General features: G+C 44.6%; 1 long non-coding RNA gene across 1 annotated transcript; it reads left to right on the top strand.

Annotated features, from left to right (window-relative positions):
* The first annotated feature begins 85,607 nt into the window (after positions 1–85,607).
* On the top strand, positions 85,608–185,867 carry LOC115088839. Its single transcript, XR_003855925.1, has 3 exons — positions 85,608–85,704; positions 130,392–130,541; positions 185,695–185,867. It is a non-coding gene; the product is annotated as an uncharacterized LOC115088839 (long non-coding RNA).
* The last annotated feature ends 102,491 nt before the right edge of the window (positions 185,868–288,358 follow it).

Below are 288,358 nucleotides of genomic sequence, written 5' to 3'. Positions count from 1 at the left end.
TTTGTTATTCCAGCAAAGTTCTGCTGCCAGAGTCCAGCATTAAACAGCATGCTGTCCCATTTGTGAACCCTGGTGGAGCCATAGCAGATCGGCTGCTGCAAAAGATCAGCCCAGTTCTTCAAACACTCTCTGGAAATATGCTAAGAAATAGGCTAGGTTGTTTATCATGGGATCATTACGCTTCCATAACAAGGACATCTATTCCAGGGCCCGTCCAGTTAGTAAAGAGATAAAATAAGCCACCCTTGCCTGGTTAGAAGTAAAACTCACTGCTTGGAGTTGAAATAAAATCTGATATTGGTTCAAGATCCCCCTGCAGGCCTTAGGTTTCCCATCATAGCGAGATAGTGGAGAGACATGAATGCCTAGCACCCCAGAGGTTGCTGCTGTGGAGGAATGGATGAGCTCTGTGCCTGAGAGGAATCCATGCATTGATACAGAGTCTGCATGTTGCCTATGAGTTGCTGGACTTGCAAGGCCAGACCTTGCAAAAGTTGAAGCACTGGCAAGTCAGTGGATCGGATGGCCTTCAAAATCTGTCACAGTGAGGAATGCTGAACCCTTGTGCCACTATTAAGTTTATATAGCCTAACGTGCTCACACAAGATTGGCCTTAACAGGAGGTGGCTGATATGCCAAGAAAAGATAGTCACCTAACCAGCCACCTCCTCTTTGGTTTGAACCTGCAGGTTCTGATGGCCGGCAGGACTTCGTGGTCTGAGGTAAGATGGAGCCAAAGTACCAGATCTGGTCTGAGGTCCAAGCAGGAGGCAAACAGAGGTAAAGTCCAGATCCTGTCAGAGATCTAGCCAGGCAGCAAGCAGAGGCAAGGTTCAGGTACAATGTAAGGTTCAGGCAAAAAGAAAACAGAACTGGAGAAGAAAGAGCAGGGACAAAAGAGCAACTAGCTTTGAAAATGCAGGAAATCTGTTTTGAAGGCAATGACTTCTGTGCAGTTGGGGATTAAATCCCCTGATTGATGTCACAAATCAGTGCCGCGGGAAGGTTTCCTATCACATAGTCTAAATTAATAGAGGGGCGTGTATGCCAGCCTAAGAAGACAGCAGTGCTCCAACAGTGCACTAGTAGTAAGGGAGGCTGACTGTGGTGTGGCTGCGGTGGCCGGCCCACTAGTTCAGATAAGGGAAATAAAGGAAGCTAACCAATTTGGTAATGCAATAATAATGAGAGATTTCAATTACTACAATATTAACTGGGTAAATGTAACATCAGGACATGCTACAGATGTAAAGTTCCTGGATGGAATAAATAACTGCTTCATGGAACAATTTGTTCAGGAACCAACAGAAGAAAGAGCTATTTTAAATCTAATTCTAGTGGAGCACAGGATTTGTGAGAGAGCTAATGGTGGTGGAACCACTCGGCAATAGTAATCCTAACATGATCAAATTTGAATTAATGACTGGTAGGGGGACAATAAGTAAATTCATAGCTCTAGCACTAAACTTTCAAAAGGGATACTTTGATAAAATGAGGAAAATAGAAAAAAAAATAAATGTTATAGCTACAAAGGTTAAGAGTTTACAACAGGCATGGACACTGTTTAAAATTGCCATCTTAGAAACAGAGTGCAAATATATTCCCCACATTAAGAAAAGTGGAAGGAAGGCCAAACAACAGCCAGCTTGGTTAAAAGGTAACATGAAAGAGGCTATTTTAGCCAAGAAACACTTATTTCAAAAATTAGAAGAAGAATCCTTCTGAAGAAAATAGGAAAAAGCATAAGCATTGGCAAGTTAAATGTAAAACATTGATAAGACAGGCAAAGAGAGAATTTGAAAAGAGGTTGACCGTAGAGGCAAAAACTCATAATAAAAACATTTTAGAATATATCCAAAGCAGGAAACCTATGAGGTATTTGGTTAGACCATTAGATGATCAAAGGGTTAAAGGGGATCTTAGGGAAGATAAGGCCATTAAGGAAAGACTAAATTAATTCTTTGCTTTGGTGTTTACAAATGTAGATGTTGGGGAGATACCCATTCCAGACATGGTTTTTAAGGATTGTGATTCAGAGAAACTGAACCAAATCATGGGGAACCTGGAAGATATAAAAGGCTAGATTGACAAACTGAAGAGCAGTAAATTGCCTAGACCAGATGGGTTACACTCCAAAGTTCTAAAAGAACTAAAAAATGAAACTTCAGATTTATTATTAGTAATTTGTGTCCTATTATTAAAATTGGCTATTGCACCTGAATATTGGAAGGTGACCAATGTAAGCCCAATATTTAAAAAGGACTCCATGGGTGATCCAGGAAACTATAGACCAGTGAGCCTGATTTCAGTGCCAGGAAAAATCATGGAAACTATTCTAAAGACAAAATCACAGAACATATAGAAAGACATGGTTTAATGGGAAACAGTCAGCATAGATTTACTCACACAAGATTGGCCTCACAAATCTGCTACTTTTTTTGAAGATTTTAATAAACATGTAGATAAAGATGATCCGGTCAATGTAGAGTATTTGGATTTTCAGAAGGTGTTTTACAAAGACCTCCATTAAAGGCTTCTAATTAAAAATTCATGGAATAGAAGGCAATGTACTTTTGTGGATTGCAAACTGGTTAAAAGACAGGAAAAAGACAAAAAAATTAAATGGTAAATTTTCTCAGTTAGGAAAAGTAAACAGTGGAGCGCCTCAGTGGAGCACTTCGACCAGTGCTTTTTAATAGAGATGTGAATCGGAACCGGAATCGGTTCAGATTCCGGTTCACATTCACATGTGGGTTTTTTCCCATCGGGCCCGATCGCATTTTGTTTATCGGCTGCCCAGCCGATAAACAAAAAACCCACTCCGACTCTTTAAAAGTAACCCCTTAGCTTCCCCCACCCTCCTGACCCCCCAAAACCTTTTTACAGATACCTGGTGGTCCAGTGGGGGTCCCGGGAGCGATCTCCCTTTGCCCTCATATGTCACATAGTGAGGGCAAAGGTAGCGCCGGCGCCATTTTGAATACTGGCAATACGGCCCGAGTGCAGGAGGTCGCTCCCGGACCCCCGCTGGACTTTTGGCAAGTCTTGTGGGGGTCAGGAGGCCCCCCCAAGCTGGCCAAAAGTCCCTGGGGGTCCGGGAGTGATCTCCTGCACTCGTGCCGTCGGCTGCCAGGAACCAAAATGGCGCTGATAGCCTTGCCCTTACTATGTCACAGGGGCTACCGGTGCCATTGGTCAGCCCCTGTCACATGGTAGGAGCACAAGATGGTGCCGGCCATACAGTGCTCCTACCATGTGACAGGATCCGGCCAATGGCACGGATACCCTGTCACAAGGTAAGGGCAAAGGACGGCCCGGTAGCCGGAGGATGGCTCAGAGCAGGAGATCGCTCCCGGGACCCCCACTGGACCACTAGGTACCTGTAAAAAGGTTTTGGGGGGTCGGGAGGGTGGGGGAAGCTAAGGGGTTACTTTTAAAGGGTCGAGGTGGGTTTAGGGGTTATTTTTGTGTGCCGTTTTTCCCGCCTTCCCCCAAAACGATAAGGGAAGCCCCACGATCAATATCGTGGGGTTTTCCTATTGTTTTGGGAGAGCCCCCGATTTCTGACGATTTTGAAAATATCGACGATATTTTCAATTGTCCGAAGCCTGATTCACATCCCTACTTTTTAATATATTTATAAATGATCTAGAAAGGGGAACAACGAGTGAGATAATCAAATTTGCAGAAGACATAAAATTATTCAGAATAGTTAAATCACAAGTGGATATGGATAAATTGTAGGAGAACATTATGAGACTGGAAGATTGGGCAACCAAATGGCAGATACAATTTAACGTTGGCAAGTGCAAAGTGATGCATATAGGGGGAAAAAATTCATGCTGCAGTTAGACGATGCTAGGTTTCATGTTAGGAGTTACCACCCAGGAAAAAGATCTAGGTGTCACAATGGTCAATACATTGAAATTGTTAGCTGAATGAACTGTGGCATTCAAGAAACCAAACAGAATTTTAGGAAGGGAATGATGAATAAAATAGAGAATGTCATAATTCCTCAGTCTGTATCACCTCATGGTAAGACCACACCTTGAGTATTGTGTTCAGTTTTGGTTGCTGCATCTAAAAAAAGATATAGATATAGAGAAGGACAAACAAAATGATAAAAGGGATGGAATGGCTTCCCTATGAGAAAATGTTAAAGAGGTTAGGGCTGTTCAGGCTGGAGAAGAGACAGCTGAGTGGGTATATGATGGAGGTCTACAAAATCATGAGAGTACTAGAATGGGTAAATATGAATTGGTTGTTTACTGTTTCAAATAATAGAAGCACTACGGGTCATTTCATGAAGTTAGCAAGTAGCACATTTAAAACAAATCGGAGAAAATTCTATTTTACTCAATGCATAATTAACCTTTAGAATTCATTGATAGAGAATGTGGCTAAGAGTGTAGTTAGTGTAGCTATGTTTAAAAAAGGTTTAGATTAGTTCCTGGAAGAGAAGTTCATAAATTGCTATTAGTCAAGTTGACTTAGGGGTAGATTTTAAAACCCCTGTGCGCCAGCGCGCCTATTTTGCATAGGCCGCCGGCGCGCGCAAAGCCCCGGGACGCGTGTAAGTCCCGGGGCTTCGTAAAAGGGGCGGGAGGGGGTGTGTCCAGGGCAGGGGTATTTATAAGATACGGGGCTATGCGCGTATCTTATAAAATCTGGTGTACAAAAGTACGTTCACGCGTATGTTTTGAAGATCTACCTCTTAGGGAATAGCCACTGCTTATTACTGGCATTAGTAGCATGGAATCTACTTAAATTTTTGGATTCTTGCTAGGTACTTGTATCCTGGATTGGTCAATGTTGGAAACAGGATGCTAGGCTTGATGGACCCTCGATCTGATATAGTATTGCAACTTCTTATGTTCTTATGAACCCCTGCCACCATCGTAGAGTGTGGATTCTCAGTTGGATTTTCATTTTTACATTTCTGTTGAAATCTTGAGTTAACCTTTTAAAGAGCTACATGTCCTATGCTGTACCTCTTTGATTATTTTTTGTGTTAGGACTCTTAGGTCTCTCTAAACAGAGATTGGGAAAAGTAAGAATATAGAAATCATGTTCCCTGGAGTTTTGTCCATGATTTGGTAACTGGGTTTTTTTTGCCAGAGGAGGAAGTTATTTTTTCCACCCTTCCTGCTTCTTGTTAGGTTACTGTTGTAAGAGATGTCTTTACTTTTTGCTTTAATGAGAACCCCAGGGCCCAGGGGTTCAGATGCTGCTGGTTTGAGGATATGTGCCTTTGCTTTTGATAGGACTGTAGAGATGAAGAGGTGCCATCAAGGATGAATGGACTCAGCCATTCCCAAGGAGAAGAATTTGAAGTATGGTATAAGAATTCTATTTGAACTCAGGGATAACTATCAGAGAAGATTATGTAGTAAGTTGCCCCTCAAGTACCACAAAGTGAAAAGAAAGAGCAGTGAAGATTAAGAGAAGGGTTTTGGTCTGATTTCTAGAAGTAACTTGGGAATAAAATCCCTTCCCATTCCCGTGGAAAGATCTTGGATTGAAGTGTAGAATGAATTACAAATTGAGAAGTAAAGAGTCAAAGTAATAAGGAGCTGGCTGAAGTAATTGCAGAATTGGTTGATAGCAAAGTATGGTCACAAATTTATGTTTCATTTTGTGAAGATCGGTTGGACTAGTTTCAATGTGAATTTTAAAGACCAATCAATTCACTTTTGCAACCTAGAAGTAAACTTGAGTCAGAACTCACCTAGTCTCTGGTATGATTATTGCTGCTGTCTATATTTGGGAGATCATCAGTGCTGCTTACAAGGTGTGGAACAAAAGATATAAAGAGACTTTGGACATGAATAATCAAAAGGGCCTTGAAGCTGAGCAGCCCCCCCCTCCCCCCCCCCCACACACACAGGGGAATCCTGGACTCTGAGTGGTGTAGTGAGAACTGAGCAATTTGGGTCTAAACTTGAGATGTGGTTATTTGAGCCCAATATCAGGATTATCCCTCCCAACGGTTATACGTATACTGTCTATTTCAGTCCCCACAGCAACTGCTGCTGTTCCAACAGATTTTCTGGGAGATCAAGGAGGAGCAGAGGAGGATGCAGCAATTGCTTTTCCATTGGTCCTGTAGCAGCTGCTTCTCCTTCAGTCCAGCATCAATTCCCTTAGGCTTATGCTCTAGTTGACTTGGATATTCATTGTTGTGATGGTGGATAAGGCGCTACTGAGAGAAGAGAAAAAGGAAAAATACCAGTAAGAACCGTGAAACCCACAAAGCTGAGAAGATTATTTTAAAAGTAGCTAAGCACCAGAGAGACCTTTTAGAATTGTCCTACATTCAGTAATAGTTTATTTAAAAATAACAGCATAAAATCAATTAAATTGTGCACAAAAGGTTAGTACTTATATCAAACCAAGTGTACTGCTTTATAACGGAATTAGAATGCCTCAAAACATTAAATTAAATCCATGCCTTTTACCTTCTTTGTCAGTATTTTAGTATAAAGCAGGTGTGGTTCCAAATGATTTCAATCAAGGCTATAATCAACAGTACAAATAACCTAAAATAAGAATGAGCTCTGCATTTATTATTTTTATGGCATCATTAAAAATTGGTATGCTTTCTTTACAACACTGGGTGGATAGATGTTAATAAAACAAAACTATTTTACTCTGCATATATCATCCTCCTCCCTTTTAACATCTGTCATTGGAAAATCTTCTCAACACACCAGTGCCTTTCTGTTGTGTGCAATGGGAAAAAAATCTTTATTGAACAAGGCCTCAAAACTTGTTTACAATTATTTGTTAAATAAAGCAACACCCCTCGCATTACAGTAACCGTACTATACAACTCGTTAAACAAATGTGTCTAATTATTTTCCCATGTACATTTTTCTTTTAAAAAAAGACTTTTTTTTACTGAGAAAATGTGTGAACTGTGAACCTTTCTCTTTGTACAATAAATGTATGACTATTCTGTGGAGCTTGCAGATCTACAAATTTATTGGACATATACTTTAAAACAGTGGTTCTCAACAATATATAAAATTGTAGGGTGCAACCCCAAATGTCGGAGCCAACATTTCAAGGGGGGAGGTGAAAGAGAGTACTAAGACTTTGAGAAGCAGCTTGCTAATTTATTGCCATACAAAGAAAGCTCAGTACATATCTGAGACCTGCTGTGTAGCCTTGGAAGAGAAGCTGGTCTTCTTCAGAGAATAAGATTGAGACATTTGGGGCCATCTATTTCAGAGGAAGAAGAGAAACTGGAGTGGAACTGTCTAATTATGACCTCCCTCACCATTAAAGTAGGAAAATACTAGGACCACTGGCATCCACTGCCCTCCAGAGACAGAGGTGAGTTACAAAATAGCATCTCCACTCACTTTCCACCCAAGATAGAGAAAAGATAAGAACATAAGAACATAAGAAAATGCCATACTGGGTCAGACCAAGGGTCCATCAAGCCCAGCATCCTGTTTCCAAGAGATCCAAAACAAAAGTAGGGCCACTGGCATCTACCACTCCACAATTTCCCAGGGAAAAGATATGGAAGAAAGCAGGGCCTCCAAACTCCACCAAATCCCTGCCTACCCAAAACAGAGAGTAGAGTTAGACTGAGACTGCTGGCATTTACCTCTCTGCCTCTATCACCATTGGCACTGAGAGGAGTAAATTGTGTGGCTGATGTTATCCATTATATACCACCCACCAAAGATAGAGAAGAGCAAGAATGGGGCTTCTGGCATCCATCACCCCCTTTTGTCCACTGGAGTAGAAGAGAAGAGCCAAAATTGGACTCTCTGAATTTACCATCTCATTTGGTGAAGAAGAAATGAGAGCCAGAAATGAGGGAGTCTACTTGACCGACTACCACTAATAGAGAAAGGAGCAACAGAATAGGGAGACCAAATGGTCCTCCAATGAAGAAGAGATGAGCCACTTGACCCAGTCATGAAGGAAAAAAAAAAAGAAAAAGTGGATGGAATCCACCACTGAAGAAAGAGAGGAGTACAGAAAAAGGAACATAGCAGACCCATTGCTAAAGAAGGAGATGGGAGCCAGAAAAGAAAGACTGAAACCACCTGACCTTCTGCTGAAGGAGAAATGATCCAGATAAATGGAAAACTACTTATATTATTGCTACTGTAGAAAAGACACAGAAGAGATAGACCACCTGGCATGTTACCATAGAGGAAGAAAGAAGAAAAAAAGGAAGAAATCCCTAGCCTACCAATGAAGATGAAGAAAGGAGATACTTATCTTCTGCCACTGAAGAAGAAAAGATAGACAAAACAAAGATATAATCTGAACTGCTACTAAAAAAGGAGAGAGGAGAAAAGAGGAATTAAGACAGCAGACCCACTCCTAAAGCAAGAAGGTGCCAGAAGAAAGAGATATAAATAAACTGATGCACTGTTGAGAGCCAGAGAAAAGGGAGACCTGCCCTACTTCTCCTGAAGGAGAAAGAAAATACAGTGAGGAAAGGACTCCTGACTCTCAGCTGAATAAGGGGAGAGGAAGGAGGTTACATGCCCCACTGCCACTGAAGAAGAAAAGAAAAATAAAGGAGGGATATCATTTTTTTCAACATCAAAGAAAGTGAGAGGAGCCAGGGAGAAAGGAGGCCACCTTTTTCTACTACCCTTAACTGCAGGAGAGATTATGCATCTGTGTGGGAAAGACACCCGCTGCTACAAGTACTGAAGCAGACTGAACATTTAAAATTACCTCCAAATGACCATCAGCAAAATATAGTCACATTTTGCCAAGTTTTGTGCATCCAAGCAGGCCCAAGGTTCACACAAAGACTGTGAGCAGTTTTCTAAAAATATTAAATGTTTATTTCTTATACACATATTCCTCTTAGGGTGGTAAGAATTGTTAAGGTAGTTTACCAGTCCTGGGCACAGGATCTCATGAAGATGCTCATGGCCTAGCACAGGCCCCATGACCTCCCAGGGTTCCCGCAGAGCGAGGAAAGAATTTGACTCTTCAAGGCCTTTATGGTTTCTTCCACTACTGGGATTCCTCTGCTCATCAGTCCAGTACAGGTAGAGAAAAAAACCACAAGAACTCCAAAAAACAGTTGTTCAAATTTAAATATTTTACTGCTACTGATGGCAGGTAATACAAAGTCCAAAAAGCAATAATACACCAATGGCTAGTGCAAAAGACAGCAATGCAAAGTCTAAACAGCACAAAAAATAAGTCTCAGTTACTTTTAGCAGTAATAACAACTACCCATCAAAAGGTCAGCTCTTGGAAGAAGCCTCCTCCCTTGGGCCTTTCCAGGTACCTGTCTAAATGTAGCTCTCTTTCTTCTCTCAGCAACTTCTCAAACTCTGGGAAGCTACCAGCTGACTCCTCTTCAACCAGTAACTCTTTTGGTTTCATTCCTCAAATGGGTAGCTTCTTTTTCCCAAAATTCCCACTGGGGACAAAATATTTTCTTAGTAAACACTTTTCTAAAATTTCTCTCAAGACAGATGAGGGATTTTTAGCATATCTGCTTTCTAGTAACGTCGTCTTTTCGGATCCCTTAAGGTTCTTCCTGTTGAACGCTAGGATCCCTTTTCCTTTCTGAAAGTAATGGGTACCCCTCCCTTGGGTCTCAATCTCCTTCACAGGAATTCTTCTTTCTCCAGTCTCTCCTCAGTTGTGAGAAGGTCCTACTCCATGTAATTTCACTGTGAAAAAAAAATACCTGACTAGCACTACTCCATGGGCACCTTCAGACAACCGTTTGTATATTGGCAAAAGGGATGCTCAGGGAGGACAAGGAAATAGAAAAAAAAACTGTGTTACACCCCAATACCACAGTGTATAAGATGTAAAGTGTACAGGATGTGCTGTGTTTAAAATAGAGATTTTGCTCCTTAGGGAAATTACATAGGCCTGAGTACTAGAGGATGTGAGAAGGTTCTAGCGGATAAAGATCATCTTGTAGTCAGAGAGTGTTACATGTACTTGTTGACGGACAGTGGTGGTATAGCTTTGATGGGCTCGGTTTAGGGGTAGGTTATTAAAATCCTGACTTTCCTGGTTCTGGGGCTGCTCCAAACTGAAGGGACAGACAAAGGATGAAACTTTAATCCTCTCTCACAGTTACAGGGGTGGAGAGGCAGGAGCTTAAACATTTTGGTTCCTGTGACCTGACGTCACGAGTGCAGGAGATCGCTCCCGGACCCCCGCTGGACTCCCAGGGACTTTTGGACAGCTTGGGGGGCCTCCTGACCCCCACAAGACTTGCCAAAATCCAGAGGGGGTCCGGGAGCGACCTTCTGCACTCGGGCCGATTTGCCAATATTCAAAATGGCGCCGGCGCTACTTTTGCTCTCACTATGTCAACATAGTGAGGGCGCTACCTTTGCCCTCACTATGTCAACATAGTGAGGGCAAAATGGTGCCGGCGCTAGAGATGTGAATCGTGTCCTCGATCGTCTTAACGATCAATTTCGGCTGGGAGGGGGAGGGAATCGTATCGTCGCCGTTTGGGTGTTTAGATTATCGTGAAAAATCGTTAAAATCGTGAACACACACTAAAACCTCCTAAAACCCACCCCCGACCCTTTAAATTAAATCCCCCACCCCAAATGCCTTAAATTACCTGGGGGTCCAGCGGCACACTAAAACCCCCTAAAACCCACCCCCCGGCACACTAAAACCCCCTAAAACCCACCCCGACCCTTTAAATTAAATCCCCCACCCCAAATGCCTTAAATTACCTGGGGGTCCGTAGCGGCGGTCCGTAGCTTAAATTACCCCCGGGTCCGTAGCTAAATCGGGGGAAGGGGGAGAGCAGGAAATCCAGCACACCAGACCCCCGCTGAACGACCTCCTGCAGTCGATCTCCTGCCGGCGCCATTTTCCGTACGGAAACGATTCGCGGCAGGAGATCGCTCCAGGGGCCCCCGCTGGACCCCCAGGAACTTTTGGCCAGCTTGGGGGGGCCTCCTGACCCCCACAAGACTTGCCAAAAGTCCAGCGGGGGTCCGGAACGACCTCCTGTATCGAATCGTATTGGTCTATGGCCGCCGCCATTTTGCGGCGGCCATTTTGAAAAATGGCGCCGGCTGAAGACACCACGATTTGGTGTGCCGGATTTCCTGCTCTCCCCCTTCCCCCGATTTAGCTACGGACCCGGGGGTAATTTAAGCTACGGACCGCCGCTACGGACCCCCAGGTAATTTAAGGCATTTGGGATGGGGGATTTAAATTAAAGGGTCGGGGTGGGTTTTAGGGGGTTTTAGTGTGCCGCTGGACCCCCAGGTAATTTAAGGCATTTGGGGGGGGGGTTCGGGAGGGTGGGGGATTTAATTTAAAGGGTCGGGGGTGGGTTTTAGGGGGTTTTAGTGTGCCGGTTTTCCTGCCCTCCCCCTTCCCCCGATTTACGATTTTTTGACGATAAATCGGGGGAATTGGTATTGTATCGTGGCCCTAACGATTTTTGACGATTTAAAATATATCGGACGATATTTTAAATCGTCAAAAAACGATTCACATCCCTAGCCGGCGCTACCTTTGCCCTGTCATATGATAAGGGCAAAGGGCCACCGGCGCCATTCTCTTAACGCAGCCGTGGCCAGAGAGCAGGAGATCGTGCCGGGACCCCCCACTGGACCCCAGGTAATTTAAAATATTTTGGGGGGGTTCGGGAGGGTGGAGGATTTATTTTAAAGGGTCGGGGTGGGTTTTAGCGTTGTTTTGGTGTGCCGGTTTTCCCGCCCTCCCCCGATTTACGATTTTTGACGATAAATCGGGGGAATTGTTATTGTATCGCGGCTCTAACGATTTTTGACGATTTAAAATATATCTGACGATTATTTTAAATCGTCAAAAAACGATTCACATCCCTACTAAAAGACACAAAGAGACCTAATTGCAGCCTTTGCCAAACAAATGCTAAAAAGACCAAGAGCAATCAGTAAACAAAAGGACATATACAGAAACATTTACATACCTTTCTCATCTCTGTCTCTCTGTGTAACATTTACTGCATAAAATATCTTTACACATCTCAAATAAAATTCTTATTATTGACATGCTTGCCTGTCATTATTTTTTTCTACTGTACACATACACTACCCTGACTGAATACAAGAGTGAAGATTGATGGGATCTTCTCAAATGATACAAAGAGATCTAACTGCAGCCTTTGCCAAACAAATGCTAAAAAGGACCAAGAGCAATCAGTAAACAAAAAGACATATATAGATATATTTACATACAACTCTCACCTCTTACTGATCCAGGTTTCATCCTTCTGTCTCTCTGTCAGAGAGATAAACCATTCTGTGTAATGTTTATTTCATAACCACATAAATCACCCAGGACAGTGGAGAAAAGTATGGCTTCAGCAAGCTTTAGGTGAAAACATATCCCAACCTATGATAGAACTATATGGGTGTCTGTAAGCTGGGAAAATGTGCAATACTTTTCATCACAAGGAGAAGTATCCCAGACCTCTCAATCATCCACCCAACGGTCCATAAAGCGTACCAGAGTCTATTTTTTTACATTTTTTGTAATGCATATAAAAATGTTCATTCAACGCTACAAGCACTAGGTATTCAAAATGTTATAAATACACCAAACCTCTGCAAGTTCTTTATTAGGTGTGTAGGAAATACAACAAGCACAAATTATTTAAAATAATAATATGAACCAAAACTCTGACATTAGCTGGCATTTCGAGAGAACTGCATCAAGGGGGACCTTTCTTTAATCATGAATTATTCCATGTAACCCTTCTCCGCTGTACCATACGATCTTCAGTAAGTAGATGCACAAAGATAATGTTTTCTGATCTCACTAGAAAAGAGCAGCTTTTTAAACTGACCATTCACCAGAAGTGACATCCACTAATAGTAAACTGTCAAAAAACAAAAACATTATTAAAATAGCATAGCGTACAAACACATTAATAGCTTAGACTTTATAATTCGCTTTACCCTCCATTGCCTCAGGTACAAACTTACCCCTAGATTCTTCAAAATGCTACAAATTTCGCATGAAAAATGCATGCAATAACGCCCTAATGCATTTTGATGAATGACCTTGTTAGACTGAGCCCTCTGGGGACAGAGAAATAACTACAGTACCTGAATGTATTCCACTTTGAAGTGCTGAAAAGCGGAATATAAATAAATAAAAATAAGTAAATAAGTTGACCCAAAGAACTAGAACCAAGACAGAGTTGTAAATCACAGGAAAACCAACAAATCCAAATCAGTATTGAGGCCATCTGGAGCCATTGTCTTTAAGCAACATAACCATCACTGTTCAACCAACTTGCATGATAAACTAGTCTACTCAGATGTCACCTTCGGTATATGTATACCTATATTTGGTCCCCTGAACTTGTTCCCTGTAGACACTTCTGTTTGTTCTGTGTCCATGTGCATGGCCAATGTCTACATTGCTTTGATTAATTGCAGTGCTTATCTTCATTATTCTACACTTGCCAGACTGTTGGGGTGATTTATTTGATACAATGCCCATGTGCCAAATTTTATGTTAGTAAAACCACCCGATCTGTTTGCACTTGGATGATTGAACATCACAGCTGCCTGAAGAAGGGCCAGCTCAGTTCCTATTAGAGATGTGAATCGGAACCAGAATCGGATCCGATATCAGTTCCGATTCACATCTCTAGTTCCTATGGTGGTCTATTGCCTAGAATTGGCACACACTTTTGCAGATCTATCATTTTGTGTACTAGAAGTGCCTTTCAGTGCTGTAGTGATTTCTCCCACTGGCTTCTGTTGATTGAACAGCGAAGGGTATATTGCTTAAAGACATTGGCCCGAGATGGCCTGAATACTGATTTGGATTTGTCAGTTTTCCTGGGATTATACCGTATATGTCTTGGATTCTGGTTCTTTGGCTAAATTTATCAAGTCTAAGGTATTAATGTACCTGTAAATGTTATATTATTTTAATAAAGCTTTTGTTTGACAGTTTACCATTAGTGGATGCGACTTCCAATGTACGGTCAGTTTATAAACACTGCTCTTTTATGATTAGATCAGAAAACATTCTCCTTGTACAGCTACCTACTGGAGATCAGATGATATAGCTGAGAGTGATTTCATGGAACAATTCATGACTAAAGATAAGTTCCCATGATGTAGTTTTCTCAAAATTCCAGGTGACATCAGGGTTTTGGTTTATATTATTATTATTAATTTGTGTTCTTGCATTTCCTACACACCAAATGAAGAACTTTCAGGGGTTTGGTGTATTTATAACATTTCAAATACCTAGAGCTTGTAGCGTTGTATGAACATTTTTTATATGCAGAACAAAAAATTTAAAAAATAGACTCTGATACCCTTTATGGGTCTTTGGGTGGATGATTGAGAGATCCAGGATACTACCTATTTTGAAAAGTGTTGCATATCTTCCCAGTTTGCTGACACCCATATAGTTCCATCATAGTTTGCAGTATAGATTAACCTAACTAAAAGCTTGCTGAACATATACGTTTTGTCCCGGTTCAGTCTAGCCACATTTATTTCATAAAACATTTTTGCACATCTGAAATAAAATTCTTATTAAAACAATGCTTGCCTGTCTATTTTTTCTATTGTACACACACTGTCCTGAATGAATATATGAGTGAAGAGTGATGTGATCATCTCAAACAATATAAAGACACAAAAAGCCCTAATTGCAGCCTTTGCCAAATAAATGCTAAAAGGACCAAGAGCAATCAGTAAACAAAAAGACAGGTACAAACATTTTTTTACATACCTTTCTCACCTCTGATTCATCACACCTTCTTCCTTCTGCCTCTCTGTCAGGCAGATGAATTATTCTGTGTAACATTTATTTCATAAAACATCTTTGAACATCTCATACAATATTTTTATTATACAACTACATGGCTTTGCTTATTCTCTCTACTATTTATTTATTTATTTATTTATTTAATATATATTTCTATACCGGACTTCACGAATAGAATTCACATCAGGCCGGTTTACATGGAACTTAGGGGAAAAAAACAAGAGTAACCAAAAAACAAGAAGGCTGAATCAAGCAAAGTTACATAAAACAAGGGCATAGAACTTGGGGGCTAAAGTAGCCAGGAAGAAAGGTAGAGCGGAAATTAGCAACAAATAAATAATATATAACTGGTTATGAGATTAGAAATTATCTCATTCCTTAAGCTGAGTCCGAAGTGTCATTTTGACTAGAGGAAGGCTTGGAGGAAAAGCCACGTCTTCAGTTGTCTTCGAAAGGTATGAAGGCAAGGTTCCAGTCTTAGGTCAGTCGGAAGTCTGTTCCAGAGGACGGGGCCTGCTCAGAGCTTGCATGTTATTACTACTACTATTAATAATAATATGCTAACCTTCAGTTTCTGAAAATTTTACCCTCTGCCCCTTCAGTTCTTGTTCAACATATGGTCTCACCACAGAACAGCTGACAATATGTGTGCCAGTAAATGTTTCCCTCTTTCTGTTCATTCTCATTCATCTTGTGAGGTACTTTGACTTCTCTCTATATTCGATTTCTGGCCATATTTAACTGGCTTAGAAGTCATGAACTACAAAAATCAGCAGAAAGAGAAAATGAGAAAAAAAAAGGAATGGTAAAGGAAGGAAAGAAAAATAGTAAAGAGACATTGAGCAAAACACAGATTTAAAGCACTATACTCACCTGAGGAGAATGTTGAAAAACAGGTATTTGCAGCTGAAAAATGTAAAAAAAAAACCAAAACCAAAAGTATTATTTCTTTAAGTACATTACAAAGGAACAAATTCAAATAAAAACATTAGTAGTTTTTTTTTTTTGTTTAATTAATGAGCAATACTTATCTAATAGACTCAGCTGAGCATTCTGAGAATTCCAAAATGTGTGTTTCTCACTATTATAATATTCTAAAATAAGAAAATGAAAAGAGATGTCATAGAGATGAATATAGGAAATGTATGGTTTTTTTATTTTTGTTTAACAATACACTAATTTGTTGGTTAAGCAGCTCTATTGTTTGAAATAAAAGTTATATCACTGATTTCATTTAAGAAGGCAATTCACGTCTTTATTTTAATCCCTGCCTCCCCTCCTACCTCTGGGGTTCATTGCTGGGTGGGTTGTGTGCCTCTTTTCCTCTTGGTAGACCTGGCTGGGAGGAGGACACTAGACTGTTTCCCTGTGGGACACCATCAAAGATCCTACTGCCAAGGTCGCCAAAATGACTACATCACAACTTTGGTTACCTCAGCCAAGACAGCGGACTTCCCCAAAAGGCCTGCAAGTTACATGATCTAATGTCTGCTGGAAAGAAGGTACACGTAAGGTTTCAGAGGTACAGGTAAGGTTTCAGAGGAAAAAACACTGACTTTCTCTGTCAGTGAAGCCAGTACTAGGAAATAAAATCAGTAGAGTAGAAACACACTGATCCTTCACATCATTATTTTGCTTTGGATTTTAATACCAGTGCTCCTGTTGCATTGTCCCTCTTTTGGTGTCTTGCTGTTTTTGCCTTTACCTCTACAGGTTTGGTTTTAATCAATGCCTTGGATATTAGGATTGGTTACACATGATAGAGGTGATCTGCCAATCTATCGCATCACCATCAAGTAATGGATGTTTAGTGATAGTTTGGCCTTAAATGGATCGAAAACAGATCGTTACACTGTCTCACTCCACAATTCCATTGGAGCCCTCTAAGATTAACTTTGACAGATATGTAATTCCTATTACTAGTGAAGTGAGGAACCTGGGAATCATGCTTGAGTCTGATCTTTCCTTCTGCATGCAAATTCAGTATTTGATCCATAATCTGTACTAAAAATTATGTGTATTACATAAGCTAAAACCATTTTTATCTAATCAAGTTTAGGACTGTGATGCAATCTCCAGTCATTACCAGTGTTGACTACTGTAATTCTATCTATCTGGGATTACCTGCCTCATATATTAAATCTTTGCAAATGATTCAGGATTCTGCACCTCAAATACTCACCGGTATGCTGCTGTTGTGGTTGAGGACGCAGCTAGGCTGGGAACCCCCACAGGACAGTCTAGGGCTACAAGGCAAGACAGAACTAAACTAGTGAATCTTTGGCCTATACCAGCCACCTTCTCCACAGATTGAGCCCTTTTGTATTCTCGGCTGGCAGGACATAGACAAGGGCTTGGACTGAGGCTAATGCTGGATTGGAGACTGGAGCCGAGGCAAAGCTGGAACCAAAGGCAGGTGTGGAACTGGAGTCTGGAACCAGATGCAGGAAGGCATAGCACACTGAAGCAGGCTGGGGCACTGAAACAGGCAAGAACACTGGAACAGGCTGGGACCTGGAACAGTGAAGAGGCTGGGCTACTGGGACACGCTGGAACATTGTCACTGGAACAGGCTAGAACCTGGAACACTGGAAAAGGCTGGGACACTAGAACAGGACAGGGCATTCATGACAAAAAACTAGACCAAACAGGTAACACAAAAGGCCTAGGGAGGCCACTGAGCAAGGCAAAAGCAGAAGGCCCAGGGAGGCCACTGAGCCAAGCTAGAGCAGGGGGCTTGGGAAAGCCAAAGATCCAAAGCTGGAACAGAAGGCTTAGGAGAGCCACAGAGCAAACTTGGACAAGAAGGCTTAGGAAAGCCACAGACTTGGAACGCAAGGCATAGGAAAGTCACAGAGCAAACTTTCAAGAAAAAGTCAAAGAAGGTATGAAACAATTGCAGGTAAACAGGTAAGGTCTCTGCAGTATGCCAAAAGGATTTAAACAAATGGTGCAGTAAGTTGTAACATAATTTATTTATTTAGAAATTCTTATTTGTCATATAATGTTATGTCTTTAGCTGCTCCCATAAAAACATAGATAGTATCAAACCGACAGACAAAATAACACAATTAACAATGACTTTCCTGCATTTATTGACTCAGCTTGTAGTTAGTAAAGATTGATCAACTGTTAGAAGGGCAGTTCTTGCTGGTGTCAGGGGGTAGCCCACTGGCCACTCCGTAAACCCTTTCAGACTACAGGTGGTGATGTGGACCCTGTGTGGTGAGGCAGCAAGAAGCATCACACATGAGCCTGACCACAGGCAGAAGTGCCAAAGAGTGACCTAGGGAGGCTTCACTTATACTAACCTTTGTTCCCTTAGGCAGATCCCAAGGCACAATCAGGCATTGGCAGAAGCCAGGAAGTAGTCTGGGTTTGAGGCAGGCAGTGGGAAAGCAGATTCCAGTAACCGGTCCGGGGTCAAGGCAGGCAGCGGGCAATCAGAATCCAGTAGCCGGTCCAGGGTTGAGGCCGGCAGTGGACAAGCAGAATCCAGAACAGTCCAAGGTCAAGGCAGGAGCAGCAAGCAGGCAGAATCCAGAACAGTCTGAGGTCAAGGCAGGAGCAGCATCCACAGCCAGGCACACAGCAAGCAAGACAGGAACCAGGAACAGGCCAAGGACCCTGTTGCCAAGGCAAGGAGTCCAGGCAAGCTAAGTAGTCTTGAGCTTCTGACTACCTGACTCTCTCTCCAGAGTGTGCAGAATCGTGCACACAGATGTGCACACATGCCCTATGCATCTCTTAATCAAGTCCTAGTAATACATGTGTCAGAGCATGCAATGGCTGTATTACCAAGCAAACCAATTAAGGGAACACTTGATCCCAGTGAGCCATAGGCCAATATCTACCTAACAGCTGAGCCTCACTCTGAAGAGCTTGGGCACCTGAGTGGCAATGGAAAGGTAATCTTTTGTATGCCTTGTTTCTTCTACTCACCTCATAGGAGGGGAAATAGTGCAGGGTTGTTTTGTTACATTGGGATGTTTTTACCTCAGCACAGGTGCAGCAAAGAGAGAAGTCAATCTCCAAATCTGGCCACTAAGCTCCTTCCCCCTTTGATGGCTAGGGAAATTACAACAGAACTGCTACAGACTTCTTTGAGAGATGTCCTTGGGCTTCTCCCTGCCCAGGGATGGTAAGTTCATCATCTTTAGTTTCTAGATGGTTTGATTACTTTTTTACCCTTTACCCAGATCTGAGGACCTTCTCCAGCGTTTTCTCTGTTTTCAGGACACTGTTTATAATGCTTTTTAGGGATGTGAATCGTGTCCTCGATCGTCTTAACGATCGATTTCGGCTGGGAGGGGGAGGGAATCGTATTGTTGCCGTTTGGGGGGGTAAAATATCGTGAAAAATCGTTAAAAATCGTTAAAAATCGAAAAATCGAAAAATCGAAAAATTGAAAAACCGGCACATTAAAACCTCCTAAAACCCACCCCCGACCCTTTAAATTAAATCCCCCACCCTCCCAAACCCCCCCCCCAAATAACTTAAATAACCTGCGGGTCCAGCGGCGGTCCGGAACGGGCTCCTGCTCCTGAATCTTGTCGTCTTCAGCCGGCGCCATTTTCCAAAATGGCGCCGAAAAATGGCTGCGGCCATAGACGAAAAAGATTGGATGGCAGGAGGTCCTTCCGGACCCCCGCTGGACTTTTGGCAAGTCTCGTGGGGGTCAGGAGGCCCCCCACAAGCTGGCCAAAAGTTCCTGGAGGTCCAGCGGGGGTCAGGGAGCGATTTCCCGCTGCGAATCGTTTTCGTATGGAAAATGGCGCCGGCAGGAGATTGACTGCATGAGGTCGTTCAGCGAGGCGCCGGAACCCTCGCTGAACGACCTCCTGCAGTCGATCTCCTGCCGGCGCCATTTTCCGTACGAAAACGATTTGCGGCGGGAAATCGCTCCCTGACCCCCGCTGGACCTCCAGGAACTTTTGGCCAGCTTGTGGGGGGCCTCCTGACCCCCACGAGACTTGCCAAAAGTCCAGCGGGGGTCCGGAAGGACCTCCTGCCGTCCAATCTTTTTCGTCTATGGCCGCCACCATTTTTCGGCGCCATTTTGGAAAATGGCGCCGGCTGAAGACGACAAGATTCAGGAGCAGGAGCCCGTTCCGGACCGCTGCCGTTCCGGACCGCCGCTGGACCCGCAGGTTATTTAAGTTATTTGGGGGGGGGTTCGGGAGGGTGGGGGATTTAATTTAAAGGGTCGGGGGGGGGTTTTAGGGGGTTTTAGTGTGCCGGCTCACGATTCTAACGATTTATAACGATAAATCGTTAGAATCTGTATTGTATTGTGTTCCATAACGGTTTAAGACGATATTAAAATTATCGGACGATAATTTTAATCGTCCTAAAACGATTCACATCCCTAATGCTTTTCCCCTCTCACAGTTCCTTGGTGTTCTTATGCCACAGTTTTGATTCTATTTGTCCCTCTTGTGTTGCCTTGGGATCTTCATGTCACTTTTGTTGGTGCCCTTTGTCCCTTTTGGAACTTTGGGGGTATTCCTGCCACCGTTGGTACTGCTTTGCTTCTTTTGTGGTGTCTTGGACTGTTCACTCCACAGTTGTTGGTGCCTATTTCTCCTCTTTTGGTTCTTTGAGGTCTTCATGCCACTATTGTTGGTGTGTTTTGCCTCTCATATGATGCACTGGGTTTTCATACCACTGCACCACTGTGCTTGATGCCCTACCCCTCACACTATGCTTTAGGTTGTTCATGCCACTTTTGGTGCCCTTTGCCCCTCTTTTTTCTCTGGCTAGGGCTTGGCAAAGCATGGGATACAGTTCCAAGGGAGGTGAAACTCTAGTGTTTTATTCTTAAATTCAAGGAAGTTTACTCTACCATGTAAACCAAGCACAGTCTGCAATACAGGGTAACTGAATATGAGGTTTCCACAATACAAGACAAGGTACTCACATGGATATGAGATACAGGGTACACTTGTTATGGATCCAAGGTACAGCACTAAAGAGTAGGGGTTTGCATTCATTTGCAATGTATTGGCAATCTGCAACGTATATGTCCATATTCGTTGTATTCGAGGGGTCGCGAAACGTATCGCGATTTCCCATGAATATAACATATCATCCGTTCCATACGTTTGGCGCCGAGCAATTTTCTTAGCTGCCATTTCAAATCGGAGAACGCCATTTGGGTGTATCCCTAGCCAAAAACCAGCCCTTTCCTGTGAGTTATCAGTGACCTCACAGCCCTGTCAGAGTGGGTCGGACAGGTTGGCAAGAGACAAGAATGCAACGTATCAGCGATAAGAAGTTTTGCAATGCAGTCAATTGTGCTCTCACTCAGTGCTCAGTGACACTTTCCCTGATGTCCCAGCACTACATATACTTAAGCATGTGGCGTGCCACACACTTTCTTTGCAGGGGTGATCAGGGGAGGCTTGCAGGTGGTCTGTCCCTGCAGAACGTTGATGCACTCAGAGCTAGTCTGAGTTCTCAAATCTGTATTCAATTGCTAGCTAGGCTAGTTACTTAGATAGAAAAAGATATTTGTGCTTCATTTGGCTGCTGTGCCAGCTAGCCCTGGTATTTTATTTAAGCACTTTTTTTTAGTTGTTCTGAGATGGTCTCTCTGTGCCAGGGAGAGAAGCTGCTAGCAGTGGCATTTTGTTTAATTCACCCTCTGGGGTAGGTTGCAGGCACCATTTGGGTGTTGTGGGTGGGAGAGATATATTCAATTTCTAGCTAGTTTGCTAGAATTGCCATTGAAAAATATATTTAATTGATTTTCCTTCCATGCCAACAATTCCAGCTTTTTTGTTAACTGCATTTGTTTAATTGAGCTCACTCAGTCTCTCTGTGCACTGTGCATCAGTGCCAGTGGGCAGGCAGTTTAACAGACTTAATTATACTGGGACAGCAGTGGTCTGTGTGTGCAGCCAAATCCCCAATGTGCCTCTTTTGTAGTTACAAGCTCGATGTGTACACATACATTACATTAGTTCATATCAAGGCACTGTGTCAGTGGGCACTGGATAGTTTAGCAGACTCAAGTATATTATTGGGACAGTCTGTACAGCCAAATCCCCAGTGGGCCTCTTTTGTAGTTGCAAGCTCAGTGTGCGCACACACATTGCATTAGTGCATATCAAGGCACTGTGCCCATGGGTAGCCAGTAGGCACTAGGCAGTGACATTAAATCCATAATGTCAGGGAAAGCTAGATGTGGTCAAATGATTGGGACTGGCAGAGGAGGCACTTCAAAAGGCAGTCCCCCATTAAAGTTAAAAAGGGACCTGTTGCAATCTAAACTCTTTGGAGGGGCAGGCACTGGCAGTTCTATCTGGAAAGAAATGAAATCTAAACATGATGCATCGCTACCATCTGTTTCTGACTCTGTAGTTTTGGAGGTGAGGGAAGGGGAGGCAGAGTCATGCAAGACAAAATGTCGACACCCAAAAGCAGCAGTGCAACAGCAGTCTAGACTTAGCGTTGACAATGTAGTGCAGGCACTGTTTGCTTCTGATTCTGATGAAGAATCATCTTAAGAGGGATTCTCATCAGAAACGGAAGAAGTAATAGTTGATGAAGTTTTAGGAGGATCAGTTAGTCCTGTCTTAGCCTCCACTTCAGTGCAGCAGGGGAGAGATAAAACTGATGAGGAAGAGGAAGAGCAGTCAGCGCAGGCACAGAGGGTGACTGAGGCCCCTGGCATTGCTTCTCAGGGTACATCCACTACTTCAGCTCCAGTGCTAGCATCCACCCCCAAGGCTATACAGAAGGGAGGATCATGAAAGATATCTGCGATCTGGAGCCACTTTAAAGTGACAGAGGACTCGCGTTTTGCTCGGTGTAATTACTGTGGCAGGGCTATTAGCAGAGGCAAGCAAATGGGACATCTATCTAATTTTGGCATGATGCATCATATGAAGAGGCAACATCCAACAACAGTACTGCCATCTGGGGATGGTGGCAGTACCAGTCAGGGGACCCTTTCCAAGCAACGTAAACTGGTAGAAAAGGAGCAGAGTCAGCCCATGCCCTCAGCCCATTCTAGTAGTCAGGTGGAAGGCCAGCAACCCCCTGACATGTGGCAGAAGTGACAACTCACTATGGAGGAAATGGAGTGGAGTGTGATACCACTATCTCGGGGTAGGAGGCAGGCAGCCTCAAAAGTTGTAACCAGAGAATTGGGGAAATGATTGCCCTTGATGACCAGCCCTTGCAGTTAGAGGAGAATGTGGGTTTCAAGCATTTTAAGAAGGTCGTAGTTCAAAATTACAAAGTCCCCTCCAGAACCACATTTAGCAGAAAGGTCATCCCCATCATGTACAAGCAGTATCACAGTCACATCCAAGCGCTGCTAGCTAAGTCACAGGGAAGTATGCATTTCACCTGCGATATCTGGACCGCCATGAATGCTGCACACTCTTACCTCTCCCTGACAGCACACTGGTGGGACCTGGCTGAGGCAGGGGCAAGCAGCAGCTGTATTACTGAACAAGTATCAGGGTAGAGGTGGGCTTTACTGCTTTACTGACGGACCAGGTGGAGGTGGGCTTTATTGCTTTACTGACGAATCAGGTCCATACCGCAGCCAATATTCTAGCATGTATCAGACAGATGCTGGAGGGCTAGCAACTACACCAGGGAGATAGGAATCCTCAGGCAAGGTTCTTTGTCACAGACAATGGTGCAAACATGGTTAAGGCAATAACCGACGGGTGCTTTAAGAACATCCGATATTTTGCACACACTCTGCACCTGGTAGTGAAGTCAGCTCTGGGGTTGGAGTCCAATGACCAAGAAAATGAATACCTGCATCGCTTAATTCAGAAGTGCAGGAACATAGCAGTGCACTCCCACAGAAGTGTGAAGGCAGGGCAGGTTCTCTGACAAAAGCAGACTGATTTGGAGATGCCTCACAAGCGTCTCATTTAAGACATGGCCATCTGGTGGAATTCCAGCTTTATGATGCTCGAGAGGTTAGGGGAGCTGCAGACACCCCTTTATGAACTTTCTGGTACAATGGACATAGGAGTGCAGAATCCCCTAGGGCATCATGATTGGTTAGTCTTGAGTCAGCTGGTAAAAATCCTGCAGCCCTTAAAGGATGTCAGGGAGGAGCTGAGTTTCAGACGTGCCACCTTGGCTGATATCATCCCTATAGTTTATTTCCTGGATGAAAATTTAGAGGCCTTTAAATAGGAAGAGGGAATGACAGTTGAGGTGCTGCATTGACTGGACATTTTGCAGCAGCAGGTAGAAGAGAGATTAAGGCCTTTAACAGAGCAGAACACATACATGCTCGCCACAGTTTGTGAGCCCTGTGTGAAAGGGAAACTCGCCCTACAGTATGATTGTCTCCTATTGGTGAAGGACCTGCTGTTAGCAAAAGTCAGTGAACAGGACAGAGACAGATTAGACGTGAAGCAGAGGAGGAAACAGCGGGCACTTCAGAGAGATGTGCTAGCCCAAGCAGGAGCAGCACTCTGTCAGCGACAGCTACTACCTCCTCTACTTCAGTACGCCAAAGGCATGTTGCCCATAAAGAATCAACTGTTCTGCTACGGGCTAGAGAGAAAGCAGCTGGCATGTGTGATTCTCAGCCCACCCAAGCAAAGGAAACACCAGCATAGCTGTCAGTCATATGGAATTTCTCAGAGCCCAGGGAGAACATGCAGACAGATCCGCTGGCATATTGGGCACACAAGTCCACTGTTTGGTAGGGATGTGCATTCATTTTGAATGAATGCACAATCTGCAATGTATAGGTCCCTATTCGCTGCATTCGTGGGGATCCGAAATGTATGGAGAACCCCCACAAATGCAACGTATAATAAAGAATCTCCATCTCAGTTCTTGCTTCACAATTGGCAGTTTCTATTGCTCTAAAAGCATCCTCTGATGAATTACCTTTCAGAAATGAAAAATATGCCATTTTCTTCTGGCAGTGAACCAGTTCAGGAGAGGTAACAGGTCAAACCACAACATACCTGCACAAAGAAAATCATCTAATGCCGTGCCTGTCCGTCCAGGATTTAAGTCCCTAAAAGGGTTAGACCTCTGTCCTCGAATGCTGTGCCTGTCTGACTAGGCCTAATTTCCCTACAAGGGTTTTACCTCTGTCCTCGAATGCTGTGCCTGTCCGTTCAGGCCTTATGTCCCTAAAAGGGTTTGACCTCTAATGCTGTGCCTATCCATCCAGACCTTATGTCCCTACTAGGGTTTGATCTCTGTCCTTGAATGCTGTGCCTGTCCGTCAAGGGATAATGTCCCTACAAGGGATGGACCTCGAATGCTGTGCCTGTCCATCCAGGCCTTCTGTCCCTACGTGGGTTTTCGTTTGACCTCTGTCCTCGAATGCTGTGCCTGTCCGTCTAGGCCTAATGTCCCTACGTGGGCTTGACTTCTATCCTCGAAAGCTGTGCCTGTCCATCCAGGCCTAATGTACCTACTTGGGCTTGACCTCTGTCCTCAACTGCTGCGCCTGTTCATCCAGGCCTTTTATCCCTCGGTGGGATTGACCTCGATTGCTTTGCCTGTCCGTCAAGGCCTTATGTCCCTACGTGGGCTTGACCTCTGTCCTTGACCACTGTGCCTGTTCATCCAGGCCTTATGTCCCTACGTGGGCTTGACCTCGGTCCTCAATTGCTGTGACTGTCCGTCCAGGCCTTATGTCCCTAGGTGGGATTGACCTCTCTCCTAAAATGCTGTGCCTGTCCTTCCAGTCCTTATGTCCCTACAAGGGTTTGACCTCGATTGCTGTGTCTGTCCATCCAGGCATTATGTCTCTACAAGGGTTTGACCTGATTGCTGTACCTGTCCATCGAGGCCTTAATTCCCTACTTGGGCTTGACCTCTGTCCTCAATTGCTGGGCCTCTCCATCCAGGCCTTATGTCCCTACAAGGGTTTGACCTTGATTGCTGTGTCTGTCCATCCAGGCATTATGTCTTTACAAGGGTTTGACCTGATTGCTGTACCTGTCCATCTAGGCCTTACGTCCTTACATGGGCTTGACCTCTGTCCTCAACTGCTGTGCCTCTCCATCCAGGCCTTATGTCAAGGGTTTGACCTCAATTGCTTTGCTTGTTCATCCAGGCCTTATGTCCCTGAGTGGGCTTGACCTCTGTCCTCGTCTGCTGTGCCTGTTTGTCCAGGCCTTATGTCCATACAAGTGTTTGACCTTGATTGATTTGCCTGTTTGTCGAGGCTTTATATCAGTATGTGGGCTTGATGTTTGTCCTCGACTGCTGTACCTGTCCATCCAGGCCTTATGTCCCTACAAGAGTTCAACGTCAATTGCTTTGCCTTTCGTCCAGGTCTTATGTCCCTGTGTGGGCTTGACCTCTGTCCTCGACTTCCGTGCCTCTTTGTCCAGGCCTTATGTCCATACAAGGGTTTGAGCTTGAATGCAGCGCCTGTCCGTCCAGGCCTTATGTTCCTACAAGTGTTTGACCTCGAATGCTGTGCCTGTTCGTCAAGGCCTTATGTCTCTAGGTGGGCTTGACCTCTGTTCTATATTGCTGTGCCTATTCGTCTAGGCCTTATGGCCCTAGGTGGGCTTGACCTTTGTCCTCAATTGCTGTGCCTGTCCGTCAAGGCCTTATGTCCCTAGGTGGGGCTGACCTCTCTCCTCGAATGCTGTACCTGTGCTTCCAGGCATTATGTCTCTACAAGGGTTTGACCTTGATTGCTGTGCCTGCCCATCCAGGCCTTACGTCCCTACGTGGGCTTAACCTCTGTCCTCAATTGCTGTGCCTATCCATCCAGGCCTTACGTCCCTACGTGGGCTTGACCTCTGTCCCCGATTGCTATGCCTGTCCATCCAGACCTTATGTCCCTAGTTGGGATTGACCTTTGTCCTCGACTGCTGGGCCTGTTCTTCCAGACCTTATGACCTACGAGTGTTTGACCTTGATTGCTTTGCCTGTTCGTCCAGGTCTTATGTCCCTATGTGGGCTTGACCTCTGTCCTCTATTGTTGTGCCTGTTCATCCAGGTCTTATGTTCCTATGTGGGCTTGACCTCTGTCCTTTACTTCTGTGCCTGTTCGTCCAGGCCTTATGTCCCTATGTGGGCTTGTCCTCTATCCTCCATTGCTGTGACTGTCCGTGCAGGCCTTATGTCCCTACAAGGGTTGGACCTTGATTGCGGTGCCTGTCCATCCAGCCCTTATGTCCCTACAAGGGTTTGACCTTGATTGCTTTGCCTGTCCCTACAGTCCTTATGTCCCTAGGTAGGGATGACCTCTGTCCTCGAATGCTGTGCCTGTCCTTCCAGGCCTTATGTGCCTAAAAGGGTTTGACCTCGATTGCTGGGTCTGTCGTTCAGGCCTTATGTTCCTACATATGCTTGACCTCTGTCCTCTATTGCTGTGCCTTTACGTCCAGGCCTTATGTCTATAGGTGGGATTGACCTCTGTCTTAGAATGCTGTGCCTGCTTATTCAGGACTTATGTCCCTACAAGGGTTTGACCTCAATTGCTGTGCCTGTTCGTCCAGGCCTTATGTCCCTATGTGGGCTTGACCTCTGTCCTCAACTGCTGTACCTGTTCATCCAGGCCTTATGTCCCTTGGTCGGATTGACCTCGATTGCTTTGCCTGTCCGTCAAGGCCTTATGTCCCTACTTGGGCTTGACCTCTGTCCTCGACCGCTGTGCCTGTTCATCCTGGCCTTATATCTCTATGTGGGCTTGACCTCTGTCCTCTATTGCTGTACCTGTCCGTCCAGGCCTTATGTCCCTACAAGGGTTAGACTTCAATTGCTGTGCCTGTCCATCAAGGCTTATGTCCCTACAAGGGTTTGAGCTTGATTGCTTTGCCTGACCGTCTAGGCCTTATATCCCTAGGTGGGATTGACCTCTCTCCTTGAATGATGTGCCTGTCCTTCCAGGCCTTATGTTCCTACAAGGGTTTGACCTCTGTCCTCAACCGCTGTGCCTGTTCATCCTGGCCTTATATCTCAATGTGGGCTTGACCTCTGTCCTCTATTGCTGTGTCTGTCCGTCCAGGCCTTATGTCCCTAGGTGGGATTGACCTCTCTCCTAGAATGCTGTGCCTGTCCGTCCAGGCCTTATGTTACTACAAGTGTTTGACCTCGAATGCTGCGCCTGTTCGTCCAGGCCTTATGTCCCTAGGTGGGATTGACCTCTGTCCTGTATTGCTGTGCCTGTTCGTCCAGGCTTTATGTCCCTACAAGGATTTGACCTCGATTGCTGTGCCTGTTCATCCAGGCCTTATTTCCCTAGGTGGGCTTGACTTCTGTCCTGTATTGCTGTACCTGTCCGTCCAGCCATTATGTCCCTAGGTGGGCTTGACTTCTGTCCTGTATTGCTGTGCCTGTTCGTCCAGGCCTTATGTCCCTAGGTGGGATTGACCTCTCTCCTAGAATGCTGTGCCTGTCCGTCCAGGCCTTATTTTCCTACAAGTGTTTGACCTCGAATGCTGCGCCTGTTCGTCCAGGCTTTATGTCCCTAGGTGGGATTGACCTCTGTCCTATATTGCTGTGCCTGTTCATCCAGGCCTTATGTCCCTTGGTGGGCTTGACCTCTGTCCTCAATTGCTGTGCCTTTCCATCCAGGCCTTATGTCCCTAGGTGGGATTGACCTTTGTCCTCGACTACTGGGCCAGTTCTTCCAGGACTTATGACCCTACAAGTGTTTGAACTTGATTGCTTTGCCTGTTCGTGCAGGCCTTATGTCCATGTGTAGGCTTGACCTCTGTCCTCAACTGCTGTGCCTGTTCTTCCAGACCTTATGTTCTATAAGGGTTTGACCTTGATTGCTTTGCCTGTTCGACCAGGCCTTATGTCCCTATGTGGGCTTGACCTCTGTCCTTGACTGCTGTGCCTGTCCATTCAGGCCTTATGTTCCTACAAGAGTTGGACGTTAATTGCTATGCCTGATTGTCCAGGCCTTATGTCCCTTTTTGGGCTTGACCTCTGTCCTCGACTGCTGTGGCTGTTGGTCAAGACCTTGTGTTCATACGTGGGCTTGCCCTCTGTCCTCGACTGCTGGGCCTGTTCGTCCAAGCCTTATGTCCCTACAAGGGTTTGACCTCGATTGCTTTGCCTGTTCATCCAGGCTTTATGTCCCTATGTGGGCTTGACCTCTATCCTCTGTTGTTGTGCCTGTCCGTCCAGAACTTTTGTCCCTATAAGGGTTTGACCTCAACTGCTGTGCCTGTTCGTCCAGGCCTTATGTCCCTAGGTGGGATTGACCTTGATTGCTTTGCCTATCCGTCCAGGCCTTATGTCCCTATTTGGGCTTGAGCTCTATTTTGAACTGCTGTGCCTGTCCATCCAGGCCTAATGTCCAGTCCTATTGGCTGAACCCTCGTTGTAAAGGGAAACCTCAGTCTCTGGCAATTCAAACTAGTAATCCTTCACAGCATGGATGCTTAAATAAAACAAACAGTTTTCTTTAGTTTCAAGGCAAAGAAGAGAACTTCCTCCTTCTTGCTTATAAAGTCATGATCTGTTTGCAAATGCTTAAATCCTAACAATATGTACCATTATACACTCTAGGGGTCAACTCATTCCAGGGAGCACTTTTCTGCTCAATGGAAAGGGAACTCTCCCTGTTGCTGCACCCTATCTCTTAGCACCTGTTGACCCATGTTCAGAACGAGAAAAGATCTCCAAGGTACTTGGACTGTGGCAAACACATTGAGACCATGCTCACAGTGAGACCCTGCTCCAAGTCGCCATGCTTTGAAGGCTCGTGCTCCACCCTAGGGGCCAACCCATTCCGGGGAGCCCTTCCCGGCTCAAAGGAAATGGAACTCTCCCCAGGTGTAGCCAGCCTGTATCTACCCTCTGACCTATGTTGAACCGCTGTTTACATGGTAGCCTCCTCCGCCTCGGCCTTGAAAATTCTCATTAGTATATCTACTAACTCCACCAGATTTTAAAAGACTAGTGAGAGCTCACTAGACACCAACAGAAACACCCCTCTCTAGGGGTGAACCCATTCTAGGGAGCCCTTTCCTGCACAAAGGAAAGGGAACTTTCCCCGTGGTGTAGCCAGTCTGTATCTACACTCTGCCTCTGTGCCTTGCTGCCATACACCAGATGACTCATTCAACTCCTTGTGGTATTCTGGCAATTATCATAGTTGCTCAGTGTGTTGGTGCTAGTCTTTCTGCTTGTTATTTTCCCACTTCATTGTGCTGTAGGATGTTGATGCCACTTGTCTTGCCGCTTTGCCTGTCGTGCTGCCTTCAAGGGTTAATCAATCTGTTATCGGTGCTCTCTTTTGAAGCTGTGGTGTATTTTTTACACTCTCGCTGCTGCTTTGTGCTTCTGTTAAAGCACTCTTGCTACTCCTGGTACCCCTTTGCTCCTTTATAGTGCCTTATGTTATTCATGCCACTTTGGTGCCACTTTGCCACAGTCTAAGTACCTTGGAGCTCTTTTGTTGTTCTGATGATTGCTCCCCAGAAGTTTCATCAAAATTGATAAGAAAACTCCAATTCTGCAGCCAAAAATAGGCTGAAAATACTTCCCCCATTGACTTTAATGGGAACCGGAAAACGAATGCACGTATCAACGTATCGGAGGCACCATTGGACAAATGCAACAAATTTGCCCACCGACGAATATGAATACCAAATCGGAAGAATATGTACCCTCTGCACATCCCTACCAATTATACAAAATGAACAAGCTAAACCAAAATGTTTTTTCTGTTCAAATCCCTATTTCAGAGTCAGAGACAATTTCCCTTTTTGTCTCACTAAAAACCTAGAGGATTCAAGTTCTCTTTGTTTGCATTTCTGTGAAGGCATACTAGACTGCATCCAATATCAGAGATTTGAAAAGACTTTGATCAGTAATAAATGTCAAAATAATCATTAAACTAAGTCATTAAATAATTTATCTTTTTGTTATGTCATCAGCTCAGCTCTCTGTATAATTTTCAGACTCTTCAGAAGTTGGTTTAAACACTGCTTTTATTATTTCCTAACTTAATGCTAAGAGGTAATTAACTCCATCTACCCCTGCATTAAGTTTATTGTCTTTCCATTCAGCTATAATATTTGCATTTTTTGCTTCTACCTTGTCAATAGCTAAGTCTGTTAAAGGACATTTCCAAATTGCCCCTTCCGTGCAAGCATCTTTTATTTTTCCTTACCACTTACACTGACTTAGCACTTAGCTCTGTCTAGGATCTGCCCACATTATGCTTTCTTCTGCTTGGTCTCCTTGGGGTCAATATTCAGCCAAGAAGCGATTAGTTATGTTAACTGGATATCCCTATCTGGCTATCTTAGTTGGGATTGTCAATAGCAGGGCCGCACTGCTGAATATACCTGAGTTATCTTAAAGTTTGCAGATAAGTATATCTGGCTAACTACAGGACAGTCTTACAGTGTGACCAGAGTTGGATGCATAAGTTAAGCAGTTAACAGAGTTAGCAACATAACTTATGCAGCTAACTCTGGCCCTCCTCAAAATTCCTCCTGCCTGCCCCCGAATGTTGCGTAATTATTTTTAAATTCAGAAAGATATACTTGTTCCAAGCAAGACATAACTTCTGCATTTTAAGCTGTATATGTATTTTTAAATATTTTAAAGTATGCTTAAGTCCCCACACAATTTCACTCTCTGGAATGCCTATCGTCAGTCTGCATTAAAGTACATCAGGCAGCAGGAGAGGACTGAAAGGCTCATCTGCATACCATTCCCAGCAGGCCCCGGAAGAGGACTCCAAAGTTCAGTGTGAGCAATCGAGGTTACAGGCTCCACAGCTCGTTTCCAGTATCCCTGTACTTCTTGCAGCAGAAGAGGACAGAAAAGCTCATATGCATACTGTTCCCAGAAGCCCCCAGCAGAGGACTCCAGTGGTCCTCGCAAATGATCCAGGCTTTGGGCTCTACAGCTCCAACTTCCAGAGGGCCTGCATTCCTGCTAGTAGAAGAGGACCAGAACCTCGAAACTCCTTACTAGGGGGTGTGCATTCGTTCCCTATGAATCGGGAATCCACAATGTATAGGGCCCTATTTGTTGTATTCGTGGGGAAGCAAAACGTATTGCTATTCCCCACGAATACAGCAAATCTTTGCCAAATTATTCGTCCGCCTAAATGAGCCAATTTAAACAAACCCCCCACCCTCCTGACCTCCCCAAGACTTACCAAAACTCCCTGGTGGTCCAGCGGGGGGTCCGGGAGCCATCCCCTGCACTCACACCCTCGGCTACCGGTTTCAAAATGGCGCCGATAGCCTTTGCCCTTATTATGTCACAGGGGCTACCGGTGCCATTGGTCAGCCCCTGTCACATGGTAGGAGCACAAGATGGCACCGATGGCCATGTGACAGGGGCTGACCAATGGCACCGGTAGCCCGTGTGACATAGTAGATCAAAGGCTATCTGTGCCGACCGTTGGCCCCTGTGACATAGAGAGGGCAAAGGCGATCGGCGCCATTTTGAATACTGGCATAAGAACATAAGAACATAAGAACATGCCATACTGGGTCAGACCAAGGGTCCATCGAGCCCAGCATCCTGTTTCCAACAGTGGCCAATCCAGGCCATAAGAACCTGGCAAGTACCCAAAAACAAAGTCTATTCCGACCCAAGATGGCTGCCGCACTGTGAGCACGGAAACGCTCGAGCTCCGCGTCTTTTCCTTGATTTTTGTTGAAAAAGTTTTCCTCTCTTCAGAATTTCCTATTATGCCGCACACTAAACGAAAAGCGAGGATCCGTGAGGTCCTTGCTTCAACACCTGAAAGTTCATATCGTCAGACGCGGATCGAGGAAGCGTTCCGGGGTATGCAGAGTTTGCCGGAGAGCGTGACCGCTGGTGAAAATGGCGGTGAGCGGCCGTCTCTAACCTTGGTTGAAGAAATATCTTTCAGCCCCGGCGAGCCGACAACTCCTTCCAGGCCGCATAGACCCCTGACTGGTACGGAGGCGGAACAGCTGCTGCAGGAGACGCCGACTATGCCTTTTGAAAAATCGAAAGACCCCCAGAGAAGAGGTTTGGATTCCACACCTGCTTCGGTGAGTACTGAGGATTCAGACTCCAGGGGGGGAGAGGCAGAAGTTGGGCGCCCCGAGCTCGGTGAGGAAGGCCTTCTAGATCATGGAGAAGAGAAGAAAGAGATACACGTAGTGTTGAACTACCCTTTTAAAGTTCCTGAAAAAATCAAGTTTGAAGAAATTTGGAAGGCCCTGACCACAATGAACATGGCTATCATAGATTTAACTAATGTTGTGAAACAGAATATGGAAAAAACTAAGATCTTGGAAACTAAAGTATTAACTGTTGAAAAATCTACGTTGGAAATAAAGAAAGAGATGGAAAGTATTAAAGAGGTTCAGGTTAACCTTATAAAATCAGAATCTTATGCAGAAAGGAAGATGGACTCCTTGGAAAACCAATTGAGGAGAAATAATATAAGAATACTGAACTTTCCAAAAACAAGATGGATGCCATTAAAAGATCTGATTAAAAGCTACTTCTTAAATATTCTGGCGTTTACAGAAACGACCTTGCCATCATTGTCGAAATGGTATTACTTGCCAGGAAGACAAGATAAAGACAAAGGGGAGAAATTGCAACAGGAGGAAGAAGTGGAAAATATTTCCTCTAGAGATAATTTGACTGATTTTCTTGAAAAATCTTTAGAAGCTAAAATAGAAGAGAGGGCAGCTGTATTTATCACCTTTCTTCAAACATTTGAAAGGGACGAAGTTCTAAAGAGATCATTTAAGAAGCAATCCGATTTGTTTTATGGTTTCCAAGTTCATGTTTTTCCAGATATAATGAGGAGAACACAGGAGAAAAGAAAAGCTTTTCTTACAATGAGAAATGAGATTGTGAATAGAGGCGCCAAATTCTACTTAAGATACCCGTGTCATTGTTTATTGGTATATCAAAATAATAAGTATATTTTTACAGAGATAGATCAACTGCGTCTATATCTAGACTCTCATTCCATATAGGGTTTAGAAGTGTAGGCTCAAGTTAGAGTAACTGCATTACACAGTGTTCCAGCATAAGTACCTATGAAAGGTTGTTGTTTGTTTACTTATAAAACCGCTCTGAAGTGGGTCTCCCCTCTTTTTTTCTCTTATAATATAAAGGGAATGTTATATTGTTTATATATTTCCTTAATATAATGTTAAAAAAAAAAAAAAATCTTTTTCATGTTCTTTATAACATTCTCTGTTTTTTTCCTTCTCATTGATTCAATGTAATTTGAAACGTTGAAAATTCAATAAATAAAAAATTAAAAAAAAAACAAAAAAAAAAAGAAAGTCTATTCCATGTTACCATTGCTAGTAATAGCGGTGGTTATTATCTAAGTTAATTTAATTAATAGCAGGTAATGGCCGGAGTGCAGGAGGTCACTCCCAGACCCCCGCTGGACTTTTGGCAAGTCTTGTGGGGGTCAGGAGGGTCCCCCAAGACTTGCCAAAAGTCCCTGGTGGTCCAGCGGGGGTCTGGGAGCCATCTCCTGCACTCGGGCCATCAGCTGCCAGTAATCAAAATGGCACCGGTAGCCTTTGCCCTTAGTATGTCACAGGGGCTACCTGTACCAATGGTCAGCCCCTGTCACATGGTAGGAGCACAAGATGGCGCCAATGGCCATGTGACAGGGGCTGACAATGGAACCGGTAGCCCCTTTGACATAGTAGGTCAAAGGCTATCGGCGCCATTTTGAAACTGGCAGCCGGTGAGTGCAGGGGATGGCTCCCAGACCCCCCCGCTGGACCAACAGGGAGTTTTGGTCAGGAGGGGGGGAGTTGTATGAATTTAAATTTAGTGGGGAAACAAATAGAAATTAACGGATAAACATATCGGGGGGCCCCCTTGCCGAATGCAACGTATCTGCCCCCCCGACGAATATGAATCCCGAATGCAACATATGGCATCCCTCTGCACATCCCTACTCCTTACTATAAATTTACTTACAGGTTTTACACAGAAGGAATTTAATTAAAAACAAGAGCCCATAAGGTGAGTAACTAGGTAGATATAATTAGTGTAGACAAGCTGAAAAAAATATATCTAAATAAATAAAAAATGCCTGTGTGCTGGGCAGGGTACAAGTGCTTTCCTGATTTTTTTTTCTTTAAATAAAAGGGGAGAGGTGGCTCTGTTGTCATGAGGTTGAAGAGGGATTAAGGCCAAGATTTAAAAAAAAAAAAAAAAAAAAAAAGATTTTTATTTTCACTGGGGCCTGGGCAGAGAGCAAGTACTCCAGCAGTATGGGGCCATGACTGAATGTGAAAGTGGCAGCTGATGTGTGTGTGGGAAGCAGAGAGATGTTGGGACTCAGAGGTGACAGCTGACAAGTGCTATGACTGCTCCAAGGCTCCTGAGATGTGCCAATGCCCTGGCACTTAATTGTTAAAAGAAAAAAAAAAAAAGACATGTATACGGGGAAACCCGGGGCAAATGGCAAATGGTGGTGCTGCCCTTATTCGAGTCTCCAAGCAAGCTGGGTCCCGACTTCAAGAGGTTTTGTTTTTTTTTGGGAGTGAGTGGACAGCCAGATTGGTGGCAGCAGCTCTGGGAAGGCAGCTGCTGTATAATTGGGGGAGCAGAATGCACTCAGTGCCGGGAGCCTTAGGAAAGCTCCCAGTGCATTGCAAAGTGAAGACCTCCCCTCCCCCCCCCCCCGGCACTTTTTAAGCTAAAGTAAAGTAATTTTAAAGTTTAAAAACTTAGCAATTTTGGTGAACAACACCAACAGAGGCTCGCATAAAAGTTTAAAAAGTTACCACTCATTTTATACCTGTTGGTGGGTCAGAGGACCCTTACAACTTTAGAAATTTGGGGGTTTGATAGTTGTGGTCATGAGAAGAGTTTTTTGAACTATAACCCATGTAAAAATTGGATTTTAGATTTATTTATTTACTTAAGAAAAGCAAAGTTGTCTTCATGAGTGGCTCTGGAGGCCAGGTGGAAAGGTACAGGCTTATAGAAAATATGTAGAATAAATAAACATCTAGGGAAGTTCTGGGAAACCTCTGGTTAGTTTAAAGTTGTTCTAAAATATTTTTAATTTTAGATATGGAATTAGGGAGAGACTTAGGGAGCTTTCTAGGAGATTTCAGGAGAGCAATGGGGAAGATACAAAGAAGGGCGACCAAAATGTTAAGCGGAATGGAACAGCTCCCCTATGAGGAAAGACTAAGGAGGTTAGGACTTTTTAGCTTGGAGAAGAGATGGCTGATGGGGGATATGATAGGGGTGTTTAAAATCATGAGAGGTCTAGAACAGGTAGATGTGAATCGGTTATTTACTCTTTCAGATAATAGAAAGACTAGAAGAAGTAATGGAACCAAGATCAGGAACACGGAGGGAACAGGAACCAGGAACATGAAGGAGTCACCAGAGGAAGCAACGAAGTACACAACCAGCTTGGAGACCTTTTTCAAAGGCAAGCTTTAACTGTCAGGCTCGCCTAATATAGGTCCTGGCAGATGACGTCACAAGAAAAAGCTGGCAGCCTTAGCTTGCTGCGGGCCCTTTAAATAAATCAGAGAGACGGACGCGCGTGCCTGGGGAAACAGAATGAGAAAAGCAGACGGTGGCAGCATCTCTGCCGTAATCCGGTCCTGTCGGTGACATGGCAGAAAAGCTGGGGCCCGCCCCCGGCAGGGCAGTGAGAGAAACAGACAGTGGCAGCATCTCTGCCACATCTTAGGCCCATTGGTGGCGTGGAAGGGAGGCTGAAGCTCGCCCCTAGCAGAGTGGCTGGCCAGGTAAGGAAGGCCAGTTGTGAGCTCCGCAGCCGGCCAACGCAACAGTTGTGATCATATGAATGGTGAGTAAATAAGAACATAAGAACATGCCATACTGGGTCAGAACAAGGGTCCATCAAGCCCAGCATCCTGTTTCCAACAGTGGCCAATCCAGGCCACAAGAACCTGGCAAGTACCCAAAAACTAAGTCTATTCCATGTTACCATTGCTAATGGCAGTGGTTATTCTCTAAGTGAACTTAATAGCAGGTAAGGGACATTCCCTGCAAGAACTTATCCAATCCTTTTTTAAACAAAGCTATACTAACTGAACTAACCACGTTCTCTGGCAACAAATTCCAGAGTTTAATTGTGTGTTGAGTGAATAAGAACTTTTCCGATTAGTTTTAAATGTGCCACATGCTAACTTCATGGAGTGTCCCCTAGTCTTTCTATTATCCGAAAGAGTAAATAACCGATTCACATCTACCCGTTCTAGACCTCTCATGATTTTAAACACCTCTATCATATCCCCCCTCAGCCGTCTCTTCTCCAAGCTGAAAAGTCCTAACCTCTTTAGTCTTTCCTCATAGGGGAGCTGTTCCATTCCCCTTATCATTTTGGTAGCCCTTCTCTGTACCTTCTCCATCGCAATTATATCTTTTTTGAGATGCGGCGACCAGAATTGTACACAGTATTCAAGGTGCGGTCTCACCATGGAGCAATACAGAGGCATTATGATATTTTCTGTTTTATTCACCATGCCCTTTCTAATAATTCCCAACATTCTGTTTGCTTTTTTGACTGCCGCAGCACACTGAACCGACGATTTCAATGTGTTATCCACTATGACGCCTAGATGTCTTTCTTGGGTTGTAGCACCTAATATGGAACCCAACATTGTGTAATTATAGCATGGGTTATTTTTCCCTATATGCATCACCTTGCACTTGTCCACATTAAATTTCATCTGCCATTTGGATGCCCAATTTTCCAGTCTCACAAGGTCTTCCTGCAATTTATCATAATCTGCTTGTGATTTAACTACTCTGAACAATTTTGTGTTATCTGCAAATTTGATTAACTCACTCGTCGTATTTCTTTCCATATCATTTATAAATATATTGAAAAGTAAGGGTCCCAATACAGATCCCTGAGGCACTCCACTGGCCACTCTCTTTCACTGAGAAAATTGTCCATTTAATCCTACTCTGTTTCCTGTCTTTTAGCCAGTTTGCAATCCATGAAAGGACATCGCCACCTATTCCATGACTTTTTACTTTTCCTAGAAGCCTCTCATGAGGAACTTTGTCAAATACCTTCTGAAAATCCAAGTATACTACATCTACTGGTTCACCTTTATCCACATGTTTATTAACTCCTTCAAAAAAGTGAAGCAGATTTGTGAGGCAAGACTTGCCTTGGGTAAAGCCATGCTGACTTTGTTCCATTAAACCATGTCTTTCTATATGTTCTGTGATTTTGATGTTTAGAACACTTTCCATTATTTTTCCTGGCACTGAAATCAGGCTAACTGGTCTGTAGTTTCCTGGATCGCCCCTGGAGCCCTTTTTAAATATTGGGGTTACATTTGCTATCCTCCAGTCTTCAGGTACAATGGATGATTTTAATGATAGGTTACAAATTTTTACTAATAGGTCTGAAATTTCATTTTTTAGTTCCTTCAGAACTCTGGAGTGTATACCATCCAGTCCAGGTGATTTACTACTCTTCAGTTTGTCAGTCAGCTCTACCACATCTTCTAGGTTCACCGTGATTTGATTCAGTCTATCTGAATCATTACCCATGAAAACCTTCTCCATTATGGGTACCTCCCCAAAATCCTCTTCAGTAAACACCGAAGCAAAGAAATCATGTAATCTTTCCGCAATGGCCTTATCTTCTCTAAGTGCCCCTTTAAACTCTCGACCATCTAACGGTCCAACTGACTCCCTCACAGTCTTTCTGCTTCGGATATATTTAAAAAAGTTTTTACTGTGAGTTTTTGCCTCTACAGCCAACTTCTTTTCAAATTCTCTCTTAGCCTGTCTTATCAATGTCTTGCATTTAACTTGCCAATGTTTATGCTTTACCTATTTTCTTCTGTTGGATCTTTCTTCCAATATTTGAATGAAGATCTTTTGGCTAAAATAGCTTCTTTCACCTCCCCTTTTAACCATGCTGGTAATCGTTTTGCCTTCTTTCCAGCTTTCTTAATGTGTGGAATACATCTGGACTTTGCTTCTAGAATGGTATTTTTTAACAATGACCACACCACTTGGACATTTTTTACTTTTGTAGCTGCTCCTTTCAGTTTTTTTCTAACAATTTTTCTCATTTTATCAAAGTTTCCCTTTTGAAAGTTTAGCACGAGAGCCGTGGATTTGCACACTGTTCCTCTTCCAGTCATTAAATCAAATTTGATCATATTATGATCACTATTGCCAAGCGGCCCACCACTGTTACCTCTCTCACCAAGTCCTGTGCTCCACTGAGAATTAAAATTGCTCCCTCTCTCGTCGGTTCCTGAACCAATTGCTCCATAAAGCTATCATTTATTCCATCCAGGAACGTTATCTCTCTAGCATGTCCCGATGATACATTTACCCAGTCAATATTGGGGTAATTGAAGTCTCCCATTATTACTGCAATACCAATTTGGTTAGCTTCCCTAATTTCTCTTAGCATTTCACTGTCCGTTTCACCATCTGGACCAGGTGGATGGTAGTGTACTCCCTTCACTATAGTCTTCCCTGACACACAAGGGATTTCTACCCATAAAGATTCAGTTTGTATTTAGTCTCATGCAGGATGTTTATCCTGTTGGACTCTATGCCATCCCGGACATAAAGCGCCACACCTCCTCCCGGGTGCTCCTCTCTGTCATTGTGATATAAGTTGTACCCCGGTAGTGCACTGTCTCATTGGTTATCCTCTTTCCACCATGTCTCTGAGATGCCAATTAAGTCTATGTCATCATTCAATGCTATACATTCTAATTCTCCCATCTTATTTCTTAGACTTTTGGCATTAGCATACAAACATTTCAAAGTTTGTTTTTTGTTTGTATTTTCATTCTGCTTTTTAATTAATAGGGATAAATTAGAATATTTTAGCTCAGGTGAGTTTTTAGTTACAGGCACTTGGATTACTTTTCTTATTATTGGAACCTCACTGTCGGGATGCCCTAATTGTAATGCATCATTAGTATCCTTTGAAGATACCTCTCTCTGAACCATGCGTTGCTGAGCGACTGTCAGCTTTCCCCTTTGTTCTAGTTTAAAAGCTGCTCTATTTCCTTTTTAAAGGTTAGCGCCAGCAGTCTGGTTCCACCCTGGTTAAGGTGGAGCCCATCCCTTCGGAAGAGACTCCCCCTTCCCCAAAAGATTCCCCAGTTCCTAACAAAACTGAATCCCTCTTCCTTACACCATCGTCTCATCCACGCATTGAGACTCCGGAGCTCTGCCTGCATCTGGTGACCTGCGCGTGGAACAGGAAGCATTTCAGAGAAAGCTACCCTGGAGGTTCTGGATTTAAGTTTTCTACCTAAGAGCCTAATATTTGGCTTCCAGAACCTCCCTCCCACATTTTCCTATGTCATTGGTGCCCACATGTACCACGACAGCCGGCTCCTCCCCAGCACTGTCTAAAATCCTATCTAGGTGATGCGTGAGATCTGCCACCTTCGCACCAGGTAGGCATGTTACCAGGCGATCCTCACGCCCACCAGCCACCCATTATCTACATTCCTAATAGGCCTTGGTAATGTGTACGTGTAAGGACATCAGCATTTAGTCCCTAATGCTAACATAAGTGAGTGTGGCACTCGGTGGCAGATGTTCTGTGTGGGGCTTTCTTACTCACTGTGTGACAGTGGTATGGCTTTCCCAACTTGGTCCCTTGCACCTCAATTCCAATACAACTCACCATAAGAACATAAGAAAATGCCATACAGGGTCAGACCAAGGGTCCATCAAGCCCAGCATCCTGTTTCCAACAGTGGCCAATCCAGGCCATAAGAACCTGGCAAGTACCGAAAACTAAGTCTATTCCATGTTACCATTGCTAATGGCAGTGGCTATTCTCTAAGTGAACTTAATAGCAGGTAATGGACTTCTCTTCCAAGAACTTATCCAATCCTTTTTTAAACACCGCTATACTAACTGCACTAACCACATCCTCTGGCAACAAATTCCAGAGTTTAATTGTGCATTGAGTAAAAAAGAACTTTCTCTGATTAGTTTTAAATGTGCCCCATGCTAACTTCATGGAGTTCCCCCTAGTCTTTCTACTATCCGAAAGAGTAAATAACCGATTCACATCTACCCGTTCTAGACCTCTCATAATTTTAAACATCTCTATCATATCCCCCCTCAGTCGTCTCTTCACCAAGCTGAAAAGTCCTAACCTCTTTAGTCTTTCCTCATAGGGGAGCTGTTCCATTCCCCTTATCATTTTGGTAGCCCTTCTCTGTACCTTTTCCATCGCAATTATATCTTTTTTGAGATGCGGCGACCAGAATTGTACACAGTATTCAATGTGCGGTCTCACCATGGAGCGATACAGAGGCATTATGATATTTTCCGTTTTATTCACCATTCCCTTTCTAATAATTCCCAACATTCTGTTTGCTTTTTTGACTGCCGCAGCACACTGAACCGACAATTTCAATGTGTTATCCACTATGACGCCTAGATCTCTTTCTTGGGTTGTAGCATCTAATATGGAACCCAACATTGTGTAATAATAGCATGGTTTATTTTTCCCTATATGTATCACCTTGCACTTATCCACAATAAATTTCATCTGCCATTTGGATGCCCAATTTTCCAGTCTCACAAGGTCTTCCTGCAATTTATCACAATCTGCTTGTGATTTAACTACTCTGAACAATTTTGTGTCATCTGCAAATTTGATTATCTCACTCGTCGTATTTCTTTCCAGATCATTTATAAATATATTGAAAAGTAAGGGTCCCAATACAGATCCCTGAGGCACTCCCTTCCACTGAGAAAATTGTCCAATTAATCCTGTCTTTTAATCTGTTTTTTAATCTGTTTTTTAATCTCTTTTTAATCTTTTTTTTTTTAATATTTTTTAATCTCTGTTTCCTGTCTTTTAGCCAGTTTGCAATCCACGAAAGGACATCGCCACCTATCCCATGACTTTTTACTTTTCCTAGAAGCCTCTCATGAGGAACTTTGTCAAACACCTTTGTGCAACACCCTTGTAGGGCCTCTGCTGATTGCCCATACCGATTGTACAGCGTATGGTACTCCCTCACTCCTCATCCCTACTTTTGAGGCAGCAGCTGAGAGTGTGTACCAACCCTAAGTAAGCACCACTAAGGATGTGTAAGAATGTAAAATCACACCATATAGAATTTGCTAAGAAGTCATGGGGTGTGTGGTGAAAGGTTCCGAGGTCTGGAGATACTTATAGGCAATGTTGCAAGCAAGATGTGTATTAATTACATGCCCAGACTTACTAAGTACTAGTGACAGGTCATTGAGCATTTGCATGTTTTTTCACAATTCCTTGGTTTCCTCCCATGGGAAAATATTTTGCCATGCCATCAGGAACTATGCAAGCTGCTATAAGTATTACACCAGCCAGTGTGTGTTGAAAAATTTAGCATGGTCACCTTTTGCAGAACTTTCATGGAGTGTTTGTCCTCTGCAGATGGTGCTCAAGTGACAGACCTGCATATGTACAGGCATAAGTATGGTCTTACAAGTTTGAGGGCTCATTTTCAACAATTATACTCTCAGTTTATATTGATTGTTGAGGGGCAGAAGTGTGCAAGTGGGCATGGTCACACATGTACTATGGTGGATAACTTGAATTTATAGTGCTAATTTGGCTCTGTCTCTCACCTTGGACTCACTCCCACAGCGATGTCTTTTCTGGAAGTCATTGGAGTAGGGCACATAATACAATGCTTAGGGCAACCCACAATGACACATGGTACAGACCCTGGGAATATCATGGAAGGTGTTGTGCAGCTAGAGATTATGTCTATTTAATGTGGTAATGCTGTGCTGCATGTAACAGCACTGTAAAGGAGTAGGTTCTGCTTGGACTATAGATATGATTCACATGAGTGCTTACCATCATGCAGCTAAACACACTGCATGTTCATAGAATTTCCAGTGCATGGCTTTCTGTGTGTGTAAGGGGGGGGGGGGGGGGGGTGTTAGCTCATGTTAACCTTGACTGCTCACACAGACATTGGGAACATCCTATTATTGAGTCCTATTTTTGTGTCACTGGTTTCTGTTTGCATCTTTCGCTATATAATAATTGTCATTGTTCACACTGAGGTAAGCACACCAGCCCACCTTTTTTATTACTCCCTCTGTGCTGTATACATGCAGGAAGGGTACACCTGTTGTCTATCGCCCACATGAAACACAATACCTTTTCTGTGGCAACCTACATGTGTTGTGCTTATCTGTACCTACAAAATTATGGGCTACTGTGTCTTCAACACTGTAGGAGCTTCACTTCTTCAGTATCCAAACACTGTGTAACACTAGGCTGTGTACTTGTTGAATCAGGCAACACTGTCTCAGTTATTATGTTACAAGTAGGGAGGAGTACTGAGTGACTACTGTGTGGTACAGCATCTGCAGAGGTGCAAAGCATAGAACGATGAGGTGTGTTGCTGGTGCTGTACACAAGGCAGATTTCCACAGCCTGACTGCCATGGCTTTACTCTCCTGCCTTTGGGATCATTATATTACATGTAAGTTTAGGCTCTCCTTTCACATTGCATCCAGATAGCAAGGCAGCCAGTACCGGGGTGTTTCCCTCACTGACGGGCCGATACAGTAAAACGCGGCCGCGGTTGCCCGTTTTTTAACCTGCTTTGGATGCGCGTTTTGAGTGCGTAAGGTGGACCCGTGATTCAGTTTCAGTATCGGCTTTTACGCGTCCTTATCGCTTGCAGAAAAAGACGCGTATCCCTTTCCCCCCGCCGCATGTATATGATATTTTAATGATCAGATTAGCTATTCCCTCCGATACAGTACTGTGCGCCCAAATTATCACCTTTTTAACCCACTTATTTACCACGTCTTTAACCTGCATATTTACCGCCTACCCTGACCCTGGCATTAGTGTGGAGTTCAGTCAGCTTCGTACCGGATAGCGCCATGGTCAACATGAATATATTGGCTCTGGCGCTATTTTTCATTTGATTGAGAAGCAGAATGAGAAATGCTCAAATGAGAAATGCTCCAAATGCTCGGCAGATTGTAGAACCCAGCCAACTGGAGAACCCAGCAGCAAGACCGGATAATCCAGCAGCAAGACTGGAGAAGGTATATATTCTGTTTGGGTTCAAGTGTACCAACCATCTCTGGGCATCTCTGAGGCTCCGGACATGGATGCCTCTGTGGACGCCGGAGAGATGGGAGGCTTGCCAGGCCTTCATCTGTCTGCTAGGCGTCCTGAGGTTCCGTGGTCCAGCGGAGGCATGGACGCCTCTATGGACGCCTATACGGATGCCTCTACGGATGCCTTCATCCGGCATCTGCTAGGCGTCCTGTGGTTTTGGGGTCCAGCAGAGGCATGGACGCCTCTATTGTCGCCTATATGGACGCCTCTATGGATGCCTTTACGAACGCCTTCATCATGGACGCCCGGATACAGGATGGCACGAGTGCAGGAGATCGCTCCTGGACCCCCGCTGGACCCCCAGGGACTTTTGGCCAGCTTGGGGGGGGGCCTCCTGACCCCCCCCAAGGCTTGCCAATAATCCCTGGGGGTCCAGTGGGGGTCCTGGAGTGATTTCGTTGTCGGGTGCCAGGAATCAAAATGGCGCCGATAGCCTTTGCCCATACTATGTCACAGGGGCTACCGGCGCCATTGGTCAGCCCCTGTCACATGGTATGAGCACAAGATGGCGCCGATGGCCATGTGACAGGGGCTGACCAATGGCGCAGTAGCCCCTGTGACATAGTAGTTCAGAGGCTATTTGGCACCATTTTGAGCACGGCTTGCAGTGGCACACCGGGCACGGAGGGACAAATGGAACCCGGGACCCCGCTGGACCCCCAGGGATGTTAGTAAGTCTTGGGATAGCCTTTGCCCATACTATGTCACAGGGGCTACCGGCGCCATTGGTCAGCCCCTGTCACATGGTATGAGCACAAGATGGCGCCGATGGCCATGTGACAGGGGCTGACCAATGGCGCGGTAGCCCCTGTGACATAGTAGTTCAGAGGCTATTCGGCACCATTTTGAGCACGGCTTGCAGTGGCACACCGGGCACGGAGGGACAAATGGAACCCGGGACCCCGCTGGACCCCCAGGGATGTTAGTAAGTCTTGGGAAGGGATCGGGATGGGGGGGGGGGGGGATTGTATGTAATGTATTAAAATGAATTTAAATGCTTGGGGTGTTTTTTTTTTTTAGCTTTGTTTTCCCGCTTCGTTTTTTGGGCCGGTTTCGGGTTTCCTCGTTTTGTTTTTAAAAAAAAACTAAATGAGAAAACCCGAATTTTACCACGAAATATCTAAGTCTAGTCTGGATATGCCTGGTGGAAAAGCCAGGTCTTGAGCATGGAGCCGGAGCTGGAGACAGGAAAGCCTCACAAGAGACAGTATCTGGCAAGACATTCTAGGCTACTTAAATTGGGGCCCTAATAGGTGCTGAGGTTGATGAACCGCTTGTAACTGATGTGCTGCTTGAAAATGCTTGAGATAACAGCATCCAATGTGCGAGATGGCAGAACTACTCTGTAGTGAGCAGATGATAAGCCAGTTTCTTCCAACTAGATGGTACAGCAACTCTGTTATAAGCTGATGATGAGATGGTTTCTTCCATCTAGATGGCGCAGCAACTGTTCTGAGCAGACAATCAGAATTTTTTTTTCCATCTAGATGGTATAGCAACTCTATAGTGAGCAGACAGTGAACTTGTTTCTTCCATCTAGATGGCATAGCAATTCTCTTGTTAGCAGATGATCAACCAGTTTCTTCCATATAGATTGTTGCGAGCGCAGCCTTCAAGGGCCGATGGTGTGGGTTCAGCGCGCATCACTTGGCTCATGGGAGAGCGGAACCCTTGGGCCACAGGACGGCTCAGGTCAGGACAATAGTTGCACCCGTGGTGGCGTGTGTGTGCGGGAATGGGCAGCCCAGGAACAGAGCTGGATGGAGCTTGGAATACAGAGCTACAACAAGGTCTCTGGTTAGGACTAGGAACTTGGAACATAAGAGAGTTCAAGGAAGCTACAGCACAAGAGTAAAAAGAGGAACTTGGAACTTGGGGCTCTCAAGGAGTACGTCGTGGAGCTTGGGACTTGGAACGTAGAGCAGAAGACTTGGGACTTGGAACTTGAACCTTGGAACGAAGACTTAGGACAAGGAAGGCGAGTCCCTCAGGCGCCCTACACAGCACATTGGGCTGATTGCGGACCACACTGAAGATTCAGGTGAGAGGAACAAGACACAGGCGGGGATGAGCAAGACCCTCAGACGCCCTACACAGCACATGGGGCTGGTCGTGTACCACACTATCCCCTTCGCACCCTACATAGCCGGATGGCTGGTCACAGACCACAAGGAGATCGGGGCGAGCTCAGGAAGTCTCATAGCACAGTGTAGTGGAAGCCCCTCAGATCCTCCAGAGTCAGAACTAAAAACAGATAAAAGCAGGGAATCTCCAGAGGCACGGGTCCCACCAGACTTGGAGCATTAGGACCGGGACAACATCAGAAGAAGACAAAGGACATCACAGTACGAGGACTCACAGGCATCTTGGAACTTGGAACTAGGATCTCAGAACTAAGAACATCTTAGAACATCTGGGATCATCTTGGAACGAACTGCAGGACTTGGAACGGACTGCAGGACTTGGAACAGAATCTGGAACTTCTTGGAATGGACTGCAGGTCATGGAACTTCTTGGAACGCACTGCAGGACTTGAAATAGACTGCAGGACTTGGAACATGGAACTTCTTGGAATGAACTGCAGGACTTGGAACATGGAACTCCTTGGATGGTCTTCCGGACTTAAAATGGACCGCAGGACTTGGAACAGAATCTGGAACTTCTTGGAATGGATTGCAGGTCATAGAACTTCTTGGAATGCACTGCAGGACTTGAAATAGACTGAGGACTTGGAACATGGAACTTATTTAACGAACTGCAGGACTTGGAACATGGAACTTCTTGGAATGGCCTGCAGGACTTAAAATGGACCACAGGACTTGGAACATGGAACTTCTTGGAACAGACTGCAGGACTTGGAATGGACTGCAGGACTTGGTACATGGAACTTCTTGGAATGGACTGCAGGACTTAAAATGGACCGCAGGACTTGGAACATGGAACTTCTTGGAACGGACTGCAGAACTTGGAACATGGAACTTCTTGGAACAGATATCCGGATCAGAACTCACAGACATCCAGACTTGTAACGGATAACAAGATCTGGACTCACAGACATCTGGACTTGGAGCAGACATTGGGAGCTGGACTCACGGACATCCGGACTTGGAATAGACATCAGGATCCAAACTCAGAAACAGACATCAGGATCTGGACTCAGGAACAGGACATCAGGATCCGGACTCAGGAACAAGCAAACAGAATGTTGGGAATTATTAGAAAAGGAATGATGAATAAAACGGAAAATGTCATAATGCCTCTGTATCGCTCCATGGTGAGACCGCACCTTGAATACTGTGTACAATTCTGGTCGCCGCATCTCATAAAAGATATAATTGCGATGGAGAAGGTACAGAGAAGGGCTACCAAAATGATAAGGGGAATGGAACAACTCCCCTATGAGGAAAGACTAAAGAGGTTAGGACTTTTCAGCTTGGAGAAGAGACGACTGAGGGGGGATATGATAGAGGTGTTTAAAATCATGAGAGGTCTAGAACGGGTAGATGTGAATCGGTTATTTACTCTTTCGGATAGTAGAAAGACTAGGGGACACTCCATGAAGTTAGCATGGGGCACATTTAAAACTAATCGGAGAAAGTTCTTTTTTACTCAACGCACAATTAAACTCTGGAATTTGTTGCCAGAGAATGTGGTTCGTGCAGTTAGTATAGCTGTGTTTAAAAAAGGATTGGATAAGTTCTTGGAGGAGAAGTCCATTACCTGCTATTAAGTTCACTTAGAGAATAGCCACCTCCATTAGCAATGGTTACATGGAATAGACTTAGTTTTTGGGTACTTGCCAGGTTCTTATGGCCTGGATTGGCCACTGTTGGAAACAGGATGCTGGGCTTTATGGACCCTTGGTCTGACCCAGTATGGCATTTTCTTATGTTCTTATGTTCTTATACGTCTTCAGGAGCATCTGAGCTGATGCGAAGACAAAGCTGGAATGAAGCAAGGCCCTCTTATAGGGATGAGAGGGCAACTCCCTGGGAGGAGCTGTTAGGAGGACCACACTTCTCTGTCCCTTTAAGAAGGGAAGAGAGCCGTGGGCCTGCCCCCTAGGAGGAGCAGGAACAGGAAGTTCAAAACTCTTGATAGCGGTGTTCTTGCCGCTGTGCAGGGAGGAGACAGAGCGGAGAAAGCTCGGCCCACGGGCAGGCCCTAATGATGTCGGCGGCATCCTGCCACTTCGAGGAGGAGAAGGTTGGGCTGCAGGCAGGCCCCAATGAGGGAAGTGGCCTCCAGGTGAGATGAAGACTCAGCACGGCTCCTGCCGTGTCGGCAAGATGGCAACCGGGCCACGGAAGCAGCCGGCATCGGCCGCCTCAGGCAAGGCCCTGGCTTCAGTTGCAGCCCCGGCCCGCGAAGGGCAGCATTGGGCAGCACAGGGCCATGGAGGTAAGGCCCTGTCCATGCGAAACGTAGGCAGGGGCGTAACATAGAATGCACAGCAACTCTGTCAAGAGAGCTTCCCTGTGTTTTTCATTACACTGCCTTATTGCTCCTTATTTGCCATGGCTTTCCTATTTTCAAGGTCCCTTCCCACACCATGACTTCCCACTTGGAGGAGGGCATTATATTGCACTGTTGTGATTAACTGGGACCTATTGTGGGGTGTCGAGCAAAGGGATGTCACAGATAATTCAGATGGCTGGTCTGGCATGCACAGTAGGATTTGTGTCCTTACATTAGGAAGGTTGCTAATGGCAGCAGCAATGGTGTTTGCATTTTGTGTGCTGACTGCCATACTTTGCTTCAGGATCCTGTTTTGCTGCTGTACTCTTGTTCACAGGACCCTTATTTCTCCCCGTAACTGTCGGACCTCTGCTGATGAGATGCCTGCTGCAGGTGCCGGTGCTGATGGCGGTGAGCCTGATGGCAGCGGTGTGGGTGCTGCTGCAGGGGGCCCTGATGGTGGCAATGTGGGTGCTGCTGGTGGTTGGCGCAATGGTGGCAGTGTTGGTGCCAGTGGTGAAGATGGTGTCAGAAGGTCGAATGTGGGCATAGCTGGGCTTGTCTCAGAGTGGCGTGGGGTGCTGGTTCCTGGCAACTGTTCCTCTGTCTTTGAAGAAAAAGGTCACCTGAAAGGATAGATTCACCTTGGTGAGGCAGGAAGCAATCCTGTAGCTAGGACCTGCCCTCAAGTTGATGTAGTATCCTCTTGCACCAAAGATATGTCGCCAGGGGCATATGCTCAGCAGGGAATATTTAGGACAGCCATTGTAGTTGGTGATTCAAGTATTAGGAATGTAGATAGCTGGGTGGCTGGTGAGCGTGAGGACCAGCTGGTAACTTGCCTGCCTGGTGTGAAGGTGGCAGACCTCAGACATCATATAGATAAGATTTTAGATAGTGCTGGGGAAGGAAGCTGCTCTCTGGGTACATATGGATACCACTGACATGGGAAAGTGCAGGAGGCTGGTCCTGGAAGGCAAATTTAGGATTTTAGGTAGAAAGTTGAAATCCAGAACCTCCAGAGTAGCATTCTTAGAAATGCTGCCCATTCTATATACAGGATCCCAGAGGCAGGCAGAGCTCCAGAGTCTCAATGCGTGAATGAGACGAAGGTGCAAGAAAGAGGGTTGTAGGTTTATAAGGAATGGATATCATTTTGGGAAAGGAGGGGCTTTTTCCCAAAATGTTGGGCTCCACCATAACCAGAATGGAACCAGGCTGATGCCACTAACCTTTAAAAAGGAGCTAAGAACATAAGAAATTGCCATGCTGGGTCAGACCAAGGGTCAAGCCCAGCATCCTGTTTCCAACAGAGGCCAAACCAGGCCACAAGAACCCGACAATTACCCAAACACTAAGAAGATCCCATCCTACTGATGCAATTAATAGCAGAGACTATTCCCTAAGTAAACTTGATTAATAGCCGTTAATGGACTTCTCCAACAAGTACCTATCCAAACCTTTTTTGAACCCAGCTACACTAATTGCACTAACCACATCTTCTGGCAACAAATTGCAGAGCTTTATTGTGCGTTGAATGAAAAAGAAATTTCTCTGATTAGTCTTAAATGTGCTACTTGCTAACTTCATGGAATGCCCCCTAGTCCTTCTATTATTCGAAAGTGTAAATAACCAAGTCACATCTACTCGTTCAAGACCTCTCATGATCTTAAAGACCTCTATCATATCCCCCTCAGCCGTCTCTTCTCCAAGCTGAACAGCCCCAACCTCTTCAGCCTTTCCTCATTGGAGAGCTGTTCCATCCCCTTTATCATTTTGGTTGCCCTTCTCTGTACCTTCTCCATCACAACTATATCTTTTTTGAGATGTGGCAACCAGAAATGTACACAGTATTCAAGGTGCGGTCTCATCATGGAGCGATATAGAGGCATTATGACAGTTTCCTTTTTATTAACCATTCCCTTTCTAATAATTCCTAACATTCTGTTTTCTTTTTTGATCACCACAGCACACTGAGCTGACAATTTCAATGTATTATCCACTATGATGCCTAGATCTTTTTCCTGGGTGGTAGCTCCTAATATGGAACCTAACATCATGTAACTACAGCAAGGGTTATTTTTCCCTATATGCAACACCTTGCACTTGTCCACATTAAATTTCATCTGCCATTTGGATGCCCAATCTTCCAGTCTTGCAAGGTCCTCCTGTAATGTATCACAGTCTGCTTGTGATGTAACTACTCTGAATAATTTTGTATCATCTGCAAATTTGATAACTTCACTCGTCGTATTCCTTTCCAGATCATTTATATATATATTGAAAAGCACCGGTCCAAGTACAGATCCATGAGGGACTCCACTGCGTACCCTTTCCCACTGAGAAAATTGACCATTTAATCCTAGTCTCTGTTTCCTGTCTTTTAACCAGTTTGTAATCCACGAAAGGACATCGCCTCCTATCCCATGACTTTTTAGTTTTCATAGAAGCCTCTCATGAGGGACTTTGTCAAACACCTTCTGAAAATCCAAATACACTACATCTACTGGTTCACCTTTATCCATATGTTTATTAAGCCCTTCAAAAAATGAAGCAGATTTGTAGGCAAGACTTCCCTTGGGTAAATCCATGTTGACTGTGTTCCAATAAACCATGTCTTTCTATATGCTCTACGATTTTGATCTTGAGAATAGTTACCACTATTTTCCCCGGCACTGAAGTCAGGCTCACTGGTCTATAGTTACCCGGATCACCCCTGGAGCCTTTTTTAAATATTGGGGTTACATTGGCCGGCCACCCTCCAGTCTTTGGAAGATACTAAGAGGGCATCCCAGTAGAGAAGTTGCAGTAAATCCTAAAATAAACAAGGTGCCTTTATATAAAGAACAGACAGAGCAGAAAGATTCCAAATTACCCTGCCAAATGATAAACAGGTTGTTAAATCAAACAAAAATCTTATTTTAAAATGTTTGTATATAAATGGAATAAGTCTAAAACATAAGATGGGAGAGCTAGAGTGTATAGCACTGGATGAAGAGTTAGATACAATTGGAATCTCTGAGACCTGGTGGAAGGATGATAGTCAATGAGACACTGTGATATCAGGGGAAAAATTATATTGAAATGATAGGATGGATCAAATTGGTGGAGGTGTGGCACTATATATTAAAGAGGGCATTGAGTCAAACAGGATAAAAGTTCTATAGGAAACAAAATGGAATGTTGAATCTTTGAAAATAGAAATTTCCAATGAAAAAAGGAGTAATGTAGCAGTGGGAGTGTATTTCCACTGGTCAGAATGAACAGAAATGAGATGCTAAAAGAAATTAAAGAAGCTAACAAAATAAGCAGTAGACTGGGTGAATCTTATATCAGAGCATGCTAGAGAGGTAATGTTCCTAGATGAAATAAATTACTGCATCATGGAGCAGCTGATACAAGAACCAGCAACAGAGGAAACACAGGATTTGGTATGAGTTGTAACTGAGTTCTAGCCTCTTGGCAATAGTGATCATCACATGATCAAATTTTGCTTAAAATCTACTGTGACAGCATTTAACTTTCGAAATGTTAACTATGATAAAATGAAAAAAAAAGGTTATAAAAAAGTGAAAGGAGCAACTGCAAAGGTTAAGAGTTTACATCAGGAATGGACCTTGTTTAAAAATTCCAACTTGGAAGCCCAGACCGATGTATTTACTAGGGGTGTGCATTCGTTTTGAACTTAAATGAAAAATGCAACGCTTTTTTTTTTTTTAACTTAAAAAAAAGATGAGGCGTAAACGATCGGATTTCCAACTTATTCAACATAGCTATGTTGAATACGTTGGAAATCGCGATTGTTGATCTAAATAAAAATTTAAACCCCTCACCCTCCTTAATCCCCCCCCCAAGACTTACCAAAACTCCCCATGCTGGCCAAAAGTTCCGTGAGGGTCCGGGAGCGGACGCGTGGGGAATCACGTGACGTCCGCGTCACTCCGACATGATGCCGACGTCACGTGGTCCATCACGGTTCCGCTCCCGGACCCCTCGTTGGGCCCAAACGGCACTTTTGGCCAGCTTGGGGGGGCCTCCTGACCCCTCCAAGCTGGCCAAAAGTGGCCTCCTGACCCCTCCAAGCTGGCCAAAAGTGCCTTTTGGGCCCAACGAGGGTTCCGGGAGCGGAACCGAGGGGAATCACGTGACGCCGCGTCACGTCGACGTGACGCCGACGTCACGTGCTCCTTGCAAAGGAGATCAGGGATGGCGTCCTGACCCCGCTGGACCACCAGGGAGTTTTGGTAAGTCTTGGGGGGGGGGGGATTAAGGCGGGTGAGGGGTTTAAATTTTTATTTGAACATATGGACATAGACTCAACTTATGGAATTCTCCATAAGTCCATATTGACCGCAAATGGGACCCCCATGCGGTGTATGGACTTATGAACATAAACTTTTGCTCTGCACATCCCTAGTATTTACTCAATAGAAAAGGTGGAAGAAAGGACAAACGTCTACTGGCACAGTTAAAAAGTGAGGAGAGAGAGGCTATAATATCTAAAAGAACATCATTCAAGAATGAATAAAACAAGAAACAGCATAAGAACTGGAAAGTGAGATGCAAATCAATGATAAAGAAAGCAAAGACTCTGTTAGATCATTAGATGATCTAGGGGTAAAAGGGGCAGTTAGGGATGACAAAGCCACAGCAGAGAGACTAAATACATTCTTTGCTTCGGTATTTACTGAGAAAGATGTAAGAGAGATACCCATGCCAGAAATGATATGGCTGTCTGCTTCAATGGCAAGAGATGAAAGAGAATTGGACTCAAACAGCAACCAACAAGGGCCCTGACTTTGATGGTCTGGGAAACTGATAAATATGAGAGGGACTTGAATGGCACAACAGATGATACCATAAGCTTGCTGGGCTGACTGGATGGATCAGTTAGTCCTTTTCTGCTATCATTTCTATGTTTCAGCAGAACTGAAACACATTTTAGTGTACTTAGAAGATGTAGCATGGAAAATTGAAAAAATAAAAATAAACTGAAATCACCTGGACCAGATGGCATAAATCTCAAAATGTTGAAAGAACTGAAAAATGAAATGACAGACTTGCTATTAGTAAGTTGTAAACTATCATAAGAACATAAGAAATTGCCATGCTGGGTCAGACCAAGGGTCCATCAAGCCCAGCATCCTGTTTCAGACAGAGGCCAAACCAAGCCACAAGAACCTGGCAATTACCCAAACACTAAGAAGATCCCATGCTACTGATGAAATAGCAGTGGCTATTCCCTAATTAAACATGATTAATAGCAGTTAATGAACTTCTCCTCCAAGAACTTATCCAAACCTTTTTTTGAACCCAGCTATACTAACTGCACTAACCACATCCTGTGGCAACAAATTACAGAGCTTTATTGTGCGTTGAGTGAAAAAGAATTTTCTCCGATTAGTCTTAAATGAGCTACTTGCTAAGTTCATGGAATGCCCCCAGTCCTTCTATTATTCAAAAGTGTAAATATCCGGTTCACATCTACTCGTTCAAGACCTCTCATGATCTTAAAGACCTCTATCATATCCCCCCCTCAGTCGTCTCTTCTCCAAGCTGAACAGCCCTAACCTCTTCAGCCTTTCCTTATAGGGGAGCTGTTCCATCCCCTCTATCATTTTGGTTGCCCTTCTCTGTACTTTCTTCATCGTAACTATATCATTTTTGAGATGCGGCAACCAGAATTGTACACAGTATTCAAGGTGCGGTCTCACCATGGAGCGATATAGAGGCATTATGACAGTTTCCTTTTTATTAACCATTCCCTTTCTAATAATTCCTAATATTCTGTTTTCTTTTTTGACTGCTGTAGCACACTGAGCCAACAATTTTAAAGTATTATCCACTATGATCCCTACATCTTTTTCCTAGGTGGTAGCTCCTAATATGGAACCTAACATCATGTAACTACACCAAGGGTTATTTTTCCCTCTATGCAACACCTTGCACTTGTCCACATTACATTTCATCTGCCATTTGGATGCCCAATCTTCCAGTCTTGCAAGGTCATCCTGTAATGTGTCATATCCGCTTGTGATTTAACTACTCTGAATAATTTGTATCATCTGCAAATTTGATAACTTCACTCTTTGTATTTCTTTCCAGATCATTTATATATATATTGAAAAGCACCGGTCCAAGTACAGATCTATGAGGGACTCCACTGTTTACCCTTTTCCACTGAGAAAATTAACCATTTTATCCTACTCTCGGTTTCCTGTCTTTTAACCAGTTTGTAATCCACGAAAGCACATTGCCTCCTATCCCATTACTTTTTAGTTTTCTTAGAAGCTTCTCATGAGGGACTTTGCCAAATGCCTTCTGAAAATCCAAATACACTACATCTACTGGTTCACCTTTATCCACATGTTTATAAACCCCTTTAAAAAAATGAAGCAGATTTGTTAGGCAAGACTTCCCTTGGGTAAATCCATGTTGACCCTGTTCCATTAAACTATATGCTCTACGATTTTGATCTTTACAATAGTTTCCACTATTTTTCCCGGCACTGAAGTCAGGCTCACTGGTCTATAGTTACTAGGGATGTGCAGAGCAAAATTTTATGTTCATATTTTTTATGTCCGAAAGGGGGTCCCACTTGCGGCCAATATGGACATAAAAAAAATCCAATGAGTTGGGTATATGTACATATGTGCAAAAAAAAAATTTAAACCCCCTCACCCTCCTTAATCCCCTCCCCAGACTTACCACAACTCCCTGGTGATCGAGCGAGGAGTGAGGACGTCATTTCTGCAATCCTTGGCGAGAAGCATGTGACGTCGGTGGCACGTCGAGTGACGCGGCGTCACGTGATTCCCGGCTCGTTCGCGCCGGACGGCTCGTTCGGCCCAAAAAGAACTTTTGGCCAGCTTGGGGGGGCCTCCTGACCCCCCCAAGCTGGCCAAAAGTTCTTTTTGGGCCGAACGAGCCGTCCGGCGCGAACGAGCCGGGAATCACGTGACGCCGGCGTCACTCGACGTGCCGCCGACGTCACATGCTTCTCGCCAAGGATTGCAGAAATGGCGTCCTCACTCCTCGCTCCATCACCAGGGAGTTGTGGTAAGTCGGGGGGGGGGGGGGATTAAGGAGGGGGGGGGGGTTTATATTTTTATTTTGGCTCAACAATCGCGATTTCCCACATATCGAACATATCTATGTTCGATATGTGGGAAATCCGATCGTTTATGTCGAATCAATTTTTTAAGTAAAAAAAAAATATGAGTTGCGTTTTACTAATGCGGTCAATCCGAATGCACACCCCTAATAGTTACCTGGATCGTTCCTGGAGCCTTTTTTAAATATTGGGGGTTACATTGGCTATCCTCCAGTCTTCAGGTACAATGGATGATTTTAATGATAGGTTATAAATTTTAACTAATAGATCAGAAATTTTATTTTTTAGTTCCTTCAGTACCCTAGGATGCATACCATCTGGTCCAGGTGATTTGCTACTCTTTAGTTTGTCAAACTGGCCTACTACATCTTCCAGGTTCACAGTGATTTCATTCAGTTTGTCTGACTCATCACCCCTGAAAACTATCTCTGGAACTGGTATCTCCCCAATATCCTCATTAGTAAACACGGAAGCAAAGAATTCATGTAGTCTTTCTGCAATGGCCTCATCTTCCCTAAGAGCCCCTTTAACCCCTTGGTCATCTAATTGTCCAACCGACTCCTTCACAGGTTTCTTGCTTCGGATATATTTAAAAAAGTTGTTATTATGAGTTTTAGCCTCTATGACCAACTTCATTTCAAATTCTCTCTTCGCCTGTCTTATCAATGTTTTACACTTAACTTGACAATACTTATGTTTTATCCTATTTTCTTCAGATGGATCCTTCTTTAAATTTTTGAAGGATGTTGTTTTAGCTAAAATAGCCTCTTTCACCTCACATTTAACCATGACATAATCATTTTGCCTTCCTTCCACCTTCCTTAATATTTGGAATACATATGGACTGTGCCTCTAGGATTGTATTTTTAAACAATGTCCATGCCTGTTGAACACTTTTAACCTTTTCAGCTGCACCTTTCAGTTTTTTTCTAACTATTTTCCTCATTTTATCAAAGTTTCCCTTTTGAAAGTTTAGTGTTAGAGCTGCAAATTTACTTATTGTCCCCCTTCCAGTTATTAGTTTAAATTTGATCATGTTATGATCACTGTTACCAAGTGGCCCCAGCACCATTACCTCTCTCACCAAATCCTGTGTTCCACTAAGAATTAATCTAAAACAGCTCCCTCTCTTGTTGGTTCCTGAACCAATGGCTCCATGAAGCAGTCATTTATTACATCCAGGAATTTATGTCTCTAGCAAGTCCTGATGTTACATTTACCCAATCAATAATGGGGTAATTGAAATCTCCCATTATTATTGCACTGCCAAATTGGTTAGCTTCCCTGATTTCTCTTAGCATTTCATCATCTGTCTGACCATTTTGTCCAGGTGGACGGAAGTATACTCCTATCACTATACTCTTACCTAACACTCATGGGATTTCTACCCATATAGATTCTACTGAGCATTTAGTCTCTTGTATGATCTTTATCCTGTTGGACTCTATACCCTCCTGGACATAAAGTGCCATACACCCACCAAGTTGATCCTCCCTATCATTACGATATAATTTGTACCCTGATATAGCACTGTCCTATTGGTTATCCTCCTTCCATCAAGTCTCTGTGATGCCAATTATGTCAATCTCATCATTTATTGCTATACACTCTAACTTTCCCATCTTACTTCTTAGACTTCTGGCATTGGCATACAGACATTTCAAAGTGTGATTTTTGTTTGTATTAACAACCTGATCTTCAGTTGTTAGGGATAATTCGGAAATCATTAGCTTCGGTGATTTTTTACATTTAGGCACATGGACTACATTTGCTTTTATTGGAACTTCTCTGTTGGGATGCCCTAACTCTCCTGTTTCATTATTAGGGATGTGAATCGTTTTAGGACGATTAAAATTATCGTCCGATAATTTTAATATCGTCTTAAACCGTTATGGAACACAATACAATAGAGATTCTAACGATTTATCGTTATAAATCGTTAGAATCGTGAGCCGGCACACTAAAACCCGCTAAAACCCACCCCCGACCCTTTAAATTAAATCCCCCACCCTCCCGAACCCCCCCCAAATAACTTAAACATTTCCTTGCCAAATCCTACCTCCTTCAATCCCCCACCCTCCCGAACCCCCCCCAAATGACTTAAATTACCTGGGGGTCCGGAACGGCAGCGGTCCGGAACGGGCTCCTGCTACTGAATCTTGTTGTCTTCGGCCGGCGCCATTTTCCAAAATGGCGCCGAAAAATGGCGGCGGCCATAGACCAACAGGATTCGACGGCAGGAGGTCCTTCCGGACCCCCGCTGGACTTTTGGCAAGTCTTGTGGGGGTCAGGAGGCCCCCCCAAGCTGGCCAAAAGTTCCTGGAGGTCCAGCGGGGGTCAGGGAGCGATTTCCCGCCGCGAATCGTTTTCCGTACGGAAAATGGCGCCGGCAGGAGATCGACTGCAGGAGGTCGTTCAGCGAGGGTTCCGGCGCCTCGCTGAACGACCTCCTGCAGTCGATCTCCTGCCGGCGCCATTTTCCGTACGGAAAACGATTCGCGGCGGGAAATCGCTCCCTGACCCCCGCTGGACCTCCAGGAACTTTTGGCCAGCTTGGGGGGGCCTCCTGACCCCCACAAGACTTGCCAAAAGTCCAGCGGGGGTCCGGAAGGACCTCCTGCCGTCAAATCCTGTTGGTCTATGGCCGCCGCCATTTTTCGGCGCCATTTTGGAAAATGGCGCCGGCCGAAGACAACAAGATTCAATAGCAGGAGCCCGTTCCGGACCGCTGCCGTTCCGGACCGCCGCTGGACCACCAGGTAATTTAAGTCATTTGGGGGGGGTTCGGGAGGGTGGGGGATTTAATTTAAAGGGTCGGGGGTGGGTTTTAGCGGGTTTTAACGATTTTAACGATATATCACGATATTTTACCCCCCCAAACGGCAACAATACGATTCCCTCCCCCTCCCAGCCGAAATCGATCGTTAAGACGATCGAGGACACGATTCACATCTCTAATTAGTATCCTTCAAGGATACATTTCTCCGAATCATGCACTGCTGAGTGACTGTCGGCTTTCCCCCTTGTTCTAGTTTAAAAGCTGCTCTATATCCTTCATTAAAATCATCTATGGTACCTGAAGATTGGAGGGTTGCCAATTTTTAAAAAGGGATCAAGGAGTAATCCAGGAAACTACGGACCAGTGAGTTTTAAGTCTATGCCAGGCAAAATTGTAGAAACTATCATAAAGAACAAAATTGCTGAACATATAGATAGTCATAATTTAATGGGAGAAAGCCAACATGCATTTAGCCAAGGGAAGTCTTGCCTCGATATAATCTGCTACATTTTTTGAGGGCATAAATAAACATGTGGATAAAGATGAACCAATTGATATAGTGTATTTGGATTTCCAGAAAGCATTTGACAAAGTACCTCATGAGAGACTTTGTAGGAAAGTAAAAAGTCATGGGATAAGGGGCAGTATCCTATTGTAGATAAAGACAGAAAACAGAGAGTAGGTTTAAATGATACATTTACCCAATGGAGAAAGCTGAATAGTGGAGTGCCCGAAGGATCTGTTTTGGGATCACTGCTTTTTAATATATTTATAAACAACCTGGAAATGGGAACAGTGAGTGAGATGATGAAATTTTCTGAAGAGATAAAATTATTCACAGTTGTTAAATCATAAAAGGATTGTGAGAAATTGCAAGAGGACCTTGCAAAACTGGGGATTGGACATGCAAATGGCAAATGAAATTTAAGTTGGACAAGTGCAAAGTGATGCACTTAGGAAAGAGTAACCAAAATTATAGCTATACAATTCAAGGTTCCATATTAGCAAGCCGATGCAATACCATGAACGTGGGCTAGTGCACAGGATAACCCATGGTTGGACGCATGTTTTAGACTTGCTTCCATAACTCCTTTTGCAGTAAGTGGATTAGCGTGTCCAAAACACATGTCCAAACCAGTATGTAGCTAATAGCACTCATCACATGTAAATGCCATGTTGATGAGGCTATTAGCTAGTATTCCCTTATGAAAAAATAAATGTGCACCCAACACGCACATTTTTTTTTTAATTTGCACTTTATTGTAATTTTTCAAAAAGTATACATAATTATACTCTCAAGACAAAAGAAAAGAGAAATACATAAAAAAAACATATAAGATAACATCAAAAAATACATCTAAACGTAAATATTGTATATTCTCCTAAGAAACATTGAGAGTTGGAACCTGTTAAATCACAGGGGAGATTAAATAAAGAAATTTTAAGAAACTGGCTTAACGATTGATGACTACATTCTAGGGATGTGCAGAGCAAAAGTTTATGTTTATAAGTCCATTCACCGCATGGGGGTCCCATTTGCGGTCAATATGGACTTATGCAGAATTCCATAAGTTGAGTCTATGTCCATATGTTCAAATAAAAATGTAAACCCCTCATCCGCCTTAATTCCCCCCCCCCAAGACTTACCAAAACTCCCTGGTGGTCCAGCGGGGTCAGGACGCCATCCCTGATCTCCTTTCCAAGGAGCACGTGACGTCGGCATCACGTCGACATGACGCCGCGTCACGTGATTTCCCTCGGTTCCGCTCCCGGACCCCTCGTTGGGCCCAAAAGGCACTTTTGGCCAGCTTGGGGGGGGCCTCCTGACCCCTCCAAGCTGGCCAAAAGTGCCTTTTGGGCCCAAAGAGGGGTCCGGGAGCGGAACCGAGGGGAATCACGTGACGTCGCGTCACGTCGACGTGACACCGACGTCACGTGATTCCCCGCGATTCCGCTCCCAGACCCCTCGTTGGGCCCAAACGGCACTTTTGGCCAGCTTGGAGGGGTCAGGAGGCCCCCCCAAGCTGGCCAAAAGTGCCGTTTGGGCCCAACGAGGGGTCCGGGAGCGGAATCGCGGGGAATCACGTGACGTCGGCGTTACGTCGACGTGACGCCGACGTCACATGATTCCCCACGCGTCCGCTCCCGGACCCTCACGGAACTTTTGGCCAGCATGGGGAGTTTTGGTAAGTCTTGGGGGGGGGGGGATTAAGGAGGGTGAGGGGTTTAAATTTTTATTTAGATGAACAATCGCGATTTCCAACGTATTCAACATAGCTATGTTGAATAAGTTGGAAATCCGATCGTTTACGCCTCATCTTTTTTTTAAGTTAAAAAAAAAAAATGCGTTGCGTTTTTCATTTATGTTCAAAACGAATGCACACCCCTACTACATTCAACTATCGATTACCGCCATCTATTGTGGGGTTGTGGCCACTAACCTAGCATTCAAAAAAGATTTCAGCTGTTCAATAACCGTAAATGCAAAACTTTCTCCCTTACCCTTAATTAGACATCTACAGGGATATCTAAGTACGAAAGTGTAGCCTAAGGCCACAACCTGAGGTCTTAATTTTAGAAATTCCTGTCGCCTTAATTGGGTGGGTCTAGCAAAATCAGGAAAAATCTTGACAAATTGGCCAAAAAACATTTCAGAAATATTTTGAAAGTATGCTTTCATAACTGTGCTAACATCCTTTTCTATGACAAACGATACAAGTAATGTACCTCTGCCTAATATTTCTAAAGCAGAACTTTCAATATATTCAGTTACATTTGCAAAAATATCCAATTGATCTCTCTCATTTTTCCTATCAATTTTTGTAAGGAAATAGGCCTTATTTATAATAGGCAGCTTAGATTCTTGGATTTTTAATATTTCCAAAAAATATCTTTTCAAAGTACTTTGAACCTCTTCTCCTAGCGCAGAAGGAAAATTCAAGAATCTTAAGTTCAAGTGTCTGTTATGATTTTCCAGTGCTTCCAACCTCTTAGACTGGTATGCTAGATCTTTTATCATCTTAACATCCACCATTTGAACTTGTACAATTTTTTCCTCTAAGACTTTCATCCTATTTCCATTATTTCTTAATTGATCCTCCGTTTCAGACTTCAGGTTTTGCATATCAATATCCATTTTCCTATATCTTGCATCAGCTTCCTTAACAAAATGTCCAATTCCAGCCATTAATTCCCACAAAATATCCATTGTTACCATGGGTGGTTTGGGAGGGATAATCAACTCACCCCTTCCCAGTTCCCTCGGCTGTATGGAAGTCCCTCCGGTGAGATTCTCCGACAGTCTCCTTGCCTCCTCGCTCAGGTATATTGGAGATACCAGTATCTCCCGATCTTCTTGGCCTGGTTGTGTTGCTGTTGTCAGCAAACTCAAGGAGAACCTCGGGCTAGGCGTCTCAACTCCCTCTCGGCGTCCTCCCCCCGATGAGGGAGTGATGTCATCACTGGGCGCCTGTTGTCGGAGATCTGCCTGCGACCCAGGCACCGGTGGGGGTCGGTAATCCGGGGGACTCAAGCTGACCTCCCCAGGCAGCGCCGAAGCTCCCTCCTCGGCAACCGCAGCGGGGATCCCGTCCCCCGTTTTCGCCATCAACGCAGACGTGTATTCGGTGATACGTTTCTGGAGGTCGGGCTGCAGCGGGACGGTAGGAAAAACCCGCATTTTGCCTTTTCTTTTGCCAGGCATCTTTCAAGAAACAAACTTTCCAGGAGCGTTCTCACTGAACTTCTGCTCCCACCGCCATCTTGGTTCCCAACACGCACATTTTTACCCTCAAAAATTAATGTTAGTGTTGCGCCGGGAGGTTGACCCTTGGCCTAGTATAGGATTGGTAGGCTTCCGGGTCGGATCCAGAGAGCGCCTGCCACCAGGATGCAGAGCACAAGAGGAGACAGAGGCTAGCTGGAGCTTCGCCACTAGCAACCCAGGGTTCCCTCGGATTGAGCCCTTGGTTACCTGGTCCGCCTGGTCTTAGGTGGGCCTCGCAGGGTCTCCTTGAGAGAAAGTAAAGAGGTGTGCCCACCAGGATCAAGGGTGCGCAGTCGATGTTCAGACTAGAAGTCCGGGGTGCCAGAAAAGGCTGGAAGAGCGTCTCTGAGTGTATGGCAAGGATCAAGGCCAGCCAAAGCAGGGGTCAATTACCAGTAGTCAGTCCTTAGATGGTCAGCAAACAGGGGTCAATACCAGTGGTCAGTCAGAGAGTAGTCAGCCAAAGCAGGGATCAGGTTCCAGGCAGTGTGCAGACGTGGTCAGGGATCAGGCAGAGGTCAGTTCCAGGCAGCATGCAGACGTGGTCAGTAAACAGTAATCCAGGAGGTGATCAATGAAGTCATGAACAGGCAGAGGTCAGTACCGAGAAGACAGTCTGAAAGGTACTACCTGGGGAGACAAAAGAACAAGAGGACACTGGAACATAAGGAAGCTGGAACAGGAGGATGCTGGAAAAGAAGGACGCTGGAACAGAAGGACGCTGGAACAGAAGGACGCTGGAACAGGACTGGAACGAGACTGGAACAGGACTGGAATGACTCTAGAATAAGGCTGGAATGAGACTGGAACAAAGACTGGAAACGCAGATGCAAACTAGAAATCACAGCGTGATCAACCCAACGAGGTGCCCGCCGGACCTGGGCCCCGGCCACCGTGGAATAGACGCCAGAAAGAAAGGAGGTCTCAAGGATTGGTCGACCGGGAGTGGGTCCCAAAGGACAACTGAGCAGGGAGCTATGGAACGATGTCCTTGGCAGGGGAAGGACCCGATTGCCAAGGCAAGGAAGTGATGGCAAGGACTTCCTTATATACAGCGTTCAATTAGGGCATTCTGCGGAGCTGGGACCCGCCCCTGGTCCTTTAAGGGACCGGGCGGTCCACATGCGTGCGCCTAGGGGCAGGGCTGACACCATGGAAGATGCCGAGCCCCACCATGAGGCCTGGCTGGACTTGCTGCTGCCGCTGGGGAGGACGACCCAGGACCCATGGAGGAGTTAGTGAAGTGAGCAAACCGGGAGCGGGCCATGCGCGGACAGGACGCACAACAGTTAGCCTCGGAGGTAGCATTGTCTTGAGGAGTCCCAAAAGTTTACAGAAAAGCAGAAAATACTGCTTTTCTATGGTTCCTCTGACTTAATATCGCTACAATATTAAGTTGGAAAAACCATAGAAAGCAGCAATATGAAAAAAAAAATAATAAAAAATGCCTTGCTGGCAGTCAGGTTAGGAAAACGGATGCTTAATTTATGAGCATCCATTTTCTTAAGCCATGGCTGTGCTCCCGATACATGGATGCGCCCAATGCCATGGACACCTGATGCCATGGATGTGCTAGGGATACACAATTTATTCCTAGCATATCCTTTTATTGTGGCGGCTCATTTACTTATTACATTGAGCGTGCAGGAGAGGAGATTTTGTGTGCATTAAAAAAAGTACATCCAGTTTGGATGCACTTTTTTTTAGCAGTATTGCATTGGCCTGTAAAAGTCTCCATTAATGAAAAAGATCTAGGTGTTATCGTTGATAACACAATGAAATCTTCTGCTCAGTGTGCAACAGCAGCCAAGAAAGCAAATAGAATGCTCAAATTATTAGGAAAGGATGGAGAATAAAACAGAAAATATCATAAACCCTCTGTATTGCTCCATGATGCGACCTCACCTTGAGTATTGCATGCAGGTCTGGTCACCATATCTCAAAAAGGATAGAGCATAATTAGAAAAGGTACAGAGAAGGGCAACCAAAAGTATAAAGAAATTGAAAAATTTACCTATGAGGAAAATCTAAAGAGGTTAGGTTTCTTCAGCTTGGAGAAGACAAGGCTGAGGGAAGATATGATAGAAGTCTGTAAAATAATAAGCAATGGCTATTCCCTAAGTCAACATTATTAAAACCACTTTATGGACTTCTCTTCCAGAAACTTATCCAAACCTTTTATAAATCCAGCTACACTAACTGCCTTAACCACATCCGCTAACTATGACTTCCAGAGCATAATTATGTGTTGACTGGAATAGAATTTTTTCTGATCTGTTTTAAATAAGCCTCTTGCTAACTTCGTGAAATGTCCCCTTGTCCTTGTATTATCAGAAAAAGTAAATAACTGATTCACATTTACTAGGGATGTGCACAATTTTATTTTTGGTTTGTTTTTGTTTTCGGGTTCAGGTTGAACCATTTCGGACCACTCCCCGAACTCGGAAACGTTTTTCATTTTGTTTTCAGAAATGGACCGAAAAAAAACCAAACTGCCCCAACCCTTCAAATCTATTTATTTATTTATTTATTTATTTATTTATTTATGAATGAACTTTTAATATACTGACATTGGTAGAACACATCACGCCGGTTTACAATTAACTCAAAGAAAGGAAAGTTACATTGAAAAGAGAGCGGGGAGAAGGGAGCAGGCAAGAAGGGAAGAAGAGGAGGGCCGGGAGCGAGTGGACACAGAGGGAGAGGTAAAGGAACAAAGATAAGAGGAGAGAGTGGAGAGTAACTGTAACAACCATAATAACTTACTAAAATCATTTCCTAAAGTCACATTGTAGGAGGAGTACATAAAATAACTGGATTAACCATACACATATATACAAAATGTAAGGTGAGTTCTGAGAGGCAGGGGGGCAAAGTCTAGGTTTGGTTAGCATCTGGGTAGGCCTGCATGAAGAGCCATGTCTTGATACCTTTTTTGAAATTGTGTAAGGAAGATTCAAGACAGAGATCGGTGGGCAGGGAGTTCCAGAGGGTAGGGCCAGCAATGGTGAAGGCTCTTTCTCTGGTAAGGGTAAGGTGTGCAGTTTTGAGGGATGGGGTGTGCAGGGTGCCCGCAAGGTCGGTTCTAGTGGGGCGATTAGAGGAACGGAAATGTGGCGTTTCCTTGATCCCCGCCCCAAGACTTACTTAAAGCCCTGATGGTCCAGCGGGGTCGAGGGAGCGATCTCTCCCTCTTGGGCCGTCGCCTGCCACTAATCAAAATGGCGCTGGTGGCGCTTTGCCCTTACCATATGACCCTTATCGGTGCCATTGTTCGGCTCCTGTCATATGGAGGGGGCAATGGATGGCCCGTGCCATTTTCTAAGATGGCATCGGCTGTCCATTGCTCCTATCATGTGACAGGGGCCGACCACCTGTCACATGGTAAGGGCAAAGGGTATGGGCAAAGGGCACATTGTTTAGAATGAATTAGGCAATTTCATTGAAATTGCCTAATTCATTCTAAATGAATGCACATCCCTAACATTTACCCATTCAAGTTCTTACATGATTTCATAGATCTCTATCATAACCCCCCTCAGCTGTCTCTTCTCCAAGCTGAACAGCCCTAACCTCTTTAGCTTTTTTTCATAGAAGAACTTTTCCATGACTCTAAGCAAGCTTGTATGGCCCACATTGATAGCTGGTAGACTTACCCCAAGTAGGATTAACAGGAGCTTTGCCTATACCAACTATCTTCCCTGCAGATTGAGCCCTTGGGTTCTGATGGCCAGCAGATCTTAGGAGGGTCCTGAGAGTAGTAGCAAGTGCATGAGTCCAGGCAAAGGTCAGGGCAAGCAGCAGATAAACAAAGATCCAGGAGGCAGGCCAGAATCGATGAAGGCAGCAGACAAATGAAGATCCAGGAGAAAGGTCAGAAGTTAGGACAAGCAGCAGAGAAACAAAAAGTCAGGTCCAAAGCAGAAGGTCGAATCCAGGAGGCTATCAGAAGTGTCAGAGAACAGGCCAGGGTCAATACCAGGGAGACAAGCTGGGTAGGCAGAGCAAGACAAGGACAAGGACAGGGACTGACCACAACACAGAGGAACCAGACCAGGCAGGGAACACAGACCAACCAGAGGAACACAGAAGGAAGCAGGAACACAGGAACCAGGACAAGGGTAGACAACACAAAGAAAAGCAATATGCACTGAGGATCAGATCACCCAGGAGATCTATTGCTGAGTCAAGGAATACAGGACTGAGCTGGTATAAATAGCTAGAGGAGGGTGACATCATCCAAGGACAAGTGCAGTAGTTTCTTGCCTAGGTGCATGTATTCTGTGCATTCTTGGGTGCATGCGCACCTAAAGCATCCACCCATGGGTCCCTGCTGTAAGTGTGTCCATGTTCATGTAATGGTGGCATTTTGGCAGGAAGAAGGAGCTGGACATCGGTAAGTTGGATAGATGGGGGAAGCATCTGGGGGTCACGGGTTCAACACATTGCCAGAGGATATGGTTGAGGCAGTTAGTGTAGCTGGGTTTTTAAAAGGTTTGGCTAAGTTCCTGGAGGAGAAGTCCATAAACTGCTATTTATTATGTTGACTTAGGAAATAGCCACTGCTTATTACCGGTATCAGTAGCATGGGATCTAGTTAAAGTTTTGTTATTTGCCAAGAACTTGTAGCCTGGATTGGCATCTTTTGGAAACAGGACGTTGAGCTTGATGGACCTGCAGTCTGACCCAGACAGGCAAATTCTCATGGTCTTATGTTGTTTAGTGGAGTGGAACAAGTAAAGGTTAATCAGTTGTTTACACTTTCAAAGATCACAAAGACTAGGGGACACACAAAGAAGTTACTAGATGATATATTTAAAACCAATAAGAGAAAATATTTGTACTCACTGTATAATTAAGCTCTGGAATTCATTGCCAGATAATGTTGTGAAAGCTATAAGTGTAGTTGTATTTAAAAAAGTTTTGGATAAGTTCCTGGAGGAAAAGTCCATAAATTATTGTTAAGAAGGAGTTGCATAAAACCACTGCTTATCTCAGGGATAAGCAGCATGGAATCTAACTACCCCTTGGGGGTCCTACCAGATAATTGAGAGCTGGATTTGCCACTATTGGAAACAGGATACTGGGCTTGATGGACCTTTGGTCTGACCCAGTATGGCAAGTCTTATGTTCTTATGTTAAAAGTGAATGTGGATTACGTGCATACTTTTATGTGCACTGAACTTTGATACATTTTGAAAGAGCCATTTATGCTTAGAAAACCAGATTTTCTGTTCATTATAGGAGGTATGAACTCTTCTACCTGTCCATTAAATCCATGCAGCCATGTTATTAAAAGCACTACAAGAAGATGATAGTGACACTATGTCTACTATCAATAATGTATCTTTGTCTGAAGGTTATGCAGCTGCATGTCTGAAGCAGGCAATTGTTTGACCAAGTCTGAAGAAGCCATCCCTGGACCCTCTGCTTTGGTGGTTATTGATCTGTTTCATCACTGCCTTTTTTGATTAAAAAAAATCATTGAGAAAGCTATTTTGAAAGTTAAACTGATTTTGTAGATGACAATTATATATTAGATCAATACCAATTCAGTTTTTGTAAATCATTCAGTGCAGAAATGCTTTTGCTGTCCAGCTTGCATGTTTTAAGTGGGGCTTTTAATTTAAAGTAGCCATAATTACATCCTGGTTTTACTGGATGTTTCTGCAGCCTTCAATACTGTAACCCTTTTCTCCTGAGGGACACCTTCTCAGATGGTACACAAAAGATTGTATTATCTCTTGGGGCTTTCTGTCCTTGCCACAGTCCCCAGAGGTGAATTCTTTCTATGGGGGAAGCCTCTGCTATGGCCCCGGTGGGGGGAGTGACATCTCCTTGTGTTGCTGCTTGTGATGGGAATTTTCCTGAAGTTGCTTAACCAAGAACACTGAACACAGAATGGGGTGTTCAAATAATTAAGTTTAGCCATTCTGTTAAATGGCAAATCAATTTCCAAGTGTGGTAATTGCCTGTACAAGGATTATCCTTTTACTTTCCCCTGCGTAAGTGCTGATTTCCTGGCTCCAGGTGACTCCCTTGAACTGGGGAGTGTGGGGATTTCCCTGCGTCTGGCTGGCCCCATTGGGCACAATTTCCCTGGGAATTTCCCAAAGTCCTACCTGAGTCCCACAGACTTCACAGGGTTGCCCGACCTGCACCTGTCGCCTGGCAAGGCCTTTCAAAATGCTCCACAGATTTGTAGTTGGGGATTTCTCCTTCCTTGTTCTCGGACTGCTGTCACAAATTGGTGACCTGGCCCCTGGAACTGGGGTAACCATCCTCAAAGCCCGGACTCAATTATTTCAGACTCAGTCCAAACTCTGGAGCCGCTTTACTTCCCTTAATGAAGCTCCTAACCTGGCAGGATATGCACTGGTTGGATTCTCCCAAAAGAATCTGGAAACGGTTGTAGGCCTCGCCAATAGGAAAGGACCCTTCACTCTAGGGCTCCTCTCACATAGAAACTCTCTCCTTTATACCTTCTGCAAAAACTCCTCTTGACCCTCTTATAGCCAGGTCTACCTCTTCAGCTACCTCATAGGGGAGGAGCTGCCAATTCCTAGTCCTATCTATGGGGAACTAGGGACATCTAGTTGCCTACACTTAGGAGTACCACAATTATTAACCACTAGATATTGTTAGCTTGGTTAGTTGATATTGGGATCTCAGGAACTGTTTTAAAATAGTTTACATCTTACCTTTCGGTTGCTCATCTTGGCACATGTCAAGCACAGGGGTTCCCCAGGGATCACCTTTTTCAGCCATGTCAAGCACAGGGGTTCCCCAGGGATCAGCTTTTTCAGCCATTCCATTCAACTTTTATATTATTCCTATATAGAAGTTGCTATCAGGGCTAGGCATAGGATACCATCTGCATGCAGATGTTCCAGCAATGTTAACTTGGTCATCAACTTTCACCATGGTGTCCATTTGTCTGCTCACAGTCAAACAATGGGTCTTTCATAATTGATTGCCTTGAATGATAAAAAAAAAAAATTGAGATAATAGTCCTGAACAGGTTTTTTCCCATAGATTGTCCCTCATCTTTCTTTTTTGAGGCCATTGAGTTAAATATTCAAGTAAGGAGTCTGAGTGTTTCAATCAAACAGATTTATCTCTCCAGACTCAAGTTAAGTATGCTGCTAAAGCAACACTTTTTAAAGTACATATGTTATATCATTTAAAAACTTTACTCAACCTGCATGATTTTTAACTGTTATACAAGCATTAGTTTTAGCAGGCCTTGCCTAGTGTAGTTCAGACTATCTAGCATAACCAGCAAACGAGCTGCAAGCCCTACAGGTTGAGCAGAATTCTGCTGCTTGAGTCATGAAAGATCATATAACACCTATTCTGTATTCCCTCCACTGGCTCCCAATACAGTGGTAGATACAATTTAAAGTAGTCATGGTGATTCACAAACTGTTGGACATGTCTACCTACCTGCAGACTTTAGCCATTTTTATAATCTGCAATTGGTATTGAGGTCTGTTAGCTGCCACTTTTTGGATGTCCCTTCCCCCTTTTTTGACTCATCTTTCTGAAACACAGGAAACAGCATTTTCAATAGCAGCATCTATTTTAAGGAATTTCCTTTCCAGAAAATGTATGGCTGATAGGGATGTGAATCGTTTTCCATATCGTCTTAACGATAGAAATCGTGTGGCAGGGCAAGAAAATCGTCTTAGGCACGATTTTTTAGTTAAAAAATCGTTAAAAATCGTTTTTTCCGATTAGTGCGCACTAACGGGAGTTAGTGCGCACTAACTGGGAGTTAGTGCGCACTAACTGAAAATGATACAATTTGACACTTTTCAGGTCAGTTAAGGTCAGTTTAGGAATGAATATGTATTCCTATTGGCTGCCCTCTTATTTATTCATGTTACCAAGTTTCCTACTGACAGTATATGGGGGATGGGAAATGGAAACAGTTGGTAGCTTGACAAAACAAGTAATGTGATCAGTCAATGTGACTAGAACTTGTGCCCTAACCCTGATACCAGGGGTATTGTGATCTTCCTGCACACAGTGCCCTATCCCTATTAATACCAGGGGTGTTGTGATCTTCCTGCACACAGTGCCCTATCCCTAATACCAGGGGTGTTGTGATCTTCCTGCACACAGTGCCCTATTCCTGATACTGGGGGTGTTGTGATCTTCCTGCACACAGTGCCCTATTCCTGATACCGGGGGTGTTGTGATCTTCTTGCACACATCCCGATATCAGGGATAGGGCACTGCGTGCAGGAAGATCACAACACTCCTGGTATTAATAGGGATAGGGCACTGCATGCAGGAAGATCACAACACTCCTGGTATTAATAGGGATAGTGCACTGCATGCAGGAAGATCACAACACCCCTGGTATCAGGGATAGGGCACTGTGTGCAGGAAGATCACAATACCCCAGAGGAGTGAGGGTCAGGCAGCTCCCCCCTGTCTGTGAAGCCAGCCTCTCACTAGTAATGCAGGGAGGGAGCTGTCTCAGACTTCACCATCCTCCCCCCCCCCCCATACCCACACACCATTCACTAGCTGGGACATGGGGGAAGTCAGGAGTGAGGGTCAGGCAGCTCCCCCCTGTCTGTGAAGCCAGCCTCTCACTAGTAATGCAGGGAGGGAGCTGTCTCAGACTTCACCATCCACCCCCCCCCCCCTCACCCACACACCATTCACTAGCTGGGACATGGGGGAAGTCAGGAGTGAGGGTCAGGCAGCTCCCCCCTGTCTGTGAAGCCAGCCTCTCACTAGTAATGCAGGGAGGGAGCTGTCTCAGACTTCACCATCCTCCCCCCCCCCCCCTCACCCACACACCATTCACTAGCTGGGACATGGGGGAAGTCAGGAGTGAGGGTCAGGCAGCTTCCCCCTGTCTGTGAAGCCAGCCTCTCACTAGTAATGCAGGGAGGGAGCTGTCTCAGACTTCACCATCCTCCCCCCCCCCCCCCTCACCCACACACCATTCACTAGCTGGGACATGGGGGAAGTCAGGAGTGAGGGTCAGGCAGCTCCCCCTGTCTGTGAAGCCAGCCTCTCACTAGTAATGCAGGGAGGGAGCTGTCTCAGACTTCACCATCCTCCCCCCCCCCCCTCACCCACACACCATTCACTAGCGGGACATGGGGGAAGTCAGGAGTGAGGGTCAGGCAGCTCCCCCCTGTCTGTGAAGCCAGCCTCTCACTAGTAATGCAGGGAGGGAGCTGTCTCAGACTGGTATCAGGGTTAGGGCACTGTGTGCAGGAAGATCACAACACTCCTGGTATTAATAGGGATAGGGCACTGTAAGAGATGACTGTAGTAGATTGAATAAAGATCTGATGTTTCTGCTCTCCTCACACCAAACAAAAACAAAACACAAGCAGAGAAGCCCTTCTTACAAAGCTGAGCTAGTGAGTTAAGTAGGAGGAAAAGTAAACATACTGGTGCCAGTGTGGCTACTTAAAAAATACACTTACCAACAATCAATTACATATATTTGAACTGTGTACAGTTCCAGCCAGGACCACCTTTCTAAAATGCACAGTGATTGGCAAATTCAACATGCACTAGCATTTCAGGTGCCTGCTAACAAAAATAATAAACAAACAAGTTCTAGTCACGTGAGTGCTGATCATTACATTACTTTTTTTGTCAAGCTTCCAACTGTTTCCATTTCACATCCCCCCAACCATATTGGTAACATCAATAGATAAGAGCACAGCCAGCCAATAGGAATACATACATACATATTCATTCCTAAGTGACCTTTACTGACCTGGGAAGTGTGAACACTTTGTTTCATTTTCTGTTGGTGTTCGTTAGTTTCCAGTTCCATTTCCCATCCCCCCAACCATCACCTCAGTGGTAACCTTGGTAACATCAATAGATAAGAGGGCAGCCAGCCAATAGGAACACATATTCATTCCTAACTGACCTTCAGTGACCTGGAAAGTGTTTATTTGTATCATTTTCAGTTAGTGCGCACTAAATCGAGTTAGTGCGCACTAACGGGGAGTTAGTGCGCACTAACTCGAGTTAGTGCGCACTAACACGATTTAACGATTTTTAACGATAAATCGTTAGAATTTCTATTGTATCGTGTTCTATAACGATTTAAGACGATATAAACATTATCGGACGATAATTTTAATCATTGAAAAACGATTCACATCCCTTGGCTGATTACTTGTTCAAAATCTTTTAAGAAGCAGTGTAAAACATTCTTTTTTAGTCAGAAATTTGACATTGCAAGGCCCAAGTATATGCTCTTCTGACTCCTCATTGACTTTTATTGTGTGGTTTAAAATTATTTTAAACAAATTTAGGGATGTGCAGAAGGAAAAAAAATTGTTTCCATTCTTATTTGTTTTGCCAGGACCCAAATGTGTTACATTCGTTTTCTGGGAAAAAATCCTGATTTGTTTGATTCGTTTGTTTTCCATTAAAGTCAATAGGGGAAGTATTTGCAGCCTATTTTTGGCTGCAGAATTGGGGTTTTCTTATCAATTCTGATGAAACTTCTGGGGAGCAATCATCAGAACAACAAAAGAGCTCCAAAGTGGCACCAAAATGGCATGAATAGCCTAAGGCACTTCAAAGGGGCAAAGGGATACCAGGAGTGGCAAGAGTGCTTTAACAGAGGTGCAAAGCAGCAGCGAGAGTGTAAAAAACACACCACAGCTTCAAAAGAGAGCACCAATAACAGATGCATGAACCCTCAAAGGCAGCATGATAGGCAAAGTGGCAATACAAGTGGCATCAACATCCTACGGCACAATGAAGGGGGAACATAGCATGCAGAAAGACTAGCACCAACACACTGAGGAACCATGATAGTGGCAAGAACACCACAAGGAGTTAAGTGAGTCATCTGGTGTATGGCAGCAAAGCAGAAAGTTGTTAGGGGCAACATAGGTTGGCAGAGCGGAGGTAGTCAGGTCGCTGTGGTGTTGATAGAGGAAAGACAAGGAGGCAAGACAAGACGAGGCTCAGCATGCGGCGTGACTGTCAACCGGGGCGTACTGTCCACCCTACCTGTTTTGAAATACGGACCAAGGAGTCTAACATGCGTGCTAGGACCTGAAACATGATGAACTATGTCTGGGTGGGGTGGAGCATTGCTGCTGTGCACAGGGCAGGTGCAAGGATATTAGGCATCCTAGGCAAACCTTACAGCCTGGCGCCCTATCCCCACCTTCCCATACACAATTTTTAATTATGCATTTAACACATATTTTACATGAAAAGTGACATTCTGAGGTAAAATTAATATATTCATTATTGTGATCATTTCATGTACTGTTGTGATGCCAATAAGAAAACTTTGCATCTTGGAATTTATATGGCATCATACCTATTGTGATATATTTCGGCATGGTCCTCCCGTATCAACACAGTACTATCTACCAACACTCAAAGAATAACAACCCTACCTATGAAAAAGAATACCACAAATATTACACCAGAATCTAAAATATCAATACACCTCCTATCAGGAAAACAGAACAGGCCAAGCAACTACAGATCCCTAGAGAGAAACAACATGCTAAAAGAATGCTTCATCTCAGTCTTTGCATGCAGAACACAAACCCTCACCAAATGCAGAATAAAGCCACATAAAGTATAAATAGAAATGTTCAGACAAAAACTGAACTGTAAAGCGCATCACGTCAGACTCTATACAGTGCAACAATGGCAATACAAAAATGTCACCATTCCTCGTGAAACAAATCAATAAAATCAAGATATATAAATCATTAATCATAATTGTAAAATCATACAAATAAAATGATTTCAAAACAGCTGATGAATAGAATATCCAATAATTAAAGACTCATACACATTTTGAAAGCTTTACCAAACACCAATAAAATATTTCAAACAGCAGACACATCACATACTACCCAATAATTAAAATGGTAGTCAATCAAGAAAAATGAACTTAAAAAGCCACCTTTACTTACCCACTCCAGTAGTTCTCCTACTCCTTTCCCTTGCAGGGCACCCAGAAGCATCAGTAGCTGCTGAAGCTGTCCTCACGGTCCTCTTCCTTAGGGACCACAACTAGTCTCTTCTGTCTCTCTCATACACACACTAGACACACCCTCAGGACCAGTTTCTGTCTTTCGCACACCAATCATCTCCCCAACCAGTCTCTCTCTCTCACACACAAACACATACCAGTCATCTCCCTGATCATTCTTTCTCACACATACACACATCACCTCTCTGGCCAGTCTCTCTCAATCACACAATGTTCTCACTTTCTCTTACTTACACACAGACTTTCAGTCATACACAGGCTCTCTCTATTTCACTTACACACAAGCTCTCAATCACACACATGTTCTATCTCACTTACATACAGGCTCAATCACACACATGGCCTCTCTCCCACCACAAGCCAGCCAAAAACATGCTCCATCTCTCTCTCTCGCACACACACATTGACACACAAAAGCACCCTCCGAGACTCACATATACACCACACACATATAGAAGCACCCTCCCTATCTCACATGCATAAAGCACCTTCCCTGTCTCACACACAGAAGCACCATTCCTTTCCTACATACACACACACACAGAAACACTATTCCTTTCTCATATACACACCACATACCCACACACAGAAGCACCCTCCCTATCTCACATACATGAAGTACCTTCCCTGTTTCACACACAGAAGCATCATTCCTTTCTCACATACACACAAATACAGAAGCTGTTATGGTTATTGGTGTTTGGGTGGATCCTTGGACACTGTGGCAGCTGACTATACCCATAGGGGACAGTCCCGTGAGGGACCACAGTGTCAGGCTAAACTCCAGACAAACAAACACAGATTTGAATCTTTTATTAGACAGAGTGTGAAACCACCAGAGGAGGCAGTAGTGAGTAGTGGTTGTGGAGCCCGGCTGGGCGCATCTCTCCCAGGACGCCATAACAGTGGCGTGCTGTAGTGGAAAGAGACTGAGAATTATGAGCACACAATAAGATTAGCATTCAGAGTCCCAAGTAGAATGGAACGCTCCAAGACAGGGATCGCAGGCCCTCGAAGAGCGAGTACCTGATCCCTTAAAGCAGAGAGACTCAGCAGCATTGTACTCACTAGCAGTAGCAGAGATTCCACTGGCACTGGAGCAGAGGGCAGGCCCTCGAGGAGCGAGTACCTGATTCCGGTGAAGCAGTACTGTAGAAAGAGATGTTTCTGTACTCACTGATGGTAGCTGTAGAAAGTTCTTCCAAGTAGAAGGTAGAGGTTGCAGGCAGTGACACAGGGAACATGGGCCCTCGAGGAGCGAGTACCAGTTTCCTGATAGCACCTGAAAGAAGCAGAGAGGCCCCCGAAGAGCAGGTACCCCGTTAGTAACCCCGAAGGGCAGTAAGAGTTCCAGTGAGAGCTGGAGTGGCAGAGTAGCTTGGCAATGGAGAGTGAATCCCATCCGTAAGACTTCCGTTGCTAACTCAACGAGCTAGAAATGTTGTAGGCAGATATACCCTGGAGTTGTAATGTTAGAACAGGGGGACGCCCCTGAGGTTCACGCCAACGTGAGAATAAAGATGTGTGCGCATGCCCTAGAGGTACCTTGAAGAATCATGGCTGGAGGCAGCACCAAAGCCGGTCCGGGGATGCCGGAGAGGTCGGCAAGTAGACGCCATGGTGGCCATCAGTCCAAGGTGAGCGGGAGGAGCCACAAGTAGAGAGAGATAGGTGGAGTGAAGCTGTCGAGGACTGACGTTCACAACAGAAGCACCATTCCTTTCTCACATACACACACATACACACACATACAGAAGCACCATTCCTTTCTCACATACACACACATACACACACACACACAGAAGCACCATTCCTTTCCCACATACACATACACAGAAGCACCCTTCCGATCTCAAATACATATACACACAAAGGCCCCCAGCTGAACAGCTCGTCTCCAGCGCCAGCTGACAGCGGCCATCTTCTTTTCTTCGGCCTAGCCTCGGGCTGTGCCGATTTTATTTTCTTTGGCCCCGCTGGCCTGCTCTCCATCGGCGGCTGGCAGTGGCTATCTTCATTTCTCCGGCGGCGGCTGGCAGCGGCCATCTTCTTTTCTTCGGCCCCACCAGCCTGGTCTCTTCATTACTTTGGCCCAGTTCCCTCAATAGCCCGGAACAGAGGAGGCCACATGGTCCACTAGTCCAGCCCACCGGGGGAAGCCCAATCCCCTGATAGGCTAATCCGCCCCTACTTTCTCACTTTCTCAAACACCGTGGCGCAAACCAAAAGAATGAAACGTATGACATGTTGCATTCATGGGGGATCACGATACATTTTGCGGACCCACAAATGCAACGAATAGGGACCTATATGTTGTGGATTGCGCATTCGTTCAAAATGAATGCACATCCCTAATTACTGTCATTATATATATATAATGGTATATTTTGCTGTGTTACAGCAGCAGATGAATTTCTAATCTGTTTCTCTTTTGTTTTATGTTATGATTTTATGAATGTTATGATGAACTTAGGATTTATACTGGCTATAAATGTTTTAAATTAATTAATTTAAAAACCAGACTCTTTGATTTAAAAAAAGTATGCTTGCTAAATTTTCTCAGCGAAACTATGTGCACCAAATAACTGGTGTAATTGTTTACACATAATTTTGCCAGAATAATTTGGAATGTAGATTTATGCAAATAGTTCACTTTAAAAATTGGTGTAACTTATGTGTGATGTTACAAAATTACACCCTAAAGGACCAACAATAAAGATATTGTAGTAGATGAACCTTTGAGCATACTTGGATTTAGGCATTGGCAATTTAGGCAACTATCTCTGGTACCAAATTATTATAGGTGCCAGAGCATTGCTGCGAGTACCATGTCTAAATCAAAGATTGCTGTCATGGCACCACTCCTCTTGTTTAGCTGTGCCTGAAAATGAAGAAAAAATCAGCACAGACTCTACAGGAGCTTTTGTGTGCTGATGAACTCTGCAGAGCCCCACTTTTTCCACAGGTTTCCATGGTAACAGGAAGCCTGTGTGGGAGGAAGTGGTGAGGCGCTACAGGATCTGTCAGCGCTCAAGGGCTGCTGAAGCCCCCCATGCTGACTTCTTCAACTTCAGGTGCTGCCAAACAAGAGAAGCGGACACCATGAGTTGGAGGTGAGGAGGGAGGGTGATTTGGGTAGGAAAGATCATCACTCTCCCCTTTCTCCCCCACAGAGAAGAGGGAGAGGATAACTCCTCTCCCCCCATTTCCTATGAGTGTATGCTGCCTTAATCTGGTCCTGCTTTTCAGATGAAGAAAGGGACCATGAGGTTTCTAAAGCTCAGGTACTTCATTATCTTGTTGCGCCCATCGGTTGCAGACCGCTGCGACCTTTGCTGCTCACCTCATTTTGCCCAGTAGCTCCGATTCTGGCTAAGATGGCCGCCTCTGCCTCTGCTCACCGACCTCCCTGGCGTTCCTGGGACGGCATGGGTGATCCTGGTCGCCATCTTGAATCTGGTGTGACCTAGGGCACATCGCACACGCCTGCCTCCTTCTTATGCATGTCATGGCGGGATCCTCGGGGGCGTTCCCTCCGCATGATGTCACTGCCTACATGTATTTAAGCCTACCGGACTTTCCTACCTGCGAGTTAGCAAGGATTCCATCTTGCTCAATTCCTTTCCTCTGAGATGCTTCGCCTTGCTGTTCCTGCATTCCAGAATGAGTGATTCTGGTACCCGCTCCTCGGGGGTCTTGCTACACTCAGGGCTTTCCACTCCTCGGAGAGCCTTTATATGCCTGTCTCACTTTCACCAGCTATTGAGTTCCTCTCGCAGCTTCCTCGGTCGATCCTTCACTGTTCCTGCTTTGGGTCTTCGCTGCTGCTACTACGAATTCTCTACTGCAACACCACTGAGTAAGTACTAGACCTGCTCTACATTACTGCTTACATCTTGTTCTGTGGAACCTTGGGTTATCCCACTCTGTGGACCACTACCGGAGCTACCACGCACAAGGCCTACCAAGAAGCAAGTATTCCCTGGGTTACCCCACTCTGCGGACCAGTACCGGAGCATCCATCCCAGGTCTTCCTACTCCAGGACTGAGTTTACAAACCCGCTCCTCAGGTTTCTCCTTGCTGTATAATAAATATTCTTTGATTCCTGTGTCCATCACTGCTGAGACCCTGCCTGTCATGGAGAGTCCCCACAGGGCTCCTCCCTGTGGGTGGAGTCAACTCTCTCCATGACCCAAGGGCCCACAAATCCAGTTCAAACATAACATATCTCTATATAGCTGATCCTTTAAAAGGTATTACTACCTACAAATACAGCTGAGATTTGTGCTTATGGGCACTGCACTTATCCTAAAAATAAGAGCAGTAGTAGTAAACATGAGGCTGTATTACTTAATATTTGATTACATAATTATTTCATTTATATTCTGTCTTTCATGACACTTCAAAATGGATTGTACTCAGGTACTGTAGGTATTCAGATTTTTTATTTCAAATGCCCATTGTCAATTGTATAAGCCATAATGACAGCTTTACATAATTACTAGAAAGGTGCAAATGTTTAAAAATTTTCTTCACTGGAACTTCCATGGATTTGGTAAGCAGTTCTCAAAATTCATTGAATTTTACAACAGGCAAACTTCGTCAACAGTTTTGTTCTAAGTTTTTCCAACTGCATCTTTGGCTCTTTATTTAATGACACTATTCCAGGAAGTAATTGAACATTTCAGTTAGGAATTAGATGAGAGAGGAAGCAGAGAAAGAAATATAAATAAAAGAGAAAGAGGTCTTTTTTTTTTTTTTGCTTTGTAGTTTGTGTGGTCAACTTTTGTGTCTGTTAAAAAATGATTTACTGTTTTGTTTTTGATTATTTTGTGATACAATATTTGGAATAATTTTTTATTGAATAATTTCTAACAAGTAAAGGCTACAAAAATTTACATGAAAATGTATCTATGGTTTAGAAAATACCTGATCCCTGAGAAAGAATCAGAAGCCTATGCTCTAAGTCAGGGGTCGGCAAAATATTTTGTGCTGGGGCCACATTACAAGTTATCGACTGCAATGAAGGCCAGGAAGGTGTCCTTCTTGGAGTTGGGGGGGGGGGGGGGGGGAGGTCCATTTTGGAGCTCCGCGATACAGTATTCAAACTTCTAGAACATGTTACAGGCATATCAGTATCCAGCAAGCTTAAGCACCATCATTTTTAGCATTGGAGGACCCCCTGCAATCATGGAACCCAACCCAGCCTCTACCAAAATCATCAAAACCTTCAACTGAAGAGGAACAAGTTTTTTGTTTCCCAGCAAGCAGATCACTTCTGTCACAAATGCAGACGGAGAATAGATCCGGATTCAACTTGGCTCTGTACCTCATTACGGTTATACAAGCCTACTAGAAATCTCAGATCTACCTCTAAGAATCTACTTGATGTGCCCACAGTCAGACTGACCAGACTAAATATAACTAGAGAGAGAGCATTCTCAGTGGCGGGACCCATTCTTTGGAACTCGATCCCAAATTCCTTAAGATCAATCATGGATCACAAGGAATTTAAGAAGGCTCTAAAAACCTACTTATTCAAAATAGCTTATGCAGGAATCGAGGAAACAAATACCTCTCCTCAAAGTTCCTCATAGTATTAGTATCAGTTTATGATACATACTTGGAGTCTAAAAGCCTGTTTGTTGCTAACCACATGATAATTATGGCCTCTGGTTTCTTAACTTTCTTAAATTTCTGACTTTTCTTGTTTTGTTATAAACTTTTAGTTAAGTTATGTATAGAATTAGGGATTATAATTACATGATGTATTTTTTTTCAACTTTTTACTATATTTTATTTAATAATTTTGTTTTATTTTTATTATTACTTTTTTTGTCTCGTTTTTATTTTGAAGTTGTGAACCGTTTTGTTCGGACGCCCTCCGTGAAAATCGGTATATAAAATGTTTTAAATAAATAAATAAAATAAATAAAAATTAAATTGTCCTTACAAGTTTTTGATATCTTGTCTTTATTCCAAAGAAACTCCTCAATCTTAGATAAATAAATTGGTGCAATTGGGAATGAACTCCTATCAATGACAGATTTAACTTATGAAAACATATAAAACTTTGGTCCTCTATCCCTCCTATTGCAGCCTGTGGGATGAAATATGGTAACCGTGTTGGGGGACTTCAACCTTTATTGCACCAATGTATTTATCTAAGATTGAGGAGTTTCTTTGTAATAAAGACAAGATATCATAAACTTGTAAAGACTATTTAATTTTTCTACATTCCATTGCTCCATATGACAAATGTAGGACAGACAGACAGACTATTGAGTCTGTGGACCCTTAGGCTGAGGTGGGGTTGGCACAACTTGCAGGAAGGATACCTGTATGACCCCACCATCGACAGGTGGACCTGGATGAGGCAGAGGCCCAACTGGAGCTTTGCCTTTATCAGTGCACATTCCCTTTGGATTGAACCTTTGGGTGCCGGGGCAGGCAGGTTTTAGATGGGGTCCTCTGCTGAATACAGAGAGATTGGTCGAAGTAGCTGGTTCGGAGCAGGCGAGGCATATCTGGTGGCTGGTGATAGTCAGTGGTAGGCGGTGATCAAGGATATCCAGAAGTCTGACCAAGGTTACTATGAGATATCCGTCCAAAGGGAAATGTGGAATGTATAGACAGGACGGGAAGATGAGGAGAAGAACAGACAGGCAAGGAAGATGAACTGAAGATAAGGAATACAGAAACTGGAGAACTGAAGACGAAGAAACCAAGAACTGGAGAACTAAAGACGAGGAACACTGGAGCAACACACTACTGATGAGTAGGGAGGCCTGTTGCTGAGGCACCACTTGACTAGAGTATTGCCCTTTTATAGGGCTTTAGCGTAGATGTCATTGATGGGGCCCCGGGTTTTTCCAGCCTCAGTTTCTTTAAATGGGGAGAAGCGACATGCATTTGCACCTAGGGAGGGCACGCCATACAGGAGTATTTGGCGGCATCTCACTGCATCACATAATGGTGGTCAGATTTGGAGGAATTTGTGGCATTTTTCTGCAAGTGCTGACTGCCCTGGAGGTGAGAGCGGTGGTCCGTGGGGCAGCCTGTGGACCATGGATTGTAATACAGACCCTCACCAAATAAGAATAAAAAGGCCATAAAGTATAAATAGAAAGGTACAGACAAAAACTGAACTGGAAACTACTAAAAGCCAGACTCATGCATTACAATAATGCAAAAATAGAAATATCACCATTCCTCATAAAACATAATCAAGAAATGTGTCAATAATCATAACAGTTAGTAAACCATATTAGTAAAAAGAATATTTCTAAACAGATGGCAAATAGATCATCTAATAATTAAGAAGAATAAGGCCAAAAAACACCCCTTTAAACGTTTCCCAAAAATCAATCAAATATTTCAAATCAGCAGGCATATAAAACACCCAATAATTAAAACTAATAAGGATAACAAAATAATTCCCCCTCTCCATACCTGGAAACTTTTCATTTCCAGTCACCCTTTCTTTCTCATACATACACACACACATTAATTTACTCACATACTCCTCATGCACCTTTCTAACCACTCTTCTTCTCACTCCTCTCTTCTACTTCCTATTTCCCCTTTCCTGTCACTCACCTTTCAGTCATTTATCCCCTCCCCTCTCACTATCCCCCTCCCTATCATTCAACCTCTTTCCTTCTCAGTCACTCAACCCCTAACCCTCTTCCCTTTCCTCTGTCACTCACCTAATTCCCTCCCACACAATCCCCTTACCTTCCCTCTTATGACTCACCACCTCACTTCCACTCACTCTTTTCCATTGCCTCATTCTCAACTCTTCCCTCTGTAACTCACCCCTTCCTACCACTCATTCCCTTCCCTTTGTCACTCAAAGCCCCCCACTCCCTTCCCTCAGTCATTCACCCTTTCCCTCCTACTCATTTATGTCACTTCCCTTTCAGTCACTCAATACCCTCACCCCTTTCCCTTCCTTCTCTCTCTGTTCCTTTATATGCCTTAGGCTCACCCCTCTTTCATTCCCTTACTCGTACTCCTTCCTTTTTAGTTAGAACCCATTATTACTCACCCTTCCTCCCCAGGATGTAATGCTCAGCCTGCCATCATTACCATGTTACTATTTTACTTAGCAAATCACGGTGAACCTAGAAGATGTGGTAGGTCACACTGACAAACTGAAGGGTAGTAAATCACCTGGACCAGATGGCATATATTCCAGGGTTCTAAAAGAAATAAAAAATTTAATTTCAGACCTATTTCAATTAATTTATAGCCTATCATTAAAATCATCCATTGTACCTGAAGATTGGAAGATGGCCAATTTAACCCCAATATTTAAGAAGGGCTCCAGGGGTGATCTGGGAAACTATAGACCTGTTAGCCTGACTTCCATGCCATAATGCACAAGGGAGCCAATCCCTCTCAATGGTCCTCTGAAGCCGTTGCCGCCTTCCAGGAACTCAAAAAGGTGTTTCTTCAGGAGCCATGTCTACGCCACCCTGATCCTCGACGACCTTTCGTAGTCGAGGTAGATGCCTCGGACATCGGAGTTGGCGCTGTCCTCAGCCAGCATAGTGACACCCATACATTGCATCCATGCTCTTTTTTTTCTCGGTGCTTTTCCCCTGCCGAGCAAAACTATGGGATAGGAGATAAAGAGCTACTTGCAATTAAATTGGCATTTGAGGAGTGGTGTCCATGGCTCGAGGGTGCTCAACATCAAATAACGGTTTTTACCGACCATAAAATCCTTGAATAATTGCATCATGCCCAACGCTTGAACCATAGACAGGCCCGCTGGTCATTATTTTTCAACAGATTTGATTTCCTTTTGAGGTATCGCCCAGCAGACAAGAACACCCGTGCGGATGCTCTTTCCCGCTCATTTACACCAGAAGATATCCTGCATCATATCATTGACCCTACCAGGATACTCCTTTCAGCCACACACACAGTTCCAGCTGGAAAAACAGTGGTACCTCGGGCACTCAGGAAGAATATCCTCAGATGGGCCCACGATTCACTCCTTGCAGATCACCCTGGTCAATCTAGAACTCTGACCACCTTGCAAAGATACTATTGGTGGCCCTCAATGAAGGAGGATGTACATACGGACGTGGAATCATGTTCTACCTGTGCAAGACAGAAACCACCTGCTGGTCGCCCCTGGGGACTTCTCCAACCTATGCCCACTCCTACCGAACCGTGGACACACATATCCACGGACTTTATCATTGACCTACCTGTGTCTAGTGGTAACAACACCATATGGGTTACTGTTGACCATTTTTCCAAAATGGCTCATTTTGTGGCATTACCGGGATTAACCTCTGCTCCTGAACTGGTGAAACTTTTCATCCGTCACATCTTGCGTTTACATGGCATGCCTAAGCATATCCTCTCTGATCGAGGAGTACAATTCACAGCCAAGTTCTGGAGATCTCTCTGTAAGAAGTTTGATGTATCTCTAGATCTACATAAGAGTACCATCCACAAGCCAACGGACAGACCGAAAGGATGAACCGCACATTAAAGCAGTTTCTACGGGCCTAAGTCAACTCCAAGAAAACAAAGAGGTAGGCGATCTATAATAGCCGTCTGGTAAACACAAAGAAATAGATGCCTTAATCTTTTCCAATACTTTTATTGAAGCAGAGACGTGTTCATAAAAATGCCCGACTCAGGCCGAGTTTCGCAGCTCAACAGCTGCTGCCTCAGGGGCTTGCAAACCAGCATTCAGGGTGTCACCTGAATGCTGGTTTGCAAGCCCCTGAGGCAGCAGCTGTTGAGCTGCGAAACTCGGCCTGAGTCGGGCATTTTTATGAACACGTCTCTGCTTCAATAAAAGTATTGGAAAAGACTAAGTCAACTCCAGACAAAGCGACTGGTCCAAACTGCTCCCTTGGGCAGAGTTCACACTGAATTCTCATTCTTCAGCTTCTACAGGATCGTCGCCCTTTCAATTTGTCTATGGACGCCAACTTTTACCTCCATTACCGATGCCTTTATCAGTATCCTCTCTGGCTGCCCAAGCTTCAGCATAGGAGCTGCATCAGCTGTGGGAACACACTAAAGGGCTTCTTCAAAAGGGAAGACAACAAGTAAAGAAGTTCCATGATGCCCGTCACAGAGCAGCTCCACAGCTACAGCCCGGGGACAAAGTATGGTTAAGTACCAGCTTCGTTCGTCTCAAACTGCCTTCAGCTCCATTTGCACCTTGGTACATAGGACCTTTCCCTGGGTCCAGTCATGTACAGCTCACAGTTACCATCATCCTTAAAGATCCACAACGCCTTCCACATCTCTCTCCTGAAACAACTCATATTATCGGAGTTTTCTAAGAAAACACCTGAGCCACAACCTCTCTCTGCTGAAGAGGACATTACCTACCAGGTAGATGACATCCTTGATGTGTGGAAACATGGAAGACGCTGGGAGTACCTTATATCCTGGAAAAAAATCGGATTAGAGGAGATTAGATGGGAGCCTGCAAGTAACATCCTTGACAAGGAGCTGATCAAGCAATTCCACCTGGCATACCCTAGGAAGCCAAAACCCCTGAGGAGGGGCCCTCAGAAGGGGGGTACTATTGTGCTTGTCGGTCACAGATGGCTGTGACCTCTCATGCTCACCTCTTTTTTCCCTGCACCTTCAATCATGGGAAGAATGGCAGCCTCTGCCCGGCATCCTTGGGACGGCGTGGGCGCTGCCAACCACCATCTTACTTCCGGAATCACCTAGGCGTGTGCGTGCAGGGCCTCCTTTTGTATGCATCATGGCGGGCCACTACCGGACCTTCTCTTCTGCAGTACCACCCTGAGAACATCTTATTGCTCTAGAACTGTGTTTGTTGCATTTCCCGCTCCTCGGGTTATGCCTTATCTTTTCTCTTCAATAAAGTCTCTCTCACAGCTGTGTGCTACATTGCTGAGACCATGCCCACCGACGGTGAGGCTCATGGGGCTCCTCCCCATGGGCAGAGACATCTCTCACCTCGGCCCAGGATTCACAATTTCCTACAAAACCATAAAATACAGGATGCTAATGATACCAGTAGGTGATACTGGTGAAGTTCTGCCTATTGACATTCAGAAGGCTACAGTAGTGTTGGCCGTAGGGCTCTTATGTCTCTTCTCCCTGTAAAGATAGGAATCCTCTGGAATGGTAAATCTTTAATCTGAAGGGGTGGAAAGGCAGTCATAGGGGCATACTATTAGTGGGTTTGTTTGAGGGAGGTTATAAGTTTGATGGCAGGGGGTTAAGTTAGCATCTGGAGAGTTCAGGCTGTCTTGGGGGAGCATATATGAGGGATTCAAATCTGCATTGGGAAGGTCAGTGACATCTCAGCAGGGCACCCAAATTGTATGGGAGATTAAATATCCCATGCAAATCCTCTTGAAAATCCCCTGTGCTAATTCCCCCATCCTAACCATTAGAATAGGGGATTTCAAGAGGCAGCTGGTGTGCACACTATACATTTTGGGTTAATATGCATACTACTTTCTTGTACATAATACTTAGGCAATATTTTTCTCATGCCAACATTGAAATTTAATACATAGCTTATTACTTGGCGTTTTGGCATGCATGCTAAATTTTGCAATCCTCAAATAAACAAGAAAGCTTTTCTTCATTCTGCCTGGTCTTCGAATAAGGCTCAGAGGTATCTAACTTCAGACTGTCTTCAATCTACAAGCAAGCTCAACAAACTTTGAATGTGATTGCTGGCATTACACAGTAAGTACACAGGCATCACCAATACTTTCTTCCACAAAATGTGATTCCCATAGTAACAAAAAGAAAAATCATTTCCAACTTCTAGACTATTGTGGGACAGCCCTGGAAACATTATACCACAGAGTAATTACAGTCATTTCTCATTTGTGTAATCTCACTGCCCCACAGAGTTTCCAAGTCTTTTTCAAACAAGTGCATTTTCTCCTTCTGCTTTTTACAGTTTTCCAGGAATCTCTGTTCTTCAAGAAAGGCATATAATGCTAGACTCAGTGATGTATTTAGGGATTTTCCAACCTCTAGGCACTATGGTGCTGTGACCTCCCCCCTCCAATTAAGGCATAGACTCAGAGTTTTCTTTGGCAGCTCCGGGGTAGCTTCTGTGGAAAAAATGTCAAAATTGTGAAGTCAGTTGGCAAATCTTTCCATCTTTTGTATGATATTGCTTGTAGCTGCATAATTTATTTTCCTTTTATTAAGTGAAGAAAAGGGATCTCAAATATTAGTACAGGGAAGAGATCTCAGGGATGGAGAGAGGAAAAAGAGGTGAGAAGATGGGAGATGGGGAAGAGTGAAGAGAGTGAGATTAGAAATCTGGGATGGGAGAAAAGTAGGGAGAAGGGGGAAGTTTTAGGATTGAGGACAGGGAGGAGGGGAAGGGTTGCATAAGGAAAATGAGAGTTCTTCTCTGCTAAGTGAGATTCACCACAACTGTAAGGCAGTAAATGTTCAGCCAGCCTGCTGCCCGCCCCCTCCCAAATTTCTGCTACCCTAGGCACAGGCCTAGTGTGCTTATTGACAAATCCAAGCCTGACAAGGCTACCACCCAATCAAAACAGGGTATTGCATTTCTACCTCAGCAAAATTATAGGTATCCATCTGAGGAAGAAGAGGACTGGATAGGGCTGAGGTAGACAGGCAAGGTTGATCTCTGCTTGGACTCTGGATACACTTGACCGCTGCCTGCCCTTGACCTCAGCTTGATCTCTGGTTATGCCTAACTGCTGCCTGCCTCTGACCCTTGCCCTGACCTCAACAGATCTACTCCCTGCCTACCCACGACCTTTGCCTAGCCCTGGACCATGTCTTCAGACTTCAGAAGAGACCCTTGCCTAAGTCCTGCCAGCCCCGGCATCCAAAGGCTTAACCTGAGGGGAACGTGGGCTGGCATAAGTGAAGGTCCTGTCCAGTCTCTACTTCTCCTTGATCTGCCTGCTGACGGCAAGAACCTGCAGGACTTCTCCCTGCAGATAGAGTCAGTCTCGCCTTGGCCCAAGGGTCCTCAGACACAACAAATTGAATACCATGTTCAGTTTAGTAGATCATATATTTGTAAGGATATTGAAAGGATCACAGATCACAAGAAGGCTTAACTTTCATGTACTACTGCAATACATTTTGAACTGTGCCTTTTTGAATGTGTTCCTTGAGCTCAGTTGGCAGAGAGGAAGCTACTAGACTATAGTGCATTTTGAAACTATTCTCTGTATATTTGGTCCTCTTCTATTAATATTTGTATGTTGTTTATTTATTTGATTTATAGTCTGCCTTTCGGCACTTCAATGCAGATTACAATCAGGTACTGTAGGTATTTCCCTATTCCCAGAGCGTTTACAGTCTAATCCCTGGATGCATCAAGCCACAATGTATTTTTGTGGGAGGGGTCCCACTATTGCGGGGTGGACAGGTGTCTCACAATAGTGGGGCCCTTCCCCCTAAAACACATTGTTGCTCTATGGCACATTCTTTTGTCTCACAGCCAAACACTGTGGGACAAAAGAATGCAGCAAGCAGCCCTTTAACACAATGGCGGTCCCAACCTCAAGGGACTGCCATCACCTTAAAGGGCCACTGGCCCCCCCAAAACAATTTCCTTGTAAAATGGGGAAACTGAGCTCAACTCAGGGCTGCCACTCAAGGAGGCCCCAACTCCTCAAAAGTTAAAAAATAGATGCAAGTGTCCACACAGCAACAGCCTCCAGTCCTCCAATGCCCCCCCCCCCATTCCAAGGGTGATGTTAAATTAAACATTGGTGATTCAGTGGCTCCCCTTTCTTCCCCACCCACTCCCCATAAAAATATTACATAAAATAAATAGGTGCATGTCCTAGTCCAGAGCCCCCCCCCCCCCCCCCCCATGCCTCCCAAACCTTAGAAATAAATATGGGATCGTGCAGTGGGGCCAGTTCACTCTGTCATACCCGGTCTGGTTGGCACCATTTTCCAAAATGGCGCCAACCTGACTTTGCCCCAGCCATATGACATGCTATGTTATACCATATGCAAAATGTTTTTTACTGTATCCTGGTCACACTCATTTGATGTCTCATTGGATTGCCTGTACCCCAGGGAAAGTAATCTGACAACATCCTTATAGACTCCCGGAGGCAAAACATCAGGATGTAAATAGGCAAGTAGAAGAAATGTTGCAACTCACGGTGATTGAAGAGTCTGATAGCCCTTGGGCAAGCCTGGTGGTCTTGGTTCCTAAGGCCGATGGAACTTTATACTTTTGCATTAACTTTAGACAGGTGAACGCTATATCCTAATTTGATGCTCAGCCTGTGCGTGTGTAGACGTGTTAGTAGAAAGGTTAGCGGGAACAATGTATCTAACTATTTAGACCTTCTGAGGGGATATTGGCAGATTCCTGTGGATCCATTATTTAAGGAAAAAAAATGCCTTTTTGATCTTTTGGGATTTGTATTAGTTCACCAGGATGTGCTGTGGCCTTCATGGAGCTTCTACAACCTGCCAACAATTGATTGTTGCCATTCTTAAGTCTCAACAGGTGTATGCAGCTACCTATCTTGATGATATCATTATCCAGTCCCCAGATTGGGAATCACGCTTACCTAGGGTTGAGGCTGTGTTGCAGTCACCACATCATGTGGAACTCATTGTCAACCCAAAGTAATGTGTGATTGCTTGCCATGAATCCAGTACATAGGACATGTAATGGGGAGGGGAGTGGTTTGTCCCATTCTAAACAAGGTGGCCAGTATAATAGAGACCTCTTTTCCTAAAAATAAGAGACAACTACAAGCATTTGTAGGACTCATAGGGAATTGCTGCCATTTTATTCCTCACTTTGTAGATAGGACCAGTTCCTTAACTGCTGTAATAAAGAAAATGTCACTGAACCAGCTTCATTGGGCCCTACTAGAGCAAGCTCTTTCAGTTATTAAAAGAAGCTTTATGACAGGACCCTGTACTGTAAAAGGTTGATTTTTTTGAAAGACTTTATCTTACAAATGGATGCTTAAGAACTAGGTTTAGGAACCACATTGTTGAGATTTATCAAGGGAAGGAGCAACCAGCTCTCTATCTAAGTAAGAAACTGTTGTCCCATGAGCAAAACTATGCTATAATTGAAAAGGAGCATTTAACAATGAAATGGGCTGTAGAAGCACTGTGCTGTTACCTGTTAGGAAGTCAATTTGTATTAATCACTGATCATGCTCTAAGATGGCTTAGTCAAATGAAATTCCTAAAAAAGAGTGAGTAAACTATCTCATTGTAATGTAACACTATCAATTAGGAGAGATAGCAAAAAATTACAATAAATAGCTTATAGGCACCATGTTATATATGGTATAATATATAAAAAAGAGGGAACATCAACAATCTGGGAAATCAAAGTCTATAATTGTATCCTTGTTGGATAGGAACTCCAGAAAGAACAACAATGGATTTATCACCCAAACAATTTGTGACCCAATGATCTTAACTTTTTCCAAGATTTGTCTGTGTTTTTATGATAAAGTTCAATAAAGCTTTTTCAACCTGCCTCACTAAACATCATTCAGAGCAGTATTTTTTTAATGTTTAAATCTCCAGGGCCTTTCCTCCTCCCCCCACCCCAACTCTTATCTTCACATCCTCACTGTACATTAATTTTAGCTGACCCTTCAGCCCGGTAAGGCCTACTGCAATCTGGGCCCAGCACTTCTGACATCACTAAGCATCTATTATGGAAATGCAGGCTTCCAGCCTAGCACTTCTAGGACCATGCTTCCCCATTATTACTGCTTCTTAGATAATGGAGGCTGTATTTAAAAATCAGATTCAGAAGAAGAATCATATCCTGGATTCCGTGAATCACAGGATATTGAACAGCTAGTGGCTAAAGAATAGTCCTGCCTGATGACAGTTCTGGACCAGCCACTTTCTGCCAGTCAGCTGCTGCCTATTGGAGCCTAAGCAATTATGTGTGCTGGTTAGGCTGGGTCAATTTAATAATGGCCCCAAGAGTCCACTCACCCTGAGTAATGATTCTCATCTTAGCCTAGGCCTCCTAGATTCTTTATCATCTTCATTGCCTCTTTCTTTTTTCTTCTATCTTCAAATGACATCATCTGCTGGGAACATGCCAGAGTAAATTAACTTTGGCGCAACCCCTGCGGACGCCATCATTTGAAGAAAGAAGACAATGAAAAGGGAAAAGGACCTATGAGGCTTGGGCCTCACTCTTGACCAAGGCCCCTGCATCAGGCCTGGGATGAAGCCCAGGTGTTAGGACCCAGCCTCTGGATTGGCCCTTGACATATTTCCTGGGCCTGGGCTCCAGCCAAGGCTAAAGTCCAGGCATCAGGACATGGCATCTGGGCTGGGGCCTAGTGTTGGGCCTGGGCCCAGGCTGAAGTTAAAACATCAGAACTGGACCTCTGGGCTGGGCCCTGGTGTCAGGTCTGAGCCCAGGGCTTGGCCTAATTTGAAGCCCAGGCATTGGGTCTTGGTCTATTTTCTGGAGCTGGGTTTGGAACCTGTACTCCGGGTTTGGCCCCCAGCTTTGGGCTTGGACTCAGGCTTTGGTCTAGGCTGAGGTCCAAGCATCAGGGCCCTGTTGTTATACCTGAGCCAATTGCTGCATTGGATCTCTGACAGACAAAGTAAGCGGAGTGTGTGAAATTTCCCTACCACAGCAACCTTTTTTGGACCTGCCCCTTTGTTTGGGTCTTAGTTGAGGCTGCAGCATCAGGCCTAAACCTGGGCCAAGACCCCAGCATCGCACTCTGGCATAGGCCGCAGTCTGTGCATCGACCCGTGGCCTATGAATAGGTGAGACCTCAACTTTGAGCCTAGGCCTATGCCAAGATGACATCATTGTGCTTGAACATAGGCTTCAGCCCCTGCTTTGGGTCTCGGCTTAATCCCTAGGTGAGACTTCAGTTTGGGCCTAGGTCTAGGCCTGACGGGTAAACTTTTTGTTTCACAATTTTCAAACAGAATGAAATTCTGACATTTAGTCAGAATTTAAATAATTTTGTTGACTACTAGATGTCCCCAGTCACTAGAAATACCACATTCAGCTCCTCCTCTAGGCAGCCTGAATGAGTGGATTTTATGAATAACTAGGGGTTGAAAGATATGTAGGTGTGGTTTTTGGTTTAGTGCCTGAAGAGGAAGGAGTTCAGTTTTAGTTCCTGCCTAAGTGAGGCTTATACCCCTCAATAGGTGTGAGTATTTTTCCTAAGGGGAATCCCTGTCAGGAACTCTCCATCAGAGTGGGGCTATCCTGAGAGTTACAGAGACTTTACTTCAATTTTGAAAGTTTTGTTTTAAAGAAACTTTGATCCATATTTTTGTTGAGGAGGTTTTGCTTGCCACCCCTCCTCCTTTTGGGGCTAAATCTGCATTCTAAGAGGCCCACAGTTCTATCCTAGGCCTCTCCCTCTGAGGAGTCATGAAAAGGAGACAGGTGAAAGAAGAAAAATCTTGAAGACCCTCCAAAGGATTTTCCTCTTGGAATACAGGCACAATCTGGGAAGTTCTTTGAAGTCTACTGCATTTCAGTAAGACTGTGAAAAATTCTAAGATGATCTTCCTCAGCGTGTAGGATTTTTCCAAGAGTTAGGGATGCTGCTACTCTCAGTTTAGGAGAGTTAGGGGCCCTACAAACCTGAATTGTTAACACTTTCTCAGCAAGAACAGCACACTCCTCTGTAATATTATTTGTTAAAATGGGACACTGATTATCCTTTTAAAGAGATCGGTAAAGGTTATTATTTGTACACCCAGATCTGTGTCCTGTGTTATTTATCGCAATCATGCATCAGCATCATTCTTGCACAATTGCAGAGGATCATCTCAACACCTGGCCAGAAACTCCAGTCCCCCCCCCCCCCCCACCTGAAGAGAAAGAATCCACCCCTGGGGTACCAGCATCAGAAGTGGTTGAGTGGCAGGAGAGACAGCCCTGAGAGATAGAAATTATTTTGTGTACCCTTGGAGGTAATGCACCTTCGAAGGAAAAGGTTACACAAATAGGAAATTTCATCTCATTTCCTATTTCATGTCTTCCAAATGCACATCCCTAAAAGGAAGTATGACTGAGTGATACAGCAGGCTATGGGATATCTAGGTTGTTACAAAATTCAACAATGCCCCAACAACAAACCAGATTGGTACTGGCAGGTTGATGGACAATGAGTAATCTTCAACAATTTTGGGGATACCTAGGGGATTCGATGTCCAGGAAACAGTTTTCTAGTTTTGATAGTTGTTTAGGTTATTGAAAATCTTAGATGCAGGCAAGAACAAGTGGGCAAAATGGATTGGCCTTTCTCTGTCAACACTGTTACTATTATTCTTTTATTGTGTGAGGTACCATATTGAAAATTCAGACAATGCTGCTTGATGTCCTTTGCTTTTGAACTTGACCGTAGAAGCAGTCCAGTTCTTTTTCCCTTATGTCAGAGTATCAGTACCCTAGAGTGCAAAAGTCGGGGCTCATGTTGTTTGTCCGCTGAAAGCAATTCCCCTTTTCCCTCCATGCCATCAAAGTGGAGAGTGATGTCAAAGTGGAGTGCAGTTGTATCAACAACATCAAGGCTTATTGGTTATAGGTAGTAATCTCCAATCTCCATGCATATTGTTAAGGGTATTAATCATCACTGAAAAGGTTACTTCCATGCAACCTTTTCTTTATTTCTGTCCTTCAATCTTTAGGGATCCACAGTGTTTATTTCATGCCCCTTTGAATTTTTTGACTGTTTTTGTCTTCACTGACTCCTCCAGAAATGCATTCCAGGCATCCACCACCCTTTCCGTGAAGAAATATTTCTTGATATTGGTTCTGAGTCATCCTCCCTGGAGCTTCATTTCATGACTCCTAGTTCTCCTTTGCACCTCCTCTCTTCCAGGGTGTACATATGCAGATCATTCAGTCTCTTCTCATATGTGTTCTGATACAGCCCCCAAATTATCTTGGGTGCTCTTTTTTGGACTGCCTCCATCCTGTCTTTATCCTTTTTGAGATATGAGCTCCAATACTGAACACAGTACTCCAGGTGAGGTCTCACCAAGTACCTGTACAAGGGCATCACCACCACCTTTTTCTTACTGGTTATTCCTCTCTCTGTGCATCCCAGCAACCTTCTAGCTTTAGCAATTGCCTTGTCACATTGTTTCGCCACCTTCACATCGTCAGACACTATCATCCCTGGGTCCTTCTCCCAGTCAGTGCATATTAGTCTTTCACCCCCCTTCACATATAGAAATTTTGGATTACTGCATTCCAAATACATGACTATGCACTTCTTGGCATTAAATCCCAACTGCCAAATCCTTGACGAAGCTTTCTTAAATCACTTTTCATTTTCTTTACTCCTTCAGGTGTGTCCACTGTTCCAGATCTTAGTATCATTTGCAAATAGACAAACTTTACCTTCTATCCCTTCTGCAATATCGCTCACAACGATATTGAACAGAACCAGTCCAAAAACTGATCCCTGTGGCACTCCACTTAACCCGGTTCTCTATTCAGAGTAGATTCCATTTACCATTAAATACTGTATCCTGTAAGTCAACTAGTTGTAATCCATGCCACTACCTTGGCATCCACTCTCAATTTTCACATTTGGTTCATGAGTCTCCTATGTGGGACCATATCAAAAGCTTCACTAAAATCCAAATAAATCACATCATGTGCTCTTCCCTGATCCAATTCTCTAGTCAGCCAATCAAGAAAATCAATCAGATTGGTCTGACAGGACCTTCCCCTGGTTAATCCATGCTGTTTCAGCTCCAGCAACCCACCAGATTGAAGGTAATTCACTATCATTTCCTTCATTAGAGTCTTCATTAATTTTCCCACCTCCAAGGTGAAGTTAACCAGCCTTCTCTTTGCTCCCACTCTTGTGAAGCAAGAGCACCACTGTTCTTCTCCAATCTTGCGGCACCACTCCCGTTTCCTGGGATCAATTGAACAGGTCTTTCAGTGGACCCGCCAGCACATCTCTTAGCTCCTTCTATATTCTGGGATGTACCTCATCTGGCTCCATGGCCTTATCTACTTTCAATTTTCCTCACTGATCCATAACATTTTGTCTACTCCACCCCTATCCAAAGTCTTGTCAAGCATGGATGGTCCTTCTCCAGGGTCTTTTTTAGTAAACACCAAACTGAAGTATTTGTTTAATATTTCTGCCATTTCTACATCTCTCTCTACACATTTCAATTTCACTTTCCCATTTCAAACCTTTCTCTTTTCTCTGATATATCTGAAAAATGTTTTGTCACCTCGCTTTACCTCTTTTGCAATCCTTTCTTCTGCCTGATTTTTTGCTTTCTTTAATTCTTTCTTCGTCGCCCTCAGTTTCACCAGATATTCTTCCCTGTGTTCCTCTTTTTGGGATCCTTTGTATTTCTTGAACACTGTTCTTTTTGCTTTTATATATTCAGACAACTCCTTTGAGAATCAGTTTGGTTTCTTATTCCTCTTATTTTTGTTTTCTTTTCTAACATATAGATTAGTTTCCTTTCTAATTGTTCCTTTTAGTTTGGCCCACTGTTGTTCCATCTCTCCCAATTTCTCTGAAGCTTTAGTTTTTCTTCTAGGTAAGTCCCTATTTTGACAAAGTCCGTATTTTTGAAATTCAAAACTCGGATCTTTGTGTGACCTCTCTGTTTCCTATTTGCAATTTTAAACCATACAGTTTGATGTCCACCATTGCTCAGATGGAAATCCACCCAAACATTTTAGACATTATCCCTGTTAGTGAACACTAGGTCAAGTATAACTCCCTCCCTAGTGGGATCCATTACCATTTGTTTGTTATGAATTCCGGCCGCGGCAAGCCACGACTGGGACTTACCGCCATCCCCAGGGGCCGCACGGACCGCTAGCACGGAAGCAGATCGTTTAGGCTTCCTCAGTGGCAGCAGCCGCTGCTTTTCCAAAATGGCCATGGCGTTTCTCCCCGCGTGGCTTAGCTCCGCCCCCTGACTTCTGCTAGGGCCGCGCGGGCGGCTCTGGCACTAATTTAAAGGAACACGCACAGGATGTGAGCTGATTCCTTCCTGAGGCACTCCTATTGGCTGGGGACTATTTAAGCAAGGTCTGTACCCTCAGACCTTGCCTTGACTTCTTGGCTCCTGGGTTTGTTCTGCTCCTGGTTCCTGTTTGCCTTCCTGTATCGATTCCTGGTCCGGCTGACATTTCCTCTGGTTCTTCGATCTCTGGCTTGGTGACGATTCTTTCTGGCTCTCGACCCCTGGATTGGCTGCGGACTTCTCTGGCTCTCGACCCTGGACTGGCTGCGGACATCTCTGGCTCTCGACCCCTGGACTGGCTGCGGACTTCTCTGGCTCTCGACCCCTGGACTGGCTGCGGACTTCTCTGGCTCTCGACCCCTGGATTGGCTGCGGACATCTCTGGCTCTTGATTACTGGACTGTACTTTGGAGGAGGTCCTCGGGGTTAGCTCTATGACCCGCTGAAGGCGTCAGCTACTGTTGTCTCGACCCGCTGGAGGCGCCAGCATCTGGATTACACAACCAGCAGGAGGCGCCTGCATCCAGATCTTCTTCATTCCTACCTGCAATCCTGAGGATCGGCCTTGCCTACCGACGGTGGCCTAATCGGTCATCGTCGGACCAAGGGTCCACACCTCAGATCATAACAGTAAGTCAAGGCCATGGACCCGGCAGAGGCCTCAGCTTTGCGAGCCATTCCAGGCTTGGCTCAGAAAGTCATGGAGCAAAAGAGTATGCTCAAATCCATGGCCGCCTCCACGGAGCGGCTCAACGTTCGGCTAGATGCGGTGGTGGCCAGCCAGCCAGGTATGTCTGCCACAGCTCCACCGGTCGCACCTGCTCCACTCCGAACACCAAGCAGCCTCCGTCCAGTTCTTCCACTTCCAGCACCACCAAGATACACCGGAGATCCCTGTCTCTGCCTGGGGTTCTTGGATCAATGCACAATGCATTTCCGACTACAATCACCCTTCTTTCCAGATGACGTCACCAAAACCACATACATTCTGTCCCTGTTGGAAGGCAAAGCCCTCACCTGGGCCTCTCCTTTATGGCAACGTTCGGACCCGGTGTTGCAGAACTACTCTCAATTTATTGAACTGTTTCGCACTACTTTCGAAGAACCTGGGAAACAAGCTGCTGCCGCTGCGGATTTACTGCATCTCCGTCAAGGAGGACGTTCTCTCACGGATTACAACATCGACTTCCGCACATTAGCCAATGAACTCCATTGGGAGGAGAGTGTTCTTCGGATCATCTGTCTAGAAGGACTTACTGCTAAAATCAAAGACGAGCTGGCCGCTCGAGAACTTCCGTCTTCCTTAAATGGCACCATCGAATTGGCCACCAGGATCGACCGTAGACTACAAGAGAGAGCACGAGAGAGTGGTAACTGGAGGCGACGGTCTACGTTTTCCCAGGCCCCTCCGCCCGCCACTACTACTCCTCGGGAAACCCCTCCCAGTGAGGGTCCCAGGGACGAACCCATGCAGCTCGGAAGAGGCCCATTGATTCCGGAAGAACGCTTGAGACGGCGCAGATCGGGGCTTTGCTTGTACTGTGGAGGTTCCGGACATCATTTAGCCAACTGCCCTATTCGTCCGGGAAACTTCAAAGCCTAGGGACTTTGGGGGGTGTTTCCCTGGGCCTGTCTTCTCCACAACCCCCACTTACTCTACCAGTAACTCTCCATATGAACGGACGGGAATTTACCACTTTGGCACTAGTAGATTCAGGAGCCGGAGGAAATTTCATTTTGCAAAAACGTGTATATGCTCCACATCCCAGTCCGACTTTGTCCACAACCTCTAGTCATTTCCTCCATCCACGGGGAACCTTTACCCGGCAGGATCACGCATCAAACGGAACCTCTGGACTGTTTTATTGCACCGGACCATTCTGAACAAATTATTTTCTATGTCCTCGAAAGAGCCATTCATCCTGTGGTATTGGGCATACATTGGTTGCAACGCCACAACCCCCAATTTGATTGGGCTTCCTTATGGCTGACACAGTGGGGGCCTGAATGTTCTGGGACTTGTTTGAAGGACTTCGGTTCAGCTTCCAATTATATCTGTGCCTCGATTCTGGGGAAATTACCCCCTCCATATAAACAATTTGCAGATGTATTCTCTAAGAAAGCGGCCGATGCCTTGCCGCCTCATCGGGCGTTCGACTGTGCTATCAAGTTGATTCCTGGTTCCACACCCCCGCGTGGGCGAGTTTACCCTTTGTCTGCTGCCGAAACTTGAGCTATGACTGAATATATTCACGACAATCTTCAAAAAGGATTTATCCAGCGATCTACCTCGCCCACGGGGGCTGGATTTTTTTTTATGGAAAAAAAGGACAGGACTTTACACTCTTGCATCGACTACAGAGGACTCAATGCTATTACCATCAAGGATTGGTATCCCTTGCCTCTCATTGCGGAATTGTTTGATCGTCTGCAAGGAGCTCAAATTTTTTCTAAACTGGATCTCCGTGGTGCATACAATTTGGTACGAATTCAAGAAGGGGATGAATGGAAGACTGCTTTCAACACCAGAGATGGACATTATGAGTACTTGGTAATGCCGTTTGGCTTAACTAATGCTCCTGCGGTTTTTCAAAATTTTATTAATGAAATCTTTAGAGACCTGTTATATACTTGCGTTGTGGTATATCTTGATGACATTTTGATTTTTTCCAAGGACATACTAACTCATCGTCAACACGTGCTACAAGTACTACAAAGACTCAGGGACCATCGATTGTATGCTAAACTAGAGAAATGTATTTTCGAAACAGAGTCTTTGCCATTCCTGGGTTACATTATTTCTAAACGTGGTTTCCAAATGGACCCTACAAAAATAAAAAGCATACAAGAATGGGCTCAACCGAAGGGGCTAAAGGCCTTGCAGAGATTTCTTGGTTTTGCCAATTACTACCGATATTTCATTAAGGATTTTTCCAAATTATCTGCACCACTCACCGCACTCATACGTAAAGGAGCTAATGTCACTAATTGGCCCACTGCCACAGAGGAAGCTTTTCAGGCTCTTAAGGATTCCTTTTTACAACAGCCCTGTCTTCGCCATCCTGACCCAAGTCGCTCATTTACGGTTGAAGTCGATGCATCCACCGAGGGAGTAGGAGCGGTATTAAGTCAGACTGATGCCAAAGGAACATTTCATCCCTGTTCGTATTTTTCAAGAAAATTTTCTGCTGAGCGCAACTATGCTATTGGTGACAAAGAATTATTGGCCATTAAACTCGCATTGGAAGAATGGCGACAATGGCTGGAGGGGGCCCAGCACAGAATCACCATCTTTACCCATCATAAGAATCTGATTCACCTACAACAAGCCCAACGTCTTAACCCGCGGCAAGCTCGCTGGGCATTATTTTTTTCTCGCTTTGATTTTGAACTCCGGTATCGACCTGCAAGCAAGAATATCAAGGCGAATGCATTATCCCGTTCTTTCGTCTGTGAGGACGGAGAGGAGGCCTTGCAGAATATCATCAACCCAGCCTGTATCATCCTTGCAGCTACCTTCTCTGTTCCGATGGGAAAAACCGTGGTTCCCAGTAGACTCCGCAAACAGGGTACTGAAATGGGGACATGATTCCCAATTCGCTGGACATCCCGGACGTAAGAGAACACTGGATCTCCTTCAACAATTCTATTGGTGGCAGGGGATGTGCAAAGACATTCGAGCGTAAGTAGATTCCTGTCCTGTTTGTGCCCGACATAAAAATCCTGTAGAGAGGCCGTGGGGACAGCTACAACCATTGCCGGCACCAACCAAACCCTGGACTCATATCTCCACCGATTTTGTGGTGGATTTACCTGCTTCTGAAGGACACACGGTTATCTGGGTGGTGATTGATCGTTTCTCTAAAATGACTCATTTTACACCCCTGCCCACCCTCCCCTCTGCTCCTCGTTTGGCTCAACTATTTATGTCACATATATTCCGGCTTCATGGTCTCCCTCTGCACATTACCTCCGATCGAGGTTCACAATTCACCGCTCGATATTGGCGGAGTCTTTGTGCCAAATTTCATATTGCATTGGATTTCACTACCACCTTCCATCCGCAAGCCAATGGACAGGTAGAACGTACCAACCGTTCTCTCAAACAGTTCCTACGATCGTATGTTAATGCACGACAGGATGACTGGGCTGCGTTGTTGCCATGGGCGGAGTTTTCACACAACTATCACACCTGCACATCCACTGGATCCTCCCTTTTTCAAGTTGTTTTTGGCTATCAACCTACATCACCGGTGCCTCTACCCCTGGCGGTGCCCTCTCCGGCGGCTCAACTCACCGCCACTCAGTTCAAGCAATTATGGGTACACACTCGACACATGCTCTGTAAAGCAGCACAAACGGCTAAGAAGTTTGTAGATAGGCATCGGAAACAGGCACCTCAATTTCATCCTGGTGATAAGGTGTGGCTTAGCACCAGAAATATTCGTTTAAGGGTTCCATCTATGAGATTGGCTCCTCGGTATATCGGCCCTTTTCCTGTAACTAAACAAATAGGTCCTGTAACTTATCAACTACGCTTACCTTCCTCCCTTCGCATCCACAAGGTTTTTCATGTATCCCTGTTGAAACCATTGCTCCTCAAATGGCCATCTCGGAAGGTTCCTGTGTCACCACACGTTCAGCTGGAGGAAGACCCGACGTATCAAGTCCGAGAGGTTCTCGATGTTTGGAGACGAGGTCGTAGATGGGAGTATCTCTTGGCGTGGGAAGGATTTGGGCCTGGGAACCTGCTATTAATATCCTGGACAAGGATCTTATCAAGAATTTCCATATCAACCACCCGGAAAAACCAAAGCCTTCTGGGGGAGGCCTAAAGGAGGGGGTACTGTTATGAATTCCGGCCACGGCAAGCCGCGACCGGGACTTACCGCCATCCCCAGGGGCTGCACGGACCGCTAGCATGGAAGCAGATCGTTTAGGCTTCCTCAGTGGCAGTAGCTGCTGCTTTTCCAAAATGGCCATGGCATTTCTCCCCGCGCGGCTTAGCTCAGCCCCCTGTCTTCTGCTAGGGCTGCGCGGGCGGCTCTGGCACTAATTTAAAGAAACACTCACAGGATGTGAGCTGGTTCCTTCCTGAGGCACTCCTATTGGCTGGGGACTATTTAAGCAAGATCTGTACCCTCAGACCTTGCCTTGACTTCTTGGCTCCTGGGTTTGTTCTGCTCCTGGTTCCTGTTTGCCTTCCTGTATCGATTCCTGGTCCGGCTGATGTTTCCTCTGGTTCTTCGATCCCTGGCTTGGTGACGATTCTTTCTGGCTCTCGACCCCTGGATTGGCTGCGGACTTCTCTGGCTCTCAACCCTGGACTGGCTGCGGACATCTCTGGCTCTCGACCCCTGGACTGGCTGCAGACTTCTCTGGCACTTGACCCCTGGACTGGCTGCGGACCTCTCTGGCTCTCGACCCCTGGATTGGCTGCGGACATCTCTGGCTCTCGACCACTGGACTGTACTTTGGAGGAGGTCCTCGGGGTTAGCTCTATGACCCGCTGAAGGCGTCAGCTACTGTTGTCTCGACCCGCTGGAGGAGCCAGCATCTGGATTACACGACCAGCAGGAGGCGCCTGCATCCAGATCTTCTTCATTCCTACCTGCAATCCCGAGGATCGGCCTTGCCTACTGACGGTGGCCTAATCGGTCATCGTCAGACCAAGGGTCCACACCTCAGATCATAACATTGTTTGAGCAGAGCCCCTTGCAGGGCATCCACTATCTCTCCACTTCTCATTAGATTTCACATAAGTAATTCTCTAGTCTACATCTGGCAGATTTGAAACTCCAACAAGCAATACTTCTCCTTTTTTTCCCACTTTTGGATATCTTTGACCAGATCTCTGTCTAGGTCATCTGTCTGAGTCGGAGATCTATAGACCACATCAGTAAAAATGGATGCACCATCTTCTTTTATTAGGACTGTCCATAATGCTTAGGTGTGTGCATTCGTTTTCACCGCATATGTAAAACGCAACTTTTTTTTTTTTAACTTAAAAATGTGATGAGGCGAAAACGATCACGATTTCCAATGTATTCAACATAGCTATGTTGAATAAGTTGGATATCGCAATCGTTGATCCTAAATAAAAATTTAAACCCCTCACCCTCCTTAATCCCCCCCCCCCCAAGACTTACCAAACCTCCCGGGGAGTCAGGACGCCATTCCTGTATTCCTTTGCGAGGAGCACGTGACGTCGGTGTCACGTCGGAGTGATGCGGACGTCACGTGATTCACCGCGCGTCCGCTCCGGGACCCTCGTTCGACCCAAACGGAACTTTTGGCCAGCTTGGGGGGGCCTCCTGACCCCCTCGCAAAGGAATACAGGAATGGCGTCCTGACTCCCCGGGAGTTTTGGTAAGTCTTGGGGGGGGGGGATTAAGGAGGGTGAGAGGTTTAAATTTTTATTTAGGGAATCGGTGCACGTATGGACATAGACTCAACTTATGGAATTCTACATATGTCCATATTGACCGAAATTGACCCCCCCTTTCGACTTATGGACTTATGAACATAAACTTTTTGTCTGCACATCCCTTATAATGCTTCTTCTCTGCCCCTTGACCCTTGCAATTCAGTTGCTTGGAATTTGTTTTTGACATAAAGAACTATCCCTCCCCCTTTTCTGTCCACTCTATCTATCCTTATCAAGTTATAGCCAGGGATGGCCATATCCCACTCATAAGACTCAGTGAACCAGGTCTCTGTAACAGCAACTATGTCCAAGTCTACTTTCACTATTAAGGCCTGCAGATCTAGTATTTTATTTCCCAGACTATGAACATTTGTGGTCATAGCTTTCAAATTTTTCTCCCTAGGATTGCTGCACTTCCTAGTCATCTTTTCTGCTATTTTGATGTAATTGATTTTGTTGTTTTCTCCTCCTAATTCCTGTATTGCTTGGGGGTAACATGGCAATTTCTTTAGCCATCTCCTACCACTCCCGCCCTCTAGTTTAAATTCCTGATAATGTAGGCCATGAATTTCTCACATAACATCTTCTTTCTGGCAAGGGCAAATAACCTTACAGTATAACCTTTTACTGCTCCAATCATAGCCCCAGCCACCAATGTAACCTAAGAAACAAAAAGGAAGATGATCTATAAAAGCCGTCAGGTTGGAAAAAATGTAATAGATTGTAAACACACCTGGACATCTGGCATCTACTACATTTTTTCCAACCATTTGTTTTTCACCATGTTTGAGCCAGACATTGAAGTTATCTATATGGCAGAGACTTTCCTTCTCCTTTCCATGAACATGTAATACTTCTGAAAAGGCAATGGTCTTTGCCATGTGTCTAATCTTCTCTAGGTTTTGGAAATATTTCTGTACTTTAAGGATACCAAGTCTAGCAAAGTCATTAGTCCCCAGATTGATGATAACATTGATGCTGGAGTCTCTACTTTGTTCTATAATTGCATTGACTATCTAGTTGGTATTGCTATTGGCTGAGGATCTTGGAAAGCATTTAACTGTTGTGTCCCCCATCAAAATTATTTCCTAAATTGGTTCCTCTGATGACCGAGTCTCCTAGCAGAAACAGCTTCCTTTTATGATCTTTGTTAATGTTTAAGGGTTTCTGAGTACACCAAATGATTACATCCCTTTCAGACTTCACCTCATTTTCCATTCCTGGAGCTTCTTCATTATCCAATGCCGAAAAGGTATTATGTAAGGGTTACGGTGGGAAGAGTGGGTGTCTTTTCGTCTCAGGCCTTATTGTGCCAGAGCCCACTATAATCCATTTATTCCTGGGTTTCTGAATCTTGGATATTTTATTTCTCTGTGGGACTGGGAATGGATATTCAGAATACAACACAGTTGGGGAAATTGAGTGTCGTATAGTTGCGTGTCTTGTTCTACCAGAGCCCACTGTAAAACATTTATTCTTGAGTTTCTGAATCTTCTGTGGGAGCTGAGGGAGATATTATGGATGCTGTCAGGTTTTATGAAACCTGAGCAATTCCACTTTCAGCTGCATCAGCTACTTTTTCATGGAAGACAGCTGAAAGTAAATTGAACATCCCTTAATTCTCCAAAAGACAGGCCTTGAGTCATAAGCACCACTTATGTATCACTTATGAATCTGTGTTAATTGCATGTGAAAAACAGATTAAATAACTGGAAAACTCTGTTTTCTAAGTGAAAGAGTTTCAACTAAGCTTGATCCAGGGTACATAGAAGGCTTAAAACATTTGAAAAATATTACAAACTATCATAATTTGGGAATATTGAATTCACCAGTGGTGAAATTTTTGTCTCCTCTTGAATTGTTTAAATTCTTTCTTAAAGAGGTTCTACTTCTTCCTCATGCAAGTATATATCCTATTGCAAGGATTTTATATCTTCCAGTTGGGAAAAACAAATCTGGGAGTACAGTGACTGTAAAAGATCAAATGACACTCATTATCTGTGAACACTTTGTACTTATCAAGTCTTTTGGAAAAAACTAATGAAAAGGTAATTAATAGGGAGACATTCCTTGTTTGTTTCTATTTCCTCCGGATTATATTCATATTCTTAGATTATATTTTCAGACATGTTGAATATTGTTTAAAGGACAACAAATAAGGAATTATCCAGATTTAGCTAAGACGACTCAGGCACGCAGGGAACAATTTCTCAGTATGTGCCCTGAAGTCTTGGCTTTAGGGGCAAGATGTTCACTTATAGATGAATTTTAAAAGCTCAATGTGCCAAAGCTGGGAGATATGCACAGAAGTCGGGCCAGCGTGGGCCGCATGGATTTTAAAAGCGTGTGCATATGAACGTATCTTCCGATATGCACAGTGAACACATTATTTTGCAGAAAAAGGGGCGGAGCATGGGTGTGGTCTGGACGGGGCATGGGCAATCCTGGATTTATGAATGAATCCAGGGCATTAGTATTTATGTGTACAAGTGTGCGCCAGGATCCCCTACAGTGTAACTTTACTTCTGCTATGGATGGCGTATAAGTCATAAAACAAAAAAAACTAGGCTAGTTAGCGGGTTTTTAAGAGTTGGAGCTAACAGGGTAAAAGTGAAGCTATTTAACTAGGGGGGTTGGGAAGTCCTATCCTTTACCTGGACAACTGGGAATGAACTGGAATACTGGTAACTGCATCGGTGCACTTGTCTCTTAAAATCCCCCTACTTACACGCTAGAGGTAACATTTGCGTGCATATGCCTGTGCCCATATATAATTGTACACACATGTACATGCATGCAGCCTATTTTATACCATGCGTATACTATAAAATGGCTGTGTCCTTTGGAATGAGCCAGCATACACACATACATGTGCACCTGTGCAGCTGTTTAAAAGTTATCCTCTTCCTTCTAAATGTATCAATGTTATGTCAGCAGTGAAATATGTTTTTTATGAACCCATACAGTTAAGATCCTTTTTTATTTCTAAGGTTTAGAAACACTAACTTTGACCAGAATCTGTGTTGGATGATATATGATATAGGCAAAACATCTAAATAATCATTGTTTTTGTTTTTATGTTATATGAAAGTTTTGTCATTCTCCCATGATAATTTCTTTGGATCTCTTCATTTTAAAATATGGATCCAACCAGATGTTTGTATTATTATGGTTGTTAGGATTATTTTTCTTGTTTTGTTTTTTTATTAATGTATATATATATATATTTCTTCATACCTTCTGGTTTTCTTTAAAATATTTTATATTTGAATTACAAAATTTCAGTAAAAAGAAAGTTTTTTAAAAAAAAAAGTATTGGACATTTTTCACAAGATTTGCTTTCATTTCCATGGTAGCTGTTTGCAAGTTTTATGTACCTCAGGTAATAAAAGCAAGCAGTTACTTAGTGCTTAGGTAAATCCTTGCTGTCACATATTTATTGTTCTACTTTTCTGGCATTGGAACAGAAAAGCCCACTAGAAACACTACTGCTTCTTGGGAACTTTAAAATGTCAGAATTTGTTTCAGTTTGTTTTGGCTACTTCTCAAATATTGTAGTGTAGTAAAGCTACAAAGAAGATCCTGAAGTGTACAAAGAAGATCCTGAAGTGTAATCCACCTAGCATGCATTGGTCGATAAAGGCGGAATATAAATACTTTTTAAGTAAATAAATAAATACATATATAACACCTGAAATATGGTTAGGGAAATAGTGTTGAACAATATGTCTTATTCTGTTTTTACAATTGAGTAATATGCTCTGCATCGATGTCAAAGTAATTATATTTGCATGATTGCTTGATATGGCATGCAAGATTAATAGACCATGCTGAGAATAAAGAAACAAATATTGCTTTCAGATTTATAAACAGTGCTCAATGTTATTTTAGCATTATTGCAATATACAGAATAATAACAATCAGCTATTTGGCTTTTCCACTTCTTATATAACGTTTCAATTGGTGCAGATTATTATGTTTCCACAGCAGTACTAAGTGCACCTTAAAATCTTGGCTTTAACTTCTGTTCCCACAGTATATCAGAGTTATGAACATTTTTGTTTTAATGGACATGTTTATACAATTTATAAAACAATGTAATTAAAATAGAATGTTGTTACTTAGCCACTGCTTTTTAAAAGCATATAAGGAAGTTGTAAACAAGATATGTACTTTTGGTGTAATAATCCATGATTCAAAGGAGGAAATACGTGTCTAAGAAGCTAAATTCCCTTTTCAGCTTTTAGAGTACCTGCCTAATCATGTTGCTCTGACTTGTTTGGTTTACTAGGAGGTTTCGTTTTTATTTCCTTTTGGATTGTTTGTTTTTAAGAAATTTAGCAAAAATGTTTTCTGTGCTTCCAATGCTGAATTTTAGGGAAATAATAAAACATTTGTAATAGAATATCACTAAGCTATTTTTTTGTAACAACATCATTTTAATAACAAAAGTGGGACCTTTATTAATCATTAGCACTTATTATTCAATCCAATTCCTCAGTCTGACTCAGAGGTCTGTAGTCCACCATAGTCCCTTTCTTTGATGGCCTACAACATCTACTCCTTTCTTCATGCCCCTACTTTTCTTTTGTTATGATATTACGTTTATGTTTCTCCCATTTTTTACCATTCCTAAACAGATTATAGCCCTGATTGGCCATATCCCATTCATGGAACAATTGAACCATATCCCAGTGATACCAATTATATTCAGGTCTGCCTTTGTCATGATAACTTGCAGAACTGGAATTTTCTTGCTTAGATTATGAACATTAGTACTTATAGTCTTCTAAGACTAGACTAGTGAGCTCCTGACTTTTCTGATTCACCCCACAATTTTCATACCTTTATCAGGGGTGACAGCCAAATCCATTGACTTCCATACACTACCACCTTCTTCTAACTTAAATGCCTGTCAACATATTATCCAAATTTCACACTTAGAATCCTTTTTTCTTTCACAGAAAAATGTAGACCATTACTACAGAATAGTCTTTTTATTATTCTATTGATGGGCCCAGTCCCCAAATGAATGTACAACTTTCTTCTTTGCACCAGGTTTTAAGCCATTTATTGAAGTTAGCAATATTACAGAGCCTTTCCTCTGCTTTACCTTACAAGCTTTGTTACTGCAGTTAGTGTAGCTGGGTTCAAAAAAGGTTTGGATAAGTTCTTGGAGGAGAAGTCCATTAACAGCTATTAATCAAGTTTACTTATGGAGTAGCCACCGCTATTAATTGCATCAGTAGCAGGGGATCTTCTTAGTGTTTGGGTATTTGCCATGTTCTTGTGGCCTGGTTTGGCCTCTGTTGGAAACAGGATGCTGGGCTTGATGGACCCTTGGTCTGACCCAGCATGGCAATTTCTTATGTTCTTATGCCTTGATAATAGTTTCCCAGCAGAAGGAGCTTTCTGTTTGTATGGTATCTTTTCGACTTTGCCTTTTGGGGGCTTTTTAGGTTTGTTTGTTTTTTTTGTACAGTGGGTATCTTTTTGTAATTCTGATACTATATCAGATGCCTAGTCCAGATAGTGATATAGTGAGGGGTGGGGGGCAATGCCCTCTGGGCGCCAGCTTAAGGAAGGGCGCAGCAGCTCGAGTCTTCCAGCTCATTTTTTCCCAAAATGCACACTGCATGAGCAAGTAAGCCACAGAGCATGGAGGTCTGTCTTGAATCAGAGTGCTGCTTCTCTGTTGCTACTGGGGTTCGGTCAGGCCTTGCTCAGTCGCTAATTTTCAGTACGGTAGGGAAGCTGGGATAGGTTGGGGGTGGGGTGTTTTTCTACTGCTCTGCTGCCTAATTTGTGTGGGCATCTGGCCTGGGACTTTATTAGCTCCTCCCCCATAGGCCAGTACCCCACTGCCGACTGCCCAGCTGTCTCTGAGTCGATCCAAGAAAAAAACAGTTCCGTGATGGTGTGACCATCGTGCGTGCTGTCACTGCCTGAAATCCTGCGCAGCACTCTCGCACCTGACAACCCCCGACTTCCCCAAATAGCATCTGCAATGGCATGGCTATGGATGGGCCAATAGGAGTCGGAAAGAGGGGAGACCCAGAGGCCATGGTACTCCTCCAAAATTTCCACAGCTATGGAAGGAGAAGTCTCACTGGTAGCAGGTGGGACAGCACATGTCCTTGCCGCTTTCCTCTGGGCTTTGCCACTACCCTTCACTCACACTTTCTGCTCCAAATAAATCAAAGGATTGTGGCCTTGCTGTGCTTTGGGCCACTTCTTCCTCATCAGCTGCTGCAGCCTGAATGACATCATCATGTGCCAACAGTTGAGGAGGAGAAAGTATCCAATGTGGCAAGGTTTTGCTTCTCTGAAAGCAGGTCTGGCTGGGCTGTCACTGAGTCAAAAAAAAAGCCCAAAGCTTCTACGGAATCCATCCTGTGGAAGCCAAAGAAGCCTAGGTGGCCACAGAGCCTATCTTGCAGTGGCCGAAAATGAGTCCCTAGCATGCCTGTGTGCATGTATATATGAGAGAGTGGCTGCTTGCTTGTATGTATGTGTGTGTGAAAGAGTACCTGCCTACGTGTATGTGTTTGTGAGAGAGAGCTTGGCTGGTGTATGTGTGTGTGTGTGTACCTGCCTGTGTTTGTGTATGAGAATGCCTTCCTGCCTGTCTGAATGTGTGTGAGAGAGACTGCCTGCCTGTATGTGTGTGTGTGTGTATATATATATATAAAAACACACATATATACACACACACATATTTATTTATTTATTTATTTATTTATTTATTGCTTGCTTTTTTATACCGGCATTCATGATACAATCATATCATGTCGGTTTTCAGGGAACCGGAGTAAAAAAAACAACATAACCTTAAATATTGAATATTAAATATTAAACCAAATAAGAGTGGCAAAAGTTACAATAAAACAGGGTAATGGAACTGGGGGAAGAAGAAGACAAAGCAGAAAGTAACTCAAGACAGAAATAAATATTTACAGTGTGCTGAATGATCGGTAATGATATATATATATATATAGATATATAGATATATAGATAGATATACACACACACACATATATATATATTTGATAGAGTGACTACTCGCTTGTATGTGTGTGTTAGAATGCCTGCTTACATGCATGTGTTTGTGAGAGAGTGCCTGCCTGCTGTGTGTGTGTGTGTGTGTGTGCCTCCTTGCAGATGTGTATGAATGCCTTCCTATCTCTCTGCATGTTTGTCTGTGTGAAAGATTGTTTGTGTGTGTGTGTGAGCACCTATGTGTATGTGTGTGAGAGAGTGCTATCTTGTCTACCTGCATGGATTTGAGGGAGTGCCATCCTACTGTCTGCATGTGAATGCATGAGTGCCTGCATGCCTGTGCTTGTGAATGCTTGCTTGCCTGAGTGCTTGAGTTCCTGTCTGTGTGTCTGAAAGAGAGTATTTGTGAGAGTGGGAGCCGGTAGGGGATAATAAACAGAAGAATGGGCTAGAGGCCATGGAAAGAGCAGGGGCTGCTGTAGGGATGAGCACACAAGAAGTTAAATAAAGACAGGGTGAGTACAGAGGGTGTGGAAAATGGGGAATAGGTAATGGGTGAAAGATGAAAGGGAATAGGATACAAGAAAAGGGATGAGAGATTGGGAATGGAAAGGCTAGAGAGGGGTTGGGGTAAGAGATGGAAAACTGGTAGATAGATGCAAAGTAAAAAGAGGGAGCTTGAGAACTAGAGCGTTAGGGAGAGGAGAAAAGGAGTAAATTTTAATTATGAATGGATAGAAAGGCAAAAATGAGAGAAATGGAGAAAAAGATGAAAGGAAAGGATCAATATCCGAGACAGATGTAGGGAAAGAAGGGAAGAAGACAGGAGGAGAGAAGAAATGGAAAGAGGAATGGAGAAGAGTGAAGAGAGAGAGAGACCAGGACCAACTCAATGACAAAAATAAAATGCCCAGACAACAAAGGCAGAAAATATTTTAGAGAGTGGAATATGTTGGTTTAGGAACATGCATTCTTAATTCTTCACATTTCACACATTTCAGGAGGAAATGCATTTCTGTTTCTTTTTCTCTGGTGTTGCACTGCATGCAGAGTGGGGCTTCTTGGGATTTGATATCAGTTTCGTCTGCATTTTTATGTTTTTTATTTGTGGTCCCATATTTTGTATTAGGTAAGTGTTAGTTTGTGTTGTGTGTGTGTGTGTGTGTGTGTGTGTGTGTTTGTGTGTGTGATTGAGGTGAGGGATTCTGCTGTCTGGCCTGTCTGTTTTCCAGTAGAAGGTATATTGGTGTTCCAGAGCATACAGTTATATTTGCAGTGCTGCCTCTTCCCAGGCACTGCTCCTGCTGTTTGAATCCTGGGAGTTTGTTATGGTTTGGCATGTTTCTATATAGGTTCTGAATGTCTTTTTTGAAGGATTTTGTGTTATTTCTAAAATATTTTGGCAGTGAAAGGTGTTTGTGAGGAGAGGTGACACTAGAATTTGATTTTTTTTTTTTGTATGGCAAGTTGGTGCAGGCCTGTCTCTTGGAGATTGTATCCCTTTTGGGTACCTTAGCAGTGGCGATGGGGGTGAGAGAGGCATCTCATCCCTCGCCTCAGGCAGCAGATTGCCATAAGCTTTTCCTGAGTGCCAATACCTGTTACTGATAAAGTAAAGCACTGCTCCTGCTCTGGGCTGCCAACACTCTGAACTCTCCCACAGCCTGACATCATCATCAAAGGCTGGATCAATGTTGCTTAAGCTAGCATGTCAAAAGAAACATTTTGGACCCGGCATTTATTGAAAATGTCAGGCTGGGAAAGCAGCTCAGAGGTTTGGTCACATGGCAGCAGCAAATTTTCTGATGCACTACAAACTTCAGCAGTTATAGTACTCCCATGCTTCTAAGGGTTACACAGGTTAAATAGTAAAGATTTTATTTTACTACTTTATCAGAACTCAGAAAAGCAAGAGATAAGTACTAAGGCTTTGCAAAGAAGAGATTTTCATTTTGTGTCCTTTCGTGTCATTTTGTTTGTTTTATTTCCTAAGCTATGCTATTTTTGTTTTATTCTGTAATTTATTTCATTTCCTTTAAAGTCTATGGGGGAAGCAATGCATCCTATTTTGGAATCTAACTTTGGGGCTTTCCTTCAAAGTTTTAGCAAACATGCAGGTAGGCAGCACCCCAAGACACCAAGCCTGGGGCACAGTGCACACATATTAGTATAAAGACCGCAAAGCACTGTGAGAAGCCAACATGGCTGAACAGTGGAATGAATACCTCAGGTCACAATAAATGATGCAAGTGAGCACAAACAGTGGAATGAAAAATCTAAGGAACTAAAAGAATGGCAAAAGGCACCAACAATAGTGTCATGAAGACCCCAAGGCACCTAAAGAGGGAAAACAGCAGCAACAACAGTGGCATGAAATCCAAAGATGCGAAAAGACAGACAAAGGCATTCCATAACAGTGGCATGAAGATCCCAAGGCATAGAGTATGAAGGGTGAGATATCAAGAAGAGTTCCATCAATACCCCAAGACATGAAGTGAAGTGTAAGGCAGCAAGCACAGTGGCATTAATATTCTGCAAAGCAACAGACACTAGGGATGTGAATCGTTTTTTGACGATTTAAAATATCGTCCGATATATTTTAAATCATCAAAAAATCGTTAGGGCCACGATACAATACCAATTCCCCCGATTTATCGTTAAAAAATCGTAAATCGGGGGAAGGGGGAGGGCAGGAAAACCGGCACACTAAAACCCCCTAAAACCCACCCCCGACCCTTTTAATTAAATCCCCCACCCTCCCGAACCCCTCCCCCCCCAATGCTTTAAATTACCTGGGGATCCGGCGGTGGTCCAGAACGGCGGCGGTCCGGAACGGCCCCCTCAATAGAATCGTGTTGTCTTCAGCCGGCGCCATTTTTCAAAATGGCCGCCGCAAAATGGCGGCGGCCATAGACAAAAACGATTCGACGGAGGAGGTCGTTCCGGACCCCCGCTGGACTTTTGGCAAGTCTTGTGGGGGTCAGGAGGCCCCCCCAAGCTGGCCAAAAGTTTCCTGGGAGTCCAGTGGGGTTCCGGGAGCGATTTCTTGCCGCGAATCGTTTTCGTACGGAAAATGGCGCCGGCAGGAGATCGAGTGCAGGAGGTCGTTCAGCGGTGGTCGGAACCCCCGCTGAATGACCTCCTGCAGTCGATCTCCTGCCGGCGCCATTTTCCGTACGAAAACTATTTGCGGCAAGAAATCGCTCCCGGAACCCCGCTGGACTCCCAGGAAACTTTTGGCCAGCTTGGGGGGGCCTCCTGACCCCCACAAGACTTGCCAAAAGTCCAGCGGGGGTCCGGAACGACCTCCTCCGTCGAATCGTTTTTGTCTATGGCCGCCGCCATTTTGCGGCGGCCATTTTGAAAAATGGCGCCGGCTGAAGACAACACGATTCTATTGAGGGGACCGTTCCGGACCGCCGCCGTTCTGGACCACTGCTGGATCCCCAGGTAATTTAAAGCATTTGGGGGGGGGGGGGTTCGGGAGGGTGGGGGATTTAATTTAAAGGGTTGGGGTGGGTTTTAGGGGGGTTTAGTGTGCCGGCTCACGATTTTAATGATTTTTCACGATAGTTTACACACCCAAACGGCAACAATACGATTCCCTCCCCCTCCCAGCCGAAATCGATCGTTAAGACGATCGAGGACACGATTCACATCTCTAACAGACACCCTGGTAGCTCCCATCATTCATTGCCCTGATCATGGTCTTGCTACCATCTGTAACAAAAAACATAAATATTCCCATTTCTCCAGCCTAGCCTCCATCATCCTCCTGATTGCCTCTAAGATATGGGCCAAGGTATGGATCTGGTTCATCACCAGGATGTGAAGCCCAGCCCACCTGTACCCTACTTGTGAGTTACCCCCCCCCCCCCACACACACACACACACACACATACACACACATACAACATTCTCACACACACTAAATCCTGCTCCATCCAGCTGGCCACTGGTGTGCTTTCAGGGAGAGGTATGTGCATGTGGCATCTGGGTGGTTCAGATGTTGCTAGTAAAATGAATGCTGCTCCCTAGGGGGTGTACATTTTCTAAACAGTGCCCCCCTGTGGCAGACACCTTCTCCTGCTGTCATGGCTGAGGCTGGTGGGGTGCTAAAAGTTGCTGTGTTGCAAGGACTCTAGATAGAACTTCACAGGGTTGGCTGTTCAATGCCCTCTTCCTTACTGGGTCTCCTGCACAGGAATGGGATCCAAAATCCACCCAACAAAGTCTCCCAGGAGCAGGGAGGGGAATCAGGGAGAAATTTAGGTTAACCGCTCTGAGGGAGGATGTTACCTGTAGTACCTTAGAAGAAAACAATTGCTGACAAACAAGGTTGACGAGTTTATTTTTACCAAAATTAAAATGATTAGAAGCAATCTTATAGTAAACAATACAAGTATTCAAGTTCTGAAGCATGTATCTTTGGAATAATATTTCAATAAACCTTTTGTCAACCATAGACAAGTAAACAATTAGAAATTGTAAGTAATTTCAAAATTGTTCTTTTCTGGTAGCAGTGTAAAAACAATATTAACAATAATATTCTCTTGTTTCCAAGAACCTTCTGTTGGATTCAACTCCAAGTCAGATAAGTATTACCCAGGAAGGTCTGTCATCCTCAGGCCACAACCTGTTAGGAGTTCCTCCATCTGTAGGGTTCCTATCCAGGGAGAAAGTTCACTGCTGTTGCCATTCAGGGAAAGGAAATGAAGCCAGAGACAATGAGGAAGTAGATGGAAGAAAAGGAAGAGGTGGAGAAGGAGAATAAAGGCAAAAAGTATAAAAAAATAAATAAGCAAATTAAAATATAAAAAAATAAATAAGATGAACTATCTAATACTCTGTTTTATTGTTTAATGTAACGCCTTACTTGCGAAAGTTTTGTTTTATGGAAACCGACCTGATTCGATTATGTATATCGAGAAGGTCGGTATATAAAAACTCTAAATAAATAAATAAATAAATAAATAAATAAATAAACATAAAGAGAAAAATAGGAAAAATGAGTGAAAACAGTAAAAAAGCAAACAAAATAAAAGTTGGACAGAGTGGGATTACATTTTTCTTAGCTCCTGAACAATTTTGACTGACACCTAATTTTTTTTTTTTATTTTGTTTGTAAAAATTAGAAATTTTAATAAAGAGCAAACTTTGCATGGAAACAGCAAGTAATATCAATCAGATAAAGCAAAATATACAGGAAAAACAAGTTTTTTAATGTGATAGACCAGAAAATAAAAAAGAAGGAAATAAGGGAAGCAGCAATTAAAAGGGTAAAAAGAAGAAAAAATACTAAATTAAGAAATTGCTCAACTTGATATATCCTGCAAACTTAAATTAGACATTCTAATTAACTGGCATTGCTAAGGGACTTGAAGCCATAGTAGCTTTCCTAGAATCAGCTGATTCAGCGGGTTCCCCAACACTAGAAAACCATTACCCGTCTAGACACACAACTCTGACAAACTTCAGTCCCCCTGACGCAGCTGGAGGCGAAACACGGCCGTGTCGTGGCTCTCTCGCTTGTACATCACTGTTAATACTATACTAAAATACCTTGCTCATGTTTGTGTGCAAATGCAAAATAAATAATTGTTTGTTGGTTATACTATTATTGTCCAGTTTATTATATGCCGCACATGTGTTTGTTGTAATAAACACTTCTCCACAGAATTTGACACAGTCAGCCTCAGCTGGGGATGAGATTTCCCTCATCCCCCTTGACATTTGTCCTCTGCTGGCCCAGCATGAGACCTCCCAGATTGGGGCTGCAGCATCACTGACTGATGAGGTCGTTAAGATCGCTGAGCCAAGGGAAAGCCTCTGGGAATGAAGAAGCAAATGCTGGTTCTCTATCTGTAGGGGATTTCACTGTTTTTCCTTCCTCGGAATTGTTCATGTCATCTGAGAGGTCTGGTGGTGAGTCCTAGTCTCCTTCTTCAATTCCTACAGTGAGTATGATTCCCCCTAAGTCTGCAGTGGTCACTGGAAGCACTTTGGGACCTAATAGCCTCTATTGGCCATGCTTGTGTTAGTACCTTGGCCAAAGCAGATGTTGTTTCTAACTCTCTAGATACTCACATTTCTGCTTGCCAAACTAGTTAAATCCAAATTCAAGAAAATATTTCTGTTTTGGAACATGACACTTCTTCAATTAAAACGTTTCTCGTATTTATACTGTATTTATACTGTATCTACACTATATTATAATATTACTATGTTAAATTGGCATTCTGTTCTACTGTTCCATTTAAAGCCTCTTCCTCTATTTGGGGCATTTCACTGTTTTATGTAAACCGGAGTGATTTGTATTTCTTACAAGAACATCGGTATATAAAAATTAAAAATAAATAAATATAAATAAATTATATATTGAGTTTATGTTAATGAATGTAGAGAACCAGTTACCTATTCAGTTATGAATAAACTTTGCATTGAATAAGAAATATCTGTGTTTTATACCCTATAGCTAGCAAACTGACAATTTTGCCTTTGAACCATATCTTGACCTGTATCTTGCCAGATCCTAGCCTGTCAAATCCTTATAAATCACTTCAATTTTATCTGAACAAAACTTTGCCTGTAACCATGAAAAGTAAATTCAATAGTCTTTTAACTATCGTAAATAATTCCTTTGACCAGTTTTGGGTGGTATTGATAATGTGACAGAATAAGCTTCTCTTTACTGATGATTTCTGATTTATATATTTTAAATTTCATTGTTTTTATCATTAGATAATTTGGACCAAGTCATGTTTCAGTTTATGCAAATCTATGTTGTCTGATTTTTTCCCACCTACTCTGCATTGTTTAACAAGTGCTAAATTTATCCATGGAATGAAATATAACATAACACAGGAGAAGCCTACACAATTTATTTCCGACCAAAATTGTTACAGAGGAATCTTGTTCAAACATATTCATGCAAGGTTGTAATTTCAGGGGGGCAGTGGATCTCCTGCCCTCTTTGGGATTTGCTGTTGGCAGGGAGGGGGCAGGGGGGAAAGATTGTTCCCCAAAGTTGTAAAGTAAGAGGATTCTGCTGCCCTGGGCTCTGCTTCAACTAAACAAATGCTCCCTTATGTGCAGAGTTGCTGAAAATCCAGTATTTTCGAACACAAAAGAAATATTTATTCTTATGACACAAAATTGTTCAGAGTAGTTAAATCACAAGCAGATTGTGATAAATTGCAGGAAGACCTTGTGAGACTGGAAAATTGGGCATCCAAATGGCAGATGAAATTTAATGTGGATAAGTGCAAGGTGATGCATATAGGGAAAAATAACCCATGCTATAATTACACAATGTTGGGTTCCATATTAGGTGCTACAACCCAAGAAAGAGATCTAGGCGTCATAGTGGATAACACATTGAAATCATCAATTCAGTGGCTGCGGCAGTCAAAAAATCAAACAGAATGTTGGGAATTATTAGAAAGGGAATGGTGAATAAAACGGAAAATGTCATAATGCCTCTGTATCGCTCCATGGTGAGACCGCACCTTGAATACTGTGTACAATTCTGGTCGCCACATCTCAAAAAAGATATAATTGCGATGGAGAAGGTACAGACAAGGGCTACCAAAATGATAAGGGGAATGGAACAACTCCCCTATGAGGAAAGACTAAAGAGGTTAGGACTTTTCAGCTTGGAGAAGAGACGGCTGAGGGGGGATATGATAGAGATGTTTAAAATTATGAGAGGTCTAGAATGGGTAGATGTGAATCGGTTATTTACTCTTTCGGATAGTAGAAAGACTAGGGGGCACTCCATAAAGTTAGCATGGGGCACATTTAAAACTAATCGGAGAAAGTTCTTTTTTACTCAACGCACAATTAAACTCTGGAATTTGTTGCCAGAGGATGTGGTTAGTGCAGTTAGTATAGCAGTGTTTAAAAAAGGATTGGATAAGTTCTTGGAAGAGAAGTCCATTACCTGCTATTAAATTCACGCTGAGGTAGATTTTAAAACCATACGCGCGTGCGTACTTTTGTTCGCACACCAGGGTATGCAAGGTGAGACGTAGGGACATCAGGGCAGCTCGCTTGGTAGGAGCCATGATCAACCAGTCATTGAAATAGGGGTAGACGTGGACACCTTGAGTCCTGAGGAATGCTGCTACTACTACGAGGCACTTGGTGAAGACTCGTGGTGCAGATGCCAAGCCAAATGGAAGCACTCGGTATTGATAGTGCTTTGGGCCTACCAGGAATCGTAGAAATTTGCGATGAGACAGAGTTATTGCAATGTGAGTGTAAGCATCCTTGAGATCTAGAGAGCAGAGCCCCCCACCCTTCTGACCCTGCCAAGACTTACCAAAACTCACTGGTGGTCCAGTGGGGGATCCGGGAGCCATCTACTGCACTCACACCATCAGCTGCCGGTATTCAAAATGGTGCTGATAGCCTTTGACTTTACTATGTCACAGGGGCTACCGGTGCCATTGGTCGGCCCCTGTCACATGGTAGGAGCACTAGATGGCCAGTCTTCCCTTTGCAGAAGGGGAAGGAGGGAACCCAAGGTTACCATCTTGTAGGTACTTGTTTAATGCATGAAGTTCTAGTATCAGGCGAACACCAACTAACTTTTTTGAGATGAGAAAGTACTGAGAATAGAAACCGAGGCCCTGTTGGGAGTAGGGCACTGGTTCGATTACTCTGGACTGGAGGAGGAGGGAGACCTCCTGATCCAGGAGTGGTGAATGGTCGGATGTTCCCCACGTCAGCTGAGGTGGGGGGTCCGGTGGAATGGCAAGAAATTTGAGATGATAACCTTGAGTGATTATGGCCAGAACCCACAGGTCTGAGGTGACTGTGTGCCAGATGTCGCTGAAGTGGCACAATCGACCTCCCACTGGTACATGCATTAGTGGAGGCTGAATGCTGCTCTCTATAAAAGAGTCAAAAATCAGATGCTGGACCAGGTTGAGGAGTTGTCTGCGCCTTTTGCCTGCGAGGTTGCCTGGATTGGCCTTTCTGGTAAGGCTTAGTAGGGTGACCCTTGGATGGAGGAGGATAAGATTTACTTTGGCGGTAAAAGGACTTTTTGGGATCCTTCCTGAATGTTTGCTTAGCAGGATATTCAGAAGGCAACAAGGAGAGTTGGCGAAGAGTCTCATGGTGATCCTTGAGCTGTGCCACTGCTTGTTGTATTTGGTCACCAAAAAGATTGTCCCCAGTGCAAGACAAGTCAGATAGTCTGTCTTGGACCTCAGGCCGTAGGTCTGATGAATTTAGCCAGGCCCACCTCCTCACAGACATAGCTGTTGCTGATACCCTGGAAGTGGTGTCAAAAATGTCATAGGCAGATCTTATTTCATATTTGCCTGCTTCTAATCCCTTTTGAGCCAGGGCATGTAACTGTTCTTGAGACAGCTGAGGCAGGGACTCAGCAAAGTCCTGTATTTGTTTAAAGAGGACCCTGTTGTATTGGGTCATATAGAGTTAATAAGAGGCAATGTGGGATATAAGCAATGACCCTTGAAAGGTATGCCGACCTATAGCATCCAGGAATTTCTGCTCCTTCCCTGGAGGAAAGTAAGAATGAGGCTTGGATCATCGGGCTTTCTTTTGGGCTGACTCAACAACCACTGAATGGTGATCCAATTGGGATTTCTGGAAACCTGGAGTTGACTGGACTAGGTATGTGGTGTCTGCCTTTCGATTTACTGGTACCACTGAACCAGGATGTTCCCAATTTCTTTTCAGAAGATCCAGAAGGACATCATGGATGGGGATAGATATGATTTCTTTAGGAGCATCTAAAAATTGAAGAAGCTCCATCATCTGATGTCTATCATCCTGTTCTGTCTGAAGTTGAAAAGGAACCACTTCAGACATTTCCTTCACAAAATTAATGAAGGACAAGTCCTCTGGAGGGGAACGCTTCCTGCTTTCAGTAGGAGAGGGTGGTGATGGTAAGTCATCGGTATCCTGGGATAAATCATCTCCAGCACCCCCATTATCCTTAGAGAGACGGAAGGTTGGTATCCCTGAAGGTCAAGGGCAAGGCACCGAAGGCATTGAGGGAGTCACTGGTGGCACTGATAAAGGCACTGAAGGCATAAATGGATGAATGTGCGGCATCAATGGAAGCAAAGATGCAATCGGTGACATCGATGGCCTAGGCATTAGAAGGATTCCTGATGGAGGAAGTAACAGTGTTTCTCCTTCTTCTGTCGATGAAAGAGGAATAGGAGAGGAGGGCACCATGTCCATCGGTGTCATCAGATCCATCAGAGGAAAAGCAGAGATCAGCGCTTCCATCCTTGTGAGTAGCGGTGCCAGCGCTACAGGAAGGGGCTTGGTCAACGGTTCAGGTATCAGTACCGGTACCGGCATTGAAGGAATCTTGAAGCCTTGCATTGCTCTACTGATGGCCTCCTGAATCATTCAATCCAGTTCCTCCCGGAAACCTGGAGCCCCGATGCCAGAGGAGGAGGAGGCGTAGCCAGAGGGACCACCGTTGGAGGTGGAATTTCAGGGTTAGTGCCATCCTGGGCATGCCCAGTAGGTGTCAGTCGAAGTTCTAGAAACTTTGACAAAAGTGTTCTGTGATTGGGATCCATCCTGTGATGTCACCCATATGTGAGGACTACCATCCTGCTTGTCCTGTGAGAAACTGGTTTATCTACACCAGTTTTATACCCCAATGCTATAATTTAGCATCTAAAATTTTCACTAAATCTTTGTGGAAATTCATGAAAATATTCTACCATTCATCGATCACTCAATCACTATCAAGACTGAAAAAAGATTATGTGGGTCAGTCAAGTTACAATTATTTTTAAAACTTTCACTCTTTCTTTCTTACCAGAGGAAATCTAATAAATATAACCACAAACACTTTCACAATCATTCATTGTGTTCTCTAGCTATCTTCAGCTAATCAATGTTTCTAATAAGCCTCTGGATCAAACAACAGTTGCCTAGGCCTTGTCCTCTCCTCAGTCAACTCAGGAATCCAGCCAGTATTTTAAGCTTCAACTAGATTAGATTCAACTTAGATTAGATTCAACTTAGAATAGATTCAAAGGATTATTGCTCTGAATGAAGTCATTAACAAAATAGTTCCTTGCCTCTTAGTTTGAGGTAAATGAGGACATATATTTAACAATTAACCATCCTATTAGTGAATAATAAAGCTAAAGAAATGTTTAATCCACTTTTACTTTTGTTTATATTCACAATGAAAAATATTTTTAAAGTGCTTTAACTTTAAAATAGTAACACTACGCTGGCTTTTCACTTCAAGAATTTTAACAAGACTTTGTTGTCAAGGAGACTCTATAGCAACGGCTTCACCTTTTACAGTTGCTCTGATGTTTAAACTAATGGAACTCATCCCTTCCAAAGAGGCAGAGACTATAGTTTCCAAATAAAATGTTACTTTTCCCAAAATACAAAATAAACACTTCAAATGCACTCTCTCATCATTTACAACACTACTATGGTACTCATTTACTTAAAATCCCATGAAAATCCCTCAAAACCCCCTTCAGTTCAATGTCTGAATTTAAAAACATTTCAGAAGAAATTTACAAGCAGCCAAAAGCTTTTTTAACTCTTCCTTAGATGTTTATCAATACAGAACAAACTTTTCTTATGAATCTGTATTTTTTTATCTGGACTTCAGAGCTACTTATAAATATAACTTTGTAAATGTCTCATTTTTACATGAATCATACTCTAAATAAGTCTTCTCATGACCATCATTAACAAAATTCTGAATTTTTAAAGTTTTATAGGGCCTCTGACGCCCTCACCCAACAGTTATTAAAATGAATGTGTAGCCCTTTAAAAAAAATTATGAGCCTCTTTAAATATTACATATTAAAAACACTAGGTTTTTGAACCTTAAAATGTCCCCAAAATGTGTTTTTTACTTAAAAAGAACCTTCAGGTACTTCATTAGTTAGCCCCTGATGCCACTGATGATGTCATTTAGAGTCCTCACTCTCCATGCACCAGGAACTTGCTAAGGGCTCCTAGCAATGCATGCACTTTTTTATTTTTAATTAATCTCTTGCAACTTCTGCATGCCGGGAGCTGCAGAGAGACCCAGCGCAGCAGCAGTACTGGCTTCCCACTCCCTGCTCTGATCTCTCCCTCACTCGTGCCATTTTTCTTTTTTTTTTACTTTTTATTTCCTGTGCCAGCGGGAGTCCCCACTCTCCTGCAGCACCTCAAACAAAGTTGGCAGTCCAATGCGCATCAGCACATCAGGAGCCATGAAGAACCTTGGAGCAGCCATGGCACTTAAAAACAGCTGCCTGCTCTCCTTCAGCTGCACACATGCTGCTCCTCTTTAAATGTGGTGCGAGCCGCCAAAATCCTGCCTACTCGCAGCACATGCCATTCACCAAAAATAAAAATCTACGCGGTGCTCATGCCGCTACCTGCCTTGCTCCTCTCACAAACGTGGCCCCTCTCTCTTCCAAATGCGGCAATCAAGCTGCCAGAAGACTTCACCATAGCACTTGCTGCTTTCCTTTTAAAACACGGAATTTGAGCATTTGGGGTTTTTTTTTCTCTCGGCCAGCCCTTCCCCTTCGACAAGGCCAATTCTCACCCTGAAAAAAAAAACGAGTGTCACAACCTACACATGGGCATGCAATTTGTATTTATTTATTTATTTTTCTTTACCTATCTACAGATTATCAGCTTCCCGCACTAGGATGCTGAACAATTATGCTATGGTCCTTCTGCATGGCAACGTGTTCCAGGGGTTATTAGTGTTAACTCAGTCCCTAGGCTAGTGTTAATGCATTCTTTGTCTGAGCTCAGTGTTTCCTGTTTTCTGCGTACTAAAATGGTTAACTGTTAATAATTGTTTTTTACTAGTATATCTGCAGTTGGTGTTTGAAGCGAAAACTGGCAGGCAGATGTCACTGCAGAAGAACATATACTGTGATGTCAGTATATATATGCTCTGCGGCCATCTGTTGGTAGAGGTGTATAACCCACTAGTTCTGAATTCATTTGTCTGGTCTAAAGCAAAGGAAATTATCAGGTAAGTAGCAAGCCAGATTGAAAAGCTAGAGTAGCAAATCGCCTGGACCAGATGGTATGCATCCTAGGGTACAGAAGGAACTCAAAAATTTTAATTTCTGATCTATTAGTTAAAGTTTGTAACCTATCATTAAAATCATCCATTGTACCTGAAGACTGAGGGTGATCAATGTAACCCCAATATTTAGAAAGGTCTCCGGGGGCAATCCAGGAAACTATAGACCAGTGAGCCTGACTTCAGTGATGGGAAAAATAGAGGAAACTATTCTAAAAATCAAAATCGTAGAGCATATAGAAAGACACGGTTTAATGGAACACAGTCATCATGGATTTATCCAAGGGTAGTCTTGCCTAACAAATCTGCTTCATTTTTTTGAAGGGGTTGATAAACATGTGGATAAAGATGAACCGGTAGATGTAGTGTATTTGGATTTTCAGAAGGTGTTTGACAAAGTCCCTCATGAGAAGCTTCTAAGAAAACTAGAAAGTCATGGGTTAGGAGGCGATGTCCTTCTGTGGATTACAAATTGGTTAAAAGTCAGGAAACAGAGAGTAGGATTAAATGGTCAATTTTCTCAATGGAAAAGGGTAAACAGTGGAGTGCCTCAGGGATCTGTACTTGGACTGGTGATTTTCAATATATTTATAAATGATCTGGAAAGGAATATGATGAGTGAGGTTATCAAATTTGTGGATGATACAAAATTATTCATTGTAGTCAAATCACAAGCGGATTGTGATATATTTCAGGAGGACCTTGCGAGACTGGAAGATTGGGCATCCAAATGGCAGATGAAATTTAACATGGACAAGTGTAAAGTTGTTGCATATAGGGAAAAATAGCCCCTGCTATAGTTAAACAATGTTAGGTTCCAAATTAGGAGAAACCACCCAGGAAAAAGATCTAGGCATCATAGTGGATAATACTTTAACATTGTTGGCTCAGTGTGTTGCAGCAGTCAAAAAAGCAAACAGAATGTTAGGAATTATTAGGAAAGGTATGGTTATTAAAACGGAAAATGTCATAATGCCTCTGTATAGCTCCATGGTGAGTCCACACCTTGAATGCTGTGTACAATTCTGGTCACCGCATCTCAAAAAAGATGTAGTTTGATTGAGAAATTACAGAGAAGGGCAACCAAAATGATAAAGGGGATGGAACAGCTCCCCTATAAGGAAAGGATGAAGAGGTTAGGGCAGTTCAGCTTGAAGAAGAGATGGCTGAGGGGGAGATATGATAGAGGTCTTTAAAATTATGAGAGGTCTTGAACAAGTAGATGTGAATTGATTATTTACACTTCTGGATAATGGAAGGACTAGGGGGCACTCCATAAAGTTAGCAAATGGCACATTTAAGACTAATCGGAGAAAGTTACTTTTCACTCAACATACAATTAAGCTCCGGAATTTATAGCCAGAGGATGTGGTTAGTGCAGCTGGGTTCAAAAAATGTTTTGATAAGTTCTTAGAGCTGAAGTCCATTAACTGCTATTAATCAAGTTGACTTAGGGAATGGCCTCTGCTATTACTGGCATCAGTAGCATGGGATCTTATTGGTTTTTAGGTACTTGCCAAGTTCTTATGGTCTGGTTTGGCCTCTGTTGGAAACAGGATGCTGGGCTTGATGAACCCTTGGTCTGACCCAGGTATGGCAATGTCTTATGTTCTAAAACTCTGTTATTTTGAAAGATATACTCTGCCTCTTTAATCATCCTCTTGATAAGTGCCATGGCCAATGCTATGATGGAACCTCAAATATAGCTGGTTGCATTAGTGGACTGCAGGCTCTTCCATAGGAAAAGGAACCAAGAGCACTTTGGGCCAGATTTTCAAAGAGCTACGTGCATAAGATACACGCGTACCCCCCCCCCCCCGAAAATCTGCCCCAAGTTCCCCCTGCGCACGCCGAGCCTATGTTGAATAGGCTCGGCGGCGCACGCAAGCCCCGGGACGTGAGTAAGTCCCGGGGTTTTCCTGGGGGCGTGTCGGGGGCATGTCACGGCGGGGTGCCATTCAGGGGTGGGGCCATGGGCGTGGTTCAGTGCCGGGGGCATTTCGGGGCGTGGCCAATGCCTCAGAAACAGATACCGGGCCGGTGAATCACACGCCGGCTGGCTGGCCGGCACAGTTGTAACTTTTAAAACAAAGGTAGGTGGGGGGTTTAGATAGAACTGGGGGGGTGGGTTAGGTAGGGGAAGGGAGGGGAAGGTGCGGGAGGGTGGAGGCAATGGACGCAGGCTGCGCGGCTCGGCACATGCAGGCTGCCGATTTTGGGCAGCCTTGCGAGCGCTGACCTCGAATTTTAAAGGATATGCGCGGCTACTCGCATATCTATTAAAATCCAGCATACTTTTCTTTGTGCCTGGTGCGTGAACAAAAGTACGCGCGGGTGTACTTTTATAAAATCTACCCCTCTATGTGCACTGCATAGCACATGCTGTGAAATTAGTGGTGCAAGATGTATCATTAGAGAGCAGTAAATGTAAAAATGATTTGAGTGAAATAGCTGAGCTTATTACCTTTGTCAGAAAATCACCCAAGTATCTTGCCTGGTTTATAGCATTCAAGGAAGATAGGAGAACATACACCAGAAACAATTTTGACCACCCTACCCCTCTACCCACCCACCCCTAGGTTTGTACTTCTGATATTGTCTTCCTAATTACATAATTGGCAACAAGATAAATTAGTAAATTTGTATTACCTCAGGTATTAACCACCAAATTACCAAAATGAGGACTATACCATAGAGATGTGAATCGGAACCGGAATCGGTTCGGATTCCGGTTCAGATACACATGTGGGTTTTTTCCCATAGGGCCCATTCGCGTTTTGTTTATCGGCTGCCCAGCCGATAAACAAAAAAACCCACCCCGACTCTTTAAAAGTAAGCCCTTAGCTTCCCCCACCCTCCGGACCCCCCCAAAACCTTTTTACAGGTACCTGGTAGTCCAGTGGGGATCCCACTCCGGGCCGTACTCCGGCTACCGAGCCGTCCTTTGCCCTTACCTTGTGTAAGGGCAAAGGGTATCTGTGCCATTGGCCAGATCCTGTCACATGGTAGGAGCACTGGATGGCTGGCGCCATCTTGTGCTCCTACCATGTGACAGGGGCTGACCAATGGCACTGGTAGCCCCTGTGACATAGTAAGGACAAGGCTATCGGTGCCATATTGGTTCCTGGCACCCGATGGCACGAGTGCAGGAGATCGCTCCAGGACCCCCGCTGGACCCCCAGGGACTTTTGGCCAGCTTGGGGGGGCCTCCTGACCCCCACAAGACTTTCCAAAAGTCCAGCGGGGGTCCGGGAGCAACCTCCTGCACTCGGGCCGTATTGCCAGTATTCAAAATGGCGCTGGCGCTACCTTTGCCCTCACTATGTGACATATGAGGGCAAAGGCTAGCGCCGGCGCCATTTTGAATACTCATCTGGAAACTTAGGGCTTGCCCCATTTGTTCAGAACTTTCTTCCTTGAAAAAGGAGCTGGCTGAAGTTTTGTTTTTTTTTTTTTTTTAATTATTTCTTTATTAAATTTTCATTTAAAAATTTTTAAACAAAATTTCAAATAAGTAATACAGATAATTAAAACTTATCCATATCATTATTAAACAATATAAAATAAAAAACCTTTATCTCCATTACATAACTTATATACTGGGAGAGATCAAACCATATATTAAATTATACAATATTCATTTAAGATAGGAGAGAGAGACATGAAAATTCTATTTCTGACCTTCTAAACTATTTCCTCCATCTATATCTTTATCTGAAATAAAAGTCTCCAAATGTAATGGGTCTATAAAACTGTATTTCTTTCCTCTAAGAGAAATAATACAGATAGCTGGATATTTCAGAAAGAAAGTTGCCCCTAGGTTAAAGTTAAAGCTGAATTAGATTCAATGAAGAAAGGCTCACCCTCTTTACAATTTTCAGCAATTAATTCCCCATTACCACAGAAAAACCAAAAGTCAAGGATAAAGAGATTTACAGTGGGCTCAGGTAGGATAAGACTCGTGACCCACAGGCACCCATTATTGATAGCTGTGCAGCCCACAAGTCTACTACCCCCACACTCACACAGGGCATTAATGAACTCAAACAACAAGATTACAGTGGGCTCTGGTAGAATTGAACCTGTAATGCAGAGACACACACTGTATCAGGTACAACAAGTACAAAAAGCCCTCTCTGCAGTAAATACTGAAGAAGCTCTTGAGAAAGTGATTGAAGTGATATCTGAAAAGAAAGAAGAAACCCAATGCATAAAGTAATTCCAGATCCGTAACCAAAGGAAAAAGGTCATTGTGCTGGATGAATCTGTCATCAAAGGCACTAATCCTTTCCTTTGCACAAATGCAAAGGGGAAGGATGAAGAGGACAACAAAACTCAACTAAATTCACAAAAGGAGTCCAGGAACAGCAGTAACCTAAACAAGGAAAGCTGGAAAGCTATGAGCACAAATGCTCGTAGTTTGGGCAATAAAATCCCAGATCTGCAAGCCCTAATGATAGAGGCAGACTTAGACATTGTTGCTGTCACGGAGACTTGGTTCACGGTAGGGGTGTGCATTTGTTTTGAACTTAAATGGAAAACGCAACTTATTTTTGTTTTTTAACTTAAAAAAAAGATGAGGCTTAAACGATCGGATTTCCAACTTATTCAACATAGCTATGTTGAATACGTTGGAAATCGCGATTGTTGATCTAAATAAAAATTTAAACCCCTCACCCTCCTTAATCTCCCCCCCCCCCAAGACTTACCAAAGCTGGCCAAAAGTTCCGTGAGGGTCCGGGAGCGGACGCGTGGGGAATCACGTGATGTCCGCGTCACGTCGGAGTGACGCGGCGTCACGTGATTCCCCTCGGGTTCGCTCCTGGACCCCTCGTTGGGCTCAAAAGGAACTTTTGGCCAGCTTGGGGAGGCCTCCTGACCCCCCCAAGCTGGCCAAAAGTGCCAGCTTGGGGGGAGGTCAGCTTGGGGGTCAGGAGGCCCCCCCAAGCTGGCCAAAAGTTCCTTTTCAGCCCAACGAGGGGTCCGGGAGCGAACCCGAGGGGAATCACGTGACGCCGCGTCACTCCGATGTGACGCCGACGTCACGTGCTCCTTGTAAAGGAGTTCAGGAATGGCGTCCTGACCCCTCTGGACCACCAGGGAGTTTTGGTAAGTCTTGGGGGGGGGGATTAAGGCGGGTGAGGGGATTAATTTTTTATTTGCACAAATGGACATAGACTCAACTTATGGAATTCTCCATATGTCCATATTGACCGCAAATGGGACCCCCTTTCGACTTATGGACTTAAACGTTTGGTCTGCATATCCCTAGTTCACGGAATGTCACGATTGGGATATGGCAATACCAGGCTTTAACTTGTTAAGGAAGGACAGAGAGGATAAGAAAGGGGGAGGAGTGGCTCTTTATGTCAGAAACAATATCCAAGCAACTGAGCTGCAAGGAAGATGGGGCAATGAAGAAGCACTATGGGCTGACCTAAAAAAAGATGGGACATCCATTTTTATCGGAGTGGTTTACAGGCCTCCAAACCAAAAGGAAGAGCTGGACAGAGATCTGGTTGAAGACATCCAAAAAATAGGAAAGAGGGGAGAGTGGTGATCGTTGGAGACTTTAATATGCCAGATGTAGACTGGAGAATCCCATCTGCAGAATCTAATAATAGTAGAGAAATAGTGGATGCCCTGCAAGTAGCTTTGTTCAAACAAATGGTAATGGAACCCACAAGAGAAGGAGCTATACTCGACTTAGTGCTCACTAATGGAGATAATGTCTCTGATGTCCAGGTGGGCGCCCACCTCAGCACCAGTGATCATCAAACGGTATGGTTTAATATCACAAAAAGGATACGGAAAAGATGCACAAAGACCCGAGTTTTGCAGTTCAAAAACACGGACTTTGATGAAATGGGGAAGTACCTGGAAGAAGAATTAAAAGGCTGGGAGAACGAGAGAGATGTGGATCAACAATGGACCAATCTAAAAGGAGCAATTACCAAGGCAACTAATCTATATGTTAGAAAAGTAAAGAAAAGCAAAAGAAAAATGAAACCTATCTTGTTCTCAAAAGAAGTGGCTGACAAAATAAAGGCTAAAAGAACAGCGTTCAAGAAATATAAAAGATCCCAAAGGGAGGAGCACAAAGAAGAATATCTGGTAGAACTGAGGGAGACGAAGAAATTAATCAAGATGGCAAAAAGTCAAGTGGAAGAAAGGATTGCCAAGGAGGTAAAGAGAGGTAATAAAACATTTTTCAGATACATCAGTGAAAAGAGAAAAGTTCAAAGTGGTATAGCGAAATTGAAAGATGGAAAGGATCAATGTATGGAGAGAGACGAAGAAATGGCAGAAATATTAAACGAATACTTCAGTTCTGTGTTCACTAAAGAGGACCCTGGCGAAGGACCGTCACTAGTTAACAAGAAACTGGAGGGGAGTGGAGTAGATGTAACCCCATTTACAGTAGAAAATGTATGGGAAGAGCTGGAGAAACTGAAAGTGGACAAAGCCATGGGGCCTGATGAAGTTCATCCCAGGATACTGAGGGAGCTCAGAGGTGCTGGCGGGTCCGCTGTGTGACCTGTTCAATAGATCCCTAGAAACGGGAGTGGTGCCGAGTGATTGGAGAAGAGCGTTGATGGTCCCGCTTCACAAGAGTGGGAACAGAGAAGAGGCTGGTAACTACAGACCAGTTAGCCTCACTTCGGTGGTGGGAAAAGTAATGGAGTCAATGTTGAAAGAGAGAATAGTGAACTATCTACAATCGGCAGAACTGATGGACCAGAGGCAGCATGGATTCACCAGGGGAAGATCCTGTCAGACAAATCTGATAGACTTTTTTGACTGGGTAACCAAGGAATTGGATCAAGGAAGAGTACTTAATGTCATCTACTTGGATTTCAGCAAAGCTTTTGATACGGTCACGCACAAGAGACTGGTGAATAAAATGAGAAGCTTAGGAATGAGTGCCGAGGTGGTGGCCTGGATTGCAAGCTGGTTGACGGACAGAAGACAATGTGTGATGGTAAATGGAACTCTCTCTGAAGAGAGAGGGGTTTTAAGCGGTGTACCGCAAGGATCCGTGTTGGGACCCGTCCTGTTCAATATCTTTGTGAGCGACATTGCGGACGGGATTGTAGGTAAGGTTTGTCTTTTTGCGGATGACACTAAGATCTGCAACAGAGTTGACACGCCGGAAGGAGTGGAGAGAATGAGATGGGATTTAAGGAAGCTGGAAGAATGGTCGAAGATATGGCAGCTGAGATTCAATGCCAAGAAGTGCAGAGTCATGCATATGGGGAGTGGAAATCCGAATGAACTGTATTCGATGGGGGGAGAAAGGCTGATGTACACGGAGCAGGAGAGAGACCTTGGGGTGATAGTGTCAAATGATCTGAAGTTGGCAAAACAATGTGACAAGGCGATAGCTAAAGCCAGAAGAATGCTGGGCTGCATAGAGAGAGGGATATTGAGTAGGAAAAGGGAAGTGATTATCCCCTTGTACAGGTCCTTGGTGAGGCCTCACCTGGAGTACTGTGTTCAATTCTGGAGACCGTATCTCAGAAGAGACAGAGACAAGATGGAGGTGGTCCAGAGAAGGGCGACCAAAAGGGTGAATGGTCTTCATCGAATGACTTATGAGGAGAGATTGAAGAATCTAAATATGTACACCCTGGAGGAAAGGAGGAGCAGAGGTGATATGATACAGACTTTCAGATACTTGAAAGGTTTTAATGATCCAAAGACGACGACAAACCTTTTCCGTCGGAAAAAAATCAGCAGAACCAGAGGTCACGATTTGAAGCTCCAGGGAGGAAGACTCAGAACCAATGTCAAGAAGTATTTCTTCACGGAGAGAGTGGTGGATGCCTGGAATGCCCTTCCGGAGGAAGTGGTGAAGACCAGATCTGTGAATGACTTCAAAGGGGCGTGGGATAAACACTGTGGATCCATAATTCTAGAGGACGTGAATGAAGAGTGGGTGGCTCATGGGAATGACAGCTACTACCTGGAGATAATACCCTTATTCAATAAACATACACACGGTTAATGCTACTCCAACATTGCTCTAAGCTTCAACGGCAAGAGGAAATGTGGAAAAAGATTTGCATTCACAAAAAAGTGGGGAGTATCTGGCTTGTTACGGCGGTTACTACCCCAAACCAAATAAGCCTGGTACTTCACTTTCAGTGCATATCCAGCATAGCTCGCTCTCTGCTTCAACGGCAGGGGAGAAAGTCTCATAGTTCACTTTCAATGCATATCCAGCATAACTCTCTGCTTCTACGGCAGGGGAGAAAGACTGATACTTCACACATATCTAGCATAGCTCTCTGCTTCAACAGCAAGGGAGAAAGTCAGATACTTCACTTTCAATGCATATTCAGCATAACTTTCTGCTTCAACGGCAGGGGGAATGAAGAAAAGTAGATCTATATACAGACAACAACCAACAAGGTCTGAATTATTTAGTCTGGGTAAACAAATAAGCATGGGTATAGCTTGTTTATTGCGGCAGTTACTACCCCTAACTAATTAAGCTAGATATTTCACTTAGAGGCAGTTCCAACACTGCTCTCTACATTAATGGTGGGGGTGGAAGGGAAATAGAATCAAAAGGTTACTAAGAGCCAAGAGTAACAGATAAGAATGAGAAAAAAAATAGGTGCAAAACTTGCTGGGCGGACTGGATGGGCCATTTGGTCTTCTTCTGCTGTCATTTCTATGTTTCTATGTTTCATTTCTATGTTAGAGCGGTTTTCTTATAGTCAGTTGCTCTTAACTATAGAGAACTGACTACATGAGAAGAGGCAAAATGGAGGAATAGAGAGGTCATGTTGCTCTGTTGCTCCAACCCTTGTTTCTTGCTTACTTTCTTTTTGTTTGGAAATGCCTTCTAAATGTAAGGTAAAGGTACAGGTCTTCCATCCAGATCCCTTTCCTTCTCATACTCCACAGGTTATCACCCAAATCATGACCTCCCCAGCAGGTCTTCAGGCAGCTGAGGACCCTGATGTGTCTTGTGGTGAGGGAGCACTGAACATTCCAGCAGATGAGACGTCCCTGTATCCAGATCTTTATTCTCCCTCAGTGCAATGAGAAACTCAGGTGAGCATTGCCACATCACACAGCAATGACGCACTGAGTGTGCCTACAGTGGAGGGGAAGATTGTTCGAGGGGTATTGAGTGCCTTCTCTGTTTCAGAGCAGTAGTGAGCCAGCCAAATGTGTTATTTGAACTACATTTTTGGCAGATTAATTGAATTTGTAACCGTTGATGGGACCTACTTTGGCTAGCCTATCCCGGGAATCTGTGACCACGGAAAGTGGTGAGTGCTTGATTACTCCATCCCAACATGAGGTGCTGACCCTTGATTTAGAGACGGATTTGCAAGGTTTCTAAAATCACTTAATTCCAAGATGGACCTTTTCTCATCAAACTGCCATCAAAAAGCTTTAGAATTGAAGGAGCAAGTGAATACCACCAATTTAAAACTTTTAAAGTTGAAAATACCATTAAATCTATCCAGGAATTTAATGCTACTAATGTGAAAGACCAGAATTTTCTTTCTAGATGTACTGAATTTTTAGAAAAAAATGTGAGATATTTAAACCCAACTCTCTTGAATTTTCCCAAAGTTATAGGGGAAATTCCATATTGGACAGTGCTATATCAGGGTACAAATTATATCACAATGATAGGGAGTATAAACTTGGTGGGGGTGTGGCACTTTATGTCCGGGAGGGTATTGAGTCCCAACAGGATAAAGATCATACAAGAGACTAAATGCTCAGTAGAATCTATATGGGTAGAAATCCCATATGTGTTGGGTAAGAGTATAGTGAAAGGAGTATTCTACCATCCACCTGGACAAAATGGTCAGACAGATGATGAACTGCTAAGAGAAATCAGGGAAGCTAAACAATTTGGCAGTGAAATCTCCCATTATTATTGCAATTACCCCAATATTGACTGGGTAAATCTAACATCAGGACTGAACCAAATCACGGTGAACCTAGAAGATGTGGTAGACCTGATTGACAAACTTAAGAGTAGTAAATCACTTGGACCAGATGGTATACACCCCAGAGTTCTGAAGGAACTAAAAAATGAAATTTCAGACCTATTAGTAAAAATTTGCAACCTATCATTTAAATCATCCATTGTACCTGAAGACTGGAGGATAGCTAATGTAACACCAATATTTAAAAAGGGCTCCAGGGGTGATCTGGGAAACTACAGACCAGTTAGCCTGACTTCAGTGCCAGGAAAAATAGTGGAAAGTGTTCTAAACATCAAAATCACAGAACATATAGAAAGACATGGTTTAATGGAACAAAGTCAGTATGGCTTTACCCAAGGCAAGTCTTGCCTCACAAATCTGCTTCACTTTTTTGAAGGAGTTAATAAACATGTGGATAAAGGTGAACCGGTAGATGTAGTGTACTTGGATTTTCAGAAGGCATTTGATAAGGTTCCTCATGAGAGGCTTCTAGGAAAAATAAAAAGTCATGGGATAGGTGGCAATGTTCTTTCGTGGATTACAAACTGGCTAAAAGACAGGAAACAGAGAGTAGGATTAAATGGACAATTTTCTCAGTGGAAAGGAGTGGGCAGTGGAGTGCCTCAGGGATCTGTATTGGGACCCTTACTTTTCAATATATTTATAAATGATCTGGAAAGAAATACGACAAGTGAGGTAATCAAATTTGCGGATGATACAAAACTGTTCAGAGTAGTTAAATGAAGAGCAGATTGTGATAAATTGCAGGAAGACCTTGTGAGGCTGGAAAATTGGGCATCAAAATGACAGATTAAATTTAATGAGGATAAGTGCAAGGTGATCCATCTAGGGAAAAATAACCCTTGCTATAGTTACACAATGTTAGGTTCCATATTAGGTGCTACAACCCAAGAAAGAGATCTAGGTGTCATAGTGGATAACCCATTGAAATCGTCGGTTCAGTGTGCTGTGGCAGTGAAAAAAGCAAACAGAATGTTGAGAATTATTAGAAAGGGAATGGTGAAAAAAACGGAAAATGTCATAATACCTCTGTATCGCTCCATGGTGAGACCGCATTGTGTACAATTCTGGTCACCGCATCTCAAAAAAGATATAATTGCGATGGAGAAAGTACAGAGAAGGGCTACCAAAATTAAAGGGGAATGGAACAGCTCCGCTGTGAGGAAAGACTAAAGAGGTTAGGACTTTTCAGCTTTTAGAAGGGACGGATGAAGGGGGATATGATAGAGGTGTTTAAAATCATGAGAGGTTTAGAACGGGTAGATGTGAATCGGTTATTTACTCTTTCGGATAATAGAAAGACTAGGGAGCATTCCATGAAATTAGCATGTGGAACATTTAAAACTAATTGAGGAAAGTTATTTTTCACTCAACGCACAATTAAACTCTGGAATTTGTTGCCAGAAGATGTGGTTAGTGCAGTTAGTATAGCTGTGTTTAAAAAAGGATTGGAGAAGTTCTTGGAGAAGTCCATTACCTGCTATTAATTAAGTTCACTTAGATAATAACCACCTATATTACTAGCAACTATAACATGGAATAGACTTAGTTTTTGGGGTACTGACCCAGTATGGCATGTTCTTAAGACAGGCAATGAAAGAATTTTAAATGAAGTTGGCCATAGAGGCAAAAATTCATAATAAAAACTTTTTAAAATATATCTGAAGCAAGAAACCTGTGAGGGAGTTGGTTGGACCATTAGATGACCAAGGGGTGAAAGGGGCTCTTAGGGAAGATAAGGCCATTGCTGAAACACTAAATTAATTCTTTGCTTCCGTGTTTACTAATGAGGATGTTGGGGAGATACCAGTTCCAGAGATGGTCTTCAAGGGTGATGAGTCAGATGAACTGAACCAAATCACTGTGAACCTGGAAGACGTTAGTAAGCCAGATTGATAAAATAAAGGGTAGCAAATCACATGGATGGGATGGTATGCATCCTAGGGTACTGAAGGAACTCAAAAATGAAATTTCTGATCTATTAGTTAAAATGTGTAACCTATCATTAAAATCATCCATTGTACCTGAAGACTGGAGGGTGGCCAATGTAACCACAATATTTAAAAAGGGCTCTGGGATGATCTGGGAAGTGAGCCTGACTTCAGTGCCGGGAAAAATAGTTGAAACTATTCTAAAGATCAAAATCATAGAGCATATAGAAAGACATGGTTTAATGGATTTACCCAAGGAAAGTTTTGCCTAACAAATCTGCTTCATATTTTTGAAGGGGTTTATAAATATGTGGATAAAGGTGAACCAGTCGATGTAGTGTTTTTGGATTTTCAGAAGACGTTTGACACATCCCTCATGAGAGACTTCTAAGAAAACTAAAAAGTAACAGGATAGGAGGCAATGTCCTTTCGTGGATTACAAACTGGTTAAAAGACAAGAAACAGAGAGTAGGATTAAATGGTCAATTTTGTCAGTGAAAAAGGGTAAACAGTGGAGTGCCTCAGGGATCTGTACTTGGACCAGTGCTTTTCAATATATTTATTAATGGTGTGGAAAGGAAAATGATGAGTGAGGTTATCACATTTGTGGATGATACAAAATTATTCAGAGTAGTTAAATCACAAGTGGATTGTGATACATTACAGGAGGATCTTGCGAGACTGGAAGAATGAGCATTCAGATGGTAGAGGAAATTTAATGTGGACAAGTACAAGATGATGCATTTAGTGAAAAATAACCCTTGCTATAGTTACACGATGTTAGGTTCCATATTAGGAGCTACCACCTAGGACAGAGATCTCGGAGTCATAGTGGATAATCCTTTGAAATCGTTGGCTCAGTGTGCTGCAGCAATCAAAAAAGCAAACAGAATGTTAGGAATTATTAGGAAGGGAATGGTTAATAAAACAGAAAATGTCATAATGCCTCTGTATCGCTCCATGGTGAGACCACACCTTGAATATTGTGTATAATTCTGGTCGCCGTATCTGAATAAAGATATGGTTGCGATGGAGAAGGTACAGAGAAGGGCAATCAAAATGATAAAGGGGATGGAACAGGTCCCCTATGAGGAAAGGTTGAAGAGGTTAGGGCTCTTTAGCATGGAGAAGAGACGGCTGAGGGGAGTACATGATAGAGGTTTTTAAGATCATGAGACGTCTTGAACAAGTAGATGTGAATCAGTTATTTACACTTTCAGATAACAGAAGGACTCGCTGGTCTCCTTTATTTCAACTGTGGACTTGAGTAATGTAATGTGTAATTACGGTACTTTAGAAAGTTCTCTTCTCCTTTTTATTGTCGACTTGTGAGGATTTTTCCTGATCTTACTCATGCTAATCAAGTTTAAAAAAAATTGTTTTCTAGCTTTCAAGCCCGAAATTGTATCCTTAGGTTTTTCCTTTGTACTTCGATATCCTCACAAATGCGTTATTAAAAGAGGTAACAAATGTTTCATTTTTTTCCTTCCTGAACGATTGAAATCTTAATATTTGTTGATTTATATATTTTTTTTAATTTTTAACTTTTCTATACTGACGTTCCTGTAAGCATAGAAATCACATCGGTTTACAATATAACTACAAAATTCGCACAGAGGGGATACAAAGAACAGGGGAGGCAATTAACAGTGGAATGGGTCAAAACATAACATAACATATCATAACCTAACAAATCATCTTAAAACAGATGAGAAGATAACTGAGAAACACAACAGGAGCGACACGATGGTCTGTGTAGACCGACTGGGATGTCTGATTAGAAGTGACAGGCTGAAAGAGGGGGAATTAAGTGTCTGGGAAGGCTAGGCTGAATAGCCATGTTTTAAGCCTTTTTTTGAATGAGGATGGGCAGGGCTCTTGCCTGAGGTCCGGAGGCAACGCATTCCACTGATGGGGTCCTGCTGTGGAAATGGCATGCTTTCTAAGAGATGATTTCGCTTGAGGGGCATACAGAGTGTCTTTGTAGGCATTTCTGATTGGTCTAGATGAGGTATGTGATGTTAGTTGAAGAGCGGTGTTGAGAGAGGTGAGGTTGTGTTTAGCTTTATGGATGATCGTGAGGACTTTGAAGAGAATCCTGAATTTGATGGGTAGCCAGTGGAGGTACCGAAGAGTGGGGGTGATATGCTCCCTTTTATTGGTATTAGTGAGAATCCTGGCTGCTGAGTTTTGAACCATTTGAAGAGGTTTGATGGTGTTGGCTGGGAGACTGAGAAGGAGGGAAATGCAGTAGTCCAGTTTTGTTTTGTTTTAATTATTTCTTTATTGAATTTTCATTTAAAAAAAACTTAAACAAAGTTTCAAAATAAGTAATACAGAAAAATAATACATTTTCATTATTATTACATAATTAAAGCAAATTTCTCTATTACATAACCTATAATATGGGGGAGACTCATATATAAACATTTAAAATAATATTTATCATTAACGGTTAGGAGAGAGAGAAAAGGATTTACTACTGACCTTCTAAATTATTTCCTCCATTTGTATCTTTATCCAAAATAAAAGTCTCCAAATGCAATGGATCATTAAAGCTATATTTCTTTCCTCTAAAAGATATAATACAAATAGCTGGATATTTCAAGAAAAATGTTGCTCCAAGGGCTAACACTTTACTTTTTAAGGAAAGAAAATGTCTCCTTTTAGCCTGAGCGGCTCTGGAGACATCCGGAAACATAAAAATCTTTTGTCCACAAAAACAAATATCCCTGTGTTTAAGGAAATCCCTAAACACCCTATCTTTATCAGCCTCTAATAACATTGAAACAAATAAAGTAGCCCTCTTCTGTATAACATCAATTGACTCCTCTAGAAATGTAGAGACTCCAATCGTTGATATATCTAAATTTTCCTCCCCTGGCCTTCCAGCTTTCATAGAAAAGTAGAAGACCTTAGAGAAAACAGGTAACTCCGTCTCTACATACTGAAGGATTTCTCTAAAATATTTTTTTAGCATCTCAGCAGGTGATAGGAGTCTAGTTTGAGGAAAATTAACTATTCGTAAATTTTTATATCTCACCAAATTCTCTATATTCTCTAACTCTCTATGAGTAGATAAACTATCTTTAATTTGGGCTATCCCAGTACTTTCTAACAGTTTGATTTTAGATGTTACTTTACTCATATTATCCTTCAAACTAGTTACTTCCTTTCTTTGCTCTTCTATCTATTGTTTATTCACATTTATAATTCCTGATAAAGACTCATTCATTTGAGAGACATTATTATTAACAGTAGACACCAATTTCCATATATCTCTTAAGGTTATATTATCAGGGGGGTCTAAGGGCCATTTCTCGGACCTCTTTGACCCCCCTGTAACCAACCCTTCTGAAATAATAGAACTACTTAACTGATTCTCTGGAGAAATTGAACAGTCCCTACCATCTGATGGGCCACTCAATTTTAACTGCAGGAAATCATACAGAATTGATACTTTTGGTTGTGGTGGAAATGAAGGTCCTTCACCAGGACTAAGAGATGCAGAAAACTGGTCCCCTACATTTTCCTCACGAGGTGAATCAATCAGTCTGACGACATGATTGTCCATGGGGCCCCTGGATGTTATCGGTGATACTGGGAAGGATTTTACTTTCCTTTTCCTCCCCATAAATTTCTTGTGGAGTAATCAGAAAGAGTTCTCCAGTTTTACCAGTCAAACAAGAGAAGGAGGCCTTCTCCGGCCCTCTCTGTACTAAGCCGGACAAAGCCGCACGCCCCTTTGGTGGTGCGCGGCTTAGGTGGCGCGCCATTGATGGCGGGGCACCGTCTGCTGTTCAAATTTATACTATATATCAACTAACCTCGTTGCCTTGTGCAAAAGCTCTACAACCCTCTTAATAACAAGGAAACAGCTTGTTATGAGGTCATTTGTGCGGGTGCCGATCCCGAAGCAGTCTTGTGTTCTGGCTGCTCCCCTATGGTCGGCTCCCGTATTTTATTCTTTATTATGTATGCAAATGTATTTTCTTTAATTTTATTATTTTACTAAAAAGTCCGCTGCCCAATTCCCTCGACAGTCTTGCCCGTGTAGCAGACCGACCCTTCACCTTCAATTTATATTAACTTGTTATATATACTTGCTGAGTAGGTTTTAACAGCTAAATCCCGTGAGGCTCAGGTCAGGTCTGCCAGCCCGACACGGTCCATGTTTCGGCGGTTGCCTGCTTCAGGGGCTGCGGGGACTGGACTGGAACCAGGACTTTCTATGGACCTGTAGATACCATCATTATTGTCTCAGTAGTGCATGTAAAATTATTATAATATCTTAGTGCCTCAATCTCGAGCTATGTCAAGTACTCACTGTTTTTTCTCCGTGACTTCATTCCTGTGAGCGGCGCCTTCACTTTCGAATCCGGCGTCTCTCTCTACTCAGCTGTTTTTTAACCCTGCGTTGTCACCCCGTGGGCCAATCACAATGTTTCCCTGCGATCCTCGGAGTAAGCACCCTAGGGTGCTCTATTGCCATGGGGATGTGACGTCACCTATATAGGAAACTTCAAATTTTGCCAGTGGTTTTTCAAATTAAAAAGCATTCCAGGGGAGGAGATCTTAATCTGAAATTGGAACAGATGGAACAGAGGTTCATTCACACATGGGGCACAGTGGCCCCCCAGGGTTTAAATAAAGAAATAAATTGGTCCATCCTAGGGTAAATCATGGCCAGGCAGGTAATAGACATGTATATGGTTGAAGGTGAATTTGATAGTTTGATCCCGGAGTTCATGTCACATAGCAGAACCAGGGGGTAGTCTCTCTCTTTTTTGAGACTACGGTGACTCACCTATAAAAGGCTGGGGATGGCCCACAATGATAATTAGAAATTCTGTTTCCCTTTTAGTGATATCATATACCACTCCAGCCATAGATAGTTATATATTTTATATAATGTATAAATTCTACAGAATCAGCCAAACATAGTCATAGGTTATAACACATTAATAGTGATAAAAACAACACTACACGCATGCAACGGAGTGTTCAATAGGATCAACCACTGGCAAAATTTGAAGTTTCCTATATAGGTGACGTCACATCCCCATGGCAATAGAGCACCCTAGGGTGCTTACTCCGAGGATCGCAGGGAAACATTGTGATTGGCCCATGGGGTGACAACGCAGGGTTAAAAAACAGCTGAGTAGAGAGAGACGCCGGATTCGAAAGTGAAGGCGCCGCTCACAGGAATGAAGTCACGGAGAAAAAACAGTGAGTACTTGACATAGCTCGAGATTGAGGCACTAAGATATTATAATAATTTTACATGCACTACTGAGACAATAATGATGGTATCTACAGGTCCATAGAAAGTCCCGGTTCCAGTCCAGTCCCCGCAGCCCCTGAAGCAGGCAACCGCCGAAACATGGACCGTGTCGGGCTGGCAGACCTGACCTGAGCCTCACGGGATTTAGCTGTTAAAACCTACTCAGCAAGTATATATAACAAGTTAATATAAATTGAAGGTGAAGGGTCGGTCTGCTACACGGGCAAGACTGTCGAGGGAATTGGGCAGCGGACTTTTTAGTAAAATAATAAAATTAAAGAAAATACATTTGCATACATAATAAAGAATAAAATACGGGAGCCGACCATAGGGGAGCAGCCAGAACACAAGACTGCTTCGGGATCGGCACCCGCACAAATGACCTCATAACAAGCTGTTTCCTTGTTATTAAGAGGGTTGTAGAGTTCAAATTTATACAGCAGATGCTGGCTGATGACGTCACTCGTGCATCTCTCCCGGGTCTCACAGATCACCAGCTGTTTTCACTCCAGGCACTCCGGGTCTCAGTGCGGAAGTTGTTATTCATCGGTCCTAAAGCACAAAAGGTCAGTCCTTCTCAAATTGTTCTCTGTCTAACAGGGGCATCTCTCTCTCCTCCCTGCGCTCCCTGACTTCCCGGGTCTGCTGTTTGAATTTATACAGCAGATGCCGGCTGATGACGTCACTCGTGCGTCTCTCCCGGGTCTCACCGATAACCAGCTGTTTTCACTTCAGGCACTCCGGGTCTCAGTGCGGAAGTTGTTATTCAATGGTCCTAAAGTACAAAAGGTCAGTCCTTCTCAAGTTGTTCTCCGTCTGACAGGGGCGTCTCTCTCTCCTCCCTGCACTCCCCTGCAGTAGTCCAGTTTTGATAGGATGATGGATTGCAGCACCAGTCTGAAGTCCTGGAAGTGAAGGAGAGGTGTTATGTTTCTAAGGACTTGCAATTTGAAGAAGCACTCCTTAGTGGTGGTGTTCACAAACTTCTTAAGGTTAAACTGGTTATCAAGGATCACGCCTAGATCTCTAACGAATGGAGAGTGTTTAATAATTGAGTTGGCTGATTGGGAAGGGGACGGCGAAATCGGAGGTGTGGCGATGTCTTCTTTAGAGATGATAAGAATCTCCGTTTTGTTACTTTTGTAAACTGTTGTAATCTTTATTTGGAATGACAGTATATAAACAGGTGAATTTTTAATTGTCCATACACATAAAAAATGGGGGTTACATGCGTGGCTGGGTCTTGCACATTTTCAAAGGGGCCCTGCTAAGCGTGTAACCTGTGTTACGTGCAGACGTGCCAGGCCCATAGATAGGGGCAGTTCAGGGGGAGGGGCCAACACCGAAAACCTGTCCCTGTGCATGCCGAGCCTATTTTGCAAAGGCTCAGCGATGTGTGCAAGCCCCGGGACGCGTGTATGTCCCGAGGCTTGAAAAAGGGGGCGGGGAGAGGGCAGGGACGGAGCCTCCAGGCACAGCGGCCATTTGCCGCATTGCCCGGGATTGCGGGCTGGCCATCGGCCAGCACGCGTAATCTACGCTTGCCCGGAGGCAGGCGCAACTTAGAAGATAAGGGGGGGGGGGGTTAGGTAGGGCTGGGGGGTGGGTTAGGTAGGGGAAGGGAGGGGAATGTGGGGGGTGTTAGTTAAGGAGAGTATAAAAGCAACAGAGGAACAACTTTAAAGAATTAGTTGAAATTATTACTATTGATATTATCTGGGAAGAATATCCAGGCAATATTATTATTTTTCATTATCTGATATTTAAGTTCTGGTTCTGCCTGTATGATCCAGTTTTACATTGGCATATTTTATCCAAATGTCCACACCTATCCAGCAGCTTGTTATGAAAAGCCTTACTCAGATTCATGTTAGTCTTTGTTATATAATATTTATTCAAATATGATTTTATGTAAGACATAATGGGAATTAGATTTTGTGAAATCCCTGTCTTTGGCCTATTAGCTGGAAAAAACCTGTATCTTATTTGCCATGTTTAGGATAATTAAGAACTAAATAGCTTACAAATCCTGTAGAGTACTGAAAATTTTTGAAATGACCAAACACTTATGGATGGTTATTATTATGCTGGGGGTGATACTAAAGAAGGGTAGGACTGGTCATCCAACCAGTCCTACCCCTTCTCCATGTAATATCTATAGCTTATATTATAGATATTGTAAATATCTTTATCTAAAGTTATCCTCTCCTTTTTTCTTCTCTTCTCCCAAGTTTTAATTCCCTTGTTATTTGTAACTGCTCACTTCCACAGGTTACACTGTTGTTCATTGTACACCCCTGTTATATGTAAACCGGCATGATGTGATTGTATCATGAATGCCGGTATATAAAAATCTTAAATAAATAAATAAATAAATAAATGTTTAGGATAATTAAGAACTAAATAGCTTACAAATCCTGTAGAGTACTGAAAATTTTTGAAATGACCAAACACTTATGGATGGTTATTATTATGCTGGGGGTGATACTAAGGGGAACACAAAGGATCATGCCTCTTGTCAGCAGGAATTTGGAATCTTTCTGCTCTTTACTTAAAGGCACCTGGCCACTTTAGCATTTATTGCAACCTCTCTATTGAGATTTATTTTTTTATATACAGACATTCAATCTGAGATATCACATTGGTTTACATTCACTTATTGTAGGTATTTTCTCTATCCCTAGAGGGCTTATGATCTAAGGCAATGGAGGGTAAAGTGACTTGCCCAAGGAGCAAAAGCAGGACTCAAACCCTGGTTTTCTGGTTTGAAGCCCACTGCTCTAACCACTAGGCTATTCCTCCTCCCAAACATCCCTGTTTCTTTAGTACCCTTCAAAGATACATCATTCTAAACTCGTGGTTCTCAACCTTTTTTTGGCCGGGACACACCTGACAGATGGTACTCACATGCATGACTCACTGAACATGTGACCGTCACGGGGCTATATATAAACATACACTCTGCATCCACGGGAACCCCCTTGACCCCCAACAATGGATACAGAGCAGAACTAGGGAATTACCCATAGAACTCACCATGCAAAAAAATATATTTTGGTTCTGATAACATCTCAATAAAAGCAAAACAAACTCCCTTTACTACCAGGCACAATAGCCCTCCTATGAAAAGGCAATAATTTACCACTAATGCATATACTATTGAGAAAACACAACAAATAAGATTGATACAATTGCCTACATGCTAGTAAAATACCTCACTTCGATCACACACACAGAACTGACCTTCACCAAGTACAGAAAGACCACACATTATAAATATGGAGACAAACTGGAATGGAAAACCAAAAGAGCCACTCTGCATACAGTGCAAACCTGGAGAAATGGAAAGAGAAATATAGCACCTAACAGTAACACAGTCCCAGGATCTGCAATAGTGCACAGAAACCTAATCTGCACAAAGTTAAACCTGCATTATGGAACACATAACAATTAGAGATGTGAATCGGTTCTGGAATCATTTCCGGTATTGTGTTCAGAGAACCGCAGGAAATCATCATTTCCCGTGGTTCTGACCCCTTTTTTTTTCGGCTGTACCGAGCCAAAAAAAACCAACCCCACCCCTACCCTTTAAATCTAATTATTTATAATCCCCCACCCTCCCGACCCCCCAAAAACTTTCCTAAAGTACCTGGTGGTCCAGCGGGGGTCCTGGGAGTTATCTCCCCTCTCTCGGGCCGTCGGCTGCCGCTTTTTTTTTGGGGGGGGCGGGGGGGTGGAGGATTCTAAATAATTAGATTTAAAGGTTGGGGTGGGTTTGGGGGGGGGGGGGGTTCTGTGTGCCCTTTCTCCCTCCCCCCCCCCCCAAACAATAAGAAAACCACTAAAACATTTTGTGGGGTTTTCATATCACTTTCGGGGACCCCCTGATACTTGACGGATTAGAAAATATTGTACGATATTTTCATGTAAGAAAAACGATGCACATTCCTAATAACAACCCTATCTATGAAAAGTCAACAGTACAAATATTAAATCAGGTCCTAAACACTAATACACCTCCTATTAGGAAAACAGAAAAAGTCAAGCTGCTATAGATCCCCACACAGAAATAATTGTAAAATGATATTAATAAATGTTTCAAAACAGCTGAAGCACAGAATAAGGTCAAACAAATAAAACTCATAAAAGTTTTTAAAAATTGTCCAAATATCAATAAAATATTTCAAAACAGCAGATAAATCACATAATACTCAATAATTAAAGTGGCAGTCAATCAAGAAAAATAAACTTAAAATGCTATCTTTACTTACCCTCTCCAGCAACTCTCCTACTCCTTTCCCTTGAAAGCACATATCAGGAGCAGCAGCGGCTGCAGAAGCTCTGTCCTCACGGTCCTCTTCTTTAGGGCCTACAAGTCACTCTCACATACACCCCCCCCCCCCAATTATACCCTACGACCAGTCTCTGTCTCACACACAAACACCAGTCACCTTCCTAACTAGTCTCTGTGTCTCACACACACCCCAGTCACCTCTCTGACCAGTCTTTCTCTCTCACACACACACCCCAGTCACCTCCCTGCCCAGTCTGTCCCTCACACACAACCCAGTCACCTCCCTAACCAGTCTCTGTGTCTCACACACACCCCAGTCACCTCCCTGCCCAGTCTGTCCCTCACACACACCCCAGTCACCTCCCTGCCCAGTCTCTTTCTCTCACACACACCCCAGTCACCTCTCTACCCAGTCTCTGTGTCTCACACACACCCCAGTCACCTCCCTGACCAGTCTTCCTCTCTTTTTCACACATCCCAGTCACCTCCCTTACCAGTCTGTCCCTCACACACAACCCAGTCACCTCCCTGCCCAGTCTTTCTCTTTCACACACACACCCAGTCACCTCCCTGCCCAGTCTATGTCTCTCACACACACCCCAGTCACCTCCCTGACCAGTATCTGTGTCTCACACACATCCCAGTTACCTCCCTGACCAGTCTCTCTCTCTCATACACCCCAGTCACTCCCCTGCCCAGTCTGTCTCTCTCACACACACATCATCTCCCTGCTCAGTCTCTGTCTCTCTCTCACACACATACCTCCATGCTCAGTTTCTGTTTCTCACACACACCCTAGTCACCTCCCTGCCCAGTGTCAGTGTCTCACACACACCCCAGTCACCTCCCTGACCAGTATCTGTGTCTCACACACATCCCAGTTACCTCCCTGACCAGTCTCTCTCTCTCATACACCCCAGTCACTCCCCTGCCCAGTCTGTCTCTCTCACACACACATCATCTCCCTGCTCAGTCTCTGTCTCTCTCTCACACACACACCTCCATGCTCAGTTTCTGTTTCTCACACACACCCTAGTCACCTCCCTGCCCAGTGTCAGTGTCTCACACACACCCCAGTCACCTACCTGCTGTCTCTGTCTCTGATACACACCCAAGTCCCCTTCCTGCCCAGTCTGTCTCTCACACACACCCCAGTCACCTCCATGTTCAATCTCTGTCTCACACACACTTTGCTTAGAGCCCCAATGCTGTGTGCCCCTTTAATTTCACAGTGGCAGATTTCCCAGTGCTGCTGCTTCCTTCTCAGCCGCACTGAAGCAGCAAACATTTATTTTAGAAAAATATGCCATGGCACTCAAGCCTTTCTTATCCATAGGCTCTCGTGGCCCCCCCATCTGCCTGCTTTTACGGCCACTGGGAGCTCCAATTTCCCCATCTGTAATCAGCATGGCTGAGTGCCATTTTTACTTTAATTGCGGCTCTGCCGTGCCCACTGTTGCATCGGGGGGGGGGGGGGGGGGAGGGGAGGAGAATCCACAGAGCAACCGATCTCTTCATCCTTGTGACTCACTGCCACTTTGGGGAATCCCTACTCTATCACGGTTCCCTGCCACTTTGGAAGTGGGAAATCCTAGCACGGCTGGCCTCTTTTCTTTGTGGCCTGCTGCTGTGTTTAATTTCAGCACTTCCAGCCCGTGGCAGTCACAGGGTCAGGCTTCTTCGCCGCCATGGGCCTGGACACTGCCACTCCTCCCAGCCCCCTCTCAAACCAACCCACCCCCGTGCTATGAGATGCCCTCTCCTTCCAGGCCCACTGGCCAATCAGAGGCTTCCTCTTCCCACTGCAGGAAGAAGGGAGGAGGTTTCTGATTGGCCCGCAGGGGCAGGAGGAAGGGAGGAGGTTTCCCATTGGCCCATGGGGCAGGAAAAAGGTAAAGGGAAGTACAAGTAGGACTGTGGGTCACCGGGATTCACGACACACCAGCTGGTGCTTGGCGACACATTGGTGTGTTGCAACACACCGGTTGAGAATCACTGTTCTAAACCATGTGCCTTTGAGCTACTGTCGGCTTTTTCCCATCATGTAGTTTAAAAGCTATGCTATCTCCTTTTTAAAGGTTACTGCCAGTAGTCTGGTTCCACAATGGGTTAAAGTAGAGCCCATCCTTTTCGAAAAGACTCCCCTTCCCCAAAATTATGCCCAGTTCCCAACAAATCTAAAAGCCTCTTCCCTGCACCATTGTCTCATTCATGCACTGAGATTCTGGAGTTTTGCCTGCTTTTGGGTTCCTGCATGAGGACTGGGGAAGATTTCTGAGAATGTTAGCCTAGAGGTTCCGATTTCAATGTTCTGCCTAAAATCCTGAATATGACTTCCAGAACTTCCCTCCTGCATTTTCCCATGTCATTGGTATCCACATGTACCAAGACAGCTGGCTCCTCTCCAGCGCCATCTAATATCCTATCTATGCGATGTGTCGGGTCCGCTATCTTCTCACCAGGCAGGCAAGTTACCAAGTGATCTTCACGTTCATCAGCAACCTAGCTATCTACATTGCTAATAATCAAATGATCGACTACAATGGCCGTGCTAATCCTTCCCTCCTGGGTTTGTGCCCCTGGAGACATTCTCAGTGCGAGAGGATACTCCATCACTTTGAGGGCAGGTCCTAACTACAGGATTGCTTTCTGTCTCACCAAGATGAAGTTCTCCTTCCAGGTGACTTTCCTCCTCCAAGGCCACACAGAAGCCTCCAGATTGGAGATGGGACTGCTCTAATATTTTCATGAAGGTCTCCTCTATATACCTCTTCATCTCCCTTATCTCCTCCTGGTCTGCCACGTTAACCTCCGTAGCTCAGATTCATTCTCTGAGGGCTAGGAGCTCTTTGCACCTAGTGCATACATATAAGCTCTTACCAACAGGGAGATAATCATACACATGGCATTCATTGCAAAAGACTGGCTAGCCTCCCTCTTGCTGCTGGACTATTATTTGCATCTTAATTTTGTTATTTATTATCAAGTTAAAATTTCTAAGGGAATAGGAATGTAAAGCTAATCTAAATAATTTTAGTCTTGACTTATTTTACATTTTTCTGTCAGTGACCCTCAAAACACTACAATTAATTTATTTATAACTACTTACTTACCCATCTGTTATGCACCCTGTCTGTGCCCGGCCCGTGTACGGGCCTTCTCACCTCTCTGGTTCCATGGCAGGTCCCGGGTCGGCCTCCCTAGAGGCAGCTGCAAGCTCTTCCAGGCCTCGGCCCTCCGCAGCGGCGGTCGCTGGGCCTTCCACTGCGCACCAGGCCTCATGCCGGAGCTTGGCGTCCTCGGTGGCATTAACATAAGAACATAAGAAAATGCCATACTGGGTCAGACCAAGGGTCCATCAAGCCCAGCATCCTGTTTCCAACAGTGGCCAATCCAGGTCATAAGAACCTGGCAAGTACCCAAAAACTAAGTCTATTCCATGTTACTGTTGCTAATGGCAGTGGCTATTCTCTAAGTGAACTTAATAGCAGGTAATGGACTTCTCCTCCAAGAACTTATCCAATCCTTTTTTAAACACAGCTATACTAACTGCACTGACCACATCCCCTGGTAACAAATTCCAGAGTTTAATTGTGCGTTGAGTAAAAAAGAACTTTCTCCGATTAGTTTTAAATGTGCCCCATGCTAACTTCATGGAGTGGCATTGGCCATGCACCTGCGTGTGCGGACCACCTGGCTGCTTATAGGGCCAGGGGCAGGTCCTAGGTCCACGGCGCGCCCTGATTGATTCCCTGATGTAAAGAAGTTCCTGCTTGTACTTCCTTGCCTTGGCAATCGGGTTAGTGTCTTGGTAGATTGTCTCTGCATCTGAACCTTGTTCCAGTTTTGTTCCTAGTCTCGTTCCAGGATCCTTCTGTGCTCCACCTACCAGGGAGCCGTTCTTTTGCCGGGAAGAATGATCATCGCCAGACAGAAGTAAAGGCTCCCCGCTCTCCTACATCACTTCCCATATAGAGATGTGCTTCTTTTTTTTCTACCGGGTCGTTTTTTGACTCGGATACTTCGTGGTAAATTTCGGGTTTTCTCGTTTTGTTTTTTTGAAAAACGAAATGAGGAAACCCGAAACCAGGCCAAAAAACGAAACGGCAAAGGAAGCTTAAAAAAAAACCCACCCCAAGCATTTAAAATCAGTTTTCTACATACATACAAACTACCCCCCCATCCCAATCCCTCCCCAAGACTTACGAAGTACATCCCTGGTGGTCCAGCGGGGTCCCAGGTTCCATTTGCCCTCCGTGCCCGTGCTACTGCAAGCCGTGCTCTTTAAAATGGTGCCGAATAGCCTCTGAACTACCATGTCACAGGGGCTACCGGCGCCATTGGTCAGCCCCTGTCACATGGCCATCGGCGCCATCTTGTGCTCCTGTCATGTGACTGGAGCTGACCAATGGCGCCGAAAGCCTCTGTGACATAGTATGGGCAAAGGCTATCGGCGCCATTTTGATTACTGGCAGCCGACAACGAAATCGCTCCCGGACCCCCGCTGGACCCCAGGGATTATTGGCAAGCCTTGGGGAGGTCAAGAGCCCCCTCCTGACCCCACCAAGGCTTGCCAATAATCCCTGGGGGTCCGGGAGCGATTTCGTTGTCGGCTGCCAGTAATCAAAATGGCGCCGATAGCCTTTGCCCATACTATGTCACAGAGGCTTTCGGCACCATTGGTCAGCTCCAGTCACATGACAGGAGCACAAGATGGCGCCGATGGCCATGTGACAGGGGCTGACCAATGGCGCCGGTAGCCCCTGTGACATGGTAGTTCAGAAGCTATTCGGCACCATTTTAAAGAGCACGGCTTGCAGTAGCACGGGCACGGAGGGCAAATGGAACCCGGGACCCTGCTGGACCACCAGGGATGTACTTCGTAAGTCTTGGGGAGGGATCGGGTTCAGGGGGGGGGGGTGTTGTATTATAGTTTATTTAAATGTTTGGGGTGGTTTGGGGTGGTTTTTAATAAAAAAAAAAAAAGTGTCCCTCTCCCCATGCAAACCCGAAAAACAATATTTCCCCGAAATTCGGGGAAAATTCTTTTCGGGTTTCAGGGCCTCCGAAACCACAACAAATTAGGAAATTTCGTTGAATTTCCTAATTCGGGTGAAAAACGAACCACATCTCTACTTCCCATATGTGTTCCTAGTCCTCCAGCGAAGACTTCAGCACTGCCACCTTCTTCAGTGGTGGAACCTATGGAGGTTAACCGTGGGCGATTGTCTCCAACCGAACATCTCCGTCGGTGGAAGGAGGGTCTTTGCCTTTACTGTGGCACTTCTGGACATCGTCTGCAATCCTGCCCGGTTCGCCTGGGAAACTGCAATGCCTGAGCCTAGCGGGGGTCCTGAGCTTAGGCGCAACTGTAACTGGCCCTCAACTCTTGCTTCCCATCTCTCTGGGCATCAAGGCCCACACCTTCGCCACCACTGCTCTTGTCGATACCAGAGCAAGTGGCAGCTTCATTATGGATGACATTGTCAAACTCTTGATTATCCCTCTTTAGCCATTATAGGTGAGCCCCGCATTGCCTCTATCCAGGCATCTTCCAGGGCTCATCACCCACTAGACAGTGGCTGTTCCTCTTACCATTGGCACTCTCCACGAAGAGGAAATGTCCTTCTATGTAATAAAATGATCTATACATATGGTTATCCTGGGACTGCCCTAGCTCCAGGCCTAGTTCGATTGGCATTCCCTGCAGTTGGTGCAGTGGGGCTCTAAATGCCAGAAGACCGGTTTACGTTCTGTATCTCCTGTAGTCCCTGTTCTGAAGTCTGTTACCTTACCTGGTTTGCCTCCGCAGTACTCTGACTTCAAAGATGTCTTCACAAAGCAGAAAGTGGATACCTTGCCTCCGTTACGCAAGTTCAATTGCCCTATTGAGCTTCTGCCAGGCACAATGCCTCCCAAAGGCAGAACTTACCCGTTATCTCAACCTGAGACCCAAGCTATGCCTGTTTATATTAAAGAGAACTTAGAAAAGGGGTTCATTCATCCTTCTGATTCCCCTCCTGGTGGGGGGTTCTTCTTCATTAAGAAAAAGGACGGCAGCCTACGCCCTTGTATCGATTACAGGGGGCTCAACACCATTACCCGCAAAGACCGATATCCCTTGCCCCTTATCAGTGAGCTGTTCGACCACCTTGAAGGGGCATGGATCTTCACCAAGTTGGATCTGAGAGGTGCATCCAACTTGAAGATATCTGGAAAACTGCATTTAATACAAAGGACAGTCGCTACGAATATACTGTTATGCCCTTTGGGCTATGCAACGCCCCAGCGGTCTTTCTACACCTTATGAACAAAATCCTCCGAGACCTCCTGTACTGTTTGTAGTCATATATCTGGACGACATCCTGATCTTTTCTAAAGACCTTGTATCTCATCAAGATCATGTTTGGATCGTCCTTCAACGTCTAAGAGAGAACCATCTGTATACCAAGTTGGAAAAATGCCTGTTTGAGCGTAATCGCTTACCCTTCTTAGGGTATATCATATCTGACCGAGGGTTCTCTATGGATTCAGAGAAAGTCCAGGGGATCTGCGACTGGCCCCAGCCAGTAAGCTTATGGGCCTTACAACGTTTCTTTGGCTTTACCAATTATTACCAGAGCTTTATTGCCAATTATTCTACCTTAGTTGCCCCGCTTACCACCATGACCAGGAAAGGGGCTAACACTCGGATATGGACACCTAAAGCACAAGCCGCCTTTCAGACGATTAAGGAGGTTTTCTGTTCTGGCCCTTGCCTTCAGCACCCAGACGCTAGATGTCCATTCATCATAGAGGTTGACGCCTCTGCAATTGGCGCAGGGGCTGTCTTGAGCCAGTTTTCTCCTAAGGGTAAACTGATACCCTGTTCATTCTATGACAAGCCCGATGGGCGCTCTTCTTTGAACGGTTCAATTTCATTCTCTGTTTTCGTCCTGGTTCCAAGAACCTCCGTGCTGATGCACTATCAAGATCATTTGAACCTGAAGATGACCCTGAAGTTCCTAGCTTCATCATAGATCTCGCCTGCATATCCCTTGCTGTGACCACTACAATCCCCACTGGAAAAAACGTCATTCCATGTAGATTACATGAACGAGTTCTGAAATGGGCCAATGATTCCAAGTTGGCAGGACACCCGGGTCGTGCCAGGACTTTAGAGATGTTATGAAGACACTATTGGTGGCCCAACATGGTGCAAGACTCTTGAAACTATGTGGACTCGTGTCTCGTCTGTGTCCAACAGAAACCGCCTACTGGGAAGCCTTGAGGCTTACTTCAACCACTTTCGGCACCTACCGGCATCTCGACGGACTTTAATACAGACCTGCCACCATCCCAGAACAATACTGTAATTTAGGTCATCTTCGACTGTTTTTCAAAGATGGGTAACTTTATTCTCTTGCTGGGCCTTCCTTCAGCCCCAGAATTAGCTAAGTTGTTTTTGAAAAACATCTTTCGCCTCCATGGACTCCCCAAGGATATTGTATCTGATCGGGGACCACGTCTGCTTGACCACGTCTCCAAATTCTGGCTCTGTTCCTAGCCTTGTCATCACCTATGCTGTTCTGGTCCTCTCTGCTCCATCTGACCTCCAGTCTCGAACCTGACCGCACTCCTCTCCTGTCTGTGGGCACGCCGGACTTCCATCGCTCCTGGAGACCCTGCAAGGCCCACCTAAGTCCAAGTGGCCCGGGTCCCTATGGGCTCCTCCCAGGGGGACCTTGGGCTTTCAGTGGTGAAGCTCATCTTAGCCTCTGTCTCCTCCAGTGCTCCACCCCCTGGAGGCATGTGCTTCCTGTCCCTACCAGGGAGTTGTTCTCCACTGCTCCAGGACAAGGGTCCACCCCCAAGCGCAACACCATCTTATTTACTCATGTTTTGAATTAAATTCTTTCTGTATGAAATCTGTAGTAAATTTATAGTAATGAGTTTTGAGGCACATGTGTTCCAGTCCTCTTCCACTGCAAGAAGTGTGGGACCTCTGGAAGCTGGGGCTGTGGAGACTGAATCCTGGATAGCTCACAGTGACCTCTGGAGTCCTTGCCCAGGGACTGCTATGTAAGTTATGCAGTTGAGCAATCATCAGTGGCAAGAACACCCCAAGATACAGAACAAGGGGCAAAGGGCACTAGCAACACTGTTAAGAACAAAGCAAGGTAATAAGGGACAAGGGGCACCATCAACAGTGGTAAGAACACATTAGGGCAACAATTGCGGCACAAAGGGAATTATCAACAGTAGCATGAGGTACTACTACTACTATTATTTATTTCTAAAAAAGCTATTTGACATAAGCAACCCTGCACAGATACACAAAAGAGACAGTCTCTGCTCTACGTAGCTTATAGTCTAGTCAGAGTTCATGAGGAGCAACAGAGAGAATGCATTTGTGGGTAAGAAGAGAACCTTGAACTGTATGAATACGGCAATGCACCAAAAGAGCAGCAACCCTAAGTCACTCATCATGTTGCTATAATGGCTTAACACCTACATGAGAGAGAGAGACTCAGGATTAGACAAATGGTCCGTTTACTATTTATATCACTGAAAAGGGGGACCTTTAAATTCAGGGTGAGGTGTCAGGGGTGGGAAGGCTTGGGGGCCAGCTTAAGATACACCATCACATGTACAAACAGCACAGTAGACACCTGTGGAAACTGGATGTCATTCAGAGTGCTCAGAGTTGAAAGAAAAGTAGATTTGTATAACTACAAATCTACTTTTCTTTCAACACCTACAAATCTACTTTTCAACACCTACAAATCTACTTTTCTTTCAACTCTCAGCACTCCAACTGACACCCAGTTTTCACAGGAGTCTACTGTGTTGTTTGTACATGTGATGGTATATCTCAAGCTGCCCCCTAAGCCTTCCCCACCCCTCACCTCAAACCGAATTTAAAGGCACCCCTCCCCCGTAACAGTGATATAAATAGTAAACTGACCCTTTTGTCTAATAGTGAGTCTCTCTCTTTCTCATTAAACATGTCTGGGCAGTAATGCAGGACCATTACTATAACAGTGGCATGAACACCCCCTTTTATTTTTCTTTTCTGTTTTTAGGGGAAAAAATACCCACGTATAGCCAAGAGAGGTAGAAAGAGCAGGCCAGGCAGCAATAGTGGCACAATCACCAAGCAAAGAGCTGAACCGGGAGAGAGGCCAGGCAAGAGGCGTGGGCTGAGCAGCTTCAGAAAGAGTGGCAACTGACAACAGCACAGCTAGGCTCAGAGAGTGAAAACTGTGGGCAATGATTCAATGCAGCTGTATACTCAGACCTCCTGCCACTTCCATGGAAATTCAAGGAAGTACAACAGAAGAAGGATTATTTTAATGAAGGCCAACTTTTCCACCAACTCTGCTGCCAACCATGAATGTTGTGGACCCTTGATGTCCCTTGACATTGAGAATCCCCATTCACTAAGCACACTAGTTTGTGGATAGAAAGGAATTGCTGGGCTACTATAGCCAGGTCTGGACAGATCGAGTCCTTACATGCCAAATATGCCAACAAATCTGTGGCCATATCCTCAATGGATTCTGCTAGATATTGTGTGACTAAAATTTGTGTTGGGTTCTCCTCTGCTAGGATGTGTAATTTCCTCTGCTGTCAGCTACTATAGCTATGGCCTGTATCAGGAGAGCTCACTCTGCAATGGCCATGAAGAAGGGGGAAAAGGCAAGGCAGATAAAGTAGAGAGGAAGTGGTAGCTAACAGGGTGTTGCTAAGAACATAAGAACATAAGAAAATGTCATACTGAGTCAGACCAAGGGTCCATCAAGCCCAGCATCCTGTTTCCAACAGTGGCCAATCCAGGCCATAAGAACCTGGCAGGTACCCAAAAACTAAGTCTGTTCCATGTTACCATTGCTAATGGCAGTGGCTATTCTCTAAGTGAACTTAATAGCAGGTAATGGACTTCTCCTCCAAGAACTTATCCAATCCTTTTTTAAACACAGCTATACTAACTGCACTAACCACATCCTTTGGCAACAAATTCCAGAGTTTAATTGTGCTCATGCTGATAATACTGTGTGAGGTTCCCAATGCCATTCTTTCCTGCAATTTCAAAAGTACATAAACCACCCACACAAATACAAAGTGCAAAAGTATGCAAGAACTTTTTCCACACATTTACTGCTGCTAATTTAGACAGGAGAACAACTTGCTTTGTTGTACTTTAATAAATTCACTCCAGTGTACATGGGATAAAAGTACTTGTGCACATAGCAAATTACATGGACTATTGAAAATTACCCCATAACATAGATATTGCTACCAAAATGCATGCAGGACCACTGTAATGCATTAGCGCTTACTCTTTAAATTCAAGACTGCCATCTAGACCTGCTACACCAGAATTGGCTCCTTCCACTGCATTTCTCTGAATTTAGTTTTCAGATCGTCCAGGTTCAAGGGCACATCAGTTTTATGAATCTTGTGTGGACCATTAAGAACAATGGAACATGCGGGGATGACATCACCTGGGTCGGCAGCATAGTCAGCTCGCTCCAGACCCCCCTCCCCTCCATCGGACGCCATCCTCCCCCGGAAAAATTTGCTATCTTTATTTTTTGATGGGAGGCTGATCAGCAAATCTGGGGCAGCCGTTTTGCTGTGATTTGTGGCGAAAATGAAGCTTCTGAGGCCGGTAAGGAACCAAAAAATGGTGCGGCCTTCCCCACAGTATCGGCGTCTCAGGCCCAGGCTCCCTCCTTTTGAATTGGCGGCCATCCTCCCTACCTTTTTAAGCATCTAACTTCTGGATCCGTGTGGGTTGTAGAGGATGCCTGGGGCTTTGGATTCGCCTCATTTTGGGGTGGAATTGAGCGCTCCTGGGCCCATAATGCGCCATAGATCGGTGCGATCCTCCCAGCACCATCACAGTGTGGCCAATATGGTGGCCACAACCACGGGAGACCACACAACCCTGGTTGCAGAAGTCTCAGAGGAGGCCGTGTGTAAGATATCCGCAAAGGTGGCTGAAGTGGTGGATGCCAGGCTCCTCAAAATTCAAACCTCCATAGAATATGTTGTAAACGCTGTTGAGGGGCAGGCTAAAAGGCTGGATGAAGCGGAGCACAGGCTGTCTGATCAGGAAGACAGGCTGCATGCGGCGGAAAGGCAAGTGCAAGCGCTCTCTGCACAGAATTCTGCGTTGCTAGACCGGTTGGAAGATCAAGAGAATAGGAACCGCCGAAATAATCTTAAAATAATTGGCCTTCCTGAATCAGTACCAGGCCAGGAACTGTATGATCTTATTGAAACTTGGTTGCCCAGCCAGCTGGGTCTGACGCTGAACACTGGCCGCCTGAGCTGCGAAAGAGTGCACAGACTGGGGCCGCCTAGAGCCGACGCTGGTAAACCACGGCCCGTGATGGCCAGAATTCTTAACTGGTCTCACAAAATTATGCGAGCCTTTAGACAGCACGCGGGAGTGGAGGACCAGGGGCACAAGATCCTGTTGTTCCACGATTTCTCCACCGCAGTCTCTGCACAACAGAAAGCCATGTCCCCTGCCTGCACAGAATTATACAAAAGGGGGATACCGTTTGCTTTACCTTTTCCTGCTAAGCTACGAGTTCAAGATAATGGTACTGTCCTCTTCTTCTGCAAAAAGGAAGACACCAATTCCTTTATATCTTCGGTAGAGCCAGGCAATGTTACTTGAAGGGCAAGGGGTCCTGGATTTGTTTATGCCAGCTCCTCAGTTTTCTCGGTCCTTCCAACAGAACACCTAACTGACTGTTTTTGGCCCTTTTTAGGGGGATGAGTCGTTGTCTCTACGTCGCCTCTGTTATCTAAATTTTTTATTTTTCATTTTTCTGATGTCCAGGGCTGGCTAAGTTGGCTGTTTAATTTCCCAAATTCTCTTTAATCTGTTCTAACTACCTGAAGTTATATGTTTAGAGATGGGGGATTGGATGGGAGAGATGCTAAGGGGGGGAGGGGGCAGAGGAAAGCCAGTGTGCCCTCCAGGGATGCTGGGTACTTTGTGCCTCTTGAGGAGCAAGGAGTTCTGGGTTTGGATGTATTTGGAGTGTGTGAGGTATGCGTGGGTATGGCTGTGGTTTGTGTGTGTGAGTGAGCAGCAGGTTAGGGGGGAGGGGGTATAGGGGGAACCTCTTTATGTTTGCATGAAGTCTTGTATTTCTGGCTGTCTCAGTACATGTTCAGCTGCTTTCTAAGGCCCAGGCTAGGGGCCCTTGGAAGCCCAAATGTGAATAATGTCATCTTTTTTATGTGTCCTTCTGGGTTCATGGAATGGCGCAGGTTAAAATTGTCTCGCTGAATGTAGATGGGGTCAACTCCCCGATTAAGTGAAAGAAGTTATTCACAATGTTTAAGCGCATGTGGGCCCAGGTGGTATTCCTGCAGGAAACGCATCTTACAGATAAGGAACATGCTAAATTACAGAGAGACTGGGTAAGTCACTGCTACTATTCATCGTTTAGTTCGAGGCAGCATGGGGTCGCCATTCTCATCCATAAAAATTTACCATTTCAGCTGGCGCAAACATACTAAGACCCAGAGGGAAGATACGTGATTGTTGTAGGTACATTACATGATCAGAAAATGGTACTGTGTAATATGTATGCGCCCAATGTATATTCTCCTCTGTTTTTTGCTTCCTTGGTGAGTCGGCTGGCTGAGTTCCCTGATTATCGTTTGGTAGTTAGGGGGGACTTCAACATAGTCGTGAATAAGCAGCTAGACATCCGACCGCCCCAAGTCAGTGCATAATCAGGACAGGAGTAAAGGACTCAATCTCTTATGTAACGAATTGCAATTAATGGACACGTGGCAGGTCTTGCATCCCGGAGACTCTGACTTTAAGTTTTTTTACAACCCCCACCAGTCTTATTCCAGGTTGGATTATTTGCTGGTATCAGACAGCTGTTTCCCGAGGGTGACGGAAGCCAGTATTGGTACAAGTTCTATCTCTGATCACGCCCCTGTGACGGTAACAGTACAATGTGACTCTTTATTTTCTTTGTTCCGCTCCATTATGAAGCTCTCCATTTTCTTATATTTTTCTACAAACAGAGAAATGCTATCTATAGATGTTTGTATAATTGAATATTTCAAATCTGTATTGTAGTCTATTCTATTACAAGTTGATGCTTGTTAAACTACATAAATGCATAAATAAAAAATTAAAAAACAAAAAACAAACAATACAATGTGGTGCCAGGGCTCGCCCTCCATTCTCCTGGCACTGGTGCCCCGATTTATATCTGGACAAAGTATTCCATACTTATTTGTAAAATCAATGGCTGGAATACTTAAAATATAATGCGACCCCAGATATGAGTGCAGCGACCGTGTGGGAGGCTGGTAAGGTCGTGATGCGTGGTGCAATAATAGCGTAACGCTGAAAATTTGAGGTTAACTGCTGTTCTTAAACATGCTCAGCAACAGCACATGACATCCTTGTCTGGGGAGTCCAAAGCGGTGGCTGATAGGGCTAGGGCTGCTCTCAATGGCTTACTTCACCAAAGGGCATCTAAATTGCTCCGCTACTATCAGTACCACTTGTATAACATAGAAATATAGAAATGACAGCAGAAGAAGACCAAACGGCCCATCCAGTCTGCCCAGCAAGCTTTCACACTTTTTTTTTTCTCACAAATACTTATCTGTTTCTCTTGACTCTTAGTAACCTTTTTTATTCTATTTCCCTTCCACTCCTACCATTAATGTAGAGAGCAATGTTGGAACTGCATCTAAGTGAAATAGCTTAATTAGTTAGGGGTATTAACCACCGCAATAAGCAAGCTACACCCATGCTTATCTGTTTATCGAGACTATGTAATTCAGTCCTTGTTGGTTGTTGCCTGAATATAGATCCACGTTTCTTCATTCCCCCCTGCTGTTGAAGCAGAGAGCCATGCTGGCTATGCATTGAAAGTGAAGTAACAGTCTTGCTCCCCTGCCGTTGAAGCAGAGAGCTATGCTGGATATGCATTGAAAGTGCAGTGTCAGTCTCTCTCTTGCCATTGAAGCAGAGAGCTGTGCTGTATATGCATTGAAAGTGAAGTATCAGGCTTGTTTGGTTTGGGGTAGTAACCGCCGTAACAAGCAAGCTACTCCCCGCTTTTTTGTGAATGCAAATCTTTTTTTCCACATTTCCTCATTGCCGCTTAAGCTTAGAGCATGTTGGAATCGCATTAACCATGTGTATATTTATTGAATAAGGGTATTATCACCAGGTAGTAGCCGTTGTTCCCATGAGCCACCCACTCTTCATTCACATCCTCTAGACTTTATAAACAAGGGAACAGGGCGGGTAAACAGATGACCCATCTTATTAGGCCTAGAGGCCAACAGGCAGCCATAACGGGGATCCGAAATAGCCAGGGGGTCCATTTGAGCACAACCACAGACATCATGCATAGATTTAGGGAATATTATATGTCTCTATATGGCTCTAAGCCTATGGATGCTGATGTCGCTGAGTCCCTTTTTCAAGGGATCACGTGGCCCTCATTACCTGCTGATCAGGTTAATGCATTGAACAGCCCCATCACTGAGGGGGAAATCCACACTGTCATCCACAAGCTTAAATTGGGGAAGGCAGCAGGCCAAGATGGACTAGGCTCCGAATTCTACAAGATACTGAAATTCACAGTTCTGTCCCCGATGCAGAAATACTATGCTGACCTTTTGCTCAATGACTGCGTTGCTGAGGCATCCAACCAGTCTGTCATTTTTGTCCTGCCAAAACCAGGAAAAGACCCCTTGGTCTTGGATTCTTATAGACCCATTTCCTTACTACACGTAGATGTAAAACTCTTGGCAGCTGTTCTGGCAGCCCGGTTAAATGGAATTTTGCCCTTCCTTATTCATAAAGATCAGATGGGGTTTGTCAAAGGGCGGCAGGGAGTCTGTAATGTTCGGCGTTTGCTGGCGGTCTTAAGCTACCAATCGACAGCAGAGGCTTTGGTTTTGAGTTTGGATGCGGAAAAGGCCTTTGATTCCTTATCCTAGGAATATATGCTCTGGGCCCTGCAATGTTACAGCTTCTTGGGGGCATATCTCCAATGGTTGAAGACTCTTTATTGTAACCCTAGTGCCTCTATTCTGACCCTTTTCCTTTATATTGCGGAGTCCGGCAGGGATGTCCCCTTTCCCCATTGCTATTTGTGTTTGCCTTAGAACCCCTGGCTATCCGGCTGAGAGGCGATCGGGATTCACTGGGATTAGTGAAGACAGCCACCTTTTGAAGACTGTTTTATTTGCGGATGACATCCTTTTGTTTGTGGGACGACCTCGCACCAGTGTGCCTACTATTTTTCATCTTTTTGATAAGTTTCGCCTGGTGGCGGGGCTGAAAATCAATTATGGAAAGTCATTGGCTTTGGCCCTAAATGCTCACCTACCTGGCTCTTGGGATGATCCCTTTCCTTTTCAGTGGGCCCCTGACAAGATCAAATATCTGGGCGTATGGGTACCCCAACAGCTGGTACAGCTCTACGAGCTGAATATTGCTCCATATCTCCTTCAGCTTCAAGTGCAGCTGCAGCTCTGGATCCCGTTGCCTACTGTCCCTACATGGTAGGAGTGCCCTTATCAAAATGGTGCTGGTTCCCCGACTTCTTTATCTGCTGCACATGATTCCCTGTTGGTTGAAAGCCGGGGATCTTCAACAATTGCGTGCTAGTTACAAAAGTTCCTGTGGAAGGGGAAACGGGCTCGGTTGGCTTATGCCATCTTGGAGTGCCCCTGGGAGCAGGGAAGGCTTAATTTGACGGACTTCAGACTTTATAATGTGGCATGTCAGTTGCGGTATGTAGGTGAGTGGATTACGGGGACCTACTGCTATTGTGCACCAGGGATGTTAAATAAGATGTCTCAAACTAGCTCCCCTTTAAGTATTATTCAGCTGCGCAGGGAGCTGCAGAGTATTATGACATACCCCAGAATATTCTTACAACCTTGTATCCGAGCCTGGCACTGGTTGCGGAGACAATGGGGCTTGCGGGGCATAACCTCCCTTTTTTTGCCTTTTCTGGGGAATGCAAGTTTTGTGCCGGGGCGGGACGGCAGGGCTGTCTTTCGGGCTTGGGCTGATAATGGGGTGGTATACATATTTCATTTGTTAGATCCAGACTCTCACGTCATCCAAGATTTTGCTACACTGGCCTGCATGTTTCAACTGCCTACTAAATATTTTTATGCGTACCTGCAAGCCCGTCGTTATATCCAGTCCCTTGCAAGGTCTATGGAGGACCTGACAACGGAAATGACGTTTGCTACCAAGGTTTTTGACACTGCCTGCCTCAATAATATGATTAATGGTTGGAAAAAACGAGGTCAATCATTGGGTCACCCAGGCCGATTGCAGCATCTTACGACATGCTGGACTGCCTTGTTGGACTTACCAATGTCCCCAAACTACTTGAAGAGCTGCTTTACGGCTCTTTACCAGTTGCTGCCTGACCTGGGGCTTCGTGAGGTTCAATTCAAAATTCTTCATAACATTTACTGTGATGATGTTCACCACTTTCATATGAAGATTACACAGTCTCTATGTAGCCGGTGTGGCGCTGCTGAGGGTAATTTATACCATCGCTTGTTCGCTCGCCCACGTGTGGAGCTTTTTTGGAAGTCAGTTCTTTAAGTGATTTAATAAAAGTATTGGTACTGTCATTTCTCATAAGGGTCACCTTTTACTGGCCCACCAACAGACTGATCGGGGTCCTGGTACACGTTCCAGAGCAAAGTTTGAACACTTAGTGGTTATGATGGCGTGCCGCACCATATTGGCTCTCTGGACCGATCCCTTGGCACAACCTTCAGTTGATGTGTGGTTTGGCAGAATGGCCTCTCTACTGCAGATGGAATATATGGATTTCCGCTCGGGCAAGAGAAAACTGGACAAGATATATAGTGCTTGTTGGAATGCCTGTTATGCCCTGTTTCCTATTGCTCTACAAACTGAGCTCTGTAACACTGGATATACGCCCATATGGTCTTAACTGAGGTTCCGAGCCGGGGGGGCGGGGGGGAGGGAGGTCTTATGTGGTATGCATGCGCTGTGAATGGGGATGTTTTGGAGTTAGTTCTGCGGGGAGGGGGGGGGGGCGGGTAGGGCCAGGATTGGATAGAGGAGATAAAAAAGGAAAACCAGGGAATACGTTTACAGTGGGATCGGTTGTTGGACTGAACATTTATATGCAATGCTTGTATTGTACACTGTTTTCTGTGTTGCATATGCTATTGTTCTCCCATGTGTGTGTAACGTCTTCTGGTTAATAAAAATTATTTTGAAAAAAAAAAAAAAGAACAATGGAATAAAATTGAAGAAAGTACATGGTCTCCCTTCCCTCCAAAAATCACTTCCCTCTCAACCTTCTTCCTTATTAAAAACCCGAATAAGCCAAACTCTCCCCTCAGGCCCCCCGTCAACAAGTGAGGTCAGTATCAATATGTTTCTTTGCTCTCTGGGCTGGTGGTAGGTGAGAAGGTAGGGGGCAGTGGCAATCAGCAACAGCACACACCACACAACCCCAGGCCTGACTTTCAGTCTTCCCTTTCCTCATGGCTCTCCCCAAGTCTAACAGTGATCTGCAAGCAGGAGCTTTATTAAAAGAAAATAAGCCTGAGGCATGTGACCTGGACCTTGCTTACAGATGATGCCTTGATTCTGTCCCTTCCTCCCACACAGACTTCCCCTTATCATAAACACCCATGTAAGTATGTGCATGGAAGGGTGGAGGACACTGCAGGGCTATGAGCGTGCATCAGCGAAACGCTTTCCCTTAATACCACTCCCACGTAAGGTACTCTCAAGCCCAGATGAAATTTTGCAACCCTATTTGGGGTCAGGACCCACAGTTTGGAAAGCTCTGAAACAGTGCCTGCCAACAATTGATGCCTAACCTCCCCCAACAATTACATTTGGTAACCCAACAATTAACATCTGCAAACGTTACACAAATTGTCATAATGTATTTACGTGCAAAAGTCCATTTTGATAATTATGTGCATATAGATTACAAAGTTTATTTTTCTAAAGGGTCATTTCTTCAGACAAAGCACTACTTTATCCATAAAAGTACCACTGCACATTTCCCACATTGAATGCAACTTTCAATGTTATTTGCAAGGGTATACAGATCTTTGGTCTGGTAAAACAAGCTGACTGATATCTGCCTTCCTCAAATGCTGCTGAAAGAGCACACAATTTCCATAATGCCTGCATTTTTATCCATGGGGAAAGAGGTGCTCCTAGGGGCAGGTTTAAGTTAGGGGAAGAATGCAGCATACATCCATTCAATTTCTAAGTGTATGCACAATAGTTTGTCTGTCATATATGAGTCCCTCCTCATTTCCTTAAAGATCACCTCATCCTGGGCCTCGATAAAGGTCAAGCCTTCTTACTGATCCTACTGGACCTTTCTTCAGCCTTTGACACCGTCAATCATTCCCTACTCATTAACCAGTTAGCCTCCATAGGTATCTCAGGCACAGCACTATCTTGGTTCACATCCTTTCTCAGCAACAGAGGATACAAGGTCAAGATACAGAACAAAGAATCCTCTCTACACCCATCGTCAGTAGGAGTCCCACAAGGGTCCTCCCTGTCTCCTACTTTATTTAACATTTACCTTATACCGTTATGCCAACTTCTCACCGACCTCAACCTCAAACATTTCCTTTATGCAGATGATATCCAGGTCCTGGTACCCATTAAGGATTCCTTTGCAAAAACTCTGGCTTACTGGGATACATGCCTTCAAAAAATTAAACTCCTCCTCACCAGCCTAAACCTGGTATTAAATTCCGGCAAAACTGAACTACTGCTCATCGCCTCAGAGAACACCATCACCTCTGCACAGCAAGCCACGCCAACAATCACACAAGTGAGAGACCTAGGAGTCCTAATTGATAATCACCTGAATTTCAAAGCCACTATTAATAAAACCACCAAAGACTGTTTCTACCAACTACAAGTGCTGAAAAGAATTAGACCTCTTTTCCATGCCCAAGATTTCAGAACCATTCTGCAAGCAATCATTTTTTCAAAATTAGACTATTGTAACACCATCCTACTTGGCCTTCCCGCTTCATACACCAAACCGCTTCAGATGGTGCAAAATGCAGCTGCACGAATTCTGACAAATACCAGGAGAAGGGACCACATAACCCCCATTCTAAAGAGCCTCCATTGGCTACCTATACACTTTAGAATAATATACAAGGCCATTCTTACCACATACAAAAACATCCACCAACTGGCTCCCATTGACCTACAGATCCCTCTCCGACTACACAACTCGTCAAGACCGACAAGAGATGCATACAAGGGTTCGCTACAGGTACCACTGCCCAAATCCACCAGACACAGCACACTAAGAGACCGAGCTTTCTCTACAGCCATCCCACCATTATGGAACTCCATCCCCTCAAATCTCAGAATAGAACCATGCATCTCAACCTTCAAAAAAAGACTAAAGACCTGGATATTCATACAAGCCTTCCCGGACGCTAATTGATCTAACACTTCCAAGCCACCCCTAATCTCCACCTACACCATGGTTAACCTTATCTTCTATCGTTTACTTGTGTGAATTAATAACCTGTCCTTTCTCTTCTAAGCCAAGTTCTTATCACCCTGTTATATGTAACTGCCTTTTCAGCACCATTGTTATAGTTATGTTTACTATGCACCCCTGTTTTATGTGAACCAGCATGATGTGACTGCTGTCTTGAATGCCGGTATATAAAAATCTGAAATAAATAAATAAATAAATAAATATACACAAAAAGCAAATGCAAAGCATGTGGGTGATTTTACCATGCATACTTTGCACTTTGCTAATTTTCAGTGAAAACATGGGTCATTTTTCCTTGATAATAGGTGTAAAATACTCTCATTAAAGCCACCCGTTTTGAAAACTGCTCCTAAAATATTCAGTTGTGTCCTTAGAAAAGTGGGAAGATGGATATTCATGCAACCACTGGGGCCAAGCACACTGCTTATCCCACGGTTGGACGCACGTTTCAGAGGAGCATCCATCACCTCTTATGCTATAAGGGGATTAGTGCATCCACAATGAGCATCCAAGTGCCACAAAACTAATAGCACTCATCACATGCAAATACAGATGTTAATTTCTGAGCACCCTAAAAAGTTGCACAGAAAACCAGAAAATACTGCTTTTCTGTTCATACTACAACTTAATATTGTGGCAATATTAAGTTAGATGAACCACATGTTTAAAAAGTTAAAGGAAAATTTTTTTTTAAAAATGTGCCAGTGGTCGTTAGGGAAACGGATGCTCAGTTAACGAGCATCTATTTTCGAAACCTGTGGTTGTGAACCAGTTAGGAAAATGGATCACCGTAAAATGGAGCATCCACTTTCTTAACCCATGGACAGCCGTCCTCTCCTGGGTGCCCGCTGCCAAGGAGGCACCAGGGCATGCAATAGACTCTAGGTCCTCCTTGGCAGTATGACCCCTAATTTCAATAGTGCATGGCGCTCCAAGGACAGGTAACTGGGTGCACATTAGGAAAGTGGGCACTCAACTTTGAGCGCCCACTTTCGGCACACTTTTATTGCATCAGCCCCTTAATGTGTCTCACTCTCTCTATATTTCTGTAAGATTATTTCTGAACTCATTGAATTTTATCTTCTTAACTTTTGGTATATTGCACTTAGCAATATCATCATGTTGTTTTAATTAAATTCTAGCCAGATAAAATTGTGTATAATCTAAATAATAATAATAATTTACATTTGTATTTTATTTATCGGTTTTTTTACTCATCATTTTGCAAAGCACCCAGAATGGGTTACAAGGAAATAATACACTATAAACAAAATGCAAACGTAATATAATACAAAATGAAAGATACCACACCTACCTAAGCCAACTTTTGCAGTAAGATAATTTGTGTTGTATTTCAAGGTGTGCCTTTTGTCTCATATACAGAGAACCAGGAAGAATCAATCAATAAAAAAGCACTATATCATTTTTATGCATCATTCATTAAAAAATATACTGTAGAAAAACAACTAAGTCAGAAAGAATTTTTGAGTTAGTACATGTGAAATATAAATCATTGCATAACTCATAGTATTGCTGCAAGGGGAGCAATATGTAGAGGCTGATGAGAAAAAAGCAAAATTGTTTAACAAATATTTCTGTTCGGTGTTCACTGTGGAAAGGCCTGGAGCAGGACTCCATAAAACAAACACAGATAAGATTGGAAGTGAAGAAAACCTCAATCAATTTTCAAAACAGTGTGTTTCTGAGGCGTTAACTAAGCTTAAAGAGGTCCATATTCAAAAGCCATATAAATGGATATTGTAATAGTTATCTGTCTATGGGGGTTATTTTCTGGGCCCTAACGCACGCGATAAGGCCATATCGCATGCAAAAAGGGCCTTTTTGCATGTGGTATGATGCAAATTAGGGGAGGAGAGGAGTCAGGGTGGGGAGAGGAAGAGGCGGGGTGGGGAGGGGCGGAGTCAGCAGTGTTTTCGCTACCGGTGATAATGTTTCTAACATTATCATCAGCAGTAGCGCACCGAATAGCACCATCTTTCCCGGTGGTGCTATTTGGTGTGAAAGCCAGCAGCTGGCACACTGCAGTGGTGCGAAGGCTGCAGGCTTTCACAGGCCCAACCCCCCCTTCGCAGGCTTCATCATTCTGCGTTGAATGATGAATCCTGGCCTAAATGATTTATTTGGCTATGTTAAGCCTTTATCTGGCTAAAATCTAGCTAAGTTAGAATTTAACCCCCAAAAATGGGTGTTTCAATGGAGTTACGGAGAGGGATTGAGCTGTCCGGCTAACACAGCTGAATATCGTGTATATCCAGAAGATGGATTTTCAATAGCCCAATCGCCTCCTCCTCCACCAAAGCTAATATTAAGGCCCTGTCAAGCCTTACTCTTCTAATCCCCACCCCCCACACACATACCTTTTTAAAGATTTAAATCATGCTGGTATTTAACCCCAGACCTGATTTTAACTGCCGCCTACCCCCCCCCCCCCCCCAACCTTCCACCCCCCCTCCAAGGCCAAGGACAAATCTGGCCACCTGCCCCACATCCCCCAGACCCTCCATCTCCCCAAAAACCTTTTTTATGCGAGCCAGGAGTGAGGGACCCATTGCCCCGCTCCTGGCACCTCCAGTGCTGCTCTGACAGAGGCAGCGCTGGAAACATAAACTAGCGTAAGCTAATGTAGACATTTATGCTTCCAGCGCTGCCTCTGTCAGAGCAATGCTGGAGGCATAGGAAGTGAGGCTGAGGGTCTCTCACTCTTGATGAGCATAAAAAAAGTTTTGGGGGAGATGGGAAAGGTCCAGCGGATGGTGGGGTAGGTGGCCTGATTTGTCTTTGTGCTGGGGGGGGGAAGGAGGGGGAATCGGACAGATCCGATAATTATGTTAAAATTGGGATCAGGAACCAGGATTAAATGCTGGCACAACTTTAATCTTTAAAATGGCGTAGGGGGCCAGATAGCTTAAAAACCTAATCGACTATATTCAAATAGCTGGATAACTATAAGTAAGTATAGTCAGCATGACGTTTATCCTGCTGAATATATGGGACAAATTAGCTGGATAAGTTGTCCACTAACTGTCATACTGAATATGCACCTCTTTCAGTTTAAGAATGGAGGCAGGTATGCACAATATATATCTCACGAAGATATTCTGTTTGGATCTCTTTCAGAAACCATACAGAATATTCCATTGTGTGGGGAGGAAGCAGAGCAATAGTGTGGGCAGGTAGCTTCCCCATGTTGGAGAGTGCATATAGTGAGCTCCTGACCACAATTTTATGTTGTGAATTTTCAGTTTCTTTTTCCAGGGGCAGCATGCCATAGCTGTCCACTGATATTTTTTTTTCTCTTTTTTAAGCCTTTATGTCTCCACCCTCCATGGAGTTCTTATTTTGGATATAGGAGTTTCTTTCCACCCTCCCTATCCCTTTATTACTTTTATGATGATTTTTTAAGTTCTGAGTACCCATCAGCTAGATCCTCAATTACTCTTAGGAGTGAGTGCCAAGGTGGTGGCTTGGATTGCAAACTGGTTGACGGACAGAAGACAATGTGTGATGATAAATGGAACTTACTCTGAAGAGAGAGCAGTGTTGAGCGGAGTGCCGCAGGGGTCAGTGTTGGGACCGGTTCTATTCAATAACTTTGTGAGCGACATTGCAGATGGGATAGAAGATAAGGTTTGTCGTTTTGTGGATGATACTAAGATCTGCAACAGAGTGGACACACTGGAAGGAGTGGAGAGAATGAGACGGGATTTAAGGAAGCTGGAAGAGTGGTCGAAGATATGGCAGCTGAGATTCAATGCCAAGAAGTGCAGAGTCATGCATATGGGGTGTGGAAATCCGAATGAACTATATTTGTTGGGGGGAGAAGGGCTGATGTGCACAGGGCAGGAGAGAGACCTTGGGGTGATAGTGTCAAATGATCTTAAGTCAGTGAAACAATGTGACAAGGCGATAGCTAAAGCCAGAAGAATGCTGGACTGCATAGAGAGAGGAATATCGAGTAAGAAAAGGGAAGAGATTATCCCCTTGTAAAGGTCCTTGGTGAGGCCTCACCTGGAGTACTGTGTTCAGTTCTGGAGACCGTATCTCCGAAGAGACAGAGACAAGATGGAGGCGGTCCAGAGAAGGGCGACCAAAAAGGTGGAAGGTCTTCATCGAATTATTTATGAGGAGAGATTGAAGAATCTAAATATTAGAGTTGTGAATCGTGTGATCGATCGTCTTAACGATCGATTTTGGCTTGTGGGGGGAGGGAATCTGATCGTCGCGGTTTTGTTTTTTTTAAAATCGTTTAAATCGTAAATCGAGGGAGGGCGGGAAAACCGGCACACTAAAACAACCCTAAAACCCACCCGATCCTTTAAAATAAATCCCTTACCCTCCCAAACCCCCCCAAAATGTTTTAAATTACCTGGGGTCCAGTGGGGGGGTCCCGGTGTGATCTTCCACTCTCGGGCCACGGCTGCGTTAATAGAAATGGTGCCGGCGCTACCTTTGCCCTGTCATATGACAGGGCAAAGGTAGTGCCGGCGCCATTTTGGTTCCTGTCCCCCGACGTCACGAGCGCAGGAGATCGCTCCTGGACCCCCGCTGGACCCCCAGGGACTTTTGGCCAGCTTGGGGGGCCTCCTGACTCCCACAAGACTTGCCAAAAGTCCAGCGGGGGTCCGGGAGCGACCTCCTGCACTCGGGCCGTATTGCTGTATTGCAAATGGCGCCGGCCATACGGCCAGCACCATTTTGCAATACGGCAATACGGCCATACGGCCGGCGCCATTTTGCAACATGGCCCGAGTGCAGGAGGTCGCTCCCGGACCCCCGATGGACTTTTGGTAAGTCTTGTGGGGGTCAGGAGGCCCCCCCAAGCCTGCCAAAAGTCTCTGGGGGTCCGGGAGCGATCTCCTGTGCTCGTGACGTCGGGGGACAGGAACCAAAATGGTGCCGGCGCTACCTTTGCCCTATCATATGACAGGGCAAAGGTAGCGCCAGCGCCATTTCTATTAACGCAGCCGTGGCCCGAGAGTGGAAGATCACACCGGGACCCCCCCATTGGACCCCAGGTAATTTAAAACATTTTGGGGGGGTTCGGGAGGATGGGGGATTTATTTTAAAGGGTCGGGGTGGGTTTTAGGGTTGTTTTAGTGTGCCGGTTTTCCCGCCCTCCCCCTTCACCTCCCCCCTCCCCCGATTTACGATTTTTGACGATAAATCGGGGGAATTCCTATTGTATCGCGCCTCTAACGATTTTTGACGATTTAAAATATATTGGACGATATTTTAAATCGTCAAAAAATGATTCATATCCCTACTAAATATGTACACCCTGGAGGATAGGAGGAGCAGAGGTGATATAATACAGACTTTCAGATACTTGAAAGGTTTTAATGATCCAAAGACAACGACAAACCTTTTCCATCAGAAAAAAATCAGCACAACCAGGGGGTCACGATTTGAAGCTCCAAGGAGGAAGAGTCAGAACCAATGTCAGGAAGTATTTCTTCACGGAGAGGGTGGTGGATGCCTGGAATGCCCTTCCGGAGGAAGTGGTGAAGACCAGAATTGTGAAGGACTTCAAAGGGGCATGGGACAGACACTGTGGATCCATAAAGTCTAGAGGACGTGAATGAAGAGTGGGTAGCTCGCTAGAATGACGGCTACTACCTGGAGATAATACCCTTATTCAATAAACATACACACGGTAAATGCGACTCCAACATTGCTCTAAGACTCCAACATTGCTCTAAGCTTCAACTGAATGAGGAAATGTGGAAAAAAGGATTTACATTCACAAAAAAGTAGTTTGCTTGTTACTGCGGTTACTACCCCAAACCAAATAAACCTGATACTTCACTTTCAATGCATATCCAGCATAGCTCTCTGCTTCAACGGCAGGGGAGAAAGTCTGATACTTCACGCATATCCAGCATAGCTCTCTGCTTCAATGGCAGGGGAGAAAGTCTGATACTTCACGCATATCCAGAATAGCTCTCTGCTTCAACGGCAGGGGAGAAAGTCTGATACTTTGTGCATATCCAGCATAACTGCTTCAACGGCAGGGGGAATGAAGAAAAGTGGATCAATATACAGACAACAACCAACAAGGACTGAATTACATAGTCTGGGTAAACAAATAAGCATGGGTGTAGCTTGCTTATTGTAGCGGTTTCTACCCCTAACTAATTAAGCTAGATGCAGCTCCAACACTGCTCTCTACTTTAATGGAGGGGCTGGAAGGGAAATGGAACCAAAAGGTTACTAAGAGCCAAGAGTAACAGATAAGTATGAGAAAAAAAAAGTGTGAAGCTTGCTGGGCAGACTGGATGGGCCGTTTTGTCTTCTTCTGCCGTCATTTCTATGTTTCTATGTTCTGTTCTAACAACAATGGGTGAGGTTCTCTTTACCAAAGAGGAATCCGAGATCATTGGGATCTGTGGAGAAGGATGACATAATGTATGTCATCCAGAGGAAAGAGGGGAGAAAGAAATTGGGAAGAACCCAAAGGGCCCATAAACATCCACTGGAGATTTTGGGAGAAGAGGAGTTACAGCAGTATTGCTTTTAAAAGAGAAGAGAAGAATAACTGGTGCCATTCAAGAACTGTGTGGAGTCAGCATGGAGAGATAGAAAATAAAACACTGTATATGTGACACTGTCTAGACATCTAACATTGGATTTCATATTTAATCTTTCACCTAAATTGGGAGGGGAGTACTAAACTTACCTTATATCTGTGGGATGGGTGAAACAGAATAAAGATTAAATCAATTGGATTACCAATTTAAAACTTTAAACAAGAAATTGAGAGTCACAAATGTATTTGTAAAGCACCCTTTGTACTGTCTTTAAGTAAATTACTCAGCTGTAAAGATCATTTCACTATTTCATCATAGCTCAGAAAAATGATTTTGGAAACCAAGTCAGCTTCCAGAGTGCTGTTCTTATTGCTAATGCCTTTAACTCTCATCAGTGCTCTTTTCACCACTGCTGTATACAAAGACTTGGTGGTATGAATATTCTTAATGCAATTCAAAGGACCTTGAAAGACATCTTCCCCACCCCCTAAACATACACACTTAGGTAATCTTGACCATGCAGATCTTACATATACTATAGGAAGATATAGAGTAAATAATATGTTTGAGATATGGCCTTTGGGACCTCAAGTTCAGGGGTTACACTTGCTTGCATACTTCCAAGCACCAATTCACTCACACCCTCCACCATGGCAAAGAGCACAGAGCCATGAAATCCCTTAAGGCATAAAGTGTTGGGTATGGCAAACAGTAGTGTGGCATCATGAAAGTGGCGAAGGACACCAACAACAGTGGCATGAATATCCCAAGTCAGGGTTTCTCACACAGTCTTCATGACTCACTAGTCAGTCAGTTTTCAGGATATCCAGAATGAATATGCATGAGAAAGATTTGCATGCACTGTCTTATAAAAGAGAAATATTTTATACTCTGTTCAAGCTTGTTTACAAGTAACCTCAATATCTAATTTTAGTTGCCATCTGATATGAAGTGGTTATAGCTAGCAAATATGAAGGATGTGTTGCCATTTCATCTTGTTTAGCACTTAATTTTTTTTAGCATGCACTAGATCTATCTAGTGCTAATGAAATCAAGTTAATTCATGTAAAAAAATTAGCGTACACTGAAACAAAATGACAAAACATAATGAAAAAAAACTTGACATAAAAAATGGAACAGAAAGTAAAATTTTTCAGTTGTTGCTCCTTTGCACTTCCAATTTATTCAGAACCAGAGCTAGAATCTACCATGAGCCTTCATTCCCAACTACATGGGAATTTCCTCCCCATCCCCAACATATCTTGTCTGGTCACTGCATTGAGTGTTGTGAGCCAGTAGCAAATATGAATTAATTTCCAATTAATAGGGCTATTAACCTATCAGTAAAGGTAGTCACACTCAGTTCCATTTTATTGTATGAGATAGTATGATTCATTGAACATCATCCATAAAAGGCAACAAATACTATTTAAAAATTACCACTAGATGACAGCATATGATAGCAAACTGCAAGCCAGGCTCACCAGCATATTTGAGAGTGAATTGGGAAAATGAGCAAGAAAACTCAAAACTTTATCATACATGTACATAAATACAGAAATTATATGTAACCCTGTCCCGGTCATTTCTTTGGCACAGGGTCATACTGGTAGGGTAACAGAACATACAAGGTCCCAAGACTTCCCAGAGTTCTTGCACAGGGATATGGGAGAAGACTTGCTTTTCAAGACCTTTAAGGTTTTACTCATGCTGGGATTCTTCTGTGCATGCAACACAATCTCTCCATGAATCACCACACTGACATTCATGTTGTTGTTTAAAATATAAAGTTTTACTAATGTCATACAGCAGGTTAACAATCACCTACACAACAGCACTTAAAAAATTAAACTCGGGTTTTTTTTTCACAAGATATTCATCCACCTTCCAAAGTGTCTGCTCACAGGGGTAGGGACTCCCCATTCCTGGGAAACCCACTAGTACCTGTTAAGAGGGCAGATAACTTCTCTCTTCATTCAACTCTGTCATCTTAGGTGAGCTTTTAGCAGAAAAACTCTTCCTTGAATTGAACTCTCACAGGTTTCCTTCCCGACAAGCAGGGCATCTTCTTTCCCACTACAAATCATACTTATCAGGTTGCAATTTTCTTATCTTTCTTCCTAACCTCTTATTCCATTCTTCTCTTTCCAGTAAGGCCTGAGCATTTCTCTCCAGCCCCAGCACCTTCCCTGATCCAGACTGTCACTCATGTCCAGACTCTTTTGGCAGAATCTCTCTCTCCAGGCTTTCCCTGTGGAGAGTCACAGACTTCACTCTATGAAGAGAACTCTACTACTTTTCAGATTTCAAGTCCTAAAGCCCCCTTACATCGCTGCTCACTCCTTCTGTACCAAAGGGTGCAGAAGCATTTATTGACTCGTATGACCCTTCCCTATGGGTACTGTCACTCTTGCTTAAAGACTGACATCACACTGGCATCACTTTAGGGAAAAGGTCTGAGAAGATCTCTGATAAACTGTGGGCACCCAGACCAGCTGAAGCCATTGTTGTACTTATTAGTAAGGAGCAAAACTTCTTTATAAGGGGAAGAATTGGGCACCCTGTCACATGTATATAAGAACCTCTTCCTGTTTTTTTCATCTCTCCCTAAAGTTTTTATCTGCCCCACTCCTCTTTCTCTGTTTATTAGTCCTCCCTCTCACATATCTAACTTTTTCATAAGAACATAAGACATTGCCATGCGGGGTCAGACCAAGGGTCCATCAAGCCCAGCATCCTGTTTCCAACAGAGGCCAAACCAGGTCACAAGAACCTGGCAAGTACCCAAACATCAAGAAGATCCCATGCTCTTAGTCCATTATCTACTTCAAGCTCTATCTCCTACATCTGTCTTGAAAACCTATACTTCTTACTTCCTTCTTTATTCTTCCACCATGCTCTATTTTTCTATCTTTTTCCTATAGCATATGCACGTGGGACTGTCTGGCACTCCCCACACATTCATAGCTTAATACATTATATCAAGTTAGAAAAAATTGTGAAGATGTGATGAGGTGCCCAGTTCTGCTCTTTGCTAGTAGTAATTGCTCCTGAATGATATGAAAACAGTGTGAGTCAGAGGTTTCCATCAAGACCCTGTCCCCTATGTGTGAGAACAATGCTAGTGGTAGGGACATGAATAATTTTTATAACAAATTGAAATATCGTACAATACTTCTTAATTCATTATATAATGATTAAAAACTAGAAACAAACACTTTTCCCCCAATTTTCGTGAAAATCATTTTTCGGGTTAGTGCGTGCTAACGGGAGTTAGCACGCACTAACAAAAAATAGCAAAAAGTAACAAAAATAACCATTTTTTTGTTAGTGCGCACTAAGCCAAAAAACCAATTTTTCACGGAAAAAAAATGTAGATCCACGGGAATACGAGATTTTCCTGCAGCCAGACAAACCCAAAAGTGGGAACGATCAGGCACCCGATTCACATCCCTATAATGTAATACAGCATAGAACTCATTTCTTCCCAATCCCTAAATCTAACTTTAACTGACATCTGTACTTTTGTAATGTTTATTTTAAAATGCTTTTACTATCATTAGACTTGGCTTGTATATTTTATTCTCACAGGACAAGCAGGATGGTAGTCCTCACATATGGATGACATCACAGGATGGAGCCCTGTACATAAAACATTTCTGTCAAGGTTTCTACAAAGCTTTGACTGACACTGGCACACTGAGTGCACTGAGCATGCTCAACCTGCAATTATCCCTGTGAGCCACAGGTGTCTCCCTCAGTCTTCTTTTTTCCGCTCTGCAGTAAGCATAGCAGTTAGGAGCTCTGTGGGAAATTTTAACACTTTTTCCTAATGAAAACACTTCAACTTTTACTTCACAAACACTTTTTCCCTGCACAGGTCTCCCTTCACGTACATTTATTTGACGCTCAGTGAGTACTATGCCCTGTTTTTTTCGGTTGGTTCCTGTCACCTTCCTGGCCTGCCAACCGACTGCAGCCTTCCCTCTCCCTATCGTTTCAGTTAGCCACACATAGCCTGCGAGTGTCCCTCTGTGACACTCTGCCTGGTTATTAGTGCTAGTGGGACAGGGACTTCCACGGTTTCTGTTGCCGCCAGGGCCCCTGTAGATTCAGATACTTCTATTCCTCCGTAGCCTCACGCAGTTGATGCCCCATCGCTACTGTCGGTACCCCCTTCAGGTCATCCTGGATTCTTAGTTGCCATCTGTACCCCCTCCCCCTGCAGTACACTGATGCCATCGGTCCCTGCATCGTTTCTATCAGTGCCATCCATGTTTTTCATCCATGGCACTGATTTATCCTTGGATTTCATTGGTGCTATCATTGTCCGGATGGATGCCACCATCGCCCGGGGCACTTCCATCGATGCCGGGGTCATTTCCATTGATGAAATCCCTTATTTTATTGAACCCAGGACAATTCCATCAATGCCCAGGTCCTTTCCATTGATGGGCATTGATGACAGGTCGATTCCATCGATGACCATCAATGCCAGGGTCATTTCAATTGATGGGCATCAATTTCAGGTCGATTCCATCGATGGCCATCGATGCCAGATTGATTCCATCGATGGGCATTGGTGCCCAAGTCAATTCCATCGATGCCAGGTTGATTCCATCGATGCCCATCGGAGCCAAGTTGATTCCATTGATGGGCATCGGTGCCCAGGTCAATTCCATCATTGGGCATTGATGCCGATGCCAATTCCATGGGTGGCATCAATGCCAAAATGGATTCCATCAATGTCAATGCCAATTCCATCGATAGCATCCATGCCAACATCGAATCCATCAGTGCCCACGTCGGTGCCATTGATGCTCATGTCCATGGCATCAATTCCATGGGCTCCATTGCTGCCTGAGTCAATCCAATCGATACCGTCGACATCCGTGGCCATGCCGTCGAAGCCCATGGCCATGCCACCAATGCCGTTGATGCCCGCCTCCATACATCGATGCTCTTGATGCCCACATCATTTCCATCGGTGTCTTTGACGTTCCTATCGATGCGATCATTGATTCCATCGAGGCTGGTATCATTTTTCCCGATGCCAATGATGTTTTTCAATTATTCAATGCCACATCATTCCCATAGATACCCACGCCGATGCCAACAGTGCTCCATCACTGTCATCATTGATCTGGCCGAGTCATTGCTGTTTTTCATATATATATTTTTGACGATACTCTTGAGGCCGCTTCCACCACCAATGACACCGTCAATACCGACATAGCACTGCCACATAATGCCCTTGCCTGAACACAGTGCTCCATGCTTTAGGTTCTTATTAAATCCCCATATTAGCCTATGAAACTACATAGTGCCAGGAGCAGTGCAGGCATGCTGACAGTCCGTCATCAGTCACCATCCAAGACAGCGAGGGCATCCATCTCGGTGCTGGGGAAAGACCGGGTCAAGCACCGTGGAATGCAGCGTCATGATACATGGACCGTCCGCCACCGACACCAGCCAGCACATCAGTGCTATCCTTCTTGATGCTGGACAATGCTCAGGCCGAGCAACATCACCACTGCCATCGGCACTGTTCCGCACAGTTTTGGCAATCCTTGGTGCTCCAGAAACACCGGAATGAGTTCCAAAGAATTCTTTACTGGCGTCATGAGACATCGAGCCGCTGCGATGAGGGCTGGTTTCACGAGCTCGTTAATCAGCTCCTGTATTCCTGAGGCTTGCCCCACCAACATCGGTGGTGGATTGTGCCCTCCACAAAATACTACTGTGGGTTGTGCCATCCACGCTCAGCCTGTCTCCTCTATACCTGCACCACCATACCAGGCATTAGAGTTGAGACGAGCGTCTACTCCCACGAGGACTCCTGGAGTCCATGAAGCCAGCAATCTTCACCGGCTCGTCCTTCGGCGATCCACATCAGATGGTAAGTACCCACTTCTGCGGCATTCCCATTGAGATGTGTTCTCTAATTCGAGCCACATGGTTTGAAATGTTCTAGGTCATGTACCTTCCAAGAACTGTATTAGTGTCACATATCGCTTTGCCAGCTATGTCAGCCACAATACCAAGAGAATCTCTCTATCATTTCTTTGGGATTGCATCAGGGAATCCTCCCTTCTTCAGCAACAAGGCTCTGTACTGTTTAATGCTCTGGCTTCTGGTTCCTGCTTCAGACCCAAAGTTCCAGGTGCATTCGCTGATCTGATAAACACAAGATCCCGCAAATACTGCCTCAAGTGCATCGACATGTCTCGATGTCTCCTTGTACAGCACACAGTAATGTGGGTAAGACTTTACCACTCTCGCTCCCGTGGGAGGTTACACAATATCCAGATTACATAAGCCCCTCCAGTTGGACACCTCCTGGTCTCCCAACTGGCTGGATATCAGAGTGGCCACCCCACCTTGTACCAAAGTTCCTGGTACACCCCCCCCCCCCAGACACTACAAAGCACAGAGAGGGGGAGGAGGGGTTGGGGAGTTTTAATTACACTATTCTTTCTTTCAACAGAAAGTAGTTACTCTCCGCCCATCCTGGATCTCAGAAATACCAACTTTCTTCAGAAGGCACAGGTATAATGGTATCTCTCATTACGACGCTTCCATATTGCAGTAAGTACATTACCTCTAATCTTTCTATGTGTTTCATGGTGAGTCAGCAATATTACAATCCCAAGCTCTGCCGGTTGCACCAGCTTCAGCAACTGGGGTATTCATTGAATCACTATCTGTGAATGCTGTTTTCTCTGCGGAGTGCAACATCATTCATGCTTTCCTTGCATGGACAGCTGCATAACCACAGTCAGTCCACGCAAGGAGCTCTAACTTCTTCATGACTCACTATATATTTACAACCGGGATTACTGTCACTGCCATAAATCCCTTATACAACACTTCTGGACACCCCAGTCAAAATGACCTTCCTGTCCAGCAACCGCACAGACATTCTAATAAATTCCTACATGTTCCCGCGTGCATATTCCATAACCTCAGCCTTTCCTCATAGATCCAAAACTACTATGGGTTAGAGTCAGTGAAATTCTATTATCAGCGGGTCTAAGCTGTTCAACCACTTTCGTCCCTCATCAATATTGCAGATCTAGAACCAAAACCTCGTCTGATCCTGCTCATGCTCGCATTTACTCAGGGTTGTAAGTTTGACCCAAAATCTTCTCAACTCAATATGCATCTATTCCGCTCCTGGCACAGTTTCACATAAACTTCCTGGACCTTGTAGCCATGGGTTATACCCTTATGCCTTCCAATACTGCCTCTGCAACAAATCTTTGTGCATACAGACAGACAGCATAGGGACAATGTGCTTTCCAACACACAAGCACGCACAACCTTTTAGCTGCTCTGCAAGGAAGCTGCGCAGCTCTACCCTTGGCCCTTGCTCACTCTGTGCATCCTTGGGCCACTTATCTAAGAGTCTTACTGAACGCACTAGCAGACCTTCTCCATGTAGGTTTCCATCCTCTCAAATGGTTTCAGACTACATGTATAGCGGGAAAAATCTTCTAACGCTGAGGTCAACCGAGCTTGCCCTCTGCGTCTGAATCCAACCATACAGTGCACAGATTCTACTCCCTACAAATGTTTCCAATGCGTTCCCATAGACGCCTTTCTTCCATCAAGGACCTCTTAAATCTATCTCTTTTGCTGCCTCTCATAGCCAGCACTCTTCTAATGTTGAACCAGGACGGGGTTCACTGTTCCTCAGACCCACGTCCTTGCTGAAACCAGTATGCTTCCCACACTTCTCAATTTATCACACCAGTAACCAATTTGCCTTCTCATAGGTCAGTCTCAAATCGTAGACTCACTGATGTTCTCAGGTACTGGTAGCGTCACAAAACCTTCCACACATAAATCCTACCATTCAAAATGGCATGATTTACCACATGACGCATACAAAAGGGTATTACCTTTTTTTCTTTTTCTACACCACTCTTTTCTCTTGCTCCCTCGGATTCTGCTCCCCAGACATCCTCCACATAGGTACACCTCTGTTCCAATTGGTGTATCATTTGGGAGTGGGGATACCCATTTAACGGTAAACCCCTTCTGAGTCAGCTTACCATGGATTATCCACTGATTGAGCCACCTCTATTTTCACTAGTCACGGAATGGAACCTATATCTTATCCTTATAAGTCTCATATGTTCTCTGTTCGAGCCTTTCCATTCCTCTCATTTCACAGTTTGACATGGGAAATTCTTTCCCTCATAAATGTCACTTCTGCCAACAGGGTCAGTGAGTTACACACTTTGTTACATACTCATCCGACCCTGCGTTCCTCTGTCACTGAGTGGTTTTTACGCATTCAACTTCCTATCTTTCTTAAGGTAGACGTTGCATCTCACCTTACTCAGGATATACTCTGCCCATTTTTTCCAACACCTCTCTCTCACCAGATCGAGAGGGTTTTTTCCACTTCTTGGACAGAAATAATGCACTTGCATTCTATCTAGATTTCACTACATTCCATAGGAATTCCACCTAACTCTTTCCTTCTGTGGCAAGAGTCAAGCTGTGAGTTCCAGTGGGCAAACAGACCTATTCCTCCTAAATGACAATCTGTATCTCTTTTCTACCAACAAGCAGGCATTTCACTACAACACTGTGTGTAACCACACTCTGTTGCATCCGTCCCAGCCTTAATAGCTTACCCTCGGCCGCTGCTGCTTGTACATATTTATCAGGCTGCAATCTGGAGTTTTCTCCATACATTCGCAGCCCATTATTGCTTATATACAACTAGCCGGCATGCCCCATGTTTGGCCAGTCCATCTACTCTTATTCTTTTCGGTTTAATTACCCAACATCCTTCCACCAACCCGTTAAGGGTTCAGGATGCCCTCCATTCCAAATTCCACCCCCATCATTGCGCCTTTCGCATGTCTTGGGTACATTTGGTGCACTCTCGGGCATCCTCAGCTCGGTACTCACCCATATGTGAGGACTACCATCCTGCTTGTCCTGTGAGATAGCAAATGTTGCTTACCTGTAACATGTGTTCTCACAGGACAGCAGGATGTTAGTCCTCACGAAACCCACCCGCCACCCCGCGGAGTTGGGTCTGTATACATTTTTACTTTTATTTTAGTTTCGCTTGCGCTTTTAGCTATAAGACGAGACTGAGGGAGACACCTGTGCCTCACAGGGATAATTGCAGGCTGAGCATGCCCAGTGCACTCAGTGTGCCAGTGTCAGTCAAAGTTTGTAAAAACTGACCGAAAAGTTTTCCGTTCAGGGCTCCACCCTGTGATGTCACCCATATGTGAGGACTAACATCCTGCTGTCCTGTGAGAACACCTGTTATAGGTAAGCACCATTTGCTAATCATTTTACTGTATTTCCCAGATGTGCAATATGTTTTTATGAATTGTTATATTTTAATTTTAGCTCTTTAGTGATTACTACATAGTTTTATACTAACTTTTAAAATGTAATATGAGTGATGCACTGACTTGTTAACTGTTGTGATGGCATTGTCAAATGACGGTATAGAAAAACTAATAACTAAATAAATAAAATAAATGTAAAAATCCCCACTGAGAGGGGTTACAGATCTAACAAAACTCCTGTGCCCATGTGACATAGTGGGAGTTCAGTTTCACCCTTAGCACAGGGATGAGGGAATAAGAACATAAGAAATGCCATGTTGGGTCAGATCAAATCCATTGAGTTCAGTAGCATATGTTTGTGTTAAAGAGTAAGACAAACACAGCTGGCAGTGCAACTGTTATCAGTCATGAAATCAGTTACGATTCCATGGAATGGTGCTACAAATATGCAGAGTTATGGACAGCCAGGGCAAGAGCAATAGTTAGGAAGTACCATAGAAGAAGGGTATTGGGCATGGAAATGAACCTTGTAGATGTTGAGAACGGTGGTTTTTGTGTGCCCATTAGAGATGTGAATCGTGTGATCGATCGTCTTGATCGATTTCGGCTGGGAGGAGGAGGGAATCGGATTGTCGCAGTTTGGGTTTTTTAAATATCGTGTAAATCGTGTAAATCGTGTAAATCGAAAACCGGCACACTAAAACATCCCTAAAACCCACCCCGACCCTTTAAAATAAATCCCCCACCCTCCCGAACCCCCCCAAAATGCCTTAAATTACCTGGGGTCCAGTGGGGGGGGAGGGGAAGGGGGAGGGCGGGAAAACCGGCACACTAAAACAACCCTAAAACCCACCCCGACCCTTTAAAATAAATCCCCCACCCTCCCGAACCCCCCCCCAAAATGCCTTAAATTACCTGGGGTCCAGAGGAAGGGTCCCGGTGTGATCTTTTACTCTCGGACCTCCGTTGCGTTGTAGAAATGGCGCCAGCGCTACGTTTGACCTGTCATATGACAGGGCAAAGGTAGCGCCGGCACCATTTTGTTTTTTTGTCCCCCGATGGCAGGAGCATAGGAGATCGCTCCCGGACCCCCGCTGGACCCCCAGGGACTTTTGGCCAGCTTGGGGGGGCCTCCTGACCCCCACAAGACTTGCCAAAAGTCCAGCGGGGGTCCGGGAACGACTTCCTGCACGCGAATCATTTTCCGTACTTAGGGGAAGAGGAAGAAACCTTGTAGACAGCTGGAGCGGGAGATGACTTTCCCATTAAAATGTGATATATGGCTGATCCTACCAGTAGCATATGGTTCTATTAAACAGAATCAGTTATGGTTCTAACTGTAACCTAATAATTGTTGTAATTCAATAGCTAACGCACGCTGACAAGTGCTGACCCAAGACATAGTGCTGGGAATCTCAAACAGTACAGAGTTATCAAAAGCCCCAGGCATACCTCAAAGGCAGAGGTAAGAGGAAGAGAGGCAACAAAAGCCTGAGGAGTGCTGCAGCTGGTGTGCAAAGCAATGGATTGCCAGAGCAAGAGCAAGAGTTGCCACGTGCAATAAGGAAGGAACCTCATAGATATCTAGAGCAGCGGGGATAGCACCTAAGTACCAAGACTGGCTTTGAAGGGCAGCAGCATCAGCGGCGCTGATGATTATTGAAAAGTTGAAATGGTGGAAGCAGAGCAATACACTGAGAAAAGAAGCTATAAAAACCCCTAACGTGTATGTTGTGGTCTAAAGTGGAGGAAGAATGGTATTAGAAGCCTGAGGAGGGGTGCAGAGGGCATGAAATGCAATGGATGGCCAGGGCCAGGGCAGGGGCAAGAGTCACCCTCTAAACTGTACTTGTGGACGTGCATACACAGCTAAAAATAGTGAGTACAAGAAATCCAGATATTATTTGCATTATACTAGCTGGTAGTACGCGCATTTGAACAGAGGAAGAATTTTATGAAAAGCTAGAGGGGTAGTGCAGCAAGAATGCAAAGTAATGGATGGCCAGGGCAACACCATAAGTGTTAAGAACCTTAGGGGAAAGAGATTTGGAAATAATCTCAAAGACATTGGAGGAAGCACCACAAGGTCTCAAGATCAGCTTGGAGTGATGGCGGTGTTAGAGTGGTGATTATTAAAAACCGAAACAGAGAAATGATAAGACATTCTGCATACTGCTCCATTGAAAAGAACATTGAAAGACTAATATGCATGGACTGGGAGAGGCGCTTTGGAGAGTTAATATCTGGTGATCTGGAAGAAACAAAATAATGTGGCAAGACTGGAAGATTGGGCATCCAAATAGCAAATGAAATTTAATGTGGACAAGTGCAAGGTGTTGCATATAGGGAAAAATAACCCTTGCTGTAGTTACACAATACTAGGTTCCATATTAGGAACTACCACCCAGGAAAAAGATCTAGGCATCATAGTGGATAATACTTTAAAATCGTCGGCTCAGTGTGCTGCAGCAGTCAAAAAAGCAAACAGAATGTTAGGAATTATTAGGAAGGGAATGGTTAATAGAACGGAAAATGTCATAATGCCTCTAAATCACTCCATGATGAGACCACACCTTGAATACTGTGTACAATTCTGGTTGCCACATCTCAAAAAAGATATAGTTGCGATGGAGAAGGTATAGAGAAGGACAACCAAAATGATAAAGGGGATGGAACAGCTCCTCTATGAGGAAAGGCTGAAGAGGTTAGGGCTGTTCAGCTTGGAGAAGAGAGAGCTGAGGGGGGATATGATAGAGATCTTTAAGATCATGAGAGGTCTTGAATGAGTAGATGTGACTCAGTTATTTACACTTTTGAATAATAGTAGGACTAGGGGGCATTCCATGAAGTTAGCAAGTAGCACATTTAAGACTAATTGGAGAAAATTCTTTTTCACTCAATGCACAATAAAGCTCTGGAATTTGTTGCCAGAGGATGTGGTTAGTGCAGTAAGTATAGCTGGGTTCAAAAAAGGTTTGGATAAGTTCTTGGAGAAGTCCATTAACGGGTATTAATCAAGTTTACTTAGGGAATAGCCACTGCTATTAATTGCATCAGTAGCATGGGATCTTCTTAGTGTTTGGGTTCTTGTGGCCTGGTTTTGTCTCTGTTGGAAACAGGATGCTGGGCTTGATGGACCCTTGGTATTACCCAGCATGGCAATTTCTTATGTTCTTATGGTCTTAAGGTAGTGGCAAAAGCCAGGGGGATTCTGGGCTGCATAGTAGAGAGGGGAAAAACCAGCAGGAAAAAGGAGGTGGTGATGCCCATATACAGGTCTTTAGTTAGGCCTCACCTAGAGTGCTGTGTTCAGTTCTCAAAAAGGGTAAAGGCAGGATGGAAGCAGTCTAGAGAAAAGCTACCAAAATGTTGTGGAATCTGCAACAAAAGCCACATCAGAAGAGAGTAAAGGATCTGAAAACGTATTCCCTGAAGGAAAAGAGGTTCAGGAGGATGTGATACACACACCCTCAAATAACCAAGAGGTATTAATGATATACAAACATCCAAACTTTTTGCACTGGAAACGCAACTGTAGAATTAGGGATCGTAATATGAAACTAGGGGATGACTCAGGACCAACATCAGGAAATATTGCTTCACAGAGAGGATGATGGATATATGGCATGACTTTCTGGAAGAGGTGACGAAGACGAGAACAGTGATGGAATTCCAAAGGGCATGGGATAAACATTGTAGATCTCTATAGGCTAGAGGATGGACATGAAGAAATGGGGAAACCTACGTTAACTTTAGGTGTAGCATTTCTGATTGACGGCAACCTGCACAGAGCAGCAATTATTATCCTTAACAGAAGGCATGGGGTTAATGTGCACTGAGCAGCAGTTACTACTCCAGAGAAATGTTAGGTGCTTTACATGGAGTTAACCTGCACACTGCAGCAGTTACTATAAAAAGCAACTTGCTGGGTAGACTGGATGGACCATTTGGTGTTTCTCTGCCTTCGTTTTCTATGTTTTCACACCAAATTACCTTAGTACAGATGTTTTAGTAAGCATTGCAATAAGTGCCAATAAATAGCGCTAAAGCTGCGAGGGTGAGTCATTTTCATGTAACATTTGGAAATTACTTCTGCAGACAGAAAACTGTAGCATTCTTAGGACTGCTAAGTTTATTTGAGCTCATTTCTGATCCTGAGTCTTTTTAATGCTGTTTTCACAGATACATAATATGTGAGCAAATACATAGGATTGCAATTAATCTTCAAAACTGATGTGTATCTCCAACATGACATTCTGCATGCAAGTGAGGAGGGCAGTGAATTGCAAACAGCACAAAGACCTAGACAGGCCTTGACAACATGACATAAAACGCTTAAAAGAGATGGATTGGGAGGAGAGACTTGTATTTTTTGTCTTTTTCAACATTTTTTCTTGAGGCAAAACATCCCAGTATAACCAACAGCCAAACAAACTGGGTGGGAGAACAAGGTGGGGATTGTAGAAGGGTTAGAATGAAACAAAGCACTGTACAACAGATATAGGTGGAGGAGAAACATTTTTTATTTTATTTTTCATATTGTTTTTCCTAGGAAAAAAAAATCACCACAGTATAACCAACAAACTAACAGCAGCAAACAACACAGAGGCACCAAAACACCCATGCTCATACATAATAGACAATGCAGACAGAGCAGTTATGGACGGGATCTTGTGATGGTAAAATAGGTATGGCAGATAGACAGAGAGGTTACAGTCAGGCCCCTCAGAAGTACATCTGGGGCATAGCAGGCAGGCAGACAGGTAACTGTCAGGCCCCTGTAGTGGTGTAAGGGGCATGGCAGGCAGACAGAGAGGTGATAGTCAGGTCCATGTGGTGATATAACTGGGACATAGCAGACAGTCAGAGAGAATGCAAGTTTGAATTTGGCAGGCAAATTAGTTGTGGTAAAAGTATTTCTGCAGACTTGATTATGTTCATGTGCTTGCCTTTTATAAAATAGTAAAATATGCACAAAAATGCTAATCACACTAAAATACCCACTTTGTTTATGCGTAATTTTGCTCACAAAAGTGAGTATATGCATGAAACCCCTTTTAACAATCAGGTGTGCACATTTATGTACCTTTTTTGCGTGGAAATCCTTTAAAAATTACCTCCGAGATCTCTAAGACTCATTTATTCTGCATAATTTACTTTCTGTTACAAAGTCATAGATGCCATTTGATCTCTGGCTATACTTTTACTTCACTGCAACTAAAAATATTCATGCTTATCACATGGTTTCTTATATTCTGCTCTGTCTTTGCCTTTTCCATCTCCTCCACTGCCACAGACATGTGATCCATGCATCCATCACATTTTTCACATAGAACTATTTTCTGATGTTATTTCTCAGTCAATCCCCTTAAAGTCCCATTGACTTGGTCTAGAGCTTTCTTTCCACTGAAATAAGGATAAAATATGATCCTTCAGTTCAAAAAGTGTACATTCTCTATTTGTGGATGTTACCACTTTGTTAAATGCAACAGAAGGAATTGGTATAATATCACCACACAACACCGTGAAGTTTTCACATCTTAAGAAGAGTTTACAGTTTTCTCTAAAACTGCAGTGCAGATAAAAGCAGAAACTAATGTCTGAGCATGTTATCTCAAAACTCACTTAGAACCCTCTAAAGCAGTGTTTCCCAACCCTCTCCTGGAGGCACACCTAGCCGGTCAGGTTTTCAGGATTGCCGCAATAAATATGCATGAGATTGATTTGCATACCCTGGGTCTCCAATGTATGCAAATCTCTCTCATGCATATTCATTATGGATATTCTGAAAACCTGACTGGTTAGGTGTGCCTCCAGGAGAGGGTTGGGAAACACTGCTCTAAAGGACACTTTCCATGTGGCCACTGTCCTGCCTGCACTCTATTATGCACTTTATCTACCTTTGCCCATCCACAAAGTGGTAAATGTTACACACTACAGCACACATCTACTTGTGACACTATTGGGGTAATTTATGTCATCATTTGTCCCTGTGATCTTCTATATGCTGGCAAGACATCTTGCAGGCTCAAAACCAGGATTTCTGAGCACTGTTCTTGCATTTGGAATAACAGGCCTGCGCGTATGTCCCGGGGCTTGAAAAAGGGGGCAGGGTGGAGCAGGGGCATGGCTGGAGCCTCCAGACACAGCACCCATTTGCCGCCGTGCCCGGGATCGCGGGCCGGCCGTCAGCCGGTGCACGCAACCAACGCCTGCCCAGAGGCAGGCGCAACTTCTAAGTTAAAGGTAAGGGGGGGTTAGGTAGGGCTGGGGGGACAGGTTAGGTAAGGGAAGGGAGGGGAAGGTAGGGGGGGGGGCCAGAAGGAAAGTTCCCTCCGAGGCTAGTTCGATTTCGGAGCGGCCTCGAATGGACGGAGGAAGGCTGCGCAACTCAGCGCGTGCAAGTTGCACAATTGTTCACCCCCTTGCGCGCGCCATCCCTGGATTTTATAACATGCGCGCAGCTGTGCGCGCTTGTTATAAAATCAGGCGTAGATTTGTGCGCGCCAGGTTGTTTGTACAGATCTATGCCCACACGTAACTCTTAATATCCGGCCCTTACTGTGAGCCTACGGTCAGTCTTCTCATTGGTATTCCATTTAACTCATCTCTTCTTACTGTTTACTTTTGTTTATTTTACACTGTTAATTTCCTTTGTGGGGTAGTCACTTTCTCAGCAGTTCCTTTTTAGGACACCCTCAAGTCATCATTATCATTAATATTTGGTCTATCTACATGTTTCAGGTATAGCTGTTTTAATAATAAACTCAATGGTTTTCTATTCCTCTTTCAGATTTGGAATGCTGTTATCTTGTTTCTCATTTAAAGTATTGTATTTATGTATTAAAGTATTTAATATATGAATTAAAATGTTTCTCTTTTTAGGAAAATGTTACTTTGCATTTAAATCTGTTATTGATATCTCTTTACAATATTCTAAATGGTTCCTTTTGAATGAGGTATATATGTCTTTCATATACCTCTCGCTTTATGCCTTTTGTTATGTCGGCCGGCCACAGTACCCATGGCCGGCCTTCCTCACCTTCTGCCGTTCCCGAGGGCGGGCTCCTCGCAGCAGCCTTGTCGGTGGTTGGCTCCTTCGCAGTGCAGCAGAGACGCCATTGCTGCTTCCTTGACCGCCTGGCTTCCCAGGCATGCGCCTTTCTGGAACATTTAAAGGGCCCGTGGCGCGCTAAGACTGCCGGCTCTACCTGTAGTGACGTCATGCAGCCCAGTATTTAAGGCGGGGTTCGGCTCTCACTAATTGCCTTCTCAATTGGCCTCCTAGCCTCGTTTGCCTTGGGCTCCTGTTTCCGGATTTCCTGCCTTACCTGTGACTCTCTCCAGCCCTGGACCTCCGCTACGCCTGACTACTCTTCAGCTTCTCTCCAGCCCCAGATCTCCACTACACCTGACCACGCCTGCCTTCCCCGTGCGCTGACCATTGCCTTGCCTGACGACACCTGCCGTCCCCGTGCGCTGACTGTTGCCTTGTCTGACCACACCTGCCTTATCCTTGTGCTGACCATTGCCTTGATTGACTACGCCTGCCATCTCCATGCCCTAACTCTTGCTTTGAACAACTACGCTACAGACTTAGCTGTGTCCAGAGCTCTACATTGCTTGCCATAACTTCCATTTGCTACCGGCTGCTGTCTCTGGGCTGAATCACTTCTCATCTCTAGTTAACCTCGAGGCCCACCTAAGTCCTGCTGGCCCCGGCACCCAAAGGCTCAACCTGAGGGGAACGAGGGCTGGTATAGGCGAAGCTCCAGAGGCCTCTGCCCTCTAGTCATTCCGCTTGCCGATTGTGGGGACCCGTAGGTCCCTACCAAAGGGTTGTGCCAACCCCCACCTCGGTCCAAGGGTCCACCTCCAACGTAACACCTTTTTTGTGGATTTGTGATTTACTGTTATTTCATTTGATTTTGATTATAGACTATACTTGATACGTATTCAGTCAGTATTTGTCCCTCCCAAAAAAAGAAAAAAAAGGAGGGGGGGGATCGAATTCTGTAACATCCACTCATTGAGCAATTACTTAACCTGCATAAGTTTGGCGTTTATTGTCTAAATAGATCTATACTTGTAAAGGACATTCTCTGATTAAAAGGATTTTTACAACTTGATTAATGATGAGATGTATCCATTTTCTTGAAATTTTCTAAAATTTATTGTTTATATGCAACCATGTTAAGAGTTATCACAGCACACAATTATATTTTTTGGATCTCAAAATTCACTACAAAAAAAAACTTCTGGAAGCAAATTTGATAAAAGTGATGGAAAAAAATATTGAAAAAAAAGAAAGGAATCCTCATTCTTGATTAATGAATGCAGTCTATGATGTTCCATGTTATATCTCTGTTTCCACACACACAAGAAGGGAGTGTGCTCAAGATAAAAGCAAGGAAGCCCTCCCTTTGTGTATATTACACTGCATATGCTGTCACCTGATATACCTCCAGGAATTTGAAGTTCAAAGCATTTCATCAGAGTATCAAGCATTTGCTATACAGTTTTGATCATTTAAATATGTGCTCCTGAAATTCATTCTGCAGTGCCTCAAAAATATATCTTTGTTTTAAAGAAGGAAGGAAGAAGCAGAAACCGTAGTGCCACATTTCCTCCTAGTTTTCAGACCAAAGAATTAAACATGTGACACATTTTTAATGTTTTGACTATTTGTTTTTCCTGTGGCTCCAAATAATTATGCAACTATTTAGTGGAAAGAAAAAGAAATCAGACCACTGAATTTATATGCTCAGAACTGAAAATTCACTATGGAGTCAATTCACTCCAGCTCAGGTCCTAAAACACATTTCTGGAAAACATGTATTTGCTGTCAAAGGTGAATAAATTCCTTCGAACTGAAAAACTATCAATCTCTCAAATTAGGCTACCAAATCCTCACCGTATAATTATACACTAAATAACCAACATTGATGAGGAATTTCAAAATCTTTATAATTATAACAATTTTTCTTTTTGTTATAAGAGAATTAGTATCAGATTTTAATGTGTTCTCATGTATACAGTCATTTGGCTCTTGCCTGCAAAGGGCTAAAACCAGTTTCGTGTGTATGGCACTTGATTTTATCTCATGTACTATTTCCCAATATTATTATGTTTGCTTTTTTTTAAAAGAACCTTTAAAAGTGTACGTGATTCAACTTATCTCAACTTCTTGCCGTGACTTCACTGACACCCCAGTGTTCTTCTTGCCGTCTTCTTCCCAGAACTTAACCGACACCTCAGTGTTCCAAAACTTAATCAAAGACCGTTTCTTTTCTTCTTTTTTCTGTTTTCCTTTAATGCTGCCCTCCGCGTTGCTGACAATAAATGACTCCCAACATTGCAATGTTTTGGCGGGTATTATGGCCTGCTTCAGGGGATTCAACCTATCAGAAAAGAACACATTAGCTTTCTTCTTACTAAATCTCATTTAAAATACTAATATTAACTTTCAAATCTGACCTGCTAGTTTTTTTCGGCCACCCCCAGCTCAACCCTGCAGCACACCTTCAACAAATGGTGCTTCTCGCTCAAACTTCATACAATGGAAGTGTCTCTATTTAAACAGCCCACTTACACTGACTCAGCACTAATCAGCTTCTCTATTACATATACACCGACCAATTATAATTAGGGATGTGCGTTCATTTGAAATGAATGTGCAAAATGCTGAACATTAAAATGGTGATGTCCACTGGGGTGAATGCATCGTAGTTAATTAACTCCAGTGCGACCCCAGTAGATGCTGTCATTGTGGTTTGGGAAGAAGAAAGAAGAGGACGCGTGAAGAGGAGCTTCCAGACCTGGGTTCTGAGGCCTGTACCTGACCCTGGGCCAAGGCCCAGGCTTCGGGACCCATCCTCTAGGTTGGGTCGCAGTGTCAGGCCTAGGGCTGGGCCAAGACCCCGATGCTGGGACCTGGCCTTCGGGTTGGGTTGCAGCATCGGGACCCAGCCTCTGTGTCAGGACACAGCTTCGGGCCTGATTCTGGGCCAAGGTCCCAGCTCCAGCTTGGGACCCAGCCTCCAAGTCGGGACTGGGTCTGGGACAAGGCCCCAGTGTCGAGACCCTGCCTCCTGGTCAGGTTGCGGATTCGGACCTGGGTCTGGGCAGAGGCCCTGGCATGGGACCCGGCCTCCGGGTCAGGACTGGGTCTGAACCAAGGCGCTGGTGTCAAGGCCTGGGTCCAGGACTGAGGCCCTGGAATCGGGACCCAGACTTCAGGTCGGGACACGGCATCGGTACTAGGTCCAGGCCAAGGCCTCAGCATTGGGAACCCCCTCTGGGTTGGGTCGCAGCATCGGGCCTGGGTCCAGCTGAGGTTCTGGTGTTGGGAGCCTGCCTCTGGACTGGATAAGTGGGGACGAACCTGCCCCCACATTTTTCTGGGAGGGTGGAAGGGAAGGCTCGATTTCATTTTTTGGCCTTTTTAAATTTTTTTTTTTTTTTTAAATGCTTGATTCATTTTTTTCACTTGAAAAAAACCTCCCGAAACTAAACTGAAAAACAAAAACATTTTTTTTTCTCTGCACATCCCTAGTCTCTTATTAGATGATCTCAGTGTTCTTTGAGGGACAAATAAATCTAAAGCTATACCTGTCCATTTTACACTTTCATTGTTAATAATCTTATGGATTAGAGTTAAGTCCTTATATTTTACATAAAACTGAATTGGTAGCCAATGAAGAGTGATCAGTGTCCTTCACCTATTATAATTTCTTTGAGATTCTTTTCTGTGACCTTGCTGCAATCAGAGAATTTCATTTTCTTTTCAGGGAAGATCTGTCTCTGTTAAACAAGGGCCGGATATTAAGAGTTGCGCGTGGGCGTAGATTTGTGCGCGCAACCCGGTGCGCACAAATCTACGCCTGATTTTATAACATGTGTGCACAGCCATGCGCATGTTATAAAATCCAGGGTCGGCACGTGCAAGGGGATGCACAATTGTGCAACTTCCCTACTCCGAGCCGCGCAGCCTTCCTCTGTTTCCTCCCCCCTCCCCCCCGCCACCTTCCTCTCCCTAACCCGGCCCCCAGCCCTTCCTAAATCCCCCCTTACCTTTAACTTAGAAGTTGCGCCTGCCTCCGGCCACTGTGCCTGGAGCCTCCAGCCCCATCCCGCCCACGCCCCGCCTCCTTTTTCAAGCCCCGGGCATACGCGCTTCCCGGGGCTTGCGCGCATCGCGGAGCCTATGCAAAATAGGCTTGACGCGCGCAAGAGCGGATTCTCGGGGCTACTTGTGTAACCCTTTGAAAATCTGCCCCCATAAATTCCCCATGTCAATAACAGAGCATTATTCTGTCTGACTTTTTTTTTAACTTGTTAGACAAGTTTCCTCTGTTCATGTTTGCCTTTCCAGTAAATGCCTGGGGACCTTAATTCAATTTTTATTTTGGTTTAAATATCAAGAATTTTTAAATTTAGTCATCAGTGCAATGGACAGCTTTAAAGAAAATAGGGGAATATAAAATGTTTGTAATCTAGGGAACATATTTGAAGCATTTTTTAATTTTGAAAGTAAATTTAGTTGCAAATTTGAATCTGGTCTAGTCAGTTTTAAGTGATCTGGACCAGGTTTTCCCAAAGTAAACTAGTGCCATTTACCTCAGCTCAGGTACCATTCTGAAGCCATCACCTTAGAAACATAAAAATAGTTTAGGTAAAAACTAGTAAATAGGCTAGCATAATTTCACTAATTTTTGTCAAAGCACAGCTTCTCACAAAATATTAAAAACATTTTTGAAATGTTTTATGCTACCAAAAATTTTCAAATATGTTAAACATCTGCAGTAGAGTATAGGATAAGCTAATCAAAGGTTATTTTATGGATCTTTCATTTAATGTAAAGAACTATTTTGCCCAGGAGCATCACCAGGAACATCACCAGAGTAGGGATTTTATCTGGAATTCCTTGAAAGCAGTGCTGGATTTTAGACTGAGAGGAATTGCTGTACCCATACTCCTCTCAGAGGTTAAGGAGAAGAAACAAAAGCACTTAATAACTGACTGGAATAGTAACCAAACACATCAGTGAAACTAGGAATGTGTATGCGCAGTTTTTTTTTTTTAATATATATAAATAGAAGAAACAAACAAGCTAAGAATAGTTGAGATAAGCAGCTGATATGTGGGCTATTTTGTCAGCTTTCATAGTTTAGAGAGACAATTTGATTGAACACCAAATGTGAAGAGAAGAAAAGGGTGAATGTGAAACTGAAAGGTTCATAAATACAGAAACCGAAAAGTTCACAAACACAGAAGCAACATAAGAGGCAGCTCAGAAGTGAAGTCCTCCCACCGGCACCATCTTGTGCTCCTACCATGTGACAGGGGCCGACCAATAGCACCGGTAGCCCCTGTGACATAGTGAGGGCAAAGGCTATCAGCAACATTTTGAATACCAGCAGCCGACAGCCCGAGTGCAGGAGATCGCTCCAGGATCCCCGCTGGACCACCAGGGACTTTTGGTAAGTCTTGGGGGGGTCAGGAGGGTGGGGGGTTGTAGTTAATTAAATTTAAAGGGTTGGGATGGGTTTTTTTTGGGGGGGGAATGAATACATATGTAACTAATGAATGGATCAGGGTTCCCTGAGAACGGATGCAACGGATTTGGGTCCCCACGTATACGAATACCAAATGGGATGAATCCGTCCCTGCTGAACATCCCTAGCCTGCAGCCACAATTTTGTTGCACTACCATGCTTCCTTGCATTTACTCCTGCAACCTTCCCTTGCTGCAAACAAGCCTCATTCACAGTCCCCAGGACAGGCCTTCTCAACCCCAGGCCTCATCTACAACAGGATTCTCCTGTATATCAGACCTTGATCTGGACTCCTACCCCATGGGAGCACTACCACTACCACTTCAGAGTCTAGACAGTCTTCCAGGGACTCCTCAAACTACCCTAGGACATAGCTAAGTTTAAAAATGTTATTATTTTTACATATATATATATTTTTGTAAACTCCCTATTTACACAATGGAGGTCTGCCTGCCAAAATACAGATTTCCCCTGGCCCTACCTGCTCAAAGTGCCAAAGATGTGAGTGTGGCCCAGACATAAACAGTTAAGTAGAGCCTACAGAGGGAAACATGTGAAAACTGTGCAATGGATAACTTTTCTGGATAGAGTCCTGTTGAATGCGTTATCGGGTTCACCTACAAAATAACTTTGAAATCTAATGGCTAGATCCGAATATTGTCAGTTAGTTTGCAAAGCTATCCAAGTATGTATATCAAGAAAACTTTAACTAAACCAGCAATGTTAAAAGAATATCATCATTTAAGCAGTGAGATTACAGTAAGAAGAAAAAATCTTGACCTCTTGAGTGGGCCTTGCAGCCTGGTCTCCACCTCCTCTCAAGTGAAAAGTTTTCTGGTCTTGCTGGCCCATCCAGATCCATCACCATAACATTCAAAATAAGTAATTAAAGTTGAGGGCCTTTAGGACTGAAAAGCCTTCCACGTCTCTCCCTACCCACCCACACACACAAATTCCACAAAGCTATTAATCTGAGGACTGCATCAATATGCCCTCTACCCCCACCTTTACCAAATAGACCCTAACCTTCCCACCCCACCCCTCAAACCATGACCAAGAGCTCAAAGCTTGCATCAGGCTCCCAGTGCATCCAGCATTGCTCCGACAGCAACACTGGTTATGTAAACTACTCTTGCCGTTAGAATCTGGCGTTGACATTTAAAAAATAAACAAGATAGTGTAGATGATAGAAAAAAATACACTACTCTAAAACATAAGTGCAAACATACTTCCCAAAATAATCCAGGAAGCCAAATATTTCCAGTATCTTTGATCAAAACAATAAATTGTAATATTTATTCAAAAAACATATTCCAAAAACCCCTACATCTCAGAAATACTTGCATAATTATACCACAAGCTGCAGTATATCAAAAGAAATGAATAAAGAAATACAAAATAAAAGAACTGTCATAAAACATCAATATCACAAGTGTTTGGGTGGCAAAGTTATCTGAGTATAATTACCTGGATAACTTTAGCTGAGTATTCAGCAGAACAAATCTCCTGCTGAATATACTCAGCTACTACTACTATAACTCAGAGGCCATATGTCAAATTTATATTTTCGATGGAACACTGTCATTATGTAATGAGCTGTAATTCCAGGGTTTCCCTCATAGTGGAGAGGGGGGAGCTTTCTTTCAAGGCCCTTCACTTTGCTATTGGTTTCTTCCATATTAACGTCTTTGCACACAGCATAGATGATAACAGCACAAATAAGCATTATAGTCATAATGAATGAAACAACTGAGAGTCTTTGATGGTTTCCAACATAAATCATTACTGAGAAGGTGCAAAGTGATAATTTAAAGTTCTTTACAACTGTTTAATTCACTTTTATATGTTACAAGAGCTTATAAGTAAGTTTATGACTTCTTACAGTCATTTTCAAGTTCAGATGTTAGATACAATTGATTTAGTTCTTTAAAATCAATGCTTTCTACCCTCCTTTGGATACAGGGCAAGTTAATAACTTCCCTTACAATGCGGGTGAAATATTAAAGATGGAATTCATTTTAGCCAGTCATTTATCTCTTACCTCTACCATGATGTCTCTTCTCATTCCTTCATCTCCTCACAGTACCTGAAAGGCACAAGTCTTTCTCCTCCTCTCTTTTTCCAGTTTCAGTTTCTCCTCTTCTCCAAATCTGCAATAGATGTATACATGGCCCTGGATGGGTCCAACTCCTCTCCTCCCCCTCTCCATTTTCTTCTTCCTCTCAGCACAATGGCTGAAAGTCATCCTTCTCATTGGATCTTGATGATCACAGATTCCTCTTGCATGAAGGGAACCTCTCCCATTTGATGACAGAGCAAACAAATTAGCTAAACTGAGTCCAAAGTTATTGGGTACGCTAAACTTAATTCAATTTAAGAATATAGAATGGACTGGGAAGGTGGAAAGAAACCTCTATCCAAATGAAAGGATCTCCATGGAGGCATCAATTCAATTAATAGAAAAATCAGAGAAAAGTCAAGACCTGCTGTCTCTGTAAAACAAAGCAAAACAAAACAAAAAAAAACCCAAAAGAGAATCCACAAGGTAATATAGTTGTCAAGCTATATAAGGCAGAGGAACATATCCATTGTTAGCTTCCACATACTATTATGTCTCTCCCCCCACTATTGATACATTCTTCTAACTATATCCTAGTATGGGACTAACAGGAGGATTCCTACATTGCTACTGCTTGCTTATTACTTCAATAGTGCTACTAAACGCACATAAAACTGTACAAGAACACATGAGACAGTCCCTTTTGAGCTTACAATCTAATCAAGACAAACATATAGGGCAAAAGAGACTTTGGGAATTTGATTTATTAAATAATGGTGAAAATGATAGGGATGCAAGTGGGATAATCAGGATTTAAAATTTAAAATTAGCATTAAAAAGGTAAGTTTTTAGACTGGATTTAAATAAGACCAGAGAGGAGTATGACACACCAACTCAGGAAGTCTATTCTAAGTTCATGTACCACAGCAGGCAGAGACGCCCTTTCCCAAGTTTTAAAAATAAAAGTTGCTAGTGTGACCCAATGTCCCTTTCTGCTTCTTAGAAAATTGCCAGACCTCACCCCCAAATCCTCACCAATAGTATCCTCAACCTCAGCAGGAGGAGACACACTTAGCTTCTCCCATGAGATGAATATCTCAATGTTGGTATAGCTGACAGGTACCAGAATTTAGGTATTCATTTATTCACTGCATATTCACATTCAGACATATGCACATTCAGAACTCGCTTATTTTAGGGACCTACGCGATTCTTTTTTTTCTCCATAGCAATATACTGAATATAGCTGGTCAGGACTAAAGATATCCAGGTAAATGTAACAGGATAACTTTAGAGCTGCTCTCCTCCATGACCAAACTTACCCTGCTACACTGAATATCGGGGCTATTCGGCTAAGTTTAAGCCCCAGTCCCAGAAGACTCCCATACCACCCCCTTTCGGGTAAGTTTTAGTCGGTTAAGACTTACCCGGCTAAATCTTACCAAACAGTAGGGCAGGAGAGAGCAGAAAATTCAAATCTTGGAATTTGTCTGGCTAAGTCTGACATATGCACTACACAGTCTACAGTATAACATTTCAAAGAGAAAAAAAGGTGCTTCTTGCAGTGGTTTACATTGAATTGCATTATAATGATTTCTATTAGTTGAATAGTAAGTGTCATTGTAAGCATATACTTTTTTTAAGATCTATAATAGGATATTTCTCTTGGCTGTAAATATATATCAACTCTCGATTGGAATTTAGAGACATTGTGAAGCTGTACAGACTACATTTTGCATCTTAATGCCTTCTTTTGTAGAAACAGGATTCATAGAGTTAAAAAGAACAAAGTTATCTGTGATACTGGGTTGTACTTAAAAACATCAGATAAACATCTGTTTTAATTTTTCAGAACAAGAATAGGCAACTTTTTATAATACTTTCTAAAGAAAATCAAATGTACTAGAATTTTGTTGTCTTTGGACTTCCTGCCATGCCCATTAAAACTACTGGCGTCATATGATGTTGTTTCCCAGCATTGGAACACAGGATTTTCATATAATAAAAATTTAGAGTTTTCATTCGAAATAACTTTTTCCAAAGCCAAATGTAAGGTTTCCCAAAGCTGTAAGATGAAAAATATCTTAAAGATTCTAATAGTTTTAGATTCACTATATAAAACAAGTATTCCCCAACTTGTTTCACTCAAATGCTTAACTGTCAAAAAACTACTTTTCAAGTGGATTAAGTCAGGTCTTGCTTCAGTTTCAGAATTAGGGGTTTATAATAAGTAATTTTAGAACTGGCATGTTAATGCAGTTTAATTGATGGTTCTAATGAGTGCATTAGATCAGGTTTTAATGCCCGATTGACAAAGATAATGAGAAGCAGAATGTTTGCAGCATTACCATAATTGCATTAAAGCCCAAATTTTCAAAGCGCCACACGTGCGAAACTGCCAGCTTACGCGCGTTTTTAATGCCGGTGCACGCACTCTTAATTTTGCGTAGCCAGCAACTGTATGCGTAGGTCTACTCGCGCGCATCAAAAAGGGGCGTGTTGGGGTGGACACTAGACCTATGTGCATTTTACGTATTTTATGAGGGCTGCACGCTTATGAGACACCGTGTTCAGCCAAAGTCACGCGCATATATATTTGCTACTGCATGGATATGTGAGTGAGTGCTTTCCATTTTGCTTGAGTGTTTTCTGTTGGTTTGGCTCCTAGCTCTGGGTCACTGGATGTGTTTGTGGGACTTACTGTGCTAACTGGGAAAGTGTCAGCTACTAGCACATGGCTAGCAGATTTACAATGGGAGCTTCAAAGGACTAAGGCCTGGAAAAACATTTTTCATGTATGCACTGGTGATTTTAGTATAACAAAGGAAAGAGACAGGAACAGGAGGTGAGAAATAAGCATTGAACAACAGCTATTGAGGGGGATATTCATATTTTGTGGGTTTTTTTTCAACATTATGATTACAGTAGCTGCATGTGTACTCAGATCTATATGGCTCAGAAGAGAAAGAAAAAGGAGAAGAAGAATGCATAGGAGGAGGTACCCCTTATAAAGTGTTTACAGGACTCGGACATATTTTCTGGATTTGTCCAAGGAGGAAGTAATGAGCAGGTTCAGATTTAACCATACTCTGCCAAATGTTAGAGCCTGAACTACACCCTACTACCCAAAGGGGCCATGCCTTGCCAGTACACATCAAGGTCACTATCAGCCTGGTCTTTTTTGCTAACTGCACCTTCCAAACGCCTCTAGGAGACACATCTGGAATCACTCAGTCTGCCACCTCAAGGTGTCTAGAGCAGGTCCTGGCTGCCTTGCTCAGGAAAACACAGCACTTTATATCCTTCCCCTCCAGAAGACAGGAACACCACCAAATAAAGACTGATTTCTATCAAATTGCATGCTTCCCCTCAGGCTTGGGAGCTATAGATTGCACTCACATGCCCATAAGGGCACCAGGAGGAGACGAGGCCACCTACTAGGGGTGTGCATTCATTTTGAACTTAAATGGAAAACGCAACTTATTTTTTTTTTTAACTTAAAAAAATGATGAGGCGTAAACGATCGGATTTCCAACTTATTCAACATAGCTATGTTGAATACGTTGGAAATCGCGATTGTTGATCTAAATAAAAATTTAAACCCCTCACCCTCCTTAATCCCCCCCCCTCCAAGACTTACCAAAACTCCCCAAGCTGGCCAAAAGTTCCGTGAGGGTCCCGGGAGCGGACGCGTGGGGAATCACGTGACGTCCGCGTCACTCCGACGTGACGCCGACGTCACGTGGTCCATCGCGGTTCCGCTCCCGGACCCCTTGTTGGGCCCAAAAGGCACTTTTGGCCAGCTTGGGGGGGTCAGGAGGCCCCCCCAAGCTGGCCAAAAGTGCCTTTTGGGCCCAACGAGGGGTCCGGGAGCGAACCCGAGGGGAATCACGTGACGTCCGCGTCACTCTGACGTGACGCCGACCTCACGTGCTCCTTGCAAAGGAGTTCAGAAATGGCGTCCTGACCCCGCTGGACCACCAGGGAGTTTTGGTAAGTCTTGGGGGGGGGGGGGGGGAATTAAGGCGGGTAAGGGGTTTAAATTTTTATTTGCACATATGGACATAGACTCAACTTATGGAATTCTCCATATGTCCATATTGACCGCAAATGGGACCCCCTTTGGACATATGGACATATGAACTTAAACTTTTGCTCTGCACATCCCTACCACCTACCGCAACTGCAAGGAATTCCACTCCCTAAACATGCAAGGGTCTGCAATGTCAAGGGCATCATCATGAATGTGGTGCCCCACTTTCCAGGATCCACTCACGATGCTTACATTCTTTCACAATTTAAGAATTCATGAACACTTCCAGCAAGGACATATCACTGGGGGATGGTTTCTAGGTAGCAAGATTCCCACCACTTCCAACACATATCAATTTCCCTGCTTTCTTTTGTCACCCTTATATTTAGGGTGCCACTGCAGGGCTCCTCTAAACAAGCCCTGTGAGCTATGCCACTATGGAACCCAGAAGGTATATGCAACTCAGACTTTCTGTGTCTTTTCCTACCGATGACAGAGGCTATCCACTGAAAACCTGGCTCATGATCCCCATTTCCACCCCAGGAACTGCAGCAGAGTGTCACTACAACAGGGCACACATTATGACCAGGGCTGTCAGAGAGAACTTTTGCCTTACTTAAAACATGCTTTGCTGTCTGGACTGATCTGGAGGATGCCTTCTTTACAGCCCCCTAAACTGTGTGAGATCTTTCTAGCCTGCTGTATGCTACATAACCTTGCACTTAACAGACACATGCCTTCTCCAGAGGAGGAGGAGGAGGAGGAAGAGCATCTGACTCAGGATAACTTGCAGGAAATACATCTCTTGAGTCAAAGGCAGGCTATACAACAAAGGAGCACTCTCATTGAAAAACATTTCAGAAGGTGATAGTGCATTTATTTACAAAAAAGTGCAGCAAAATAAAGGATAACAAAGTAAAGCAACACTCCCTTCGCCGGCCTCCTTTTCTGGCTTCAGGAAGCTTAGGCTGCCCTAACCTGGAACTCCTGCGCAGTGGACTTCTGCCACTGCTCACATTGCCCTCAGAGGGCAAAGGAGGTTGTGGCAGTTCAAGTTCATGGCTGCAGGAAGGTACAGCTGGAGGCAGCAGTTGCTGTGGTGGTGCTGGTGGCGGAAGCATAACAGGTGGTGCAGGCGGGGGTGATGCTTGCTGAGGTGCCATCCAGGGATAGCATGGTACAGGCTGAGGTGCAGGTGGCTGGGGTATAGCGGGATCTTCAGCAGGTGCTATCCATGGGAATGGTGGCCCATAAGGTGGAAGATATTGCATCCATGGCACCATGAAAGGCCTTGGAGCCACTGATAGCTGTAGCTGCAAGGGGGGTATCCGCTGCAGCATCTCCCTCCACACTGCAGTTTGCTCATCTGTTGCCTGGCAAAGGTCCCATATTGCCAGCTGAATCCCCTGTCCTTCCTCCCTCATGGTAACACAGAGGACTTGTGATTCCTCCCTGATGGTATCATGGAGGGACTCTGCTTCCTGCCTCACCACTTCATGCAGGTCTGAGATAGCATCCAAGAGGCTGGCGCTTTGCTGTATTAACAGTTTCTCAGCCTGAGTGGCAACCAATTCAGGTTCAGGCTGGTCAGACGCACTGCTGTCCTGCAGGTGATCCAGTAGCAAATCATCCAGTGTGTCCTCTGGCTCCTCTTCCTGCTGCTGCTGATCCTCTTCCTCCTCAGACTGTTGCAGATCCTCACAGGCTCCTTCTCCCTCCTCAACCTAGCTATCAGGGATTACCCACATATGCTGGTACCACCTTTGGGGCTGCCTAGGTGCAGGTCCTGGATGCTTATCATCTGGCTTCTCTAGAAAAAGAAATAGGTAAATGTCAAACTCTGCCATTCAGTGTTTTCTGTACTTTGCTTCACATGCCCTGCATGCTCCACTAGATAGCCCTAATTACTAGTACTTTGGTACGGAGCTACAAATGGCCATAGCATTCAATATTGCCCTTACCATGATTCACATTTTAGGTGGCAGTCCTGAGGCAGGAGGAGGGCTTAATCCAGGCTGCAGAGTGCATGGGTATTATGAATTTCTAAGGAGACAGAGCACTTTAATTGTGCTCTGTATTTTTGGGTCACTGTCTACTAGGGATGTGAATCATTTTTGAATGATTAAAATTATCGTCAGATAATTTTAAAATCATCCTAAATAGTTAGAGTGCACGATACAATACAAATGCCCCCGATTTATCGTCAGGGGCATTTGTATTGTATCGTTAAATAGGGCACGGGAATTATTTGGGGGAGGGCGGGAAAACCGGCACACCAAAACAACCCCTAAACCCACCCCGACCCTTTAAAACCAATTCCTTACCCTTCACCACCCTCCCAAACCCCCCCAAAATGTTAAATTACCTGGTGGTCCAGTGGGGGGGTTCCGGCACGATCTCCCGCTCTCGGGCCATCGGCGCCATTTTGGCTGCCACTAATTAAAATGGCGCCGATGGCCCGATAAAAAAAAAAAACCCACCCGACCCTTTAAATCGACCCCCCTTAGCCTCCCCCACCCTCCCGACTCTTTTTTTTAGGGAGGCCCGCGCCGCTAAAAAAAACCAAACACCCGACTCTTTAAATTGACCCCACCCTCCCGACCCCCCCAAAACCTTTTAAAATTACCTGGTGGTCCAGGGGGGCCTCGGGGGGCCTCAGGGAGAGATCCAGGGGGGGCCTCTGGGAGAGGAGAGATCCAGGGGGGCCTCGGGGAGAGATTTCCCGTTCCCAGGCATCAGCTGTTCTAAAAAAAATGGCGCCGATGCCCCTTTGCCCTTACCATGTGGCAGGGTATTCGTGCCATTGGCCGGCCCCTGTCACATGGTAGGAGCACTGGATGGCCGGCGCCATCTTTAAAGATGGCGCCGGCCATCTTTACTCATCAGCCCCTATTATAGAGTATAGTATAATAGGGGCTGATGATTGATTGATTATTGAATGGGTTGGGGTATTGGGTGAGGTCTGTTTTCACATGAGCAACTTTGAGAGGATTTTTTTTATATTTGGGTGACAGATAGGCACAGTATTCAAGGTCAAATCCTCATAGAGACATAAGGCCTGGACGGACAGGCACAGCATTCGAGGTCAAACCCTCGTAGAGACATAAAGCCTAAACGGACAGGCACAGCATTCGAGGTCAAATCCTCATAGAGACATAAAGCCTGGATGGACAGGCACAGCATTCGAGGTCAAACCCTCAAAGAGACGTAAGTCCTAGATGGACAGGCACAGCATTAGAGGATTTCCTTTGTGCAGGTATGTTGTGGTTTGATCTGTCACTTCTTCTTGAACTGGTACACTACCAGAAGAAAATGGTATCTTTTCCATTTCTGAAAGATAATTCAACAGAAGATGCTTTTAGAGCAGTAGAAACTGCCATTTGAGAAGCAAGAACTGAAGTCAGCTTTTTATGTTCTTACATTCCAAATGTGGACGGACAGGCACAGCATTAGAGGTCAAACCCTCATAGAGACATAAGGCCTGGATGGACAGGTACAGCATTCGAGGTCAGGCCCTTGTAGGGACGTACGGCCTGGACAGTGGATAGACAGGCAAGGTGTTTTATTGATCTTTCCATTCATAGGGAAAATTTGGAAATACAAGCAAAGGCAGGTTTATTTTCAAGAACACTAGCATTTCCATCAACTCTGGTGCCAGCCTTGAGAAGTGAGGGCTCATGATATCCCCTTTCATTGAAAATACACGTTCACTGGGCATTCTGGTTGGTGGACATGACAGATATCACTGAGCCACTTTGGCTAGGTGTGGCCAGACAGTGGACATGTGTGCCCAACATGCCAGCAGATCTGTCTGCATGTCCTCTGTGGGCTCTGAGAGATACTATGTCACTGACAATTGTGCTGGTGTCTCCTTTGCTTGGGTGGGCTGAGAGTCACTCATGCAGCTGCTTTCTCTCTAGCCCATAGCAGAACAGATGATTCTTCATGGGTAACATGCCTTTGGCGTACTGAAGTGGAGGAGGAGGAGGTACTAGCTGTCGCTTACAGAGTGCTGCTCCTGTTTGGGCTAGCACAACTCTCTGAAGTGCCCACTGTTTCCTCCTCCACTTCATGCCTAATCTGTCTCTGTCTATGGTGCTCCTGTTCATGGAATTTTAGTAAGAGCAGGTCCTTCACAAATGAGAGAAAATTGGACTGTAGGGTGAGTTTCACAGACTGTGGCGAGCATGTATATGTGGTCTTGTGTTAAAGGCCTTAATCTTTCTTGCACCTGCTGCTGCAAAACTTCCAGACAATGCAGCACCTCAGCTGTCATTCCCTCTTCTTCTTTAAAGGCCTCCAAATTTTCATCTAGGAAATTAACTATAGGGATGATGTCAGTCAAGGTGGCACTTCTGGAACTCAGCTCCTCAGTGACATCCTTGAAGGGCTGCAGGATTTTTACCAGCTGACTCATGACTAACCAATCATGATGCCCTAGGGGATTCTGCACACCTTCATGAACCAGAAAGTTCATGAAAGGTGTGTGCAGCTCCACTAAGCTCTGAAGCATCATATAGGTGGAATTCCACCAGGTGGCAATCTCTTGAATGAGACGCTTGTGAGGCATCTCCAAATCAGTCTGCTTTTGTCGGAGAACCTGCCCCGCTTTCACACTTCTGTGGAAGTGCGCTGCTATGTTACTGCACTTGTGTATTAACGTGTAAGGTATTCATTCTCTTGGTCATTGGACTCCAACCCCAGAGCTGACCACTACCAGGTGAAGAGTGTGTGCAAAACATCGGATGTTCTGAAAGCACCTGTCAGTTATTGCCTTAACCATGTTTGCACCATCGTCTGTGACAAAGAACCCTGCCTGAGGATTCCTCTCTTGCTGGTGTAGTTGCCAGCCCTCCAGCATCTGTCTGATGCATGCTAGAATATTGGCTGAGGTATGGGCCTATTCCATCAGGTGGATGTGCAGTAAAGCCCAGCTCCATCCTGATAATTGTTCACTAAAAGAGCTACTACCTGCCCCTGCCTCAGCCAGGTCCCACCAGTGTGCTGTCAGGGAGAGGTAAGAGTGTGCAGCATTCATGGCAGTCCAGATATCACAGGTGAAAATCACACTCCCCTCTGCCTTAGCTAGCAGTGCTTGGATGCGACTGTGACACTGCTTGTACAGGCTGGGGATTACCTTTCTGCTAAATGTGGTTCTGGAGGGGACTTTGTAATTTGGAAGTACGACCTTCAGAAAATTCTTGAAACCCACATTCTCCACTATCTGCAAGGGTTAGTCATCAAGGACAATCATTTTCCCAATCATTTCCCCATTTCCTGGTTACAACTTTTGAGGCTGCCTGCCTCCTACCCCAGGATAGCGTTACTGCACTCCACTCCATTTCCTCCATGGTGGGTTTTCACTTGTGCCACATGTCAGGGAGTTGCTGGCCTGCAACCTGACTGCTAGAAGGGGCTGAGGGTGTGGGGTGATTCTGTTCCTTTTCAACCACTTTACGCTGCCTGTAAAAAGGGGTCCACTGACTGGTACTGCTACCATTCCCAGATGGCAGTACTGTTTTTGAGTGTTGCCTCTTCATATGATGTATCATGCCAAAATTAGATAGATATCCCATTTGCTTGCCTCTGCTAATAGTCCTGCTACAGTAATTACACCGAGCAAAACGTGATCCTCTGTCACTTTAAAGTGGCTCCAGATCGCAGATGTCTTTCGTGATCCTCCCTTCTGTATAGCCTTCGGGATGAATGCTGGCACTGGAGCTGAAGTAGTGGGTGTTCGCTGAGAAGCAATGCCAGGGCATCAGTCACACTCTGCCTGCGCTGACTGCTCTTCCTCCTCATCATCATCAGTTTCATCTGTCCCCTGCTGCACTAAAGTGGAGGCTAAGACAGGACTAACAAATTCTCCTAAAACTTCGTCAGCTATTACTTCTTCCGTTTCTGATGAGAATCTCACACAAGATGATTCTTCATCGGAATCAGAAGCAAACAGTGCCTGCGATACATTGTCAACGCTAAGTCAAAACTGCTGTCCCACTGCTGCTTTTGGGTGTTGACAATTTGTCTTGCATGACTCAGCTTCCCCTTACCTCACCTCCAAAACTACAGGGTCAGAAACAGGTGGTGGCGATACATCATGTTTAGATTTCATTTTTTTTCCAGATGGAACTGCCTGCCCCTCAAGAGGGGTAACAGAGAGAAGCTGTGCTACTGAATTCTGTTATTTAGGCCCTTGTACAGTGAGAAATAGGGATGTGAATCGTGTCCTCGATCGTCTTAACGATCGATTTCGGCTGGGAGGGGGAGGGAATCGTATTGTTGCCGTTTGGGGGGGTAAAATATCGTGAAAAATCGTGAAAAATCTAAAAATCTAAAAATCGCAAAACCGGCACATTAAAACCCCCTAAAACCCACCCCCGACCCTTTAAATTAAATCCCCCACCCTCCCGAACCCCCCCCCCCCCAAATGAGTTAAATAACCTGCGGGTCCAGCGGCGGTCCGGAACGGCAGCGGCCCGGAACGGGCTCCTGCTCCTGAATCTTGTTGTCTTCAGCCGGCGCCATTTTCCAAAATGGCGCCAAAAAATGGCGGCGGCCATAGACGAACACGATTGGATGGCAGGAGGTCCTTCCGGACCCCCGCTGGACTTTTGGCAAGTCTCGTGGGGGTCAGGAGGCCCCCCACAAGCTGGCAAAAAGTTCCTGGAGGTCCATAGAAACATAGAAACATAGAAATGACGGCAGAAGAAGACCAAATGGCCCATCCAGTCTGCCCAGCAAGCTTCCCTCATTTCTTCTCTCATACTTATCTGTTTCTCTTAGCTCTTGGTTCTAATTCCCTTCCACCCCCACCATTAATGTAGAGAGCGGTGATGGAGCTGCATCCAAGTGAAATATCTAGCTTGAGTAGTTAGAGGTAGTAGGGGTAGTAACCGCCGCAATAAGCAAGCTACACCCATGCTTATTTGTTTTTACCCAGATTATGTTATACAGCCCTTATTGGTTGTTTATCTTCTCCCCTGCCGTTGAAGCAGGGAGCTATGCTGGATATGCGTGAGGTATCAGTTTTTTCTTCTCCCCTGCCGTTGAAGCAGAGAGCTATGCTGGATATGCATTGAAAGTGAAGTATCAGGCACATTTGGTTTGGGGTAGTAACCGCCGTAACAAGCCAGCTACTCCCCGCTTTGTGAGTGTGAATCCTTTTTTCTTCTCCCCTGCCGTTTAAGCAGAGAGCTCTGCTGGATGTGTGAAGTAACAGTTTTTCTTTTCCCCTGCTGTTGAAGCAGAGAACTATGCTGGATATGCATTGAAGTGAAGTATAAGAATGGAGTGATCAAGCTAGTTGAAAGGCATCAGGAATAGAGGAAGGTGGAGGTAGTAATTTGGATATTTGGTTTGGGTAGTAACCGCCGTAACAAGCCAGTTACTCCGTCTTTGTGAGTGCAAATCCTTTTTTCCACATTTCCTCTTGCTGTTGAAGCTAGAGTGATGTTGGAGTCACAGTAACCATGTGTATGTTTATTGAATAAGGGTATTGTCTCCAGGCAGTAGCCATCATTCTGGCGAGTCACCCACTCTTCATTGGCGGCCTCTTGACTTTATGGATCCACAGTGTTTATCCCACGCCCCTTTGAAGTCCTTCACAGTTCTGGTCTTCACCACTTCCTCTGGAAGGGCATTCCAGGCATCCACCACCCTCTCCGTGAAGAAATACTTCCTGACATTGGTTCTGAATCTTCCTCCCTGGAGCTTCAAATCGTGACCCCTGGTTCTGCTGATTTTTTTCTTATGGTAAAGGTTTGTCGTTGCCTTTGGATCATTAAAACCTTTCAAGTATCTGAAAGTCTGTATCATATCACCTCTGCTCCTCCTTTCCTCCAGGGTGTACATATTTAGATTCTTCAATCTCTCCTCGTACGTCATGCGATGAAGATCCTCCACCTTCCTGGTCGCCCTTCTCTGTACCGCTTCCATCTTGTCTTTGTCTTTTTGTAGATACGGTCTCCAGAACTGAACACAGTACTCCAGGTGAGGCCTCACCAAGGACCTGTACAAGGGAATAATCACTTCCCTTTTCTTACTCGATATTCCTCTCTCTATGCAGCCCAGCATTCTTCTGGCTTTTGCTATCGCCTTGTCGCATTGTTTCGCAGACTTCATATCATTAGACACTATCACCCCAAGGTCCCTCTCCTGCTCCGTGCACGTCAGCCTTTCCCCCCCCATCGAATACAGTTCATTCGGATTTCCGCTCCCCATATGCATGACTTTGCACTTCTTGGCATTGAATCTCAGCTGCCATATCTTCGACCACTCTTCCAGTTTCCTTAGATCCCGTCTCATTCTCTCCACTCCTTCCGGCGTGTCCACTCTGTTGCAGATCTTAGTGTCATCCGCAAAAAGACAAACCTTACCTTCTATCCCGTCCGCAATGTCGCTCACAAAGATATTGAACAGGACCGGTCCCAACACCGATCCTTGCGGTACACCACTTAAAACCGCTCTCTCTTCAGAGAAGGTTCCGTTTACCGTCACACATTGTCTTCTGTCCGTCAACCAATTTGCAATCCAGGTCACCACCTTGTCACTCACTCCCAAGCTTCTCGTTTTATTCACCAGTCTCCTGTGCGGAACCGTATCAAAAGCTTTGCTGAAATCCAAGTATATGACATCGAGCGCTCTTCCTTGGTCCAATTCCTTGGTTACCCAGTCAAAAAAGTCAATCAGGTTTGTCTGACAGGATCTTCCCCTGGTGAATCCATGTTGCCTCTGGTCCATCAATTCTCCGGACTGTAGATAGTTCACTATTCTCTCTTTCAGCAGAGACTCCATTACTTTTCCCACCACCGAAGTGAGGCTAACCGGCCTGTAGTTGCCAGCCTCCTCCCTGTTCCCACTCTTGTGAAGCGGGACCACCACCGCTCTTCTCCAGTCTCTCGGCACCACTCCCGTTTCTAGGGATCTATTGAACAGGTCACACAGCGGACCCGCCAGAACATCTCTGAGCTCCCTCAATCAGCGGGGGTCAGGGAGCGATTTCCCGCCGCGAATCGTTTTCGTACGGAAAATGGCGCCGGCAGGAGATCGACTGCAGGAGGTCGTTCAGCGAGGGTTCCGGCGCCTCGCTGAACAACCTCCTGCAGTCGATCTCCTGCCGGCGCCATTTTCCGTACGAAAACGATTCGCGGCGGGAAATCGCTCCCTGACCCCCGCTGGACCTCCAGGAACTTTTGGCCAGCTTGTGGGGGGCCTCCTGACCCCCACGAGACTTGCCAAAAGTCCAGCGGGGGTCCGGAAGGACCTCCTGCCGTCCAATCGTGTTCGTCTATGGCCGCCGCCATTTTTCGGCGCCATTTTGGAAAATGGCGCCGGCTGAAGACAACAAGATTCAGGAGCAGGAGCCCGTTCCGGACCGCTGCCGTTCCGGACCGCCGCTGGACCCGCAGGTTATTTAACTCATTTGGGGGGGGTTCGGGAGGGTGGGGGATTTAATTTAAAGGGTCGGGGGTGGGTTTTAGGGGGTTTTAGTGTGCCGGCTCACGATTCTAACGATTTATAACGATAAATCGTTAGAATCTCTATTGTATTGTGTTCCATAACGGTTTAAGACGATATTAAAATTATCGGACGATAATTTTAATCGTCCTAAAACGATTCACATCCCTAGTGAGAAATACCTCAGAAACATTTTGCAAACATTAGCTTAGAGTGAATGAGAGTGAATGTTAGTTATTAATGTTTCTAGTACTGGCAAAGGTAAGGAAACATTTTTTGTCAGTTTAAAAGTAAAGAATAGTTGAATTAGGTTATTTTTCAGCTTTTGTAGTTAGTTGAGTGAAAGAAAATTCTGAATGTGACAATTTTGATGTGGTGATACAAAATGTACACCAAAAATACATTTTAGACACACATTATGTAAGAGAATTCTAAAAGCATCGTTTTAAACCTGGGAAAGGTTATTGCTGCTTATTCCCTAAAATAAATGCTGAAGATGTTTCTTAATTGAATTTGGTCTGTTTTAACTGATCTTTAAGACAATTTCACTCAAAGTGAAGACTATCTTATTCCACCGTGTATAATTTATCTGAAAATATATAGAATATTGGTGAAGCCAGATGTAAATGTCTGAACTGTGCTAGTTAAAGGGAGAAAGTGTTTGAAGGAGTATGTGAAGTTTGAATACTATCTGATTTGCTTTGAAGTGTCTGATGTATATATACACTAATTCCCACTCACAGTGAATTCCTTTTTGGGTTTTAGTTAAGGAAACTTAATTATCCTTTTATTCTGTAATTAGTGTGATTATAAGTACAAAGGGATGGTAACTTTCAAACCCGTGTGCGGGTGTCCATGTGCGCGTGGTTAGCGGCACACATGGATATTGCAATTTTTCATAGCATGTACACATCAATGCACGCATGTCATAAAATCCACTACCTGTGCGCACATGTGTGCGTGATTTTATATTGATGTGTGCATAACTAGTGGATAATTTAGTAGATGCACGCGACGACTCAATAGGCCTTTTCCCCAGTTCCCTCCACTTTTGCCTCAATAAAGGAGCAGATGGGGAGGGAACTTCCTAAATCCCCTTGCAGATCTACCTCCCTTTTCCCCTACTAGCCCCCTCCCCTAAAATCCCACTACCTATCCTATTTTTTTTTTGTTTTGTTATTTATCTAAAGCACAGAGCAGCGGCAAGTTGCACAGGTCTGTCATTTCTGGTACATGTTTCAGCTGGATAGTACCTTAATGGTACTGTCCTGGCCGACCCACATCCCGCACAGACCCTGCTCCCAGCCTGCCCATACCCTGCCCACACCCCACCACTTTTTCTATTAGCCTTTTTGTGCATGTAAGGGCAGATATGCACATGGTTGCAGACATTTTAAAATCCCCATTGCACGTGTGTGTCCCATCCAAGTGCATATTCCCCCGTTTTGGTGCGCATAGGCCTTTTAAAATTCAGCCTTAAGGCAACAATGACTCACACATATAGCAATGTATTAGTAAGCAGAAGCTTGGCGGTGATAGGGTCAGTCTTTTTTATCAAATTGTTAATGATAGAATAGTAGGAAATTCAGCTGTTCCAGAGACAATATGGTCAAGAGATAGGAGGTCCAGAGTTCCCGTCCATGCTAACACATAGCGCTTGTAAGCATCGATAGCCAGCCACCAAAGCCTCTCATAGAGTTCCAGTGCCATGCTAGCTATCATCGTACCCAAGTCCCGCCCACAAGCAGCTTCATTACTGGAATCATAGTTAAGTGCACCAACAATTGAAAATAATGTATGAGAAATATTAAACGTCATTGAGACATTGTTAATTTCAAACACCATTTCTTCATTGACATGGAGTTACACATACATGTAATATACTTACCTGAAAGTAGCAAAATCCCTGAAACATCTTGAATAGTAACCTGAAATGATAAAAGGGATTCACAAAGGATCTTATAATTAATTCTTGAATGGTATGATAATATAAAGAAGAAAAATTAAAATTGTTAGCCGCTGAAAAAGAATATAGTAGTTTGAAACCTGTTTAATATTCAAAACCTGGTTCCAAAGTTACATTTAATTTATTTCTATTTTGAAAAATGTATTTATACAATAACCTGAGATTGTTTTTAGTGAATGAGAGTCACAATTTCTTGACTGCCAATTTAATAAATTCAACTCTGTTGATAAAGACATGACTAAATCTTTTTACGGTGAAACTTCTTTGAGGGAGAGAGTTAGCTGTTATTATTTAGCAACTCTAGAAAAAGGAAACCTCTGAAGCCTGAACCACCCAGTTACCCATGTGACCATGCAGCAAAACAATTTTATGCACCCTTAAGTGGTTTACAAGTTCATAAAATATAAACTCCCAATGACCTCTGTTTATTATAGTGCATTAAAACCATTCAGTACTGCATCATTTTAATACACTTTTTACCACAATATTTATTAACCTGAACTGAGTACTGTAGTTTAGATTGTATATGTTCTTGTGGCCAGTAAGATGTCAACATTACCAGTGATGGTAACATACTGAATGTGCATTCACAGCCATGGGAATGTGAGTTAGTGAGCACTGGCCCCAAGAAAGAAAGGGTCACTTAGCTCTGAATGAAAACCCTGCCCTACTGCAAAATCCCCTCTCCCCCAACAGAGAAACCGAGACACCCCCTTTGCAGTAACCTCCCCATGTTATAAATCCTGCCCCTCTGTTCATAAGCCCACCACCACCCAAATACCAACAAAGGACTCTTACCCTAGACCATGGCGCCCTCTAACATTGTTTCCCAGGCAGAAACAATGTTTAGATCTTCCTATCCCACTAGCACTGAAATTCAAAATGGCATTGACTTACCTGAGGATCCACTTTTCCCCTTACATACATGGCAAAGAGGATCCTTGATTCAGTTGATGCCATTTTGAATAATTGCACTGTCAGAAGAGGAACAATTGGGCATAACTTCTGCAAAAGATCATAAGACTGCCATGGGGTAAGGGGGATGTTCATGAGAGATTGGAATCTGGGAGGGTTTCTGGTCAGGGGGAGGGGGAAATATTTTTTTATTTTGTTTCTGGCTAGGAAGATGGTTTATGAACAAGGGCAGAGTTTGCTATAAGGGGTATTTCCTGAAAAGGGAAGGAGCTCTTTCTTTGCTGGACAAACTCTGTAGGAAATAAGTATTTCACTCAAGGCTAACTGTCCATTTCTCACTAGCTATCTTGGTAAGTGGGGGAATAAGTTAAATTTCAGAGGCTTACAACAGATCACAAGGTTATTGCAATCTATATCAATCCATTGTAATATTAATGAACTGCTTTGTTTGTATTTGCATGTGATAAAACTGACTGATATTAACCTGAAATATTTGCTATATATGAAAGTTACTGATATTTATTTATTTTAAAGAATTTCAAAACCATCATCCTGGTCTAAATAAGAGTGCCCAAAGTAGTATACAGCAAATAGAAATACAAGCTTACAATATGTATGTATTTGGTTTTTTTACTAATTATTAATCTATTCATTTTTTATTTAGCAATGTTCAGTATACCGTACCTTTTTTTTTTTTTTACCAGATTTGGTCTCAAAGTGAATTCAGAATGGGTAAACTAATCAATTGGCATCTCAACTACTAAAATAAAAATCTACATAAGGGAAAGATTTGGATTACTCCAATACTGAATGGATAAATGTCACATCAGAAACAAGCTAGGGAGGTAAAGTTTCTAGATGAAATAAATGACTGCTTCATTGAACAGCTGATTCCAGAACTGATGAAAAGGGAAGCTATTTCAGACTTTATCCTTAGTTTTACAACATGATTTGGTTCAAGAGGCAAAGGTAGTGAGATCATAAGAACATGCCATACTGGGTCAGACCAAGGGTCCATCAAGCCCAGCATCCTGATTCCAACAGTGGCCAAACCTGGCCATAAGAACCTGGCAAGTACCCAAAAACTAAGTCTATTCCATGTTATCGTTGCTAGTAATAGCGGTGGTTATTATCTAAGTGAACTTAATTAATAGCAGGTAATGGACTTCTCCTCCAAGAACTTATCCAATCCTTTTTTAAACACAGCTATACTAACTGCACTAACCACATCTTCTGGCAACAAATTCCAGAGTTTAATTGTGCGTTGAGTAAAAAAGAACTTTCTCCGATTAGTTTTAAATGTGCCACATGCTAACTTCATGGAGTGCCCCTAGTCTTTCTATTAACTGAAAGAGTAAAAAACCGATTCATATCTACCCGTTCTAGACCTCTCACGATTTTAAACACCTCTATCATATCCCCCCTCAGCCATCTCCTCTCCAAGCTGAAAAGTCCTAACCTCTTTAGTCTTTCCTCATAGGGAAGCTGTTCCATTCCCCTTATCATTTTGGTAGCCCTTCTCTGTACTTCTCCATCACAATCATATCTTTTTTGAGATGCGGCGACCAGAATTGTACACAATATTCAAGGTGCGGTCTCACCATGGAGCGATACAGAGGCATTATGACATTTTCTGTTTTATTCACCATTCCCTTTCTAATAATTCCCAACATTCTATTTGCTTTTTCGACTGCTGCAGCACACTGAACCGACGATTTCAATGTGTTATCCTCTATGATGCCTAGATCTCTTTCTTGGGTAGTAGCACCTAATATGGAACCTAATATTGTGTAACTATAGCATGGGTTATTTTTCCCTATATGTATCACCTTGTACTTGTCCACATTAAATTTCATCTGCCATTTTTATGCCCAATTTTCCAGCCTCACAAGGTCCTCCTGCAATTTATCACAATCTGCTTGTGATTTAACTACTCTGAACAATTTTGTATCATCTGCAAATTTGATTACCTCACTTGTCGTATTTCTTTCCAGATCATTTATAAATATATTGAAAAGTAAGGGTCCCAATACAGATCCCTGAGGCACTCCACTGCCCACACCCTTCCACTGAGAAAATTGTCCATTTAATCCTACTCTCTGTTTCCTGTCTTTTAGCCAGTTTGTATTCAATGAAAGGACATCGCCACCTATCCCATGACTTTTTATTTTTCCTAGAAGCCTCTCATGAGGAACTTTGTCAAACGCACTTCCATTAGTGATCATAATGTGATTAAATTTGTCTTAATACCTAGGAGAAGGATATTAAGTAAAACTTCTGCTTTAGCATTTAAATTTTAAAAGGGTGACTTAAAAGGAAAACAACTAGAAAAAAACTAAAAGATACAGCTGCAAAGGTTATGATGGTAAATTTTAAATTGGCGCATGTTCATCAGCCCACACCCAAGGACGCGGCCACTTTATAACATAAGCGCATATATGCGTACATGTTATCAAATAGCCTGACTGTGCACAGATGTGCATGCAATTTTAAGTGGATGCACGTTTATGTGGCAAATGCCACATAAGTAGAGGGATTTTAAAAGACATGCGTGCTGACACCATTACCCGTTTTCCCAGTTCATTCCCAGTTCTCCCAGGTAAAGGATAGGATTTCCAAACCCCTCCTAGTTTAATAGATCTGACCTTTAAAACACCTCTGATCTGCCTAGAATTTTTGTTTTACAACTTACATGTCATCCAGAGCAGAAGTTACGTTAAGCAGCAGGGGACTGTTTCCATGTATTTATGTGATAATTTTGAGTTAAAATCCATGAATGTCCATACCCCATCCAGACCATACCCACACCTTCTCCTTTTTTGAACTTTTCATTTGTGCATGCAGCATCAAGTACACGCATATCTGGGTGGTTTTTAAAATCCGACTGGTGCATGCTGGCCTAAATTGTACATTTCAATTTAATTTATGAAAATATTTAAGGATTTATTGTTATTGTTCAATGTTCTTTGTAAAAAATGTTCATGTTATGAATGTATTATATGTTATTGTTCAATGTTCTTTGTAAAAAAAACCCCGGGCTGACCTCCCAGACCAGGGCAATCTTTTTGTTTCATGTAAACCGGACTGATTTGTATTGTATACAGGAATTCCGGTATATAAAAATTAAAAATAAGTAAATAAAATAAATAAATGTATCTCCCAGTTTTGGCACGTGCTGGGCTTTTAAAGCTCACCTTCTAGAGTTTACATTGGTCATGGATATTGTCTAAAAATATCATCTTGGAAGCCCAGATCAGATAAATTCCACACATTAAAAAAAGATGAAAGGAAAGCCAAATGACTGCTGGGATGGTTAAAATGGAAGATGAAAGAGGCTATTATAGCCAAAAAATAGAATTAAGATCTAAATGAAGAAAATATGAATAGAGGTGTTTAAAAGCATGAGAGGTCTAGAAAGGGTAGATGTGAATCGGTTATTCACGCTTTCAGATAATAGAAAGACTAGGGGGCACTCCATGAAGTTAGTGTGTGGCACATTTAAAACTAATTGGAGAAAGTTCTTTTTCAATCAACGCACAATTAAACTCTGGAATGTGTTGCCAGGGGATGTGGTTAGTGCAATTAGTGTAGCTGGGTTCAAAAAAGGATTGGATAAGTTCTTGGAGGAGAAGTCCATTACCTGCTATTAATTAAGTTGACTTAGAAAATAGCCACTGCTATTACTAGCAGCAGTAACATGGGATTGGCCACTGTTGGAGACAGGATGCTGGGCTTGATGGACCTTTGGTCTGACCCAGTATGGCATGTTCTTATGTTAAAGCTGTGGTCATTTATTTCCACCAGTCACTTCTTGCTACTGCTATTTATGAGATGTTGGGAGGGAGAAGTGAATGTGTTAGGAAATCATGATGGGCAAAGAATTGGGCAGCTACAAGTGCCCATATTACTGCCTGAGCATTTTGGGGCAGATTTTCAAAACTTTACGCACATAACCAGATCTACTTGTGCCGGGCCTATTTTAAAAAGGGCTCGGTGCCGGGTGTAAAGTCCAGGGACACGTCTACGTCCCGGGGATTTTGAAAAAGGGGTGGGGAGGGGTCAGAGGCTCCCGGCACACTTGCCGTTGTGCCGAGGAATCGCACGCCGGCACTCAGCCGGCCAACAGGGTAGCAGATTTTTTTTGGGGTGGTTTAGCTTAGGGCTGGGGGCGAAGGAGTTAGGAGAAGGGAAGGTGGGGTGAGGGTGTAGAGAAGTTCCCTTCGAGGCCACTCCAATTTCAGAGCGGCCTGGGAGGGAACGGTGGAAGGCAGCGGGACTCGGCGCACGCAAGGTGCACAATTGTGAACCCCCTTGCGCATGCCGACCCCCGATTTTATTTATTTAATTAATTAATTAATTTATTTATTTAATTTTATATACCGGCAACCGTTTGCACATCGTGCCGGTTTACAGATAACTTAAAACAAGGATATATATAGGCAAAGCCTTTACAAGGAACATTGTGTAACCTAGAACATAGTAACAGATCAATAACTAAATAAATAGGGGAAAGAGGGGAAGGGGTGGTCGAGACAAAGGAGGGGGCTGCAAGTTATAAAATCGGGCATATATGTGCATACGCCGCATGCTGTTTTGAAAATCTACCCCTTTGTGTCCTTGCATTACTAGATGTTTATGTTTGATTTCCAAGTTTGACTCACTCTGCTTGCAAAAAAATAACAGCTACACTAACTAAAATGTGCAGCTTTCACTGTAATATTTTTTCCCAGTCCTTAAATCTGAGCTAATATTGATAATTTATCTTTTGTTTTTATCATTTTTAATTTGCAGCGGCTGCTTCTGGAAATAAAAAATCAAAGTATACATTCTACTTCACACAGGTTGAAAAGGCATAAATATTGTGAAGAAAGTAAAGAAGAATTATGCAACATTTCTGAATTTTCACTGTTTTAAACAAGTTAAATAATACAAAAATGTCTTCCATTATCTACCATGCAGTCTTCTAATTCTGTTCTGTATCAACATTATCAGTTGTTTCATGTTTTGCAGACATAAAAATGTACTATGCCAGAAAATTCTGTAATATAAAATGTCTTGTTTTTATGATTGTTTAACTTTGCTCATTCTATACATTCTTTACATATCTTTATGGCTCTCTAATGTTTATTGATAATTTTATTGCTTTCTGTACTACTCTAAACACTTTGGGTTATACAAAGATTGAAGATCGTGCTGAAATCTTGGCAGGGGTTTTTACAAGGCTTGACAAACGGACCATCAGGAAGAATGGCTATTCTGTCTTTATGAAGCTTTCTTAAAAATAGTCTGACAATACTAATTTATCACTTAATTCACACATCAAAAATGTACAGTGCAGAGGCCCTGCTCAGACATCTCACCATCTCACATAACATAACATCAAAGTATTCTTATTACCAACAATTTCATATTTAGCTAATTCCAACCTTGAATTCATCAACTATAACTCAATGGCTTTTTAGCCAAAGCCATCTATGTAATATAAACCTCACATCAATTTAACCCCAGTATTGTATCCACATAATCCCCAACCAGAATTCATTGTCCCTTTCCTACCCATCATTTAGACCACCACTAATCTTCTCCCCTTAATTGCAATATATATTTATTTTATTTATTTGTTTTTATATACCGACATTCGATCGAAATATCACATCGGTTTACAGGAAACTGAGAGATAGGGCGGGGTCCGCCCTATTTTACATTGTAACATGGAAGAATATAACTATATTACATTATAATTATAGTACATTATAACACGGTAACAGTAGAACAGGTAGATTATAACTATAACTATATTATAGTTATAATATCTTTCTTCCTCTCATATATATATATATTTCTGTGTTAGAGCCCAATTGACTAAGGCTCCACTGGTCAAAATTCCCTTTTTAGGTCCATTTAACAATGTAGAATCCTAAGCCTTAGTAGCTTCTACTGGTACAATCAATAGATACCATAAGTACTAACAAAGAAATACCAATAGCAGATAATGCAGTTTAAAAAAAAACCTTTATGGAAAGAAAAATACAATTGCCACATATTCTCTTAACATCTGAAGAAAAAGAAAAGTGTAAAACCTGGCCTTGTAGTTGGACTAAGAACAGGAAGTCATCAGAGAAGGTTAAAATCAATGTAAATATTAGCTTGCTAAGGAAATGATGATGTGACCAGCAACTGACTCAAGTCCCTATTTAAGTTACTAGCAATTTCAAAATGCACCATCATACAGTTTTTAAGCTTAAGCTATGAGAATCTCCTGCATGCCTCCAAAACAATATTTGGAAGCAATGAAAACATGCTTATTGCCTCATGATGAAGAATCTGATTTGGAATGGGATAGGTCCCTTTTTACAATACAGTGAATAAATAAATACTGATGCCAGTAGGCTCTGTGAGCTTCCAGCAGACATGTCAATCCACCACTAGAACTGGGAGAAGGAAGTGAACCTCAATGCTTCTCCCAGCTCCATTTGCGGAATTTTGCAGGGGGAGGGGGGGGGGAATGGAGGGCGAGGATGTGTCATAGGAGCTGTGCCCCAGCTTAATTTTGAACCTGGCAGATAGGAGGAAGGGATATAGGGGAGGAGCTATCCTCGCCAGCCACTTAATTTTCAATTGTGATGTGGGATGGAGAGAGGAAGAGATGGGAGATACTGCCCTCGTCAGCCATTTAATTTTCATTGGGTGTGGGGGTGGGGGTGGAAAGGGGTTCTGCGGGACTATGACTTGCATAGAGCAGGTGAGAGGAAGAAAGATATTAAGTGGTCCAAAATCTAGACCTCCTGTTGCAACTCCTAAATTTGGCCAGCCAAGTTAGGCACCTAGGATTGAGAATCAGCACTAGGCACCAACTTTTCTTTCCTTGATCTGACTGTGCCCCTGCACATGCTCACTTAAAAATATTTATAGAATTTACATTGTAACATAACAGGAACTAGGACACAAAAAGAAAATAAAACGAAAAAACCAAGTCTGAGTGGCAGGAGATATATGCACAAAAATATATTTTATATCATAAGAAAACATATAGCTAGGGCCAGTCTTAAGATTTTGGCACCGATAAGCAGAGTACCATGGTTATGCCTCTTTGAAGCTGTACCAGCACACTGCTCTAAAACAAGGGGAAGCAGACTCCTTTTCGGCCTGAATTTTTGGTGCCCTTGCCTGTCCCTAAATCTGGGTCTGCATATAGCCTGACATTTAAAAGGACTAGGAACCAAACTTTAAAAGTTAGATGCCAAGATTTTTTAATTTAAAAATTTGCTCTTTATGACCGCTTAAATTTAATTCCAAAATTTCCTATCAACTGATAAGTAGGTTGCTAATACAAACAAACAAAAAACATACTTTAAATATCTGTATCTAAATTCTAAAAGTCTAAAAAAATCCGATGGAAAGTTCAAATATAGAGCACTGAATGAATATATAATTGACATCTCAGATACCTGGTGGAAGGAGGATAACCAATGGGACACTGCCATGCCAAGGTGTAATTTATATTGCAATAATAGAAATGATCAAACTGGTGGAGGCTGCTGCAATATGTTAAAGAGGGTATACAGTTAAACAATAACATTTCTGAAGGAAACAGAATACACTGTAGAATATTTATGAATAGAAATTCCATGTGAGAAGAGGAATAGAATAGCAGTGGGCATGTACAACCATCCACCTGGCCAGAATGAACCAATTGATGATGAAATGCTAACAGAAATTAGGGAAGATAAAATTAGCAACACAGTTATAATAGGTGATTTAAATATCATATCAGAACATGCTAAGGAAGTACAATTTCTAGATGAAATAAATAACTGCTCCATGGAGCTGCTAGTATAAGAATCAATAAAAGGGGGAGCTATATTAGACCTAATCCTTAGTGGGACACATGTGATTTGGTGTGAGAGGTAATGGTGTTAGGGACACTTGGCAGTAGTGATCATAGCATGATAAAATTCTACATGAAAACTAGAGGGAGGACACTAAGGAAATCTAAATGCGATAGCATTTAACTTTCAAAAGGTAGACTATGATAAAATGAGGAATGTGCTTAGGGAAAAAATGAATGAAACTGGGATGATGATTAAAAATACCATTTTGTAAGCCCAGACCTAATGTATTCCACAAATTAAAAAGGATGAAATAAAGTCCGAACAACTACTGGCACAGTTAAAAGATGAGGTAAAAAAAAAGCTATTTTAGCCAAAAGAAAAGCTTTCAAAAATTGGAAAAGTAATCCAAATGAAGAAAACAGAAAATGATTTAAGCAGTAGCAAGTTAGATCCAAAGCATTGGAAAGGAAGGAAAAGACAGAATTTGAAAAATTTGCTGTGGAAGCAAAACCTCATAATAACATTTTTTCAAGTACATTTGAAGTAAAACCCTGTGAGGTAGTCAGACCATTAAATGATCAAGGGGTAAAACGGGCAGTAAGGGAGGACAAGATCATATCAAAGAGATTAAATAAATTATTTTCCTCGGTATTTTACTGAGAGTATATAAGACAGATAGCCATGCCAGGTTAATCCACACCAGTGGGTTATGCACCTCTACCAGCAGATGGAGAGGGAGCAAAGCTGATGTCATGGTATATATACTAGGGATGTGAATCGTTTTTCAACGATTAAAATTATCGTCCGATAATTTTAATATCGTCTTAAATCGTTATAGAACACAATACAATAGAAATTCTAACGATTTATCGTTAAAAATCATTAAATCGTGTTAGTGCGCACTAACGGGAGTTAGAGCGCACTAACTCCCAGTTAGTGCGCACTAACTCCCGTTAGTGCGCACTAACAGAAAATGATACAAATTGACACTTTCCAGGTCAGTAAAGTTCAGTTAGGAATGAATATGTGTTCCTATTGGCTGGCTGCCCTCTTATCTATTGATGTTACCAAGGTTCGCACTGAGGTGATGGTTGGGGGGATGGGAAATGGAACTGGAAACTCACGAACACCAACAGAAAATGAAACAAAGTGTTGACACTTCCCAGGTCAGTAAAGGTCACTTAGGAATGAATATGTATTCCTATTGGCTGGCTGTGCTCTTATCTATTGATGTTATCAAGGTTCCCACTGAGGTAATGGTTGGGGGGGATGTGAAATGGAAACAGTTGGAAGCTTGACAAAAAAAGTAATGTGATGATCATCACTCATGTGACTAGAACTTGTTTGTTTATTATTTTTGTTAGCAGGCATGTGAAATGCTAGTGCATGTTGAATTTGCCAATCACTGTGCATTTTAGAAAGGTGGTCCTGGCTGGAACTATTATACACAGTTCAAATATATGTGGTAATTGATTGTTGGTAAGTGTATTTTTTAAGTAGCCACACTGGCCACCAGTATGTTCACTTTTCCTCCTACTTAACTCACTAGCTCAACTTTATAAGAAGGGCTTCTCTGCTTGTGTGTTGCTTTTGTTTGGTGTGAGGACAACAGAAACATCAGATCTTTATTCAATCTACTACAGTCAGGCAGCTCCCCCCTGTCTGTGAAGCCAGCCTCTCACTAGTAATGCAGGGAAGGAGCTGTTTCAGCCTCACCATCCTCCTCCCCCCCCTCCCCTCACCCACACACCATTCACTGGCTGGGACATGGGGGAGGGTCAGGCAGCTCTCCCCTGTCTGTGAAGCCAGCCTCTCACTAGTAATGCAGGCGGGATAGGGCACTGCATGCAGGAAGGTCACAACACCCCTGGTGTCAGGGTTAGGGCACTGTGTGCAGGAAGATCACAACACTCCTGGTATTAATAGGGATAGGGCACTGTGTGTACATGAAGATCACAACACCCCTGGTATCAGGGTTAGGGCACAAGTTCTAGTCACATTGACTGATCACATTACTTTTTTTGTCAAGCTACCAGCTGTTTCCATTTCCCATCCCCCATATACTGTCAGTGGGAACCTTGGTAACATGAATAAATAAGAGGGCAGCCAATAGGAATACATATTCATTCCTAAACTGACCTTAACTGACCTGAAAAGTGTCAAATTGTATCAATTTATGTTAGTGCGCACTAACTCCCGTTAGTGCGCACTAATCGGAAAAAACGATTTTTAAAGATTTTTCAACGAAATAATCATGCCAAACACGATTTTCTTCTCCTGCCACATGATTTCAATCGTTAAGACGATATGGCACACGATTCACATCTCTAATATATACCCCTGCATTGACATCAGCCGACCAGATTTCTCCGTCTCCAGCAGATGGTGGATGTGCATTTCCCTACTGGGCATTTGCTTTTAAAAAAAATAGAAAATGAAAGGAAATAAGAAGCAAATTGATTCGCTCCTCTCTCCTGTGGTCCCTCCCTCAGTTGAGTTTTCCTGAGGTGATATCTGTGTATCCTTCCCTCAGTAGAGTGCCTTGGTCTGGTATCTTGTTTTCCGGCATGGACTTAGCAACAAAGAAAGAAACAGCTGAGAGGCTAGTGGGTGCAGGAAGCCAAGCGTGGCGGCAAAGGCCTTTGCCCTCTACCCCTGCAGTTGGAGACCGACTCTATACTTGGCTGAGACTGGCTGAGCTCAGGTAAAGAGTAAAAAAAAAAAAAAAGGAAAAAAGAGTGAGGGTTTCCATTCCCCTTCTGGCTTCCGAGCCTAGGTGCTCAGATCTGACGTTCATTCCCACTTCAGAGGGAATGTGGGGAGTTGTGGCAGCTAAGTGGGTTGACCAGTCTTTTAGCTAGGCTCCACTCAAGATTTTCTTAGATGCCATGTGGAAGGCCACGACAGCATTCATGCACTTTCATACGCATGTCTGCCGCAAAACAGTGCCTGATGTCGGTTAGCACTTGTATGCCCAGGTGTGCAATCGGATGGGTGATTAGGTGGGCACCTACCTGGACCGCATATTATGCGCCTATATTTTGGAAATGTATTGGCTAGACCTTGCTTTTGGGTGCCCTGTCCACACTCTTGTGCGAGCATGCAGCTGGGCATACAATTGTCAGACGCTTTGGGAGCATGCTGCTAGCAGGTGTTTACCTTCGTGCTGCTTGCCATATTTAGGCATCTCAGCTTGGTGTGCCCCCACTAAATTGGGTCAGTGCTCCTTGGAGGCTCAGGGAGATTATTTCCAGCTGCTTTTACTTAGCCCACCCTTCCCAGCATGATGCGGGAAATGACCGGAGAGGGTCCTGTCAAAGATTTTGCCTGGCTTTGGGGCTCCCCTAACAGGTTCACCAGCAGGGGAAGGCTACTCAGTGGGCATAGGATAGATGTCCCCTGGTTTTGGTATGGACTGCGGCGGCATTCGAAAGCTTTTCTAAGTGCAAGTCTACTGCGAAACAACTTGGTGGGTTAAACAGCATTTTAGTTAGGCCCCACTCACAGGCTTTACTCAGTTGCCGATGTGATAGGCCTAAGAGTTCATGATCGCAAACTGCAGATCCCTGCATAAGGCTATACTTGTTGCAAGTCACGCTGATAGGGACCCAGGTGGCAGGAATGATGAAGGCGACCTTTACTCCCTGGAAGATGGAAAATTCCTCCGAGGTTGGAGCTATATAGAACAATGTTGTGTTTCTTTCATAGAGATGAGTTGCTGGCTGGGATCGCGCAGGCACTGAAGATCCTGGGGGTGCCGGGTGCTGATGCTAAACAAGAATCCCATTTAGACGCCTTACATAAAGCATTATGGATGCTATTTAAGAACTGATTGATCTTGAATGGGGTACCCCATAAGCTAATGATAGTGCTGTACTCCCTGGACATGGCAGAGAGAGAGAGAGAGCAGTTGCTCTCTGAAGTGGATGCACTGGTGTGGGCCGTCACCAAGTAGATGACTATTCTTGTGGAAGGCGGAGTGGCTTGAAGGAGGCACAGGATAGGAGAATTAAAGCTATGCTTAAACAAGGCTTGAGGTGGTGACATGGTGTATGTATGCTCTGCAGTTGCACTCAGTACTGACGGACCTTTTTTCACACAGAAAAAAAATGTTGAAAAAGAGCCAAAAAGACTGGCAGCCTGATAGCACACTGACAGAGAGAAGAGTTCTAAATGTTGCCAGGTAGTTATGAAAGAACAAGCGCACTTTGCAGATAAAAGTAGCCCAAAACAAGTTAAATTTAAACTACTTTTATTAGAAATTATTTAAACACAAAAAAGACTTAAAAAATACTTTTGTGAGGGTAATGGAGGAAAAAATATGGCACAATCACATTGCAAATTAAGGGCCTCACTTAGTTCTGTAAAGCATAAAATCTTTATTATGCATCGCAGGTCAGCAGGTCAGAACTGTTTTTTTTTTTGGCAAGGTCTAAGGTTTACATGGGTGGGCACTAAACTTAGAAGTCTGAACCATACTTATTATACTCATCGATAAAAGCAAGTTTGCTTACTGTAAATGGTATTTTCTGTAGATAGCAGTATGAATTAGCCATGCTGTCTAGGGATGTCTTCCGGGACGGCCAAGGCAGAGCTTCCCTAGCTGACAGAGCTTTGCTCTGTGTGAGGCTGCGTGTGCTTTTCCACTCAGCGCCATCTTCCTCTCAGTCTTTCCCAAAGCAGATCTGCAAATTACAAGGTGGAGACTGTCCAGGAAGGGGGGTGGGCCAGCATGGCTAAGTCATCCTTCTATCTATGGAAAACAGTGTTTATGGTAACCAAACTTGTTTTTTTCCTGCAGATAAGTAGGCTGAAATAGCCATACTGTCTGGAGTCCCCAGCTGAGAAGGAAAGAGTACAGAAGAGGTATTCAGAGATAACTGGACAGCTGCAAGAAGTCTGAGTTTGAAGAGCTGCGCTCAACTGTGTCCATGACAGCGGACAGTCTCCTCACTTCATGACAGAATGGAGTATGGCTCTTCCCACCATTGCATCTGTCATTGCTTGATGGTCTATGCAGTAGTGCACTGTGAACATGTGTAGGGAGGACCATGTGGCTGCTTTGCAAATGTCCTGGATCAGGACCTCCCGCAGATGGGCAACCGATGATGCCATCGCCAGAACTTGATGCGCTTTCGGTGAACAGGCAAGAGTCTTTGACCATTTGGCATAACAGAACTGAATACATTGTGAAATCCAAATGGAGAGGGTTCTCATGCCAACCAGCTGACCTGGAGCATTCAGGTTGACGGAGATGAACAGCTGTGAGGCTCTGGATTTGGAGTGCGTTCTCCACTTATAATATTCCAAGGGTCACTTACAGTCTAGCTTATGCAGCCACCTCTCCCCCTCATTCTTGTGAGGCTTCAGGCAGAAAGTAGGTAGAGTGATTGTGGTTTATGTGGAAGGCCGAGACTACTTTCGGCAGAAAGGAAGGACAAGGGTGACCTTGTCATTATAAAATTCCAGGTATAGAGAACAGTGAACTGGTGCTTGTAACTAACTTACTCTCCATTCAGAGGTGAAGGCGACCAGGAATAGCACCTTCTAGGAGAGGTATCTCAGATATGTTGAGTCCAAGGGTTCAAAGGATGGCAGCATCAGATGATCCAGGACAATGTTGAGGTCCCTCGAGATCAGCGGCTTGCGGAAAAGTGATTGAAGATGAAGGATGCACCACATGAAGCGAGAGACCAGGGGATGGTTTGAGATAGGAAGTCCCCAGCGCAGGAGGTGATAAGTTGCAATTGTGCTGATATGAGCTCTCACCAGCATGTTCACCAGTCCCAACTGAGTGAACTCAGTTGGGACTGGTGAACATGCAATTGTTCTGATATGCAATTGTGCTGATATGAGCTCTCACCAGCATGTTCACCAGTCCCAACTGAGGGAGTGAAGGTACTCCAAGAGGCGGTCCGGGGAGCAAGCGAAAGGGTCTATGCTTTTGGCGTTGCACCAAGCTGTGTACCACAGCCATTTCCCTTGATAGTTGTGCCTGGTAGAGGACTTTCAAGACGAGATGAGAACGTCCTGGACCTTGGTGAGCAGCTGTAGGTGACTTAATTCTGTCTTTTCAATCTCCACACTGTGAGGTAGTGGGAAGAGTGCAGTGTGTGGAGTAGCATGCCCCCATCCTGTGATATCAGGGTTGCACTGTGGCCTAGTGGGATAGGAGGTTCCGCAGAGAGACATACAAGATAGGCATACCACAACTGTCTGGGGCACACCGGGGCGATTAGGATGAGATCTGCTGAGTCAAGCATACATTTTTGCATGGTTCTGGAGATGAGTGGTATCGAGGGGTATGCATACAGGAGTCCCCGGTCCATGGTATAAGAAAGGCATTCGGTGCCAGACGACCCCAGCTGGGGGACACATAGCAGAACACTTGTACTTTCCTGGTGCTCTCCGTTGCAAAGAGGTTTATGCATGGAAGGCCCCAGCTTTGGAAGAGGGAGTCCACCACATCCTGTTGTAATACCCACTAGTGCGGATGAAAGATCCTGCTTAACTTTTCTGCCATGGCATTCTCTACCACAGGCAAGTAGGTGGCCTGCAGGATGATGGAGCGCTTCTCCACCCACTCCAAGATGTGCACCACTTCTCTGCACAGCATTCAGGAACTGGACCCTCCTTCCTTGTTTACTTAGAACATTGTGACTTGATTGTCCGTGTGGACCATGATGGTCTTCCCCTGAAGGAGGCTCTCAAACATGTGCTAGGCATTGCCAATCACTCTGAGCTCCAGGAGGTTTATCTGCTTTGTCTTCTTCCAGTGGGACCAGAGGCCTTGCATGCGTATGTGATCCAAATGGGCCCCCCACCCATGTCTGAGGCATCCATGTTGAGAATCAGCTGATGAGCCACAGGGCGCAACAACACCCCCATCAATAATCATGGACCGGATTCACCAGTCCAGGTCAGATCTCATGCTGGGGATAAGCCAAACCTGGCAAGACGGTGGTTAGGTGAACTGAATCCAATGAGGCCCCACTGCATCTCCGGATGTGCAAGTGTGTGTGAGGCACCATATAGATAGCCACTGTCATGTGCCCGAGCAAACTCAGGAGCTGCCAGGCTGACATGTGAACTGAATCTCATCTGTAGGGCTAGAGTGCGCAGTGCATGGCAACTGTCCACTGGTAGGAATGCCCGACCTTGAACAGTGTTGATAAGGGCACCAATGAATTGTAGGTTCTGCGTGGGTCGAAGGATGGATTTCTCATAGTTGATCACTAATCTGAGACTTTCCAGGCATTGGATCATGGTGAGTAGGTTGATTCATAGGGTGCTGGGTTGGGTGCCACCAGCAACCAGTCGTCGAGATATGGAAACAGCTGTATTCCCTGTTTCCTGAGGTGGGCCACTGCTACCGCTAGGCTCTTAGTGAATACTCTTAGAGCAGATGAGAGTCCAAAGGGAAGAACTCTGCACTGGTAGTGATGACTCTCGATCTGAAAACACAGGAAGCGCCATGAGGAGGGGTGCATGGGGATATGTGAGTATTCATCCTTGAGATCTAGCGAGCACATCCAATTAGAGGGTTGGAGATACGGCAGGATGGATTTGAGAGAAGTCATTTTGAATTTTTCTTTGATCAGAAACCTATTGAGGTCTCTGAGGTCCAAGATGGGGTACAAACTTCCCGACTTCTTCGGTATAAGAACGTATTGGGAGTAGAATCCCTGACTCTGCTGCAAATTGGGGATCCGTTGGATGGAGTGCTGCCTGAGAAACATACAGACCTCCTCCTGCAAGCAGTTGCAGTTCCTCTCAGTGGAATGATATGGACTCACCAGATGGGGAAGAGGGGGTACAGTCTTGACTATAGAAAGAACCTAACAGTCAGAGGTGATAGCTTCCCAGGAGGTGTACAAATGGAAAATCCTCCCTCCCATATGTAGCGGTAGAAGTGGCCCTCACACTCCTAAAAACCTTTTTGGGGCTTCAGGTTATTGTTATTAGTCAGTGGCAGACATTGCTGTCTGTGACTCCGCTGACGACCTCAGGGCTGTGGTTGTACGGACTGCGGAGGCCTTGCCGAACAGGAAACAGATAGTAGGATTAAATGGTCAGTCTTCACAGTGGAAAAAGGTAAACAGTGGAGTGCCTCAGGGATCATTTATAAATGATCTGGAAAGGGGTACAATGAGTGAGGTGATCAAATCTGCAGATGACACAAAATTATGCAGAGTAGTTACATCTCAAGCATATTGTGATGAGTTGCAGGAGGATCTTGCGAGACTGGGCCTGGGCCCAGGCATAAATAACAATAGTTGTGCCCATCTGTAATAGATATGATTTTTGCCACATTGGCAAAACTTGAATCCCGGTAGCCTGGGAGGCATGGCTGGGCAAACCTGAAGATCGCTGAAGAAGAAAAGTAACAATCCGAGAGGAGTTGAGGAGCTCCGCGTGCGGCTCACAGCGCAGAAGAAGAAAGACTGAAAGGAAAATAGTGCTGCAAGGGAAAGCTCTGTCAGCTAGGGAAGCTTTGCCTCGGCCGTCCCGGAAGACATCCCCAGGAAGCATGGCTAATTCAGCTTGCTTATCTGTGGGAAAAATAATGCCTTAAGAGTGCACCTGACAACAAATTTCTGAGAAGTTTCAACAGTTGCTGGATATCACAGGTGATACTTTAAATATTTTAAATTCAATGATTTTCAAACATTTACCAAACACATATCCACTTACAGAAACATTTCTATTATATGTAAAGATGTTGCAAGAGGTGGTATCCCAAATGTCAGTGTCACTTCAAGAATAGCAATACAATTTCATTCCACTACCAAGCACTCTGATACAACACAAAACACTGCAAAAATGACAATCTGAACCTCTGCAGAAAGCCTGCCATGCCAAAATTTCTGGACTCAAATGCAAAAACCCTGCCTACAAAACGGCAGCACTGCAGATATTACTCCAGACCCTAGCACAACAATGCATCCTCTGTTGGAAGGTGCAGATTGGAAAAGATAATAAACTGGATTGATATAAATCCCTACCCAAAATACCCTACCTCATTCACTCATGAAAAACACAGACAGACTCTCACCAAATACAGAATAAAGGGGCCACATATTAGAAATATATGCAGACAAAAACTGAACTGGAAGCTCCAAGAAACCAGACTAGGCAATGCAATACTAGAGAAGTAAAAACAGAAATGCATTTCCAACTGTGCTATACAAAATACAAAGATATTGGCAATAGCAGCTAGAGCAGCAAGATATGTTTTATCCTGCCACCAGATCAGAAATATTCTTATCAGGAAGAATATGAGCCAGCACCAGAAAATGGGAGTTGTCTTTGTTGTATTTTCTGTACCCTGTAATTTTATTTTCCTTCCATCACTACTCTAATAAAGAGATTCTTGATCTCTCTCATTTCCTCTTCCCCCTCCTGCCCCCCCCTCCCGCAACACCATCACTTATCATCCCCAGCAGTCTCTATCAATGCTCACTTCACCATAATGAGAGAAAGATAAAACTGGTGAGGAGGAAAAGCATTGAGAGAGATTACTGATGACAGGATGGGGTGTGAGGGATAAGTCTCATCCCCCATGCACCCATCCCAAGCAGTCTCTCTCTCTCTCTCATTTCAACCCCCTTTTCCTCCATCCCAAGCAGTCTGTCCCCATACCACTCCACTCTCCATCTGTTGTCTCTCTCAACCTTTTATACCCCACTTGGCCCGTCCCCAGCAATTTCTCCTAAATCTTCCCCATTTCTCTCAACCTCAATGCTCCACCCCAGCATTAGCAGTCTAGTCTCAGACTCAAGCACTCTTCATTTTCCTTCTGTCCTAGCAGCCACTTTCTACTCTTACCAAAGGCTTTTCTAGATATTTATAAGGTCTGGAGCATGGGCCCACTCCCTTAGATTTTTATCAATAACCAGGGCTAGTGGAACCACTAGGAAAACTAGGCCTGAGCCTAGGGTGCCGACCATTAAGGGGCACAACCCTTGTGGGGCCGCCGGCCATGACCGGCAGTAAGGAGGAGGAGTCGACTTTCAGCTGCTCGCGGCCCATTGCGATCAGGGCTGAGATCAGGGTGGCAGGCGCAAGGCAGAATGTGCCTAAAGAGCCTAATCCCCTTGCACCGGCCCTGTCAACAACAATCACAATCAGCAGCTTCCCTTCCCCTCAGAGAACAATCCTGCAAAACAACAGAGCAAATCTACCATACCATAACATACAAACTATCAGACTCAAACAGTAACAACTCTACGCATGAAAAGGCAACACACAATTTTTACAGCAGGCCCTAGAACAGCAATAATATACCTCATACCAGAAAAACAAAACAAGCTGGTCTGCTACAGATTCCTGCACACACTAGCAGAATACCCCACCTGTGTCTCAGACCCTCACCAAACACAGAATAAGTGCCACAAATTAGAAACAGAAGCATGAGGATAAAAACTGAAATGGAAACCCCTCAAATCCTAACTATACATGCAGCATAACAGCAAACAGAAATGCATTTCTCCTGTGCTGAATGAAACACAGAGAACATCCCAAAGCTGAGATATTCCAGTTATAAAACTGAAAATAAAGTGGGGTTTTTTTACCTTTGTTGTCTGCAAATTGTATTTTTTAAAACAGGTTGGTTCCAGTCTCTCTTTTCCTTTCCTGTCTGTCTCTTAACCATTTTCTAAGGTCTCCAGTACATTTTTCATTTCCTCTCATACATCTATCTCCGAAATGGATCTTTCCCTTTCAATATCACTCCTTTATTTTTCTTTTCTGCTTCTCTATCCACTCAGCTAAATTTCACCTTCTTCTCCTTCCCCCATTCTCTCTTTTTTTTAACTCTCTTCTACCTACCAGCTTTTCATCTCTCATCCACTTCCTAGCCCATTTCCCCACTCTCTCCCCTTCTTCCCAGCACTCCTACACCTGTTTTTCATTCCTTCTCCAGCCTATTTCCACCTTTGTCTTTCATCCATTCCTTAGTACCCTATTTCCACCTTATGTACTCATTCATCCCCAGCCCTCAGTGACTTTCCCGTGCCTCTTATTCTCTAATTAGGTTAAGATCCCTCTGCCACTACTTTTGAGCCCCATTTCCACCCTTTCTTAAATCTTTCACAGACCCATTCCTTTCCACGGCCTCCCATTCCCTCTCCATGCCCTCCAGGTCCTTTATACCATATCTCAACCCATCCCCACCAATTATTCCTTTTCTTCTTTTCCACATCTTACATCCATCAAAACACTCAGCCTATCCAATGCACCCCCAACTCTTCACCCAACTGCCAAATCCCTATTCTCCCCATCCATCCACAAGTCCCTGCTCTCCCCAATTCCAGAATTTACATTCTCTCCACCAATTCTCTGAGAATCCACTCTGCCCAAACATTCCTGAGCTTCAACTTTCTCCCCCCACACACAATCTCTGTTCCCCTTCCTCCAATCTGGAAATTCTTACCATTTCCCCTTCCCCCATCTGGAAGTCCCCACTCTTTTTCTGTCTCTCCATCCATCCACAAAATCAGGGTTCCTTCACGCATCCCTGTGTCTCCACTTCTCCTCCACTCAATTCTCACTCTCTTCCCAGTCCCCATTTACCCCTCCACCCTTCCATCCCTATGCATGTCCTCTTTCAGAGCTTTAAACTTGTTCTTTTGACTACTCTGCCCCTGCCTCTTTATTCCTGCACCTCTGTCCTCCAAAGTCCATCTGGTACTTGCAATCTCATCCCAACCCTTCTTCTTTAGGGAATACTAACATTTCACCTGCCCCTGTGTACTTCTATATTCAGCTTTATGAACCACATGGTTCTGTAGCTAAGGAGGCACATAAGGGTCAAAAAGCTAATCAGTGAACCGTATGGGTGGAGATGAGAAATGTCAGAGCTGCAAAAGGAAGAACTATAGGACCAGGCTGCAAATGCTGGATGGAGTATAGAGGAGAGATATTCTGGGAGAAAGAGACATGGATAGAACCGCCAGAAAATAAATGTAAAGCTTCGATGGGGATCCAGAGGAGATTTGGAGCCTTGGGGCACTAGAAAAGGGATACCCCTGACTCTTCCTCAATAACAGCAGCCACATCCATTGATCTATTTGAATTCTGCCTAAGCCAGCAGGGCTTCCCAAACTATGGGTCGGGACCCCAAATGGGGTCACAAAACCTTCAGCTGGGGTCACAGGTTCCTCAAACAGCAGTGCTCTTCAGGTGCCAGCAACATTAATAGTGGAAGTTAGCATGAGGCCTGTGAGCCAGCACACACTAACAGGCCTCATGCTAACAGGCCTTGTAAGGTACCCATCCTCCCATGAGTTTCCATGGTAATGGGAAAGGCCTGCTCGAGGAGGGATCAGAGCCTGTAAACTTGAACTGGCTCAGGCCTTGTGCTGATTTTCTTTACTAATGCTGCTGCCACCTGCAGATCACCATTGGGCTTGGGAGCAGCTATGAGGGAGGACTGAGTGTGCATAGGCCAGTGGAAACTGCCACTGCTCCTCTCTTTCCACATAGCACAACCACTGAACTTACCCAAAAGAAAAATGTTCCCCCTTTCAGTGGCCTGCCCTCTTTTCCCAAAAGTTGTCATCCAACTATGACCCAGGGCCAAAGGAAAATGTTGATGCTGATCCTGGCAGGGAGGCTGTTTGGAGAAAGGGCAGCTTGAAGGGATGGATCAGATGCAGGAGGGTTTTGAGATTTCAATCAGCTAGAGAGGGATTAGCTATGGAGGATGAGAGAAGAAGGATATCAGAAGATCAACCGGGGAAGAGGAGTTGGGAGATTTATTTATTTTATTTACTTATTTGAAAATTTTTATATACCGACATTAGTAGGGGAACATCATATTGGTTTACATAAAACTAAAGTATAGCAAACAGGCTTTACAGAGAACTATTTTATCTCACTGCGTTGAGCGATCAGGCTGCGCGTTGCATTATCACACGCTGCTTTACGTCATCACGCTACGCGTTGCATCATCACAGCATGCATTATTTTTTCCCAGTATAAATACTTTCTGCACGTGCCTCTTTGAGGATGTCTCAGGCATTGGAGTGAGTGGAGAGGAGGTTAGTGGTTCTATAGGAGTTTTTGAGGAGATTTTGCGAATATTGAGTAAGTTATCTTGTTTTTTAATTCGCATCTGTTTCCCTTTACCTTTGTCATTTGCCTTATTTGTTGGAGTGAAAGTTGGTCCAGTCTGTCATTTTGTGTGGAAGTAGTCAGGAGGAGCAGAGGAGTGTGCAGAGGAGCAGAGGAGTTAGTGGAGGAGTGTGAGTGTGCAGTGAGGAGGAGGGAGTGTGTATGTGTGTGTGTGTTTGTGTGCTGAGTTGTGTGTGTGTGTACTGAGAGGATGGAGTGTGAGAAGCATGGGAAGAGAGGAGAGAAGAAGCTTCAGGATAGGAGGGAGGAGGAGGGGGCAGAGGGAATGGGAGGATGAGGGCGGGAGTGCCAGGGGAAGGAGGAGGAATAGGGACAGGGGCAGGAGTAGAGAGAAGCAGGAGGGAAGAGATAGGAGAGAAGGGGTTAGGCCAGAGTGGAGGGAGGATTAGAGATGGCAGAGTGAAGGGATAGACAGAGAGGACAGAGGGGATGGGAGTAGGCCAGGGTAAAGGGGGGGAGGAATGGAGGGGGGAGGAGAGCAGGATGGAGAGCATGAAAAGGGAGGACACCTCTCCGGATCAGGAAGTGGCACCCCCTCAGGTAGTCAGATGGCACCATGGCAGCGTCTCAGGGCCATTAAGTTTAGTTAGAGGATAATGAGCTGCTCATCGCAGGAGTCCTGCAACATTACCCAATGTTTTTGGCAACTGGGCAGCAAAGACCTCTAAGGCAAACTATGTTTAATTATGGCGAATCATCGCCCAGACCATCAGTCAGTGCAGCGGCGTGTAAAGAAGCGAGGAGCAGGTCGCCCATACATAGCATGATATCAAAGCCCAGATCAATGCAAAGCTTGCATCCAGAGCTAAGTATCAATGGATGACCGGAGGAAGGGTCCCCTGTTCTATAGTAGTTACAGAGATGGAGCAGTGACTAATTGAAAGGCTGGGACCGGATGTATTTGAGGGCATGGACAAGTGGCTGGACACCTCATGAGTTGCAGCCGGTAAGTTCACCTCACCCATCAATGGGCAGACAACATGTGTAGATGTAATTTGGCATAAGATGTTCACTGTGCAATGAAGCAAAGTGTACTTCTGATGACAAATAGGAAAAGTTTACCTACTGGCATATGTACAAATGGCTTCCATTTTGTTTCCACAGTTCTTGCCTTCCAAGGTGCTGGTCTCAAACAGGAAGCTCCTGCTCCCAGCTGGGAAGCCCCAGGGACAAGCCGTGATGCCCCAAGGACTGGCCATGGGTTCACAGTATTGCAGAAGCCATTCCTTATGGATGTGCAGACCCAGGTCAGCAAGAAGGAGGAGGAGCAACAACAGCAGAAGCAGCATTCACAGCATTACTACACTCCATTTGTTATGATGCAACCCCTGACCTCACCATGTACACTTGATGTGTCACTAAACCTGGAAGATTTCATGCAGGAAGGCAGTCAGGAGTGGGAGCTGACAGACCCATTTACTCCACTATCCAGCACACCACTGTGCCAGCCACCACCATCACCAACTCCCCCTCACCAGGAGGATCCCAGAAGCCCGCTAATGCCCATCTTGCAGCGACAGTTACCAATACCGGAAACAGTACCACGAATTGAGGAACCAGCACTGCCAACATCAGAACTCAAGGCACCAACACAAGTACCTGCAGCACCAATACCTGAACCTGCACCACCAACACATGAACCTGCAGCACAAATGCAGGTTGCAGAGATGAGGCATACTTGTGCAGAGCTACATGCCTTGAGGAGGTCTGTAAACAGGCAGAATTGCATCATGCAACAAGATACAGCTTCAAATATCCAAAATATAAATGCACTGGTTGCTGCTGTCATCAACCTCACAAATGTATTAACACGAAAGGATGCCAAATGTGCCAGATTCCTCCACTGACTCAGTGGAGCCCACACCCCAAAGCAGTCCCCAGCAAGGAACATGCCCTAAGGGTAGGCCCCCCAGAGGCATGCCCCCCCCCCCAAGAGGCAAGCAAAGAGGTGGACATGGAAAATGATAAAGAACCACCTGGCTACAATCTGTAAGAAGAACATTTTTTGGACAAACATGGGAGGGCCTTACCACAGAGTTGGTGTGCCATTTAAATGGAAAAAGACAACTGGTCCGGGCCTCACCAAAGAGTTGGTATGCCGTCTAGAAGCTCCTGCAAGTGGTGCCTCCAAATTGCTGGTTCTCATCTCTGCTCCTGTAAGTGATGCCTCCATGCTGCTGGCTGTCATCTCTGCTCCTGTAAGTGGTGCCTCCATGCTACTGGATCTCATCTCTGCTTCTGCAAGTGATGCCTCCATGCTGCTGGTTCTCCTCCTGGGCCTCCTCCTCCCTCCATGCTGCTGGGTCCCCTCCTGGGCCTCCTGCTGCAGGGTGTCCTCCTGGGCCTCCTTATACATTCATGCTAAACTGATTGGTCCTGCTCACGTTGCCTTCATGCTGAACTCTGCTGCCTTGGCCATTAGGCTGTCCTCTTTGAGTGCACTCTTTCATCATGCATTGTATGGGACCTTTGTGTTTACAGCACACTGTTGCACTGCTGTTCCCTGTAACATTATAGCAGTACTGTTATAGGGGTGCCTCTTCCTGTTTCCATGTTCTTAGTTGTAATCATGATTGTGCACATAGGATAAGTTGCAAATCCTATGGGGCTGATGCAATAATGTTCACGGAAAGCGGGCGCTGACTTTTCAGAGCCCGCTTTCTTAATGCACGCATGGCGCCCGCAAGGGGGGAAATATGCAATATGCGCGACCTTAGCGCCTGCTTGCTAATGCGACCCGCCGTGACTGCCGGTTATGAAGACTGACGCTGGTAAACTCGGCCTGTCTGCCAGTAATGAAAATGGCCACCGAGTTTATCGGCGGCCATTTTCATTACTGGCAGTCGGCCGGTTATGAAAACTGATGCCGAGTTTACAGGCGTCAGTCTTCATAACTCAGTGGCCTGCTGAGTTATTTTATTTTATTTTTTTTACTTTAAAAAAGTACAGAAAAACAGTTTTTTCTGCTTTTCTGTACTTCTTTTACTTGCACTCAACTATTAACGCCTGCTCCAGGCAGGCGTTAATAGCTGAGCGATAAATGTGCATCTGAGACGCACATTTATCTTTTTGCATGCGGAATGAATGAGTATTAGGCTCATTCACATGCATTTGCATGTGATGAGTGCTATCTTATTCACTCCGTGTCAGACATGCGTTAAATAGGCGCTAATCCCCCTATTGCGTCTGACTGCGGGTTGTACAGTGCGCTTGGCAGGTTATACAGTGTGCTCGGATGGTTTGGGAGTCCATATAATTCAAGTAGGATAAGGCTTGTCTTACAGGTAGCATCTAGATCCCAAGGCTGCCCACTACAGGGATGGCATTCAGTCTTTGTAAATGTGACTACTCCCCTGCATCAGCCCTATACACTCTGTTCTATTTGCCTATGTACATTGTGCACTACACTGTAGTACTTCACTACTCCTCCCTACTTGTCACTCAGCAGCTGTCACTCCCCTGCTGGACCACCAGGGACTTTTGGCAAGTCTTGGGGGACCCTCCTGACCCCCACAAGACTTGCCAAAAGTCCAGCAGGAGTCCGGCAGTGACCTCCTGCACTCGGACCGTCAGCTGCCAGTAATCAAAATGGTGCCGATAGCCTTTGCCCTTACTATGTCACAGGGGCTACCGGTGCAATTGGTCGACCCCTGTCACATGGTAAGAGCACAAGATGGCGCCGGTCGTCCATTGCGCCTACCATGTGACAGGGGCTGACCAATGGCACCGGTAGCCCCTGTGACATAGTAAGGGCAAAGGCTATCGGCGCCATTTTGATTACTGGCAGCCGACGGTCCGAGTGCAGGAGATCGCTCCCGGACCCCCGCTGGACGTTTGGCAAGTCTTGTGGGGGTCAGGAGGGTCCCCCAAGACTTGCCAAAAGTCCCTGGTGGTCCAGCGGGGGTCCGGGAGTGACCTCCTGCACTCGGACCGTCGGCTGCCAGTAATCAAAATGGTGCTGATAGCCTTTGCCCTTACTATGTCATAGCGGCTACCGGTGCCATTGGTCAGCCCCTGTCACATGGTAGGAGCACAAGATGGGGCCGATGGCCATGTCCCAAAAAACACGGGTAGGCGGTCTAAGAAGCCGTCAGGAAGAAAACCAAGATTAGATGCCACAGTCTTTTTCAAAAGTTTATTGAAGTGGAGACGTATGTATTTTAAAAGCCCGACTCTGGCCGAGTTTCGCAGTTAACAAACGGCTGCCTCAGGGGCTAAAAACAAATAATAAAACACATTAATTAACATATGCAAAAGTGAAATAAAAAAATCAATCAAACCAATAATGTTAAAAGACCATAAAATACCATATATATCTAGAAGATGTACGTATATCATAAAAAGGTGACACCGAACCATGACATTACAACATGGAAAGAATGAAATTCTTAACATAAAAAAGTATTGATTCATTCAAATAGAAGGCTTGTGTAAAATAATCATTCTCAAATTCTAGTTTGCCCATTTAAAATTATCTGGAACAAAATAATTCAATTAATAAGGTAACTTTACTTCAATTTGATTAGGACTCAGGTTGAAATGAGTGTAATCTGGACAATTATGATCCGCTATGAGATTGATCCACCGCGAGCGAAGGTAAACCGGGACTGACAGCTGGGTTCCTGGGATTAGTAGGCATAGACACGGGCCGGGATGCATAACAGTACCCACCTCCCTTTACGCCCCCCTCTTGGAGGTCTGGGTTTGCTCGTATGGGCATGAAGGAACTGCAGGGGGAGTACCTTGTCCAGGATGTTACTAGCCGGTTCCCAGGAGATTTCCTCTGGACCATAGCCTTCCCACGAGAGAAGGTACTCCCAATGGTGGCTTCTTCTCCGGACATCAAGCACTTCTTGGACCCGATAGGTAGTATCGGTCTCAGTAGAAACTTGGGATGGAGCAGGAGCTCTGCGAGAAGGCCAAGAAAGTATTACTGGTTTGAGCAGAGATATATGGAAAGAGTTGTGTATACCCAAGGTGGATAGTAACCGGAGTTGGTAGGTAAATGGCCAATATGTCGGGTCACAGGAAATGGACCAATGTACCTGGGTGCAAACCTCTGAGAAGGTAACTTCAGCCGAATGTAACGGGTGTTCAGCCAGACCTTTTGCCCTGGCTGGAACTCTGGAGCTGGACGACGGTGTGCATCAGCAGATTTCTTTGCACATGCAGCGGCCTGACGAAGACGTTGATTCATCTGAGACCAAAGTGTCTGTAGAGCATTAGATGTGGCTTGATCTGCCTGTGAGGGCACCAACAGTGGAACTGGCAATGGGAGCCGAGTTTGACCGCCGTAGACTATGGAAAATGGAGAGACTCCGGTAGCTGCTGCAACATGGGAATTGTGAGAAAATTCTGCCCAAGGCAATAGTTCCGCCCAGTTGTCCTGCTGATCATTGGAATAAAACTGCAGGAAATTATTAAGGGAGCGATTGGTAAGCTCGGCCTGGAAATTGGCTTGCGGATGGTATGCGGTCATCAGGCTGATGTTAATACCGAACGTTTTGCATAAGCAGCACCAATAGCGAGCGACAAATTGAGGTGCCCCCTGTCCAAGGCGATATCTGTTGGCAAACCATGAAGGCGAAACATGTGTTGGAAAAAGAGGTGTGCGAGCTCTGGGGCTGAGAACAAGGCAGACAGAGACACGAAATGAGCCATCTTGGAGAATCAGTCTATAATGACCCAGATGACCATATTCCCCTTGGATGGCGGTAAGTCCACAACAAAATCTGTGGATAGATGAGTCCATGGCTCTTCAGGTACAGGCAACAGCTGGAGGAGGCCCCAAGGTCGGCCTATTGGAGGCTTCTGCTGGGCGCAGGTAAAACATAGGTCCACATAGGTGCAGGTGTCTGAGACCATGGTGGGCCACCAATAATAACGCTGGAGCAACCCTAGGGTTCGTGCACATCCTGGATGACCGGCAAGTTTAGAGTCATGCGCCCAGCGCAAGACCTTTTCTCGGAGCCAATGAGGCACAATAGTTTTACCAGCTGGGCCCGTGACGGTGGCAGATAGGCAGATGCAAGTAGGGACAATTATATGGATGGAGAAGGTACAGAGAAGGGCGACCAAAATGATAAAGGGAATGGAACAGCCCCCCTATGAGGAAAGACTAAAGAGGTTAGGACTTTTCAGCTTGGAGAAGAGACGGCTGAGGGGGGATATGATAGAAGTGTTTAAAATCATGAGAGGTCTAGAACAGGTAGATGTGAATCGTTTTTTTACTCTTTCGGGTAATAGAAAGACTAGGGGGTACTCCATGAAGTTAGTATGTGGCACATTTAAAACTAATCGGAGAAAGTTATTTTTCACTCAAGGCACAATTAAACTCTGGCATTTGTTGCCAGAGGATGTGGTTAGTGCAGTTAGTATAGCTGTGTTTAAAAAAGGATTGGATAAGTTCTTGGAGGAGAAGTCCATTATCTGCTATTAATTAAGTTGACTTAGATAATAACCACCACTATTACTTGCAACGGTAACATGGAATAGACTTAGTTTTTGGATACTTGCCAGGTTCTTATGGCCTGGATTGGCCACAGTTGGAAACAGGATGCTGGGCTTGATGGACCCTTGGTCTGACCCAGTATGGCATGTTATTATGTTCTTATGTTCTTGGCTCTTCTTGGAAGTCATCAGGAATGAAGGAACGAGAGAGAGCATCCACTCGGAGGTTCTTCTCCATGACGGTATCGGAGCTCGAAATCAAATCGAGAGAAGAATAATTCCCAGCAGGCCTAGTGAGCATTAAGAAGCTGGGCATGCCGAAGGTGCTCAAGATTTTTATGGCCAGTATAGATGGTAACCTTAAACTGAGCGCTCTCCAATCAGGGGTACCATTATTCGAGGGCAAGTTTAATAGGCAATAACTCCCTGTCTCCAATGCTATAGTTTTGTTCAGCACGGGAGAACTTAAGGGAGTAGAATGAGCATGGGTGGAGAGCTCCTCAAGTAGAGTACTGACTTAGGACTGCCCCAGCCCCAATAGCTGAGGTGTCCACCTCAACAACAAAGGGACGATTCAGGTCTGGATGGCGCAGACAAGGTCCAGAGAGGAAGGCGTTCTTGAGGTCTTGGAAGGCAGCCAAAGCTTCAGGGGACCAGTTTCTTGTATCGCTGCCCTTCCGAATCATGGCAGTAAGAGGTGCAGCCAGTAAGGAGTAATTTGCTATGAAATAATGGTAGTAATTGGTGAATCCAAGGAACGTTTGGATTGCCCGAAGCCACACTGGTTGAGGCCAATCACAAATACCCTTTAACTTTCTAGGGTCCATGGTGAAACCTCGCTGGGAGGTTTCACCATGGATCCTAAAAAATGCAAACTGGTCTTTTCAAATAGGCATTTGTCCAATTTGGCAAATAGGTGATTTTCTCGGAGTCGCTGGAGAACTATGCAGACATTGGCTCGATGTGAATCCAGGTCCTTTGAAAAGATGAGGATATCATCCTGGTACACGTCGACCTTAGAGTATAGGAGGTCACAAAAGATCTCATTAATCATTCATTGAAATACCACAGGGGTATTGCAAAGTCTGAAAGGCATGACAAGGTATTCATAATGCCCGTCTCTCATGTTAAATGCCTTCTTCCAAACATCCTCTGGGCATCTATGGACTAGATTGTAGGCACCTCGTAGGTCCAACTTGCTGAAAATAGTGGTGCCCTGGAGGCAATCAAACAATTCTGAGATCAACAGCAATGGGTATCTGGCCTTGTGGGTAATTGTGTTTAAGCCATGGTAATCAATACATGGTCACAAAGATCCATCTTTCTTCATGATGAAGAAAAAGCCTGTGCCCGCAGACAAGGTGGGCTAATGGATAAAAACCTTAGCCAGGTTTTCTTGGATGTATTCAGTTATAGCTTGGGTTTCAGGCACAGACAACGGGTAGGTTCTACCCTTGGGAGATGTATTACCCAGTAACAAGTCAATTGGACAGTCGAACCTGCATAGAGGCAGAAGGATATCTGCCTTCTGCTTAGAAAATACATCCTCGAAGTCTGCCTATGGAGGCGGAAGGCCAGGAGTGGCTACTGCAAGGGAGACCACAGGAAAAGGCTCCACCTTCTTCAGGCACTGTTGGCAACAAACAGGATTCCATTCAACGAGCTTTAAGGCTCCCCAATCAAACTGGGGAGAGTGGTGCTGAAACCACGGTAACCCCAAAACTACTGGAGGTATAGACTTCTCCAACAAAAGAAGTTCAATCTCCTCTTCATGGAGAGCTCCAGTGAGTAGACAAACAGGTGTTGTTACCTGGGAGATCCTCCTGGGTAGTGGCTCGCCATGGATGGAGGAGATTCATAGCGGGACTTCGATGACATGAGTGGGAATGCCTAGGAGATGTACCTGGTCTTTCAGAATAAAACTCCCATCAGCTCCAGAATCAATTAGAGCCATGGTTGGAAAGGAATGAGAGTTCCAAGTCAGGGTGACAGGCAAGGACAATTGATGGGACAGAGTAGTAGTGCCCAAGTTCAGGACCCCAACTGAATTTAGGCCTGGGAGTTTCCTGGACGAATGGGAAAAGTCTGGAGGCAGTGGCCAGAAGCCCCGCAATACAGGCACAGAACAGAATCCCTGTGTCGAAGGCATTCCTCCGGAGTAAGGCACCCTCGACCCAGCTGCATAGGTTCCTCCATCTTAGTGGAAGGCAGGAATCCCTGGTTGTGGATCCTGCTGTAGGAGGAGAGTGGGAGCGTTCCACTGCAACAAGTCGGGCTGTCCGAACTTCACGGTGATGCTCCTGGAAGTGGTGATCAGTCTAGCCTGTCAAGTCGATAAAGTTCTCTAGTGAGGACGGTAGTTCACAGGCTGCATGTTCGTCTTTCAATTGGTATGAAAGACCATCCAAGTAAATGGCTTGAAGGCAATCTTCTTGCGAACGCCAACTCAGTGGCTAGAGTCCGAAACTCAATGGCATAGTTGTTGTATGTTCTCTGACCTTGCCGCAAGTGTAAGAGTCTGGTACTGGCTATAGCCTGCCTCCCTGGGTCGTCGAAGGTCCAGCAGAAGACAGTCACAAAGCATGATAATTCTTGTAGAAGAGAGTCCGAATGCTCCCACAAGGAGAAGCCCACGCCAAAGCCTTGCCTTCCAAGCAAGAGAGAATAAAAGTAACTTTTGTTAGTTTATCCTGGAAGATGGAAGGCTGCAGAGCAAATTGCATATAGCACTGGTTAATAAACCCTCTGCAGAAATGAGGGTCCCTGTTAAAATGGGGTGGAGCAAGTAGGGCCAGCAGAGCCCGAGTGGGCAAGATTGCAGGCGGTGGTGTAGTACTTGCGTGGGTATCCAGTCGAGCTTGGAGTCATTCGACGGAGGAGCCCAATGACTCAAGAAACCGCTGCTGTTTTTGAATCTTCAAGGCCAGACCCGGCCAGACCTCCGCCGAGTCCATTGCCTTGGTAACTTGTTGCAATGGTAGTGGACCCTTGGCCCGAGGTTGGGTTGACACTACCCACAGGACAAACCCTATGGGTCTCCACCGTCGGGAGGCAGAGCAGGGTAGGAGACGGAGGCCAACTGGAGCTTCACCAATACCAGCCCTTGTTCCCTGCAGCTTGAGCCCTTGGGTGCCGGGGCTGGCTGCTCTTAGGTGGGCCTTCATATGACGACTCCCAGTAGGTGGAAAACGAGGGTACGCCAAGGGACCAGCAGAGGTATCAGAGAATGGAGTATGGTCCGGACGAGGCAGGGAACCAGAGACCCAGGTGCCAACAGCAACAGGGCAAGACAGGAGGCATCTAGGTAGCAATAGGCCGAAGCCTGAAAGGCCAAGTTTGAAGGATACCATAGAGAAGATCAAGGCAAGCTGGAGTCAGAGGTCAGGCGGCTAAGCAAGCAAGGTACCAGGAAGCAAAGCAAGGATCAAAGCCAGAAGATCAGTACAAGCTTAGTCCAATGAATCAGGGGTCAAAGCCAGCGGATCAGTCCAAGTGTAGTCCAACGAAGCAGGGGTCAAAGCCAGAGGATCAGTCCAAGCATAGTCCAATGAAGCAGGAGTGAAGCCAGAGGATCAGTCCAAGGGAACAAAGGAGGAGGCCAAGGAGCAAACAGAAGCAGGAGCCAGGAATGGAGTCAGGAGCAGAAACCAGGAACGATGGGCTACGAGCAATCTTGGAGACCTGTTGCCAAGGCAGGAAACAAGTGGCTGGGCCCTGCCTTATATACACAGGCCCAGTGATGTCATCATCTGGGGCTGCAGGCTATTTTTCCACCGTGGCCCCTTTAAATGGACGGGAGTCCTGCGCACACGTGTGCCTAAGTCGGGGCCCAGAGGAGGCAGGACGGTGGCGTCTCTCCGTGGCCCTTGCGAGGAGGCCTGCCGGGTACAGGGAGGAACTACGGAGGACTCGGAAGCAGCAGAGGAGCAGAGGAGGCTGCAGGCGCGCGGGGTCAGAAGCGGCAGCTCACTGCCTCGAGCGAAGGTGAACAGGGACTGACAGCTGGGTTCCTGGGGTGAGTAGGCCTGGACGTGGGCCTACTGTGGCCGGGACACGTTAACACATCACACCACTTGTGCTTCCAGTGGTATTATTTATGTAATTTTGTGTCCATACAATTGATGTACGTGGGTAAAACTATCCCCAGCTCGAGCTAGAATTGTTGAACACTGTTTCTGCCTGATGTTTGCACACTCTGAGGCTCCACTGGTTGCACATTGGCATTTGTGCAACCATGACATAGCATCATTGAAATGTGTTGCGCTTGAACAACCACCACAACCCGTGCGTGGTGATGATTTTTCATTAAGCCTGATCCAAAAGAAACAACTTTGGATTTATGAGCTTAATTCCTTAGCACCTTAAAGTCTTACCCGGGAGATCAAGTGGTCTTCTTTCTTTTAATAAAATCTCCTTGATTTACTCTTCACACTCTATTCTTTACCTTTTCTGGTGGTCCCAGATCCCCCTCTCAGCAGTATTACACCGCTCTCCCTTTTCCCCTTTCCTTTCCTCCATTTTTCCCCTCCCCCATCTGCCCCTTTCTACCCCCCTCTTCCCCTTTCCCCTCCCCTCCCCTTCCCCTCCCCTTCCCCTCTTTCTCCCCTCCCCTTCCCCCTTCCCCTCCCTTTTCCCCTTTCCCCTTACGTTTTTCCACTCTTTGTTTCTTTCTCTGCCCCTTCCTCCCATCTCCGCCTCCCCTTCCCCACTCCCCTCTTCACCCCTTTTTTTCCTTCTCATTCTCTTTTCTTTAGCGGCTAGATTCCATCATTCCTTATCTCTTTATCTTGATTGACTCAGAACATTCACATGACCTTTTTTGGCGCATTATGCCACTTATATGTATCTCCAGTAAGTTCCCCTTCATGTCCAAGCTGCTATATGAAAAGATGCCAGTGTAGTTGTTTGCAAATTTTGCCATGGCATCTGCCGTCTCATAATTAATTCTAAAGTAAGTAACTCTACCTTCCTTGCGTCCCCACAATTTTAGTTAATACTTTCTTTCAATCCTTGATTTTTTACTTACAGGACAATTCTTTTTGCACGGCAACCGCCGCATCTCACGTTTCACTTTTCTTTCAGTAAGCTCCTCTTATCCCATCCCTTACTTATGAATATACTTTGCTACATTGTAGTTTTAGCCTATAAAACACTCCTGTAAACAATGTTATGTCAATGTCGCAAACGAAAGCTTGAATCTTTCTTTATATTTATTTTATTATTCACCGTCATTCTTATTTCCCCCTTTCTTACTCATGTCTGCCTTCTAATCCTTCAAATTCAGGTAGTAGAGTAACCTGATGTCTATGGGTTGACGCGGGTTCCCCCACTGACCCCTCCTCTGCCGCTGAGCTTGACGCCTACATTGATTTATCTTATGCCGTTTTATGATGAAGTCACGCTGCCAATGTAAGTGAAGCAACTGGTTCCTGAGGGATGGTTTTACTTGTCCCGGTTCCTTCTCAACTTCTTGTTTATACCTTTTTTATAGTACACTGAATTATCCCCCAGGGTTTTTCTCCCACCCGATGCTCTCAGATGCCGGGACTCAGTTTTTGAAGCCCTTTTCTGACAGTCTCGCCACTGCTGTAAGTCCTGTGCTTGGTCTCTGAGGGATTGCCACACTTGAGCTACCTGCTAATTCCATACCTCATGGTGTGAATGCAAATGTGCATGACAACTGTTGGTCTGTCTTTCCTATAAAACCTATTGAGAGACTACACACAGGAAATATGGAAGGCCACCAACATACACAGGATAGTGATTGTAGTAGAGGTGTGTGAGTCTACACATAAACAGTCTGTGACAATCTTCCTCACACCTCTGTAATGCACCACAATTGATGGTACTGTGGTGCTAGTGTGGACAGTTGAAGCTAGTGAATCACTTGGGATATTAAAATGGCACCCAAGTGAAGGATAGAAACGCGGGTATTTAGCTTATGAAGACCTTCTAAGTATAGAGTGCCTACTTACTCTGTGATCTTAATATGACATGCATTGTTTGTGTTAAAGTTTTCCATGCTATGAAGCATGGGAATGCAAAGACATGACTAGGGCCAATGGGCTGCGTATGTGACTCTACAAGCCATGTCATGCCACTGATCCTTTCCTCCCCTATAGGCAAAAACATTTTGGGTGCCATTAGGCATAAATAGTAAACATTGGAATACAGAAAGAAAAGTGTGTCTTACCTATGAGCCAAGCACACCATACATGTCAGCCTCAAAATTGTCAATGAGGGACGTTTGTCTAAGTATAAAGGAATTGTGTGCAGCTCCCGGAAACCTGGGCACAATGTCAAGTATGCACATTCCTGCATCACAGATCACTTGCACATTGATAGAGTGAAAGAGCTTTCTGTTGCAGAATGTCTCCTCCCTCAGACGGGGTGGAATGATGGCCACGTGAGTGCAGTCGATAGCTCTGACAACATTGGGAAAGTGTGTGAAGGCATAAAAACCTCTCTTCAAGTCCATCAAGTCCTGCCTGTCAGGAGGAAATTTAATGTAGCGAGGAATGAGATCAGTAACTGCTTCAATGACCTGGTTGAGACAGTGTGGAAAAAGTACTTTGGGACATTCCCCCCACCACCTCTAATGTGGTTTGAAAGGAGCCACTTGCCGTGAAATGCAGGGTGGCCAACAGTTTGATGGGACCAGGCACAGCATGGGACCTTTCGGTGACCAGATCCAGATTCCTTGGATTTCTTCATATAATTCCAGGATCACCTGAGAGCTGAGCCGATACCAGCTAACAAAAGAACATGCCATATTGAGTCAGACCAAGGGTCCATCAAGCCCAGCATCCTGTTTCCAACAGTGACCAATCCAGGTCATAAGAACCTGGCAAGTACCCAAAAACTAAGTCTATTCCATGTTACCGTTGCTATAATAGCAGTGGCTATTTTCTAAGTCAACTTAATTAATAGCAGGTAATGGACTTCTCCTCCAAGAACTTATCCAATCCTTTTTTAAACACAGCTATACTAACTGCACTAACCACAACCTCTGGCAACAAATTCCAGAGTTTAATTGTGCGTTGAGTGAAAAAGAACTTTCTCCGATTAGTTTTAAATGTGCCACACACTAACTTCATGGAGTGCCCCCTAGTCTTTCTATTATCTGAAAGCGTAAATAACCAATTCACATCTACCCTTTCTAGACCTCTCATGCTTTTAAACACCTCTATCATATCCCCCCTCAGCTGTCTCTTCTCCAAGTTGAAAAGTCCTAACCTCTTTAGTCTTTCCTCATAGGGGAGCTGTTCCATTCCCCTTATCATTTTGGTAGCCCTTCTCTGTACCTTCTCCATCGCAATTATATCTTTTTTGAGATTCGTCGACCAGAATTGTACACAATATTCAAGGTGCGGTCTCACCATGGAGCGATACAGAGGCATTATGACTTTCCGTTTTATTCACCATTCCCTTTCTAATAATTCTCAACATTCTTTTTGCTTTTTTGACTGCTGCAGCACACTGAATCGACAATTTCAATGTGTTATCCACTATGATGCTTAGATCTCTTTCCTGGGTGGTAGCTCCTAATATGGAACCTAACATCATATAACTATAGCATGGTTTATTTTTCCCTATATGCATCACCTTGCACTTATCCACATTAAATTTCATCTGCCATTTTGATGCCCAATTTTCCAGTCTCACAAGATCTTCCTGCAATTTATCACAATCTGCTTGTGATTTAACTACTCTGAACAATTTTGTATCATCTGCAAATTTGATTATCTCACTCGTCATATTTCTTTCCAGATCATTTATAAATATATTGAAAAATAAGGGTCCCAATACAGATCCCTGAGGCACTCCACTGCGCACACCTCTCTGGCATACCCAGCAAGAATGTCCGCTCCTTGTATATCCTGCACCATAGCCACCTGCGTACCAGATGGTGGCCTATACCCAGGGCCCATGGAATCTGTGGCTCTGCTTGCACTGGTGGTACTACCCTAGAAAGCCTTGGAACAAGCCTTGCCTGTTGTAGATGTTTTTGGGGTTTCATGTGTTGTCTGCGGTGAGCATGTTGAGGCATCCAATATTCCATGACAATAACACTTGCAAACAACAATTTGGGTTTAGGAAGGTGGAACAGGTAATAACAGGTGTTTTTATTGGGTCTGGAAGGCATGGTAGGTGTATCAGTGACCATTGTTTTTTTTACATGTGCATTAATCGTTGCTATAATGGCACGATGCGAGATATCGCAAGCGATAATTATTTTTTCCACCGTACTTCAACCAAAAAAGGTGTAGTTATTTCCCGCGATAGATCCCATGATGATGTGCAGTACTGTATCGCACGTTGCATTAAGAAACCCACATTTCCAGAAATCCTGCCCAAACTCCTCCCACTTGGATAATTATTTCTATTTTGCATACACAATGTGCAATGCGCTATTTATCGAGTGCAATAACGCCCTAATGCAATTTAAAAAATGACTGTCAGTTTGGACATACTTATGATAAACAGGTAGCATGTATATTAGTTGAGAGCATATTGGGCAGGCTATTTTGAAAAAGGCCATTTCTATGAGTAAAGCACAGTTTTACCTTTAAACATTACCCTCTCTGTGTTTGACACTATAGTTCAGGGCTTCCCAAACCTGTCCTGGGGACCCCACAGTCAGTCGGGTTTTCAGGATATCCACAATGAATATGCATGAGATATATTTGCATATACTGTCTCCATGGCATGCACATTTTCTCTCATGCATATTCATTGTGGATATCCTGTAAACCCAACTGGCTGTGGGGTCCCCAGGACAGGTTTGGGAAACCCTGCTATAGTATGCACACAAATCTGAACATGGAAAGATGAGGCTAAGGATGGATGATTATTTTATATCAACCTAATAATTGAAGGTTGACCGGCGTGCCGCAAATGCGCAGTAGAGACTAGCTCTACCGCGCATGTGCGGGCGAGCACGTCGGTCTAAGCCAGCATCAGAAAAAAAAAAAACATGGCAGCGTCGAGTGGCAGCGGTGTCGGGTGGCAGCAGCGGTGTTGGGTGGCAGCGGCGGCAGCGGCGGCGGCAGCGTCGGGTGGCAGCAGCGGCAGCGAGCGGCGGCAGCGGCGGCCAGTAGCGAGGGAGGGAGGAGAGAGAGAGAGGGAGGGACGGACTGAATGAGAGGGAGGGAGGGAGTGGGAGGGAGAGTGGGAGGCAGTGACTGAGTGAGAGGGAGGGACTGAGTGGGAGGGACTGAGTGAGGGGGAGGAAGGGACTGAGTGAAGGGGAGGGAGGGACTGAGTGAGAGGGAGGGAGGGATTGAGTGAGGGGGAGGACTGTGGGAGGGAGGGACTGAGGGAGAGGGAGGGAGAGGGAGGGAGGAGTGGGTGAGTGTGTGGGAGGGAGGTAGGGGGTGGGGAAGAGTGAGGGGAGAGGGAGAATGAGGGAGAGGTGAGAGACAGGGATGTGAGTAAGTGGAAGGGGGAGAGGGAGAATGAGGGAGAGGTGAGAGACAGGATGTGAGTAAGTGGAAGGGTAAGAAGTTGTGGAGCAGAGAAAAAGGGAGTGGAGGAGGGCTGAGGGGGAGGGGATGGGATTGAGAGAGGGTGGGGAGTGACTGAGGGAAGGGGAGAGAGGTGGGAGTGACTGAGGGAAGGGGAGGGAGGTGAGAGTGAGGGGAAGGAGGCAGTGGGAGACAGAGGGTGAGTAAGACTGAGTGGAGGAAAGGGGAGGAGTGAACGAGGGGAAGGGGGAGAGAGGGAGAAAAAGTGTAGAAGGGTGCTGTGTTAGAAAATGGACTGAAAAAAAAATGTAATGTAGCCCGTTTTAACGGGCTTAACGGCTTGTACCTTTTATAAAACACCATTTATTCCCTCTTAAACAAATGTGGATTCTCTTCAAATCCTCAGAAATTAATTGTGGCATTACATTTTGTTTGAAGTTAATATTTATTTTAAACTGTAATTAAAAGTTACATGCCATCATTGAACTGAAATTCCTCCCCTATAAATCACTTTGATATGGTGCAGTTTGCCTAGAAATTTGCTATTATGTTTGTCTAGGTTTATAATAATAAAATATATCATTTAGAAAGATAAAATATTAATAGTTTTGTCATATTTAATATTAAAACATATATCACTAAACAATTCATTAACTACTTTAACTTTAATACCTCGCAGGGAAACTAGTATCCAGTTCTGCACTTATTACTGTGTACATAGAAGATTCAGATTCCAGTGGTAGCCGCAGGAAATGTTAAAGTCTGAAAAAGAAAAGTGGCAGGAACTTACTTCATAAACCAAGGTGAAGACTGTTTAGGACTGAATCTTCATTGTATTCATATTCTAGCCACATTTCAGGTCTAAATTTTAAATTTCCCTGTATTGGATGTCTTTCTCAACATCTGAAAGAGCTATGGGCCGGATTTTAAAAGGGTTATGCTATTTTCAAAAGGCCTGACAACGCGCGTAAAGCCTCAGGATGAGTGTAAGTCCTGGAGCTTTACAAAAGGGGCGGTCCGGGAGTGGGACGTGGGTAGAGCAGGGCAGAGTTGGGGAGGGGCCAGAGGCCTCCGACATAGCGGCCACATTTGTTGCTCCATTTGGCAATAGGTGCTTATTACACAAATGGATAACAGGCACGCCAAAATGAATAATGTGTGCATATGTATGCGCCGTCTACATATGTACACACAATGGGGTAGATTTTAAAAGGTGCACGCAGGTGTACCCAATTTTTTAACTTGCGGGGTGCGTGCAAGGGGGTGCAAAATTGTGCACCTTGCGCTCGCCGAGTCAGTCTGCCTTCCCCCATTCCCTTCCTCCAACCTGACCTTCCCCTTCCCCAAACCTTTCCTCCCCCTAGCCATACTCTAACCCCCCCTCAAAGTTTTTATTTTACCTTTTGTGTCTGCCTCCGGACAGAAGCAAGTTGCGCACGACGGCAGCCTGCCGGCACGCAATCCTCCAACACAGCGGCAAAGGCCACTCTGTTGGAGGCCTCTGGCCTCACCCCCAGACTACCCCAAGCCCGCCCCGCCCCCAGATCACCCCTTTTGTAAAGCCCCGGGATTTACACGCGTCCCGGGGCTTTACGCTCGTCGCCAGGCCTTTTTAAAATAGGTGTGGCGCGGGTAAGACAGGTTACAGATGTAAATCCTCCGGATTTACGCACATAACCTTTTTAAAATCTGGCCCAGTTTGTTTTGGCATGTCTACTATCATTCATGAGATATGCGCCTGCTGCCAAAACTAATGAAACAAATAAAGCAATGAATGCTCATCCCTAGAAAGAGCAGCTGACTTGTAGTATAAGAAAGATTTCTGCTGGCCCCCTCATATTTCATTCCTATGTTGTGAGCAGGTATGAATGACAGCAGATAAATACGAAAATAGTCTATCCATTTTGCCTAGCAAGGTGTTTAGGGTTGTACCTGCTACTCTATGCAGAATACCCCTGCCCCTTGCCTTCATGTTTAGATTTGTAACTGCTGCACTGGGCAAGTTACCCCATACAGAAAAGTTACCATACAGTACCCCAGTGCTTCATTTCCATCCTTTTGCCACTAAGGTTTCTGTGTATTGATCCCACACCCTGCTCTTGTCTTCCCCACCAACTCCAGGATGTCTTTCAAGGAATCCAGCCACCTTTCCATGAAAATTGGTTTCCTGACATTCCTGAATCTAGCCTCCTGGAGTTTCCTATCATGACCACTAGCTCTACAGCTTCCTTTCCATTGGTAATGGTTGGTTTCATTCATTTTTCAAGTATTTAGCAATCTGTACCATAATAACCCTGTCTCTTCTCTCCTCTAGGGTATACATATTTGGATCCTCAAATGTCTTCTCATAAGTCTTTTAGTGCAGATCCCATAACATTTTGGTTGTTCTTTCTGGATCATTCCAATTCTTTCCCTTTTTTTTTTAATATGGTTTCTAGAACTGAACACAAAACTTCAAATGAAACCTCCAAACTCCCTCTGAATTTGGAGGCAGGGGATCCATATTATCAGTTAGAGATGTGAATCGGAACTGGAATCGGTTCCGATTCACATCGTGAATTTTTTTTCGTGTGGCCCGAGCCGATAAACAAAAAACCCACCCCGACCCTTCAAAACAGCTCCCTTAGCTTCCCCCACACTCTCGACCCCCCCCCCCAAAAAAAATGTTTTAAATTACCTGGTGGTCCAGTGGTGGTCCCGGGAGCGATCTCCCGCTCCTGGGCCATCGGCTACCACTAATAAAAATGGCGCCAATGGCCCTTTGCCCTTACCATGTGACAGGGTATCCATGCCATTGGCCAGCCCCTGTCACATGGTAAGGGCAAAGGGCCAATGGCGCCATTTTTATTAGTGGCAGCCGACGGCCCAAGAGCGGGAGATCGCTCCCGGGACCACCACTGGACCACCAGGTAATTTAAAACTTTTTGGTGGGGGAAGCTAAGGTAGATGTTTTAAAGGGTCGGGGTGAGTTTAGGGATTGTTTTTGTATGCCGTTTTTCCCGCCCTCCCCCAAAATGATAAGAGAACCCCACAAACAATTTCGTGGGGTTTTCCTATCAGTTTCGGGGAGCCCCTGATTTCTGACGACTTTGAAAATATCGTACGAGATTTTCAATCGTCAGAAATACGATTCACATCCCTATTATCAGTGCTGACCTAGGATATCTCAACAAGAAGATTTTCCACAGATTAGCTGCAGATTTCCATAAAAGTTTTCTAAGGATGCAAATGAGCTTGGGTTTTTCTTTTGTTTCATTTTCATATGACATGTAACAGAACAGAATTTTTCTTTGTGTGTTTATGTGATTTGAAAATGAAGGTACAACCCTAGATCTTATTTGATCTCTAACTTACTCTTGCATCCCCATAGCTAAATGTCATTTGTGTGTGCTTCTTGGATTGTAATACTGTTTTGGCTTCCACGAACTTTATTACATGACTGATATATACATTCATCACTCTTTCTGGAAAGAAAACACCTTTGTTACATTATGGACAAGTCTACCACCCTCCAGAGGTTTATCATAATCATAGTCCTAATACTTCTTTTTCATGAGTAAAAGCATGAAACATCTTAATTTGTACAAGAGGCCACTGGAACTACAGTTGCATGGGCTACAATTAAAATGTTGTCCACTTATTAATGTATTGAAAGGTATAGTTTAATACAGAATTATCTAGATACTGCCTGGTTTGACTGAAATCTTTCCTGTAAAATTAAAACCACCTGTTTCTTTGCTAATCTTTGCTAATTAATCTTTGCTAATCTTTGCTAATTAACTTACATCCACATGTAAGTTAATTATTTAAGGTTTTTTCATCAGCCTATTGCAAGGCATCTGTATAATAGGAATACTTTCTAATACCATGTTATTTATTGTTCTTATATGTTCTCCTATATTTATTTGTTACTTAAAAGTTCTTCGTTATATGTAATGCTACCAAGCAAGTTTAATTATTCTCTGTAAACCGATTTGATTTGCATACAATGTAAGAAGATCGGTATATAAAAAAACAAAAATAAATAAATAAATAATCTATTTTGACTGATCTAACATTTGAAAAAAACATTGTGCCATTGTATAGCATATCTACAGTATAAAACTGATAGATATATTATGTACAATACATAACATTAATCAACATGGAAAGTGAAAAGAAAAATGCACCAAACATGCTATATATATGAACAAGCATTCAAAATTGATCAGTATTTATATCTGCATAAACATAACAACTGAAACAAGTAATCCATTCAAAAAGTTTTGTTTGTATTTGCAATTTTAAAAATTATAAAAAAATATGATATGCGATGATACGAGCTAGACGAATGCAATAGTGTGAATCCATGGCTATATATGACCCAGAGGAGTGAAAAAGTTAGTATCTCCCCAATCAATGGGTATTATAATGATTCACAATTTTTGCACATTGCATACAAGAAATTCTGATCAATTTTGAATATTTTGTTATTATGCAATACAGAACATTAGCAGCTTTTTACCCTTTCCATTAAGTCTGTGCAAATTTTAGTGGCGTGACATGTCATTAGTTGTTAAGCAATGTCAGGAAATATATATATTTTTTTACAAAAGGGTGGTGAATGAAGGGAATATCCTCTTGGAACAAGCAAGTATTGACAACTAAAACAAAAGACTTCAAGAAGGTACAAGATAACTACAGGGGTTCTTTAGTTACATAAAAATGTAGTATGAGTTAAAAATGTTTAAAATTCCCTACTTGAACAATTCCCTACTTGAACAATGAGTACTGGGTCTGCCAAAGTGAATGGCAAAGTGAATAATAAGAATGTCATGCTTCAGGAATGTGAGATGTTGAGCCACTGTCAGATTGGCACTGCCTGGTTCATGTGAACATGGACTAGGCCACAAGAAGTGATGGCTGATGGGCTGCAGTCTACAGTAAGGACTGGTAGAGGCCAGGCAGAGATGAAGGGACATGCTGAGATCAGGGCAGGCAGCAAGCAATGCAAAGACAAAGATCCAAGATGGATCAGTAATCTGAAGTCATTCCAAAGGCAAGCAAAAACAGGGCAAGGCAGCTAGGCGGCAAGGATTGGAATGAAGACAGGAACATGGTAAACAAGCAGACAGACAAGCAAGAACAGGAGGTAGGATCAAGAGTGATGAAAACGCCTTGGCAGAGGCAACCACAATAGGACCTATTGCTGCAGCTTGGTCTGATATACTGAGCTTCCTTATATGCCTGGGCACCATAGGAATTCCCAGCTGCTGGGCCTATAAGATTAGAAGCAGCTGGCTTGTCATAGATGAGGGCAACAGAATGAAGTATGTTGCCGGGTGCCATGTTGGAACTGAGGAAAGTTCAGAGGAGTCACCAGTGGGTATGTAGTGGTCAGAGTGTTATTGTACCTCTCGTCCTATGCCTTTCCACAGGGTGAATATTCTAGGCTTGTGGAGAAAAAGGCAGTGAAATGTTTTGACCAACCTAGGAGCATTGAGGTTGGATACAGATTCCCATGTCCTTTCTTTGGACCATATCCTCTCCAATCAACTAAATAATGGAGCTTGCCCTTTATAGTTTTGGAATCAAGGATATCGTTCACTTCAAACTTGGTATAGGGATCTATTGTTATCATGATGGATGTTGGAATCTTCTTCGCAGTCCTGCTTAGAATCAAGGGTTTAAGTAGGGAAACATGACAAGCATTATGGGTGTGGAGAGATGGAAGCAGCTTGAGTTGATAGGTTAATGAGTTGATTTGTTTCAGTACTTGGTAGTAAGCCAAACTTTATCCCCTGGACGGAACTGCAGGGCTGGCCTGTGCCTCTTGTCAGCATGGTGCTTATAGTGCTCGATAGCCTTTAAGAAAGGTTTGGGTCTTCTTCCAGATTTCCTGCAGGTAGCACAAGAATTGGTCTGCTGTTGGAGTCTGAAGGTATAGTTGGAGGGGCAATGGTATCCTAGGGTGCCTGTCAAAAACTATATGAAATGAGAAGGACCCAGACAACTCACTGAAATGATTGTTGCAGCAGAATTCTGCCCATTGTAGTAACTGAGACCAGTTGTTTGCCGGGCTGAAACAGACTCTAAGGAAACATTCAAGAATTTGATTAATTCTATCTGTCTGGCCATTGGGTTGAGGATGGTAGGCCAAAGAGCTATCCAAAGCTATATTCAATCTCTTACAGATGTCACATGAGAATCTAGTGGTGAATTGCACCCCTTTCTCACTTACAATGTGCTCTGAAAGTCTATGCAGTCTGCAAATATTTTGTAAAAATTGCTGGACAAGAGACAGAGCTGCAGGCAGTCTCTTGAGGGGAACAAAGTAGGACATCTTAGAAAACTGGTTGATGACCCGCCCAGATGACTCTATATCTATATATATATATATATGACTTTATATATATATATATATATATATATATATATATATATATATATATATAGACCTGGCTTTTTAAACAAGCCTTCCCGGACAGTTCTTAACCACCTCCAGTTCATACAACAATGTCTCTTTATAGTAATGTAACTAATTATTAACTTATTTATATTTTGCCTTACAGTTCCTATCTCTCCCCACTCTCCCCCTTTCCGCTCTTCCAAGTTACTCTACCCCTGTTTTTTGTAACTGCTCCCCCCCTGCACGAGTTTAGTTCTACTGTTCATTGCACCCCTTGTTCATGAATGCCGGTATATAAAAAAAGTTAAATAAATAAAAATAAATAAAATATCCCACAGTGAAAAGAAAGACAGTAATAAAGTCCAATGAGATATGAGTCTGGGGTTTTTTGGGCACTGAATATGGTTGGAGGAGAAACCAAGGACATTGGTGGATGGTGTTATTTTGGGAACAATTCTCACATGAAGATATGTATATTTCTATATCTCTAGTCAAGTTGGGCCATCAATGGTTACATAATATGAGTTCCACAGTCTTGCATACCTCTTGATGGCTAGCCAGCTTAGAATCATGGGCCCATTTGAGAACTCTGCCCCTGAGACATTTGGGTACTATGGTCTTGCTTGGAGAAATGGTAAAGGCCGTTAAAAGGGAAGTAGCAACCACTTTAGTCAGATTGATGATATGTTGTGGGTTTGGAATTGTATCCATCGGGTCAAAGGACCTGGAGAGGGCTACAGCCCTGGTATTTTTCTTCAACAGTCAGTAGGTAAGTCAAAATTCAAAGCACGCGAAGAATAGAGACCATCTGGCCTGGTGATAGTTGAATCTTTTTGCAATCTGCATTTACAAGAGATTCTTGTGTTCAGAAAAAATGATAAATGGGTGGGTGGTACCCTCTAGAAGGTGGAACCATTTACTTAGAGCTAATTTTATGTTAAATAATTATCTATCACTTTTGCCAGAATTCCTTTTGGCAGGCAAGAAAGTTTTGGAAAAAAAGTGCAGAGTAGAAGTTTACCATTTGGAATAGCTTGGATGAGTGCAGCACCCACACTCACAGAGGAGGCATCTACTTCCGTATGGAAGGACTGGGAAGTGTCTGGTCAGTGTATGACTGGAGCACATGAGAAGGCAGACTTCATGTGATTGAAAGCTTAAATCACTTCAGGTGGCTACTCTCTGATGTTGGCCACCTTCTTGGTAGGGGCGTTGAGAAGAACAGTGATGGTAGAATACCAATGAATAAATTGCCTGTAGTAATTTGCAATGCACAAGAATCACTGTATTGCTTTAAGGTCTACTGGCTGAGGCCAATCCACAATCACAGAGAGCTTGGAGGAGTCTATCTGGAGATTCTGAGCTGTTATAACATACCCCAGGAAGGGTAATTCAGATTGCTCAAAGGAACAATTCTCCAGCTTAGGGTCAAGACCTTAGTCTTGCAGCCTCTGAAGGTCCATCTTCATATCATTACAATGGACTTGAAGAAAAGGCGAGTATATTAAGATATCATCTAGGTAGACAATAACACAAGTGTACAGTGGGTTTAGGAATATATCATTAACAAATTTTTGGAAGACTGTTGGGGAATTGCATAAACCAAAGAGCATCACTAGATATTCATAATGGCCATTCCATGTATTGAATGCAGTTTTACACTCATCACCTTCTCGTATTGTGATAAGATTATATGTTCCCCTGAGATCTAGTTTCATGAATATAGAAGTGCCTTGGAGCCTATCGAACAGGCGGATATCAAGATCAGTGGGTACTTGTTCTTAATCATGATGAAATTTAACCCCAGGTAGATGATATATGGACATAAGGAGCCATTATTTTTGCCCATGAAGAAGAACCTGGCTCCGGCTGGAGAAGAAGAAGGCCAAATGAATCCTCATTTTAGTTTCTCTTGAATATATTCCAACATATCTTCTGTCTCCAGAATGGACAAAGGGTAAACCCCTCCTCAAGGTGGCATTTTACCCTGTCACATGGTAGGAGCACTGGATGGCCGGCGCCATCTTGTGCTCCTACCATTTGATAGGGGCTGACCAATGGCACCGGTAGCCCCTGTGACATAGTAAGGGCAAAGGTTATCGGTGACATTTTGAATACTGGCAACCGACGGTCTGCGTGCAGGAGGTCACTCCCGGACCGCTTAACAGTTTCCTAATCGACATATAAGCTATAATTAACACATAGTCTCTCTCATTAAAATATGTTACCGTTCTATGTTGGCACATGTTTAATTTGTAATCTATACCAATTATAGTTTTTTTTATTGTGCCTTTCTGTAAATCATTGTGATGGTGAATTAACTTAAAGACAGTATAGAAAAGTTTTCAAATAAATAAATAAATAAAAATAAATCTATTTATTTATTGAGTTTATATACCGTCGTTCGGGTTTGCCATCACATATAGACTGTATGTAGATAGACACAGTCAATAGTCAAAGGTTTTGGTCATGCATGTTTTGGATTTAGCTTGGCAAAACATGGTTTTTCAAACTTCCCACATTCTGACCTCCTCTAAGTTAATCCTGCTGAGTAATTAACATGGAAAACTAAGAGGTACTCTGGTTGGAATTAACTGGATAATTCATCTGACTAAATATGATATTCAGAGACAGCTTGATAAAGTATCCAGCTAAGTCTGGTCATGCTGGAGAGCAGTCATAAAGTTAGCCAGCTAAGTTTATCTGGCTATGACTTTATCCTGCTACATTCAGCTGAGACCCTAATTGGCAATGTTCCTCTGAATATTTCAGACAAGTTATCTAGATAACTTATCTGTTCCCCATGCTATTAAATGTTGGGTTTTTATATCTAAATCTATTTCTCTGTACTTTATATGTATAGATTTTTATTATATCATGTTTACCATAATGACCACAGAGACAGGAATACAGACTACATTATTTGATCTTTTGTATGCAGTTATCAAAAAATTCAAGTATGGTTTCCTTAAATAATTCAATCTTTATTTAGTCTAAACATCTACATTAGTTTCCATTCTTACAGCATTAGAGAATTTCCTTTAATATTGTAAGTACAGAAGATTGCTTCTTTAACAAAAACAGGGGAAAGAATCTTAATGTTGTTTTTTTTATTTAGCCCCTTGAAGTGATTAATGATAAAATCAGGCCTGTTACAGTTCTTCCTATTTTGCTGTTGATGCCTGCTTAATTCACTGCAGCTCCTTGCTACTTCCCGAGCTATAATTTAGAGAAGATATGTTTTAAATACTTTGATTAATCTTTCAGCAACTTCTTTAATGGTTTTGCAAAATAACATAGTCTGACCTTTGATAATCTATTTCCATTAGAGATATTTAAAAAAGACAATACAAATTATTACATTTATTATACTAATAAGAAATCATTGAGGTCCATATTCAAAAGCATTTAGCCTTGTTAACTCAGAAGTTAGCCGGCTAAATTCTAGCTGATTAATAAGATAACAGCCTAGAATTTAGCCAGCTAAGGCCTATATTCATCATTTTATGATAAATATCGTAAAAATATCACCCATGATAAAAAAAAGGGCATAGTTAGAGTAATTATCCAGTTCCACTTCGCACAGCTATTTCACCGCAACACATGTTAAATTTATGACAGGATTTTCTTGCATTTTGGGGAGGGAGGGAGAGAGTGAGAGAGAGAGAGAGAGAGGGAGAGCAATAGAGGGAGGGAAAGGCCCATAAAACAGTTAACTATTTATACCATTGTAAGAGGGGGCACTAGTAACTCAGGGTGAGGTTTGTGGGGTGGGTTGGGTTCTGGGGGTCAATTTAACATGCACAGTCATATGTACAAACAGCAGAGTTACCATCAGTGAAGATTTAATGTGATTTGGAGGGATGAAAGGGGAAAGAAGAATAGATTTGTGCCATGTTCTCTCTACCTCCAGTATTCAGCATTATTCGGATGACATACCAGGTCACTCACAGTAAAAAATTTTTTAAATATATCCGAAGCAGAAAGCCTGTGAGGGAGTCAGTTGGACCGTTAGATGATCGAGGGGTTAAAGGGGCACTTAGAGAAGATAAGGCCATCGCGGAAAGATTAAATGATTTCTTTGCTTCGGTGTTTACTGAAGAGGATGTTGGGGAGGTACCCGTAATGGAGAAGGTTTTCATGGGTAAAGATTCAGATGGACTGAATCAAATCACGGTGAACCTAGAAGATGTGGGAGGCCTGATTGACAAACTGAAGAGTAGTAAATCACCTGGACCGGATGGTATACACCCCAGAGTTCTGAAGGAACTAAAAAAATGAAATTTCAGACCTATTAGTAAAAATTTGTAACTTATCATTAAAATCATCCATTGTACCTGAAGACTGGAGGATAGCAAATGTAACCCCAATATTTAAAAAGGGCTCCAGGGGCGATCCGGGAAACTACAGACCGGTTAGCCTGACTTCAGTGCCAGGAAAAATAGTGGAAAGTGTTCTAAACATCAAAATCACAGAACATATAGAAAGACATGGTTTAATGGAACAAAGTCAGCATGGCTTTACCCAAGGCAAGTCTTGCCTCACAAATCTGCTTCACTTTTTTGAAGGAGTTAATAAATATGTGGATAAAGGTGAACCGGTAAATATAGTATACTTGGATTTTCAGAAGGCGTTTGACAAAGTTCCTCATGAGAGGCTTCTAGGAAAAGTAAAAAGTCATGGGATAGGTGGCGATGTCCTTTCGTGGATTGCAAACTGGCTAAAAGACAGGAAACAGAGAGTAGGATTAAATGGACAATTTTCTCAGTGGAAGGGAGTGGACAGTGGAGTGCCTCAGGGATCTGTATTGGGACCCTTACTTTTCAATATATTTATAAATGATCTGGAAAGAAATACGACGAGTGAGATAATCAAATTTGCAGATGACACAAAATTGTTCAGAGTAGTTAAAGCACAAGCAGGGGAGGTCAGGAGGCCCCCCCAAGCTGGCCAAAAGTTCCGTTTGTGTCCAACGAGGGGTCCGGGAGCGGAACCGCGGTGGACCACGTGACAGCCGCGTCACTCCGACGGGACGCGGACGTCACGTGCTCCTCGCAAAGGAATAGAGGAATGGCTTCCTGACTCCCCGCTGGACCACCAGGGAATTTTGGTAAGTCTTGGGGGGGGATTATGGAGGGTGAGGGGTTTAAATTTTTATTTAGGGAACCGGTGCACGTATGGACATAGACTCAACTTATGGAATTCTCCATATGTACATATTGACCGAAATTGACCCCCCTTTTCGACTTATGGACTTATGAACATAAACCTTTTGTCTGCACATCCCTAGCCAGCAGTTCATCTCCATGAAAGAATTGTAACATGGTCCGATATGGTTCCACTCCCAGAGAAATGTCCTTATCTTCCAGGGAATCAGGCTCTGCCTCATCATCAGTGCTATCAAGGTTCCTATCAGGAGTACCCCTCAGTGAACCGAGGCATGCCCTGGCGCTTAACCATAGGACTGGAAAAGGGAGGGGCCACCAGATGAGGGTCCAACATGACAGGAAGCTGGAGACTGCACCTGAAGAAAGGTATATAAACTTTGAAAAAACTCCATTCATGAAAAAGCAGCCAGATCCAGGCCAAACCCAGAAGGAACTGGAGCAGGGCCCACTGAACTGCCATTTCCTGTGGAGGAGCCAGTCAAGGGAGTACCAAGGTCTGGCGTACATCCAGACAAAGCTTCATCTGGATGGAAGGATCCAGGCTTAGTGAAATCAGAAGAAGACAACTCCCCCTCAGCTTCCAAATAACACTGATACATGTTAGAGGACAAGTTAGGCTGAGAGGCCCCAATATGACAGGCAAGACAGAGAGAAAGACGCTTAGATTTCTTGTTCACTGGCGTCATCAGTGCATAGGCGACAGTGAATGTACATCGAAATGGCTCGCGCTTAAAAATTATATGCGCACAAAATTAGGCGCCTCAAAAGTAAGCGCCGTAGAAACACAGGCACAACTTGTGTGCCAAAGCCGAGTGCCGCACCAAAGCTGAAATCCCGTGCATGCAAAAAGTGCGTCCAAAACGCACACAATGCGTGCGCAGAGTTGACTCACTGCACACACGATGTGCTGCAGAGAGCAGAAAAGCACGCAGAGAAGCATGAAAAAATGCCACCATGGTCTACCAAGTAGCACACAAGCAAAAAGCCTAACTGCAGAGTCTAGCCCACTGGGGCCACTCAATTTTCCAGGCTGCCCAGTTCCTCTAAACCCCATGGGAGCAGAAGCTAATGTTGGAATGGTGCACTGAGCATGGAGACCAGAGGAAATCCTGCAAATCCCTCTAACTGTCTCTGTTTCTTAAGGTAAAATGTATCTTTTCTTTTTTTTTTTTTTAAATCTTACCTGCGCTCAGCCCTTACCAGCTGAATACAGAGATGGTCTTCAGCTATGGGGGGAGAAGGCATCTGTTGTCACTGCTGCACTCAGCTTCCTGTACCTGCTGCCTTTAAGCTGTACAGTCAGCTAAGTCCATGCTGCAAAACCCAGCTACCAGACGAAGGCACACATTTGAGGGACCACAGAAATCACCTCAGGAATTCTCAACTGCGAGAGGGACCATCTGGTATCACTGCAGAAGAGTGGGGCTTTACTTTCTTAATTTAAAATTCTCTTTCCAAAATCTGAAGCAATCCCCATAGGGAGATGCATGTCTATCATTTGCTTGAGACGAACAATACTGGCCAGCTGGGGTCACTGCAGGAGTATATATACTGTGATGCCAGCCTTCTCTGTCTTCATCTACTGGCAGGGGAGTATAACCCATTGGTCCTGAATCCATCTATCTACATGCTAGGGAATTTTTGATTTCCAAATGCTCTAAAATTCTTGTGGATTAGTGGGGTGGTAGAAGAAGCTGTTTGTTCACACAAACTTTCGCCACTATCTCTAACACACACAATCTTATTCACTTTCTCACTCATATGCTCATTCATGCACAGACACAAGCTTGTTCGCTCTCTCACATGCTCAATCATACACATATACACACACACACACACACACAATTGTTCACTCTCACATGCTTAATTATATACACACATGCTCTTTCGCCCTCTCACATGCACAGTCATACACACGTACACACTTGCTTGTGCTCTCTCACATGCTCATACAAACTCTTTGCTCTGTCTCTCATATGCTCAATTATGCACACACACACATGATCATTTGCTCTCTCATATACACAATTTCACACATATGCTATCTCACTCTCTCTCAAATAGACACACATACACATTCTCTCAATCTCTCTCACATGCACAATCATGCACATACTCATTTTCTCTTTCACATATACACTTATACACAGAAATACTTGCTAGCTCTCACACATGCTCAATTATGCACACATGCTCATTTGCTCATACTCAATTATACATACATGCTCATTTGCTCTTATATATGCACAATTATACACACAAATGCTTGTTTGTGTTACGGCTGTGGCTGCTGTGCTACCGCCTCACCACCAGGGGTCCCTCTAGTGCTGGCTTTCCTGACAGGCCCAGTCTATCTCCTATGTCCACTCTATGCTCTGGGTGTGCCCTCTTAACCCTGCCTGACAGTTGCCTCGGTGCTTCGGCATCGAGCTCACCTGGGCTCCCTGCTCTAGCCTGCCTTGCGCGGCCTTCGGGCCTATCCTTGCCTTGCCTTGCGTGGCCTTCGGGCCTATCCTTGCCTTGCCTTGCCTTGCCTTGCGCGGCCTTCGGGCCTATCCTTGCCTTGCCTTGCGCGGCCTTCGGGCCTATCCTTGCCTTGCCTTGCCTTGCGTGGCCTTCGGGCCTATCCTTGCCTTGCCTTGCCTTGCCTTGCGCGGCCTTCGGGCCTATCCTTGCCTTGCCTTGCCTTGCGCGGCCTTCGGGCCTATCCTTGCCTTGCCTTGCCTTGCACGGCCTTCGGGCCTATCCTTGCCTTGCTTTGCCTTGCGTGGCCTTCGGGCCTTTCCTTTCCTTGCCTTGCCTTGTGCGGCCTTTGGGCCTTCTTCCTTGATTTCCATACCTGGCCTACGGGCCTTCCGTGTGTGTGTGTGTGGCCTACGGGCCTTCTGACCTGCCTTGCCCCGCTATTGGTGTGTGGCCTACGGGCCTTCCGTGTATGTGTGTGTGGCCTACGGGCCTTCTGACCTGCCTTGCCCCGTCTATGGTGTGTGGCCTACGGGCCTTCCGTGTGTGTGTGTGTGGCCTACGGGCCTTCTGACCTGCCTTGCCCCGCTATTGGTGTGTGGCCTACGAGCCTTCCGTGTATGTGTGTGTGGCCTACGGGCCTTCTGACCTGCCCTGCCCTGCTTACTGTGCCCTGACCCAGCCTGGACCCAGACACTGCTGACTGCCGCCTGCCCTGACCCAGCCTGTACTTGACACTGCCACTTGCCGCCTGCCCTGACCCAGCCTGAACCCAGACTCTGATTATTGCTGCCTGCCCTGACCTAGCCTGAACCCAGACTCTGATTATTGCTGCCTGCCCTGACCCAGCCTGGTTCCTGACTTTGTTTCGAGCTTCCTGTCTCTCTCCACCTGGAGCCACCCTGCTGGGTGGTGTGCACGACTCCTGACCGGAGCCCAAGCGTAACAGTATGCCGAAGCCATCACATTTTCCAGGGGAAGAGATAGGTCTGTGTCCTGCCGGTGAGTCAACTTTTCATTAATTCAAGATGCCTCCTTCTTTAAAGTTTTATACCTGCCATTCCTGTCAGACTTTGAATTATCCAAGCTATCAGAACTGTCTAGCCTGTGAACTGGTTGATCAGGAACACTGGTCATGCAATAACTGCAACAAGAAAAATGTCTCTGTCTATCAGGAGTGTTTGAACTGTTTGGCTCCTAAACCAGGGTGGTGGAAATGCTCCTGTCTCCCGTGTTTGTTACCTCCAGGCAAACCCTGCCCCTGTTGTTCTGCTCTAGGACCAGCTGTGCAATTAGAAAAGGCTATCAGCTCTCCTAACCAGTATTCTGTTTCTGGCTCAACTAAAACAGACATTTTTGCTGGCAGTTTGAGGGTAGAAAAACCCAGGACTTACCTGGCCAAGAAGGCTTCTGTGAGACCAGTGCTAGAGCCTCGGGAACAGGTTTCTCTACAACGGAGAGAGCTGATTAGCTCTAGCAGGGCTCAGCTTCCCACAGCTGCCAAGTGGACACTAACGAGCACCTTCCCTAGACGTCCTAGAACTGCCTGTGCCTTCTCTAAACTGCTCCTCCAGAAACAAAATCAGGAGCATCAGACTTTGGCTCGAGGTATCAAGCCCACGGCAGTACAATCTGTGTCTTCCATGCACACTACCTTTAACCATGCTACTCTGCCATCTGAACCTGCTGCACTACCCCGAGAAGAGCCTGAGTCTGCTGAACCGGCCCTGCTGCCGTCCTCGGAGGGGTCCGCACCAGCCCTGCTGACAGACTTTCTAACTCTGCCATCTGAGCCTGCCGAACCGGCCCTGCTGCCGTCTTCAGAGGGGTCCGAACCAGTCCTACTGACAGACTTCCTGAGTCAGCCATCGGAGTCTGCTGAACTGGTCCTGCTGCCACCCCGGGAGGGGTCCATACCGGTCCTGCTGCCACCCCGGGAGGGGTCCATACCGGTCCTGCTGACGCCCCGAGAGGGGTCCGAGCCTGCTTCATCGCCCCGAGAGGGGTTCGAGCCTGCTTCATCGCCCCGAGAGGGGTCCGAGCCTGTTACAACGCCCCGAGAGGGGTCCGAGCCTGCTTCATCGCCCCGAGAGGGGTCCGAGCCTGCTTCATCGCCCCGAGAGGGGTCCGAGCCTGCTACAACGCCCCGAGAGGGGTCCGAGCCTGCTTCATCGCCCCGAGAGGGGTCCGAGCCTGCTTCATCGCCCCGAGAGGGGTCCGAGCCTGCTACAACGCTCCGAGAGGGGTCCGAGCCTGCTACAATGCCCCGAGAGGGGTCCGAGCCTGCTTCATCGCCCCGAGAGGGGTCCGAGCCTGCTACAACGCCCCGAGAGGGGTCCGAGCCTGCTACAATGCCCCGAGAGGGGTCCGAGCCTGCTTCATCGCCCCGAGAGGGGTCCGAGCCTGCTTCATCGCCCCGAGAGGGGTCCGAGCCTGCTACAACGCCCCGAGAGGGGTTCGAGCCTGCTTCATCGCTCCGAGAGGGGTCCGAGCCTGCTACAACGCCCCGAGAGGGGTCCGAGCCTGCTACAATGCCCCGAGAGGGGTCCGAGCCTGCTTCATCGCCCCGAGAGGGGTCCGAGCCTGCTACAACGCCCCGAGAGGGGTCCGAGCCTGCTACAATGCCCCGAGAGGGGTCCGAGCCTGCTTCATCGCCCCGAGAGGGGTCCGAGCCTGCTACAACGCCCCGAGAGGGGTCCGAGCCTGCTGCAATGCCCCGAGAGGGGTCCGAGCCTGCTTCATCGCCCCGAGAGGGGTCCGAGCCTGCTACAACGCCCCGAGAGGGGTCCGAGCCTGCTACAATTGCCCGAGTAGGATCCGAGCCTGCTGTACTGGCCCAGCTGCCGCCCCTGGAGGGGCCTGTACCGGTCTTAATGCCGACCTTGGAAGGGTCCGGACCGGTCCTACTATCGCCTCAAGAAGGGTTACGGACTATTTCTCTGCCCCAGGTGGGGTTTGTGTTCCCCTTGTCACCCCAGGAGGGGTTATGGAAATCTGCACCGCCTCTGCTACCCCAGGAGGGGTCTAACCCTGCCGCCTTGTCCCAGGAGGGGTTATGGACTATTTTTCTGCCCCAGGTTGGGGTTGTGTCTGCCTTATCACCCCAGGTGGGGTTATGGACTGCCTTATTTCCTCGGGACGGAGTTGACCCTGCCGCATCACCCCCGGAGTGGTCTCCCGTTATTCTTGATTACCTCCTGCACAGATGGGATCCAGGAGGAGGGGGAGGCCTTGAGGGGGGGGTACTGTTACGGCTGTGGCTGCTGTGCTACCGCCTCACCACCAGGGGTCCCTCTAGTGCTGGCTTTCCTGACAGGCCCAGTCTATCTCCTATGTCCACTCTATGCTCTGGGTGTGCCCTCTTAACCCTGCCTGACAGTTGCCTCGGTGCTTCGGCATCGAGCTCACCTGGGCTCCCTGCTCTAGCCTGCCTTGCGCGGCCTTCGGGCCTATCCTTGCCTTGCCTTGCGTGGCCTTCGGGCCTATCCTTGCCTTGCCTTGCCTTGCCTTGCGCGGCCTTCGGGCCTATCCTTGCCTTGCCTTGCGCGGCCTTCGGGCCTATCCTTGCCTTGCCTTGCCTTGCGTGGCCTTCGGGCCTATCCTTGCCTTGCCTTGCCTTGCCTTGCGCGGCCTTCGGGCCTATCCTTGCCTTGCCTTGCCTTGCGCGGCCTTCGGGCCTATCCTTGCCTTGCCTTGCCTTGCGCGGCCTTCGGGCCTATCCTTGCCTTGCTTTGCCTTGCGTGGCCTTCGGGCCTTTCCTTTCCTTGCCTTGCCTTGTGCGGCCTTTGGGCCTTCTTCCTTGATTTCCATACCTGGCCTACGGGCCTTCCGTGTGTGTGTGTGTGGCCTACGGGCCTTCTGACCTGCCTTGCCCCGCTATTGGTGTGTGGCCTACGGGCCTTCCGTGTATGTGTGTGTGGCCTACGGGCCTTCTGACCTGCCTTGCCCCGTCTATGGTGTGTGGCCTACGGGCCTTCCGTGTGTGTGTGTGTGGCCTACGGGCCTTCTGACCTGCCTTGCCCCGCTATTGGTGTGTGGCCTACGAGCCTTCCGTGTATGTGTGTGTGGCCTACGGGCCTTCTGACCTGCCCTGCCCTGCTTACTGTGCCCTGACCCAGCCTGGACCCAGACACTGCTGACTGCCGCCTGCCCTGACCCAGCCTGTACTTGACACTGCCACTTGCCGCCTGCCCTGACCCAGCCTGAACCCAGACTCTGATTATTGCTGCCTGCCCTGACCTAGCCTGAACCCAGACTCTGATTATTGCTGCCTGCCCTGACCCAGCCTGGTTCCTGACTTTGTTTCGAGCTTCCTGTCTCTCTCCACCTGGAGCCACCCTGCTGGGTGGTGTGCACGACTCCTGACCGGAGCCCAAGCGTAACAGTTTGCTTTCTCTCATGTACAGTCATACACACACACGTGCTCCACTCTCATACATGCTCAATCATATACATACACTCGTTAGCTCTCTCACATGCTCAATCATACACACACATGCTCATTCACTCTCACATGCTCAGTCATGCACACACACACAAACAAACACACATAACACATGCATATTCGCTTGCTCTCACATGCTCACATAACACACATGCTACTGTGTTGTCTCTCTCTCATACACACATGATCAACCATAATACACAAATGCTCATTTACTCTCTTACATATGCTCAATCACAAACACATATGGTCCTTTGCTCTCTCTCACTCACACACACACACACTCACACATATGCTCCTTCTATCTCTCTCTTTCTCTTTGCAGACTGCTTCTTCTGACTGTAGGTTCAGAATGGGAGCCAAACTCTTCTTAAATGTGGGAGAGGTGAAGGAGGCCCATGTTACTTCATAGGTTAGCTCCTCCCAACTTCCAGCGGTGCGAGGTGGATGCTGCTTTTGTTGCTCCATGGGCCACACTTATTCGGACTACTGAGGTGGGGTGGGAAGCCAATGCAGCCCCAAGGGCAGTTCTTCTTCGGCTGCAGGGGTGGGGTAAGAGGTCGATGTTTGTTTTTTCAGCTCACGGCTCACGATCTCCCTAAATGCAGTGGAGGAGGCTGATGCTTCTTGGCAAGGTGTGCTCCTGACTTCCGGGGGTAGGAGGTTGATGCTGCTTCTTGCAGCTCCATGGGACACTCTGCTCCTGACGGCACATGGGCAGGGGCAGCATTTATGATATTTTTTTGTCCCGATTTGGGGGCCGCCACTGCTTTCCCCCTCCCCTCCTCAGACTCCAGAAGCTAGTGGAGCAGATCTTCTCTTGGCAGCTGAGTTCTTGAGGACCCAAGCCTCTATCAGTAGAGGGGAGACTGGCGGATTGTGATGGCACCCCTCATGAATGGCGCCTATGGCTGAGGCCATATCTACCGTAGGCTAGCTACAGCTCTGTATTTAAGTATACATTTCCTAGATTTTATTTCAATAAGATCAGATTTTCAATGTGAGCCAGCTTAGGTGTGACTGGCTCGCCATGGAAGAGAGATATAGAAAGGTTTATTATTATTTAAGCAGCAATTCCACCTAAATTATAACTTTTGGGAGCAGATTTCCAGCAGACTGATGTAGCATAATTCCCCATCTCTCAAGTCAGTAAGGAAGATAAAAATGCAAATTAGTCACTTCATACAAACCAAATTAACTTAGGAAATCTGAAATACAGTAAAAGCTCTTCCCAGTATAGAGGTAACACAAGCTAAATATGGCTTTTTACCAAATGCCATTCCGTCATAATTTTCCATAATCCTATATCCTGCATCCTATTCATTTCTAATTCTAAAAATAGAGATGTTATTATTTACAACTTCTTTGAAATTCTTATCTATCACTAACTCTTTATTCACTCGAATAAAAGAACTTTTAAGTGCAGGAAGTTGTGCTATATGAAGATCCTGCAAATAGAAGTTGTGGGTGGAATGTGAGTGTGTTGAATGGCAATGTGCAAGATAATTTTATTTGGTTAACAACTTGACTCCCATTGCATAATTAGTTCCTGTGCTGGTGTTTTGCAGGCTTTTATCTCTGAAGTAGGCTGGCTGTTGATGACTCTTGGCACCAGCAGGAATAATAAGAATTCTTATCTATAGGGCTACATGGCATGTTCCAATGATGACATTATTCCACACAGTGCATGGCAATCTGCATTGCTCTTACCATTGTTTTCCCTATCTTTGGGGCCCATGCAATATTATGTGCGCAAAAAAACGTGTGACCAACTGGGCGTCCACTTCTGAGCTCCCCTTTTCCTAACCTGACCTTCTTTTTTCATGTTGCAACTTTCTATGGTTCCTCCTGCTTAGTATCACAACTATATTAAGAAGAAGGAACCACAGAAATGCTGTAATTTTTTGCTTTTCTGAGCATGGATTGGGGTGCCTCAAAATTTAAAACTTTCTGAGCTGGCATTAATTTTTGAGGGTTAAAATGTGCGTGTTGGGTGTACTAGCTAATGGCCTCATCAACATGTCATTTGCACGTGATGAATGCTATTAGGTACACACTGGTATGGATGCGCATTTTGGATGCTCTAATCCTGATATTGCATTAGGCATATGTCTAGTGCATCCAAAATGTGGGTCCAACTATGTGTTTAGCAGCGTCCTAAGCACAGCACCCGATATTCTATCGGCACCTTTATGTTGAATAATCAATTGTAGGTGTACATGAAAAAAATGTTTGGTTCAGGTCATTATTAAGGTTGAGTTACCATTTTTAAATCATTTCATTTATTCCGGCTTCCAAATTTATTTATTTAATTTGTTTCTATTAGAGTAAAGAGGAAGCAATTCATCCTATTTTGGGATTTTCTGTGCAAGTTTAATGAAATTTGCAGGCAAGTATCAGTTGCTGAAAGAACAGTACTCCAAGATAACAAATGAAAAAAAGAAGCTTCAATAGTGGCATTAATGAGCCAAAGCATCATGAGAGAAGCAAAACATTACAAACTATGGAAAAAGAATACACCTGGGCACCAAAAGAGGGGCAAAATGTACCAACAATAGGATCATGAACACACTATGGCATCTAAAGAGGTTCAAAGGACACCAACACTGGGGTCTGGCTCAAAGTTAGGTCCTATTTCCAAGGCCCAAGCATAGATTCAGACCTCGACAACAGGACCCAGCCTCAGCAATGGGTAGCATCCTCAATCCAGGCCTCAGCAATGGAACCTGACCTTGGGCCATGTGACTGCATTTTGCCTAGGCCTGGGCCTCAGCAATTGGACCCAGTCCAGGCCCAAGCCTCAACAATGGGACCCTGCTTAGGCCCAGGCTGTAGCAATGGGACCTGGCCTTGGGTTGGCCCTTGGCAAAGGGACCCAACTTTGTGCCTCAGCCTGGGCTGAAGCAATGGGTCCCAGCTGCAAGCCTATTACTAGTCCCAGGCCCAGTCCTCTGAGACAGGACCCAGCCATGGGAGGGCCTAGGCCTGGGCCTGGGTTTTGGATTAGACTTGATGATAGGCCCTTGCCTCAAGCCAGGATCTGGCATCAAGCTAGCCTTAGGCCTAGGCCCAAGCCTGGGTCTAGGACACGGTCTCAGCCTGGCTCCAGTGTAAGAGCCAGGCCAAGACCTCAGCCTAGGCATGGGCCTTGGCGAAGGGACCCAGCCTCGGGCCAAGCCATGGCATCAGGCCCAAGCTTGCACCTAAAAAGGAGACCCAGCCTCTTCCCTTTCCCCCTGCATTGGCCCTTGACCTAGGTCTGGGCCTTGATGACAGGCCCTGGCCTAGTGTTGCCAGAGGCCCCTTTTAGTAGTTGCACATCCTACTTGTTAATAGACTTCGCTATTTCCTGAAAACAAAATATTCACTAAGGGGCGGATTTTCAGAGCCCTGCTCGCGTAAATCCGCCCAAAACCGGGTGGATTTACGCGAGCAGGGCCCTGCGCGCCGGGAAGCCTATTTTACATAGGCCTCCCGGCGCGCGCAGAGCCCCGGGACTCGCGTAAGTCCCGGGGTTCTCTGAGGGGGGCGTGTCGGGGGCGGGCCCGGTCGTCGCGGCGTTTCGGGGGCGTGTTGGCAGCGTTTTGGGGGCGGGCACGGGGGCGTGGCTACGGCCCGGAACGGTCCGGGGGCGTGGCCGCGCCCTCCGTACCCGCCCCCAGGTCGCGGCCCGGCGCGCAGGAGGCCTGCTGGCGCGCGGGGATTTACGCCTCCCTCCGGGAGGCGTAAATCCCCCGACAAAGGTAAGGGGGGGTTTAGATAGGGCCGGGCGGGTGGGTTAGGTAGGGGAAGGGAGGGGAAGGTGAGGGGAGGGCAAAGGAAAGTTCCCTCCGAGGCCGCTCCGATTTCGGAGCGGCCTTGGAGGGAACGGGGGTAGGCTGCGCGGCTCGGCGCGCGCCGGCTATACAAAATCCATAGCCTTGCGCGCGCCGATCCAGGTTTTTAGCAGATACGCGCGGCTCCGCGCGTATCTACTAAAATCCAGCGTACTTTTGTTTGCGCCTGGAGCGCAAACAAAAGTAGGCTATTCGCGCGCCTTTTAAAATCCGCCCCAATGTTTTTGTTTTGGTGGTGAAAAAAACCTTCATTTCATTTGAAACAAATAAAAAATGGGCTCATGCATCATGTTTTTCATTTTTGTTTTACACAAATGCACATCTCTAATGTTTAGGTGAACTCGAAACTTAAAATTCAGGGGTGGGTCTCACACTCTCAACTGCCTGCTGCTCCTGGAGTGGGAGGTGATCCCCAACAGGATCACTTTCTGCCTGTGGCTGTTCTTTGTAAATTGCTTGTAGTGTGAAGTCCTGGGGCACATTTAAAACTAATCGGAGAAAGTTCTTTTTTACTCAATGCACAATTAAACTCTGGAATTTGTTGCCAGAGGATGTGGTTAGTGCAGTTAGTATAGCTGTGTTTAAAAAAGGATTGGATAAGTTCTTGGAGGAGAAGTCTATTACCTGCTATTAAGTTCACCTAGAGAATAGCCACTGCCATTAGCAATGGTTACATGGAATACACTTGGTTTTTGGGTACTTGCCAGATTCTTGTGGCCTGGATTGGCTACTGTTGGAAACAGGATGCTGGGCTTGATGGACCCTTGGTCTGACCCAGTATGGCATTTTCTTATGTTCTTATGTTCTTATGTCCTCATCTTCTGTATTTTTTTACTCTTTGCTCTAAACATAGTCTTAGCTCCGCCCTGTTCCTTCTGCAGGACACAAAGTTCTGCAAAACTTCAGGGAAATAGCTACAATTCATTTTAAATTAGGCCCTGGGTAAATTTCAATATATCACCAACATCCTGGTCAAATTCTGGTCAAACTCCACTTTAATTCCTGTGGCTTCCTACTGCCATGTCAGCTCTGCCTCACTTCTGGGCATGAGATCCAAAGCTTATTAACAGGACTCATTCAGTGTTTCTTCCCAACTTGGGCAGTGATGCCCCATCTCCCAAGTGGCAGTATCATTTCACTTCATATGAGCTAATCACTTTAAACTGCAAACTTTCTCTAGTGATTTGATTTTGCAGCATCTCTCCCCCACACACTAAGCTCATTTACTACCATACAGAGGGGGTTGGACGCGCGTTTTTGACATGCTAGCTTTACCCCTTATTCAGTAAGGGGTAATAGCGTGTTGAAAACGTGCGTCCAACCCCCCCCCCAAACCTATTAGCGCCGGCAACATGAAAATGCATGTTGATGGCCGTATAAGGTATTCCTGCGCGATTCAGAAAGCAATATATATAGCCAAGCCGCACATTTTACTTTCAGAAATTAGCGCCTACCCAAAGGTAGGCGTTAATTTCTCCGGGCACCGGGAAAGTGCACAGAAAAGCAGTAAAAACTAGGGATGTGAATCGTTTTTTGACGATTTAAAATATCGTCCAATATATTTTAAATCGTCAAAAATCGTTAGAGGCGATATACAATAGGAATTCCCCAGATTTATCGTCAAAAATCGTAAATCGGGGGAAGGGGAGGGGAAGGGGGAGGGCGGGAAAACTGGCACACTAAAACAACCCTAAAACCCACCCCGACCCTTTAAAATAAATCCCCAACCCTCCCGAACCCCCCCCCCCCCCCAAAAAATGTCTTAAATCACCTGGGGTCCAGTGGGGGGGTCCCGGTGTGATCTTCCACTCTCGGGCCACGGGTACGTTAATAGAAATGGCGCCGGCGCTACCTTTGCCCTGTCATATGACAGGGCAAAGGTAGCGCTGGCGCCATTTTGGTTCCTGTCCCCCAACGTCACGAGCGCAGGAGATCGCTCCCGGACCCCCGCTGGACCCCCAGGGACTTTTGGCCAGCTTGGGGGGGCCTCCTGACCCCCACAAGACTTGCCAAAAGTCCAGCAGGGGTCCAGAAGCGACCTCCTGAACTCGAACGTATTGCCGTATTGCAAAATGGCGCCGGCCATGGAACCAAAATGGCACCGGCGCTACCTTTGCCCTGTCATATGGCAGGGCAAAGGTAGCGCCGGAGCCATTTCTATTAACGCACCTGTGGCCCGAGAGTGGAAGATCACACCGGGACCCCCCACTGGACCCCAGGTAATTTAAGACATTTTGGGGGGGCTCGGGAGGGTGGGGGATTTATTTTAAAGGGTCGGGGTGGGTTTTAGGGCTGTTTTAGTGTGCCGGTTTTCTCGCCCTCCCCCGATTTACGATTTACACGATTTTAAAAAAAACAAAACCATGACGATCCATTTCCCTCCCCCCCCCCAGCCAAAATCGATCGTTAAGACGATCGATCACATGATACACATCTCTAGTAAAAACAGCTTTTCTGTGCACCCTCCGACTTAATAACATGGCGATATTAAGTCAGAGGTCCCAAAAGTTAAAAAAAGTTATAAAAAAAATTAAAAAAAAAATTTGAAATTGGCCCGCGGCTCGCGGGTTGAAAACCGGACGCTCAATTTTGCCGGCGTCCGGTTTCCAAACCCGTGGCTGTCAGCGAGTTTGAGAACCGACGCCGGCAAAATTGAGCGTCAGCTGTCAGACCCGCTGACAGCTGCCTCTTTTTGCCCCGGGCCCTCAATTGAATACACAATCGCGAGCACAGGAGAGTGGTCTGTGCGCGCACCGGGAGAGCAGGCATTTGCCCGTTCTCCCGCGACTTTTACTGTATCGGCCCGATAGCCAGTTAGTAACATAGTTGTTTCTCTCTGTTAGTACTCTTCCATTGGCTTACTTTGGTGTAACCTCTGCTTCTGGAAGTCTTTCAGGTTACACCCCTCCATCTTCTACTCTGGAGTAACTCTAAGGGAGGAAACCACACTTCCTTCCTCCCTTTTATTACCATACATGTGTCTGTAGGATGGGACCTAGACCTACCATCTCCCTACGTTCATGCCGCAGAGCTCCCTTCACCTCTCCAGTCGCTACGCTTGATGGGATTGTAGTTTCCCCTTTCTATATTTTGTCTTGCTCTGAGGCTTTCTTCTTCTATTGCTGCATCCTGGTGTGTTCCCTATCTCATCTGGAGGTAACATACCGTAGGATTTATCATTCCACTACAAGTATAGCAGAATGATGAGCTGAGTCCAGAAAAGGGATGGGGGGGGGGGGGGGGGTGATAGTGTGCAGTCAGTCACATTGCGGTGGTATGTTTTCACCCACCAAGGTTGCACACTATTGCCCCCATAGCGCCACTGCAAAAGGTGTTGTTATTTCCAGCACTACTGCTGGAAATAATGTGTAAAACATGATCACCCTCAGCTGTACTGGCACAACAGTTGTTTTTACCCCACCCAAACCCTGCCCTACCCCCTCCCCTTTCCCTCATTTAAATGTTACATTCGTGATAACAGCCCATTGCGATTTGAAAAATGATCCCCATAGTGATGTCCCTATCACACTAAGTTCTCTTAACTCTCCTCAGCTACTAGACTTTCAATATCCACTTCCTTTAATTCTTCAAATCCCTCACATGATTTATCCAAATCAGTAGGTTCTACAAAGATGTGCTGCAGACATTGATCAGAATAGAATAAGGTGCTGTCCTGGTTTGTTGATTCCCTTCTATTCTTAGCACACTCTCACTGCTGCTGCTTCCCTCCACTGAGTTTGCATTCTTCTGTCCCTGCACCATACCAACACCAGCAGTGGAGAGATGGGAGTAGGTGGCTGCTGTTCCATCTTCCTTCTCAACTCTGCTTTCCTAAATATGTTCCCCTGTTGCGGTTCTGGCCGCGAGCACCGTGGCTAGGCCCTTACCTCCGGGCTCCCGGACCTGCTCCCACTTCCAGAGGCCTGGTTTGCGGCCTGTTTGGCAACGTCCCCACTGGGGCTGCACCACTGCGAGGTCTCCCATGGACGCCTGGCTCCTAGGTGCGCACGTGCACTACTTGGGTGCTTTTCTAGGCCTCCCAGTGGTGACTCCGCCCAACTCCTGATGTCAGACATTGCGGCCTTGATAAGCCGGCCGTGGCCATCCAGTCTTTGCCTTGTAACGGGTAAGCCTCCCGGTTTCCTGTTGCGCTGGGCCCCGGAGTGACTCGCTTTGCTTCGTCGCTCCAGTCCTGCTACAGTTCTTGCCTGGTTCCAGTACCCGAGTCTTGCTACAGTTCCTGCCTGAGCCCAGTTACAGTGTTGCTACTATCCTAGTCTGGTTCCAGTTACCTGTCCTGATCCACAACACGCCTAAGTCCCAGCGGCCGGGCCCCTACAGGCTTCTCCCGGAGGGGGCTTCGGCTTCCAAGGGTGAAGCCACCTAAGTCCCAGCAGTTGGGCTCCTACGGGCTCCTCCCAGGGGAGTACCAGCTTCCAGAGTAAAGAGCATCTACGTCCTGCCTGAACATCTGCCTCCCGGCCTGCTATTCATTAGAGACATTGACCACCTTTCCCAGTCTCCAGCAGGTCTGCCCAAGGGTCCACTAAACAGAGACTCCCATAACAGATTGCAAGGCCATGGACTCGGCGGATGCACCCGCTCCCTCGGATCTGCCCGGGATGGCCCGGCAGATGCTACAGCACCAGAGCTGCATAGATACCTTGGCATCCACGGTGGAACGGTTATCCTCGCGCCTGGAGTCCTTGCCTTCCGCAGGTAGGGCCCCGAGGATCACAGCACCTCTGTGACTCAGTTACCGGCACCCTCTCGTTACGCTGGTGATTTAAGGACCTGCCGCTGCTTCTTGAACCAATGTTTTGTGCGGTTCTCTTTGTTGCCTCGGCAGTTTCCCTCGGATGCGGTGAAAGTGGCATATATCCTGTCCCTGCTTGATGGGAAAGCCTTAATCTGGGCTTCTCCCCTCTGGGAAAACAATGATTCTTCGCTTACGGACTTACAACAGTTCATCACGAACTTTCACCAGGCCTTTGATGAGCCCGCCCGAGTAGCCACAGCTACATCTGACCTGCTGCAACTTCGTCAGGGGGCTCGCTCCTTGGCAGATTATGCAATGGAGTTTTGCACTCTAGCCCAAGAAGTAGGTTGGCAAGATGGTAGTCTCAAGGCCATCTTCCTGGAAGGCCTCTCCGGACGCATAAAGGATGAAATTGCTGCTCGAGATCTGCCAGAGGACCTCAGCACCTTGATTGAGATGGATGCCCGCATTGACCGCCACCTACAACAATGGGCCAAGGAGCAATGCTCCTCTCGCCATAGTCTGGCTCGTGGGCCGAGACCTGTGCCTTCGCCCAAGATTTCTCGTCCAGATGCTCCCACCTGCAAACCTATGCAGCTGGGACGGGCCCCGCTTTCTGCTGAAGAAAGGCAACGTCGCCATTCATTGAAGTTCGTTGAAGGGAGAATTAGAATGTATAGCAGTAAATGATGACATAGACTTAATTGGCATCTCAGAGACATGGTGGATAACCAATGGGACAGTGCTATACTGGGGTACAAATTATATCGCAATGACAGAGAGGAGCACTTGGGAGGAGGTGTGGCGCTTTATGTCCGGGATGGCATAGAGTCCAACAGGATAAACATCCTGCATGAGACTAAATACAAAATTGAATCTTTATGGGTAGAAATCCCTTGTGTGTCAGGGAAGACTACAGTGATAGGGGTATACTACCATCCACCTGGTCAAGATGGTGAGATGGACAGTGAAATGCTAAGAGAAATTAGGGAAGCTAACCAAATTGGTAGTGCAGTAATAATGGGAGACTTCAATTACCCAAATATAGACTGGGTAAATGTATCATCGGGTCACACTAGAGAGATAACGTTCCTGGATGGAATAAATGATAGCTTTATGGAGCAATTGGTTCAGGAACCGATGAGAGAGGGAGCAATTTTAGATCTAATTCTCATTGGAGCACAGGACTTGGTGAGAGAGGTAACGGTGGTGGGGCCGCTTGGCAATAGTGATCATAATATGATCAAATTTGATTTAATGACTGGAAAAGGAACAGTGTGCAAATCCAAGGCTCTCATGCTAAACTTTCAAAAGGGAAACTTTGATAAAATGAGAAAAATGTTAGAAAAAAACTGAAAGGAGCAGCTACAAAAGTAAAAAATGTCCAAGAGGCATGGTCATTGTTAAAAATACCATTCTAGAAGCACAGTCCAGATGTATTCCACACATTAAGAAAGGTGGAAAGAAGGCAAATCGATTACCGGCATGGTTAAAAGGGGAGGTGAAAGAAGCTATTTTAGCCAAAAGATCTTCATTCAAAAACTGGAAGAAGGATCCAACAGAAGAAAATAGGATAAAGCATAAACATTGGCAAGTTAAATGTAAGACATTGATAAGACAGGCTGAGAGAATTTGAAAAGAAGTTGGCTGTAGAGGCAAAAACTCATAGTAAAAACTTTTTAAAATATTTTCGAAGCAGAAAGCCTGTGAGGGAGTCAGTTGGATCGTTAAATGATCGAGGGGTTAAAGGGGCACTTAGAGAAGATAAGGCCATCGCGGAAAGATGAAATAATTTCTTTGCTTCGGTGTTTACTGAAGAGGATGTTGGGGAGGTACCCGTAATGGAGAAGGTTTTCGTGGGTAATGATTCAGATGGACTGAATCAAATCGCGGTGAACCTAGAAGATGTGGTAGGCCTGATTGACAAACTGAAGAGTAGTAAATCACCTGGACCGGATGGTATACACCCCAGAGTTCTGAAGGAACTAAAAAATGAAATTTCAGACCTATTAGTAAAAATTTGTAACTTATCATTAAAATCATCCATTGGTCCTGAAGACTGGAGGATAGCAAATGTAACCCCAATATTTAAAAAGGGCTCCAGGGGTGATCTGGGAAACTACAGACCAGTTAGCCTGACTTCAGTGCCAGGAAAAATAGTGGAAAGTGTTCTAAACATCAAAATCACAGAACATATAGAAAGACATGGTTTAATGGAACAAAGTCAGCATGGCTTTACCCAGGGCAAGTCTTGCCTCACAAATCTGCTTCACTTTTTTGAAGGAGTTAATAAACATATGGATAAAGGTGAACCGGTAGATATAGTATACTTGGATTTTCAGAAGGCATTTGACAAAGTTCCTCATGAGAGGCTTCTAGGAAAAGTAAAAAGTCATGGGATAGGTGGCAATGTCCTTTCATGGATTGCAAACTGGCTAAAAGACAGGAAACAGAGAGTAGGATTAAATGGACAATTTTCTCAGTGGAAGGGAGTGGACAGTGGAGTGCCTCAGGGATCTGTATTGGGACCCTTACTTTTCAATATATTTATAAATGATCTGGAAAGAAATACGACGAGTGAGATAATCAAATTTGCAGATGACACAAAATTGTTCAGAGTAGTTAAATCACAAGCAGATTGTGATAAATTGCAGGAAGACCTTGTGAGACTGGAAAATTGGGCATCCAAATGGCAGATGAAATTTAATGTGGATAAGTGCAAGGTGATGCATATAGGGAAAAATAACCCATGCTATAATTACACAATGTTGGGTTCCATATTAGGTGCTACAACCCAAGAAAGAGATCTAGGTGTCATAGTGGATAACACATTGAAATCATCGGTGCAGTGTGCTGCGGCAGTCAAAAAAGCAAACGGAATGTTGGGAATTATTAGAAAAGGAATGGTGAATAAAACGGAAAATGTCATAATGCCTCTGTATCGCTCCATAGTGAGACCGCACCTTGAATACTGTGTACAATTCTGGTCACCGCATCTCAAAAAAGATATAATTGCGATGGAGAAGGTACAGAGAAGGGCTACCAAAATGATAAGAATTTGTTGCCAGAGAATGTGGTTAGTGCAGTTAGTATAGCTGTGTTTAAAAAAGGATTGGATAAGTTCTTGGAGGAGAAGTCCATTACCTGCTATTAAGTTCACTTAGAGAATAGCCACTGCCATTAGCAATGGTTACATGGAATAGACTTTTGGTACCCGGATACCAAAAGACTCGGGTACTAAAACAGGCAAGAACTGTAGCAGGATTCGGCTACCAAAATGATAAGGGGCAGTTCCATCCGGACCACCCAAGTAAACCCGGGTACCACCCGGGTTTACTTGGGTGGTCTGGATGGAACTGCCGTAATAAGTCCTTGTTGAGGATGTTACAGGCCGGTTCCCAAGAATTATCCTTGGGTCCGCAACCCTCCCAGGCAAGCAAGTATTCCCATCGGCGTTGATGAAACCGGACATCCAAAACTTCACGCACTTGATACGTGATCTCGTCTGTTACTGAAGGATCCGATGGTTCAGGAACCCGGGAGTGGTACCTGGATAACACAAGAGGCTTCAGCAATGACACATGGAACACGTTATGTATGTGCATGGAGGAGGGTAGGTGCAGACGGCATGAGACTGCTCCTACTCGTTCGGTGACTCGAAAAGGCCCACAGAATTTCGGAGCTAGTCTTCTAGACGGAATACGTAGCTGTAGATTTCTGGTGCTAAGCAAGACAAGGTCTCCTGGAAGGAAGATGGGTGCTGGCTGACGATGCCTATCTGCCCACTTCTTAGCGGACAGGCGGCTTTACGGATCTTTTCCTGGGTAGAGATCCACAAGGAGCGAAGCTGGTGAGCTGAGAGTTGCACTGTCAGGAGTGCACTAGGCGAAGGTAAGGGCGGACGAAGTTGCTTCCCATAAACAACGAGGAATGGCGAACTTCCAGTAGCAGCATGCGTGTGATTATTATAAGAGAACTCCGCCCACGTGAGTAGCTTAGCCCAATTATCTTGTCGTTCATTCACAAAAGCACGAAGAAAAGTCTTCAAGGTTCGATTGGTTCGTTCCGTTTGCCCATTACTTTGAGGATGGAATGCTGACGAGAGACTGAGTTCCACATTGAAGCATTTGCATAGGGCTTTCCAAAAATGAGCTGTAAACTGTGGTCCTTGATCGGAGACTATAAACTGCAGGAGACCGTGAAGTCTAAAGATATGCTGGGCGAACAGGCCGGCCAGGTCAGGTGCAGAAGGTAGCTTAGGCAAAGGGACAAAGTGCGCCATCTTGGAAAATCGGTCCACGGTTACCCAAATGACCAAATTACCGCCTGAGGCAGGAAGGTCCCACGACAAAATCAGTGGAGATGTGTGTCCAAGGCTCCACTGGGATGGGCAATGGTTGCAATAGGCCCCTGGGCTTCCCGATGAGTGGCTTTTGAACAGCACAGGTAGGGCATGAGCCCACAAAAGCTTGGACATCCTGTCTCACCATTGGCCACCAGAAGAAATGGTTTAACAAGTCTAAAGTCCCTTTCCAACCAGCATGGCCTCCAGTGAGGGAGTCATGGTCCCAAGCGAGAACTGCTCTCCGGGAGCGACGTGGAACAACGATCTTCCCTTGGGAGGACACTAAGGTTGCAGCCAGACTTACTTTCGCAGGGTCCAAGATATATTGGGGTGTATCAGGAGTGTCTTCGACCTCAGAGGAGAATGAGAGCACGTCAGCTTGAACATTCTTCGAGCCGGGTCGGTAGCATAACGTAAAATCAAACTGGTCAAAAAACAGCGACCACCGGGCTTGTCTTGGATACAGGCATTGGGCTTGCTTCAAGAATGCTAGGTTCTTGTGATCAGTGTAAATCGTAACCGGATGTTTGGCTCCTTCCAACCACTGTCTCCATTCCTCCAGGGCAAGTTTCACTGCTAGCAGCTCTTTGTCACCAACACCGTAGTTGCTCTCTGCCGGGGAGAATTTCCTTGAGAAATATGAACAGGGCAACAGCTATCCAGAATCAGAGTACTGACTCAGTACGGCCCCCACGGCCACATTGGAGGTATCAACTTCCACCATGAAGGGCTGGCTGGGATCCAGATGGCGAAGGCAGGTGTCTAACAATAAAGCTTCTTTAAGTGCCTCAAAAGCTTGACAGACAGAAGAAGGCCAATCCACCGCAATAGCCCTTTTTTGGGTGAGGGCTGTTAATGGGGCCACAATACGAGAGTAATTGGGAATAAAGTGTCGGTAGAAATTGGAAAAGCCAAGGAAGCGTTTCAACGCTTTAAGACCCCTTGGCCAGGGCCAATTCTTAATAGCCGCCACTTTCTCAGGATCCATTCGAAAGCCAGCTGCAGAGACTATGTAGCCTAGGAACGGCAGGGACGTCTTCTCAAAGCTACATTTTTCCAGCTACGCATACAGAACATGCTCCCTAAGTATCTGGAGCACTTGACGGACATGCTGACGGTGTGATGACAGATCCTGGGAGTAGATTAACACATTGTCGAGGTAAACAATTATGCAGGTGTTCAGAAGGTCCCACAACACCTCATTCATCAGGTGCATCACGGGGTACTCATAATGCCCGTCTCGGGTATTAAATGCGGTTTTCCACTCATCTCTGGGACGGATTCTGACTAAATTGTACACTCCTCGCAAGTCCAACTCCTCGCAAGTCCAACTTTGTGAAAATCTTCGCTCCTTGAAGTCGATTAACGGGAGCGAGTAGCGGTCTCGCTTGGTAATAGAATTTAGGCCTCGATAGTCTATGCACGGCCTCAGTGAGCTGTCTTTCTTGCTGACAAAAAAGAAACCTGCCCCTGCAGGTGAATTGGACGGGCGGATATAGCCCTTGGCCAGATTCTCCGCAATGTACTCGGACATGGCCCGGGTCTCAGGTATGGGTAAGGGATAAACCCTTCCTTGGGAGGGGCATAGTACCAGGTAGCAAGTCTATAGCACAGTCATATGGATGATGCTGCGGAAGGATCTCCGCCTTGGTCTTGGAAAATACATCCGTAAAGTCCTCATAAGGTGCAGGAGGACCCATGGTAGAGTGCATCAAGGGAAGTGCAGGAGTCTTAGGCACTTTCATACAATTAGCTGGCAAAAAGGACTCCATTTGACAATATGTAGCGTATCCCACTGAATCGTGGGTGAGTGTTTCTGTAACCACGGCAACCCTAGCACCACAGGGTGGACAGCCTTCTCCAACACTAGGAAGGCTAACTCCTCCGAATGGATCACCCCGGTGCGGACCGTAATCGGTGCTGTGGACATCTGGACAGGTCCTGGAAGAAGTGTCCCCTGGACAGAGGTAATTCGTAATGGGACCTCCCGTCTATGCGTAGGGATTCACAACTGGAAGACTAAGTCCTGCAGGTAAATTTACCTCCGGCTCCGGAATCCAGGAACGCCATCGTCTCAAAGGAGCCTCCGGGATATTCCAAGGTAAACGGGACAGTACATTGAGGAGCTGTAGCACAGCCTAGGAGGAGCTCCTCCCGACCTCCTAGGCTTTGGCGTTTTCTGCATGCTCCTGGCAGTGTGCCAAGAAGTGGCCCTTCTGGCCACAATACAAGCATAAGAACATAAGAACATAAGCAAATGCCATACTGGGTCAGACCAAGGGTCCATCAAGCCCAGCATCCTGTTTCCAACAGTGGCCAATCCAGGCCATAAGAACCTGGCAAGTACCCAAAAACTAAGTCTATTCCATGTAACCATTGCTAATGGCAGTGGCTATTCTCTAAGTGAACTTAATAGCAGGTAATGGACTTCTCCTCTAAGAACTTATCCAATCCTTTTTTAAACACAGCTATACTAACTGCACTAACCACATTCTCTGGCAACAAATTCCAGAGTTTAATTGTGCGTTGAGTAAAAAAGAACTTTCTCCGATTAGTTTTAAATGTGCCCCATGCTAACTTCATGGAGTGCCCCCTAGTCTTTCTACTATCCGAAAGAGTAAATAACCGATTCACATCTACCCGTACTAGACCTCTCATGATTTTAAACACCTCTATCATATCCCCCCTCAGTCGTCTCTTCTCCAAGCTGAAAAGTCCTAACCTCTTTAGTCTTTCCTCATAGGGGAGTTGTTGCATTCCCCTTATCATTTTGGTAGCCGAATCCTGCTACAGTTCTTGCCTGTTTTAGTACCCGAGTCTTTTGGTACCCGGGTACCAAAAGTCTATTCCATGTAACCATTGCTAATGGCAGTGGCTATTCTCTAAGGGGTAGATTTTCAGAGCCCTGCTCGCCTAAATCCGCCCAAAACCAGGCGGATTTACGCGAGCAGGGCCCTGCGCGCCGGTGAGCCTATTTTACATAGGCTCACGGCGCGCGCAGAACCCCGGGACTCGCGTAAGTCCCGGGGTTTTCGGAGTGGGCGTGTCGGGAGGCGTGTCGGGGGCGGGGCCGGAGCGCGCGGCGTTGCAGGGGCGTGTCGGCAGCGTTTTGGGGGTGGGTACGGGGCGTGGCCACGGCCCGGGGGCGTGGCCACGCCCTCCGTACCCGCCCCCAGGTCGCGGCCCGGCGCGTAGGAGGCCCGCTGGCGCGCGGGGATTTACGCCTCCCTCTGGGAGGCGTAAATCCCCCGACAAAGGTAGGATGGGGGTTTAGACAGGGCCGGGCGGGCGGGGTAGGTAGGGGAAGGGAGGGGAAGGTGAGGGGAGGGCAAAGGAAAGTTCCCTTCTAGGCCGCTCCGATTTCGGAGCGGCCTAGGAGGGAACGGGGGTAGGCTGCGCGGCTCGGCGCGCGCAGGCTATACGAAATCGATAGCCTTGCGCGCGCCGATCCAGGATTTTAGCCGATACGCGCGACTACGCGCGTATCTACTAAAATCCAGCGTACTTTTGTTTGCGCCTGGAGCGCAAACAAAAGTAGGCTGTTCGCGCTCGTCTGAAAATCTACCCCTAAGGGGCGGATTTTAAGAGCCCTGCTCGCGTAAATCCACCCGGATTTACGCGAGCAGGGCCCTGCGCGCCGGTAAGCCTATTTTACATAGGCCTACCGGCGCGCGCAGACCCCGGGACTCGCGTACGTCCCGGGGTTTTCGGAGGGGGGCGTGTCGGGGGGCGGGCCCGGTCGTCGCGGCGTTTCGGGGGCGTGTCGGCAGCGTTTTGGGGGTGGGTACGGGGGCGTGGCTACGGCCCGGGGCGGTCCGGGGGCGTGGCCGCGCCCTCCGTACCCGCCCCCAGGTCGCAGCCCGGCGCGCAGCAGGCCCGCTGGCGCGCGGGGATTTACGTCTCCCTCCGGGAGGCGTAAATCCCCCGACAAAGGTAAGGGGGGGGGGGGTGTAGACAGGGCCGGGTGGGTGGGTTAGGTAGGGGAAGGGAGGGTAAGGTGAGGGGAGGGCAAAGGAAAGTTCCCTCCGAGGCCGCTCCGATTTCGGAGCGGCCTTGGAGGGAACGGGGGGAGGCAGCGCGGCTCGGCGCGCGCAGGCTATACAAAATCGATAGCCTTGCGCGCGCCGATCCAGGATTTTAGTGGATACGCGCGGCTCCGCGCGTATCTACTAAAATCCAGCGTACTTTTGCTTGAGTCTGATGCGCAAGCAAAAGTAGGCTGATCGCGCTTCTTTTAAAATCTACCCCTAAGTGAACTTAATAGCAGGTAATGGACTTCTCCTCCAAGAACTTATCCAATCCTTTTTTAAACACAGCTATACTAACTGCACTAACCACATTCTCTGGCAACAAATTCCAGAGTTTAATTGTGCGTTGAGTAAAAAAGAACTTTCTCCAATTAGTTTTAAATGTGCCCCATGCTAACTTCATGGAGTTCCCCCTAGTCTTTCTACTATCCGAAAGAGTAAATAACCGATTCACATCTACCCGTACTAGACCTCTCATGATTTTAAACACCTCTATCATATCCCCCCTCAGTCGTCTCTTCTCCAAGCTGAAAAGTCCTAACCTCTTTAGTCTTTCCTCATAGGGGAGTTGTTGCATTCCCCTTATCATTTTGGTACCCGAATCCTGCTACAGTTCTTGCCTGTTTTAGTACCCGAGTCTTGCTACAGTTCCTGCCTGGTTCCAGAACCCGAGCCCAGTTACAGTGTTGCTACTGTCCTAGTCTGGTTCCAGTTACCTGTCCTGATCCACAACCCACCTAAGTCCCAGTGGCCAGGCCCCTACGGGCTCCTCCCGGGGGGACTTCGGCTTCCAAGGGTGAAGCTACCTAAGTCCCAGTGGTTGGGCTCCTACGGGCTTCTCCCGGGGGAGTACCAGCTTCCAGGTTGAAGAGCATCTACATCCTGCCTGAAAATCTGCCTCCCGGCCTGCTATTCATTAGAGACATTGACCACCTTTCCCAGTCTCCAGCAGGTCGGCCCAAGGGTCCACTAAACAGAGACTCCCATAACATCCCCATCTTAAAAGAATATCTCTTCTGAGCTTGGTAGGAGGGATCCTGATCTTCATCCTATGTATCTTATTATCACTGCTACTTGCGCTTGTCCCAGGTCTTTCTAAAACAAGAGCATTACCTCTTCTTCTTTCATTGCAGTGTTTGCTTCTTGATGCTGTGACATGATAGAATGTAATAAAACAGATCACAAGTGAGTAGGGGCTTTTAGTTTTACATACGATTTGCCATACTGGGTTCAGTCCTAAAGTTTATCAAGCCCAGTATCCTATTTCCAACAGTGGCTAATCGAGGTCTCAACAAGTACCTGGCAAGAACCCAAGGGGTAGATAGATTCCATGCTGTTTAACCCAGGGATAAGTGGATTTCTGCAATTCTACCTTAATAATGGTTTATTGACTTTTCCTCCAGATACTTGTCCAAACCTTTCTTAAATGCAAGTACACTAACAGTTTTTACCACATCCTCTAGCAATGAATACCTTAGCATGAACACACACAGACAGTAGAAGATGTTGGGGAGGTACCCGTACTGGCGAAGGTTTTCATGGGTAATGATTGAGATGGACTGAACTAAATCACGGTGAACCTAGAAGATGTGGTAGACCTCATTGACAAACTGGAGTAGTAAATCACCTGGACCGGATGGTATACACCCCAGAGTTCTGAAGGAAATAAAAAATGAAATTTCAGACCTATTAGTAAAAATTTGTAACCTGTCATTAAAATCATCCATTGTACCTGAAGACTGGAAAATAGCTAATGTAACCCCAATATTTAAAAAGGGCTCCAGGGGTGATCCGGGAAACTACAGACCGGTTAGCCTGACTTCAGTGCCAGGAAAAATAGTGAAAAGTGTTCTAAACATCAAAATCACAGAACATATAGAAAGACATGGTTTAATGGAACAAAGTCAGCATGGCTTTACCCAAGGCAAGTCTTGCCTCACAAATCTGCTTCACTTTTTTGAAGGAGTTAATAAACATGTGGATAAAGATGAACCTGTATATGTAGTGTACTTGGATTTTCAGAAGGCATTTGAAAAATTTCCTCATGAGAGGCTTCTAGGAAAAATAAAAAGTCATGGGATAGGTGGCAATGTCCTTTCGTGGATTACAAACTGGCTAAAAGACAGGAAACAGAGAATAGGATTAAATGGACAATTTTCTCAGTGGAAGGGTGTGGGCAGTGGAGTGCCTCAGGGATCTGTACTGGGACCCTTACTTTTCAATATATTTATAAATGATCTGGAAAGAAATGCGGCAAGTGAGGTAATCAAATTTGCAGATGATACAAAATTGTTCAGAATAGTTAAATCACAAGCAGATTGTGATAAATTGCAGGAAGACCTTGTGAGGCTGGAAAATTGGGCATCAAAATGGCAGATGAAATTTAATGTGGACAAATGCAAGGTGATGCACATAGGGAAAAATAACCCATGCTATAGTTACACAATATTAGGTTCCATATTAGGTGCTACTACCCAAGAAAGAGATCTAGGCGTCATAGTGGATAACGCATTGAAATCATTGGTTCAGTGTGCTGCGGCAGTCAAAAAAGCAAACAGAATATTGGGAATTATTAGAAAGGGAATGATGAATAAAACGGAAAATGTCATAATCCCTCTGTATTGCTCCATGATGAGACCGCACCTTGAATACTGTGTACAATTCTGGTCGCCGCATCTCAAAAAAGATATAATTGCGAAGGAGAAGGTACAGAGAAGGGCGACCAAAATGATAAAGGGAATGGAACAGCTCCTCTATGAGGAAAGACTAAAGAGGTTAGGACTTTTCAGCTTGGAGAAGAGACGGCTGAGGGGGGATATGATAGAGGTGTTTAAAATCATGAGAGGTCTAGAACGGGTAGATGTGAATCGGTTTTTTACTCTTTCGGATAATGGAAAAACTAAGGGGCACTCCATGAAGTTAGCATGTGGCACATTTAAAACTAATCAGAGAAAGTTCTTTTTCACTCAACGCACAATTAAACTCTGGAATTTGTAGCCAGAAGATGTGGTTAGTGCATTAGTATAGCTGTTAGGGATGTGAATCGTGTCCTCGATCGTCTTAACGATCGATTTCGGCTGGGAGGGGGAGGGAATCGTATTGTTGCCGTTTGGGGGGGTAAAATATTGTGAAAAATCGTGAAAAATCTAAAAATCTAAAAATCGCAAAACCGGCACATTAAAACCCCCTAAAACCCACCCCCGACCCTTTAAATTAAATCCCCCACCTTCCCGAACCCCCCCCAAATGAGTTAAATAACCTGCGGGTCCAGCGGCGGTCGGGAACAGCAGCGGTCCAGAACGGGCTCCTGCTCCTGAATCTTGTTGTCTTCAGCCGGCGCCATTTTCCAAAATGGCGCCGAAAAATGGCGGCGGCCATAGACGAACACGATTGGACGGCAGGAGGTCCTTCCGGACCCCCGCTGGACTTTTGGCAAGTCTCGTGGGGGTCAGGAGGCCCCCCACAAGCTGGCCAAAAGTTCCTGGAGGTCCAGCGGGGGTCAGGGAGCGATTTCCCCGCCGCGAATCGTTTTCGTACGGAAAATGGCGCCGGCAGGAGATCGACTGCAGGAGGTCGTTCAGCGAGGGTTCCGGCGCCTCGCTGAACAACCTCCTGCAGTCGATCTCCTGCCGGCGCCATTTTCCGTACGGAAAATGGCGCCGGCCATATGCGTATGGCCGGCGCCATTTTCCGTACGAAAACGATTCGCGGCGGGAAATCGCTCCCTGACCCCCGCTGGACCTCCAGGAACTTTTGGCCAGCTTGTGGGGGGCCTCCTGACCCCCACGAGACTTGCCAAAAGTCCAGCGGGGGTCCGGAAGGACCTCCTGCCGTCCAATCGTGTTCGTCTATGGCCGCCGCCATTTTTCGGCGCCATTTTGGAAAATGGCGCCGGCTGAAGACAACAAGATTCAGGAGCAGGAGCCCGTTCCGGACCGCTGCCGTTCCGGACCGCCGCTGGACCCGCAGGTTATTTAACTCATTTGGGGGGGGTTCGGGAGGGTGGGGGATTTAATTTAAAGGGTCGGGGGTGGGTTTTAGGGGGTTTTAGTGTGCCGGCTCACGATTCTAACGATTTATAACGATAAATCGTTAGAATCTCTATTGTATTGTGTTCCATAACGGTTTAAGACGATATTAAAATTATCGGACGATAATTTTAATCGTCCTAAAACGATTCACATCCCTAATAGCTGTGTTTAAAAAAGGATTGGATAAGTTCTTGGAGGAGAAGTCCATTACCTGCTATTAATTAAGTTGACTTAGATAATAACCACCGCTATTACTAGCAACGGTAACATGGAATAGACTTAGTTTTTGGGTACTTGCCAGGTTCTTATGGCCTGGATTGTCCACTGTTGGAAACAGGATGCTGGGTTTGATGGACCCTTGGTCTGACCCAGTATGGCATGTTCTTATGTTCTTATGGAGTTGAAGTCCATTAACTGCTATTAATCAAGTTGATTTAGGGAATAGCCACTTTATTACTGGCATTAGAAGCATGGGATCTACTTAATGTTTTGGGTACTTGCCAGGTACTTGTAATCTGGATTGGCCACTGTTTGACACAGGATGCTGGGCTTGATGGACCCTTGGTCTTACCCAGTATGGCAACTTCTAATGTTCTTATGTTCTTAATCAGTCACTTACCTTTATCACAAACAAGCACAGTGAGTGAACTGATGATGCTTGTTGATTGACTATGTACAGTATCTTAAGAAAATAAGTCAGACAGTGCAAGAATCACATACACAAAAGAATTAATACACTGTTATACTGACTATTTAATTAGGAAATGCAGGAGGCTGCCTCTAAGTCACTGAAGTACAGAAGCACTTCATACAAGAAACAATTTCCTCTCATCCTAATACTAATTGTAAGAGTAAATAATTATGCCCTATTCATTTGTTAAATATCACTCATGATTTTATTAACCTCTACCGTATGCCCTTGCAGTAATTTTTTCTCCAAGATGAAGAGCTCTAACAATCCTCTTTATTATTTTTGCTGTTCTGTTCCCTGCCCTTTTTATTACTTTGTTCAGGTATATAAATGATAATCATTTATGAACTGTGAAAATCTGAACTGCATGCAACACTCAAGGTGAGGTTACACCATAATCCATATAAAGGCAATATGATATTCTTAGTTTTATTTTCTATTCCTTTGTAAATAATTCCTAACATTCTATTTGCTTTATTTTTTTATAGTGCTTCACAGTGAGGTAAGGATTTCAATATATTTTTCAAAATGACTTCAAGGCTATCCTCAAAAAGTATGCAGACCCAAAGGTGTTGCATGGTTTGCCTGTCATGACAATCACAAGTCTCAGATCTGGCAAAGCATCATCATTTTGCCATGCTCCTTTTTGACCATCTGTATTGTATATAAAAGCAACTTCAGGCCTTCCAGCTGCTCTATTTCTTCTCCACCCTTGCAGGAAACTGCTCAATCACTCTAATATCCATGCTTATCTGAGTGGCAATGTTGATGTAAGGAAGAACCAGTGTGAGTTTAGTCTTTTTTTTTTTTGTCACAATGTGATTGTACAGAGAGCTTTAAGAGTAGTCTGTGTGCTGCTAGGGATGTGTTTTTCTTTGAAATAACATAGATATAGGGATGTGCATTTGTATGATACAAATGATACAAATGTGATGAATGAGCTGATTTTTGTTTGGTACTACTCAAATGGCGCAGCCCCCTGAAAAATATGAGTCCTTTTAGTTGGAGGATCGATAGCAGAGGGTCATCTCCAGTATAGAGAGCATGGGTTAAAACCACCCCCACCCCATTCCCATCCCCGTCCCCAGCAATGTCACTTGATGTAATATGGGAGAAGTTGGTCTACAAGGGCTTCTAGATAGAATGCAAGGTAGACCAGTGAGTCAAGTTTCTATCTTTCTCCCTGCCTGTTGTACTGATTACATAATAGCACAATCATATGCACAGATCTATATAACTGTATGCATGTTTACTGTTTTCCATCCCAGTTACCCAAGTAAATAATCCTTGCCTGGCTGCCACAGAAGAATTCTGAGTCATTTCTGCTTTACAGCAAGTGTATCTCTTGAAGGTGTGGGAATCCCTGTTGTCACATACCCAGTTCTGACCTTGAATAAACAGATCGGGCCAGAACCAGTACCAGATAAAGGGAAGAAAAATTCCATCACTTTTAAGTTCTTTTGATTTGGTTCCATTAAAGTGAATGCAATGCATTTTTTTGGATTTGAAGCCAGACAGACCAGAGCTGGTTAGGGATGGGACAAAGAAAAAGGAGAACCAATTATGCTTCCCAGCTTACAGCTGCATATCATGTTAGATGAAAGTGAAAGTAAGAGCACTTTAAGCTTTCACCATTTTGTTAAGTCATTCCTCTGATCTCAGAAAGAGAAGGCAGATATTCTGAAGTTGCTTGCTTCAAAAATTTGAAAAATTTAGAGAAAAGATAGTTTATAGGAGAAGAAAGTATGCTGTTAGAAGGACTCACTGACACTGTGCCTATTTGTAGTATGAAAGTCTATAATTCCTGTGAAAGGTTTACAATGTCTATCAACAGGTGCCTGCAGGAAAGGGGTCTGAGCTTGGCTGGTGGCATTTTGTATGAAATAAATTAACAGGAACTGGCCTCTGTCTAGTGTCTAATGGTGCA

The sequence above is a fragment of the Rhinatrema bivittatum genome, chromosome 3 (genome assembly GCF_901001135.1).
Source record: "Rhinatrema bivittatum chromosome 3, aRhiBiv1.1, whole genome shotgun sequence".
Lineage (NCBI taxonomy): Eukaryota > Metazoa > Chordata > Amphibia > Gymnophiona > Rhinatrematidae > Rhinatrema > Rhinatrema bivittatum.
Note: the sequence above shows the minus strand (reverse complement) of the source record. Positions and strands in the feature narration are given on the sequence as shown.